Source organism: Pleurodeles waltl, chromosome 1_2 (genome assembly GCF_031143425.1).
Source record: "Pleurodeles waltl isolate 20211129_DDA chromosome 1_2, aPleWal1.hap1.20221129, whole genome shotgun sequence".
Lineage (NCBI taxonomy): Eukaryota > Metazoa > Chordata > Amphibia > Caudata > Salamandridae > Pleurodeles > Pleurodeles waltl.
In genome coordinates this window covers 525,780,865-526,069,222 of record NC_090437.1, presented here as the reverse complement: position 1 = coordinate 526,069,222, position 288,358 = coordinate 525,780,865, and positions in this window count along the sequence as shown.

Here is a 288,358-nt window from a genome sequence, read left to right as displayed (position 1 = left end):
CCCACAGCTGCCAACAACGACATCATGCCACCCCAACTCTCTGTAATAACCTTTAATATATTTTTTGAACAGAAGATTGCCAAGATCTACAACACATTCAACCTACAGCATACTAGTACGAACATTCAGCAGGACAAATAACATCTAAGCAACTGGATGACCCTCCTAAATGAAGACTCTGCCACCCTGATGAATACTATCTACCCAGGAGACCCTTATACCAATAACTCCACTTTATATACAACCTTGGAAGAACCATCATCTCTCCCATGCTCACTGCTATAATTAACACCTTCCTGTTGTGCACAGAAACAACACAGAAATAGTCCTTAATATGGATACCATTGACATCAGAAGGATCCTCCACCAACCTGATGTTGCATTGGTACCAGCGCTGGGGGACGAAGGAGTGGAGGCATCACAAACAGCTGTCGGGTACTTGCTGTGGAGCGGTGGAGGTGAGGTGGTGTCAGTTTGTGAGGAGTCAGACCCATGGCACCTCTAGCCATTCTTACAAGCCCCTAAGGGTCTCAGACATGTAGAGAGTCAGTAAAGAGTCCTACCTTCTATAAGGCTACAGCTTCACAGGGCACCATGAATTAGAGGGCCTCTCATTTCATGATCCATGATCGGGGCAGCACCCTTTGTAGTCACACCTTCGTTAAAAGGAGCGTCTGCTTGACACACCTATCTCATCCCTGAATCAGGCCAGACTAGTATGAAGATGTAACCTTATGGAAGGTAGGACTCTTTGCTGACTATCTACACAATGTCTTGAAGGGTGTACTAGAAATGTAAAAATTTTTGGGGATTAGGGATCCTTGGCCGTGATGAATGCCCGAGACCCTTAGTGTCTCCTGACCTGTTTTGGCCAGGTAAAACACTCCCCGCGTGCACAGCACCACCAAGGCGTGCCCGTGTCTCCCCCTCCCCGCCCTCGCTGCTCCAAGGGATTGAGGCCCTCCTGGACCCGATCCGCCCTGGTGAGCGCTAGAGTGTTTTCTCTGTTTCTCTGTTGCTCTGTCCATTCTTCTGCGATCTTTGGCTATCCTTGACTTTCCTTCCTGCATTCTTGCATTTCTTGTTCTGCTTTCCTCTGCTTTTTTCACTTTTTGTCTTTATCACTTTTTTCACTTTTTTGGCCTTTTGCCTTTTTTTCACTTTTCCCCCCGTTCTGCGCCTCTTTTCCCACTCTCTCCCCGCTCCTCCCGCCCCCGCACCCCTATTCGCCCGCGCCTCCTGCCTCACAGCTGCTCCTCCCTCCCCCCTCCCTTCTTAATGGCGGTCGCTGCGCGCTAAGGTGAGTGTCTCCTGACCTGTTTTGGCCAGGTAAAACACTCCCCGTGCGCACAGCACCACCAAGCCGTGCCTGTGTCTCCCTCTCCCCGCCCTCGCTGCTCCAAGGGATCGAGGCCCTCCTGGACCCGATCCGCCCTGGTGAGCGCTAAAGTGTTTCTCTGTTTCTCTGTTGCTCTGTCCATTCTTCTGCGATCTTTGGCTATCCTTGACTTTCCTTCCTGCATTCTTGCATTTCTTGTTCTGCTTTCCTCTGCTTTTTTCACTTTTTGTCTTTTTCACTTTTTTGGCCTTTTGCCTTTTTTCACTTTTCCCCCCGTTCTGCGCCTTTTTTCCCACTCTTTCCCCGCTCCCCCCGCACCCCCATTCGCCCGCGCCTCCCGCCTCCCAGCTGCTCCTCCCTCCCCCTCCCTTGTTGATGGCAGTCGCTGCGCAACTGCGCAGCGGGCGCGCCGCTGGCGCGCCAGAGGCAAGCCTGTCTGCGCCCGTCCGTGCCTGGACCACGCCCAGCGCCAGAACCCCAGGACCACGCAACAGCCACACCCCCAGCCTCCGTTACGATGCCAGCACGCTCCTCGCACTCAACACCGCCCGAGACACCACCTGCTTCCAGGCCACTCCGAAAAACACACACGGACCCTTCTCCTGCCGCAACTGCAGCTTCACCTGCGTCAGAGCCCATAAACCTCCCAGGACCAAGACCAACCACCTCCGCTGCATACTCCTCAACACTCGGTCTGCTCCTAAGCACGCCATCGAGCTCTGGGACCTGCTCGACTCTACCACCCCCGACGTAGCCTTCCTGACCGAAACCTGGTGGAATGACTCTTCAGCGCCTGACATCGCCATAGCCATCCTGGACGGGTACAAGATCTCCTGCAGAGACCGCATCAACAGAACCGAAGGAGGCATAGCCACCCGTCAAAGTCCACACCCACCTGGACGACTCCCTCAACTCCGTCGAACTCCTACACTTTCAAATCCACACCGACCCCAACACCACCCTCAGAGGAACGCTCGTCTACAGACCTCCTGGACCCAGGGCACTGTTCAGCAACACCATCGCCGACCTTGCCAGCACCCACGCACTTGCCTCCACGGACTACATCCTCCTCGGGGACCTGAACTTCCACCTCGAAAACAATAATGACATCAACTCCACCACCCTGATCGACAACCTCGCCAACCTCGCCAACCTCTGCCTCAGACAACTTGTCAACGCACCCACCTACACCGCCGGCCACACTCTAGACCCCCTCTTCTCCACAAGCGACCACGTCACCTTCAATCGCACCACCCAACTCTACTGGACCGATCCCCACTGCATCCATTTCACCTTCAAGAAACAAAACAAATACAACCACACCGAGCAACCACCCCGTCGTCGCTGGAGCAAAGTCACCGAAGACCAGTTGACCAATACCCTAGCCCAGAAACCGCCCACCGACCCCACCGACCCTGACATCGCCGCCCACAACCTCAGGGTATGGATCGAAGACTGCGCCAACCGCCTCACACCACTCAAGAAACCCTCCAACAACCAAACCAACAGAAAAGCCACCTGGTTCACCAACGACCTCCAAGCCTCCAAACGCTACTGCCGTAAACTCAAGAAGAAATGGCTCCACGAACGCACACCGACAGCCACACAGCACTTAAGGACGCCACACGCAGTCATCACCAACTCCTCAGGCTAGCAAAAAGATCCTCCTTCAAAACTCGTCTGGAAAACAACGCTCACGACTGCAAAGAACTCTTCGACATCATGAAGGAGCTCTCCAACCCCAGTGCCACCATCAATGACATCCGAAAGATCGCTGACATCCATGACAGCTTCAACACCCCTACTACCCCAAAAACGCCAGTCCCCCCCTCCACGAACTCCACCCGCACCAACTGCCTGACCTCCTGGACCAGCATCAACGACAACGAAACTCGCAAGACAATGAATTCCATCCACTCTGGATCACCGTCAGACCCGTGCCCACACCACATATACAACAAAGCAGACACAGCCATCGCATCACACCTACGGAAGGTCATCAACCTCTCCTTCGAAACACAAGATTACCAGAGAACTGGAAACACGCCAAAATCAACGCTCTACTCAAAAAACCAAAGGCTGACCCCAAAGACCTGAAGAACTTCCGGCCCATCTCCTTGCTCCCATTCCTGGCAAAAGTCACTGAGAAAATCGTCAACACACAACTCACCCGATACCTCGAAGACAACAACATCCTCGACCCCTCCCAGTCCGGATTCAGACCGAACCACAGCACCGAGACCGCTTTCCTCGCCACCACAGACGACATCAGAAGCCAACTCGGCAATGGAGAAACATCAGCCCTCATCCTCCTAGACCTGTCAGCCGCCTTCGACACAGTCTGCCACCACACCCTGAAAATCCACCTCCATGAAGCAGGGATCCAAGAGAAAGCCCTTGACTGGACCACATCCTTCCTCTCCGGAAGAACCCAGAGAGCCTGCACTGGCTCCCCGTCGACAAGAGGATCACCTTCAAACTCCTCACCCACGCACACAAAGCACTCCACAACACCGGACCAGCCTACCTTAACAACAGACTCAGCTTCTACACCCCCACCCGACAACTCCGCTCTTCCAACCTCACCCTCGCCTCCATCCCCTGCATCCGACGCAAATCCTCCGGAGGCAGATCTTTTTCCTACCTCGCCGCCAAGACATGGAATACCCTCCCGTCTGACCTTAGACAGATCCAGGACCTGCTCACCTTCAGAAGACACCTCAAGACCTGGCTCTTCGAACAGTAGCAGCACCCCCCCTTTTTTTCTCCCACAGCACCTTGAAACCCTCACGGGTATGTAGTGCACTTTATAAATATACTGATTGATTGATTGATTGATTGTAAGAAGGAGCAGAAATACGTTGGCTTAAACAGGTTACTCAAATCATCACTATCGTTTTCTCCCCGTATGTTTTTAACAATACCTGTGTTCCCCGCTAATAAAGGAATTACTAGGGGTAAACACAAGGTACTCTTATAAGTTTAGATCCTGATCTTTTTATCCAGTAAATACTTATCAAGAACTCCCATCTGCTCAGAGGAGATAGACAGTTGAGTCAGCCCTGGTGGTATTGATCCTACCATGATGGGGTGTAGGAACCAAGGATGAAGTATGACACTATTAGGCGTATGAGGCTTCTACTTCCATAAATGGAAATGACCCTAGAGAGGCCATCTGAGCTCAGGAATTGACCTCAAGAGGTGTTCAAGTATGAAGGAATTGGGAAGTTGCCTTCCCTGAAGTAGTCATATTTCTGTGTTATAGATTGAGAATAGGGGTGTTATGACTGCTCGTTTATGTTCCCCTCCTCTCCAATTGTCGTTTTGAGTAGGTTGTTTTTTCTGATCCTTCCTCATGTGTTTCTCTGTCGAAAAAGTCTGCGGTGAGTGCATTTTATCAATCTGTGAATCAGAGTGGGTAAGAGGTTTTGCAAGGAGAATGATCCTGGCCAAATATTTGGATTTAAGGGATTTTAATTATTTTAGCAACTATATTTGGTATGTTCATAATATGTAGGAATGCTCTCTGCTCCTTCGTTTTAGAACTGACACTCTTAATTATTTGCTCTGTTTTCCAAAGGGGCATTCACACTGTATTGAATCCTTGCCATGCCCATGTGATAATGTGTCTGGACAGACTATGCTTAATTTTACCTTTTTTTGTAAATTTTACATGCGTTACACCAAAATGTTTTTAAATCAAATTTTAAAGAAGTACCACTCTGAACTCAGGCACTGTAGAATTGCATTCAGATTTTTATTGCTTTTCGAAAATGTAGAGGTAATTTGTAATGTTGGTTCATTTCTGAAGGCTGCTGTATGCTCGCAGAGAACTTTGATGTTTTATTATTATTATTGAAAACAAAGAGGAGGGACCTGGGAGGTTAATGGTCCAGTGTACAGTCTCCCGTATACAGTAATAAGAAAAAAGGGTACACTGCAATGGCTAACGGGCTCCACTGAGGGGGCTCTTAACCGTATTTGCTCTACTGATAGTTAGAGATAAATAATCAATCTGATGGGGTATCTGGTTACAAGATGCCCGAGCAATATAGGAGAGAAAACATAGCAAAAAGATTTTTCACTTTGGTCCTGATGAAGCGTCGAGGGATCCGGATGGACCATTAGACGCGAAACATGTAGACCCCTATTCTAGAGGAGCCACTTTTTGGGTTTACCCTCTTATACATATTGTTTGTGCGAGTAGACGAGCATTATCACTCAATTTTTACTCCCATTTTGCTTTTAACTTTGGTCTCCATCACATTATTACTGATTAAAATCATGATTATTGATTGTTGATGGATAACCAATTTTATTTTTGCTATGTTTTCTCTCCTATATTGCTCGGGCATCTTGTAACCAGATACCCCATCAGATTGATTATTTATCTCTAACTATCAGTAGAGCAAATACAGTTAAGAGCCCCCTCAATGGAGCCCGTTAGGCATTGCAGCACCGGCCTAACGAGGAGCTTTCCCAATGATGAAATCAGACATCCAATGTGATGCTTGAGGGTTCTCGCTCCTGTAGAAACTAATCCCAGTGACTTAGCGTTTGGAACAGTGTACCCTTTTTTCTTCTTCTTATTATTATTATTGCCTGTATTGCACTATGTGTCCCAATATCAATGCACTATTACTTTTAAGGTTTTATATATATCTTCTTTTAATAATTGGATTATTTGTATTTTGTTTGACTTTTATGGTTGCTAACATGCTACTGAATTAAGTTTTATGGTGATGATAATGATAAAGGTTATAGATGCCCAATATCAGAGGTTCAATCTGTTTATGATAAAACATGACAAAGATGCAGTAGGCCTGACTTAATGTGAGAATCATATGTTAAAGCCAATAGACCTGTGCACAGGTTTCGTTACACAGAATCTCCAGATTACTGTAATTGACAAGTATTTTGGTGTTAGGCTGCTCCCCAGGCAGTCCTACAGGGCAGCTCACCTTACTGAAATGATTTTAATTTATTCCACCTTTGCTTGTTGGGTTTCTGTCTGTTTTATTGCAGACAGGTAAGTGGGTAAATGCAAGAATGACTCAGTGGTGGATGAATGAAGGCATTCTCACTCTTTATCAAATTGGCAATGTGTGTGACCCCTCCCCATTGCATGGCATGCTAGCTCCACCCCATCCTTTGGTGTGTTATCCCCATCCCAGTGCTTGGTGTGTTAGAAGTTCAGCTCTAGCTGCGCCCCTGCCACCTCCTGCCCTCTATGGTCTATTGTGCTGCTGCCTCCCATGCTGGCCAGACTTCCACAGTCAGGTTGCTGCCCTACTTTAGCTTCCTAGACAGCTAACCATAGTTTATGAGACAGAAAGATGCCCCTCATTTTGATCATTTCTGAAGGAAATTATTTAGTATTTTTTTTTTCATCAAGATGGCCTCAGGTGTGCCAAACTATTGCCATAAATACAAATGTTAGTGCTCAAGATATTTATTAGAGCACTGTGGAAAACGGCAAAGGCACAGTGAGAAGTTAAGTTACAGGCTACTGCCAGTGTTGAAAGTGCATGTATCTGTCTGAATGTCAGAATGCTTTACTAGCATGGATGAGAAATATGTTTGAGACCTTATAGAAAGTGTGTCCTCATTTTAGCTTACTGGAGCACTAAACATAGGGGGTCATTACAAAATTGGCGGTAAAAGCCGCATACCGCCGTGCAGAAGACCTCCAACACACCACCGCGGCTGCAGAATTCCGCCACGGTCATTATGACCCAAAGGCCGGAATCCGCCAAAATCAAGACAACCACACAAGTCCGCCACACCAAAGGTCAGTGATAAACTGGTGATAACAAATCCTCCACCGTCAGGCCAACAGGAATACGCCCACACTATCACGACCCACGAATCCACGCAGCGGTCTTTCAACCGCGGTATTCCATTGGCAGTACACACCGCCGCGCTCAAAATACACACACATATACAAAACACTACCACATTGGACATTTCAAAATACACACACCTGAGACACATACACACACCACTCCCACACACCCAATACAATATAAAACACACACCCACATCACCCACAAACCCCAACGACCACAATTGCGACTGAAGGCCACAGAGAGACACCACCATCTACAAACCAGCATCCACAGGCACTCAACACCATCACTCACACAACATCCACGCACCTCACACAACACACCACTAAATATCACCCCACACATAACAACACACACCACCCACACCACCCCAAGGCAAGGTTAAGACACCCCTGGTGGAGGAAATCATCCGTGTAGAGCCACAGCTATTTGGATCATAGGTGCAGCACACCTCCATAGCTAGGAAGATCGAGCTATGGCAAAGAATCGTGGACAGGGTCAACGCAGCGGGACAGCACCCAAGAAATAGGGATGACATCAGGAAGAGGTGGAATGACTTACGGGGAAGGTGCGTTCCGTGGTCTCAAGACACCACATTGCGGTACAGAGGACTGGCGGCGGCCCCCCAACTCCTCCCCTACAACTAACAACATGGGAGGAGCAGGTCTTGGCTATTCTGCATCCTGAGGGCCTTGCAGGAGTAGCTGGAGGAATGGACCCTGGTAAGTCAAATCTTAACTATTACATCCCCCACCCTACCTGCATGCCATCACATACCCCCACCCTCGCCCTCACCTCATCACTCCTACTCCTCACACATGTCCCAATATCACAAACCACACATCCCAAAATCAAGCCTTGCATGTAACACCAAAGCATGGACACCCATCACCAAAGCATGGCCACTGCACATACCCATACACCCCACTAAACCATCATCACACAAGGTCCTACACAGGAAAGCAAGCACTGGGCTACACGGTCACCCACCCATTGCACACCATGACACACACAGATGCAATAATCATGCCTTCTACACCCTTGCAGGACCCCTACCCAACGTCACCGGACAGGAGGGTCCAGACATGTCCATTCCACCCACAGAAGCGGCCCACAGTGATGACAGCAGCTCTGTCCAACTGGATCTGGACGACCAGCCCGGCCCATCTGGGACCTCGGGACAGTCGGTTCCCCTCACACAGCCACAGGCCACTACAGAGCTTCCCCCTCTGGAAACACCAACCAGCACAGCACCCACCCAGCGGGCCCATACCTCTGTCCCCAGGACACGTCAAGCAGCAGTGTGTCCACCACTACAGGGAACCCAGGCTAACCCACCAACCCAGCAACACCAGGGACCTGGGGGCAGTGGTAGTGGGCACACGGTTCAGGGGACAGAGGCCCCAGAACACAGGGGAAGTGGGAGGGCTGCTGTGCGACAGGGGGAGGACAGGCCCAGGGAACTCACTCTCCACAAGGCCCTCTCCAACATCATGGGAGCCTACCACCATTCCCAGGAGACGATGGCAACGATACTGGCCAAGTTTCAGGAGACCCAGTGGCTGCAGGAGTAACAGTATTTGGGGCTCAGGGAGGAACTCAAATCCATCAATTCCGCCCTGGGCACCAGTGTAGGGGTGCTGAAGGAACTCCTCAACACCAGGAGGGACACTGTGGCACTACAAGGGGCCCCTGAGACTAGCCTGGACGATGAACTGCCCACCACCTCTGCTGGCACTAGTGGACAGGAGGCACCGCCACAGGACCACCACACCAGCACCCCACCCCCTGCAGAGGGAGAACCACCCAGCAAACTTTCCCTGAGATCCAGGACAAAGACAGAGAATGAAGCCAAGACCCCCGCAAAGAAATGAGACCACCCTGATTGTCATTCTTCTCTCCCACCTTGTCACCCTGTCCATACTTAAACTGCCCCAGCTGCACTTCCTATGCTCCTTTGGAGAATGCACCTGTGAGACTAATAGACTGGACTCTGCCATGGACATACCTCCACCATCACCCCTCACCATTTTACAACCCCCTCCAGTATTGAGCACTTAAATAAACACCCTTACAGCACAAAACAATCTGGAGTCTGTCTGTGATTTCAAAATATTGTATTAGCAGTTACAGTGCCAAAATGCTCTTTCAAATGTAATGTCAACATACCTATTTCACACAGCTCTAGTCCATGAGGAAACAAAGCAGATGTCACACAGTGGGACCCACATCTGTGAAATCGTAAGGGAAAGTGTCAACTCAATGACCATACACTGGGTGAAAATGACAAATAGTATAGAGGTAGTAGATTTAAATTAGATGTAGCAGGTAGGTTTGTCTTCTTACCTGTGTCTCACTGGAAGTATTGCAGGATCACCGTGTTCCTGTTGTCGATGTCCTCTTCTTCTGCTTCCTCGTCTTCACTGTCCACAGGCTCCACAGCTGCCACAACACCTCCATCTGGACCATCTTCCTGCAGAAAAGGCACCTGTTGTCGCAAAGCCAAGTTGTGAAGCATACAGCAGGCCACGATGATCTGGCACACCTTCTTTGGTGAGTAGAATAGGGAACCACCTGTCATATGGAGGCACCTGAACCTGGCCTTCAGGAGGCCGAAGGTCCACTCAATAATCCTCCTAGTTCGCCCAGGGGCCTCATTGTAGCGTTCCTCTGCCCTTGTCCTGGGATTCCTCACTGGGGTCAGTAGCCATGACAGGTTGGGGTAACCAGAGTCACCTGCAAATGATGAGGAACAACTGTTAGACACACACTAACTCATAGGGACATCCACAGACCCAGACAACTATTCCCACTGATTTGGGTCCAGGTGCTCAGCTAATAGCCACACCCGGTGCCTCTGGAGTTGCCCCATCACATAAGGGATGCTGCTATTCCTCAGGATGTAAGCGTCATGTATTGAGCCAGGGAATTTGGCATTAACATGGCAGATGTACTGGTCTGCCAAACACACCATCTGCACATTCATCGAATGGTAACTCTTCCGGTTTCTGTACACCTAATCACTCCTGCGGGGGGTACCAAGGCCACATGTGTCCCTTGAATTGCACCTATGATGTTGGGGATATGTCACAGGGCATAAAAGTCACCTTTCACTGTAGGCAATTCCTCCACCTGAGGGAAAACGATGTACCTCTGCATGTGTTTCAGCAGGGCAGACAATACTTTGGACAACAGGTTTGAGAACATAGGCTGGGACATACCTGATGCTATGGCCACTGTTGTTTGAAAAGACCCACTTGCAAGGAAATGGAGTACTGACAGCACCTGCACTAGAGGGGGGATTCCTGTGGGATGGCGGATAGCTGACATCAGGTCTGGCTCCAACTGGGCACACAGTTCCTGGATTGGGGCACGATCAAGCCTGTAGGTGATGATCACATGTCTTTCCTCCATTGTTGATAGGTCCACCAGCGGTCTGTACACCGGAGGATGCCGCCATCTCCTCACATGCCCCAGCGGACGGTGCCTATGGAGGAGAACAGCGAGCACAGAGTCAACCAAATCAGAGGTATGGAAACACAGCTTACTCTGAACATATTCATAAATTGAAATTTGCCTGTATGAGTGATAAGGCAAGGCCTAGGTATGTGTGATGCAGCAAAAAATAAAGCTATGTGGGCCCCTGAAATGGCGGCTGCCTGACCTGTAAGGTGGGACAAGGGGATATGAGGTAACTGCGCTGGCGTTGTACACTGTTGCGGTAGGCGGTCGAAGACCGCAGCGCAATCCTGCATTGGTTAACACTGGACCCTATGGGTCCCAGGAGCCAATGACGATGTACACCGGCGGTAACGGTACGCACCGCCGTGGACGTGACCGCCATTTTCTCTCTGTTCAATCACTCGATACCTGATCTTCCAGAGGAGAGGACCTACACTGCAAGTGCTGCTGTGACCTCAGTCTGGAAAAGACAATGGCTCGTGTGTCTAGGGAAAGGGACCCTGCTTTCAGCACGGAGGAGTTGGAGAAACTAGTGGATGCGGTCCTCCCGCAGTACACGCTACTCTACAGTCCTCCAGACAAACAGATAAGTACACTGTGAGCATGCTGTATGGGCAATGCCTGTGCGGAGTGGTATGGATGAAAGATAGGGGGGGTGAGAATGAGGCGTGCATGAAACGACGATGAGTGAATGTGCGTCATGGCAAGGGTAGGGATGCGGGCCAATGACTGTGATGGTGCAGTTTGTAATTACTACTATTTTTCACCTGTACAATTCCTGTAGGTCAGCGCCCACCAGAAGAAGGACATCTGGCGTGCCATCGCCAAGGAAGTCCGGACCCTGTGAGGAAATTCGATTTTTAATACGATCGTATCGACCCGCCATTTTGTGGCCCGCCGCCATTTTATGTTGCCTTCACTCAGGCAGCACAGCGAACGAAGTCCATTCTGCCTTTTCTGCTTATTCTGCAACATGGTGTTCAAAACAGCCTTCTGCCTCTATCTTTACAAGGCTGGTATTAAGGTCTGACCGAGTACACTAATCCCTGTCTGGTTTTCTAATCCTTGTTTCAACTATCTGTAGGCTCACACTATTCTCCGCCGATCTTATCTTATCGTCTGGCCTTCGCTGTCCTTTGCTAGTATTCTCTCATTTCACAACTGTCCTCCAAACGCACACAAACTTATCGCACCACATGCAACTTCGTTGTGGATCGGTTAATGAATTAGTTCAAGGGAGGGGTGACAAACACAGCTGGAGGGGAGGCAACCTTAAGTCACTTGATACTTTGTTTTCCAATTCCTTCTATTGGTGCTGTCTTGTTTTCCGACATTTCTATTGGCTCTGTTCTATCTTTACGTTATTCTTACTGGCTCCTTTCTATGTGTTCTGGGAGTGTATGTAGTTAATAAATGGTTTTTATACGGTATATAAGATTGTGAGCCACAAAGTAAAGTGGCAGTCTCCTGAGAACATACCTTGTGTACTTCTTGGACAACTGTACTAGCTGCAGCTAATAAAATCTGATCTTTTACGCCTGACAGAGTGTCCCGTGTCTCTGTTAGTTGAGGCAGGTGAATCCAAGGAGATTTCAGGCGTACCCTGCGCCGCCAGGCCCATAAGGTTCTGGTTCTTCAACTGGCGCCCAACGTGGGGCGGCTTCAGCGGTACCGGTTCTGCCTGAAGGTCGTGAGGAACCCCGCAAGAAAATTCTGGAGGAATCGCGAGCCACGTCAAGCGACCCCTGTATGTCGAAGTGGTCCGAAGGTCTTTTTCAGCGCGGTTACTCCTTCCTGACGGCTACTGACGACTGCTGCCCTGACTGCCGCCCTGCCTTGGCCCTTTCTTTGATGATGTATGGTAAAGCGAGACGATAGACGGGCCTCTGTTGGTGTAAGAAGACATCCTTAGTTAAGTATTTGGTGGGTCGCGCCCACAAAATTTTGGTCTTTGTTTTGTCCTTAGGTCCTTAGATTTGGCCATTGCAGTGGCCAAAGCCGAGGGGTAAGTGCATTTGTGCTGTGTAAACTCAAAGTTTTACCCCCTTGATGTTTGTGAACAGCCAGTAAAAATCGTGAGATGTCTGGTCTGACTAAGTTTGGAAAACTTTGTTGCTTTGGTTGTAATAGGGACTCCCAGCTTGAGGACTCCTGTCCGATTCCTTCGGTTGGAACTCCCACATATGAGCTCTATTCTAAACATGGTGTTGGTCCTATTGCCTTTAATAAGACATGGACCCGATATACAAAGAAAGATGGTGTTTTAAAATGGCCAGAAAATGGTAGTTTCGAAACTGATGTGCTAGATAATTTAGAAGCAACGTTATTTAAAAGAAAAGCCCGGCCGGCAATGTTTGACTCTTTTCGCCTTTGGCGTAAGGAAGCCAAACAGAGAGAAATTAAACAAGCGAAACGAGATAGGAAAACACAGGGAATGACGATTATACAGGCTGCTCAGCAATTCAAAGATGATGAAATAGATAATGCAATGGAAATTTCAGACAGACAGCATCGAATGGCAATAGATAAATGCTATCCGACGTTGCCTATCTCTTCCCTTGATAAGAGAAAAGATTTTGAGGAAGATTCCTTAATGTCCCACTTATTGAAATTGCCTCCGCCCTATGTACAAGGTGCTAATGCACCCCCGATGTTACAGCCTGTTCAGCCGCCAGTTGTGCTTCCGCCTGCTCCAGCTTTTCCACATTTGCCTCCTCAAGTATTGCCTATGCCAGCTTTGCTTTTAACTCCTTTGCCTTCTGCTCCTTTGGCAATTCCTAATGCTCCTTTAGTTAATTCACCTAATACCTTGTCCCCTATCCTTATGTCAAATTCTCCATCTATGCGTAAGCGATTTGCAGATACTGTCTCTGGTCTCTTATCACCTTTCTTTGAAGCTTTAAATGTGTCTCCAGCTTTTTCTCGAAGACAGTCTCGTAGTCAATTCCCAGACTCCGAAGAGCGAGAAAAATTGGACTCACTTGCTTGTAGATGGATCAAGAAGGGTCCCCAATATAGTACGTCTGATATTATGTCCACCTTTCTGCAATGGAATGCACCTACGCAGAGATATGTTTTTAAAGTTATGTGCGATACTCTCGCTAAAGAATGGGAGGATATGAATTTGGGTTTGGTCCCACAGGATCTGTTAGATGTTCAGGCTGACTTTGACAAAGGACTTATTGTGGGTCCTAAGGTTGAAAACGCTGTCAGAACACTTATTTCTTTCAGATCCCTATTGTTCTCACAGACTTTTCCTGATTCTGATCCTTCAGTTAGGACAGCACTGAAAAACTATCCCATGAGAGAGGTTTCTCCAATATGGAAGGAAGAAGTTGCAGCAGCAGGTGCTAATCCAGCTATTCCTGCGCATTTTCAGCGCATATGGATACATGTCCCCTGGAAAAGGTCTGAAGTTTTAGCACTTAAACAGTCACTACCAGATTCACGCAAAAATCCTGCTGGTTACTATAAAGAGTTGTCGCAAACAGTTGATGCATGTACTATGAATCTAGCAGATATTGACATGTTGATGGGAAATGTAGTTCCACAGACAATATGGGCTAAAATTCGTAGAGAGGATCACGCTCAAGAATTAGGCGGCGATTGGAACGCTATTATTGCCGCAGATAGAGGTCAAGTAGGTGGTGCAAAGCCCGACGCTTTGATCTCAGAACTCCCTGGTAGGATTATTACATTAATGAAAACAATGATGCCTGCTTTGAGAGTTAATTGGGATAAGCTAGCAGCATGTAAACAAAAGAAAGATGAAAGTGTTTCCGATTTCTTTACCCGATTCGAGGAGACATTCATTGATCACAGTGGTCAAGATATGGCTACAGAAGGGGGACAGCGATTATTTGTGGATAAGTTCGTATATAACTTGCTTCCTGAACTATCACACAAGCTAAAAGACTACGAGAGTTCATGGGCAGTTTCTTCTTCCGCCCAGATATTGGCTACTGCACAATATTATGAAAATAGAGACAAAGAAGAAAGGGAAAAACAAGAGAAAAAGACGAAAGAATTAAAAACTAAAGTTCTCTTGCAACAGGCTTATCCTCCTCGTTATGTTCAGCCTCAGTTTCAACAGCCTCCGCAGTTTCAGAGGTTGTATCAAAAGCCTGAACCATTCATTCCAAGACCTTTGCTAGGTCCCAATCAATGTGCTTATTGTAGGGAGGAAGGTCATTTTAAGAACAATTGTCCGGCATTGTTGCAGCGTAATGGAGCAACATCTGCTTCACGAGGTCGTGGTGGTCTTCAGTCAGCAAATAGAGGTAGAGGTCGAGGTGTGTTAACCCAAGGGCAGCGTTCTTTTGGTCCTCCAAATTCCGGAAATTACTTTGACCAGCAAAATGTTAGGTCTACACAGTATTACAGTGAGGATCAGTATATTGAAGGAGGGAATGAAAGTCTTCATTTTGAATAGGACAGCCATGGACAAAGTAAGGGGGTTACGTCAATTCCAGTGGATCAGAATGGACCTTATGTTAATGTCACTACAATGGGTGTTTCAGAGCCATTTCTTTTAGATACTGGTGCCATGAGAAGCTCTATCATTCATTCTAAACTCCCTGGCGCACCTTTGTCTGGCTTAACGAATGTATCTGTAGGATTTTCTGGCGCCCCTGTTCGCAATCCAGTTTCTTGCCCTTTGCCTGTTTCAATAGGCCCTTATGATTTAGAAGCTCCGCTTCTTCTGACGAATGGTTGTGGTGAAAATCTGTTGGGTTTAGATCTATTAAAAAGAATGCATGCTACGATATATTGTTCACCTTCTGGTGTATACCTCACTCTAGGACAGAAAATGACTAGTCCAATGTACTTATCAAAAGATCAATTCCCACCTGAATTGCTTTCTCTTCCCGAAACGCTTTGGGCTACGGGTCCGAATGACGTTGGTTGTCTTGAGATCCCACCTTATGTTGTTACTCTTAAGCCCAATGCTGAAATGCCACGTATTCCGCAATACAGAATCTCTACTGAAGGTGAGAAGGCACTTCTGGAAATTGTCCATGATTTGATTCAGAAGGGTGTGGTTGAGGAAACGAGAGGAAATACATGTAACAGTCCTGTTCTTCCAGTTCTTAAACGCACTGATCCTTCTCAGCCTCCTGTTTATCGTTTTGTAATTGATCTTCGGGAGGTAAACAAGATTGTCGTACCGCAGTTTCCTGTAGTCCCAGATATCACTGCTCTGATGACGATGATACCTTCTACAGCGACTTGGTTTTCAGTTGTTGATTTAAAGAATGCTTTCTTTAGTATTCCCATCGCCGAAGAGAGTAGAGATATTTTTGGTTTTTCCCTCGGAGGCCGAAGCTTCCGGTTTAAACGCGCACCTCAAGGTTATTGTGAAAGTCCCTCTGTTTACAGTCAAGCTCTAAAATGTCATCTTGATGCCTTTTCCTTACCGTCCGGTGCCGCTCTCATTCAGTACATGGATGACTTGTTAGTTGCCGCTGATTCAGAGGAGATTTGTAAAAACGTGACCGTTGCACTGTTGCGTCATTTGTTTGATCTGAATCACAAGGTTTCTCCTTCTAAATTACAATATGTCTGTCGCGAGGTGACTTATTTGGGTCATCTCTTGTCAAAGGAGGGACGACGATTGACCCCCGAACGAATTCAGGCAATTGCACAAATGTCAGTGCCATCCACACAAAGAGAGGTACGTGCCTTTTTGGGCATTACTTCTTATTGTAGACAGTGGATTCCGAGTTTCTCTTTATTGGCTAAACCGCTGTTGGCGCTAACTTTAAAAGATACGCCTCAGCCTCTTCCGTGGACTGACGAATGTCAGAAGAGTTTTACTGATTTGCGTATTGCTTTGTGTTCTGCTCCTGTATTGGGTACTCCTGATTACAGTAAGCCCTTTACGCTCTATGTCCACGAAAGAGAGGGTTGTGCATTGTCAGTCTTAACGCAGCGTTTTGGAGATCAACAGCGACCATGCGCATATTTCTCAGCTACGTTAGATCCAGTAGCTAAAGCATTGCCTAGTTGTCTTAAGGCGACAGCGGCAGCAGCAATTTCTATTCGACAGTCTGCTGGAGTAGTACTAGATAATACTCTCATTGTTATGGTGCCACATGCAGTGGATATTTTACTAAATAGGACAAAAACGCAGCATCTTACGAGTGCTCGGTTGTCCGGATATGAGCTGACGCTTCTGGCTAGTCACATACACATCAAACGATGTAATACCCTGAATCCAGCTACTTTGTTGCCTCTTCTAGAAGAGAAAGATGTCTCTGAACAGCATGATTGTTTTCTCCGTACTGAAGAAGAGACTAAGGGTAGAATTGACCTAAAAGACATGCCATTAGTGAATCCAGATGGAACACTATGGGTAGATGGTTCTTGTTTCAAGCTCCCGAATGGAGATACAGTTTCAGCCTACGCTATTACTACTTTGCATACGATTGTGGAGACAGCACGCATTAGACATAATTCAGCTCAGGCAGCTGAATTGATAGCCTTAACTAGAGCGTGTGTGTTATCCGAAGGAAAAAGAGTAAACGTGTACACTGATAGCCAATACGCTTTTGGTGTAGCGTTTAACTTTGGGCGTTTATGGAAGGAAAGAGGATTCTTTACTTCCCATGGTACTAAGATACAACATGGTCAATTAGTGACTGAACTTCTTGAGTCACTTACAATGCCTACTCAGATAGCGATCGTGAAGTGTAGTGCACACAAAAAGATTGTGGACGATGTTGGTCGAGGAAATGCATTTGCAGATGAGGTAGCGAAAAAGACAGCCAGAGACAACACAAGTCGAATGTATGTTGCAGGTCCCGCAAACTGCGTAAGAGAAAAGGGAATGTGTGAAGATACAGTAGAGAGTGTGAAATCAATTCAAGGAGAGGCTACGGAGAATGAGTTGAGAAAGTGGAAGGAAAGTACAGGAATGTTAGATGAGATGGGATGTTGGGTTGAATTATCAGAACATCAACGTTGGCTGTTACCAGATGCTTATGTACTACCTGTAGTTACTATGGCACATGGTCCAGCTCACCTAAGTGCAAAAGGAATATGTAAACTTCTGGCTCCAGTGTGGCAAAATGAGGGGATCCCAAAGTGTGCAAATAATGTAGTAAAACATTGTATTGTTTGCTTGATGTACAATCCGGGAAAGGGAACCCCAACTCCAGCAGGTCATTTTGCTCCTCCAACATATCCATTTGAGGTGTTGCAGATCGATTATATTCACATGGAACGATGCAACAACCTCAAATATGTTCTGGTGGTAGTATGTGCTTTTTCTAGATGGGTAGAAGCCTACCCTCTGAAGGACAATACTGCTTTATCAACTGCCAAAATACTTTTGAAAGAATTCTTCCCTAGGTTTGGTTTGCCGCGCATTGTCTGGAGTGACAATGGGAGCGAATTTGTGGGTCAAGTCATGCAAAAAGTTTGTGCAGGTCTTGGCATAAAACAGAAGTTCCACGCGGCGAATCACCCACAGTCGGCTGGTTTAGTAGAATGCTACAATGGAACCTTGAAGCTTAAAATTGCTAAGGTGCAAGCTAGCACAGGACTTAATTGGCCTGATGCTTTACCATTGGCTCTTCTGTCCACCAGAACAGCAGTACACTCTCGTTTGGGGCTTAGCCCTTACGAAGTGATATTTGGTCGCCCAGCTAATGTATGGGGAGTTCCTCGCCCTAAGAAATACTCAGACTTGCCATACCCGATGTTGATTGACTACTTGCATGACCTTACAACTAAATTGCGTGTTCTTCATCAACAGGTTCAGAGTGCTCTACCAGAGGCTTCCACAGACCCAGGTCATTCCATCCGACCAGGTGACTGGGTCTGCACGAAAAATTTCCAACGACAGAGAAATTTGGAGCCCAGATGGAGAGAGCCACGCCTGGTTCTTTTGACCACAAGAACAGCAGTTAAAGTCGAAGGAAAGAAAAACTGGGTGCATGCCGTGCACTGCAAGAAAGTGCCTTTGCCCTTGCCTTTCGATCAGTGGGTCCGTAGAGGCATCAGTGACTCTGAAAGTGAGAAAGTTCCGCAATTTGTACCATTCAGTGATGCGCGTCTAATTGGAACACTTTCTGAGAAAGAGGACGACGACATCCTTCAAGAAGCAATACCATCGCATCGTCGCTTGAACACGACAAATCCAGGAACATTGTTTCAAAACCAGACTGCCTCTGGACAGGAACGCTATAATTTGAGACCAAGACCAAAGAACTTGTAAATTTCTCTCCTATGTAGTACTCTATCCCGGTTGCAGGGTCACGGTAGGAGTCTTAGTTACGACCTGAGTAAGTGGCAATAGGCCTGCAGGACCTCACAGTGTCATAGGACGGTAGATAATCGTGACTACAGTGATTGAGGAAGATTGCCGTGAGCATCCACTTAGAAAGATGGAGGCTACATTAGATAAAAGAGAAAGTAAAAATGTAAAGAATAATTGTAAAGAAATATATAGTTGTTGTAGTATTGCTCTATGCGTCATTATATTGTCGTGTATTCTTTTGGCATCTGTAAACTGGATCATTATTACTCTGCAGCAAAAAGTTGTCTCTTCTCCTACCTCTACATCTTCTTCTACTATCTCTCCGCACCTATTTCACACTCTTCCCCAGCATGAACTCATCAGAAGAACTGAATACTTTAACAATTCCTTCGTCCAGTTGTTACATCAACATCAGTTAGTGATCAATACAACTGACTGTTGGGTGTGTGGACTCATACCACATACGGTAGAAAAAGGAATGCCATATTTAGTTCTTCCATTCTCCTATGAAGGTTCCGCTTGGGCTTATTTTGTCATTTTCAATAATGCATATCAAAGTAAAATTAAACAACCTGTCAGTTCACATAGTGTTGGTTCAGATTTCAGTCATAGTTTATTGATAAAGGGAATGGTAGCTATGGCTAAAATCATGGAAAAAAGTGAAGCTTCCATAGATGAAAGAAAAGCATATACCAATTGGAACATAACTAATTACATTTCCAGCCTCAATGATAAGGTTAAGCAAGGAAAATCTCCTCCGATACGGGTCATACCCCAACAAGGAAATTTCTGTCTGCAAATAAATGGTAGAACTCCAAACACCGGACAAAGAGAAAGTTTATGTTCCCATACATATGTTTATTCAGCCTTGAATTCACCGCCGTTAGTACCATCTCAAGGTACATACTTCGTTTGCCACGATAGGGCTTATACATGGTTGCCAGCTGATTTCTCTGGTACTTGTTATATAGCCTTTCTTCTTCCCCCTACATACACCGCTCCTGCGAACCATCATAAAAATAGATATGGCAGAGGGATTGTGGATTCGAAAGACACAGCAGGACAAGAGGGAGGAGATTTCCTCAAAGGATTTCTTCCCTTCTGGGGTCCAATGGCCAACAGCAGAAATATAAGGCAATTGGTTCGTGTCGTAGAAACCACCATAGACATCACTGTAGGAGCTTTAAGTAACATTACAGCTGAACTACAGGCTGATCGTCTTATGACCTTGCAGAACCGTGTTGCCTTAGACTTTGTTCTTGCGGACCGTGGTGGAGTATGCAAATTGATCGGATCAAGTTGCTGTATTTTCATACCTAATGACGCTCCGACAGTATACCAAGCTATCTCTAAGTTACACATAATCTCCGAGTCGATTCATCAGGACGAAGGAGATTGGTCCTTTTCAGAGTGGTTTTGGGGATTACTGTCCAAATGGGGTTGGAAGGTATTGACATTCTTTGGAGTAATTTTAGCTTTTATATTCTCTTGTTGTCTTTGTATGCACTGCGGTCCTGCCATCTGTAACCTACGTGCTACTGCATGTATTCCCAAACCCAAGTCACAAAGAGCAGAGAATATCAAAATGATGGTACAGCAACAGCTTGATGACCTCATGGCCATAGACATCGACTCAGATTAACATGAGTTTGTGTATCTTGCCTGAGTTCTGGCAAAAGGAGGGTCTGAGGAAATTCGATTTTTAATACGATCGTATCGACCCGCCATTTTGTGGCCCGCCGCCATTTTATGTTGCCTTCACTCAGGCAGCACAGCGAACGAAGTCCATTCTGCCTTTTCTGCTTATTCTGCAACATGGTGTTCAAAACAGCCTTCTGCCTCTATCTTTACAAGGCTGGTATTAAGGTCTGACCGAGTACACTAATCCCTGTCTGGTTTTCTAATCCTTGTTTCAACTATCTGTAGGCTCACACTATTCTCCGCCGATCTTATCTTATCGTCTGGCCTTCGCTGTCCTTTGCTAGTATTCTCTCATTTCACAACTGTCCTCCAAACGCACACAAACTTATCGCACCACATGCAACTTCGTTGTGGATCGGTTAATGAATTAGTTCAAGGGAGGGGTGACAAACACAGCTGGAGGGGAGGCAACCTTAAGTCACTTGATACTTTGTTTTCCAATTCCTTCTATTGGTGCTGTCTTGTTTTCCGACATTTCTATTGGCTCTGTTCTATCTTTACGTTATTCTTACTGGCTCCTTTCTATGTGTTCTGGGAGTGTATGTAGTTAATAAATGGTTTTTATACGGTATATAAGATTGTGCGCCACAAAGTAAAGTGGCAGTCTCCTGAGAACATACCTTGTGTACTTCTTGGACAACTGTACTAGCTGCAGCTAATAAAATCTGATCTTTTACGCCTGACAGAGTGTCCCGTGTCTCTGTTAGTTGAGGCAGGTGAATCCAAGGAGATTTCAGGCGTACCCTGTGCCGCCAGGCCCATAAGGTTCTGGTTCTTCACCTGGGGGTCTACAACAGACAGAGCACACACTGCCAGAAAAGATGGGAGGACATTCGCCGCTGGAGCAAGAAGACCACGGAGGCCCAGCTGGGGATGTCCTCCCAACTTGGGAGGGGTGCCCGTCGCACCATGACCCCCCTGATGTTTAGGATCCTGGCGGTGGCGTACCCGGAGTTGGATGGGCGCTTGAGGGCATCACAGCAGCCACAAGGGGGTGAGTAAACTTTCATTTTGCTGATTCAGCGCACATTGGAGGTGTCTGGGTGGGGGAGGTGGGCTGTGGGTTCCCTTAGGCCAGGGCGAGTTTGGTAGTTAAGTTCCCTTCTTCAGCCAGGCCCTGTGGCACCCCGCCCCACCTGTGTACAGTGCCAACTACACCTAGTCAGGCTCCTGTGACATCCATGTGTGCAGAAATCGGCTATAGCCTTGTAAGCCATGTCCCAGGGATTGAATAGTGGCCCCCAAGTGCACGGTGTAGTGCAGGGGGCTTCTGTGTCTGTCGTGTCTGCCTTCGGTAGGGGTACTGCATGCACTGAACATGTCTTTCTTCTGTCTTCCCCCCCCTTTTTGTGGTCTCCCTGTTCTTGTGTGCATTAGCAACATCAGGCGGAGGAGCAGTGGCACCGGAGCAGGAGGGAGCTGCATCCCACATGGCCCTGGAGGGCGAGACTACAGACTCCGAATTCACCAGTGGGACGGAGGGTGAGGGGAGCTCCACGGCGGGGACAGGAGCTGACACCAGCAAAACGGAATCCTCCTCTGATGGGAGCTCCCTTGGGGTGGTGGGCCCATCTGTGCCCCCGCATCTACAAGTACAGCCGCCACCCCCCCTACCAGCACCTCCCTCCCAGCAGCCCCTCAGCTTTTGCCCCATGCCCGCTCACCCAGGAGGGGGGGCATCACCTTCGCCCCAGGCACCTCAGGCCCTGCCCAGTCACCCCTGCTGCCCTCAGTGAGGAGGCCATTGACCTCCTCAGGTCCCTCATTGTTGGGCAGTCTACCATTTTGAATGCCATCCAGGGTGTAGAGAGGCAGTTGCAACAAACCAATGCATTCCTGGAGGGCATTCACTCTGGTCAGGCAGCCCTTCAGCGAGCTTTTCAGACTCTGGCCTCAGCACTGATGGCAGCCATTGTCCCTGACTCTAGCCTCCCCCTCCAACTTCCTCCTCCCAGACCCACACCCCTGTACCTAAGCCTATCCCAAGCGCACCATCAGACCAGCATGCACACACCTCAACACACAAGGGAAGCTCTGGCAAACATAAGCACCACACATCCCACAGGCACTCACACAAGCATCACACACATGCAGACACACCAACATCCACTGCTTCCACTGTGTCCCCCTCCTCCTCATCTACCTCCTCCCTCCCAGTCTCGTCTCCACTCACACCTGCATGCACTACATCCTCAGCCACTACGTCCATCACCAGCACACACAACCACACCCCGCTCACGTGCAGTAATCACCCCCACTACCATTCACACGTCCCCTGTGTCCTCTCCCAGTGTGTCTGTGAGCCCACCTCCCAAGGTACACAAACGCAGCCACACACCCACCCAACAGCCATCCACCTCACGACAGCCTCCAGCCCATGCACCTTCACCCAAAATCACCAAACGAACACTTCCTACAACCACTACCTCTTCCTCCACTCGTCCCAGTGTGTCCAAAAAGCTTTTCTTGTCCAACCTTGACCTCTTTCCCTCACCTCCCCCGCCGCTTCAGTCTCCTAGGGCCCGACTCTCCAAGTCCCAACCTAGCACCTCAGCCACAACATCGGCGGGACCAGTGGTGCCAGTAGTCACCGGATTGTGGAGTGCACCAGGCAGCAGGGCAGCCAGTGTGGCAAGGAGCCAGAGAACTGACAGTCCCCACCTGTCAAGCATCAAAAGTTGGCCAGTGCCCGGCGGGAGAGGGATAGGAAATCAGCTACCAAAGCCGCTCCCAGGGGTCCAGGTGGGAGTGTGGAGACAGCTGCAACACCATCCAAGGTGGGGGAAGGGACAGAGTAAAACCGGCAAGTCTGGGAAGATCAGCACGGCGGAGAAGACCGCCAGTTGCCCCGCTGCCCAGGAAGCGACCGCCAGCAGCAGCCCCGCTGGCCAGGAGGCTACCGCCAGCATCAGCCACACTGCCTCCCCTGTGTCGTAGGTGCAGTACTCACCGTTGTCTTTGTCGCCCTCGTTCCTGCTCCTGGTAGAGGAGCAGGAAGATAAAAGCTGGCAGAATTTGGAGCTCCGGTTCCATGGTATCCTGGTTCCTCGTGGGGTGTGTAGAGGTGAGCGTTTTCCCTTCGAAGTCCTGTTTCTGCCGCGTTTTTGTTCGCGGTGAATCCGCCCCGGAAAAGTTGGCGGATTGGTGGGTTGTAATACTGTTTGAGGTACATTGTCGTCCGCCTGTCTGTTGGCGGTTAACGCTGCGGTGTTTGTTTGTACCGCCGTGGCGGTCGGAGTGTTAAAGTGGCTGTCTATGTTGGCGGTTTCCGCCACGGTTGTAATGCCATTTTTTTTACCGCCGGCCTGTTTGCGGTTTTACCGCCGCTTTAACATCGACCGCCAGGGTTGTAATGACCACCATAATGTCTAAAACAAAGCAAACTCCTTTATTTTGTTCATTTCTAAAGGAAATGCTTAACATTTTACTGCTTTGGTTCCATGAAGATGGCTTCAGGTGTGCCCTACTTTTGTCGTAAATACAACTGTTAGCACTCCAGTAGTGTATAAGAGCACTGTGGGAAGCTGCAATAGTGCACTGAGGAGTTAACTGACAGACTGCTGCTGGTGTTGTACCTTTTTCAGTCTGACATGGATATGAAATTCATTTGAGAATTGAAAACAAATGTGTACTCTTTTTACCTATCTGGAGCATGCATCAACCATAATTTCTATAACAAAATGAACTCCCTCGTTTTGTCCATTTTTATGGGAAAACTTTTACATTTTACAGCTTTTAATCCATCAGGATGTCGTCAGGTGTCAAACAAACCTGTCAAAAATACAGAATGTTAGCACTGTAGTTGTTCATTAGTACACTGTGGTAAGCCACAGTAAAACACAAGGGAATCAACTGACAGACTGGTGGTTCGGTTGGAAGTATATTTGCTCAGACTATCAGACATTATACTCACCTAGCTCAGGAAGATAATGTGAATATATAGAAATGGTTCTTACATTTTAGCTTCTGAAGCTGTATATCAAAATCATGGACAAAAACAATTTTCTCTCATGGCTCGGGAAGATAGTGTGGAATTATAGAAAAGGTTCTCTAATTATAGCTTCTGGAGCACCATTTATTACCTCAAAGGGAAAATCATGGAAGAAAAATGTTTTGCCTCAAACATGGTTTATCGAACCCTTGCAGAGGACCAGCATTTTTCACTAGCTAAAATCATCCTAGAACACACCACAATTGCTCAAATTAGTATATTATCAGCAGGAAATGCTTTATATTGTGACTAATAACTGTTAATAGTCTCTATATGTGCTCCTTTTTGTGACCCTCAAAACATGGCACTCACTACAATGCATTTTAAATGGGGACCATGGGCCAGATTTAATAAAAAATGACAGTGCGCAGCACTAAATTTAGCAGCTTCGCACACCGTGATTTTCAAAACACAGGAATGTGCCCCATTTACTAGAATACGGCGCACCCCTGTGTTTCCCCTGCGCCGGCACTAACGTTTTCACATGATCTGATAATTGCAAATTACTTCGTCCGAGCAACAGACCTTCAGCACAAGTGGCTTTTTAATTCCAATGAGACCATAAGAGAAGTTACAAACCCCACTAGATTTACAAGATGTGCAGTAGCTCTCGCAATCTATTTTGTTTCATGCTTCATCCTGATACTCAAGCAGCTGAGAATTACTAGGGGATTCGGGACCAGAATTACTATTCACCAGTAACTCCTCATTCTTAAGTGTTTCCTTAGCATGCTGCTCATAATCTCCCCAACAGTCCTTCTCAGGTAGTGGTTACCCAGGTAGTGATTAACATTTGGGGGGGAGGGGGACCAGGAGGTTTCATGGGACCTTTGTAATGAGAACCATAATGAAGTGGCCAATTTTTGAAGATCAATTGTTCCCATATTCCAGCAACCGCGCACAGTCTGGCGTTCTAGCTGTGGTTTGAGTAAATCTATTAAATCTAGTATAGCTGCGCTGCTAAGTCTATATTTGTCATATATTTCCTCCTCAGTTTGCTGGAAGAGTGTCTGCCTTGTTCTGTAAATCTTCTCCTGTCTCTGGCTCCTCCTCCTCCTCTGCTGGGCTGCGTGGGCTCTCCTCCTCACTGCTATCAGGTATATCTCTGCCATCTTGAGTAACCCAGATGCCTTCTGGGTCTCCTTTTATACTTTGGTTATGGTTACCACCTGCTCTGAGTTAGTGGTAAATTGGAAGTGCAAAATGGGCTTTTTGCGACTAGTCGCAATTTGCGAGTTGCTATTGCATATGGTTTGCGACTCGCAAATTGCGACTTCCTATTTGCGGGTCGCAAAATGGGGTCGCAAATTTTGCCAGTCGGTACCGGCTCGCATCGCATTTTGCGAGTCGGAAATGGGATTTTTGCATCCCATTTCCGATTTTGCGGGGTCGCAAATTGCGAATCGGGCCATTTGCGACTCGCAAAAGTTTGCTACATCTGGCCTTAGGTGCCTGATTTTGCACTCTTTGCAGACTGTTCGTTAGCTCCTTAGTACAGACTGGATATTATCATCTGTAGAGTTCAACTTGGTGGTTTATTTGCAGTAGTAGCGGAGTTTTTAAGAGCATGGGAAAGGGGAAATAATCGCCTCATTCAATGTCTTTGACTTTTTAAACATACTGCATAATACACTCAAGCAATTGTTTGGCCTCTGATTTACCTCGTGCAGCGCACAGGACATGGACACCCAGTGCTTATCCAGAATACTCTACATCAACCTCAATTCAATAAGCAGATAGGAGAAACTAGTGACATTTTTGGCCAGCAGGGCACTATGTTGTTAGTGGAAGAGATGCCCTGATAAATGTGTGAGGAATTTACGAATGAGTGCAAAGTGGATGGGCTGATAAGGTAAGGTGAAAGTGATTCCATACTACTGTAAAAATTGCTTAAAGTAAAAAGGTGGTAAATGAAACCCAGGTGTCCGTGGGCGTGATATTACATTCCAAAAAGAAGCGGTAGTAGAAATAGCAATAATAATAATAAGGATAATAGGTGGAATAAGAACAATAGCAACACGACTTTTGTTTTAGTTATGGTTATTTTGTTTTGGTGGCAAGAAGCCCGCATGGACATTATAAACACTTTACTGAAAAGTTTGAGGACTCTGAATGCATTATATGTGGACTAAACGAGTTTTCTTAAACTAATAAAAAAATGAAATAATGTTGCGCTTACCATCCCTGAAGAGGCGTTGAAAAATACCAGTAACTGGCGTCTGTATAATTAACTAAAGACCACTCTTATAAAACTTGCAGCCTGCAAACCAAGATGAACGCTAGATAATCCGTGAATTTGACAGGTTTTGGAACAGTTTTACGGCGGCTGTATAATCAGTTTACAGTGGAAGGCACTTTCAAACCTCTCCAAAGCTTGCTTTGTGAGGCCCCTTTGAAACATCTCCGTGCACTATAGAGCAAATTAGCACAATTTAAATAAAAACAGAGATGTAAATAGCTGCTTTCTTTTTTGCGAGCACAAAGGGGCTCTTTTAAGTTTGAAGAGGCAACGTAAATGCAAATTGTAATTGTTATGCATGTCTTTCAGCATAGACACAGGAAGCCACTGCTGAGTCTCTCCCTCAGTACCCCCTCCCAGCCCCCCACCCATTGTGATGCATTGCCACACTGTGCCAGCCTTCACGAGAGAGACCTCATCCTGTCGTCTGATGCACAAGCAATTCCCGGAGCGCTTGTCACCTCTCTTTTGCATACTTTTTATTGTATTAGTAATTTGAAAGGCTGTGTTTGGTAGGGGCACTCCGGTACTTGAAGGTGCCGACAAGATCCCAGTTCCTGAAGCCCAACACATAATTACTGCTTTTAGAGCTTCCTGGAAGTGCACTGACTGTGGTGCTGTGGAAAGACAGCACACAGCTTTACTCGGACTTTTACTAATACAGCGAACCCATGTTATGTTATCTCATGTTACCTCATCTTTTAATTTCTTATGTAAAAATATGTTACCTTGGGCTATTCTATGTTATATTACGGCATGGTATAGTGCGCTACCAATCACGAAAGCTAGTATATTTCTTTAGAATGTTATGGAGTATTTAGCTGGCTGGTAACTGCCCCACCTTCAGCATCTAAAAGGCAAAATAAACATTCCAGTGTGCTCCCTTCATACAATGCGAATCACAGAACTCGAACCACGCTTTGAACTCTGGGATTTTCATATTTCTGTTCGATGCCGGTTTTTGTCGCCATTTTAATTTTGTAACCTACGAATTTAACAGACACAGACTTTGTGTGTGTCAGCTGATTTCCCTCATTTAATTTAGAAAGACCACTCATCAAGTTTTGTAGAGGGGTTCTCAGATTTTGTGGAGGTGTGAGTTCACGACTTCACCCGCTGTTTATGAGGTGTGAAATATGGATCAGAAGAAGTGCTAGCTTTAAAACGTTGCTTTAAGTATACATATTAATGTATTCTTTTAACCCCAGTCAGAGCATCCACCACTTTCTTCTTTTCTCTGCGGACATCTTTGCATTCCGTGAAGTGATAGGGCCACAACTGGGCCACATAGTCCTTCATGATGTATTACCATAAACCATTGGATTGCCTCGATACAGTGCCATCGATTAGTGGATGGCAGACCCGTGTCTCCTCTGCTTACTCCAACGTTTTCACTTGATCTCCAATTCTGGCTTTGCTCTTAAACTAGTATTCTTGCTCTGCGTCTGAATGAAACATTTTTAATTACGGCACGGATTTTTAATTGCATAACTATTTCTTCAAGACAGTTAGGCCCTCTTACTCTGTGTTATGTGGAAAGAGTGCAGTGGTGGAGGAAATGTGGCCTAACAGCTATGGAACATGGGACTCAGGCTCGAGTACTGCGTGATCTAACCATCCTGAGATTCTTGGCAAAACACATAGGGGGAGATGCATCATATTTAATGCAGCGTAGTAAAACAACTTGCTGTGCTGCACTGGACTTCGCCACGTGAAAGGGAGAGGACATGAATGTGCCATATTTACCAATATATGGCGCAGTCCTGCTCTCTGCCTGCGCTGGCGCACAATGTACTGCCTCACGCCATGGTGTAGGATTGTTTTTGTGCAGAAAGGGTAACTTTACTGTGCAAAAACTATACTCAGAGGTATTTTCTCTAAGTGTGCTGCAGGATGCAGCACACTTAAAAAGAGGAAACAATGAGAAATAAAAACATTTCTCCTCATAGTGCCTCTGGTGGGAAGGCAAACAATTCTTATGCAGGCCTACCAGTGTTGGTGAATCTGGGAATGTGTCAGAATGTATGGGTGGATGCATGGGAGCACCCACACTCCACCCAAGTAACACCGCAACCACGCAGTGTAACGCAAGGCAGCAATTTATGCTGCCTTGTATTGCACCAGATTTACAAAGTCACGCAAGACCACGCAGGGAGACTTTTCGTGACCTGGTGAATCTTAATCTAGGTTTTGCATTGACCTGCATAACCATGTGTGGCCCTTAATCTACTAGAACTTTAAAAATATCAGACTTTGTGTAATGTAACTGGTGTTCATGTAAAGCCCTCCAATGACCATGGGTCATGATCATGCTACATAAAACTGAAAAAAATAAAAAAACAAATTGTAATTCAGTATTTAGAATGACCAGTCCTGCTCAAATCAATATTTTCAAGCTACAGAATTATGACTTTTCTGATATTGAATCGGGGATTTCTATGGAAATAGGTGATTCCATAAAATGTTCTACTGGTTACTCCCATATTCCACTAGGCTTTAACATGGCGAACACAGAATGTTCTCAGAAGACCAGAATCTGAGGTAATATTGCATGTAGAATTAGCACACATAGCACCCTGATTTGCCTGGTAACTCCAAATATGGCTGTAAATGCATTTGCCAAATTTACTACATTTGTATGAAGAGGAAATTCATAATTTCGCTCCTGACAATGAAGCAATCAGTTTAATTACCTTTTTTAGCCTTTTTCATTCAAAAAATGCTAGTTTATAATACAGATAGCTCGTTGTTTAACTCTGCTTTAATTCTTCATGACATAGGAACAACACACTGGTTATTAAAAGGATGGGAAAAGAGGATCGAAACCATCAGATTCAATTACATGTACCCCCATGCAGAAGAAGACAGCCAGTGGACACACCTATGTTTTCCATTAGCAGCTCCAGGGTCTGCATTTAACTCAGGTATCTGACCCCAGGTATTTAACACTATGACCCTAATTACTAGTTGAGTTGGTCGTTATATTCTGACCCTTGCATAAACTACTCTTCATGCGTGGGTTAGAATTACTAGTTAGTAGGTATTTGATGCATCTGATAAGGGAGATGAGTTTCCAGGGAGTTTGATTAAAACTTGCCTGATGGCTGTCTCTCATTTGATGGCTATACACCAGGCTAAATGTAATGTGAAAAAGACAGAGATTCTCTTTTTTGGAAATATCCCTTCAGGTATTTGGCCAACTTTTTGCCCAAAAGTGCCCCACCTCTAAGTCCTAAAGAAGGCATTGTTAAGAACTTAGGAGTCAAATTTGATGACTGCCTGTCATTCAGGCCACAAATTAAGTCAGTGGTGGGAACCTGTTTTGGGGTACTGCACTCTTTGAAAAAGTCTTTACATTTTCTGTCCTTTTCTGACAAAAAAAGCAGGCCCTGCTTACGTCAAGGCTGGTTTATGGTAACACTCTTTAGTTTGGCCTGCCGGAGAACCTACTTGAGAAACATCAGGTGTTTCAGAACGCAGCAGCTCGTTTTCTCTTGAAATTGCCTGTTAGAGTGCTGCAGGCACAGCACTGGCTTCCTATCTGGAAGAGATTTCTGTTTAAGGCATTAGTGATAGTGCACAGAGAGTGATATCTGTCCGGTGTGGAATATATTAGAGCATGGTTCAGCTTTCACGTCCCACAGTGACCCCAGAATTTGGCAGGCTAGAGCAGGAGGAAGATCTCTGGTGTGTCTGGGAGCCACAGCATGGAACAAACTCCCTCTGGAACTCTGTGCTGTTAGTAATCCAGCAGTGTTTAAAAAAAGGCTGAAACCCTGACTTTTTAGACATGATTATAATGAAGGAACTTACCTTTTTCCTGACCTGCACAGTGTGCTGGTACGCTCTGCAGAGTAACTGCACACAATAAAAGTTGCTTTTGTCATCATTAAATACCTCAACCTTAATTAAATTTCAGAGGTCAGACTTGCTGAAATTTATTGGGGGAAACAAACAATAATTACCGTACTATGCAGATTTTTGTGTGTTAAACACCAAAATCTGTATGATAATCCCCACCGCCTCATAATAGGTGTTATTAATCATACCTGGTAAATAACGTGCCCCATGATATCATTATTTATTAGACGTAATAAATAGTACCTAAACTCTTAATCAGAGGCTAAGTCTCATGGAGTGTACTTCATAAAAAAGTAAAGGATGAGAGCTTCCAGGAAAGGCCAAAAAATATTGTCCTTAAGTAAGGAGGGAAATATAAACAGAAACTAAATTGCTGACATAGATAATCTTAATGTTGTTTACATGTTTTGTTAAGAAAGCGATTAGTGTTTTTGCCATTAAAGTTAAGGAAATAAATATAGGGCCCGATATGGACCCATTTCTATTTCCTTTTTTAGGGTAGAGCCTGCAAAAACATGCGCTAGGGCATGCATCTTGTTGTGAGACACTATTGTTTATAAAAAGGGCTTGTATCCTGCCCATTGCTTTTCATGTGTCTAGTTCAGCATCACGCTTCTTTACAGCCATCTTAATTGGTCAGTGCTGTCGAAACATCACATCTGATGCTTGCTGTGGAGCAGGGACCAAAAACTGATCGATTCAACTTACTCAGGGCCTGTCCACTGCTCCTGACATTATGTCGGTACTATTTCTTCCCCCCCTACCCCCTCTGCCAGCTACTGCCTCCATAGCAATTTTTTTCTTGTTTCTTTTGCTTTCTTCGGAGTCGGCACTAAGCAGAAGAGCATATGGTGTCATTAAAGAGTGAATCTTTCAAACCTTGGACTGCAGCTCAGAAAGCAATTGAGCAATCATTTAATTCCGCTTTTAACTTCAGTGCTGCAAAGTAAGTGGGAAGTGGTTTCAGTACATTAAATCAGTGCAATTCCTGCCACTGCTGACTCTACGGGTTCATATTTTGTGGCAAATTAATCCATGTTCGTCATTTTCACTCTGCCCTCCTTTCCTTGTATTGACAGACAGCTTTATTAGCCCATTATTTTTTAACATTTTTTTATTAGGTCTCAGAATATACAGCACATGCACTGTCTCGAAAAGATGTGTTGTGTTCAATCTGTAGTCTTCAGCCAGCCCATAGGCTTATCATTTGCTTGCTCCATCTTCGCTCTCATATCCTTTGTCCCCATTTGTCCAAGTCATGCATGCGTCATGCCTTTTCTTGTGTTTAGCTCACTCCTAGAGCATGCTCCAAGTACTTGTGTCCATCAACTGCTTGCATTTTAAGAGCTACTTTTTTCTTTGTGTTTGAGCACTCCACATGAGGGCTCGTATTTTTACAGCCTATTTATTCTCCTCCCACCAGGGCTTCATTTCGAACTATATATGTGAGAGAGTGTAGCTTATATAATCTATATTAACATGAAATGTTTATGAATCAATGTGTGATAATGCTGCATAGAAACTATAATGATAGTAATTTTGCTTAGACGTGCACTTGAATTGTGACCACGGGGAGTGGCCACCAATGTATACGTAGACTAATAATAATGACCAAAATGTTTATATTATGTTTAAATAAGTTTATACTAATGATTGCGTTATTGAATCTGTGCTGAAATCCTCATAGGCCTTAAGTTAGCATGAGCCGAATCTTAGCTGCTTTGGTTCTCATATTAAATGCATTTTTCTATTTTGCAGTGTGCTTACTCACAAAGGGACACGACCCTGCGTGTTCTTTTTTTCCAAATTAGAAGACGAATGTAACCATATTAGATCCATTCTCAAGCATTCTTCATTGTGTGCAGAGTAAATGTTAAAAGCAAATTGAAACAGTGTAGATTAATGTAATGTACATGGTCATTCAAACCGGTGAAGAGAATGGAACTGCGGACCAAAAGATGTGCAAAGAATTACAGAAAGATTAAATCATACCGGACGTGCCACCTCGGAAGACGTCAATTATGAAGACCAATCAAAGACTTGTAAAATAATATGGGGTGAAGAGTTGGGTTACCTAATGTACTTTCTGATAGGTTAAAGATAATGGGGTATAACAAGTGTCCAATAAGATTTTGGGGGAATGTACAACGGAAAAGGGATAAAAACCCATGTCATGGCGAGTCACTTAGAATTAGGTAGGGAATGCTATTGATTTTATCCAGAAACTCTGTCACTCGGTTTGGTGACTTGGTGGTTTACTTAAAACCATCCTTGCCCTTAAATTTGTCCATGTTACACTTCACCTCCTTATGAGGAAAGTGCCCTTTTGCCCCTGAGTTGATTTTTGACTAATGGCGAATTGACTGATGTCCTGAAGACGAAGACTGAACCTGTGCGCTGACCTAAACTTTGGAGGGTAATTATGACAATGCAATTGTGATTTGTCTGTTTGCTTTTCCTTTCTAGGTACCAACTGCTTACTTTTGACAGAGACCATAGTTAGATGTTTTCCAAATTGGTGTTCTAAATTGTTTTGCATGAAGCCCAACATGCTAATGCTAATCAGTAGATTAGGATAGGTGTTCATTAAACTGACGCAAATAGACAAACGACCGAGACTATGTTTTGTTGAACTGACGCGTTATTGACACTGCTAAACTTGATCTATGTTCACGCCGTGTTATGTTCTGATGTTTGTGATTCTCGCTTTAATGAAATCTTATCAAAGTTGCCATATCGTGACTATGTTATTATGTTTCTTGGTGTTGAGATTAACGCATCTGCTTATAGACTGTAATTAATAGGGAATAAAACTCATAAAATTCTACTAATCAAGGTGTGGTTATTCATGGCTGAAAAGTCATGGTAGTGTCTTTGAATTGATTAATGACTCTGACTAAAGTGGAATGCATTGTCGTGATAAATATTGATGACATTATTGATGTATTGATTGATATATTGATTAGCTATCTCGTCCTAAGGTGTCTCTCAACTGATTCAAAAGATTCATTAGCCTAAAACGAGTCCTGATGTGTAATAAAATATCATAAAGGGACGCGTTATCAGTTGCACATTGTTAAACTGCACTAACTGCAAAAGAGTGAAACTGTAATCTGGTGTTACATTTGTTTTTGCAGTTTTATATAGCACTGACTCAACCCAAAGGTCTTGGAGTGCTGTACATTAGAACCAGTTGAATTATAGACGGATACATTCATTTTTAGGCATGGCGAGATTAAGTGATTTGCCCAGAATCACAGGATGTTGAGCCTCCTGCTGAGACTAGAAACTGGTTCCCACCTTCAAAGTCGGCCAATCTAGCCATTATGCCACATCCTCTCCCAACAGAATATAAGCAACATGATGACAGAGCATACCACAAAAGGCTGTCTTAAGTAACTCATCATTGTCTCCATGAAAGCTGTTCCTCGCCACAAAGCAGTTCATCAAGAGACTGATTTGTTTGAGGGCTGTCCACAAAGAAGCCTTCATTCACCCATTTCCTTCTAGCCTCCCTGCAGCCACGAACCTACACAGCTTGAGCATGTTCTTAAGAGCACATGGCTCTTGGCAACCGCCATTGCATATACCAGAGAGATCTCACATTTCAGCAAAGGCGTTGAGGGTGGGGGGCTCATACAGGTTATGGGGTCGATTTTTACATCAATGCAGAAGTGCAGGTTCCCCAAAAGGAATCCTACAGAGTTATGAGCAGTATGCTGTGATTAAGAAACGTCTCCTGGAAAATGTAAAATATATGCCTTTATTTATCTGGAACAGGATATTGCATTCTGAATGTAAGTGTCACCCCACTGATATGTACTACTCAAGGACGGCCGTTTCTATAGTATGTCTATATCCAGCCACTGGCACTCGGACGATTTATTAGAACAAATGCTGCTATTCAGCATGGCTAAAAGACATTGACCTTGACAACGCCAATAGCTCTTGAATTGCCAAAACCTATTGGCTTTGCCAGTGTTTGACTCTGTTGAAAATAGGAGGAGGCCTGCAGGTTTTCCAGACCTCCATATAGGGTCGTTGTCAGATCTGCAGCAAAGGTGCCTCTCCGCATTGTTTTGTTCATATCTCAGTGTATGGTGCATGGTTAACAATCCCCCCGACCTCAAAAATGAGCATCCATTAAAAAATAGAATTAAAACCTTTTGCTGGATGCTATAGGTAGATGCAGCTCAGGTTGAACCCTGCCTATGTTTTTGTCAAGTTTTTGTAAGTGCCTGTATTGTCATTCGGCCTACTTGCTTGAATAGCGGTGTTATTCCATCACTGCTCTTTGTAGCGCTTGGTTTATTCTTTGAGCAAGTGGATTAATTTGTCACTGCTCTTTGTAACTCTTGGCTCATCCTTTGCACAAGCAGTTTATTCTTTCAATGTTCCGTGTAGCGCTTGGTTCATTCTCCAATGCTCTTTTTAGAGCATGGGTCATTCTTTGAACAAGCAGGTTATTCTGTCACTGCTTTTTTTGTAGCAGTTGCTTAATTGTTTGCGCAAACAGGTTATTCTGTCCGTGCCCTTTGTAGTGCGTTGTTCATTGTTTCTCAGAGATGGCAGTGCTTTGAGAGTAAGGGCATAGCATATCTGACAGCTTTTGGTACTGCCTACCAGTCTCTGCTACAAGCAGCCCACTCTAATGTGCGAGTCCATAGCCTTCCTGTCTTGTGCTGGCAACACTCCTGTGCTCTGCTGCAGCCTCTAGACGCTGTTCTTAGAAACAGGCTTTTCGGCCCAAAGACTTTCATTTGATGACCACCGTGCCTCTTTTTAGTTCGGAGATAATAGGAAATGTTTTTTTAAAATAACAACTGTCAGCCAGGTCGATATACCAAGTGTCCTGTTAATTCTCCTATTTCAAACATGAAAAAAGTGTGACACTTGCACTCCTAGCACCAATTCACAATTCGGCACCCATTCTTGTGCCAGCCCTTTTCCTACTGAATAGCTTAAATTACAAATGACTGTAAGAGTGCCCAACGTAGATCCAGGAAACCCAAATTCATGCCACATGTTCTTGTCATCCACATAAAAATGTACTAACATTGATTTGAAAGACAACTTATGAACTTAGTCAGTGGTTAGGTTACCCTTAAAATATGTTGTGCGTCAAGACCAGCTGGACTTGTTTTGGATACCAATCTACGCCCCCACATTTCTTAAATTAAACAAACCAGGGGGTACCCGTAAACCCAGTTGAGACCTGGGGACCCCTAAACCCAGTTGAGACCTGGGTACCCGTAAACCCAGTTGAGACCCAGTTAAACAAACCACAGGGGTACCCGTAAATCCAGTTGAGTCCTGGGTAGTAAGTAACATCTGAAACAATGTCCCAACAGGTATCAATAAAAAACAACTTAATGCATAATGAATATGGACAGAAAGGGGAAAAACTCAGAAGGTTACTAGATTCGTATTGTCGATAAATAAACAGAAGAATATGCATAGCAGCATCAACATATATCAAAAACAATAAGTGCAGTGAACAAACGAAGTGAACACATAATGCTTGTGAACTAGTGCCCGTGTATGGCACATTTGATGCACGTTATAAAAGAGAAGAAAACAGCACAGGCAAAAAAATGCATCCGATTTTAGTATATGAACCGGGATGAGCATCCTATGATATTGAGTATAATCGTAATGACCTTCGAGAATTAATCAAGGTCTGCGGAGCACAATAGAAGCCAATTATGTCAAACTTCTGGTCTAGGAATTACCGGGGAAATAAACTGACTAAATCCAGTGTCCAAGAACATCAATTCTGTTGATTACCTCATCACACCCATTCCCCCTCCCTCGTTGTGTTGCTTATCTCAGCCCACTCCTGCACGGTGGCAGAAAAAAGCACTACAACGTAACCAGCACTGACAGCACCATAGCGCTTTTTTTCTAGCTTTCAGTCATGCTACTGTACAACATGGCTAAAAGACGTTGACAAAACCAATAGGTCTCACATAGGCGAGTGCTGCAATGCCTAACGGGCTCCCCGAGGGGGGCTCTTAACCGTATTGCTCAAATAGTAGCAGATGGAATCAGATCATATCAAAAAGGTACGTAGTATCAAGTACCAGAGCAACAATGGAGAATCACATGTCAGGGACTGGAACTGACATTATTCATGTGCTGTCCGTAGGCTAATAAACCTACCCTCCTGACATGTGATTCCTATGAGCTCTATCCTGATACCGGGGATGGGCGACCTATTTTGACTTAACAAGTAGATAAAAGTAAGTGACTGTTTTTTCTGCCCCTTATTAGGGTCCTACCTTAGTTTATAGTTTGGAGAAGTCTTTTGTTTTTTATGGTCCTGATGAAGCGTCGATGGATCCAGCTGGACCAACAGACACGAAACATGTAGACCTTATGATTAGAGGTACCATAATTGGTTCAATCCTCTTATGTTGAGAGTAGGTTAGCATCATTACTCACCCTTCTACTCCCACTTTTGTTTTTAACCTTGGTCTCCATCAAATCAATACTGATTAAATTTATGATTAATATGTTGATGGATAACCAATTTTACTATTTCTTTCTCTCCATTGTTGCTCTGGTACTTGATACTAGGTACCTTTTTGATACGATCTGATTCCATCTGCTACTATTTGAGCAATACGGTTAAGAGCCCCCCTCGGGGAGCCCGTTAGGCATTGCAGCACCGGCCTAATGAGGAGCCTTCCCAATGATGAAGCCAGTCATCCAGTGTGATGCATGAGGGTTCTCGCTCCTGTAGAATTAGGTCCCCGCTCCCTTTCTTGGAACAGTGTACCCTTCTTTCTTTAATGTTCACATTGGGAGACTGTACACTGGACCATTAATCGCCCTGGTCCCTCTCTCCTCTTTGATTTCCCTCACATAGGTGAGACCTATCGGTTTTGTCAATGGTTAATAATTTCTATCGGGTCTTGGACACAGAGACACCTGGCCCACTTAAAGCCCTGCTCAAGCCTACAGATATGTTTTCTTTAAAAGATTAGAGCTGTCTGTTTACTCCAGGCAGTAATTTTAAGCCTTCTATTTCGGAAGATAAACATTCAGTTTATCCCAGCATACGTCTCTCTTTGTGAACTCTGCTTAACTCAGTTTAAAATGTTGGTGGCTCTTCGAGAGAAAAATAGGGCCAGAGCGAAATTAATATCAGCATTCACATTCCTGTCATATGTGCAAAAAGTGTCATCTGCTAGCACAAATAAGAGATCTTGGTTTTCGAATCTGGATCAGTGGGCTTTTCTCTAGACGCCGGATTTGTATTGATTTGCAAATGTGCAAGTAGCAACAGATTTACAAACGGGTTCGGGAACGAATTTCTTTAGGCACAGGTTACGCTGGTGGATATTGACAATAGAGTGAACCAAGACACAGCCATAGGTTTGGGGATATTCACCAACATTCTGACTGAGTTGTCATCCCCTAGTTTCCCTTGTGCAGTTGCAGCAAATGTTAGTGTATGTGTAGATATTGCGTGTTAAAACGTCTGTAACACCCCAAACACCCTAATCTTCTAACCAGATGTAGGGTGAGGTATTTCGTCCGATGGAAAAGAGATAAGAAAAAGAAACGTGTATTTGTGCTCTATCCCAAACCGTAGTGTAGAAGACTTCCAAACGTTTTGGATCAGTAGAAATACAACAAAATCTTTTCAGATTTCATTGTGCAGAGTTTTTGATTTTTGTGAACAACAGAACAAAATCATTGGTCCAAGAAACATTAATCAAACATTTTTTTCTGTTTCTGAACATCAGTTTGTTGCATTTGAAAGAACGAGTTCAGAGCGCCATGTAACTAAGCTATTCAAAACACATTGATGTCAAATCGTCCTTACCTGACTTCAGCCTTCGACTCCTTGACTCCCTCAGCAGCAAATTTGACAATCCCTCATTTATTCAGTATGCTTGTTTTAGTTTGCGGGGGCAAAATCACAGTGACTCATGCCTTCACGTCTTAGTGTGAATCCTCACACTCATTTCTCACTTCGCATGCGATTCATTGGACAAACACTACATGCTGGAGAGTATGAAAAACGCCTGTGTCCAAAATGTTGAAGAATTTATTAAGTGAGTCTCAGCATCGTAATCTGCATTTTTAACATTTTCAGTGTCAGGTGTTTAGGCATCCTTATTTTATCATTATTTTAAAAGTGACTTTACAAATTACAATACTTTTCTTCCTACTAGCAGAACTATTCAACGGTGGAACATCCACTTACTATCTTGTTTCCCGGGCACTGTAGCGGACTATAAACAGGTTTAAACCGTTTTATGAAATGTGCTCAGAATTTACCTGTTTTCCTCCCATAAATAATTCAACATGCCTGAGAGCTCCCCAGTTTACTACTGTACGGATTCTACTTAGTCCTGCAAACTAACATATAATTGGGGTTTCATGGAAATTAAAGTCTGGACAGCCTTAGTGCAATATCTGTTAATTTCAAAGATTGTCGCAGATTACCTGACAATAGCGTTCTTTTCGCTATGGCCATGAAAAGGCCCCTCAGAATTGTAGGTTAACTGGTGTTGGCATTTTACCAAGTCATTGACAATATTTACTTGCCACTGCATCGGGCCAAGCCTTTGGTTTTAGTTGAAAGAGCATAGCAACCAAGAAAGGTTATTCAATTTCAAAGATAGCTGTAAATATGTGGAAGACCACTCTCAGAAGATACTGGAAGATGTCCATGTATCAGAAATAATTATAATGATTTCTTGTAACAATTTCAAAACATATAATAGTTATTACGTTTTGGTTGTTTTCAGAACAATGGTTGGTCACCTGAACACTTTCTCTTCCAGTACAGCTGTGGTTGACAAACGAATGGTTCAACTGAGTGGGGCTTGATGCTAACTAGTCAATTTAAATCTAAAATCTACAAAGAATAATTAACTGTAATTACATCTCATGTATGTTCATTATGGATTTCCCAAAAACCTAATTTGATTTTACTATTTGATATGTAGACAGTCCTGCTCTTGTGGTGAAACTTGAAGACACACTCACAACTTAAGGCCTCTGTAAACTGCAACACTCTCTGCCAAGCTTCAAAATATTCCACAGTGATGAAAACACAAGTCCAAAATCGTATGTGAATGGAAAGCAGTTTGGAAATTGTAGGGCCGGCTTCCCAGAGTATAGAACTGTTGCCGAAACCACAGGGCCTATAGAACATTGGGAGATGAGCTTCGTGCCATTTTGCAGGAGGTGAGACTGAACTGCTAATACTTTAAGAGTTATCACTGGTTTGCTATATTTCCTTACTGTACTATTTGCAAATGATGATGGCTCATGTCTTCAGTGACAGAAACAGACCTACCAACACTGGAATTATTTTCAGCATGTGAAACTTTGAATGCAGTTGATAGCATCTTTCCTGGGGGTATGTTTATGGGTATGGTTAGAGGGGTGGCATTTTGAAGCATCAGCACTGTGTGAGCATCTCAGTAGTGTCACCAACAGTGTAAACAAAGACATTGTAGGCAGCCTCCATGTCCTGGGACCTGAAAAAGCACCCAATGAAAAACACAAGTGACAAGACTCTGGTGTCTACATGAGTTGGGAACATACTCCACAGCCTTTCGAAGCCTTTTGAATGACTGTTCAAATTACACCAGTACTTTGAATACCCTCAGTACATGGGTCTCTGAAAGTCAGTAAGAAACACTTGGGTTTCAAATGTTAGAAGAGTTGAGTCTTGACTGGTTTCCAGTACTTTTGTCAAGCAAAGTAGAAGAAGCACGACTATAACTAGAAAGGATATCTGAGCCTATGGTGCGATTCTTATGTTGATGAAATGCTTGAGGTACAGGGGTATAAAGTTGAAGATGAATTAAGCATTGATGAACATCTTGATGAGTGAGTTTAGCATTATGATGCCCAGATGAACAATTTGCTTCAGTGAGAGCGAATATTTTCACGGTTTCAGGTTATGTGACCATGAGTATTTCTGAAAGTGAAGCAAGGTATGTTTGTTTCCATTGTTACTCAAAGTGGAGCGAGGTGTGTTGTTTCCATTACAAACTCTGAAGTCTTTAAAGTGGAGCAAGGTAGCCAGTACAATATTGTTGCTGAGGATGCTGCTATTTTGTTTGTGACTTCCTTTTTGTAAACATTTGGTTTACACCCCCATGTTGGGGAGAGGATACTTGGTTCAGTTGACTTTAAAGAGGGTCTTGAGAAGGCTTGTTTCAAAAGATGTGGAGAAGGAAGGGATGCCTTACTGTAGGGTTTGTCAAACACATTGGGTAAAATTAAGATTTTATGGCAAGACCGGAGGCTCTATTATGCGTTCTTTTCTTACTTTATTTTAAACAGCAGCAGTCAAGAAACTACAGCTCCCAGGAGGATTAGCGTCAGACTAACCAATGGGAGAGAAACAGAAACTAAGGACTAAACCAATCAACATAAAGCATCAACCATAGAGAGTACCCTTGACTGCAAGCAGCCCTCTTTTCTTGCTGCTCGCAGTCAAGATAAGTACTCTCTTCTAGTTGTTCGTATTTTTTTTCTAATACTGTGTTTTAATGTCCTTATGTTATAACCCAGTATTTTCATATTTAAGTGGTTTCTCTATACTCCGTCGACTCTGCTGTTTCGGCAGATATATTTATTTCACCCCCCCCCACCGTCGCACGGTCGTTTGCTTCTAACGCGCGCTAACCGCTGCGTTCTATCCGCTCCTTCCAGCCCCGTTAAGCCAGCGCGCGCTCCATTTCAAACGCGCGTCTGACAGGAGCTTACTTCGCGCCTTCGGTCGTACGGCATTTCACCGCTTCGGAGACTCGACATACCGCGCGTTCACTCGACTTCTCCTCTCGTCGTCGAGCTTCACTCCGGACTCCGCCTCCGGCTATTTCCTTTGTCCCCGCCTCTCGGGGAGTGTTTTATTGTACCTCAGGGAGCGTCCTGCTCCTCCATTAACCCTTAGTTCCCCAAACTCCTTAATTACTGCAATTGCTCATATACAAAAAAAAATTTCCATTATGGATGGCAATTCATCTTCAAGGTCAGACTCTGGTGATGATGGGGAATACTTTAAACAAGATTTAAGTGATTTTATTCACTCCTCAGTGAAAAGTGCTTTACAAGCATCGATGGATAAAATGTCAAAGAACATTGAAAACTCGGTTTTGTCCATGGTGTCCAATGCTAAGGCCCATTCTGCGGGGGAAAGCAGAAAAAGAAAACTATTTTCAAATAAATCACGCAAAGGCGCACATACAGAGAGTGAGCTTGCCTCACACCAGACTGAGGACTTGATTCCTCCCAGGCCTCCTTCTAAGGAGGGGATTTCCGTTCACACTTCGTCACCTCCCTTAAAATGCAAAACTAAATCAAAACATATTCCTGCGCCAAAAAAGATAGTGATTGCGAAAATATTGGACACAGATAATGACGACATGGACAACTCATCCCAGTCTGACAAACCTGAAGATTCATTTTCCCTTTCCCCCCTCCCCGTAAACGTTCAAAATTTTCCACAAGTGGCCCCTCTACTAGCGTGGTTGACGCTGAGGGCGTTCCTATGTTCGATCCATCCCTCATTCATCACCCCAATTCAACAGAATGGCTACCATTAGATCATGTAGGTGAATATATCTCTTCCCGTCTTCGTTTACCTCTGGACAAACAAACCCGCTCCAAATTAAAATCAGAATGCCCTAGACCTTCTTTCGAGTCCAACATTACCGCAACACCGACTATTGATGAGAGTCTCATAACCTTTTTTACCAAATACGGCAAGGACCCCCGTAAAGGGGTGGACAAGGCCTGGACCACGTGCCAGGATAAGCTTTTGGATGTGGTCGGTCCCCTAGCTAGAATTTTCGACCTGGCCGAATCAGCCAGATTAGAGGACGCACCTATTGACCCTACAGATCTTTCTCTCTGGACCCAAAGGGCCTTCTGTCTGTTAGGCAATGCAAATTCGGCCATTATCCACGAGAGACGCAAAGGCCTTCTACTTAAGAAGGACCCTAAGCTGGCTAACCTAGCCACTCGGGACCCTGGCATCCAGGCCGACGGCAACCTCTTCGGTGCTACATTCATTAAAGACCTTAGCCGTTTCGTTTCGACCTTCTCTTCTATAGATAAAGCCCAACAATCAATAAAAAAGGTCTTCAATCAATGTGTTTTTGCCCGGGCCGGTAGAGGTAGGAGCCGCTTTACCGGCCGCCCTTACAGGAATCAAGGCTCTAGAGGATACCCAAACGCCTACAGTACCTATCATCAGGAATTCAAACCCCAATTTTACCCACAAAGATCCAGGGGTTTCCGCAACCGTGGACAATGTTTCTCCAGATCGTCCAATATTCAAGGTAAGCCAACTTTCTGGCCCTCCCGTAGGAGGCCGTCTTCGATTCTTTCTCCAGAAATGGAAGTCAATCTCAACAGACCCTTGGGTCCTTTCCACTGTACAGGGATACCAGATCGAACTTCTTTCTTCCCCCGTCCAATCTTATCCTCCCCTTCCCCCAAAGTTTTCTCTCGAAATGTCCTCTCTAATCTCTTCAGAAGTCCAATCCTTTTTAAGAAAAGAGGCTATCCATTATTGCGATCCGGATCCTTCAGGTTTCGTCAGCTCTATCTTTCTCGTTCACAAAAAGAACAAAAAGTTAAGACCAGTAATCAATCTAAAATCTTTCAATCAATTCGTTGTCTATCGCCACTTCAAGATGGAAACCATTATCCATCTCAGGGATATTTTGCTCCAATTCGATTGGCTAGTCAGACTAGACTTGCAAGACGCATACCTAACCATTCCTATCCACCATACCCACAGGAAGTTTTTACAATTTCAATGGAATTCAGAAACATTTCATTTTTCCTCTCTCCCCTTTGGCCTGTCTTCCGCTCCCTGGTGCTTTACAAAACTTTTGAAACCTGTCGTGACTTATCTCCGATCTTTGGGTATCAGACTTATTATCATGCACCAGAACAAGTCCTCCCTTCAGAGCCACCTTCACCTAACATCCACCCTTCTCACAGAACTAGGTTTTCTTATAAACCACGAAAAATCTGTGGTCCTCCCTTCTCAACAGATAGAGTTTCTAGGTTTTCAGATACATTCGGTGTCGGCCTCTCTGTTCCTTCCTCATTCCAAAATTTCTGCGATCAAAAAAGAGATGATTTTAACTCCCCAAAAAGACACTATTTACCTCAGAGCGCTCGCAAGGGTTGTAGGTCTACTCTCCTCTTCGATCCAGGCCATTTTCCCAGGACCCCTTCATTACCGGGCTCTCCAATGCCTCAAAATTCTTCACCTCCGGCGAGGTTTGGCCTTCTCCGACCTCGTAGCTCTAGATCAAGAATCCCAAATGGAAATCCAATGGTGGATATCCCATTTAGAGGCCTGGAACGGCAGATCCATCTTCCCCTCTGTGCCCGATCTTGTGTCAGAATCAGATACAAGTCTCACAGGCTGGGGCGCCTGCTGTGGTTCCATATCGACTGGCGGTACATGGTCCGCAGAGGAGTCCAGATTGCACATAAATTGTTTAGAGCTTTTTGCAGGCTCCTTTGCGATCAGAAGCTTTACAAAGAACAGAGCACGATGTTCTATCCTGCTCCGTATGGACAATATTTCAGCGGTGCGTTACATCAACCATCTAGGAGGCACCAGATCCAAGCCTCTTGCCTTATTGGCCAAGAGCCTTTGGGAATTTTGTCTGTCCCACAAATTTTCCCTCATAGCCGAATATCTTCCAGGCTCTTTGAATTCCAATGCAGACTGGCATTCTCGCCACTTATCCGACTCCAGCGATTGGAAATTACACCACTCAGTATTTCGCCAATTAGACAGGAAATGGGGCCCTTTCCAGATAGACCTCTTCGCGTCCAGACTCAACGCTCAACTTCCCCGCTTTTTCAGCTGGCGTCCGGATCCTCTCGCTGTAGCTACAGACGCGTTCCTCCAAGACTGGTCTCCATCGCTCAACTATGCCTTCCCTCCATTTTTCCTAATCAACAGAGTCTTAAATCAGGTCAGACGTCAAAAGGCGTCCCTCGTCCTGTTGGCCCCCTTTTGGCAATCTCAGGTTTGGTTCCAACCCCTTCTCGAACTCGCAGTGGACTTCCCAATACTTCTTCCGAATTTTCCACATCTTCTACTAGACCCTTTCGGATACCCCCACAATCTGATTCTCAACAAATCTCTAACCCTGTCAGCCTGGTACATTTCCGGTCTTCCCAACAATCCTTTGCTATTTCGTCAGAGGCTTCAGAGTTTATCAATAACGCATGGGCGCCCGGTACAAGGTGAGCGTACGCGTCAGCTTGGAATCTATGGTCAAGCTGGTGTATGGGAAAAGGTGCCGATCCCTTTTCAACAGATATAAATTTAATTATCAACTTTCTAGCCGCTCAGGCGGGTCTAGGCAAGTCTTACCGGACAATAAACCTCTACAGGTCTGCTATATCCATGAATCACTCCCTTATAGAGGGCAACCCTATCGGGATTCATCCTTTGATCTGTCGCCTTTTAAAAGGCGTGAAACTCTCCAGACCCCCTTCTGCCAAATATTCTCACCTCTGGGATGTTTCCCTAGTGTTGAACCTTCTTCTCTCTTGGTCGGATAATTCTAGTCTTTCGCTTAAAATGCTTTCGGCCAAGCTTACCATGTTACTATGCTTAATTTCTATCAAAAGAACGTCGGATGTTAAGTCTCTTGACGTTTCTTCCCGCCAATTCCTACCTTCTGGAGTTTTGTTCCACATTTCCAAACGTACGAAAACTAATTTACATTCTGTTTTCTACCCCTTCTTTCCCGACAAACCAAAACTATGTGTGGGTCTTTGTTTAAAAGAATACGAGAAAAGAACTGTAGACCTGAGAACGTCCTCTTCCACTCAACTGTTGATCTCCTTTCGCAAACCTCACAAGCCGGTGTCTTCGGCAACCCTAGCCCGTTGGGTTAAATGGATCATGTCTTTGGCGGGAATTGATATCTCAGTTTTTGGAGCTCATTCGTCCAGGGGAGCCATGGCCTCCAAAGCGTTCGCCTTGGGTTCCAGTTTAGAGGACATTCTCAGGTCCGCAGATTGGTCCAATGATAATGTGTTTAAGACTTTTTATTGTAAACCTGTTAGATCTGCTTCTTCAATTGTTATTGACAAGCTTTGAACTCGCATAATAGAGCCTCCGGTCTTGCCATAAAATGTAGATTTTCCTAGTAATTTATGACGGAAAGTCTTAATTTTATTAAAGACACGGAGGCGAATATTATCCCACCACAAGTACTTCTGTTAATATGTACTTTTTTCTCCCTCCCAGCGACTCCGGCACTTCCTCCAGCTTCCGGATAACTCCACTGGCTCCTGGCTTTGCCACTTCAAGAGGAACTCTTCAGATGCATTATCGCAACCTGCGCAGGACCTTCTGCCTCCTTCTACCGCTTCTCGTCTCATCGCTGTGGGCCAAGAGTTTTGTTCCGTTTCCTTGGCGCTGGCTATTGTCGGACTTATGTACCCGTTGTTTTATGATTCTTTCTAACCTACTCGCTCAAGAAAAGAGGGCTTCTTGCAGTCAAGGGTACTCTCTATGGTTGATGCTTTATGTTGATTGGTTTAGTCCTTAGTTTCTGTTTCGCTCCCATTGGTTAGTCTGACGCTAATCCTCCTGGGAGCTGTAGTTTCTTGACTGCTGCTGTTTAAAATAAAGTAAGAAAAGAACGCATAATATTCGCCTCCGTGTCTTTAATAAAATTAAGACTTTCCGTCATAAATTACTGGGAAAATCTACATTATTGCTGTATTTGAGAAACCCTAATTTTCAATGCAGGAGACAGTATTAGAGATCGTGAGGGGCTGCACTTCCTCCTCAGATGATATTTCTGATTCTACACAGAATATAGACATCAGGGTGGCAGAAGTCAGAAAGATTTGGACCAAATGTGTCTCAATTAGGTCTCAGTAAAACCCAGGATGTGAAACACGTCATCAACAATTATGATGTCAAAGTTTGAGACATTTAAAGATCTGGCATGAAGGTGGGCACCAAAAAATGTGTTGTTTAAGTAAGGTACTATATGTAGGGGAGGATTACGTGTAGTTGTTTTTTTGGGGAAAATACTGCAAGGTAATTAAACTACTGGAATTAGTAATACATGAGATGAAGTGTTCACCTAAATCGTGTTACTTGGTTATACCTCTGATTAGCACTGCAGAGGAGTGCTGTCTGCTTGTGGTGGACAAGGAGACGGAACAGAACTGGTTTATAACAGGCCAAGGCAAGTGATTGTTTGGGATAAGGCAAGATGGAGGTGTAGAGAGGATGTAGTGATGTTAGCATGTTATCAGTGTAGGTGTCAGGATGTCTTGCACACGCATTATGCTATGTCCAATGAGCGACCACTTAGCCAAGTTGAATGAGCCACTCACCGCCTGAACCTGGTTTAAGGAGTCAGGAAGTACATTAGTGATAGCTTTGTCACAATGTCCATAAAGGTAATAACAAGGTAATTCAAATTTTCTAGGTAATCTTGATTTACTTTAATTTTAATCTTTCCATTATAATGCATTTGTCACAAAAGTACATTTTTCCTCCCTAGAGTTCCATGTGGCAATTTAAATAGGCAAGGCTAATTCTGGGATTTGCATCCCAGGAGTTAACATGAACCGGGTGGAGTAGTAAATCTGTGTTGAATACTGTGTTTTTGAGCTATGGTAGTTATCTGCCAATAGTTTGTCAGATGAGGCATTGGAGAGGCCATTTCAAAATATTTCGAGGCAGTATAGGTCCCAGCAGAAATATGACACGTTCATATCCCAGTGGAATGAGGAGCAGAACTGCCTTTTGGCATGGGCAAACTAGCCCCAGGCCCATTATTTAGATTGACACAAAAAAATTGTCTGTGTAAATGTCCTGGAAACAGCAACTCTTCTCTACCTTAGCTCCAGTGATTCCATTGAAAGTGATTCTAACCGTTTTTAATGTGCTGCATTCTCTGTTTGTAGCACCCGATTATCCCCATGCCTTGCCCTCCCATCAAACTCTCAACCCTGCTGCCAAATATCAACACCCCTACCCGAACTAACAACTTGGAACAAGTCTGACGGAGTTAAGGTGTGGGTGATTCAGGTGAGCTGGGGAAGGTGCAGAGATGTATGTCCGTAGCAAGACCCTGCTTTGATGCAGCCACCAGGGAGTGGCCTCTGAAAGGGGGATGCTGTCTCATTTTTATTCACCAGCATTGGCGAAGGCAGCACCTTATTTTCTATCCAAGGCGCTATTGGAGCAATATGATCACACAGATAGAATACGATTCCAGTCTTTCCAAGACCCAGAATACTTGTTATTTTCATGCCAACCTGCACAGTGATCACTACTGTAGATAGGACAAGGCTAATGAGGGAACTATTTTTCTCTTTTCCACTTTATGTCCCTCTTATTCATGTGCTCTTGGGTGTTGGACCGAGTCCACAAGCAACAAAGGTGAGCAGGAAGTGTCCTAGAGGGTGGTGAGGAGGTTTAGTTAGAAAGAAGGATGCTGCAGATGGATGGAGTGATAGATATGGAGCAGGATGGAGATTGGGGCTCAGGAAGGATATGGAGTGGGTTCGAAGGATGAAGAAGGCACAACTCACAAGCACTTACCACATGTGTGGATTTCACAAGAATTAGAAATAATTCACAAAGTACTCGGATGAAGCATAGGTTACTGGTACACTCAATCTGTAAGCAAGAGACCCAGAAGTAGATCCGAGTAGGTAGATAACCAGTTTTCCTCTGGACAGTTTCTGGAAGGGGTAGTACTTACACTCTCTCACACAAACACACTCTCACCCACAAGCACACGCAGCATACATTTAAAAGTATTTTTTACTCACCTCAGCTGCCATGGAAGGGCATATTCCAGCTAATTGTACTTTATTTTTATTACAGCAATAGTGTATAATTCATTATTATTCACTATTTGTGTAATAAAATAATTGACAGAAAGCAAAGAAAATGAAGCCCATAAGGACGAGCTGCCCCTGTAATCCTGCCACTGAATTTGCCACCTCTGAGGCTAGGGTCCCAAAGGGAGAGCCAGGGGTAGCAAAGGGCAAGCCAGGGATCGCAGCTTCGACCCTTGGTGACCCCTAAATGATATCCATGAATATCCCTCATTTTGCTTACTGTACTGTATATGTATTATTTACACTCTTTGGCCTTTCACGCTAAAACATGTGGTCCATCCACATAACATGTTCTGTGCACAGCACTGGCTGTTTCTAACCTGTCTGTGTTTCACCTAAACCGTTCCTGGCAATGAAGAGAGTTATATTTATTACCAATGTGTGGTTAATGTTGTAGAATTATATTGACTTAGCAAATTGTGGATAAGATTGTTTTTTTCCTAGTTTTTTCCAATTGACCGCAAATGGCCCTGGCTTGCATTGTATCTGACACCACACTTTTTTTTCGAGCACAAATTAAAAGAACTAAAACAAAACATATTACAATCAAAATTCCGTCTACATTCATAAGTAGCTTAAAATCCTTATTTGTTCCTTCACCATCCGGCTAAGGCATCAGCTAGAGTCTACTTAGCAGCGAACATGCTCGCAAAAACAAAACAGAATACAGTACCAAAAGAGCGGCTGTCAGAGCCCTGCAGGGCAGCGATCAGTGCTGGTGATATTGTGGAGGGCATGTCTTGGCCACCCACATTCTAAGAGCTTGAAACTCTGCCAACCGAGTCCCGCTGACTGCAGTCTGCCAAGCCCCATAAAACAGTTTGCCCCTTTTGAAATTGAAAACAAATGCCTTTGTCCTTTAAACAAAGAGTTATCCTTTAAAGAAAAATCTCAGAGGTGGTCACAAACAAATGTTTGCAAATCTCTTTGACTTAATTAGTTACTCCTTGTTAGCTAAAAAAAGGACTATATATCTTGTCACCATTCACGTTCTATTTTATTGGTCACACAATAACTATCTGAAATGTTAATATAGCCTCATACACAATCAGTTAATGAGGTACTTTGGCACTCGGGTGGAGCAGTAGCTCTTTGGAAAACGTTTATAGGGCGTTTTTATTTTATTACATTATATTCTGTATCAATTGTCTTGCATTGTTGAGTGATGGTGTATCCCTTTTGTGGTGGATATGTGGTCCATAGGTGTGTAGGTGTGTGTGTTACGTTCCATGGGTTCATTTTCTGTACCTCATGCCTTTATTATTATTATTTCATCCTTGTTGAGTGAGGTGCTCAGTCACAAGGTAGCTCCCACAGTGATCTCTCAAGGGAGCCAAGCGTACAAAATTATCAGTGGGAACCAAGTCACATGACCTAGATTTGCAGATAGGACGAGATAGTGACAGGCTTATCCAGTCGAAATTTGTAAACAATATTAACCATTTTAACATAGGACAATGCATTACAATAAATTACAAATACCTATTCACGTCCCCTTTGCACATGCACACACTTACATTGCCATGCATACACACTCACACACGCACACTAACACACACACACACAAACATACTGCCATCTCTGCTCAGTCACCACCGCATCTACTCTGTGTCACTTCTACTCATTATTAGGGGGTGGATATCTTTGAAAAAAATGGGACGTAATACATGCCCAGAATTCCACCAAGCCAAATAGTGCATTTTAGGTACCAGTTTTCACAGATAGGTGCTGAAAAAGCCACATGATCTGAAAGGACTCTCAAGAAGTGTTCCAATGTTTTCATGGGGTTTCAAGGAAGCCCTGACCCTCTCCAAGGGGTGACTCCATTTTTATTTCAGAATTTGCCATAGTTTCACTCCATATGTCAGGAATTACCTCCAGTATGCCAGGGCCAGAAGATTGCCATGGGTGTATCCAAGTCAAGAATTATGTCTAGGCTGTGAGGGTAAACATTCTGTGATGAGTGTCCCCCATATGCTATAGATACCCCCTTGTGCCAAAAATAACATAAAGAGTGCTAGTGGCAGAATTTTGCCATGCATAGCCTATATGTAATTTTGCCCCAATATGACAAAAATTTACTTAGGAGTGAAAAGGCCAGAATGTTGTTGTGGGTGGCCTCATACCCCGCTAGCCCTGTCTTATGCAAGAGTTACCTACAATATGCCAGAATCCACAATGTGAGATAGTTGCCCCATATGCCTGGAGTTATCTACAGTATACCAGAGACTGTATTTTTGCTGTGGGAAAAGCTGCATTCATATGGCATTGGTAACCCAGAAAAGTTACTTTTAGAGTCAGCAGCACATGTGAAAACATGTAACATATATAGACACACACACACGCATACACACACACACACACACACTGTTTCCCACTCACTCTCCCACAGACTCTTAAATGCATTTGTCATACACTGTCCCTCCAACTCCCATTTCAATCTGCTTGTGTTGAGTCAGAAAATGTTTCACTGCTTCTCCCCTTGCTATCCATCTTATTTCCTAGAAAAGCTTGGTCAAAAGTAAAAGGCCCGTGACAGGTCCAATGCTTGTTTTAATGCATGATGTGAATGAAATAGCACACTTCTATAAAGCAGATGAACAGGGATTATATTTGATTTTACATGTGGATCAAGTAGTAACATCATGTGAAGTGGGCCAAAGAACTCTGTAAACACAGCATTCAAGTGATCCTGTTTCATAAGTAACTCCTTCATGTTTTTCTGGCCTTTAAGCTAGCCAGCATCACTACATTTTGTGATCTTAGTCCCTACTGGCAATGTTAAAAATGCTACCAATACCAGAAAGTAGCATAAGGGTAATGAAAAACGTGAACTTTCTGATGCTGTGACACAGGCCAAAGGGCCACTTAGCAACTTTGTAACATTTAAAGTATATCAAGTTTCAGTTTGTGATTTTCTTCTGTTGTTTTTGGAAGCAGTCGAAGATGATCTATCAGTCAAGTAATGAACGCACATACTACATGCGCATGTTAGTATTCCATTGCAAATATTCACACACCTCGAAAATAACGGAGCTCGATAAAAACTTTACCACCCAACACAGTGGCGGTTGCCCTGTGTTTTGGTACCACCTTCAGCCCCTACCCTTCCTGTCGTCACACTGTCCAGCAGAAATAGCAGGAGGTAAACGTGGCTCACTTGGGTAGTAAAAATAAAGTATTAATGCTAGTACCTCTGTTTCCAGGGCTTCGATGTGTTTTTCAAGAACCTCATTTTAATGGGACTCGAACCTCAGTGCCTTACAGAAGTAGTGTCCCATGACACACCATCTACCCGATGCCCTGGACTAAGAAAGTTCCAGATCCAGGAATCCTACAGCGAATAACTTATGCGCAAGAGAAATAAACGAGGCAGCAAATCTTGATTGCCTCCTGATGTTAGATGCACGTGTGACATTAGGAGAACAGTCCATACCATTCCACCCCAATAGAGGGGTGGGAGGGGCATGCTTCTTATAATGAGTGTGGTACAGATTATTATGAACAGGCTGCTTTCATCAGGGAAATTGGCTGTTACAATTAGTTGTCTCCATGGAAACAGCAGGACCTAAGTAGCAATGCTGCAGGCACAAGGCCTGCCTCTAACAATATTATCCAGAGGAGAAGTTGTATGATAGGAAGCCTACCTCTTGGCATCAGCCAGAAAGATGGCCAGAGAGGATAGAACACCAGACGATTGTGCTGAGATGACAGATGTTGCACCACCTTCAGAAGCAAATACTGAATCCCATCATAATTACAACTCAACTTGTGCTTCTCTACATACTGCCCTAGATGGCCCCACTAAAACCAGTTACAGATTATCCAGGCACTGTAGCAACATTTTGTTGTCTTTCACGTTAAGAAGCAGGGCATAGATGAGACTCATCATCTAAATTACACCCAGTCATCCCTAAAAGTGATTTCCAGACTCCCAAGACTTGTTCTGCTGTGCTTACTCAGAGCAGTGTTCGGTTTGTCACTGATTGGATTCTACTTTGATCTTATACATCGCTTTTATTTGTTCATTTCAAACCTGCTTTCATTCATACATCAAAAAATAATTTGTTTTTATTTTACATTTTATATGGGAATAGGGGACACGCCAATAGCATATGCCAGCTATGTACTATCTAGCAGAGAAGTTTTTTTCATCAACAAGCATGCATTCCTTTCCATGGAGGTGGGCGGCAATGATTGAAAACTTTGATTACTGCTTGTAATGCCAAATTTACAGTGATTTTCAAAAACCACCCCCTCTCCTATGTGAAGAAAACATGGAATATAGATGCCACTGACTTTCAACTCTAAGGCAGGCCAGAATGAGTGTATACCGATGCTGACATCCTATCCAGATATCTGCATCCTTAAGGACCATATCTGTGCTGGATAGAACTGCCAGCTTCAAGAGTGAAGACCCTCTGCAGAGTAATGAAGACAAGGTTGAGCCACGTGGAAGCTAATCGGCAGAGAGGTGGTTTTAGGTATTAGTGACAATACTGTACCACCAGCCTACTGTAATGTCTTCCCGGTGGACCTGATATCTCTATACCACTTGCACCAAACACAGCACAGCGGATGAACCTCACTATTTCAGTAATGCTTAATGTTCTGTGCACACTGTGTTTACCCCCTTTTTAAGTGACTGGTTTAATCTTCACATGGCAGAAACTTAACATGATGTGATGCATTTGAGTGTGGTGCCGCTTTACTCCCTCAACCGTGGACATATTGTGGCATATTTTGTGTGTCCCTCCCCCAAAAATGTTTGTGTAGACTGCCTACCCACGCTTTTCCTTGCACCGAGAATTGTATTGCATTATATTGTGCCCTATAAGTTACAAGAAATTAAATGTATTGCTTTATGAAAATGCATATATGGAGGTGGGAAGTGACATCAACGTGCCAGAGTCAAATGGTATGGAGTGAGGAGTGGAGTCAAGGAAAGTCATTCTGTGGTCTGCTGGAATAGAAGCATTATTTTTCACAAATGCTGGTTCAAAAATAGAAAAAAGGAAAAATGTGGTAGTAAACTGTTATGGCTTGCCATTTTGATCAAAAGCAACAGGTTTGTCACTCAACCTAACACTACTGTACAAAACCTGGTGAAAAAAAGCAGCCTCTTTGTGACATAAATGTATACGCGATTTTATAAACTATGTACACGCCGAGTTTCTGCCTTCATCTTAAGGGTCCCGATTTTTCGTTATAAACTGAAGTTGAGATTTGAACCCATGTCTGCAGGTCCCACGGCCGAAAGGAGCATATTTGAATGTGGTACTCTTCTAATGTGTTTTCTGAGTTTAACAATATGACTCATGCTTCCCGTTCCCATTCTGCACTACGAAAATGTAGAATAAGGTTGCATACAGCATTAGGAAGAATGTATTTTTAAAAAGAAGTAACAAGTTTTTTTTTTTTTTTAATCCAATATATGTCTGAAAGTGAGGGCTGTCTAGCCAAAGAGTAACAGTTTGAAAGTATGGCTAGATATATAAATGGTTCTACCTTAATTCCCTCTGTCAAGAAAGATCGTGTATTTTTAACTCTAATCTCTCATGCACAAAACGACACCCAGCTAAACAAACGATGAGTGTCATAATAATGTCTGAAAGTAGTATACAAGAGTCAATATTATAACATGAACCCTTCCCCGCAAAATATAGCTGCATAATGCACAGATAACATTTGGGGCCTCAGTTAGAAGAATCTGATGCATTGGGTCCGATGAGTCAGTTTTCTTGCACTGCCCTGCACCCCCCTAAAGACACCATGGATGTGCCGTATTTACAATACAGAGCTCCATGGCACACGTTTTCACAGATGTGTAAGACATTTTGTGGCACTAAAGCCACGCATTGCTGGACTAGCATAAAAAAAATGACACTACTCCAGCAATGCAAGGAAGGCTCCCATTTTAAAAAGCCTTAAGTAAGTTAAAAGACTGCTCTGAGCCGGTGTTAAAATTCTGATGCATTGAAGTCACAGAACGATGCAGTGAAATCTTGTAGATTTCACTGCACCACTTATGCCTGGCTTTTAATGGTGGAATGCCTACCTTTCATACATTAATCCTGGCGCAGGTATAATTTGGCGCAATGCTTTACAAACTGGCGGAATGGTCCCATTGCATCAGTTTGTAAATTTGGGACACCATAGGGTACTGCTTAGTGCCACCGCAGCGTAAAAAAATTACACAAAGTTGGCACAAGGGGCTTGTGAATAATACATTTAAACTGTACGATCCATTTGGCAGTACAAGGAAAACTCCAATCAGAAATAAGGTAAAAATATTTATTACAATCTCAAAATCAAAGTGTAAATTATTCTCAGCACTAAGCTATAAATGTACATTATTACAGGGGGTTGCCCAAGGCGATGAAAGAAGTTTTGTTGAACTAACATTAACACAACTAAACATTCAAGAAGAGCAAATACACAATGTTAAAAGAAATATCTGAAATACAGAAATCCAATGTTGCTCAGAATTAGCAATCATCAGGAAATTCAATGTAACAATTAAAAATTTAGACTGGGCAGTGAAAAACCCTACCACTGAACAAATCAGGAAAATGCATGTATGGGGTGGAACACATGTGGGCAAAATACAAATACATTTTGGAAAGAGCTAATCTCAGACCATAGATTACCAACTAAAATACACAAAATATAGATAAAAAAAAGAATAGCATCACCATATCAGAAACTCGGTCAAAAGTCTTCTGAAGGGGACATAGAAGGATTACTAAGTCTAAAATGCCATTTCAAAGGGACAAGTAGAGAGGGAGATACCTCTTCAAGAAATACAGCATTCAGGGATTATTCAGCAGCAAAGCATCGGGTTATCAAGGCACTGATAAGCATCTGATGTTCTCTGTAAGCTGCTAAGAACTGCTGGGACAGTTCAAGATTCAAAGGTCCATCAATATTTCAGAATTCATAAAGCATTCTGATTCGTCAAAGGTATCAGTCCATCCCATGCTGAAGGGGTATCATCCAATAATATCAATCATATGACTCCAAGTTGTAACATCTCAATTCTTTCCTGGGTCTGTCATGGGAACATCTTCCATCCGTGAGAATCCATGCAGGTTTGAAACAATTGTGTACGATGGCAGACCATGTTCCACACCTTTCTTCCATCAAAGATACTATGCTACATTCTCTCTATGCTTAAACAATATAGCTTATTACCAACTTGCTACGTTTCTTATGGGAACATAACCTGCAAGAAAGTTCACGTGAAAAAATTAATCAGCAGTTCTAGCACGTCACAAATCACAAACTTCGACAGGCCTCACTCCTGCCAACACAAGAAATTACATCAATACTTTGAATTAATATGTTTCAATAATGCATATGTAATATGCTGAATTTGAATTCAACATTAATAAGCCTTCAATAATATGAACAATACATTACACTTTAAACAATAAAACTTTAACACATTTCATTAAGTATAACCAAAAATTGCATTTCACTAATTTGTGTACATATTTTGAATTCATTAATCATTAGAAATTCAATATCCATTAAATATATTTTGTTAGTGTAAGTCTAAATTACATTTTAAAGCCACTTTTATCCTAATAACATTCAACTAAATTCAAATACCACCTAAATCGAACTCTGCATTATAACAAGACACATTCATTAGCATGTCAGTGAAATATTCTACATTTAACCTATTAGTTCTCTGAATCAAATGTAATATTTTTCCACGTTCAGATTAATTTTTGTGACATGAGGGACACTTTTACATTTCAATCTCTATCATACCAGGTTCTCCTACAAGCAAATTAGGGTTCACATCTGACAAATAATAATTATAAGTGGGTGTCACACAAAGGACCTTTGGTGAAATCATGAACAGATCATGAACTGGTGGTGAGACCTCTGACCAAAAGGGGACCAGAATCCATTCCAACTGTTTGGGGACTCAGCGGTGAAAGCCAGAGTGAAAGATTTTAGTGAGCTCTATAGACAAACCACACCAGACCATTTCCCTCAAACTGGGACTTCTTAAACATATATGCAGGAGCATAGGTTTTGAGGCACCACACATCGCACACCCAAGCACAGCAACATTTAGCACCATCCTACCATCACCAACAGTAAGAAGGTAACCTATATTCTATGCCTGGTGTCAAGTCACTAAAACACAATGCACAATGGAACAAGTAGCTAATGTAGTATTCTATCAGTCTACCATGTAATTCCTGTCGCAAAATGAATGTCTCCCTTGGTAAATGATAAAGCCAAACACGGAAACGTGTACAATGTAGCATTGTCTCAGCCATGACTATCAGTTGTGTTAATGCTGTTACAGGCATAAAGGAACGAGCATGTTGTTTTAATATATAGAGCGTATCTAATAATTACTCATCACGTGCCACTGATATCACCCCTGCTTTCCTGTCTCATGGATGATATATGCCTGACTGCCCATGTGGACCCAGAACACCATTCCTGTGAACTGCAACACCAGTAGATCCACTCACGTCCCCCGTGCTGTGTTTATGCCCCGTTTTTCTCCAAAATCAGCTGCACTAACTCGAACTGCACATCAAGCAGCAGTAATGCAATACAAGCCTCGCAGGAAAGGATTTAGAGCCCAGCCACCCTAGACTGATGATATAAAAACCACTTGGATATAGAGCTCAAAAGTTCAGAGCTCTGGCTGCAACGGAAAGAGCACTAGGCTATCTCCGATTTGAATTGCATTGTGGGAATGCTGAATAACATCGTTGAAAGGAGCCACAACAGCATGACACAAAATTTCACTGAAATGTGCCAAGTATTTACAACTAATGAATGAACAGGTATCAACGTCTAAATATGTATAAATTAACCCGCCTGTACGCTGCTGGATTTGTCTCTCTATTAATTAAACCTTGGATACGATTACACTAAAGACAGTTCTGTTTAAAAAAAAACAACAGGCAAATTCTAAAGTATACAGATTTAATCAAAGAATGTGGTTACAGAAATGTATAAATTGGGCCATCGATCAGTTTGTTCAGTAAGCATCCAAATCAATACGTATATGTTAAAAAAACCTTAATAGCTCGTAAGTAAGTAATCCAACATAGATTTGCCTTCTAAAGTGGGGAAGGGTCCTACTCAGCGTGGTAAAATCACACCCTTGATAAAGATTGTAAATAAAGGATTTCATGTATTCATTACATGTATACATAATCCACAAGTTGTTCACCAATAAGAAGCAAGCAAAAAAACATGTACTACAGAATACATTCAAGGAATCACCCACTATTTGACTACGTTGAACTCGAGTGGTCTCAGAGTTCACACCTGCAACATGATTTATTGCACTATATGTTATCCCATCTGGACAGTCAAACTATACCTGGAAAAGTAAATTTTGTTCATTGAACTTAGGAAGTCTCATCCTTCATAGCAAATGATACAAATTCTTTATTACAGCAAAATAATAGCAGCAATGGGCACGTGGTACATCACCCTGTTGCATCCAAGATGAACGACAGACCAAACTTGTCCTAAAGTAGTAAAAACTTTATTTCTTTAGCATTATGCGTTATTCAAGTAACACACAGATCCCACACAGACAGATGCTAGTTGTGTACACACATATTGTCAATATGATTTTTTTCTTGTCGTTATATATGCCATTCAACTTATAAGAAATTGCTTGTCACATAAGTCCTGTTTGCCCTACTACTGTGGCCCCCACTGCATATTGGCTCTGGGGTGATGGGCGTAGGGGATCTCCTCATTATCATCAGAGATGACGGTGTGAGTTAAGTGGCAGACCTATTCAAATGGTAAAATTGAGCAACAGTGCACATGAATCTATTAATTTGCATCCTGTTATTGGGTTATATTCCAGTGCACCACCATATTTATGTCTTTCAGTATTCAAAATGTACATTCAATCAAAGATCTGGTTTACATGTGTGCAGTGTTTTACTTCTGGAGCTTGAGAGGAGGTGTCAATATCCATGAGCTTTTGGCACACATTTAGGGGGTCATTCCCCCGCCCGCCAAGCGGGAACCGCCAGAAGACCGTACCGCGGTCAAAAGACCGCGGTGGTCATTCTGGGTTTCCCAATGGGCTGGCGGGCGACCGCCAAAAGGCCGCCCGCCAGCCCAGTGGGAAACACCCTTCTACGAGGAAGCCGGCTCCGAATGGAGCCGGCGGAGTGGAAGGTGTGCGACGGGTGCAGTAGCACCCGTCGCGAATTTCAGTGTCTGCTAAGCAGACACTGAAATTCAAAGTGGGGCCCTCTTACGGGGGTCCCTGCAGTGCCCATGCCATTGGCATGGGCACTGCAGGGGCCCCCAGGGGCCCCACGACACCCCTCACCGCCATCCTGTTCCTGGTGGTTGAAACCGCCAGGAACAGGATGGCGGTGAGGGGGTCGGAATCCTCCATGGCGGCGCAGCAAGCTGCGCCGCCATGGAGGATTCCCCTGGGCAGCGGAAAGTCGGCGGTACACCGCCGACTTTCCGTTTCTGGCCGCGGCTGTACCGCCGCGGTCAGAATGCCCAAAGGAGCACCGCCGGAATCACCCCCTTAGTCTCCTACAACACAGATAGATGGGTTTAATGAAGGCCTGGGAATGCACCAGGCAACGTTCTGTGATAGTCACTTATCTAGCAACCAGTAGTCTCATAGCTCTCGCAATATGGTAATGAAGGCCGCAGTGATGAAATATGTAACTTGTGTGTGCTCACTGGGTACCACACCACCAAAACAATGATGACAACCTTAGCATTAAACATCACCACTTATTTGTTGAGGAAGTGTTGGTTCGCTCTATTAGTGTGCAGGTATTCACTTTCCATTTGGAGTCCTAATAAATGTGTGTCAATTTCCTCACAAGATATGATGTGAGAATTGTTCAATCAATAGAATTGCAACGTGGTGACCCGCAAGCCAGCCTGGTCTCCTAATCTGCCAATAGCATAAAATAAAGTAGTGCCTCTAATTAAAGCTTTTAGTATGTCCAAAAACACCCTTTAGTGGTGCATGTCTCACATCAATCTCCATAAACTTCTTCATGGTATGCTGCATGTTTGTCACAGAAATATAATCAATCAAAGTGAATGATCAGACATCCATCGTTTTACTTGCAAGCCAATCATGTGCCTCTGTTTGATCTATAACTGACACTCTATCTGAATGTTCTTTCTTTTCCCTTTCTGTTGAGCTTTTCATCTGCACATCCTTGTAGTCATCACATAGATGGCTGCAATTTTGAACATTTCTGTTGCATTTTGGGTCCCCATTACGTTCTGCACTTTGTTACACCTGCTGGTCATTTGTGAGTGCAATTTGTTGTTTTTGCAACAAGTCACAATTTGCAACTGTTTTATGCATAAATGTTGTCACTCATTATATATAAATTACTATTCTACAGCTTTTTGGGATATGTTGTTTTGTTCTGTATGCTGTGCTAATTTTGTGATTTTATGATCTCTGGTGTTTGGTACATTGTTGTGTACCATCTTCATGGTCACAAATTATTGTGTGACTTATTTGTGAATTTTAATTCTCTTGTAAATCATGGTCCATCTGGAGAATCATTTATGTTTCTATGTCCAGTAGCTCTAGAGTAGCCCTAATATTATTTTATTAACTTCTTGTAAATATTCTCCATATAGTTTAAAACAGGGATTACGTTTTTTGTGTATAACTTCAATCAAAACATGTGCTCCTGGCTCAAAACATGTGGGCAGAGCCAAAGCCCATGTCTAGTGATGCTGTCATATTTGTCTGGCGGCATCTGTGCTGGCAAGCCAGATCATAACAGCGGCCTTCTGCAACTAAGGCCTTGACTGATATCTAGTGACTGATGAATCTGCATCATACTGCAACTTTGCTGCCACTGTGGTGTCTGATCAGCAGCTCAACACTGCTTGCTTCTCAGCGCTTTTGCCCTTTGGTACTGAAACGGCTACCATGCTGCCAAATGCACCTCCCACAAAGAAAATCCATGTACATTTTTCAAAGCATTTACTTTTTTGTTTTCAAAATTCGTCCCAGGAGTCATTTCAGTGCTTGCCTCGGTTGGAATCCCGACTGCCTGAAGTGAACACTGCCATGCTCAAGCGATTTTGTGCGTGCTGCTTACCGTTGATTTCAAACTAAGCTACCTCCTGCCTCAGACAAACCTGCCTTCATTTCCATTTTCTTTGGAATGGAAAAAACTAGAGATGTGTGAAATTACAATTATCAAATTTGCTCAGATAAAAATCAGCAAACACTTCTTTTGCAGATGAACGCTTCATAAAGTTATTATCTGGAAATGAAATTTGAACGACGATATTTTCCTGCATACATTTTGTCTGAAGTGAATTTCTGTGGTATCTACCCAAACATTAAATAAACATAATCAGTTTCTGCAAAAACAAAATGTGTTTGCTAACTTTTTCCAAGTACCTTAATTTTATACATTGATATCAAAGTCACATAGAGAAGTTGATTTATAAAACAAATACGCACCTAAATTTTACGTTCCCTAGTGAGTTATTTGACCCCGTAAAGATTTTTTATTCTGTCATGTTTCTTGCGGTCTACGGAACTGTCCCAGTAGCATTACTGCATACCATTTTCTAAAGGTGGAGCTGCTTCACGGCCAATCTTGTGGTACCTCACCTTCACTTAATCCATCACACAGAGCTGTGCTTCACTGGGACAGAATCAGTTATAGGAAGTTCAATGATTTTTTTGGAGAGTTGCCACAGTTTTGCCAAAATGTTAGAAAAGCTTTTCATCTGGTTGTATGCCGTGGCCAAACTTACCATTTATTCTTTGGTGATGACTGGCATTTCTCTGGTTTCCAGCTGCTTAAATTACAAGGATTTAAAGAGTCAAATTACTTGTTTTTTCATCATGGTAATGTCATCTATATCAGTGGTGACGTATAGAGGCATCTCGAAGGACTAAATAGTTTGGAGATGCCCTAATAGTCTTTCCATTTCTTCAGAGCTAAGACTTAGCTGTTTACTGAGGGGTCTAACTTTCACCACTTTCATCTGCTGTCTCCCCTTTCTCCATTTATGCTGGGTGCTTCTGGGTTGGCGAGTTTGAGGTGCCTTGCTAAATTACTGACGGTGCTCTTCCATTGTGGGGTTTGCTGGGTGTGGATATCACAGGCATGGTTATTCACCGTTACATATTCATAAATGAACATATTTTAAGGTCATTGTGATATTGTCACTATAAAAACAACAGCTAACTCTTCTCTTTCCAACTGCTACTGTGTTCTGTGTTTTTTAGTTTTACTCTCCACCTATTTGCTAATAAGATATTTCATGTTCTTATTCCATTTTCCATGTTTGTTTCTTCTCTGAGAAAAGCTCATGCCACTAACTGCATGATTTCCTTCTATTATAATTGTCATAACGCAAAATGTCCCTGTTTAACCTATCAGCTGCCTTGATACAGTCAATCACTTTATCTTACTCAGTGTTCTTACTCCTCTTTTCAATGCTGCAATTGGTTTCAGTGTGTCTCTTCCTAACTCCTGCTCAGTTTCACGCTGACAATGCCCTCATCCACTGCTCTGCCAGGGAGCATACCATAAGCATCCCCTAAGGCTCAGTGTTGAATCTCTATTCTTCATCCCTCTTCTGGTTAAGAAATTGAATAATTCTTCATCTTCACCTCTAGCCTCCATAATAATGACGTCTAAATACTCCTTCATATCTCAGTTCCAAACACAAATTTCCAACTCACTCACTGATATCAAGCACTGAATAGCTCTACATCTCTTAACGCCTGCCTCTTCAACATCAGAAATAATTTACTTTCCAGCCTCATCAACCTCTTTCTTTTCTTTGGGCTACCTTTCTCAAAAACAGAATAGGGCATATTTACAAGCCCCTAGCACCTTCCTGTGTCACACTACATTCGTTTTTGTTATGCTAATGTTATGTGAGGAAGGCTTTTTTGCCAGGCCGTATTTACAAAGTGGCGCACGCATTGCGCCACTTTGTATCCCCACTTGAGCCACATTATTTCTGCGACTGGCATAATGTATGCAAGGGGAGTTCTGGTGCTAGGAGGCCCACAAAAGTGGCGCAGTGAAATCTACAAGATTTTTGTATAAAAAATGTTGACTCTATTGGCCTCACGACTGCCATGGTGCGCCGATTTATGAATACAGCGCACCCTTGATGTCTTTAGATAGGGCAGGGCGGCACAAGAAAACTGGTGCATCAGCACTGATGTGCCAGTTTCTTATAATTATGCCCCTTTGTATTTTGTTCGTATTCTACAAAGGGCTACTTTTCCTGTCAAGTTCATGGGGGTGAGCCATGAACCACAATTGAATTTGCTTCTAAACCTACCTCACGTCATTGATTTTATTTTACAGGGGTTCCTATTACCCTTATTTTTTTTTTGGGTGGGTGGTATCCCTTAGTTTTTTATTTTCCTAGTCTGCTCCAACCGCACTATGACTTCTTGTGATGCGCTGAGCATAATGCTCTATTAAGGCTACCTACTGATCCACACCAATTTCATCTTCCTTGATTCCACAAACCTCCATGACTAGTCACATCGTTTTCTGTCCCACCCCATTACAAACCTAAATGTGCTATTTAACACAACATGTGCTTACATTCCTTCGTTTACATCTGCAACTAGATACCAGCTACTTAAGATCTAAAAAGGCTGCCCATAACTACCACTTTACATTGGCAGGGCCACTGTAATTATGTGATTCTCTGGCTGCAGCATTTATCGCATAATTATGGATTTGACACACTTGTCACATATTCAGTCAACCGCTGTATAATTTGCAGATTTTCAGGTTTCTAGCGGATACAACATTCCCCAAAAATGTTTGGGGGGTGGGGGGGCTGTGCCTGTTTAGGACACCGTCTGCTGTACATTAGCAGTTCCTGCAAAGTCTGGGTTCTAATGGCCTTTATGGGGCTTAGAAATGTATTCTACTTGGATGGAGCACTTTATGGGTAACACATCAGGCTGTTATAGGACGCATATGATACAAATTTGCTGCTCAACGCGCCATTATTGGTAAGTACGTGATAGGGTAGTGATGCGATCTCCCTGCCATGTGCACAAGGCTAGAAGTCCCCTGCTGAAAGGAAGGGAAGGGTTTGAGAAGACCCACTGACTAATAGGTGGCAGATACTTCTAGAGCATTTTTTGTGATGCAGTACGTCCTTGTCAAGTACAGGAGGAATAGGATGAAGGTGAGGAATGCCACTAGCCCAGTTGAAGTGAGCATCTCCCCACTCCAGGGTAGAGAAGGAAGAAGGATGCAGCTGGGTGAGGGTACCTGCTTGCAACCGGGGATGGTTTTCACTTGTTGCTACAGGATGGCATGGTACAACACGAGGTAGAGCCTCCCTCCTCTGTTGCTGATCGTGGATTGTTGGATTTAGGTATTACACCAATACTAATGAGGTGAAACCTTTCACCAGAGAGTGTAAAAACAACAAAGTACTAAAGTAATACTACCACAGAATGTGCTGCATATTTCCCTTTTCTAACTACATAATTCAGTTAATCCTTCTGCATAATTTTGGTTCTCCATATAAGCATAATTCCAGTGGCCTTGCACATTGACACATACCTCATTAAACACTTTTTATTTGCTAGGCTGATGTACTGATGCGCAATGTGAGCAATAATGGCACAGACATGCCACACAATGAATATTCCAATATCATAAGCAAATGGTATGCAATCGCCCCTGGGGTCCCACTGCCACAGGACCCCCTTTAAAGTATCCAAATGAACACACTGATAGGGAGAGCATACAAAGAACTCTTTGTATGCTCCCCCTTGCAGTGCGTTTCTTTGATGTACTAATGCATTAAACTAAAGCAGGTCTCAAAAAGCATGCTTTTGCCACCTCAGAAAAGTCATCCACCTTTCAACCCACATGGTGTTGACTTTTTCCCGTGTCACCAGCCCATTTCCTTCTATGAATAGGAGGACATTTGAATATCTGCCAGCATCAGATCTGAGTACAAACACATCCCCTTGGGTTTCAAGCCATCATAAATTGTTCTCTTACATGCCTGCACTCTCTCCCACTGCTCACCCTTGTGACCTTTACACTGTGCTCATTTTAAACTCCTTCCTGTTCCCAAAAACTCTATGAACAATCTTACTACCATTTTTTGTAATCATGTGCACCACTTTTTAATTTCCCTTCTACTTGACATCATGGTATACTGACTTAAGGCCTATATATACTCACCTTTGTCCCTATGAGTCAAGACTACTCTGGGGTGCCTGACCCAATATTGCCCCTCTCCTTCAGGCGAGATCCAGAGGTGTCACCAGCTGCCTGGGCCTTGGACTGTTTCCGAAAGCCCTTAAGGGTGGGGCATGCTTTCTGCGCTGCACATAACTTCTTCCTGGTGGGGCCTCCTTTCTGCTGCCAATGAGTCTGCCCATGCAGGTCCCCCATTTCGGCTACTTCTTCCCATGTAGGCCTCAGGTTCAGCCTCCTCCCGGACCGTGGGAATCTCTGGAATGGGTTTCCCGCGCCTCTTGCCCACCCTCATTCCCCTTCTTGGCAAGCACCTTGGACACTGTTTTAGGCTCCAGTCCTCCTGACTACGCTCTCTGGCGGCCATGGACTGTGTGGTCTTGCACACCCACTCTGGCAATCCCAGAATTTCCAATGTGAACTGAGCTCCACCTCCTTCCAGGAAGTATGCTCCAGATCGTTCCCCAGCAGAGAATCAAAAGGCATGAATGGACTCACAGCTTCCCTCAAAGAGCCTGAGACCCCCCATTCAAAGGGACCCAGAGCTACTAAACATTCATGCTTGCTGCTGTCTAGTGTGACAACCTGGTGGACCATGTAGGAAAGTGCCCTTTTTGACATGGTTACCCCCCACTTTTTGCCTGATATTGATGCTGACTTTACTAAGAGTGTGCTGGGATCCTGCTAACCAGGCCCCAGCACCAGTGTTCCATCCCGAAACTGTACCATTGTTCCCACAATAGGAACACCCCTGGCAACACAGTTAAGTCCCTTGTAAAAGGTACCCCTTGAACCAGGGGCCCTGTGACCAGGGAAGGTCCCCAAATGTTGCAGTATGCATTATGCTGATTGTGAGGAAAAAGACAAAGTCGACATGGCACACCTCTCAGGATGCCATGCCCACAAACCACTGCCCGTGACATAGGTAAGTCACGTCTCCAGCAGGTCTTATAGCCCTAAGGCAGGGTGCACTATACCACAGGTGAGGGCATTGTTGCATGAGCAATATGCCGCCACAGTGTCTAAGTCCATTCTTAGACATTGTAAATGTAGTGTGGCCATACTGAGTATATGGGCTGGGAGTTTGTCATTACGAACTCCACAACTCCATAATGGCTTCACTGAAGTCTGTGAAGTTTGGTATCAAACTTCTCAGCACAATAAATCCACATTGGCAACAGTGTTGGATTTATTGAAAAATGCACCCAGAGGGTATCTTAGAGATGCCTCCTGTATTTTAGCCAAACGTCTAGTACAGGACTGACCGGTCTGTGCCAGCCTGCCACTTCCAGACGAGTTTCTGATCACATGTGGTGAGAGCCTTTGTGTTATCTGTGGCCAGAATCAAAACCTGCACTGGGTGGAGGTGCTTCACACCTCCCCCCTGCAGAAACTGGAACCCCTGACAGTGAACCTCAAAGGCTCAGACCTCTTGTTTAAGTACCCCTGAGCACTCCAGCTAGTGGAGATGCCTGCACCCCCTGGACAAACCTCACTTTGGGTGGCAAGTCAGGTGGGTAGTTTAGGAAAAACAAGGAGGAGTGACCACTTTATTTGGGACCACCCCTAAGGTAACCATAGCTGAAGTGACCCCCTCCCTGCAAAATTCTCCATCTTGGTTTGGAGGACAGGGTCCAATAAGGTTAGATCTGTGCCTCCCTCCCGAAAGGGAGCAGACACCGGTCACTGCCCCCTAAACCCTGCAACACAGCTGAATCCAGGAACTAAGGGCTGCCCTGAACCTCAAATAGAAGGCAAAAAGAAAGACGAAGGACTTCTAAGCTGACCCCCAGCAGAGAAGACTGAAGACACCAGCTTACTTTGCCCCAGCCCTACAGGCCTATCTCCAGCTTCTGGAGCCCTGCTACAAAAAAGCGACACATCCTTCAAGACCAGTGACCTCTTAAAAGCCTCAAGAGGACTGCCTGCACCCAGAGGACCAATATCTCCCACAGACTGTCCAAAAAGAAACTCCAGCAAAAGACTCCAGAACCACCCCGGATCCACAAGTACTGCCCACGCTGCACACAACGCTGACAGCCCGTGTCCAGGTGGCTCAGCCAACTAGAGCTGGTCCCAGGCAATTCTGACATAGTGATCACCCTGGGTTGACCCCTCCTGTCCAGCACGATGATGACTGCAGCCTAAATCCAGAGGACCCCTGACGGTGAGAGAACCGGATGATGATACCCGACGCCTAAAGGTACCTCTGTGCCCGCAGCACCTGGCCTTGGGAAATCTGACCATTAGTCCAGCAACATCCAGCAGGCAGCCATCCTCCTTGTCCAGTCTTTGGTTTTCCAGAACCGGACCCCTAGACTTAGCCTGCAGGATCTTTGTGACCCCTGGGGCCCCCCTATTGGAAAGCATTGGGAGCCTGATGCTGTGTTACACCCTGCACCCATCTGCCCCAGCACCCCTGAGGGTGTGTGTTTGTGCTCACCTGTGACCCCCTGGTGTTCACCTAAACCCCCCAGGTCTGCCCTCAGAAGACACAGGTAGACACGGGTACTTACCTGCAAGCAGGGCTGATTCCGAGTGCCCCAGTCTCCACAGGACTCTATTTTAAAACTTGCATCATCTTTGACCTCTACACTCAGCAGGCCCCATGTTGCTGGTGGTGGGTGTTTGGGGTTAACTTGAATCCCAACCTGTGGACATCCTAACCCCCAGAGACTGGAACTTTAAGTCTTGTACTTACCTTTAAACTGTGCTAACTTTTCTTCTCTTCTAGAACTGTGTTTGAAAATTGCCCAGTCAACCTTTAAAACAGATATTTGCTATTTCTTCAAAGGATGTTTAACTTTCTAAATTGGTGTTGAGACATATGTCTGATACTTACTTACAAATGTACTTACCTGCAAATTTAATCTTGTGGTTCTAGAAATAAAGTAACAAAATATATTTTTGCTATTTAAAAACAATTGCCCTGAAGTTAGTCATTGAGTGTGTGCTTCATTTATTGCCTGTGCCTGTACAACAAATACTTTGCACTGCACTCTGATAAGCCTAACTACTCAACCACACTACCACAAAAGAGAGCATTAGTATTATCTACCTTAGCCTCTGTTAGACCTCTTGGGAACCCCTGGACCCTGTGCACACTATATATATCTCATTTTGATATAGTATATACAGAACCAGCTTCCTACATTTGTGGATCAATGATGGGTCTATAACTTTGCCTTTTCTGGATTACTCGCCAATACCTGATCACACGACTAAATTCCAAAATGAACATTAGTAACTGATTTTTGAATTTGGCAAATTTTCCCTGCTATGGCCTTGGTTAAGTCCCCTTTAGCGTTTCATTTTTAGATTTAAAAGTTACTCTAGTTAGGGGTAAGTAGTAAGGGTAGGTCTTAGTTCCTAAAAGTAATCCCCAACTTTAGTAACATAATGAGCAGCTCAGAGGACATGGTTGTGGAGCTCAACCTCACCCCTTACCTCCATCTAGGGATGGGAGGGTTAAGGTTCCTCTACAGACTGAAAAAGATTAAAACAAAGTCCAACCCTACCAAGGTCAAGTTCTAGGAGCTCTTGGCAGAGTATACAAAGGACCACCCTCCTGATGAGGAAGACCTCCCCTCAGATAGGGAAGATGTTAGAGATGAGGAGGTTGAACTCCCCCCTCCACACGTAACTAGGGAGGCACCAAGGATAGTGCTCACAGGATCTGGATCTTCCACAGAGGAGTCCAGTTCCTCTGGGAACATTGAGCGTAGCCTCAACTAATAGGACCTTCTTTAAGCAAGGATGGCCAATAGATTAGCTTTGGAACTACAGCTCCTAGCTATAGAGAGGGAGAGAGCAGAAATGGGCTTACCACCCATTAATGGTGGCCGCAATCTAAATAGAGTAAGAGAACATTCTGATGGCCTAAAAATCCCCAAAGGGATTGTCTCTAAATATGAAGAAGGTAATGACATCATCAAGTAGTTCACAGCTTTTGAGAGAGCTTGTGCAACCAAAAAACTAAACAAATCACACTCGGGAGCTCTCCTGTGAGAACTGTTTACTGGTAAGTGTAGGGATAGACTCTTCATTGGTGCAAATGCTGAATCCGATGACCACATGAAGGCTACCCTGAGAAGTACAGAGTTAGGTTTAGAGGGGCTCACAAAACCTCGAGCCAGTCCTGGGTTGATTTTGTAGACTATTCAGTGAAAACACTAAATGGTTGGATAACTGGCAGTGGACTGCATGACTATGATTGTCTTTATAATTTGTTTATGAAAGAGCATTTTTTATGTAACTGCTTTGATGACAAGTTGCATCAATATCTGGTAGACCTAGGTCAAATTTCTCCCCAAGAATTGGGAAAGAAGGCCGACCATTGAGTCAAGAGTAGGGTGACCAAGGCTTCCACTGAGGGTGACCAAAAGAAAGGGTTACAAAGCCTCCTCAGGGGAAGGGTGGTGAGACGCCTAAGGATAAAAGTAAAGAGTCTTCTCAAGGGCCCCAAAAATCTGCAGAAGAAGGTGGGCCCTACGCCTCTTCACAATCCTCACATGGGTACAAGGGTAAAAACTTTGATCACAAAAAGGGCTGGTGTCACGACTGTAAACAGCATGGATACCAAAGTGGAGACTTGGCCTGTCCAAAAAAGAATCCCCCTAGCTCTGCACCAGTTAGTAGTTGTATAGCCAGTCTCCAGGTGGGATCAACAGTGTGACCAGAGCAAATCAGGGTTCACAATGAAGCTACTTTAGTCTCTAAGGGTGGGGTAGATGTTGCCACACTTGCTGTTCAACCCCCTAACATTCAAAAATACAGACAGCACCTCTTGAATAATGGGACAAACGTAGAAGCCCTGAGGGATGCAGGTGCCAGTGTCTCCATGGTAGCCGAAAAACTGCTTTCCCCAGGACACTATTTGGCTGGACAAACATATCCAGTTACCATTGCTGACAATATAACAAAGGTCCATCCCATGGCTATGGTGGTCTTGGAATGGGGAAGGGTTACTGGCCTGAAACAGGTAGTGGTCTCTTCTGCAATCCCAGTGGAGTGCTTGCTAGGGAATGATCTGGAATCCTCAACTTGGGCTGAGGTAGAACTCAAACCCCATGCAGCCATGCTAGGAATCCCTTAGATGGTGTGTGTAAAAACAAGACCACAAAGCCGAGCACAGGTTGAAAAAGAAGTGTTGGAGTCTGGAGTAATGGCCAAACCATCTAAGAGAAAGGGCAAGAAGACTAGGGGACCAGTCTGAGCAGCAAAAGAAACAAGATGTCTCTTCTCAAGAAAGAAGTCTTATCATGTGAGGGAACTGAGTCCATGGAGCCTGACCCTTATCAAGTTGAGGGCATGGGCCCAGGGGAACCCTCAAGGGAACAGCTGTGCCTGAGACAAAATACTGATCCCATTCTTGGAAGCCTGGTGCAGCAAGCAGCTGCATAGGAGAAGGGAGATGTCAGTGGCTCCCACAGGGTCTATTGGGAAGATGGACTCCTATACACTGAGGCCAGAGACCCCAAACCTGGTGCAACCAGGAGAGCGTTAGTACCTCAGCAGTTTAGAGAGTTAATCCTAACTTTGGCCCATGCCGTCCCCCTAGCTGGGCATCTGGGACAGACAAAGACATGAAATAGGCTTGTCAGCCATTTCTACTGGCCCAATATGTCCCACAAGGTGAAGGAATTTTGTAACTCCTGTGTCACCTGCCAAGCCAGTGGTAAGGCAGGTGGCCACCCAAAGGTCCCCCTCATTCTACTTCACTTCCTGTTCTGGGGGTTCCCTTTGAAAGGGTTGTTGTGGACATTGTGGATCCACTTGAGCCACCTGCAGTCTCAGGAAATCAGTACATATTGGCAGTAGTGGATCATGCTACCAGATATCCTGAAGCAATTCCCCTTAGGTATAATACAGCTCCACAGTAGCCAAGGGCCTGATTGGTATTTTTAACAGAGTAGGGTCTCCTAAGACAGTGGTTTCTGACAGGGGTACAAACTTCGTGTTAGCTTACCTAAAACACATATGGAATGAGTGCGGGAGACTTATAAGTTCACCACACCCTAGCATCCACAAACCAATGGACTTGTTGACTGATTCAACAAGACATTGAAGGGCATGATCATGGGGCTCCCTGAAAAACTCAAAAAGAGATGGGATGTCCCCCTGTCATGCTTGTTTTTTCGTCTACATAGAGGTGCCTCAGAAGGGAGTAGGGTTATCCCACTTTGAACTTCTGTTTGGCCACCCTATTAGGGGACCACTTGCACTTGTAGAAGAAGGCTGGGAGAGACCTCTCCATGAGCCTAAACAAGATGTGGTGGACTATGTGTTTGGCCTCTGCTCAAGGATGGCTGAGTACATGAAAAAGGCATCCAAAAACCCTGAGGCTAGCCAACAGCTCTAGAAGCACTGGTATGGCCAAAAGGCTACACTGGTAGCATTCAAATCAAGGCAGAAGGTATGGGTTCTGGAGCCTGTTTCTACCAGGGCACTTCAGGACAGGTGGAGTGGCCCTTACTCTGTCCTAGAGAAAAAGAGTGAGGTGACCTACTTGGTAGACCTCGGCACCAGCAGGACACCCAAAAGAGTAACCACCTAAAGCTCTATTATGACAGGGCAGATGTAACCATGCTGATGGTTACTGATGAGGAGTAGGAAGCAGAAGTGAATCTCTCCCTGACCTCTTCTCAAATGACCTTAAAGATGGGTCAGTTGATGGAGTTGTCTATTCAGTCACCCTCACTGCCCTACAGCAAGCTGACTGCAGGCAAGTCCTACAGCACTTTGCTGGGCTCTTCTCTTTGACCCCTGGACAGACCCACCTGTGTACCCATGATGTTGACACAGGAGAGAGCTTACCTGGCAAAGAAATAATCTATAAACAGTCTGACTAAGTCAAAGAGAGCATCAAAGTGGAAGTCCACAAGATGCAGGATGTAGGGGTTATTGAGCCCTCTTACAGTCACTGGGCTAGACCAGTGGTTTTAATCCCCAAACCTCATTCCAAAGATGACAAGAGATAGAGATGAAGTTTTGTGTGAGCTATAAGGATTTCAACTCTGTCACCACAACAGCTGCTCACCCTATACCAAGAGCGGACAAACTAATTGACAAGTTAGGTGCAGTCAAATTCCTTAGTACCTTTGACGTAACTGCAAGGTACTGGCAAATTTGAATGGCACCTGAAGCAAAAGAGAAGACAGCATTCTCTGCACCTGATGGGCATTATCAGATTACTGTTATGCCCTTTGGTTTAAAGAATACCCCTGCCTCCTTCTAAAGGTCAGTGAATCAAGTCCTTGCTGGTTTGGAATCCTTTAGTGCAGCATATCTGGATGATAGTGCTGTCTTTAGCTCTTCCTGACAGGCTCACCTGGTCTACCTGGAAAAGGTTTTGAAACTTCTGAAATCAGCAGGCCTCACTATTAAGGCATCAAAGTGCAGATAGGGTAGAGCACTGTTGTGTACTTGGTCCACCTTGCAGGTGGATGCCAAGTGCAACCCTTACAGCCCAAGATTCAGACAATTCTGGCCTGGGAAGTTCCAACAACCTCAAATCAGGGCATTCTTTGGCTTGGCTAGTTACTGTAGGAGGTTTGTGAAAGGATGTTGATCCGGTGTGACCCCTCTGACAGAATTGACTTCAAATAAAATGCCCAGAAAATAAAACTGGACTCCTGTCTGTCAAAAGGCCTTTGGCACCCTGAAGGGGTGCAATGTGCTCAGCACCAGTTCTCAAAGCTCCAGGTTATTCTAAGCAGTTCATTGTGCAGACAGATGCCACTGAACATGGGATAGGAGCAGTCCTGTCCCAAACCAATAGTGATGACCATGACCAGCCTGTTGCCTTTTATAAGAAGGAGGTTACTCCCCAGGGAGCAGCGATGGAGTGCCATTGAGAGGGAGGCCTTTGCTGTGGTTTAGTCCCTAAAAAAGCTAAGTCCATACTTGTTTGTTTATTGTTCAAACTTACCACAGGCCTCTTAGATGGCTGATGCAAATGAAAGGCGAGAACCCCAAACTCGTGGTCGTCAATTCACCAAAATGCCAGGGGTAGCGGAAGTGACATCACACACCATTTTATCTTTACTTTCACTCACACACATCATTACACAAACACACATTCACTCATACACACACTCTTATTTACAAAAGCAGACTCTCACCCGCAAGCATGCACACAACATACATTTAAAGTGTTTTTACTTTCCTCAGCTACCAAGGAGAGTCATATTCCAGCTAACTGCACTCTACTTTTTAGTACACTGATAGTGAATAATATATAATCTATTATGAATGCAATAAAAAAAAATCTGGTTGAAAGCTAGCTAGAAAGTGGAGCCCTAAGCAAAGTTCATATGGATGAGCTGCCCCTCTGTCTCTGGCACTGATTTTACCATATTGAGTTAAGGGGTCACAGGGGCAGTGCCAGAGGTTGTAAAGGGCAAGCTGAAGGTCGCAGCTGTGAGCCCTGGAGACCCCTATATGACTTCTATGCCTAAACGTTTGAGGTGGTCCATCTCTCTACAGGGAATGGACTTTTCAGTGAAACACAGACCTGGAACTGCCCATGCCAGTGCAGATGGCCTTTCCAGGCTCTTCCACTTAGACAATGAAGATTCTCTTGGGAAAGGTTAGTCTCTGTCTCTTTCGTTTGGGAGGGGGTTGTGTAGGAAAGTGACTTTTTGTCAGTTTTCTGCCCTATATTGATGCTGATTAGACTGAAAGTGTGCTGGGGTTCTGCTAAGCAGGCCCCTGGACCAGTGTTCTTTCCCAAAAACTGTACCATCGTTCCCACAATTGGCACACCCCTGGCACACAATCAATTCCCTTGTGAAAGGTATCCCTGGTACCAGGGTATAGACCAGGGAAGGGTATAGACCAGGGAAGGTTCCCAAGGGCTGCAGCATGTATTTTGCCACCCTGGGGGACCCCTTGCCAAGCACATACATACTGCCATTGCAGCTAGTATGTGCTGGTGGGGAGAAAAAGACAAATCAGACATGGCAGTCTCAAACCACTGCCACTGGAATAGGTAAGACACCCCTGTAGCAGTCTTTGCAGCCCTAATGCAGGGTGCACTATACCACAGGTGAGGGCATAGTTGCATGACCAATATTCCCCTACAGTGTCTAAGTCATTCTTAGATATTGTAAGTGCAGTGTGGCCATACTGAGTATATGGGCTAGGGGTTTGTCATTACAAACTCCAAAGCTCCATAATGACTTCACTTAAGTCTGGGAAGTTTGGTATCAAACTTTTCAGCACAATAACTGACACTGATGCCAGTGTTGGATTTACTGAAAAATGCACCCAGGGGGCATCTTAGAGATGCCTTTGTATTTTAACTAAGCTTCTAGTGCAGGCCTGACTAGCCTTTGCAAGCCCCCCACTCCCGGGTGAGTTTCTGACCACATGTGGTGAGAGCCTTTATGCCCTCTGTGGGCAGAAACAAAGCTTGCACTGGGTGGAAGTGTTTCACACCTCCCCCCTGCAGGAACTGTAACACCTGGTGGTCAGCCTCAAGGGCTCAGGCCTATTGTTACATTGCCCCATGGCCCCAGCTAATAGAGATGCCCGCCCCCCCGACAAAGCCTCACTTTGGGTGGCAAGTAGGAGGGAAAATTTGGGAAAACAAGGAGGAGTGATCACTTCAGCTGGGAACCCCTAAGGTGTCCAGAGCTGAAGTGGCCCCCACCCTTGCACAATCCTCCATCTCGGGTTGGAGGACAGGGACCAATAGAATTAGATCTGTGTCCGCTTCCCTAGAGGGAGTGAACTCCGGAAGGGTGTAGTCACCCTCAGGGAGAGTAGCCATTGGCTACTGCCACCTGACCCCTGCAACACCCCTAAATCCAGGATTTAAGGGCTGCCCTGAACCTAGGTCATCAGATTCCTGGTAACCTCAAGAAGAAGACAAGAGGAAAGAAGAAGGACTGCTAAGCTGACCCCCAGCAGAGAAGACTGAAGACACCAACTGACTTTGACCCAGTCCTACAGGCCTGTCTCCAGCTTCTGAAGCCCTGCTACAAAAAGGAGATGCATCCTGCAGAATCAGCAGCCTCTTGAAAGCCTCAAGAGGACTGTCTGCACTCCAGAGAACCAAGATCTCCCTTGGACAGCGGCCCTGTCCAAATAAACTCAAAGAAGGACTCCAGAACTACCCCAGATCCTCAAGTCCTGCCCACTCTGCACCCGATGCCGATGGCCTGTGTCTAGGTGGCCCAACTGACTAGAGCTAGTACCCAGGTGATTCTGACCTAGTGTCCACTCTGGGTTGATCCCTCCTGTTCAACATGACAAACGCCTGCAGCCTAAATCTGGAGGACCTCCCTGACCGTGAGAGAACCAGACAAAGCTATCTGACGCCCAAAGGTACCTCAGCAATCACTGCCCCTGTCCTTGGAGATCACAACCACCGGTTCAGCAACGTCCAGCATGTGGCCCTCCTCCTTGTCCAGCCTTTAGTTTTCTGGAACCGACCCACTGGACATAGCCTGCAGCCTCTTTGCGACCCCGGGGTCACCCTAATGGAAAGCATTGGGAGCCCAACGCTGTGTTTGCACCCTTCCGCTCCTGCGCTGCTGAGGGTGTGTGTTTGGAACTGACCTGTGGCCCTCGGTTGCTCACCTAAGCCCCCCAGGTCTTCCCTTCGAAGATGCGGGTACTTACCTGCAAGCATGCCTGATTCTGAGTGCCCCCAGTCTCCACAGGACTCCATTTTAAAACTTGCATAATCTTTGACCTCTGCACACAACCGGTCCTTGTTGCTGGTGGTGGGTGTTTGGGTTTAACTTGAACCCCAACCTGTGGACATCCTAACCCCAAAGACTGGAACTGTAAGTCTTGTACTTACCTTGAAACTGGTCTAACTTTTCTTCCCCCAGAACTGTTTCAGAAAATTGCTCTGTCTCAACTTTTAAAACAGATATTTGCTATTTCTTCGAAAACCGTTAAACTTGCCAAATTGAAACAAAGTGGTGTTGATAAATATGTCTGATATGTACTTACAAATATACTTACCTGCAAACTGAATCTTGTGGTTCTAGAAATAAAGTAACAAAATATATTTTTGCAATATAAAAACACTTGGCCTCGAGTTAGTCATTGAGTCTGTGCTTCATTTATTGCCTGTGTGAGTACAACAAATGCTTTGCACTACCCTCTGCTAAGCCTAACAGCTCAACCACACTACCACAAAAGAGAGTATTAGTATTATCTACTCTGGGAAAGCCCTGGAATCTGTGCACACTTTATCTCATTTTGATATAGTATATACAGAGCCAGCTTCCTACAGACCACATTAGGCATCATCTGCTCTTCAGACACCAGATGACAGCAGACTTGTCATACTGGCCCCTGTGTTGCTAAGAGCCTCCACCCACCTCCCATTGATGGTCTCCCACACACTGTACCTTTGAGTGTTATCAGGCTTGAGGGTTCCCTGGACCACCTCACCCTCACCCAGGGAGACTAGATGTAACTCAGCTGGCTGCCATTACTAACTGGGGTCAACTCCTATCCAAGTGCTACGCTGTCCACCCCAAGTGACTGCCCACTGGTGGAAGGCTGTGCTTGCTTAGGCCACTTGGGGCTCCCTGGGATGTGCCCTTCCTGATTGCAGGCAAAGCACTTAATTGGCCCTTTCCCTGCAGGCCTTCCTGAAGGGAAACAACTCTTTTTCTCAACAGGAGTATGGGAATCCTGACCCTGGGATCTAGTTTGAGGCCCTTTAGGGAACTCCTTGCTTTTATCCTTGTTCCCCCCTCATTCTTCAGTTGGGGATCCTGCCCATCATTGGCTCAGTCTCCAACATACAACCTCTTGTGGACCCTGGTACTTATCCAATACTCCACCTTCTGAGCAAGCTTCCTGGGGTTAGTGAGCATGCTGTCAATCAAGTACTGGGGCAGCTCTGGAAAATACAGACTAGACAAGTGCTCCCATACAAACCACTTGTAGAGCCTCAGATAATCTGTTACATTCTGCCCTTCAACCAACCATTCAGTGCTTTGCAGAAGGATTCCACACACTCATGCCAGGTCTGAAAATCAAGTTTCTTACTCTCCCTAAAGTTTCTCCTATACGTCTCTGGTGTTATGCCATACCTAGCGATAAGGGCATTCTTCATCCTGGTGTAGGTGAGCACACCAGCTGCCCCTTGCACCAATGAGGTGTCCCTCCCTTCTGCTGTAAACTAGTTCCACAGGCCCACCCCTCCAAATTTCTCCAAGGGATCACATGCATGTGGAGTGCTGCCTCATAGCTCTGAAACGACCTGTTGATGTCTTCCTCCTTAGTGTACTCTTTCCCTAGTTTCTTGGGAAGGTGCACCTTTCTCTCACACTGCCCTGATGAAACGCTGCCACCATCGGCGCTGGACCTGCTCTTTCGATCCAACTCCTTCAATCTCAGCTCATGAGCTTACAACATTTTCTTTTCATCCAAGGCCATGGCCATTTTCTTTGTTTCCATCTCAAGCCTGAGCTTTTCAAGCTCCAAATGGTGCTTCCTCTCTGCCCATCTATCCCTCAGTTCCACTGGGGTCAGACCCTTGGAAGAAACACTGCTGCCCGCCCTGGAGAGAGCGTATCCCCCAGGTAGATCCTGATTATTTCCAGCATTGCCCTGCAGGCTCCAATCATCCTCATCCACAATGGCATTCTCCTCCTCTGTATTTCCACCAGCCTCCTCTGCTGCCAACCAGGCCCTCAGTGCCTTTAGCAGCTCCTCCTTTCTATTGAGGCCTTTAAGAGAACATTTGAACTCCTTGCAGAACTTTCTCAGCTGAAGCACCCTATAGGTTTCCAACCTCTCCTGCTCAAACACTACTTCTGCAGCTCCAAATGATGGCTCTCCAGACTGAGACATGATTGTGGATAACTCACAAGTTGCAAATGTTCAGGAAGGCAAATAGAAAAAATCCAAGAAGAATAAAACGGAATGTGGTTATGTAATGGCCTGCACTATGAGTGAAGTGTACAACACTGTATGTCAAGCACAGATACAAGTCCTACCCCACCACTGCCACCAATGTTAGAAATGGGGTCTTAAGTTGGCAGTCAGTTTACACCTTGTCCAAGTAGGGTAAGAGAGTCAGACACCTAAGATAAACCCTGCTCACCTCCTTGATAGCTTGTCTCAAGCAGTCAGGCGTATCTCAGAGACAATGTGTAAAGTATTTGTACCCACACACACAGACACACAATGAAAACACCACAAGAGTACTCTACACCAGTTTAGAAAAATAGCCAATATTTATCTGAGTAAAACAAGAAAAAAACGAGACAAAAATGACAAACATCCAGCATACACAAGTAAAGATGTCACTTTTAAAGAGAAAAGAGTCTTATTCCATAGAAGCCACTTAATGAGTTATTTTAGCACAAAGTACCTGGTATGGATCAAAAATAAAGCTGCAGGAGGGATGATGAGTCAGATGATGAAAACAAACCATGCGTCGTGTCCTTACTCGCAAGTTAAGCAGTGCATTGATTCTTCCTCCGCGGGGTAGGCGATGCGCTGATTCTTTTCCCCCCGCAGGAGCTCGATGCGTCCATTTCCAGACACGGAGACTGGGTTCCTTGTGGTGATGTTGCAGACATAATGCCCAGGGACGATGTGTAGAAAATCCAGATGCACGGCTACAATGGCTCTGTGGTGAAGCAGGCAAGGTGTTAATTTAATAGGCGCTGCATCATTTTTTCAGCTGCAGTGCAGGCGCTGCATCAATTTTTCTGCAATAACAGCTCGGTGTTTGAATTTTTGTCTTCAGGTTTACCAGCTTCCCGTTCCAGGGGCCCAGGAACTGGAATTGGCACCACTTGGCAAGTCAGGACATTCAGCAAGGATGAAGACTTTGATGTCCCTGAGACTTCACAACAGGAGGCAAGCTCAATTCAAGCCCTTGGATAACATTGGGAAGCAGAATGTAGAAAGCAAAGTCCAGTCCTTTCAGAAGTACCAGCAACAGGCCAGCACAGCAAAGCAACAAGCACAGTGGCAGATCATCCTGAAGCATCCAGGTCTTCTCCCTGGCAGAATGTCCTCCATCCAGAAGTGTTTTGAAGTTGTGGGGTCAGCAGTTCAATCCTTATACTCATTTCTTCCTTTGAAGTAGGCAAACTTTAAAGAAACGTCTTTGTAGTGCGTAAGACTCTGCCTCTCCCTGTCCTGGCACACTCTGTGGGATTGGAGACTGCTTTGTGTCAGGGCACGCACAGTCCTATTCAGGTGAAGTGTCAGCTCCTCCCACCGCTCTAGCCAAGGACGACCCATTAGGATATGCAGGACATACCTCAGTCCCCTTTGTGTGACTGTCTAGAGTGAATTCACAAACATCCCAAATGTCAGTCTAACCCAGACGTGTATTCAGTAGCCAGGCAGAGGCACAGAATGGTTAAGCAAGAAAATGCCCACTTTCTATAAGTAAGAAAATGCCCACTTTTTAAAAGTGTCATTTTCAAATTTACAATGTAAAAAACAAATTTACCATAAGATGTATTTTTTAAATTGTAAGTTCAGAGACCCCAAACTCCAGATCTCTATCTGCTTGGAAGAGGGGTGAGGGGCTTTCTTATTTTCACTTACAGCAGGGCCCAAAGCAAAGTCCCAATTAAAAGGCCCATTAGCCCTCCCTTTAGTCAAGTAACACCCTGTCTATCCACTTACTTATTTATATTCATTTTAATTCTTTTATCACACTACTTATCCCACATAAGTTGTCAGAGCACTTTACTTCACACACAGATAGACAATACAATGTACATATTGTCATATATTGTCCATAATTTTTGAGATTATAGGTTAAGAGTGCATGGTCGGGAAGAGATTATAGGTTAAGAGTGCATGGTCGGGAGAAACACAAAGTCAGGATTTAAAATCTAACACAGTGATTGGGGTTGTCTGTTGTAACAAATCTTTATTATTACCCAATGGAACCCTTCTTTGCAAACTTATAAGCAAGTATTATAATAGAAGGATTGCATTTTATGAAGCAGAACTAACAAAAGGCTCTCTCTGTCAAAAGTCGTAACCCACTTATCTATCCACATAAACTGCAACTCTGGTATGTGCTTTTGCAAGATCTGCTTTGCACCTTCCCATCTATACTACATGATGAGCCAAAACTGGACAAAATACATACTTTATCCAAAACAATATTAATCTCCAGAGATAGCTTGCAGTTAATTCCAAAGAAAATTTCTAGGCACACAAAGATCACTTTTGCAGATGTCTTAACCCTTTAAGATATTTCAAACTGCAACCTTTTTGTGACTAATTAGGAAAAAACAGACTATCACATTTGCTATTGTTGCCAATTTCTTTACAGAAGATTTTTTTTTTTTAATGTATAAGATGACTGTCAGACTCCGCATTCACTCTTGTGACTCCGCCCCCCTTACCCTGACACATTTTGACCCCCAATTTATAGATTCCTGGATTGTTTTTTTCCCAATTCCAGCACTACTATCATCTCAGTCATGTACTGGACCGCACTAACATCCGTACTTTAATCGTGTCTCCACCATGCAAAGATTCCAGAGGTTTTAGGCTAAGAAACTGATGAAGTTCCTTAATGATTTTTAAAATCCATTCTATCCTCCTACAAAATATGTTTTCATCAAATGACTCACTGTCCTTCAAACCTCTAAAGAAAATTTTGAATATTAATGTACTTTCCCAATCTCTTTGCACTCTTACCTCTTATTGAATGTCAAGTAAAATGGGCAGACGGCTGTGAAAACCTACAACGTTATGGCTGTGTGGGTGATAACCTCATCATATTTGCCTTTCCATAACCATTTCCCACTTCCATTGAGTCATTTACTCATATATATGAAACATGAGGATTCCTAAAATGGGCCAAATTTGCATAACATGACGCATGACGACTCAAATTTTATTGTGTTTAAATTATGCACGTCTAAATAATTACTTTTTCTATAAGTAAACAAGACTTACATAGGAACTGCGCATTATGATCCGACCCTTTCTGTTTTACAAGATTATAAAGTAGTTGAGAAAGTTATACTTAAACCCTTACAGCATTTAGGGCACAGAATATTTGTTGTGCTCACTGGCGCCGAAGGCATTCATGTCCCACATTGAGAAAAGAGTGTGGCTAGTTTATTTTCTTTCTGCTCTACTGCAAATCCAATTATGCTCAAGTTTGTGTGAAGGTTATTTGTCTGTGATAGATTTGCCTTTCACGTTTGGAATTGGTTTACATTTAATTTTACCTTTCAAAAATTCACTACATAATCTGTTTTTGTGTATATTTTGGCCATGATGTTGGCAATTGTGTCTGGTCCCCTGACTTAACTGGCTGTTCTTTAATTATTTTAGAAGGTAGGCTTGCTGATGTGTGTGGTCAGGAATATTTACTAATTGTTTTCCAGTTATTTAAATGAAAGCCACATTTTATTGTGTCCTAATTAAAACAATATTCTATTTATTTTATTTAACAGTACTACATTTTCAGCGGTTTTGTTCCAAGTTTATTTTCTTTTACAATTTGTATGCACATTCGAGTGTGACTAAATGAGTGGCAACATTTTTTTTTGTTTAAAATGCTTAATACCATGTTACTAAGTAGGCAAGGTTGCATTCGCTTGTGTTATTAAACTTCTATGTCAGTTGTGAAGACATAAGACCACGATTATCAGCAATACATAAGTGTGGCAACAGAACAAATTAATCAAATGAGGTTGTACACACAAATTAACTATATATCCTTCCACCTCTTCATTCTAAACGTGTCGCGTATCTTTAAAATAGTAAGAGAATTGTTTGTATTGCCTATGCCAAACTGAAGGAATACAAAAACTGGGTAAAAAGGTAGAGCTTTCTGCAAGAAGACAAAGCACTGGTCTTCAGTAGTAAATACATCGCTTGGGAGTACATCATTATGACACTCACATGACTTGAATATGAAAACGCTGATTTTATTGGGAGCAAGCTGAACCTTTACATCTTCTGTTAAGACACACATTCAAAACATGCCCTGACAACTTATTTACATCAGAACACAAGCCCCATCCCTCCCCTAACACACTCCCCATCTCTAAATCCTACCTCATTTTACCTAACCCTTGACAAACAAAGCCTCAACTGTCTCAATAAACTAACTATATCTCCTTGCATTCTTCACCCAGTAATATCATCCCTTGCTTGTGATGCCTACCAACCCTTCGATCAGTCCCCCGTCATTAACTCATCTTTCTCCTGGGTCTCTTTCACATCTTCCTACTTCCTCTTGTCCCATGTTGAAATTTCTCTTCTGTCTTCCTCTGCCATCAGAAAATCCCTCCACTGAGATGTAATTTCAGTCCCCCAGCCCAACCATCTCTCAGATATTCAAACCTTTACCTGGCTTGTCAACGCATCCAAGCATTACTTTTTCCCCATGTGGACAAGAGCACCTCGTAGTGACAAAACAACAGCAGGCATTCATATCTCATCGAAAAAGAAAGAGGGGCTAGGAGTTTATTTTGTCCAGTGTACACTCTCCCTATTCATGATATATCAGTCAAAATTGTACACTGTTCCAAAAAAGACAAGACAACATAAAGAACATAGGGTATCTCATGTATGAGTGAATTTATAAGCAGAGGCCCTCATGTTTCATCATTGGGCTTGCTCCACATCAGGCTGGTGGCTGCAGTGTCTGACGGGACCCTTGTGGGGGCCTCTTTGCCAGAAAACTAAAATAAAAAGTATAGGAAAAAAAAAGCTGTAGAGAAAGAAAATAAAAAAATTGTCTCGGTCACTCCCTTAAATGACCAAATGTATTAGTACAGGGAGGTGCCGGTCAAGATTAAAAACACATATAGAGTTAGAGAATTAATGGTCCTTTTCTCTAAAGTACGAATGGCCAAAGAGCAATTACTTTTACCACTCTAAAAAGTCAACATGTTTTGTGCCTTACAACGTCCAACTGGATCACTTGGCGCTTCGTCAGGACTAGGCTAACTCTTCTCCAGAAAACATAGGTGTAACAGTACACTGTGTTCAAGACATATGGAAGGAAAAAGCAGTGAGAATATACTCACGTCAGTTCATATCAATTAGAGGAACTGAGACATACCTGTAGAGACACAAAAAACAGAAAAACAACATAACGCAAATCCCAATTCTATTAAAGGGAAATGCACAATTAGTGTTATAAATTAAAAAAGACTTAGTGATCATAGCCATACCAAAATATGCTAAATGAAGATGGGTATCTCAAATAAGTGGAAAGATGCTTACCATCCTTGACTTAGGACAAGTCCCCATGGGAAGCGCAAGCTTACAGTCACTCGATGTTTCTATAATGGACTTGCATAACATAATCAGAAGAGCAAAGGAATCTTTTGAAAAAGATATCTCTGGAATATCAAGAAGGATTCAAAAGACAGTAGTGTCATATGTCAAAATTCTCATGTTATTGTATTGAGTAGACAGACAGCAAGGGGAAACCCAAGGAAAGCATAGTTTAATGTTATTCTGAAAATATGTCAATTACTCAAAACAACATACTAGGAACATGCTCAATCATAAAAAATCAAGTGCGGAGGAAAGCGGACTGTAGGGCTGCAGAAGTGAAAAGGGTTGAGATAGACACGTGTAGACTACGTTCGTACCATATCAAATTAAAAATGAACTGAAAGCCACATTCCAAATTGACTCAGGGGAGACGTGGTAAAACACTCGTAAGAACTACAAGCTTAGTATGGAGGGAGTGTACAGTTCGGAACGCTCAATTTACGCTGACATCTTTGAAGACCGGATTAGGTCTAATCCGGGTGCCGCCTTCCCAAAGGACTAAAAGGAACGCGCGGTTGTCGGGAGATGTAAGACGCCGGAAGTAAAGGTGCCCATTCAGGGAAAAGCCAGATGGGGTCAGGATGCGTCCAGCTGAGATGATTCAGCGACAAAAATGAAGGACAAGAAAATCCTTCCTATCCGTGTTAGTAAAGGAAACCACGTTACTCAAATAAAAACATTGTAAGCTGGTACTCTAGATGCAACATAGTGGCTTGCAGCACAACTTGCATTAGTGTTAAACACAAGATAGTCAATGGGAAAGCACTACACACTGAAATTCTGTTGTAGGAGCAGTGTACTTTTTTGACTGATATATTCATATCTTATCTCCTTGTGGTGCATGACACCTATACCTTTGCCCCTGAAAAATCCCGCCATCTCTCTATTGACCTCCTTCACTGCCCTATTAATCAATGAAGGCTTCCTTGCACCCCTCCACACATGCCTGGGCAGCAACTGGGCCCCATAAAATACAGTTGCTGACTATCTTACCATCAACAACTCCAAATCTTTCTTCATCAACTTGATGAGCTCCTATCCAGTTAACTGCAATAAGTCCGTTTCCACATGTGAATGACAACCAACTCCACTGTGCCCCTTGTCTCCATAAATTCACACAGTGTATGGTACTAATTGACATCAGCACATCCCCCGTATAGTACCACTGTATCCTCACTTTCTCTTCCCATTGCTTACCATCAAATAGCTTTTTTGTTTGCACCCCACAAATCCAACAGTCCAATCTTTGTCCAGTCCCTTAGCCTGTGCAGAAGCGGAAAACAACTATTAGCTACAAGCTATGCACCCCTTTTTCTTCCTTACGTAACTCTGCATGCAGTCACTGCACCTTCTCTCCAGCTTCCTCAGTCATTCATCAGTCACCCTCAAATAAAATCCTTCAATTGCTGCCTCCAGTCAAAATGGGTGTGTTCTAAACTCCCTCCCTCTACATCATATCTGCTCGCAGCATTTCTTCAGCACTGCAGCACCTTCCTGGCCAACACTACAGATCTGTCCTCATGCCCAAACACTGTCCCTGTCTCCTTGCCCTGTAACTGTAAATAGTTCCCTAGTTTATAAACTGAGCACACCGCCCTGTTTTTTATCACTTCAACCATACCTCCTTTCCCTGCCTTTCTGATCCATCTTAGACCTCCTCAACCGTATCTTCAGATCTGCCATCATCAGAAATTAAACAGTTTTTCCTCCAACCAATTCAGACACTAAAAATGGCCCAAAGAATAGCCCCCAAAACAGCAACCTGAATAATTCTACCTCCCAGGCACTCATGCACACAAATCTCACCTAGAATATCATTTTCCTCAACACTTCACAAATTCTGCCATGTTCCTTCTCCAGTCTGACATGCCTTTCTTGCAGCTGTTCTGACAGCTCGCAGGCATTTCCAAAAATTCCTTCAGCAAACAGATATGTCTGTCTCATTGAAACTATCAATATGTTTTCAACAAGGTAGCAGGATCTCATTTGCTAAACTTCCACAACAAGCTCAAGTTCTTTATACTCTCCTTTGTAGCCCCAGGGCCAACGCATTGAATCTCGCCCATAGCAAGCTTATTTTCAAACACAGCAGTGTGTCTTCCCTTGAACAAAATGTTGTGCTGCAAACATTACAACGCCAGCTCCCTCAGAATCTTACCATCCTGTTCACCACTTGCTCCACCAGCTGATTGTCTGAAAGGAACGTCACTTTCCTGTTTCTCAACTCTTCACTCCACTGGTGCAACCCTATCAGCGAAAGGAAAACATTCAAAAACGTGATACTGTGGCATCTCTCCCGCCACTTTGGCAGCCACTTCTCCGTGCACCACTGACCCTCTCATTAGACCACAAAACACCCTGCTCCTGAGACGCTAGAGACAAACTCCACCCTCCATGTCATGGGGTGTGTTTGGAGCTGCATTGTTACCCCTTTTTACCCCGTCAAAAAATGCCTCCATTAATCAAGTCCTCTCTAAGTCTCTTTGCCATGTGCAGCTTGTGATGTGGCATGGAGTCTATCGGCATAGCGAAATCCAGGCTACGACAGAATGCCTTCCCTGGCCCTACCATCGAACGTGCTAAATTTAGGTCCCCCATCACCTTCTGCATTAACCCTAGCTCACATTTCTGTCTCTGACTGAGTCTTGCAGACCTGTTATCTTGTTGCTCTGTAACATAGAAATCATTGCTTCTAAATCCAGCTCAGTCCCCAAGAATGTCAATATTGTAGCTTGTCCTTCAGTCTTTTCAGGGGCCAATGGCAATCTAAGCCTCTCTGCCATTACTTCATAAACATGGCACACTCCTCTGCCACTCTGTCCCTCCCTAACAACAAGGAGCCGTCTAGGTAGTAAAGAACCTGGTATGATTTGACTATGTGTTATGTTATGTCAATTTATACAGCGCACTACTTACCCACAAGGGTATACAGGTGTTTCAGCAGCTGTGTAGGCATATACAGACTTATTTGAAGAGCAAGGTCTTCAGCCTCTTGCTGAAATCATGAAATGAGGAGGAAGCTCTGCTGCATTATGAAAGGTTGTTCCATGTTTTGAGTGTGATGTAGGAGAATGAACGACCTCTTGCTCTGCTTTTGTAAATGCAGGGTGTGTGTATGTGCAACTGAGCGTAGACGTCTTGCAGGATGGTGAAAGTGCATGCATCTGTTCAGATGTGCTGGTCCAGTGTTCTGTGAGGTATTGTATGTCTGCATGAGGAGTTTGAATTGACTGCGCTTTTGAATTGGGAGCCAGCGGAGCTCCCTGATTTGGGGTGCAATGTGGGTGTGGCGTTGGAGGTCAAATATTACTCTTGTGGTGGCTTTCTGGGTGCTCTGAAGTCTGTGTAGGAGTTGCTTGGAGTCGAGCCTGCTTGTGATGGGTGATTGCATGACGGTACGTCTGGTGTTCCATGAGAGCCACTTAAAGATATTTTCTAGCATGCATAGGATTAGGAAGCAGGAAGTGCTCACTGTGTTGACTTGTGCCATTGCCACATTTCTTGCATGGGCAGTGGGTATTGGTGTTGGTCTTAGCTGGGACAGTAACCAGGCGTCATCTCAAGGGAAGGTCTTCTTTCCAAAGACTAGTACTTCTGTCTTTTTGGAGTTCAGCTTCAAACAGTTGTTTCTTATCCAGTCTGCTACCATGTTCATGCAGTTGGTGAACTTGGTTCTGGTGGTGGTTGTCTTGTCCATCAGTGAGAGGATGAGTTAGGTGTCACCAGAGAAGGACATGATGGCGATGCCCTGGGATCGGATGATGCTGGAAATCTGTGTCAGGTAGACGTTGAGTAGGGTGGGACTGAGTGGTGTTTCTTGGGGGACTCCGTTGGTCAGGCTTTTAGTGTCGGATGTAAAGATTGGCAGTCTGACTCTTTAGGTTCTTCCCATGAGGAAGCAACCAAATCAGTTGTGGGCAGGTCCTTGGATGACAATCTTGAGGAGTCTTCTGATGAGAGTGTTGTGGGAGACGTTTTCAAAGGCTGCAGAAAGGTCAAGGAGAATGAGGGCACCTGTTTCTCCTTGGTCCAGTATGGTCTGAATGTTGTCTATGGCTGTAATGAGTGGTTTCAGTGCTGTGGTTCTCTCTGAAACCTAATTAGGTGTTGTCCAGTAGGTGGTGTAGCTTGAGGTGGGTTTAAGTTGCTTGTCCATGACCTTCTCTATTACTTTGGCTGGGTAGGGGAGCAGTGAGACAGGTTGGAAGCTGCTCAGTTGGTTCCGTGCAGCTGATGATTTCTTGAGGAGAGTATTGACCTCTGTATAGTCCCAGTCATCCAGGAATGAGGCAGACACGATGGAGATGTTGATGATGTGGGTGAGGGTGGTGTGTTGACTGGTGATGTTCCCAGGTTGTAAACTTGGTGTGGACAAAGATTCTGTTAGGACTCCATAGCGGATGGTTTGCATAGGTTTCACTGTGCATCTCTAGTGAGGGTTTCCCATTCAGTCAGGTGGCCATCTTGGTTGGTGATGGAGAGGCTGGCAATGAGGATTCTAGGTCAGGTTGGTATGTACAATCGTTGTAGATGTTTGTGTTTTTCTGTGGAAGCAATTTGAAAGGCCGTTACAAAGTTTTTTGGAGGAGGTGATGTTATTGACAGAGGGTGAAGGTTTGGTGAAGTTGTTGATGCTCAAGAAGATCTCTTGCAGCTGGTGGAACTCCTCCTTTCATTCAGCTAGCTCTCTTTTCTTAGTGCCTCTCAGTTGCTGTTGGTAGTACATGAGTGCAGCCTTCTAGGTGGTTCTATTGAAGGTTTTGTGCGTGGACCTCCATTTTCTTTCTAGCTGTTTGAAGTGTTATTTGGTGTCTCAAAGGCCCTCTGTGTACCAGCTGGTATGTTTGTTGGAACTTCTTTGCTTGCTGGGTTTGGTGGGTGCAAGGGATTCCACACAGTTTTTGAAGTTGATGATGTCCTTGTTGAGGTTGCATGTGGAGTTAGGTTGATCTGTGCTGATGGTGCTGAGCTAGTTTACTAAATAGATCTTGCCTCAGCTGTATCTAATGCTGGTGGGTGCATTGACTTGCTGGGTATTGATTTGGAAGGGGATGATGGAGTGGTCAGTCCATGCAAATGGTGAGGTAGAATTGTATTTTATGTTGTCACTTGTGGTAAAGATGGGGTCCAGAGTGTGTCCTGTGATGTGTGTTAATCCTGAGACGAGCTGGGCATGTCCAATGTTGTTCAAGCTTTTGAGGACTGCTGTGGAGTGGGGGTCAGTTCAGTTCTCTTGGTGGAAGTTGAGGTCACAGAGGAGTGTGTAGGCTGTGGAGTCTATGGTGAGAGGGGCAATGAAATTGGTGATAAGGCCGGTAAAGGCAGCTGAAGGCCAGGTAGTCAGAAGGCAATGGATCCATTTAGGGTGAAGTTTTCAGAGATTTGCAGTTTGAAGTGCAGATGTTTCATGAATAGGGTGGCTTTCTCCATGGATGTTGAGAATTTTAATTCCTGATTAATGCAATTACTGTATTGATACTGTCATAGGTTGCTGAGCACTCCTCTGATCAATAAAACTATTGACGGAGGTGTCCACAGCCTATGAGAGGTGTTTTTCAAACAATAACTCTTTCTCTCTTTTCTTTTACTCCAACCCCAGTTGTAACACTATAAAATCTTCTAATGGGGATGAGGGAAAATGCCCAGCTATGCTGCACATGCAGTGTCTTTGTCCAGCTTCTCTGCATTGATTTTAGGCTTGTTCCTGCAAGACTTCAAATTCTCTACCCTCCTATTTACCCGGGAACCCCATACAGTAACTTGAAACCCTGAAAGAAACCTTCCTACAGAAACCTGGCTGCTGCACCATCCGGGTACATTTTCAGTCAGGGTAACATATACTGCAGATTAACCAAAGTAGTTGTCATTTACCATAACCCCATTGGTCCTCTCCTCCCTTGCGCAGTCCCTGTTCCACTCATGTATTGCAGCACCAGATGTCTCTCTTCCTATTTCGAGAAATCATTAAACAATTTACAGGGGTACCGGTAGGATGCACCTATATTGAAGTTCTCCTCCCAGCATGGGACACACAGAAAAGGGTGTGTAAGTTATGGGCAACCCACTAGCTTGGCTGGGATCATATACTTCAACCACAGCTGAATAGCGATTTCCTCCCATTATTTCAGTGAGTAGTGTTTTTCCATGATCTGTACTATTTCCTGTAATAGAGGCATGCCAAAGCTTCAAACTGATGTTTGCTGTTCAAATAATATCTAAATACTTTCAGGGCACTACACTACATTCCGGAGTTTTTTGACTTATGACTCTATGTTCATCTGCAATTTTGGCCTTTTGGACATCTCCTTTTCTTCCTCCTTAGATCCTTCTTTATATGTTATTTCCGTGTGGAGATGTCCACATATTCATTGGCCCATATTTCTTTTTTCTCGGCCATGAGCAGGCAACACTCTAGGGATTCAAAAATCCCCATGAAGAGGCAGACTGTCTCCTTCCTAGGTCAGTAACCCCCAGTGCATATTTTCTCTTCTTGATCCTCCTTAGTGCTGCTACCTGTTGGCCACTTCCGACCATCTGGTATTGTGCCTTTATTGACCACCATGTTCTTTTTTCTAACCAAGAGTTTCCCCACCATCACTGGAGTCCTATTCCGAGTCCTGTGCAAGCCTGTGGAGCCCACAGTTTTTTCCACACCTTCAGCCCTCTTTGGCAATCTGGCCCTGCACTGAGACTCCCCTCTGTCCCTGTCAGACTAGGGGTGGTCACCCTGAAGTCCCTCTCCAGAAAAACTGGAATCTTGGAGCAAGCAAATCTCATGAAGACCTCCTCCATGCCACAGAGTGGCTCACTTTCTGATGTATGTTCCAATGTAAACTCGTTTGTCCCTAGTCTCACCTGCTGTTGGAACATAATATCTCCAGATACATCCTCCTGCTGCTCCCCATGCCACCGCTGGCACTGGCATTGTGTCTTTGTAGAGAGGGGATTTCACGCCCTATTAACATCTATGGTCTCTCTGCTGAGGGTCCCAGTTCTCCTTGCTTTTGGCTTTGTGATGCCCTCGCCAGAGCCTTCATATGAAGCCCCCACACCCACAGGGGTGATGAACCCAAAAATGTGCTTGCCTCATCTAGTGCGCTCTGTGGCAGTTCACCTTGTTGTCGTGTACACTATTCCTGCCCTTCAATGAGTACTGTTTTCTTGTCAGCTAGGTTGGTCATGGGGCCCACACCTTGCTGGGGCGTCTGTAGCCAGTGGTTCTGTTGCTCTGGTGCGCCTCTTCTTTGTTTCCTCCATGCCTCTGCAAACAAAGATGGAAGGGACTGAGGGAAAGCAGGCCCAGAGGTGTTGATAGATTTTGTGATATAGAAAGTGCTACAGAATGCACATTTAAAAAAACGTCTAGAAAAAATAATTATATTCAGTTATTATGGATTAGGAGAAGAGGATATATTTCACGGCTTTATTAGATAAGCACAATGGCTGGTTCATGGGATAATGTGGTTAACTCTATGGATGACTGTTTTAACTGCCAACTCTACAAGCTAGGAATTAAACTGTAGGCACTTCAAAGTTCTTATATGATTGTGTTGAATATCAGACCCCATACCGAATGAACAGCATGGTAGTCCAGGAAAGGTTAAGTATGCGGTCTTTTATTCCATGCTATTTCACAGAAACAACGTTATGGTACATATGGCTTGAGGCAAGGGTGAAGAGTTTAGTTGTCATTTTCTTCACATATGCTTAACGGTGTAATCGAAGAGCTAGATCATATGACCTTATAGTGTGCCAAATAATTACTGTCGTTTGTAATTATGAAGCAACCTATACATAATCCATTCAAATTTTCCAATTGAAAGTTGTAATTTCTTTCTTATTAGCTTTATTTATAACATTGTACTCATTAATTATAATAATTAAAAGCATTTTTGGGAAATATATATTTCACTTCTATAAATACTTGGCTACTTCAGACCATTTCGTGTTGCAAAATGCAGAGAATTTGAGCTGGATTTTCTTGAATTACTCTACATTTGAAAAGCCCAAAATAAAATGGTCCGTTTTATAATGTATTTCTGTTTAAACTAGAACAACAACGCTGACACACATTAAGGAGTTCGGAAGAATGTAGTCATATTAAAATAACTGTTTATGTCAATAGTGATACCTGTGGTTAAGTCAGTACAGTTGTCCTTGGATTCTAACACAATCCTGAGATGTTTCGATAGCAATGTTTTGATACAGGGTTTTGTATATTTTAAACTAATTGTGGAACGGAGTGTTTAGTGGCGAACCTAAAACAAGTTGAGACACAAAAACTGGCAACAGGGAAGCATCAGCCTTCACTAAAAATGTATTTTATTGCTACATCAGCGAAAATACCTTCCAAATGTCGCCAAGTATAAACCCTCTGCGGCGGCAGTGGCGTAGCGTGGGTTGTCAGCACCCGGGGCAAGGCAAGTAATTTGCGTGAGTGAGCCAGGCAGGGGCAGAGAGCTGCGAGTGTGAGAGCGCCCCCCCCCCCCCCCCCAGATGTTGCGCCCGGTGCGTCCGGGCCCCCCTGAACCTCCCACGCTACGCCACTGTGCGGCGGTATCTGATGCACGAGAGTTGTACAGCAGGTTAAGGGGGGACAAGTTTGGTTCGTTGTCACTAAAACAATTGCTCAGTTTACCAGCATCAATAGCACTCATATGAGTGACTAGAAGAAACATGATAAAACTTTTTTTCCACTCTTTAACCAATTATGCTACTTCATATGGATACCATCAATTTGTCAATCAGCCCTGATCTAATAAGAACAGTCAAGCCTGAACTGCCAGACCAGGTCCTCTCTGAACAGGCACACAATCAACTGAGACCTAGTTGCAGCCATTAGAGTCTTAACAGTGAGGTGTTGATTGAGTCTTGCCTTACAGCGACCATGGGATCCACATCTGGGCATACCTTTCTCTTAGGATCACTCTTAAAGTGCTGCTCTGAAGAAAAAGAAGGGTGATTGGCACCATGCTTACAAAAGTCAGCCAGTGGCTTAGGATGCATTCCAGTTTGTTGTGTTCAACCCTAAGTGCCCCTGTAGACAGAGACCAGCGATGTCCCATGGCCCAACGAGAACTGCACACACATTGGGGTTTACCACTAAGCTTAGGGTGCCATGCTGAGAAAAACATAAAAGGTGTTTAGTGGGAAGTTGTCAAAAGTATTGGCCACTAGCAATCACTTTGAATGCATTACCATTCACCATATTTATATTGTGCCCACAATTATCACTACAGACAAAGACCCTCCCAAACCAGAATCTGAACTGCCAGATGAGATCCCCTAAGAATGGTTACACAGGCAGGTCAGTGTTCATCCTTGTTAGGCGTCATTGGTGAGGATCATGTTTAGTCACGTGGCATAGAGAGCACGGACACCATGTCTGAGCTGCTTTTCTGACTTAAATTATCACACTGAGAAAAAGAAAAAAGATTGCAGATGAAATGCATAAAAAAGCCTCATCTCATCTACTCACAACTGCTCATGTCTTATTCTACTCTATCCGTTTTTTGCCCACTATTCTACTTTAGGAAGAAATTCTATGTAATCAGACTTGGTTCTGCTTCAAACGGAACTGTCCAACAGAAGAGGGAAACAAGTAACCTCAGACTGATTTTGGCCTTTTTCCTTGCTAGACCTTGTCGCTCCTCATCAATAACTTTCAGCACGAGCACTGTGGCACAACAGACACAGGACTAATATCTGAGCATGCCTTCTAGCCTTTTGGTGTCTTGAAAAAGTCTCATCTGCTTGTAATCACTTGAGCTGTATTGCAGTCCATCATTATTTGTGCACTATACTACTACAACGAGAGGCCAACTATAAGCCAGTCAGATGTGTTACTGTTCAGTAGGGAAAGGAACAGTGGCAGAGTGGACAGTAAGCCAAGGAAGAATCAACTTGAATGCGTCCCTGCCCTATTGCCAGTGGCTGGGACTAAGACAAGCATTTCAACCAACAATTACATGTATTTTCTCAGTGGCAATGTTCTATACCTGTTTCTTGGAACTGGAAGAAAAGCATTTGAAACTACTCTAAAAGCCTTGTAAGAAGTGGCTAGAAAGTAATTTTTAGCTAATTGCACTCTGGTATGCAATCTGCCCACTCAGAGCAGACTTTTGTTACCATGAATCCTTTTTATTGTCCTGTGAAGAGGTCTATGCTTAACCCAGATGCCCCATTTTGCTGCCTGAAACATTTGGAGCCTGATGCATACGATGTGCATATGTTTTTGCAGCTGTCCAATACTGAAGAAAATGTAGATTTTCCTAGTAATTTATGACGGAAAGTCTTAATTTTATTAAAGACACGGAGGCGACTATTATGCGTTCTTTTCTTACTTTATTTTAAACTGCAGCAGTCAAGAAACTACAGCTCCCATGGGGGTTAGCGACAGATTAACCAATGGGAGAGAAACAGAAACTAAGGACTAGGCCAATCAGCATAAGGCAACAACCATAGAGAGTATCCTTGACTGCAAGCAGCCCTCTTTTCTTGAGCGAGTAGACTAGATAGAATCAAAAAACAACGGGTAAATAAGTCCAACAATAGCCAGCGCCAAGGAAACGGAACAAAACTCTTGGCCCGCAGCGATGAGACGGGAAGCGGTATAAGGAGGCAGAAGGTCCTGCGCAGGTTGCGATGATGCATCTGAAGAGTTCCTTTTGAAGTGGGAAAACCAAAAACCAGTGGAGTTATCCGGAAGCTGGAGGAAGTGCTGGAGTCGCTGGGAGGGAGAAAAAAGTACAAATTAGTAGAAGTACTTGTGGTGGGATAATATTCGCCTCCGTGTCTTTAATAAAATTAAGACTTTCCGTCATAAATTACTAGGAAAATCTACATTTTATGGCAAGACCGGAGGCTCTATTATGCGAGTTTAAAGCTTGTCAATAACAATTGAAGAAGCAGATCTAACAGGTTTACAATAAAAAGTCTTAAACACATTATCATTGGACCAATCTGCGGACCTGAGAATGTCCTCTAAACTGGAACCCAAGGCGAACGCCTTGGAGGCCATGGCTCCCCTGGACGAATGAGCTCCAAAAACTGAGATATCAATTCCCGCCAAAGACATGATCCACTTAACCCAACGGGCTAGAGTTGCCGATGAAACTGGCTTGTGAGGTTTGCGAAAGGAGATCAGCAGTTGTGAGGAAAAGGACGTTCTCAGGTCTACAGTTCTTTTCTCGTATTCTTTTAAACAAAGACCCACACATAGTTTTGGTTTGTCGGGAAAGAAGGGGTAGAAAACAGAATGTAAATTAGTTTTTGTACGTTTGGAAATGTGGAACAAAACTCCAGAAGGAAGGAATTGGCGGGCAGAGACATCAAGGGACTTAACGTCCGACGTTCTTTTGATAGAAATTAAACATAGCAACATGGTAAGTTTGGCCGACAGCATTTTAAGCGAAAGACCAGAATTATCCGACCAAGAGAGAAGAAGGTTCAACACTAGTGAAACATCCCAGAGGTGAGAATATTTGGCAGCAGGGGGTCTGGAGAGTTTCACGCCTTTTAGAAGGCGACAGATCAAAGGATGAATGCCAATAGGGTTGCCCTCTATAAGGGAGTGATTCATGGAAATAGCAGACCTGTAGAGGTTTATTGTCCGATAAGACTTGCCTAGACCCACCTGAGTGGCTAGAAAGTTGATAATTAAATTTATATCTGTTGAAAAGAGATCGGCACCTTTTCCCATACACCAGCTTGACCATAGATTCCCAGCTGACGCGTATGCTCTCCTTGTGCCTGGCGCCCATGCACTGTTGATAAACTCTGAAGCCTCTGACGAAATAGCGAAGGATTGTTGGGAAGACCGGAAATGTACCAGGCTGACAGGGTTAGAGATTTGTTGAGAATCAGATAGTGGGGGCCTCCTAAAGGATCTAGTAGAAGATGTGGAAAATTCGGAAGAAGTATTGGGAAGTCCACTGCGAGTTCGAGAAGGGGAGGGAACCAAACCTGAGATTGCCAAAAGGGGGCCAACAGGACGAGGGACGCCTTTTGACGTCTGACCTGATTTAAAACCCTGTTGATTAAGATAAATGGAGGGAAGGCATAGTTGAGTGATGGAGACCAATCTTGGAGGAACGCGTCTGTAGCCGCAGCGAGAGGATCTGGACGCCAGCTGTAGAAGCGGGGAAGTTGAGCGTTGAGCCTGGACGTGAAGAGGTCTATCTGGAAAGGGCCCCATTTCCTGTCTAATTGGCAAAAGACTGAGTGGTGTAATTTCCAATCACTGGAATCGGATAAGTGGCGAGAAAGCCAGTCTGCATTGGAATTCAGAGAGCCTGGAAGATATTAAGCTATGAGGGAAAATTTGCGGGACAGACAAAATTCCCAAAGGCTCTTGGCCAAAATCGCAAGAGGCTTGGATCTGGTGCCTCCTAGATTGTTGATGTAACGCACCGCTGAAATATTGTCCATACGGATCAGGAGAGAACATCGAGCTCTGTTCTTTGTAAAGCTTCTGATCGCAAAGGAGCCTGCAAGAAGCTCTAAACAGTTTATGTGCAATCTGGACTCCTCTGCGGATCATGTACCGCCAGTCGATATGGAACCACAGCGGGCGCCCAACCTGTGAGACTTGCATCTGATTCTAACACAAGATCAGGCACAGAGGGGAAGATGGATTTGCCGTTCCAAGCCTCTAAATGGGATATCCACCATTGGATTTCCATTTGAGATTCTTGATCTAGAGCTACGAGGTCGGAGAAGGCCAAACCTCGCCGGAGGTGAAGAATTTTGAGGCGTTGGAGAGCGCGGTAATGAAGGGGTCCTGGGAAGATGGCCTGGATCGAAGAGGAGAGTAGACCTACAACTCTTGCGAGTGCTCTGAGGGAAATAGTATCTTTTTGGAGAGTTAAAATCAGCTCCTTTTTGATCGCAGAAATTTTGGAAAGAGGAAGAAACAAAGAGGCCGACACTGAATCTATCTGAAAACCTAAGAACTCTATCTGTTGAGAAGGGATGACCACGGATTTTTCGTGGTTTATAAGAAAACCTAGATCTGTGAGAAGGTTGGATGTTAAGTGCAGGTGGCTCAGAAGAGAGGACTTGTTCTGGTGCATGATCAGAATGTCGTTGAGGTAGATAATAAGTCTGATACCCAGAGATCGGAGATAAGTCACAACAGGTTTCAAAAGTTTTGTAAAGCACCAGGGAGCGGAAGAGAGGCCAAATGGGAGAGAGGAAAAATGAAACGTTTTTGAATTCCATTGAAATTGTAAAAACTTCCTGTGGGTATGATGGATAGGAATAGTTAGGTATGCATCCTGCAAGTCTAGTCTGACTAGCAAATCGAATTGGAGTAAAATATCCCTGAGATGGATAATAGTTTCCATCTTGAAGTGGCGATAGACAACGAATTGATTGAAGGATTTTAGATTGATTACTGGTCTTAACTTTTAGTTCTTTTTGTGAACTAGAAAGATAGAGCTGACGAAACCTGAAGGATCCAGATCGCAATAATGGATAGCTTCTTTTCTTAAAAGGGATTGGACCTCTAAAGAGATTAGGGAGGACATTTCGAGAGAAAACTTTGGGGGAGGGAGAGAATAAGATTGGACGGGGAAAGAAAGAAGTTCGATCTGGTATCCCCGCACAGTAGAAAGTACCCATGGGTCTGTTGAGATTGACTTCCATTTGTGGAGAAAGAATCGAAGACGACCTCCTACGGGAGGGCCAGAAAGTTGGCTTACCTTGAACATTGGACGATCTGGAGAGACGGTGTCCACGGCTACGGAAACCCCTAGATCTTTGTGGGTAAAATTGGGGTTTGAATTCCTGAGGGTAGGTATTGTAGGCGTTTGAGTATCCTCTAGAGCCTTGGTTCCTGTAGGGACGGCCGGTAAAGCGGCTCCTACCTCTACCGGCCCTGGCAAAAACACATTGGTTGAAAACCTTTTTTATAGATTGTTGGGCTTTATCTATAGAAGAGAAGGTCGAAACGAAACGGCTAAGGTCTTTGATGAAGGTAGCACCGAAGAGGTTACCGTCGGCCTGAATGCCAGGGTCCCGAGTGGCTAGGTTAGCCAGCTTAGGGTCCATCTTAAGTAGAAGACCTTTGCGTCTCTCGTGGATAATGGCCGAATTTGCATTGCCTAACAGGCAGAAAGCCCTTTGGGTCCAGAGAGAAAGATCTGTAGGGTCAATAGGTGCGTCCTCTAATCTGGCTGATTCGGCCAGGTCGAAAATTCTAGCTAGGGGACCGACCACGTCCAAAAGCTTATCCTGGCACGTGGTCCAGGCCTTGTCCACCCCTTTACGGGGGTCCTTGCCATATTTAGTAAAAAAGGTTAGTAGACTCTCATCAATGGTCGGTGTTGCGGTAATGTTGGAGTCCAGAGAAGGTCTAGGACATTCTGATTTTAGTTTAGAACGGGTTTGTTTGTCCAGAGGTAAACGTAGACGGGAAGAGATATATTCACCTACATGGTCTAAAGGTAGCCATTCCGTTGAATTGGGGTGATGGATAAGGGATGGATCGAACATAGGAACGCCCTCAGCATCAACCACACTAGTAGAGGGGCCACTTGTAGAAAATTTTGAACGTTTGCGGGGAGGTGGGGAAAGGGAGAAAGAATCCTCAGGTTTGTCAGACTGGGATGAGTTGTCCATGTCATCATCATCATCTGTGTCCAATATTTTCGCAATCACTATCTTTTTTGGCGCAGGCATATGTTTTGATTTAGATTTACATTTTGAGGGAGGAGACGAAGTATGAACGGAAATCCCCTCCTTAGAAGGAGGCCTGGGAGGAAACAAGTCCTCAGTCTGGTGTGAGGCAAGCTCGCTCTCTGTATGTGCGCCTTTGCGAAATTTATTCGAAAATAGTTTTCTTTTTCTGCTTTCCCCCGCAGAATGGGCCTTAGCATTGGACACCATGGACAAAACCGAGGTTTCAATGTTCTTTGACATTTTATCCATTGAAGCTTGTAAAGCACTTTTCACTGAGGAGTGAATAAAATCACTTAAATCTTGTTTAAAGGCTTCCCCATCATCACCAGAGTCTGACCTTGAAGAAGAATTGCCCTCCATAACAGAGCAAATTTTTCGTATATGAGCAATTGCAGATATTAAAGAAATTTGGGGAGCCAAGGGTTAACAGAGGAGCAGGACGCTCCCTGAGATGCAAAATAAACTCCCCGAGGGGCGGGGACAAAAGCAACTAGACGGAGGTGGAGACCGGAGTGAAGCTCAATGCCGAGAGAAGAAGTCGATTGACCGAGCGGTAATTCAAAACCTCCGAAGCAGCGAAAGGCCGTGTGACTGAAGCCGCGAAGAAAGCTCCTGTCAGACGCGCGTTGAAATAGGGCGCGCGCTGGCTTAACGGGACTGGAAGGAGCAGATAGAACGCGGCGGTTAGCGCGCGCAAGCAACACAACGGCCGAGCGAAGGTGGGGAGGGGGGGGGGGGAGGGAGGGGGATAAATATATCTCTGCCGAAGCAGCCGAGTCAACAGGAAATAAAGGAATCACAGAAATATGCAAACACTGGATTAAAACATAAAGGCAATAAAACACAGCATTAGAAATAATACGAGCAACCGAAAGAGAGTACTTATCTTGACTGCGAGCAGCAAGAAAAGAGGACTGCTTGCAGTCAAGGATACTCTCTATGGTTGATGCCTTATGCTGATTGGCTTAGTCCTTAGTTTCTGTTTCTCTCCCATTGGTTAATCTGTCGCTAACCCCCATGGGAGCTGTAGTTTCTTGACTGCTGCTGTTTAAAATAAAGTAAGAAAAGAACGCATAATAGAGCCTCCGGTCTTGCCATAAAATGTAGAGCTTTATTAGTAGTCTTAAAGCATTTCTCACAGCCCCCCCCCACCTCTTTTTTGCAGCATTTCCTTTTTACTTTACTGTACAATTATCCAAGAGCCCTATTTCCAAGATGGTGGGACATACATAACACCAAGCAGGTCCGTTTTGAAGTTCCTTACACTGTCCTGCCTTACAGTGTCAAAGCAGGTTTCCCATCATACTGTGGCTGGTAAGAGTAACTTCTACTATCCCTAAATGCATATTACTGTTCAGTATTAGTATGGAGACACTCCCCATTTGCTAAGGGATGCAAAGCCAATAGGCTTTGTAGCACAAGGTGTTAGAAATGAGGTCTTTGGTTTGGAAGACAGGTCACCTCGTGTCCAAGCAATGATCCTCACTATGGTCAGGGCAAAGGAAAAACACACCTGGTTAACCCCCATCACACCCTTGGTTGCTTGGCATGAGCAGGAAGGCTTAACTCAGAAGCACTGTGTAAAGTATGTGGACCAACACGCACAGTAATACAGTGAAAACACCACAAAATGGACACCACACCAGTTTAGAAAAACAGGTAATATTTATCTAAATCAAACAAGACCAAAATGACAAAAATCCAACATACACAAGTTACAATATGAATTTTCAAAAGAATAGGAGTCTTTACTCCATTGAAAGCAATGTAAATGTTGATTTTGCACAAAGTACTTGGTTAGCGTCAAAAATAAAGCTGCACGGGCAAGCGTGCATCAGAAAAGGCAGCGATGCGTTAATTCCTTCCTCGCAAGGGAGGCTGTGTGTTGTTTCTTCTCCTGGCAGGTCGGCGATACGTCATTTTTCTCCCTCATAAGAGAGCGATGCATTGATTTCTGGACGGGGCACCTCGGCTCCGCGCAGAGTCGGGATGACTTTGACTCTCAGGCACGATGTGTGGAAAATCCTGTTGCACGGTGTTAGAAAACCGCACTGCGTGGGGTTTGCATCATTATCAGCAGCCGCAAGTGCGTGTTGCTCATCGTTCTTCTAGCTGCGATGCAGGTGGAGCATGGATTTTAGCAGCGCATTGCAGATGGTGCGTAGAAAATTTCTCTTCACTGCATTCTGTGCTTGGATTTTCAGCTCGTCTGCCAACTTCACCTTTCAAGGGCTCAGGGACTGGATAGAACACCACTAGGCAGGGCTGGAGTCTCAGCAGAAAGTCCAGATGTTAGCAGAGGAAGTCTTTGATGGCCCTGAGACTTCAAAACAGGAGGCAAGCTCAGTTCAAGATCTTGTAGATTCTTCAAAAGCAGGAATATACCACAAAATCCAGTCTTTGTCCTCTTTCACAGGCAGAAGCAGCAACTAAAGCCCAACAAAACACAGTCACAGGCAGAGGCAGCACTTCTCCTGAGCCCTGAGCTCTTCAGCTCTTCTCCTTGGCAGAGGTTCCCCTTGGTTCCATAAGTGATCTGATTTTCTGGGGTTTTGTGTCCAATACATATACCCCTTTCTGCCTTTGAAGTAGGCCTACTTCAGAGGGAAGTCGCTGTTGTTCACAAGATTCTGCCTTGCCCAGGCCAGGGGCCCCAGACACATACCATGGGGTTGGAGACTACATTGTGAGAGGGCAGACACAGCCCATTCAGGTGTAAGTGACCCCTCCTCCCTCTACTTTAGCATCGATGGCTCATCAGGATATGCAGGCTACACCCCAGCACACTTTGTCTCACTGTCTACAGGGGATTCAGAAACAGCCTCACTGTCAAACTGACCCAGACAGGGAATCCACAAACAGGCAGAGTCACAGAATGGCAAAAGCAAGAAAATGCTGACTTTCTAAAAGTGGCATTTTCAAATTACCAATCTAAAAACCAACTTCACTAAAGGATGTATTTTTAAATTGTGAGTTCAGGGGCCCCAAACTCCATATTTGTATCTGCTCTCAAAGGGAATCTACACTTTAATAATATTTAAAGGCTGCTCCCATGTTAACCTATGAGAGAGAGAGGCCTTGCAACAGTGAAGACTGAATTTAGCAGTATTTCACTGTTAGAACATGTACCACACATCAGTACGTGTCCCACCTTTAACATAAACTGCCCCCTGCCCATGGGGACACCTAGGGCCTACCTTAGGGGTGCCTTACATGTATAAAAAGAGAAGGTTTATGCCTGGCAAATGGGTACACTTGCCAAGTCGAACTGGCAGATTAAAACTGCACCTACAAACACTGCAGTGGCAGGTCGGAGCCATGTTTACAGGGCTACTATGGTAAGTGGCACACCCAATGCTGTAAGCCCACTAATAGCATTTTATTTACAGGCCCGGTGCACCTCTAGTGCAGTTTACTAGGAACTTTCTAGGAAATCAAATATGCCAATCATGGTGAGCCAATTACACATACATTTTACATAGGAGCACTTGCATTCTAGCACTGGTTAGCAGTGGTAAAGTGCCCAAAGTATCAAAAAACAGCAAAAACAGATTCCAGCACACATCAACAACCTTGGAAGCAGAGAAAAAATGTAGGGGAAACCACGCCAAAGATGCCAAGTCTAACGCAAGTTTGAAACTGGGGCCAACCCAGCCTTATTGCCAAATACCTGTAGCATTGTCCTTACACGTGGATCAAAGAACTTTGAAGTTTACTGTTGGCCTGCCTCTGCAACAATATTATTGAGGATCCCTTTTCAGCTCTCTTTCTCGCTCCCAAGAAGATCTGTTTGCAGGGCTTGGCAGATGAAGCCCAAAAATAAAATTATCACTTTGCGCATAATACGAAATCAGTCTTGCCTGTCTCAAGAGATACTCTTGGATTTCAAATTTGCAGTGTGGTTCAATGATACCATGAAAGCGCAGCAGGTTAACAGGAAGTTATTTATAGTAAACTTTCAAGCACAATGAACCAATAACAGAAGTCTCAAGTGAACAAAATACATATAGCAAACCATTAATTTATTTCCGTAAGGTTTAGGAATATAACAATCTCAAGATACCTAGCTAGGAATTTTGCACCTCCATTGACTTGGCACTCAAGCAGGGCTTCTCACTGAACATGAGAACTCTCTCGCACTAGAACATGTAGAGGGTGCTTTGCATGGACTGTTACCGTCTCACTTGTTCCATGGGGTGTTGCCTCCAGCCCAGGGAGTCAGTGTGGAGCATTACAAAGCAAAAACCTCTATCACCAGTCCACTCCCACCAGCTGAAACAAATGCTGTGATATTGTCCTCACAGAGGACCCTTACTTCGGCAACTTTGGTGATTTTGCCTGATCTAAAGTGTCCAGAAGAGTCCTGCTGAGGGAATATTAGTGATTTTGTGAGGTCCACGGCACTAAGAGAATGCCCAGGATGGAGATTCCAGAATGCCTTTAATGACAAAGTCCAAACAATCATAACTTTATCAGTTTGTTTGCTCATGTATTATATGTTTGCTTGTCTGTTTGTTTTTTGTTTTGCAGTTTTATATAGCCTGAACCTGTGCAAACAGACCTGGCAACCTAGTTTATTCCAGGATTGAGCAGATGATTCACAGTGATGCCCCCCTTAGGCTACAAATATGCAAACACCATATTACATCATTCCTTCTCCAGAAGCCTGAGATAGAATTAAGCCACTGAGTCACTGTGTCCATCTCTGTCACTCACACAAAGATGACGACAGAGAAAGCTTCTGGAAAAGGGATATAGATGGGGTCCCATTGGCATTGGTTACCCATGTACATCCCCACCCACCATAGCAAGAAAAATTGCATTATCTTCACAGCTGGCAGGACAAAAATGCATATTATTTCATGTCATGTTATGATGGTTTTGGAATAATGATGTTGAGCATCTCGAGGTCACTTCAAGGTGGTGACAGAAAACAAAGAGGACAAAAGAGGAAACATAAAAAAGAAAGAGGCAACAAGAGTAGGAGAAGTTGAAGATTGTGGAAAGGAACATGGGAATGCCTTGCGTCAAGTACTTTGCTTGCATAGTATTATGACATGCTTAAGGCCATTTCAAAGAACTACAGGGAAAAAGAAGAGAGTAGAGAGAGCAACATTAGATTATTGGAACTTACTCTGTCGGTGAATGTGGTAATGAGAGGCTATGGTGACAGCAGAAATGAGATCCGTTTTGTTTCTCCAGGAGTTGTATGTAGCAGTAACAAGCCAATGTATGGTCACTTCAGAGCTGTCTGACAAACTGCATGTATACAGATATACCAAATCAAAGTGGTGTCCAGACAGCCACGGTGAGATCGTGCATCGTTGGTAAACAATGAGGGCTTAAGCCCGCCCTGTTTGGGCTCATTTGTCACTAAAGTGACAAAGGAGTGACTAAGAGGACCAGGTTCTATGTGCAAGCGGGACTATGCATATGTACAGATGAGTGTGAGCTGGGTTTTGGGTCTTCTGAGAGAAAATTCCCTAACCTGGTGATTAGTACCAGCAGAAACGCTGCAAGCAGTCTTGGAGTGGCCAGCGCCTGTTCTGAGGACTAGCCACCTCTAAGGCCACAGTTGGTCTCTTGGACGCGGGGAAGCATATGGAGCATGCTGTCCATTTACCCGTTTTGTTGTTTTTTTGTTAAGTTAAAAAAAATTGACTTAATGATGAAAATTGCAACTCAATACATTTGCCAAACTGCTGGTGAAGAGGGCGTACTTCTTTTCACATCACCATGTCAAATTTGCAAAAAACAGAGTCTCTTTCGGGAAGGCATTGAGTGCCTTGGCAGTACAAATGATACTGTAAAAAAGTTTCACATGTTCCTCCTGTTGTTCTGTTAATTCTTCAATGCACCAAGGAGGGAGATATTGAGGCCATCAAGTCATCGGGTGGGCGGCAAATAACTGTGTTATTGTCATGCATTTTTCCTCAACAATGCATTTAGCAGGTGGCTCGCGGCTAAGCCCGCGCTCGTCCCCATCTCCAGGGTGCCAAGACATCCCTCAAAGTTCCTGTATGAGGAATCTGCTGCTGGGTCTCGGATTGTAAAGGCACGCGAGCATCTGTCGCGTGCTCTGTTCCATTACCACACATACAATTAACTCCTGCCGCTCTCGGCCCAGCACCCAGTGCGTGGAATTCAATTTTATTGCCCTTTTAACAATGCTCATTATCATTCATCCAAAGTTCGACTCTCATTGCCTCCCACTCAGAGGAAAGTAGTTTTCTTCTCTCTCCAGTTTTGCCCCCGAAATGCAGAACAGCTTTGTGATAAAGACTGGATTGACACATGCTCGCGGCAACCTAGAATCAACGTCTATATACAATAGGAGAACAGCCGACACCAGCAATTCATCTTTGAACTTTCACTGCAGTGTTTTTCTTTGCTTCATCCTGAAATGGGAATAGTATTTTACTATCATTAGACAGTTTAATGATCTATTCAGCATAATGTCTTTTCTTTCCTGGTGTCTCAAACAAAACAAAAATATATATATATATATATTTTTTTTTTTTGTTTAGCCTTATTTGCTAGCATTCGGTATTATTTTTAATCCATTCCGTTCTTGCCTCAAAAACATTCTTTTCTGCATAATGTGGACAAAGAGCAAACAAATCCGCTTCCAACTGGATTTCTGCGCGATAAGAAGCTATAATTTGGCAGATTGCTTTCTGTAATGTTTTGAATAAGAATCCGTAATCAAATATTCCGCTGGCGAAGAGCGCATGCAAACAGCGCAGCGGGCTTGATTAGAGCACTCCAAACGCAGGCTCACATCTGCAGCGCTTTATGAGCACAAAAGCGCACGTATAATGCAAGGGTACTGGCGAATCACTGAAGCAGCGGGGTGCAATTATGGAATTGTGGCCAAAAAACAAGCGCTTTTGAGCTGGCCTGTGACACGTGTCACTCAACCGCTGCAAACCTACTGACTGCCACCACTTTGCACCTAGCAAACGAAAACTGGGGAAACTTCAGACGTCAGGAAAAAAGTCACCATTACTCACCCGGTGTGCTTCCTGTTCCCTAAAAGCGCCTCCGCTCCACGCCGCGCCTATGAAGCGCTATAGAAATATTGCTTCAAGCTATTACATACCGTATCCCTCTGAAATATGAATGTGAATAGTGACGGTTGAGTGCATTTATCTGGAAACTGCCAAATCGGAGACCTGCAACCTATGAGGAGGTCCAGAAAAAATCTCAATATATGCAACAAAACAGAGAACTATTAGATTTTAGAAGAAACGTTTTTATTTTTTTCATTGTGCCCTGTTTGCGCTTTCAGTTGGTGAGCTGTACACCTGCATTTCTGATTGCCTGTAACAGAAATGGTTTGTCTTTGCAGTTATAAGGCAGTTACACAGTGTCCAGCCTCGCTGAAGTTTATCGTAGCCCATAAACCCTGACAGGATTTTAAAAAATGCCTCCTCGCACAGCAATGCCTTGCATTGTGACCAGGGAGAGCCAAGGCTGATACTGCCAGCCTAATCCCATGGGACTTAATTTGGAAGGATAGGATCTCAATAGAGAGAAAGCTTTAAATTGGCAGAGCTCCCCTAACAGGCCCCCACCACTTTTCAAGCTCACCCTCCTCTGTTGACCTCATCTGCTGTGACAGATGTGAGGATGTGGAGGGACTGAAAGAAGACGTCCCAATCAATAACACAGAGCGACAGAAGCACCGCTGCACTTGTTCCACTCCTAGAAAAGCTAAATCTGCTATAAAACTAATGTAACCAGGGAACAGGCTAGAAACAGCAGCGTAATAAGTAACAAGCCATACCAAGCGCAGCAGACAGAAGTGCACCACAGTAGTAAGAATGGATATTAAGGCCCATATTTACAAGCAGCCTACACCGCAGGGGCATCTACAAGGCCACGCAAAGCCACTCTGCATGGCTTGTCTTGGCCTTGTAGATATGGAATAAGGCAACGCAGCACAAGTCGCTGCGTTGCCTTACTTTGTGTCAGGGAGGTGTTTCCATGGGTAATGCGTGGATGTTCCCACGCAACATCCAAGGATTTTGACGCATTCCCAGATTTACAAGGTTTTGTAAGCCTGGGAATGCGACAAAAGCCTACGCCACCCCAGGGGTGACGTAAGAGGGACACAACAGGGAGAAATATCTTTATTTCTCACTGTTTTTCTGCATTCTGCAGCACACATAGAAGGAGGTAAACGACTCAATTGATTGTTTCTCCCCTCCTTCAGAAAAACAATCATCCACACAATTCAGGCACCCTTTCATCCTGGTGCAAGTGTACCTACACTAGTGCATGGCAGCAATTTCTGCACCAGTGCAGGGGAGAGGACAGAAATACCAGCATCTTGTAGATACCACACATTTCTGCCCTTTCCTGGTGGCGCAGGGTGGCACAGCAAGGCACTTGCTGCACCGTCCTGCACCACGGGGCCTTGTAAATTTGGCCTTATGTGTTTAACCATACTGCATTCATGCTAATTATAATGCATTTCACACTATTCAATCTAGATCACTCAGCACCCTATTTTAAATATTTTTCTATATGTGCCAAGTGCTCCTTTTGCATGATCTTCCATTCATCCGTATTTGTAAAAATGAATTAATTCTGTAATTTGCAAAAATCGAGGTTTTCGGACTTCTTCCTCTGAAAACAGTTCTTCATATTCATCAGTGTGTGAATGCGGGAATTGGAAATGTGGAAACAATGATTGGGACCTCCCTGATTTCACTGCGGAGCCGGACACTGGATGGGTAGATCCATGGATAGCAGCCTCCCAAACTAGAGGTTGGCAAGTGGGCTAATTCTTTTAGAGAACCAAGCCAGAGCCGAACCAGGGGTCTGCTTTGGATCTAAGAGCCAAAGTAGGAGCGGGAACAGCAAACGTTTAAGCAAGTAAAGCATACAACAAAACGCCCTGTAAAAGTATGATAAATAATAAAAAATCACAAAGCCGATTTATTTAACGTGCTTGATTTATAAACATTAGATCACAGGACTGTCATTTGTGACATTTATTGAAAGCAATAGTTTGTAAACATGAACATATAAGCATTCACAAAGTTGAGTATGCCGTGACGACATTGCCATACTTGAAGCAAGAAATATTTTTGTTATGTATATTGTATATGTGGTCAATGTTGGTGTTAGGGGTTAATTAACATTATTGCATTTCCAACCACATATAATTAACATTTATGTAAACCAGATTCTAAATGGAACTTCTGCAAGATGCTCTCAGATTGCTCACTCAAGGAAAACGAGAGAATGTGAAGTAAAAGTTTTGCCTAGGAACCCACAATTTGATCAAATGAGAAAGCTGACATTTGACCCAGGTTTCATTGTTATACACTGTGCAATTTAATCTCTAGATGGATATATTCTTGAGTCTCTCATTTACTAGTAAAGGGCAGCTTATTGGACCAGATTCCCAAACTGCCTGCATTCAACACATGTTTCAATCACGCACGCCCTTCTACATCTACCTGATGTATGGCAGGCGTGAGTTAAGCACACAGTAGGTGAACTTTTAAAAAGGGGTACAAGACTGTAAGCCTCACTCCAGGGACACAAGGTAAAAAAGCTCTGGTCACTACTACTGGTCACTATGCTGCCACCACCGTACTTGTGCTGCTTAACCCCTGGTGACGGCGGTAGCGTTCCACTACTACAGGGAGTGCAGAATTATTAGGCAAATGAGTATTTTGACCACATCATCCTCTTTATGCATGTTGTCTTACTCCAAGCTGTATAGGCTCGAAAGCCTACTACCAATTAAGCATATTAGGTGATGTGCATCTCTGTAATGAGAAGGGGTGTGGTCTAATGACATCAACACCCTATATCAGGTGTGCATAATAATTAGGCAACTTCCTTTCCTTTGGCAAAATGGGTCAAAAGAAGGACTTGACAGGCTCAGAAAAGTCAAAAATAGTGAGATATCTTGCAGAGGGATGCAGCACTCTTAAAATTGCAAAGCTTCTGAAGCGTGATCATCGAACAATCAAGCGTTTCATTCAAAATAGTCAACAGGGTCGCAAGAAGCGTGTGGAAAAACCAAGGCGCAAAATAACTGCCCATGAACTGAGAAAAGTCAAGCGTGCAGCTGCCACGATGCCACTTGCCACCAGTTTGGCCATTTTCAGAGCTGCAACATCACTGGAGTGCCCAAAAGCACAAGGTGTGCAATACTCAGAGACATGGCCAAGGTAAGAAAGGCTGAAAGACGACCACCACTGAACAAGACACACAAGCTGAAACGTCAAGACTGGGCCAAGAAATATCTCAAGACTGATTTTTATAAGGTTTTATGGACTGATGAAATGAGAGTGAGTCTTGATGGGCCAGATGGATGGGCCCGTGGCTGGATTGGTAAAGGGCAGAGAGCTCCAGTCCGACTCAGACGCCAGCAAGGTGGAGTACTGGTTTGGGCTGGTATCATCAAAGATGAGCTTGTGGGGCCTTTTCGGGTTGAGGATGGAGTCAAGCTCAACTCCCAGTCCTACTGCCAGTTCCTGGAAGACACCTTCTTCAAGCAGTGGTACAGGAAGAAGTCTGCATCCTTCAAGAAAAACATGGTTTTCATGCAGGACAATGCTCCATCACACGCGTCCAAGTACTCCACAGCGTGGCTGGCAAGAAAGGGTATAAAAGAAGGAAATCTAATGACATGGCCTCCTTGGTCACCTGATCTGAACCCCATTGAGAACCTGTGGTCCATCATCAAATGTGAGATTTACAAGGAGGGAAAACAGTACACCTCTCTGAACAGTGTCTGGGAGGCTGTGGTTGCTGCTGCACGCAATGTTGATGGTGAACAGATCAAAACACTGACAGAATCCATGGATGGCAGGCTTTTGAGTGTCCTTGCAAAGAAAGGTGGCTATATTGGTCACTGATTTGTTTTTGTTTTTGAATGTCAGAAATGTATATTTGTGAATGTTGAGATGTTATATTGGTTTCACTGGTAATAATAAATAATTGAAATGGGTATATATTTTTTTTTGTTAAGTTGCCTAATAATTATGCACAATAATAGTCACCTGCACACACAGATATCCCCCTAACATAGCTAAAACTAAAAACAAACTAAAAACTACTTCCAAAAATATTCAGCTTTGATATTAATGAGTTTTTTGGGTTCATTGAGAACATGGTTGTTGTTCAATAATAAAATTAATCCTCAAAAATACAACTTGCCTAATAATTCTGCACTCCCTGTATAAGGGCAGTGATTTGGGCATTCCTCATGGTCTAACCAAAATACAGTCCGGGAGACAGGCCTATGTCATTGCACACATGCATGATCTGTGTTAGGTTATGACAAAAAATCAGCATCAAGGATCCACACAACAGTACAGCGGGCATTCAGGGCAGGGGTACATGTCTCTTATCAACTCCTAACCTGGAGAGGTTGGGTGGTCAGATCGGAAAAACCAGCGTAAACGTCCATCAGCCTTTCCATGGCTCAATCCAGCTCTGTGCTCCACAACAAAGAAATAGACCATCTCAACAGCTTGGGATTCTCTTCCTCTGTAGCCATTCAACCTTTCAGTGGCTTATGATCTGTCTGCACCACAAACATAGTGTCAAACAAATAATGGTGGCACTTATTCAAGCTCCACACTATGACAAAACACTCCTCTCAATAGCTGATCAGTTCTGCTCTCTGGGTATTTATCTCCTACTAATAAAGGTTATCAGATGTTCTCTACCCTTATCATCCAGTTGAGCTAGTCCTGCTCCAACTCCTATATAAGAGGCATTTGTCTATGCAATGAAAGGCTGACTGTAGTCAGATGCTTTCTGGTGCAGTCATTGTACCTTCTTCTGTTCATCCAATGCCTTTTGACACTCTGCAGTCCATGTTACTTTCCTGGGCAGCTTTTTAGGGTTCAAAGCAGTTAATGGGGCAGCTATACTTCTATAGTTTGCCTCAAAGTTCTTGTAATACCTTGTGGGTCCTAAAAAGGCCCTCACTACAGTCTGTGTAGTAGGTACCTCCCATTCCATTCCAGACTGAATTTTGCATCCAAAGTGTGAAACCTCCCATTCTCCACCTCACACCTAAGGTAAACTACAAAGGACTGCCCCACCAGACACTTAGTTGCCTTGGTGGTCAGTTTCCTCCTGTATCCTAGCCAACACCTGATTCAAGTGCCACAGGTGGTCTTCCTGTGAATTTCTGAATACCACAATGTCATCCAAATAAGCCACACTTGCAAGATCATGGTTCACCTGGTGCTGAAAAGTGGCAAGATCATTTTTCAACCCAAAGGGCATCATGTTGAAATGATTTAGCCCCTCTGGCATAGAAAATGCAGTCTTCTCTGTAGGTTTTGGTGCCAATGGGATCTTGCACATTGGTTAGGTATGCAAGTATTTTGCTGTACCTAACCGATCTGCAAATTCATCCACTCTGGGGATTGGGTGGGTATCGGTCAGGTTACCTCATTAAGGGCTCAGTAGCCCACACAGAACCACAATTAGGTAGACTCTTGCTTTGCCACTGAAACCACAGGACTAGACCAAGGACTATGAGGTTTCTCGATTTACTCCCAGGTCCAACATTTTGACAACTTCTGCCTTATTGCATCCCTGAACCCGGTCAGACATTCTGTACATCCTGCCTTTTACTGGCAGACTGTCACCTGTGTCTATGTCATGCACACAGGCTGGTGTCAACACAAGAATCAGCGAGAAGAGGTTGGCAAACCACCCCAACACCTCTCCATATTCGCTCTGCTGCTCAGGCATTAACTCAGTTGCTCAGTTCACCCTTTGCCAGAGTACCATCTTACTTGTCACTATGCAGCAAGTCAGGGAGTGGCTCACTGTCTTCCTTCACTTTCTCTGTCATTGCCATGATATTCACTGTGTAGTCTTTACGGAGGTAGGACTTCAGCCTGTTCACATGCAACACCTTCTTGGGTTCCCTTGAGGCACCTGTGTCCACCAAGTACTTTACCTCAGACACTTTCTGAAATACCTTGTATGGCCCACACCATTTGTCCTCCAATTCTCTGAGACAAACAGGCTTCAGCACCAACACCTCCTAACCTTCTTGACACCCAATCAGCATCGCCTTCTGGTTGTACCATTTTTTCATCAGTGCTTGGCTAACCTGAAGGTTTTCCTTTGCCTGACTCATGTTTTGCTCAATCAGCTTCCTGGGACCAATCACATAGTCTGCCATATCCTTCTGTGGAGTCTCTGAGGTTTGTTCCCACCCTTCTCTTACTAAGGTGAGTGCCCCCCCACACCGATTGTCAATACAGAAATTCAAAAGGACTAGAGCCCACTCCCCTTTGCGGAATCTCTCAGTAGGCAAACAAGAGGCATGGCAGGAGAAGATCCCACTTCCCCCTGAGGTTCTCCTGAGGTTCCCTGGTAGAACTCCTATCATACTTTTCAATGTTTTGTCAAACCACTCCAAAAATCATTAGTTTGTGGGTGGTGTGCCTTGGAGAAGTGGTATGTAACACCAGCTTGCTCCCACATCTGTCTCGTGTAAGGCACAATTAAATTAGTTCCCCGGTCTGAAATTACCTTCCAAGGAAATCCAGCCTACAAAAAAATCCCAAGGAGATCTCTTGCTACCACCTTTGCAGTCATGCTCCTCAGAGGTACGGCTTCAGGATACCTGGTGGCATGATCCACCACAATCAAGATATATTTGTTGCCTTACTTTGAGAAGGGGTTGAATGGACCAAGTATGTCTATTCCTACCCTCTCAAATGGAACACCTACAACTGATAGAGGCACTAACGGCGCCTTAGTCTTCCCTTATGTCTTGCTACTCAGCTGGTAAGCTGGACAGGTTCTACAGAACCAGTCTGTGTCTATGTGCCTCACTGGCCAATAGAAGAGAAGTTCTAACCCATCCTGGGTTTTTTCAAATCCCTTCTAATCCCTAAATGTACTGTTAAGGGCAACTTAACAGTTACCCCTAACAGTCAACAATGACGCCATGATGCAACCACTACCTTTTTACTAGTACCTGGCTTATGATTTACCAGTTCACTATGGGGTAGACCATCATCCCAGCAATCATAGTATTTCCTGATCAGCCATTTGCTGATCCGTCACTGGGCTTCCTGTCAAAGTCTCTGAATTGCAGGGTACTCTTGTTGTGCTTTGTGGGCATCTTTCCAGGTAGGCCTTCCAGCAGTTAACAAACCCTGCACCTCTGGAAGCAATCCAGACTTTAATACACGGTCCACCTCAGGATTGTCATCCTCCTGTCCTTTTGGATCAGAAGAAATGACCTCCTTGATCACTGCCTTCTCAGAGTCTGCCCTCTCCTGCAAAGTACCTTGTCCTGTTCCCTGCAAATGAAAGATGATCCCAGCCTCACTGTGAGATTGTGGTGAAGCCTGTGCTCTGGTCAACACAGCTAAAGTTGTCTAGGGCATCCTGCTTTTCCCTTGCCCCGAAATTAATCATGGCCACCTAGCCATTTAGCTGGATCTCAACCTTGGCAAGCAGATGCTCCATGTGCTCTCCACTGGCTACCAAACATGTATCCTTGGTTACAGGGGGTATCTTCTCAGGCTTAAGGTATTTCCTCTCAGCCATAGAGGAGAAGGCTCCTATATCCCTCAGGGCAGACACTTTCTTCCAATTGATAATAACTTCCTGCACAAATCTCATTGTGTTAGGCCAGATGTGCTTCAGAGCATCTGGGTGCCTCTCCCAAATGTCAATAGCTACTAGGCTGAACGCAACTGGTCTCTCTTGGGTACCTTCAGCCACACGTAACATGCTTGCTATCACGGGTGCGGCTGAGTCAACTTCCTTCTCTTGACACTCTCTATAATGTCCCACCTTGTGGCTCTTAAAATACTTCACCGCTTTGAACTTAGAAGCGCTTCCTTGCAAACCCTTCTCGTGATGCTCCTTTTCAGACACACCATTACCATTCCCACATTTCCTGGACCCTCCTCGAATCCCATGAGCATTACCCTGGCCCTTACCCTCTGGTTTGGAAATAGTCTGTGGAGAGTTCTTTTCTCCCTTTGGCTTAGAATTATGCTGTTTCAGACCTTTGTGAACCCTGCTAGCTAATCACTTACCAGCTAACACTGGAAGGATTGTTGGCTCCCTGTCTATCAGGTCTGATAAATATTGTTTAAGTGGGGTAGAACACTCCTCCTTCAGTTGCTCTGTCATCAAAACCTGGTTAAGGGACATAAAAATTTTGGCATCTATCCCTCTTAACCGCTCTTTCCAATAATGCAATATCCCATGATCCCAAGTCTCAAACAGAACACCATCTGCTCTCTTGCACACATGGAATCTCTGCACACACTGAGCTGGTTTCAGCCCAAACCATGCAATGAGAGCTTCCTCCATTGGCTATCTGGTCTGTCACATGCATCATTATAAAAATGGCTACCCCTTCCAATTGTATGCACTCAATTAAGGTAGCTGCCCTAGACACCTCATTTAAGGCCTGCAGATTCACTTATCCCAGATGGAGTTGTCATTGCTGCCATCCTATGTTTATTCCTGTCAAGAGCTATCCTTTCCTTTTCCAGCACTCTTTCCTTTTTCATCTGTTTCTCCTCCCATTCTTTCTGTTCTTCATCCCTTTATCTCTGTTTCTCCTCCCTCTCCAGTAATTTGTCCTCCCAGGCCCATTCCTCCTGGCTCTACTGACTTTTCTCCTCTTGTTCCTAGTGAGCTTGTCTTAACTTCTCCCTCTCTGACTCTCTGGCTTTCTCATCTTCCTCAGCCTTAGCTTTCTAAAGTGACAACTGCAAGTTCAGAGTCTCTGCTAGATTCAACCCACCCAACAGATTTATTCCTGAAAGTGGTGGCAGTGGTACCCTAGAAATGTGAGGTGGTGTATGTACCTGATATATTTTAGAAACCATAGGCGGTGAGTGTCTTGGTGAAATTCTGGAAAATGCATTAGAGGAGACACTTGGCATGTGTCTGGGACATATCTGTGCTAAGGGGATACCAGAGCCTGAATCCACAGTGCTCTCCTCCTGGGTTCCTAACATGGTTCCCTCCCCAGAGTCAGCTACAACCTCCCCCATGTCACCCAATATTTCAAGCTGGCCCCTAATGAAATTAACAAGGACATCTTTGTCTTTTCTCTAGGGACTCCTCCACCATTTGTCCTTAAATAAATCCTTTATCTGATGTATGGACATGGTGTTGAGGGCAATTCTCAAACCTGTATTAATTCTTGTCAACACGTTTGCCTTTGTGCATAGAAGAAAAAAACACTTGCCTTATTGCAGCAGTGATGTAAATTGGAAATGGCCAGTGCCACATCTGTATCTTTTGGCTACTAAATGTTAGGCGTCTCACCGCTGCTGCCAATTATCAGAATCCCGTTCAGAGGGCCATAAAAAGCAGGAGCTTCTAGGCCCAACAGAGTGGCCTTGTGCTCCCAATGTCCCAGTCCCACCTGAATATGAATCCTGCTCAACAGGACCAATCACCCCTTCTGCACCTGACTCTCAGTTAGTTAGCATCAGACAATCAGTTAAGGCTCTTTGAGGAGAAGCACATATACAGATAAGTGAACACAACTCATAACTCAACATGCAAGCAGTATAAACAATAAAACAATGTACAGCCAAACAATTTTTTTTATTTAAACAAATTGTATTTTAATTCTAATTCTACGCATGCAATGGTACACAACATACAAAAGCACTAACACAATCCTCCTTGAGGTCAGGGCTCTAGTAGTAGTTATTTCTTCCAAGCAATAATGAATCACGTTTTCACTATCACGGTATGGCCCTAGTCCAGTGACAATGCACAGTGTGCCTGAATGCACACTGCCTCATATGTATATGTTTCCTCTGGTAGAGTTATTTCTGCACATCTCTGTATATACATCGTTTGGATACATTCCCCCGTAGCTAAGTGCATGTTTTTTTTCTTTCCTATAAAAAGAAAATCTTGTATGATTGACTTTGATTTGAACTTGCCCCAGATAAATCAGATTAGGTAAGACATCTTGTTCTGTTTTTTGCCTTCTTTTACTCAGTCATTAATTCTGCTGAGTTGAAACTGACCTACTGTATACCTTACGCCATTGGTGACTACCATGTGCCTGTCTTGATGAAGACCCAGGATAATTTGTCTTATTAAGGATCAAAACATTGATTTTTCATGGGCCTACCTATAATATTTATTGCTGGATATTCAAACTCAAATGTTTTATAATTGTGTTTGGAAATGTTTCAATCTTGAAATCCTTGGGTATAGGCCACTTGTTTGCATGTATTGTGAATATTTGTTGTTTTTTGTATTTCTTTCATTTGTCATGGCTCACTGTTTTTTACTTCTCATTGCACCGTCACTTGGAGCATCTGTTTGTTCAAATGATCAGTCTCTTTAAACATATGCTTCAATTACAAAGCTCAAACATCAGTATCTTTTGTTGTATATGTTTCTATGGTTTTTAAAAAACGTTTGTCACATTCTCTCTACCTTTCTAGATCCATTTTTTTAAAGCCATGACTGTATAATCTTTTGTATAAAATTGTAATCCTTGTAGAACACTTGTTTATTCATAGATGTACTACCCTTGTTGTAGGGAATGGAGGGTGTCTCATTTTTTTGCTACTAGTAGTTGTCTAGCCGCTCCCTGTTCTACTGACTTTAGTGCAAAGGGTGGAATGTTATTCTCCATTCACTGATTGCCACATCCAGGGAATCTAAACCAATAGGCCATACCTAAGAGTTCTCTCTAACTCTTTTTTGGAAGTTTAGTCACAAGAATCTAGGGGGTCACAATACCGATCGCAGTATGTTCCCCAGGTTTCCAAAGGCCCGGATCCTGGTTTACCCACTCCGGACTATGGAACCCCTTCAGTGGTGCAACAAAGCCATGCTCCAGTTAAGCAATGTCGAGGTGCTCAAGCTCGGAAGTGGCAGACATTACTCTGAAGGACCAGGCTCTCTCCTCCAAGTCACTCTACTGGCTGGTTCTAGTGATCGGGGTTATCCTTGCTCCAGTGTTTGCACATTAATTCACACTTCCTTTCACCGGGGGGAGGAGGTTGACCTCCTTGCTGCAACTGGACTCCGGCAGTGTACTTTGATCCTCAGACTCCCTTTGGTGAAATTCACAGTATGAGGGCTGGACCTGTTTTGGTCACAGCAGCAGTTTCTCAGTCCCGGGCAATGGCCTGAACCCTTGGCTTCAGTGAATCTGGCTTCCTCTGGTGACATATAGGGTCACTGCCATGGCACTCAGAAGTTCAGTCATGCTAGTCTGCCATTGATGTTCACAGGTTCCCCTCTCTGGCACACGGGACCACCGACCTAGAGGTTGTGCACGCTTGGTGCCCTGCACAAAACCTTCGCTCCGCTTCTCCGTCTACGGCAGCCCATTCTGGCACAAAGGGAGTTTCTGAATCAATCCAGCACACGGGCTATGGCCCAATCAGTGCCAGAACAGATTCCTCACATCTTTCACAGGGAGTCCTTATGATAAGTCTCTCCTCTGGATCTTGCTCCACACTAGTCTATTAGAGCAGACAGGCGCTATTGCTTTAGGCTCCAGGGCAAATGGTTGTGGTTTCCCTGGGTGATGTCCCCTCACCCAAAGGGGAGACTAGCAGGCCTGAACCCCTAGTCCTGGTCACAGGCAGAGATTTTACAGACCTTCTCTTCCCCACACAGCCCCTCTGGCTGCTTGGCACATGACACAAGTTTGGGTCTTAAACTCCCCTACCTATAGTCCTCTTAATTTAGTGTCTGAGTCTTTGAAGTTTTATATTGGGGTTCTGCAATTTTGAAATGGACATCTTTCCCCTTTCTTCTTCCTCCTGAAGAATATCTTTCACACCAGTTAGGACCCTGAAGGTGATGACTAGGGTTCACACCTGGATATCAGCAACAGTGATATGTGCATCAAAAGGCTAATCCTGGGCTCCCAGTCCTACTCTTAAAGTTTTCCTTATCAGCCTCATCTCTCTTTTCCTGAGATGTGTCTAGGCCTCTTCCTGGTGATATGTCATTGAATCAAAGAGCCCTTTGAAATGCATAGAAGCATCTTGGTTCTCCCATCCTCCAGTGCATGTAGTCCCAGTTTACAAGAATACAGCAATACACAAATCTGTCTGGGTGATTCGTCTACTCCTTATGTTTTCACTAGGCAGACCTGGGCTTCCCAAAATGGAACCTAAGGTCTTCCATGTAATGACCCAGTACAGGCACAGTAACTGCACAGCACTGCTAAACTCATTCATTATGCCACCTTAAGCTTAACTATATGCAGCAAGCTCATTCAGTCTGCCACACCGTTTAGTATTGCAGCCTTTCTACTTTGTATCAGACAGTGTTATTTTAAAAATACACTCTGCCAGCATACACACATTTAACATGTGTGCACTGAATCACACTTCACCCTTTGTATAGTGCACTTCTTGCAAGCACACATGCATTCAGCACTTGGTTCAGGTATGCCTTCTACATTTACTAAATGCAGGCCAGGGATTAATTAAGCACACAGCAGCAGAACGTTTAAAAAGAGGAATGAGTCTGTAGGCCTTACTCTTGTGACAAAGGGTAAAAAGAATCTGTCCACTACTACTTATCACTACACAGGAAGCTGCCACCACTGTGCATGTGCTACTCAACTCCTGGCGAAGGTAGAAGCCTTCCACCACTTTGAGGGCATCGTTTTGGGCACTTGAACCGCAATCCATGAGACAGGCCTTTGTCGTGTGCACACCCATGATCCGTCTTCACCTATGACAAAAAAAATCAGCATTAAGGATCCAGACAATAGTACAGTTTGGCACTCAGGACAGGTTTACACGTCTCTTAACATGCAGAAGATATTTCCGCGTGAACAATCCACAACAAACAAATCTAAGCATAAGTGGATTAAAACTAAGTTAGGAGAGAGTACCTTCAACCCAATTGAAGAAAAACAGTTATGTGGTAATCATCCACCATTGCTGTCACCCACATAGGTCAAATGTAGGGCCTCAGCTCAAATCTCTGCTGAAAAACAGCATGGCTGCTATGGTCCACAGTTAAAAAAAATGTAGTTGCCAGGTCAATGTAGTCTCCAGACAATCATTATTTTTTTCTTTTTTTTTCCGTCCTCATCCCACAACCCTTCGCTTTGGTAAGAGGAAAACCTTTGATCTTTGCGTACAAGAGTAGATCCCACAATGCCAATGGGCCACACCACTTGTCGTGCACGTACCAAATTTTCCCACATATGCCATTGGCCATACCTTGCCGTTCTACTCAGGCTGTGGTTGTTCCAAAGCGACACTCATTAGGTAGAGGGAGTTTTAATCATTGGACTTAATTTTTAGAAGAAAAAAAAAGAAGAGAAATAACAATTAACACACTCCAACCATATTTAACACTGGTAAACATTTTCCCAAACCACCCATAAAATCGTCTCTTTTACTTAGAGGACCAGATTGTTCCATATTACATAACCGTATTACTGATAATTGCCAATCCTGAGCAATAGGAGGAAGTGAATTCACCCATTTACAACATATTTCCCATCTAGCCAAAAGCATTAATACAAACAACAAGTACTCTTGCTGCACTGACACTTTCTGACCTATAAGTTCTGGATCACATACCCTAAACATTACCATCAGAAGATTTATTCTTAAATTATCGCCAAAAATAATCTTGAGGGTACATCCTATATCCTCCCAGTACTTAATCAGAGTTGGACATTGTTAAAACATATGAATATCATCCGCATTGACATCCCCACATCGCGAGCAGTTTTTGTTAGATTTCCCAATGGCCGTCCAGACAATCACTATTGACTGACTGTATTATTTAAAAAGCTTTTGTTTTTTAATTATTCACATTTTATGACATTGAAGAATGACTACCTCATAGAATTATGCAAATCTCTTCATAGGACCATTGATCGGCAGAAACAAATTGACGGGTTGAAGATACTCACTACCTTCTTTGTTTTAATCTGCTGTTCGACCTGGCATCCTTGGTGCGGTTTCCCCCTAACTTTTTGCTTTCAAACCTCCTGTTGTTGCTGACTTTAGGATACAGCACACTTTATCCCTGCTAACCAGTGATAAACTGCCTGTGCTCTTTCCAAATATTTGTTAACTTTGGCTTACACACAATTGGCATATTTAATTTACTTATAAGTCACTAGTTAAGCACTCTACCTGTGCCCAGGGCCTGTAAATGAAATGCTACTAGTGGGCCTGCAGCACCGATTGTGCCACCCACTTAAATAGCCCTTTAAACATGTCTCAGGCCTGCCACTGCAGAGCCTATGTGTCCGGTTTTAAACTGCCATGTCGACCATGCAAAGTAAACCTTCTGTCAGGCCCAAACATTCCTTTGTAATACAAAAGTCACCTAGAGAAGGTTCCACAAAGCCCCAAAGGCAAGGAGCAGTGTATTTTAAAAGTTGGACATTAAGTTTTACATGTACTAGTAGTGGAAAACTCTTATATTTGATTTTCACTACTGCAAAGCGTATCTCGCCCATAGGATAACATTGGAGTTACCTTATTACGCCTTATTAATGTAATTTCCAAATGAGACATAATAGCCTCCTTTTCCCCCAGGTTTGTATTTCTGGAATGACAATTTAAAATCCTAACTTATGGTGAAGTTGAATTTTTAATTGCCATCCTGAAATTGCTACTTTTATAAAGCTGTCATTTTCTTGCCTTAGCCATTTGGTGCCTTCAGCTTTTCTCTAGTCACATGACTGGATGTAGTTGGCAGATGGGCTTTGTGTATTCTCCCTATCCAGCCACACACACAATGGAAGCTTAAGTGTGACTTGATGGGCCAACCTGGGCAGGGTAGGAGGGAGGAGCTGGACATAGCTTCACTTACACTCGAATAGGCTGTGTCCTGTCTGCACACAAAGGGCCGCATTTCCCCTGTAGTTAGCCTGGAATCAGGACAGAGAGGGCAGGACATCTTTGCACTTTGGAAGCATGGTTTTGATCTCTCCCTCACATCCAATGCACTACTCAGTATAATAACTGGACCTCAAGCACCACCACTTCAGTATACTTCTAGACCTGTGGATACTCTGCCAGGAAGAAGGACTGCTGTGCTGCTGAAGGACTGCCACTCTGATGGCCTGCACTCTGCTGAACTACTGCATTTCTGTGCTGACTTCTGCCAGCTGCTCTCTCGCCTGGAAATGAGAAGGACTGGACCTGCATCTCTCCAACCCAGAACTCAGAATGGTGCCTAGTGCTACCTTTAGTCTGGCCTCTTCATCTAAAGTCTCAGGGACACAAAAGACTTGCAACAACCCAGTTTCTGCACCTGGACTCTGCCATCTGTGATCCTACCCAGCCAAGTGGTGCTGCCTCAGTCCTGGGCCATTGGAAGTGAGTCTAATGTGCATCCCAGCAGGACTAACTCATCATTTTTGCTAGCAGAACTGATCCATCTCCTCAGTTGAGTGGTGCATCCTCAAGCAGAACAGACACATTGCCACTGCTGCGTGGACTAGACCCAGCGCAAATGCAGCCTGCATTTTGGGCTTAAAGCACAACTTTCGGAAGCACTACTGCATGAAGCTTTATGAAGCAGGTCCTTGCAACCCTCGCCAACGGCAGCCTTGACTACGACACCAAAGCTCCACATGGCACCTTCAACGCTCATTGGACCTGATGCATTGGCTCGCCTGGCTAAAGCATTCTTGGCCTTGGCCTTTGCACCGCAAGTCCTGCCACTGCGATCTTCGACGTTGACTCAACAGGATCTCCCACAGCAGCCTTGCTGCATCTCAGAACCAACACATCGCATTGTTCATGCTGTGCATCTTCAACTCGGATCCACTTAATGCTCCTCAACCAGGATTTAAGGTAGTTTGTTTAGGGGGCTTAACTAGATCTCGGTAGCTGTCCCACACTCCATTGCAGTAGTCCTGAACTTCTGACTTTGTCATGCTCCATCGCAATCTGATTTCCTCAGTTGACAAGTTCTACTAATTGGATTTTTGTATTTTTGGTGTTGTTTTATTTATTAAATTAAGTTCTATTTTTCTAACCTAGTGTGGGATCATTTTTGTGTGATGTTTTCAATGTTTTACAGTTTGAAGTGTTGCACAAATAGTTTATACATTGCCTTCGAGTTAAGCCTGACTGCTATGTGCCACGCTACCAAAGGATGAGTGCTGGTTAATTTGTGGTTTGCTTACACCTTACCTTGACAAGGATTGTGGTTGTTGTCTGATCAGGGCTCATACCCCAGTGAACCAACAACCCAATTTCTCTCATCTACACCTGGGGACACCTATGAGGTAATTTTATCACTTCACTTTCACTATTCTGCACGTTGTACACCTCAGCCACATCATTTGCCCCACATGGACCCAATCAAATTACAAATTAGTGCAACAGTTCTTTATCCACTTGTTTTGGAGTTGTAGCCCACACCAGAAACTTCAGTTCATGGTGTGAGCAAAGACCTTGTGATGTAGCATGCCACCTAAGGGTGCGCGAGAGTCTTCGTCCTAAACACAAGTTATTGTTGTCAGCTGCAAAGACAAAACATTTTTTAAGCCATCAAACTGGATTGGTTTCACGGACCTTGTGCGTTCCTTTGTGCTTTGCTTCTCTCGTGCTTCACATTGCTTGCTTTGCATGTTGCATCACCAGGTCTTTTAAGAGAATCTGAATATGAAATGTTGTCCGATGATCCATAACACCGCACAAGCACACGTGGTGGCCTTGGCATTTGTCATGCAGGAACTTCAAAGAGGCAGGGAAGTGACTGATACTCAGAAGCTGGCCTCAATTCTTGTCTGTGCCCGAAATAGCTGTCCCAGTCGTGGAGTCAGAACCCACATCAAATCTTCGATCGTTTTTCCTGAGAGTTTCAAGGGACTTCGGGTTGATTCAGAGACAGGCATCTGGTTCGAGGCAGGCTTGAAACTTAACTTTCTCACCTTCCTCTATTTCAAACTGTACGTATTAGTTCCCAGATCTACAGCATCTTCCTGACACAAGCATCATACTCCTACTAACACAGTTCATCGTCACTGGACGACTGAAGCATGGGCTTTCTTTTTGCATTGGAAGAGGTAGTCAATTTATGCAAAAGTTAGTTTCTATCGCAAACAAATTTAAACAACTTAAAAGTACTCTTTGCTTCCAAATCTAGACCTCAAATTACATGAAAAGTGCTAACTCCGAAGATTTTATTCCACGTGATTTTTGCAAAATCGTGCGGGCAAATGGCGCACATTTCGAGTCTGTATACCTCAAACAGGGGAACAACATGCACAGATAGTGTGTTCCTCATTCTGAATGAATGTACCAAATCTGAAATCCGGGTTCGGAGAGGTAGTGTATGGGTAAACGTGAATGCTGCAGTTGGCCTCTGGGTAATGAGTAATGGAAATCAATGATTTAGAAATGTGTTCAGAGCAGCAGAGTAAACCATTAAAAACAAACCTAAAAAAGGCGAAGAGATGAGGGGAAAACTCCAAAATACATGGGTAATCGACAGAATTGCTTGTTTCAATTAGTTGAAGGACTTTTGGTTCCTCGCCAGATGCAGAGGCCTTCCAGAAGACTGGAAAGGGCAGCTGTACTTCCTCTCAGCTAAGGTGCAAACTAGGATGAACGAATCGAGACACCCGAATGCAGTCAAACTAACCTCAATGGTATAAGTAAAGATGACAAGTTTAATGGATTATGAATGTAGGAGGAGATGCAGGGATATGACAAACGAGTATGATTGCTACCAACCAAGTTTGAGGCAGCATTTCCATTGGACACGTGCCTTTTTCATTCACTGTACAGGTGATAAGCATTTGGATTTTCGTGGCATGCTTATATTTAAGGGTTGTCTTCAATATTTCAACATTTTAGTCAGACCACTCCAATATTAACCTTGCAGTTAAGGGGTGGAGTGATAGTTGCTAATTTAGAATACAAACCATTGTTATTACAGGCTGTAAGACTGAAGGTCAACCAAAATCACCGAGGCAAGAGGCCGCTATTTAGGCTGCATCAGAAGGAAAAATATTCAGAAAGAAAATAGTTTCAGAACCAATAAGCTAATTTCCTGATCGCTGCAGTCTCAGGGACAAGAAAGCAATATGTTAGGTGAGACTGTAGGGATTTCCACTTAGGGCCTGACTACGAATCAGGTACAATAGCGACCCGAAAGCGTATACCGCTCCTCCGAACTTCCAGGTTGAGGATGCATCAGTCTGATTTTACAGAGTGGAAAATCCATCAAGCAAAGTTGCAGAAGGTTAGGGCTGCAAGCACAGCCAAGCTTCAGCCGCAATCCATGCCTGACCCCTTCCTGCTGCATGGAGTACCATGGAATGGTCTTCCCTCTCAGCTCACACCCTGCTCACAACAACCAATCCCAAACTGATTCCCGTCCCATTGTGAATCCTGCGTCTGCACAACTGCTCCCATGTACCACCTGGTCAAAGCAGGCAGCAAATGAGGGCAATAATCCCTATGGAAGAGGGCATACCATGCAGAATTTGACCCAGAAAACAAAGCAGGCCCCATGGTAATTCTTCATTCCATATTTATTAACACACAGTTGCTCAATTTAGGTCACAAGATATCCCTGCATCTAAATCTGGCCAACTCGTAATTGAGGCCTAAGTAGGCATGGCATGTAGCCTTTGTGCAGCATTATTTTTGCAGCCTGATATTTTGTTCCTTGCACTGCATTGAATAAAAAGAAACGCAGCAGATACTGGTGCCAAAAACTCCACAAGACAGTGGCAACAGGGAGCATGCTTACACGGGCACCAACCTCGAAAAAAAATATGCAGGGTTACTGGGAGCACCCCAGTGGCAAGAACAAAAATAAAGCGGACTGCGAAGGCCCACATTCACACTCGGGTCTTGGTCCACCCAAAAAAACCCTGCCTAATGCTCTTCCACTGCAACACGGAAGGGCACCAGAATAATCAGCAGGTAAGAAGTAAAGGCATAAAAAAACTAATGGAGATGTCACCCTGGGGCTATCTCTCGCACATAGATTGTGTCAATGTATGTCCGCAGTGAAATACCTGCACATTTTCGGACATTGTTTATTCAGCCTTAGCGATAAAGCTGGAGTCCTAGATCCTAATATGGATGACAGGGTTGGCAAGTGGGCATCACCCTTTTGGTTAGTGACTGTACCAAATACTTTTTAATGACTCCACAGCAAAGGGCAGAGTAGAGGTGGACTACAGCTGGGGAGTCTAATTAAGGGTCTCCTGAAATCTCAGTACACACCAACAGAGTACCAAAGAAGCACAACATTTGCAGTAGGAGGCCATGTATACTTGTGCCCTTGGTATCAGCTAAAGCTGTATGTCATAGAACAATCCATCTGCAACTTGATGGATTGCAGAGAGGACACACAAAGAGAGTGAACTATTTTATTTCACAATACAATTTTTCAGTGGGATCATCCAGATCTCCTGTCAAAGACCCCTACACAGTGAACAATGTATGTCATGTCTTTCAATCAATCAATCAGGAATTTGTAAAGCTCACTACTCACCCGTGAGGGTCTCAAGGCGCTGACGAGGGGGAGAAGAAGGGGGAAGGTGCTGCTACTGCTCGAACAGCCAGGTCTTGAGAAGTTTCCTGAAGGTAAGGAGGTCTTTGGTCTGGCACAGGTGGATGGGAAGAGGTGTGAAAATGATCTACCTCCGGTTGTAGGTCTGCGGATGCGTGGGGCGGTTGCGAGGGCAAGGTCAGCGGAGCGGAGATGCCGAGTCGGGGTGTAGAAGGAGAGTCGTTTTTGAGGTATTCTGGTCCGGTGTTGTGCAGTGCTTTGTGAGCGTGGGTGAGGTGTTTTGAAGGTGATTCTCTTGTTGACTGGGAGCCAGTGCAGGTTTGGCAGGTGGTCTGTGATGTGGCAGTGGCGGGAGATGTCCAGGATGAGGCATGCAGAGGCGTTCTGGATGCGTTGCAGCCTCTTCTGGTGTTTGGCTGTGGTTCCTGCGTAGAGGGTATTGCCGTAGTCCAGTTTGCTGCTTACGAGGGCTTGGGGGACTGTTCTTCTGGTTTCGGTGGGTATCCATTTGTAGATCTTTCAGAGCATGCGGATGGTGTTGAAGCAGGAGGAGGAGATGGCATTGACTTGCTGGGTCATGGATAGTGAGGGATCCAAGATGAATCCTAGATTGTGTGCATGGTCGGTGGGAGTTGGAGCGGTTCCGAAAGTAGCAGGCCACCAGGAGTCATCCCATGCGGAGGAGGTGGAGCCGAAGACTAGGACTTCCGTCTTGTTCAAATTGAGTTTGAGGCAGCTGCTTTTCATCCATTCGGTGATGGCCTTCATTCCTTCGTGGAGGTAGGTCTTGGCAGAGTCCTTGGTGAGGGAGAGGATCAGCTGGGTATCGTCGACATATGAGATGATGTTGAGGTTGTTGGATCGGGCGATTTTAGCGAGCGGGCCATGTAGACATTGAAGAGGGTCAGGCTGAAGGACGAACCCCGGGGTAAGCCGCACATGATTTTGGTGGCCTCCGAGCAGAATGGGAGGAGGTGGACTCTCTGGGTTCTGCTGGTGAGAAAGGAGGTGACCCAGTCCAAGGCTCTGCCGTGGATTCCAGCAATGCTGAGGCGTGAGCATACAGTGCGGTGGCAGATGGTGTCGCGCGTGGCTGAGAGGTCCAGGAGAATAAGGGTCGTGGTTTTGCCACTGTCCAGTATGGTTCTGATGTCGTCGGTGGTGGAGATGAGGGTGGTTTTGGTGCTGGGGCTGCTGCGGAATCCGGATTGGGAAGGGTCCAGGGTGCGGTTCTCCTCTAGGAAGCGGGCTAGTTGTCGGTTGACAGCCTTCTCAATGACTTTTGCCGGGAAGGGGAGCAGGGAGATAGGCCGGAAGTTCTTGAGGTCCTTTGGGATGTATGTGATCTTGTATAAAATACAGAGTCCGGTAAGAACAGGTTTCAGCAATGCATTTGAAATAGTGTTTTGAATTATTGGACAATTTCATATTGAAAGTGGTCTTGCAGATCCTTACTCAAGAAACCTTTTCCTATTTTTGGGCTTGATTCACACAGGTTAAACATACACTTTGTGTAAGTTTATGTTTGCATAGGTATTCACAAAAACAGATTTAAGAGTAAGTTACGAATGCAGAGACTCCTCAGTTGGGGTGGAGAACTCTGCACATAAAAAGATAGCCTATGCTTTACACAATAGTTGGAATATGTACATCACTAACAGAGACTCCTCTGTAGTATCATGGATAATTCTGGGGGCTACAACTCTGATGGGTGAAGCCACACTGAATTCAAACATAGACTACCAAAATGGGCAACGCAGACATACAAAGAAGACCCAAATATGTCAGGAAATACCCAGGGCAGGACTGGCCTACCAGGGCACCAGGCATTTTGGTGGGCTGGCAGGGTGGTGTTTCACTGCCAGTGGGGAGTAGCACTTCTAAATAAACAATTAATAAAATGGTTTAAAAGTATTTTTTAAGTACGTGTAACCACTTATTTTTGCATTGTTTATTTAGAAGTCCTGCAAGTAGGAACATGGCCTGCAAGTCCCCAGCAAGAAAAAAAGTCCCCCATTCAGTGAAACCAGCGCACGTGCAGGCCCACTAAAATGCCCAGTAGTTAATCTGGCTCTGGAAATAACATATATATAGCCATACAGACCAGATAACGAGTCTCATCATGGACACACTCTTACCATGGTGTCCCATAAGCAGCAAAATGCACTCCCACACCCAAAAAACAAACCTATATGGCAGTGAAAACCCACATTCAAGGACCTGTAGTTTTGATCTGATGAAAATCTTTTGACCTACGTTCACAGCTTTTAAACATGCATCATTTAAAACCTCTCACTCACTGGATAGTTGACAAAACGTAGTCAGGGTAGATCACATCAGTACTTGCCAAACATGCACATAATATTGGCAAAGGTTGTAAAACCTACAGCCCTAAGCAGCTCCCACCACTGAGACTACCTATAGACATATTTAGCCCAAACCTCGCAAGCATGAAGCTAACAGCAGAACATAAGTAAAAAATACTAAAGTTCTAGCACCAAGCTCAAAATCACTCACCCACTTCAAGAAACCTGTGAAACTACACAACAGTGCCAAGAACTCAAGTGGTATGGCATATGAAGACATTTATTATAAAATGATCTAAATGGAGAATATCAAGACTTAAATAATAATAATTAACCTGAAAATAATGAGGAGTGGTGGTTATAAGAGAACCATTTATGTTACTAAGATGAATAAACAAATCGCAAGACAGTATTTTTTAATAGAAGATCAATTCTAGAATCATAGAAAAATTACTGTAACAGAAAATCTAATGATTGTGGTGTGGAAAAACTAGACTTTTGTAATGACTGCAGGCAGAAAATGGGAAGAATTGATAGGTCCTATGTTTCTTTCATGTATAAAGCTATTATGTGGCCACAAACCATTGGGTTTCCACCATCACAAGCTTTGCAATAGCAAAAGGGTCTTGAATAATTGTTGAGATGGGAATATCCCTGCATGGTGATCTAGTATGTCCCCCTGATGTGAATGCCCAATCTGGTATCTTGATCATTAGTTTTGGCCCTGGCGTCATACCAATCTGTTGTGAGTGTAAAAACGAAGGCCTATCTCTAACCTCACCTGTGACCTGGAGGGGTGCACCAAGTGTGCCCTCTTAATGGACTGTGGACCACTACAGTTGGAAGGAAACTTGAAAGAGAATTACCTCAAACTGGTTTCAAAGTTTTAAGCAGTGGATACTTGTCCCCTATCTTGGAAATGTGAATATAAGTGTGATCTAAATTCCCCCACTTCATTCTTCAGTATCAAGGAAGGGTGTGCTTTACAGAGTACTAGAAGGACTGCTGAGTGGCCAGGGCTGGTGGCTGCCTGACAGCCAGTCTTAGAGAGATGAACGGGCATCACCTGATGTCTGCACATTCTGCTTGAGGAGCTGAGGGTCATCCTAGTCCCTAAAAGCCTGCCTGCTTGTTGGGAGAAAGAAGGAATCTGCCTGGACTTGCAGGAGTCACTGTCCACAAGAAGAAGTTCAAAAGTTTCCTAGTCTGGGAATCACATAGATGAGGTTGACTGCACAAGAGAGTGAAGACAGTATTGATCAGTGCTGTAATGGACTGGGTGTTATGTTAAGTTATGCAGATTTGTACTGCACTATTACCTGGGAGGGTATCCTGGTGCAGATCCAATGTGAGTCTAGGCACACCCCTTGCCTAGTGGGGGTACTCAAAAAGCCAGGTCTTCATCTTCTTGTGGAATTCAAGAAGTGAGGAGGACACTCTAATGCATAGAAGCAGGGTGTTCCACACTATAGGAACAATGTAAGAGAAGGTCTGATGGCCAGATCGTTTTTTTCCATATGGGTGGAATTTATCAAAGTAGGATTTCGGATGAGCCAAGGGGTCTGGAAGGTTTGTGAAAGCAATTGTGATTGTTGAGGTATATTAAGCCAATGTTATGTAGTGCCTTGAAAGTATGGGTGAGGAGTTTGAATTGTGCTTGTTTGTGATTGGGAAGGCAGTGGAGGTCCTACACGTGTGCTGTGAGTGCAGTGTGGGTGGTTGAGAGTGATTCTGGCTGCCACATTCTAAATGGTCTGCAGCTTTCTGGTGAGTTTTGTCCTGAACCGGGCTTAGAGGATGATCCCATATCCAACGTGCTTGTGACCTGGGCCTGTGTGACAGTTTGCCAGGTGCTGCTCGGAAGCCATTTGAATATCTTCTTTAACATCTTCAAGATAGGGAAGCATACAACGGTGACAGTATGGACTTGAGAGGTAGTGCTGAGTTTGCTATTGATGATAATCCTGAGGTTCTAGGCATGTGTTGTGATTGTTGGTTTTAGCTCTTTTGGCCACCTGGTAGAGTCCTACAGTTATCTGCTCTTCCAGCAGATCAATATTTTGGTCTTGTCAGTGTTCAGCTTTCAACAGTTGGTCTTCATCCCGTTGGTGATTTTGGTCATGCAGGCTTTGAACTTGATCCAAGTACTGGGTGTTTTCTCAATGGGGGCGAGAATGAATAGTATGTCATCGGCGTAGGAGAGATGTTAGGATTGTGAGAGTGGATAATGCTGGCTAGAGGAATCATGTATGGATTGAAGAGGGTCGGGTCAGGGAGGATCCTTGAGGAACTCACCAGATGAGGTTGCAGGAGTCCAAGGTGTACAGTGTCAGACTGAATAACTGGGTCCTTCTGATCAGGAAGGAGCAGCCTCATCACAATGCATGTTCTTTGATTCTGATGTCATGTAGGCATTGGATGAGGATGGTGTGGGAGACTAAGTTGGATGCTGTGGAGAGGTCCAGGAGGATGAAAGCCAGCATGTCTCCTCTGTCCAGAGTCATGTGGATGTCAGCCATAGTGATAATGAGGGTAGTTTCTGTATTGTGGTCGGTTTTCAAGACAGGTTGAGTGGTGTCAAGGAGTTGGCAGTCATTGAGGTATTCAGTGAAGTGTCTATTGATTATTTTCTTTAAGACCTTGGCCAGGAAAGGTAGCAGGGAGATTGGTCTGTATTTGGCAAATGTTGAAGGGTTCACAGAGACAATCTTCAGCTATGGCAGGATCCCCTGGTCTCTCACCATCATTCCTGGTGAGAACCTCAAAAGACTGCATACTTTGGGCATCCTTCTGGGGTGGGTTGCAACTGCCTTGCATGTGCATTGAGTTAAGTTAAGCTGCAACTGCTTCACTGTGTGGATCAGTCAGTTGAGTTGTAACTACTTTGCAGTGTCCATTTGCTCATGATGAGCTGCAACAACCTGGCCATGTGCATCATCCTAAGTTGGGCTGCAACTGCCCTGCAGTGTGCATCAGTTTTGGTTGGGCTGCACATGGATCTCCATATCCATCAGCTCGAGTTGGACTGCAATATTTTGCAGTGCACGCAGCACCAGAACCTGTCAGGCGGCATCTGTCTATTCAGGGAGGCAGAGCACACTGAAGATATAGGCTGCACCCAAACTGCATCCCAACCCCTGAAACCAAGGTCGAGCCAAGCCACGCATTGAGCTACAGCAAGCACAAAGACATAAAACTGTTTTATTCCCACTTCAACAACAGGGGTAAAACAAATGTGAACTGGTTGCGGATTTGAACATGTGGGGAAGTTACTTTGCACTTGAGCGTAAGTCAGGCTCCTACCACAGTTTACTGGGGGACTAGCATAAATAAGGCTGCCTTGGTGGATGAGAAACAGAGAGAAGGGAGGGTTGTAATGTCCACTGTCATATCATGATCACGGGCACCACCCTGAATTCACAATAGTTTTTTAGGGGTGGGGTGGAGGGGTGTTTGGGATTTTTTTTAAGGGTAGGGCTTAGGGTCGGGGGTCGCGCAGGGTTGGGGTAGTTTTTAGGGGTGGGGTGAATAAAGGGTTGGGGTGTGGGTGGGGGGTTAGGCTATTTTTTTCTTAGGGGCTGGGGTGGGGGGTGTTTAGGTTTTATTTTTTAGGGTCGATCGGGAGAGGCCACAGTCTGGTAAGTGGGGCTGGGGCATGATTGGAGGTAGTTTTCAGGGGTGGCTTGGGGTCGGGGGTTGGGCTATTTTTTTTAGGGGTGAGGTAGAGAGGTCAGGGTAATTTTGTTTTTAGAGCAGGAGGAAGGTTGGGGTAGTATTTTTAAGGGCAAGCTGGGGGTACGGGTAGTTTTGATTTTAGGGTTGGCGGGGGAGTCAATTGTTTTTAGCGTAGGTTGGGGGTCGGGGAAGGTTTTAGGGCTCAATGTGGGTGGGGGGGTGCCAGGGTGGTACAGTTTTTAAGGCAGGGGTAGGGAAGTCAGCTAGTTTTGTTTTTAGGAGTGAGTGGGCGGTCGGGGTATTTTTGTTTTTGGGGGTGGGAGGAGGGTAATTTTGTCTTTAGGAGTGGTGTTTGGGTGGTCAGGGTAGTTTTGTTTTTAGAGTGAGTGGAGGGGGCGATTTGTTTTATAGGGTGAGGGTTTAGGAAGGTTTTAGGGCTCAGGGTGGGTGGGGGAGTCGGGGTAGTTCAGTTTTTAGGGGTGGGGATGGAATAGTTTTGTTTTTACAGGCAGGGGCGGGGGTCAGGGTAGTTTTTATTTTTAGAGTGAGTGGAGGGTCGGGTTAGTTTTGTTTTTTGGGCAGGTGGGGGTTGGGGTAGTTTTGTTTTTGGGGTGGGGTGAGGGGTCGGGGTAGTTTTGTTTTTTGGGTGGGTGGGGGGTCGGGGTAGTTTAAGTATTAGGGGTGGGGCACTTTTAGGCCTTAGGACAGGTGGGGTTGCCATGATAGAACAACGCATGTCATTCCCACACATGCCTTTCCCAGGCATGCATTTACAATGAAAAATCATTGTAAAGGCATGCATGGTAAAGGCATGCATGCAAACATTGTGGTCATTGTTCTGACCGCGTTGTTAAGGCATGCGTGGTTCCCGCATGTGTTGTTCCACCATACATTCAGCATGACACAGTGTTTAGAAGCACACTTACAAGTCGGAAAAGACTTTTCAACTGACAAAAGGACTTTCACAAGCTTTTCTGAATCATTATTAAGGGTACAACATATGGGCATCTCAACTTATTTATGAGTCAAAAAGGTATGCATCAAAGGTTTGTGACTAAAGTTGCAGTCACAAACTAGTTATCAATTTATATTAGTCAACTCAATTCAAGTGGCCTCAGGTTTGATTAATTGCAGATAGTGAACATTTAGCTTAACTCAGAAGCTTATAGTATTTGAGAAATTAGGTTATCACAGAAATAATCATAAATTAAGGGAGCAATGCATTGAGAAACAGTGTTGGCCTCTTGTTAATCAAACTGCAAATGTCGTGGTCCCCATTTCTATTAGACTGAACAATATTGTTGACTTGTATTCACCAAATTGCGGTCCTAAGTACAAGACTGAAGAATAGAAGTGGGCAGATTTAACATTTGGTTGGCAAAGTTGTGTGACATGTTTCAAAGGAAAGGGTTAGCAGAATATTTTATTATTCATTATACATCAAACTTTGCAAAGTTCTTAAGGTTGCTATGTATACAAAGTTTTAAAAAAATACTTGGATTTTGTGGAATAATATTCTAAAGCCTTACTCATCCATTTTATTTGCCACCATTCCCCAAAATAACTACTGTGATAGGATGGTACCAGTAATATTTACCATCAGGAACTTTGGAAAAATTCTCATTACCAGAAGCTAGGTAAACACGGGTTGTAGCATAACCTCAAACACTATAGTTTTTGTAATGTGTATTTTTGATTAAAACATGGTGAAGCTGGTGTTTGAAAAAGTATGCTAGTAACTGCAGATAACAGGAACTGTCTGACTAATCTTCATGGGATAGACCTGGGAGGACTGTTTTCAGACCCTTTTGTAAAGCGTAACTTATTCCACAGCAAACAGAGCCCTTTGCCTCCTACTGAGTGTGTATTGGATGGCTGCATCATTTATAGTCTGTATGGAGATAGTGAGTTGGATGAAGGGTTTTCTTATTCATGAACCTGTGTTTCAAAAGATGAAGGTTAGTTATGTTATGATTACAGCCATTCTGGCTTTCCATTCCTTCTCTAAGCTCATAGGCCCTGCACCTCAAAGAGCACATTGTGGTTTTACACACGCATGGTGTCTGGGCTGCAATCCACATTCACATCTCAGACATCCTTACCACAGCTTCTTGCATGACATTTTTTTCTGACTGTGCTGAGGAGCCATGCACTGATCAGTAACAGTTTGACTTCACTTAGAATGCATGGCCTGTGACTTCTCAATCCACAACACTAAATGTTCATTGCTATTGCCTGCCTCCAGTGACCGAAGCCAAAGACCATGAATTTAAATATGGTTCCTCTGTGATTGGTACCCGAGTTCCTAACAGTGCTACCAGATGCTACCTTTTTAACTTCAGAAGAATGCTCTGACAAAACCACTTTAAGAGATGACATTCAGGAAGCAGAAGACATATTTGACTTTTCAACAAATTCAAGACTAAGGGCCTGGCTTAGATTTTGGTTGTAGTACTGCCAATCTGCCGGGGCAACGGTCCTGAAAACAGCATCAAGTCGACGGTGTTCTGACCACCATATTTAGATGCATTGCGACTGAGCCCTAGACCACCACAATGGAGTGCTCTTCCTGGCCGTCAGGCTTCCGGGTTCCCGCTGACCCTATTTAGATTTTACAGTCCTGGAGGAGTGGTACTGGCAGCGGATTGCTGATGGAGGGAGACCGTCGCTGGACCCAATTGACATTGTACAATGGCAGTGACAATGAAATAGAGCTAAGTCATGCACACACACTGTACCTTAGCCATACGTGTACCCTTGCACAACACACCACACAACACACCACATACACACTATAACTCATTGCCATTCCAACACCACATAACACCATACATGCTGAAAACACACATTGCCATGCAGCCACGACCGAACACACAAACACATTATTGACCCTGCAAAAACACATGACACAACCACAACAACTACATATCTACACTGTCATCTACACAAACACACTCAGGAGCACAACTACAAACACTATGACAATGATACCCACAAAACAACACTCACCTGAATGTTGCACACAGCAACACAACACACAACCATCCATACACAACCCCAAACCCACATGCAAGTGGCACACATGCAGACACAACCACATTGTCCATTCCACCTCCCTCTGTCTCTACCAGCAAATCAAATTGCACACACACATTGACGTATTGACTCACCTACAGAACTGGAAGCACAACATCACAGGTACAAGTCTCCTTGCAATGTGCACACAAGGACATGGTCGATGGGTGTGAATGTGATGTTACCGTGGTGCCAGCATTCATTTGACTATGAATACTGACACCAAAATGACAGTTGTATATGTGTGCGATATTTGTATGTGCCAAAGTGTCCCCACCCATGACCCATAAAAATGTGCTCCCAACATATGCATGGCACTGTAATTTAAAAAGATTACTGTGACATGTATATGACTCCAGTGGTCCCGAGCTCATACGCAGTGATCAGACAACGTACAGAGCCAATGTGGGTCCCCTACCTTTCAGTCCAGCAACAGGGGATCCAGTAGCAACAGCAACAGAGGCTCTAGTCCAGTCATGTTCAGTCAAAAACGGAAGTGGAACGGGGAAAAAAAGTAGGTTTGTACCCCAATCCTCCTCCAATCTGCCAACTAAGGTGGGCAGGCCACAGTTAGCTTGACAGTAAAGCACATCCAAATCTGCTTGACGGCAAGGGTGGCTGGAGTTCCGCCGTGATCCGCTATTCCCAATGCCGCAGTCAAGGCAGCTGGAGATTTCTGGTGGAGTTAGCAGGTCTTGGGTGGTCTTTCGCTTATGGTCCCACCAAGATCTAAATCAGGTGGGTGAACCGACAAAGCGGCGGGCAGGTTTTCCAACAGAAATAGAGTGGTGGGATCACTACCGCCAAGATCTAAATCAGGCCCTAAGTCTAATACCAGGAGAAGAGCTGAGGCTGCTACCCCATCTTCAAGCAGCTGGTCTGCTCAATTTGAAGAGGATCTGCAGTCATAGTTATCAGACACAGGGCCGAGAAGACTGACACCAGTGTCAAGTACGAGACTAAGAAACAGACTGGCCTAGAACATTGAGGATCTGTACCCTATCAAATCTTGATTTAATCTTTAAGAAAGAGGACCACCTGAAATACGAGTTGGTTGAGGGGGTCCTAGGGGCTCTGATACACAGTGTCTGAAAGTGAGCTTGAGTTGCATTTTGGCCATCCCCATGCACACACAATGAGGAACGTAATGCAGGCCCATGCAGCCCCTCTTGAGCAGGGAACCTCCAACCTTCCAATGGACCTTAAAACCTTCAGAGGGCAAAGGTAAACCCAATGTCAATTAAAATTGTGAGATATGGGTGAATCAGAGCCCCCTAAACATATTCTGCTAGGGAAGGGGGCATTATTTTGTGCTACATAACTTCCCTTTATATAAAACCGTTAGTGAGTGCTTGGCACGTGACCCACTAGAAAAGAAGGAGAATGCCCTTCAGAGGTTTCTTCCTCCCTAATTGTCAATGAGTTGTAACTGCATCTCCTATGCCCATGTCCGAGAAGGTTAACATGCTACTGTTGCATATTTGTGTGCCCATCAAGTTGTGTTCCCTGTTGTACCTATCTCAGAAGTATTGAACTCATCCTTTTGTGATGTACAGTGGAAACATATTGTTGGAACATGTTTCGGCGTGACCATAACTAAGGTTCCTCTGTTTGCAGTACCACCCTCTCCATTCAGTGCCCCCATTCGTTTTCTTTAGAGTCATAAAACAACTTGACTGTGACCCCGAGCTCTGAGATATTGGCCCTACATTAACAAAACATTCTTGAGCTACATTTGTGAGGTGCCATTCCACATCCCTATAGCCCCTGGTAAGATGACCTGATTTCATTTTGGAGTTTCCTTATTTCTTCCAACAGATAATAGAGTGTTTTTTGTTTTTTTAACTTGGCCCACTTTGGACAACTAGTAACCCTCCCTTCAGTGGGTTGAATCACCTAGAACAGTCTTTAGTGGTGGGCTTGTTGGGTTTTCACACTGGTGTTTCACAGTTTGCCTAAATTAGGATTTTAGGAGAAACACAATGCTTTATGTATTATTTCACAAGAAAACATGCGCTTCCAAGCTTGTGAATGATGATTTGCCACTGTGTTATTTGGATCACATTACTGTCGCTGATATTAACCCCAAGCAGATTTCTGATTCGCACAAAATGGGATTTATCAATTACGAAAGGTGTGCTCCTGCGGTATGTTGATGTTTGGGAATAAACACAGCGACTACACAGACTAATCTTTGGTATTAAGGCTCACTATTGATGGATGTCTACATCAGAATAAAATATCATATAAATATGAAAGAGATAGGAATGCCATTTTGTAATATGACCTTATGGAGGCCTCTGTGTGACCAAAAGGTTGATTTATTTTACATTAGTTTTGTGGAAAGATATTTTTCTGCTTTAATTTTCAGGGTATGTTTTTTCATTATGAATAAACTCGAGCATTATTTACTTCATTGACAGCATCAAGATTATTACGACCTTTTTTCGGGCATATTGATTTTTGTGGCAAACACTTTTGATAAATGGGAATCATGTATTATTAGGTGGATTTTCATTTGCAGCGTTCTACTGCCTAAAATCGACCATGTTTTATGGTTCCCGTGAAAAATGAAAGGCACTTGATTCATTGTTATGGGAGTATACCGTTTAAATATGAAATTCAACTGTATACCTGCAGCTAATGCAAGTTTAACTTTTTGCTCTTGCTTATTGAACTCTTTGCAGCTGCATTCGATAATACACTGAACCCAATCATTGATCCAACCATATTAAGCCTCTTCCTCAAGAACATGTGTACAAGTACAAATAAATTGATTATTTAGGAAATTCGAGATAATGTGATTGTAAGGTCACAGGTTAACTAGAAATAAAACTATTCTAAACAAGTTAAGGGAAATTAGTTTGCTTGATGAGCACCTTTAAATTCATTTTAAGATTATAGTGCAAAATGACAACTATAACAAGTGTGCCGGACACCAGCACAGATGTGGTAGAAAACCTTCTGGGAATGTATGTCTCAATATCAAGGTCGCTACTATTGACCTGAATTTATCGACTCCACCATACAGACTACCATCATATCGGCAAAGGCAGCATAAATAGAGAAGTAATGATTTACTATTCCTTACTCCACTACTACTTACCGTAGTAATATTTTGGATATAAGTGAAGGTCACTATTAACTTCAATGCTGTTGTGGAATGCCTTCCACTGATGGAAGGCCATGTCACCAGGTGAGAAGGACGACTATAGGAAAAGTTAAGCTTCAGAGGGTGCTTGTGTCTTTAGAGGAGGTTATATTATGAGAGTGTATCATGTCTTTTAAAGTCAGGTGCACCTACTCAAAACACAATGCGATAGACTCAAAATGTGCCCAATTTCTGCATTCTTTTGCTACATTCCAGCCACATGCACAGTGGTGCTTCTATTTTGGCACTCTGGATTTGCAGACTGCTACATGTATCACTAGCCAGTAGGTTCCCAGAAATTGCCTCCAAAATGTCAAGCACTGGGCATATTTCTAGCCATTTGGCCAGGGTTCCGGAACTATATTGGATTGCCTGATCGATGCCATTTAATTATTTTTCTATCATTGACATGCTCTGGTCTACTGTGGTTGAGTATTTAAATAAAGAGACTGCTGCAACACAGCTCGCTGAATCCACCTGCATTTATCAACAAAGAAGCACAGGCCAATACCTGTGTTTCCTCAACTGGTAATGCGCTAAACCTCAAATGCAAAGCCTCACGACTCTTCAAACAAGGTCTGGCAGAAGGCTTAAATTTGACCAATGATGATGGGCGAAGTTGATGTTCTCAAAACCTTGCCTTATTTTGACAAAGTTTACCACATTTATCTTACTATTCTTGTGAGTACTTTCCACGTAAAACTTTTTTGTGAGGGAATTGTTTCTGAAAACTTTCCTGTGAGAGAGTTCTCCTCCTAAGAACGTTTATTACCAGAATTTTCCTCTACAAATCTACCTTTAGCAATAGTTTGATCCCACTATAGGTTTATTTAAATAATGAGAGAACTGGAGGTTCATGAAGATCACAAAGCTTTGAGCAGATCCAGAGCAGACAGGAAGAAGTGCAGAAGAGTGGACCAAAGACCATGATGTACCGCTTGGTGAACTCCTCCCAAATCATGCTGATCCTGATCAAATCATTTTTGGCTAATGTAGTCTTGACTATATTGGGGTATATTAAATCCTTTCCACCAGAAAGTATGAACCCTTTCTTTAAAACAGATTCATCATTTGGCCATGGTGGTTTTCTTGATCAGCACAATTGTGATATTTATGGTAGTTCAACAAGGATGTTTCCTGTTCCTGGTTATTGTTTTCTGATTTAAAGATTTTGCTGCTGTCTGTTGGCATCAATATACCTGGGAAGATTAGGCCAAATTTGGATGAAAGTATGACAAAAGTATTCTAGAAGAAAATTGAAAGAAATTCAAATGCCAAGGCATGGATGACTTGCAAGAACAATTGCAATCCGTGTGAACAATTACACTGATTACCAGTGCATTCCATGGTCTAACGGTACAGGCAAAAATTCCTTAAGTGTGAAATACTTTTCCAATTCCTATTTGCTTTGGTATTAGCAAAATATATTTAAAAATATAAATTACTGCTGGTATGTCACAACATGTACATGCGCATGCCTTGGTGGCCATTCTTGAATGAGTTTTCTTTTCCAATATAAGAATAACATCAAAGGTTGCCCACTTGTGTGTCACAATGCATGTGCATTGAGGCAAAGACATTGACGCTCTCTTGGAATGATTTTTGTCAGAAAAAACAGGCATCCGTGCAAACACATGCGTCTGGATACATTGTGACACAAGGGGGATCGTTTTAGCATTTTTAAATTTGATTTGCTATTCCAAGGCAGCCAACAGTCCTTTTTGAATAGTAAATGAAAAAAAGCATGGGATGGAGTGCAAAAAAAAAGAAAGAAATGAGTGGCCCTGTAGCAGTGTGCAGCTGCTGGGCCCTTGCAAACATTTTCAACATTTAAAAAAATAATATAGGGAAAGAGAAGTGGAGGGGCTGTACATCAAAATAGAAGTAGCAAAAAGGGAGGAGACAAAGAAGGAACTAAAAGCACGGAGCAGGATGTGTGTAGTAACAAGCAAACAAAGGAAGATCAAGGAAAACCACAAGCTTCTAAAGAGCGATAAAATACAAATGAAATCAGCTCCTTGAAGTTAGCAGTGAAGGGATACAGATCACCAAATCAGAAGCATAATAAAACAGCTATGCTCCCAGGATGAGCAAGCAGCTGGCCCTAAGCCCAATCTGTATTATATTGTAAGCAATTGGAAAAGCTGACTCTAGGCGAGACAGATAAAGACTGGGCTGTAGGTTAAGGCATGTTTTAGGTTCCACCTTTCATTGTATCATTGGGTCTGTAATTGTCTTGTTCATCATGTGCAAGAAGAGCAGTCATGAAAATGAACTTCTACTTTACACATGTTACTTGAAGAAACTTCTTATGAAGAACAATTTTTACATGGCGGCTATTGAGACGTGGAACCTTATCGCAGTTGAGTGGTCTGCAAGACCTCTTTATATACCAAAGTTTCACATCAGTGCATATAGTCTGTAGTTTCACCAGACAGTGTCAATATGTATGTAGAAGGACATAGTGTTACGTGTAAAGTTGTTGTTCAACGAGCCTCCATTTGTAGTAATTCGACAAAACAAGTGATGAATGTGAACATTTAAATTATTACCAATTATTTTATATGATAAGAGTTATGAATTTGCATAGAATTAGATTAATAAAGAAAATAATGTGTAAATGGGAAAATGTGCCCACTTGAGTGGGCCCATAATACATAATGGGCCTGATTCTAACTTTGGAGGACGGTGTTAAACCGTCCCAAAAGTGGCGGATTTACCACCTACCGTATTACGAGTCCATTATATCCTATGGAACTCGTAATACGGTAGGTGGTATATCCGCCACTTTTGGGACGGTTTAACACCGTCCTCCAAAGTTAGAATCAGGCCCAATGTCTTTAAATAAATACATACAAATGCTTATTCAAACCATATATGTAGAAAATGTTGTAGTAGTGTGTCATATTAATGATTTGACGTTAGGTATTTGCATATTAATTGTAGACCTTAAGTTAGCGAGGCTTGGCCTAGTTTTGCACAGCCTCATATTAAACTGCGATGTCTGAATAAATACATGAGAATGCATGTTCAGAAAATAGAGATGTATTGTTCACTTTGTGTTGACCAAATGTAACCTGAATTCTTTAACTTTATCATGAGAACTACTTGCTTACTTTGTACAGTTTGATGTGTGAGACAGAGATGTCCCCAGGAACCAACAATGGACACACTGACTAGAGTATGGATGGATACAAGAATGTTACTGGACGAGCCGTACAATGGGAACAGGAGAAGAGCAGCCAGTCATCGACATGTGAAAGACAGTTTAATTATATCATAGATTTGGGGTTTCATTCTTAGTGGATTGAGTGCAAACATATGATTTTCTGACCAATGGTAATGTGGGAAGTTCTTTAGGTGACTGCAAAGGTGACTGCAAAGAGAAGAAATGTGTCTTTTCTATTTTGATTTCCTCCGTAGAGGTTCTGTTTTGGGAGTTGACCAGTTCCTGATGACTTTATTCTTAACTTTAACTTTGAAGCTTGATGGCTAAATGATTTGATGCTGCCCATTGAAGATTGCTTCTTAAATGGTTCAGATTGCTTAGAGACCCATGTGTCTGAACCATTCCCTTGCAGTGTCTTTTTTCTGGAGAAGATGACCAGATGGATGTCCAACTGATGTCCAACTGACGAAGAGAATCGCAGCTTTCTGATCCATATTGAGGAGAGGTATAACAAAATGGTATTGTCTTGGTTGTGGATTTTATTAGTTGTTTTATGTACCAACTGCTGTTTTGTTAGAGCCATAATTAGATGCTTTCCAAATTAACTTTTGACTAAACTAATTTTGCATGAAGGCCAAACATGCTATTCTAATCCGAAGGATGGATAGGGATACATTGGAAATGCCACAATTATTACTAAAAGAAGTGATATTGTTCATTTGCTGAATCTAACTGTATACTATTTCTAATGCATAGTTATTCTTCTTGTTGATTTGTACTGTGATTCTAGAATGCTTGACAGTCAATACTTTAGTTAAATTGAGATTCTTTAGAAGATTTGGTCAACCAGTGTTATTTGTGTATCAGTTGATTTTGAGATTGACTTATGTGATATTAGCATTGTAATCTAGGAAAATAAACTTGCTAACTTTTACTAATTGGTGTGGTTATTCATGGCCAAATGGGTCTTGGTGTGTGACAATTCATGAGTCTAAAGAGTTTTGTCGCTGATTATTGAATATAATGATGTATTTGCATTGAGTAGAGACTTATGGTGGAATCGCTCTAAGAGTAGTCAAAAGGTTCATCGACCCATAACGCATCCCCTTATTCATCAAATTTAAAGACCAAATAAGGATCGATGCACTAACATAATGAAACGTGTTTTCTGTAGAAGAAAAAAATGACTAAGCATGAAGTTGGAGGAGATACTTTTGCAATATCAGACAATGCTACCCAGAACACCTTGAGGTAATGGGAATGAGAGGAGTTCTCCTCAGGAACCTGTCCTATGGTGTGCAATCACACGTTTGATCTGTATGGAGGGCATTTTATTATGTAGGGATAGCGTGTATATGCAGTAGAGTGGAAGTGTTGAGAATGCTCAGTGACACTAGGCTGCTTTGCCATATCTAATTATAGTGAAAGGGACAAGAAGCCTGACAGAAGAGAGCAGGGTGGCTACCTTCAACGGCTAAGGAGAGAGCATGAAAATGACAAGTTCATGTAAAGTTTTGTTACCTTGGAAAGTGCCTTGCTTTTGCTGGAGGCCGCAATGACGATATTCATGCAGTGAAAACCTTTGGGATCTGTAGGACTGTCTTCACTTGTGTAAGAATCTACCATTTATGATTGTGGTTGAAGAGCCATCTTGCTGTTTCAGGCCTTCACAAGCATGTTATATGCATAGATGGTGGAGGCTGTCATGGTGAAGTCTGACACTTCAAGACTGAATGCAATATCATAGGTAGGAGGTTGATAGGTGACGTGAAAGTTGATAGCTTAGCAGTCAGCAGGAAGTGATCAGAGAGGAGTATAAGGGTTTTACATTTGGTACATGCTGCAGTGTGTCAAGTCATCATGTTTGGTAGATGGCTGTGATGCTCCCACCTGGTCAGTTTGATAATTTGAAGAATTGGATGCTGTAGATTAGAAGGAACAGCACATTAAGGATGTGTGATACGTTTTGAATGAGCCAAATCATTTTAATAAACATGTTATACATAGTATCTGTGATGCTGATTATGGCTTTGGTAGTTTTGCATTGTGTTGGACATGGCTCTTTTTGCAGGCTCATCCCCAAACCTTTTGCCTCCTTCCTCCTATTTTTTCTGATCAGTTTTTGTTGGCTTTAGGACTCTGGGCACTTTGCCACTGCTAACCAGTGCTAAAATGCATTTGCTCCCTGTATAAATTTTATGTGTAATTGGCTTCATCATGATTGGCACATTTGATTTACTAGTAAGTCCCTAGTATAGTGCACTAGACGTGCCCAGGGCCTGAAAATCAAATGCTACTAGTGGGCTGGTAGCACTGGTTGTGTCACCCACATGAGTATCCCTACAAACATGGCTCAGATCTGCCACTGGAGTGTCTGTGTGTGCAGTTGTAAACTGCGAATTCGACCTGGCAAGTGTACCCACTTTCCAGGCCCAAACCTTCCCTTTTTGTACATGTAAGGCACCCCTAAGGTAGGCCCTAAGTAGCCCCATGGGAAAGGTGCAGTGTATGTTAAATGTGGGACATGCATTGATGTGTTTTACTAGTCCTAACAGTGAAATACTACCAAATTGTTTTTTCACTGTTGCAAGGCCTATCTGTCTCATGGGTTAACACAGGAGCTGCCTTTAATTTTCTTTTAAGTGCAGTTTGCCCTTTTGAGAGCAGATGGAGAAATGGAGTTTGGGGTCTCTCTACTCACAATTTAAAAATACATATTTTGGTAAAGTTGGTTTTTACATTGCACGTTTGAAAATGCCACTTTTAGAAAGTGGGTATTTTCTTGCTTAAACCATTCTGTGACTCTTCCTGCTTGTGTATTTTTCAAGAGGAACCTCTGCCAGGAGAAGAGCTGAGGAGAAGTGCTGCCCTTGCATGTGACTGTGCTTTGTTGGGCTATCCGGCAGTCGCTGCTTCTGCCTGTGAAACGGGACAAAGACTGGACTTTGCATTCCTGCTTGAGAGGTATCGCCAAGGGCTTGGACTGAGCTTGCCTTCTGTTCTTCCTCAGGGACAGCAAAGTCTTCACCAACCAGTCTCTGAGTCTGCATGCTGTGCCTCTAGGCACTATTCTTGTGTTTTTAATTGCTAAATTCATAATGTTTTATTGTGTATGGTGGATTTTTATTGTATTTGGTCTTGTTTTATTTAGATTAATATTTACATTTTTTCTAGACCTGTGTGTGTTGGTACAAATAATTTACACATTGCCTCTGGGTTAAGCCTTTTTTCTCATGCCAAGCTAGCAAGGGTGTGAGCGGGGATTAACCAGGGGTGTTTCACCTTTACTCTAACTAGAGTGAGGGTCCTTGCTTGGACAGGGGGCAACCTGACTGCCAAACAAAGACCCCATTTCTAACACATATCAATACTGAGATAGGATTAATAAATTTGAAATGAAGTGTGTCCTTTGGTGTGAGTAGTAGTGAGTGGGTAGTTTATTGAGTTGTTTGGTTTGGAGGTAGTTTGGTGTTGAGCTGGCTGTGTTTTATGTATGTAAGTCATAGCATGGAGAACGCAGAGGATACGTTAGAGAGGATGCACATGGTGAGGTATCCTGCCATGATTTTCAGGATGTTTGATAAGAAGATTTTATTCCATAGACATTTAATAGCCTTAACAAACCCAAACAAAACATCATTCTCATGCCTTTCTGTTGCTAGTGGATGATTCATCAGAGAGATAATCCGATATGAGGAAAAAAGTAAGTTCCCTTGCGGGGTAGGAAAAGGTCAACCCACCTGATTGGCTGTTCTAGGCAAAATGGACAGGCACACCGTGTGGCCTCTCTGTTATAGCATGCTCACCAATTTACGAATGTCATCAAAAAGCACACCCTGGACGCATTATGTTTGTTACTATGAAACTCATCTTTGAGATATCGATCTATTTTTCAAAAGCATCAACATTACACTCCACTTGATATATTTCCCATTTTTGCACATTTGTTCTTGATTAGAAATAACGCTGCTTTTATGCAAAACATAGAACCAGAAGAGTAATTCATATAAAGACTATGAAGACCAGGAGAGTGTTGAATCTTGAGGAAATAGCCATGGGTGTTCCATGGGTGTTTCCCCACTTTTATCACTCGCTTTTAAGTTCTGTTAAATGGTGAGTGCTAATGCATAGAAAGCTCAGTTAATACTCAACTCTAAGGTTACATGAGTTGAAACTGGTGCCAAAATCAATTGTGCCAGTTTTTGAACTAGCACTTGTGTTCCCAGAGATGGTAGTAGGATAAGAGTCAGTCTCCTACAAAGACAAAATAATTAATAGATTTGGTGAAATTGGTGAACTTTTGGATTTTTTCAGGTTGAATGATACAAATTGGAAAGAAAATGTACCCCTAAGTATGTAAAATGACTTTCCCAGAATCTTGGAGCATGCCAATAGTGGTTTTAGGATGTTCCCGGTGTTCTAGTGACTGTGTGAATGAAGTAGGTTTTGTGCTTGCACAGCGTATGCAAATCACAGGTGAATTGTGATGCTTGTGAGGGTTTAGGGAGTTTGCGTACTCTAAATGAAGTTGTAGAAGGAGTGTATATACTCGTAAGTGTGAGAGTAGGGAAGTCATCGAACTTCACATGTGTGTGGCGTTTTGTGCTGAAAATTGCCCACGTGGTTGTTGGTATATGGACCCTGCGTGGTCTAAGACTTCAGAGTATACTGGAAAGTGTATGAGACCCTTTGGTTTTTGTTGTTTTGTTGTAATTGGTCTGGTTTAATAGGTTGATCAGGCATGGTCAATAAGTCAGAGTGTGAGTCAAAGTGAGTGAAATAATTTTCAACTGAGATCTGGCGAGTCCTATGTGCACAAGGACAGACCCACTGATCAGTTGAGAGTAAAATGTGTGGATCAGTGAAACTGAGAAAGGAGGAGTAGCTGTTAGAGCGAAACGTCAACAGTGAAAAAATCTGTAAAGTTTCTGGTTAGTGTTCGCAATATATTGCATTAGTTTTGTGTGAATTTGAGTTAGGAAGGACAAGCTGCAAGACTTTGTCAGCCACAGTACGTGTGAGTGTGACATCATTGGAGATGCACTGGGATAGGTTGGTTAGTGAGAAGGGTCGCGCACGGATTGGCAGCAGTCCATGAAGGTCAATTGGTTGAGAAGGTGAGCAAAGATAATTCTGAGATTCAAAGTCACTTCCTGATTTGATTTAGAGAAATACGAAAGGGGGCGAAAAAATGAAATTTTGCAGAGCTTTAAAGAGTGCTTTCAGGGGAGATTTGTACATTATCACTAGCCCAGGAAATGTTGCCCTGCCAGACATATTGTATTTGAAGAAAAGGGCGTTGCGCCATGTCTTTGAGAGTGGTCTGAGCACCAGTGTAGATCCTTCAGCTCTGACATAGGTTAACGTGACAGCGCGTCCAGTACAGGTTAATCCTGATATTACACTGAGTCCAATGCAGAGCAGCTTTAACCCATCTACTTCTCCAGTACTCCAAAATCAGGTGCCACAGCCAAATGTCAGTGAGAATTTACCTTGATGTGCCTATTGTGGAAACTGCCACCAATCTAATAGTGCCTACAGGACAGGCTTTCCTGAGACTGACATTGGTTCTGACAGACCCAACTCCACGTTTACTGCCTCAAGTGCAGTCACAAACAATGCCGAAATACATTCCAATAACAGGGACACAGTCAGATATGTCTGTACTGATGAACCAGAATACGGGAATTACACTCCCACAAAATCTGAATGTCAGACCAAGCCCAGATGCTCTACTGGTGCAATTGTACTCTTTATTTGCACACGAGAATAACAAAGCAGTTGGACAGTGAGTCCTGAGTCCAAATTCAATGAGAGCAGGACTTAATGAAAATATCCAAGTGGTCTCTCCAGTGGGACAGACCTTTGATGGATCAAGATCTTTGCTACACATTAGTCTATTTGGTGTTCCTCCGGAAACTGTCTTAGGGTTGAATGTAAGTCAGAACCTGAAATTATTGACACCGCAGACCCCAAATACAGTTGTGCAACAGACTCCTCATGCCCAGGCTAGCAACATTTTGTTGCAAGGTTTGACCACCCAGCAACTGACTGAATAGTTCGACAAGCTGAATACCCTGCAGAGTGCTCTTAAGGGACAGGAGTATTTGAACTACACAAGACTGAGAATGGAAGCAGGTGAACTCATTGAAGGAACTATGGAAGTGAAGACATTAGAGTCCTACACAGAAGCAGAGTTGAGATATCTGTGCCCGGAAATTACAAGGGAAGTGAGCAATGTGCATCAAAAGCTAGCAGACTTGGCAGAAAAGTACGGCATAGACATAGACAAAACAAAGCATTTGAAATGGAGTTACAGATTAGATTTTGACACAACTGATTTTGAACACATGAGATCTGCCGGAATGAAGGCACACATTAGGGAGTTACTTCACAATGCCTAGACCTGGGGAGCATTAGACAGATGGGAATGCGGATGGCTAAAGAAAATAGATAAGAGGAAAAGGGATTATTCAGAGCTTACTGCAAATGTGAAGCAAAGTAAGGATATGGTGAAAATTCTACAAATGAGAGATATTCCAGGAGGGAATTGTGTCCATGTCCCTTGGAGCAGAGGTGACATTCTTTTCTTTACAAATGACTATCTTAGGTTGAGAGAGAAGCTAGTGGAATGATACCAGCAGACATACAGGTTTGAAAACTTGCAAAATGCCTGTGGGAGGACTTGAACACTTTATTAGAGATAGTAGTTCCAGCTGATTTGTGGATGGAGTGCAAGAGTAGCATAGATTGGCTGACAAAGGATCCAGAGAGAGATAAGGTTACAGGTGCACCATCTCCTAAGGTAATGAAATATAACCACAAAGTGATTGATTTTTTTAAGACGATAATTTCACAGAAAAACATTGACTGGCAAAGAATATACACGAGAGTTCAGGAAGCAAAAGAGTCGATACATGGGTACTATGAAAGATTGTTGCATGCGTTCAAGCATTACAGTGGTACAGAGACAGTTGAGCCGAAGGACATGATTAATTTTGTGTTCAGATTTGTAAAAGGATTAAGACCTGAAATTAGACAGGTGATTAAGAATCATTTGATCTGCTGGCAAGCAAAACCGATTGATGAGGTCTTGCAGTATGCAAAGTACTTTAGTGACGAGATTGAGCTGAAGCAGAGGAATCTGAAAGAAAAGGCGATGGTGATGCAGATTAAAACAGTGCAAACAGGGATGCAAGGACATTTTCCACAACAGCTACCGCAGCAGCAGGGAATTGTGGTATTTCAAAATCAGATGAGAGGTAAAGGTCATGGTGGAAATGTTAGCCGTGGGCCCGACTTGAGTACTGTAGTGGTTCAGAATGATATGCAGGGAATGAAGAAATTTTTGCCTTGTCACGCTTGCGGAGTGGTCTGACATTGGAAGTGGGAGTGTTTGATGAAGGTGCAGGAAGGTGCTGCTCAGCAAACAGGTGACATCAATTTGTTCCAAAACATGAGAGGACCGAGAAATGAGAGGTCATAATCCAAATTTTCAGAATAATGTGAATCAAATGCACAATTTTCAACCCATGCAGCAGGTGCAAATGCCACATGTACAAATGACACAGTTGCAGCTAATGCAACAGCAGGTTCCAAGAGTACCTAGACAGTAAATAAAAATACCTCAAGCCCAATGGAACAGCAGCAGGTGATGCTTCCTCATCAGGTCACAAGTCTAACCAGAGTGATAACACAGTAAACCAATTCCTGTCACACAGTGAGAATGGAATAAACGATGATTGGTCGAGTGAGAGTTGGGGTGAGGAGGAATGTGTGCTTGCAGCTTCTTTTGAAGTAGATCAGAAAAACCCTATGTGAAAGGAAAAGTCATGGGTCACAGAGTTTCATTCTTGATTGACACAGGAGCCAAACGCACTACAGTGAGAACTGCAGAAGTTCCGAACTTTCCCCTTACAGGAAAGACAGTCCAGATTGTAGGAGTAGCAAATCAGTATTTGACCAACCCAATTACAGAACCAGGTCAGGTTAAGATTGGCAACTTTCAAGGATTGCACAAATTTGTAGTCTGTGATTCAAGTCCGGTATCCCTACTGGGAAGAGACTTGGGGGCATATTTATACTCTGTTTGCGCCGAATGTGCGTCAAAAATGTTGACACACATTCGGCACAAACCGTGCACCATATTTAAACTTTGACGCCTGCGAACGTCAAAATTCCTCCGTGTGAGTCATTTTTTGATGCGGGAAACTGCCTTGCGTTAATGACATGCAAGGTAGGCGTTCCCGTCCAAAAAATGGCTTTAAGGCTGTGCGCCTTATTTATACTCCTGCGTCATTTTGTCGCACAGGAGAGGGCGGTCCTTAAAAACTGGCGCACAGCCTGATGTGTGCCGTTTTTTAATGCCTGGGTCAGGGCAGGTGTTAAGGGACCTGTGGGCTCACTTCCATGGTCTCTGACCATGGAAGGAAACCAGAGGTGCCCTTCCCTGCCCCCAGGGATACCCCATGCCACCCTCTCCCACCCCTGGAGGACACCCATGGATGGGGGACCCATCCCAGGTAACTACAGGTAAGTTGAGGTAAGTATTATTTTTTTTTTTAAGTGGCATGGGGGGCCTAATTTGCCCCCCCCTACATGCCACTATGCCCAATAACCATGCCCAGGGGACAGACGTCCCCTGGGCATGGCCATTGGGCAAGTGGGCATGACTTCTGTCTTTGCTAAGACAGGAGTAATTTCAATGGGGGTTGTTCGTCAAAAAATGGCGCAAGCCTGGTTTGAGGCATGGTTTTTGCCTCAAACCTGACTTGCACCATTTTTTGACGCACAACCCCCATTTTCCACTATGCTGGCGCTGCCTGGTTTGAGTTATTTATTTTTATTCTGACCAGTCCACATGGCGTGTAGGAATGGTGTTAGCCAGCGGAATTTTGTTTTACGCAAACAGGCGCTGGTTTGCATCAAAAAGTATAAATATGGGCCCTGCTGTGTAATACCAGGTGCTCGATTACTTGTTCAAATGACAGAGTTGAGTTACAGATGAATAGTGATGATACGGATGATCCAGCTCTGGAGACAAAGTGTGAGCCAATAAATGAGGAGTACCCCCTGATTAATTTCTTTCCAGTGTTCACAGTAAAGGAGCTTCCTCCTGATTTACAGGGAACGGTTGGAGAAAAAGTGTGGGATCTGACAGGAAAAGAGATTGGTCTGATAAAGGGAAATGAGCCAGTTAAAGTTCCCATAAAGCCGAATGTAATGTTTCCTCAGATTCCCCAGTACCACATGCCACAGGATATCCTTATAAAGGTTGCTCAAATAATTGCAGCATTTGTGGACCAAGGGGTCTTGAAGGGAGTGTTGAGCAGCCCATGTACTTCACCGATAATGGGATTGAAAAAGCCCTGTGGGAAAGTTCGAGTTGTCCAGGATTTTAGAAAAATAAATGACATTGTGATCAAATGTTGCCCCGTGGTGCCAAATCCAGCTGTGATAATGCTTAAGGTTCCATGTGATGCTGAATGGTTCCCTGTCATAGACTTGTCACAAGTCTTCTTATCTGTGCCTCTTCATGAGGACAGCCAGTTTATCTTTTGTTTCAAATTTCTGGACCAAGTTTATTGTTGGTGTCGAATTCTTCAAGGGTTTTCAAAGTCACCTTCCATATTCAATCAGATCTTGAAAAAGAATCTTGAATCGTTGGAATTGCCTTTCCAATCGACCTTGGTGCAATACATTGATGATTTGCTGACTGCATCCAAAACAAAGAATGAGTGCAAGTATGACATGATTGCCTTACTGAACCATCTAGGAAAGAATGGTCATAAAGTGTCACCACTTAAATTGCAATACTGTCAGCAAGAGTAATATTTGGGTCACTAGATTGAGAAGGGATCAAGGAAAATATCCAGAGAAAGGGTCACAACCATATTGCAGATGAGTCCCTCAGCCACACAGAGAGATGTCAGGATGTTTTTATGGATGGTAGGCTACTGTCACCAATGGGTTCACAATTCTTCAGTCATTTCGAAAGCCTTGCAGAAGCTAACCCACAAGGAGGTCACCAATCCCCTAGTGTTAGATCAGGCTTGCATGAAAACATTTTCTGATTTGAGAGATAGTCTGTGCAAAGCTCCGGCTTTGAGAATGCCTGACTACACAAAGTCTTTCACATTGTTTTGTCATGAGCGTGATGCATGTTTATTACCTGTCTTGACACAGGTCCATGGAAGTGTAAACCGCCCAGTAGCATATTTTTCAGCTACTTTGGACCCAGTTGCAGCAGCTTTACCAGGCTGTTTGTGTGTAGTTGCAGCAGTTGGACAGAGTCTCATACAGTGTGAAGGCATTGTGATGGGATACCCCTTTACTATCATGGTCCCTCATTCTATTGAGATCCTACCTATAAAGACGAAAACCCAGTACCTAACAGGCAACAGATTGACCCGTTATGAGATCAGTATTTTAGGGTCACCAAATGTGTCATTGGAAAGATCTACAGTACTTAACCCGGCAACTTTGCTTCTAAATGAAAATGTTGAAATTGGAAAAGTGGAAGACATTGAGCATGATTGTCTTGAAGTAACTTATTTGTGCACAAAACCAAGACCTGGCACTAGAGACACCCAATTGGAAGAAAATGACCAAATTATCTTTGTTGAGGGTTCCTGTCTAAGAGATAACACAGGAGTAATGAGAGCACAATTTCTGGTATACTGGAAGCGTGTTGGCTTTGAGGAATATAAACTGCAAAAAGTAGCAGAACTGCCAGCCCTTACGAGTGCGTGTCATGGTTCTGCTCAGCTTAAAGTTACCATCTATATTGATAGCCAGTATGGATTTGGAATAGTCCATGACTTTGGCCTGTTGTGGTCACAAAGAGGTTTTATGACCTTTTCTGGTTCACCAGTGAGAAATGGTGAGAGAATTAAAGAATTGTTGCAAGCTATTCAAATGCCTGAATAGATTGCTGTGGTGAAATGCAGCGCACATCTTAAAGTGCAAGATTTTGGGGGTCATTCCGACCCCGGCGGTCAAGGACCGCCGGGGCCGGGGATGCGGGAGCACCGCCAACAGGCTGGCGGTGCCCCGCAGGGCATTCTGACCGCAGCGGTTTGGCCGCGGTTAGACCAGGAAAACCGGCGGTCTCCCGCCGGTTTTCCGCTGCCCTGGGAATCCCGCATGGCGGTGCAGCTTGCTGCGCCGCCATGGGGGATTCCGACCCCCTCACCGCCATCCCGTTCCTGGCGGCTCCGACCGCCAGGAACAGGATGGCGGTGAGGGGTGTCGTGGGGCCCCTGGGGGCCCCTGCAGTGCCCATGCCAATGGCATGGGCACTGCAGGGGCCCCCGTAAGAGGGCCCCACTTTGTATTTCAGTGTCTGCTTTGCAGACACTGAAATACGCGACGGGTGCCACTGCACCCGTCGCACATACCCACTCCGCCGGCTCCATTCGGAGCCGGCTTCCTCGTGGGGAGGGGTTTCCCGCTGGGCTGGCGGGCGGCCTTCTGGCGGTCGCCCGCCAGCCCAGCGGGAAAGCCAGAATGGCCTCCGCGGTCTTTCGACCGCAGAGCGGCCATATGGCGGCTCCCTCCAGGCGTGCGGCTCCCGCCGCCTGCGGGGGTCAGAATGACCCCCTTTATGTCAATGGGAAATGGATATGTGGATCAATTAGCAAGGTTTTGTGCATTGAACTGTATATCATTCAAAGAAAAGCGGGGAACTGTTACCTGAAGAAAATGAAACATGCCCAAGTTTTGCATTCCATGTAGTAGATACTTGGAAGAATTGAGAACATTGCAGAGTAATGTTGATAGGGAGGATAAATAACATGGAGCAAAATGAAATGTGTACAGCAACAGGATGAATTGTGGGTTTCAGAAGAGGGTCAATTGGTTCTGCCAAATAGTCTGTTTTCTCAAATGGCTAGGTTTTATCATGGTCAAGCACATGAAGGGATGCCATGATTCACCTGTTGAAAGCATAATTGGTTTAACCCAAGGTTCAGACAAGTTGCTGAAGCAGTTTGCCATCATTGTGTCACTTGCAAAGGAACATGGGAGAAGGGACCGTGGTTAATTTGAGCCACATTAGAAGAGCAGGAGGTCCATTCAGCAGAATGCAAAACGATTTTATTGAGATGTCTGTGTGTGGTGATTTGGGATATGTGTTGGTGATTGTCTGCATCTTTAGTCATTGGATTGAAACATACCCTACACAAAGAAATTACAGCCTCACAGTAGCAAAACTACTGCTTAGGGAGCTGATACCACGTTTTGGGTTTCCGATCTCTTTAGAATCGGATAAGGGAAGTCACTTCAATAATGAAGTAATTAAATTACTGTGTGCAGCATTGAACATTGAGCAGATCTTGCATTGTAGTTACCGCCTGAGGCATCAAGACTAGTGGAACAGATGAATGGTACCTTGAAATCAAGAATGGCAAAAATATGTGCGTCCATGAATCTAAAATGGCCTGACGCATTGCCTTTAGTTTTGGTGACAATGAGAAACACACCCGACAGGAAAACAGGATTGTCACCGCACAAAATCCCCATGAGGTTGCCAGCGGTTCCTGCAAATGCGCTTGTGAACATTACAGATGATATGGTGTTGGACTACTGCAAGGGTCTGGCTGATGTGGTTCGCTCTTTCTCTTAGCAGTTCTCTTAGCTATGAGCACTTGGTCAGCACAGTGGAAAATCACAATTTAATTCTCTAAGCATACTTTTTTTAAGTCGATTAAAAAATTCAGCTTGACATAAGGCCGTGCAACCAGGCCAAGACCTCGCTTTGTTAAGGCCTACAATTAATAAAGCTAATACATAATGCATAACCCTTAATATGACATATTATTACACTAATCAAACATAAGCTCATCATTTCATATTAATAAGACATTAATAAGTACACTTGTCCTCACATTAAACCTTCCCACATAAATGTTTGCACCAGCTAAAATTCTGTCATTTCAATCCCTTCAAAACATTGTTTTCTTTTTTAAATTTTCAGTAAGCAAATTTTTCCTCCTATTTTCTTCCCTTCTCTGATTATTCTTCATCTTCTTAAATTGTATCCTTTTACATAACTTACTTATCCCACATGCTCCAATTACACAAATCACAATAATCAATATCCTTTGTATTATTTTCAATAGTATCCCTTTCCCAATGTTGCTGAGACAGTTTGCCACTGAAGCAAATCCTTTGCCAGCTTTCCCCAAACACCTGGTTCTTTTAATTCTTTCAAATCAGCACTTACATTAGTCAGATTAGTAAGTATGCTTCTAATTTCTTTACTATTGTCAGGAATAAATGAGCAGCACTGCCTAGAATTAGGCATTTTGCAAACTCCACCATCTTTTGCTAAAAGAATGTCTAACCCAAGGCAGTTCTGAAGAATCATAGGTCTTTCAGCAGCTAATTCTGTGTCTATCAGGAGTATGGCTCCTGAAACATTTGTCAGCATGTTATCCACTATAGTGGACAACTTTTGAATCTTTATCAAATTCAGAACAACTTTTACTGAAGGACTCATTGCTTCAAATATATCTCCCACTATACCATAAGTAGACTCTCTCCTTTGTCTAATGTGATGTAATTCTGTCACTTTCGGAAATCTCTTTAAGTCATCAAGTTGGAACATCTTTGGGAAAACTATCCCCAAACAGCATGTACCATACCATCCTCTTGGGAGACAGTAATAAGCATTAAACCCACAAATGTAATATATACCAGGAATTGCTGGATCTTGTCCATTCAACAGAAATGTCAATTTACTCTGAAACAAAAAACATGCCTACATTCACTCATTCCCACAAAGTGTCAATGCGAGATTTAGGTCTAAATACACAAAGCTTTCCAACGTGTTGCACATCTAAAGCTAATTTCTCTTGTGTTTTTATTGCACTATAAACATAATCATTTTTATAATTCCTTTTCTCTAAACCCTTTTCTAACTTCTCCTTCAATGCCTTTCTCCTGTGATCCGTGTGATCTAAGAAGCTCTTTTCTAAAGGTGTAAGCAAGCATGTCAAGTTATTCCTGTAAACATAAGCAGTGACAAAAGTTAATGCAGGCTCAGAGAAACCTCTCACTAATACTATGTCATTGACCTTAGCTACTCTACTCAGGTATGTAATTATGAGGACAAACGAAAACACCACATCGTGGTTAGAGTAGCAATACTGAATTTACTCCTGGTTATAGAATCTTGTTGGTAACAGACTACAACTTATCCCATAAGTAAGGGGCAAACTATGTTAGGTAAATCCTTCTTCGACTGATGAGGAATCTGCGTGCATATAAAACAATTCTTTGCATCCGTCGCCTGAACAAGGGTCTTCTCCTTCGTCTCTCACAGGAGTGACTGAACCATCACCAACTTGCTCAGGTCTGGTCTCAGTTCCTCTTTCTTCTTCTTCCGGGTCTGAGGCTTGCTCTTCGTCATTGTACAAAAGACATGCCACCTTTTTTGTGTGGCTTGCGTAGATCCAGTTCAGAACTCCTACGAGAAGATGATGTATTTGCTAGTCAAACAATGTTTAATGTAATGTGTGTAAGACTGACATTCCCAGGATAAGACAATGAATTCACTGACCAGAGTATAAGCTGCAGCAATATTGTCACCTAATGAGCGCAATGACGAGAACGGAAGAATGGAAGCTAATCATCGATATGTGAACCATGTACTAGTGGAAGTGTAGATCTGAAGGTTTAGTTTCATTGGACTAACTGCAAATATGCAATTCTCTAACAAATAGGGACATGGGAAGTAGTTTTAGGAAATCTAACTTAGCCAGACTGCACAGAGAGGAAATACCACTATTATTTTCTTAACCGTCCTGAGAAGAGACATGTTTAACTTTAATGCTTAAGGAGATTTTGCTTTTCCTGAACTTTGATGCTGAATCATGATGTCTCGCTGACCAGACTGATGTCCTGATGATGAAGACTGACTTACCTTGCTGATCCATTTGAGGAGAGTTATACCGTCACTGTTAATGATTGCTATGTCTATTTGCTTTTGTTTCTAGGTAACAACTGCTATTTTGATAGTTCTATAGTTAGAAGTTTTCCTAATTTGTATTGACTAAATTCTTTTGCATGAAGTCCCAACATGCTATTCTAACCTGATGTTAGTTAGGGTCCTCACTAATGAGGATCAATACATGTAATTACATTTGATGTCTCTTTTTTTGCTGAATCAAAATGTATGTAATATAATTTGTGCAGCTATTCTTGCTATTAATTTTTACAGTAACCTTAGAATGTGTAGTAGCTCAAGCTTTGATTCGGATGCGATTCTTTCGCCACTTTGGTCAGCCAGTGTTGTTTCTGTATGTCTATCATTTGATTTTGAGATTAAGCCATGTAACACTAGCATTGTTAATATAAGGAAATAAACATTCTAACTTTTACACAAAGGTGTGGTTATTTATGACTTCTAAGTCATGGTGTGTGACAATTACTGACTCCTATTGATTACAAATGTTATAGTTTGTTATTGGATATTGATCTGTATTGGTACAGGATCTATCGTGGGAAAACCTTGAAGCAAGTCAAAAGGTCCATCGACCTATTCGTGTCTCATTGTAAGTTTATTTATAAAGGTCTGACGCACTAACACTCTCAGTGGATGAGGCTTGCCCTTTTTAAGAAAGGGATTTAATCATAAAGGCAGTAGCACCTCACGGGGATTCCTGGGGGTTGAAGGGAACGAGGGAGGGGGAAATAAAACATAAAAATTTGTTAAAGAAAAATAAAAAAACTAAGGGCCAGATGTAGCAAAGGTTTGCGACTCGCAAACGGGCAGAATCGCAATTTGCGACAGTGCAAAATCGGAAATGGGATGCAAAAAGCCCATTTCCGACTCGCAAAAAGCGATGGGACCCGTTTGCGAGTCGCATCCGTTGCGACCCCATTTTGCGACCCGCAAATAGCAAGTCGCAATTTGCGAGTCGCAAACCTTATGCAATTGCAACTCGCAAATTGCGACTAGTCGCAAAAAGCCCAGTTTGCATGTCCCATTTACCACTAACTCAGAGCAGGTGGTAACCATTACCAAAGTATAAAAGGGGACACAGAAGCCATCTGGGTTACTCAAGATGGCGGAGATATACCTGATAGCAGTGAGGAGGAGAGTCTACGCAGCCCAGCAGAGGAGGAGGAGGGGCCACAGACAGGAGAAGATATATAGAACCAGGCAGACTCTTTTTCAGCAAACTGAAGACGAGATCTATGACAAATACCGCCTTAGCAGCGCAGCCATTCTAGAATTAATAGATTTACTCAAACCACAGCTAGAACACCAGACTCTGCGTGGCTGCGCCATTCCTACGCATGTGCAAGTACTATGGTCACTGCACCTCTCGGCCTCAGGGAGCTATCAGGGGGTCATTGCTGTGGCAGGTGGGGTATCCCAAAGTGCAGTGTCAAGGTTCCTCAGGGCCTTCCTAGATGCCTTAGTCACGCACATGTCTCACTTCATATACTTACCAAGGAATGAGGCAGAAATGAACAGCACCAAGCTGGACTTTTACAGGATTGCCCACTTTCCCCATGTCATAGGGTGTGTAGATGGGACACACATTCAAATATGCCCCCCTGCAAATCTGGAACACATTTTCCGCAACAGAAAGTGTACCCACTCACTCAACATACAGGTTGTTTGTGATGCCCATTATGTCATCACGGACATCGTAGCTAAGTTTCCAGGCAGTACCCATGACTCATACATTTTTAGGCATAGTGGGATACATCAACGCCTGGAACGTGGGGACTTCGGAGACGGTTACCTCCTAGGTAGAGCTACAGACACTTGCAGACATACACACAGGTCACTGTGCATGACTATCTGGACTTCCTAACAGTGTACTTTTGTGCCCAACAGGTGACAGTGCCTATGCTCTCAGGCCTTGGATCATGACTCCGTTTTTAACACCCAGCACTGAATCAGAGAGGCAATACAACAGTGCGCATAAGAGGACCAGGAACCTGATAGAGCGCACCTTCGGACTCCTGAAGGCAAGATTCAGATGCCTCCACCGCAGTGGAGGCGCCCTCCAATACACCCCCATTACCGCATTCAAAATTGTGGTCGCATGCGCCATCCTCCACAACATAGCCACCCGACGTGGGCTACCTCTCACCCCTGCAGACCCAGATCCGGATGATGAAGAGCAAGAACAACCACATCGCCATCATGGGGATAGGAGTATAGCTAATCAAGGCAGACTGAGACGGGACCACATTGCTACACAATATTTTGGACGGTACGTGTCAACTCCCACCATACTCACCTATTGACCAAAAACTCCATTTGTTAAGTGGAACAAAAATAACTGTTTTATTACTGTAATTAAGAAACTATATACAAGTCGAAATTGTCCATGGGCAGGAAAATGCCAACCAGTCATGTGGCACATTAACGCCATGTGCCACATTTAATGGTCCTGGGTATTATCTGTGATCTCCTGCCCCTCCTGCCAGCCTGGCTGGTCCCTGCTGCGTCCGTGGTGCTCTGCCTACCACTCCTGAGCACCCTGCTGTCAGTGGCAGAGACACTGCTCACTGTTGAGCCCTCCTCACTGTCTTGGGGTGTTTCCCCTGTGGCCCTCGACATTTCCCGTGTCTCCATAAGTTCGATTATGTGGGTGAGACGTCCCAGGCCACTGGCAACATCCCCAGCAAAATGGTCCATCTCTACTTGCAGCCCAACTGTCCTCCTCGACAGGTCTGTTGTATTAATGGCGAGCCTGCCGATTGATGTGGCCATCCTGTCCAGTCGGTGCATTATCTGCCGATCTCTGCGCCGCCCAGCCTCTGCCTGGGCCAGCAGTCCTCCCGCCAGTTCCCTAATGGCAAGGGCAAGGTCCCCAGTCTTCTGGCACATCATGTCCATGCGTCTGTTGAGGTGCTGCATGCTTGCATGGTTGTTTCGCACAAAGCGGTGCAGCACACCACTGATCCTGCCCAAAATTCTGTTCTGCAGGCGCTGACCACGCAGCAGATGTGCCTCACTGGTGGTTGGAGGAAGTATCCCGGATGCAGACTGCAGCCCAGATGGTCTTGTCCTGCGACGCCTGCACAGCAGTGGCTGCCCTGTGCTCCCACCTGTGTCCTCCCTGCCTGTTGCTGGGGCAGCTTCTGGCGTGATTGTTGCAGCAGGTGTTGCTACTGCAGGGATGCTGCTGACCGTGCAGGTGGGGGTGCTGGCGGGTCCTGGGGTGTCCTCCTGGGCCTGGGTGCTTGGGGTGTTGGGGGTGTCTTGCTGGAGACCTGTGGGACATGGGGAACAGACTGTCAGTGTCTACTATCTATTGCACACATCCTAATAAACATTTGCCTATGAACTGCCTATTTGACTACATTTCCCATAATGCATCATTCTGGCAATTTCTACCCTGAAATGGAGCTATTTTGGTTGTGCATGCACCTGTGTACATGGTGGGTGGGGGTATGGCATTGATAGGGGTACAGGCTTATCACATGGTACTCACGGGTTGATGTTTCGGGCTCTGAGGTGTCCAGGTCCCCAAATCCACACACTGCCTCCTGGTCCAATGTTCCTTCCACCCTTTCTTCCAGGGGTGTGGGTGGTGGCACACATGATGGTCCCCCTCCTGTGCCTCTCATCTCCCGGAGCCTTTTTGCCACCCTCTCCTTGGCCCGGGAGCGGAGGTCATACCACCTCTTCTTAATGTCCTCGATTGTCCTGTGGCTCACACCCAGGGAATTGATTTTATCCTGTATGTCCTGCCAGAGTAGTTTTTTTGTGGCCTCAGGGACATTGAGGGCTGCTCTCCCAAAAAGCTCATCATGGTGCTGACAGCATTCCTCTGTCAGCACCTCCAGCTCCCTCTCAGAAAATTTGAGCTTCCTCTTTCTTGGGGTTCCCTCCATGGCAGCTGCTGTTTGTTCTGTGTGAAGACTGGCAGTTATAAAAGGGTGTGGTCCTCCCTCCTCCCAGGTGTATTTCTAAACTTCCTGGCTGTGATGTCATCATCATGTGCCAGGAAGTGTTTCCAGAGTGTTCTGGTGTGGTTTCTGGGGTGTTCTGCTGCACCTGCAAGCAATTTTCAAGGAAATCGCAATTTGCGACACCTACTCGCTAATTGCGAGTTCGTTTTTTGCACACTCGCAAAAAGCGACCTCGCAATCTGCGGACTCGCACACTGCGTTGCGAGTCCGGCTGCGAGTCGCAAAATCGGATCGTTTTTTTTCCTGGCATTACATATTGCGACTCGCATTTTGCGAGTCGCATCAACTCGCAAAATGCGAGTCGCAATTTTTATTTTTGCTACATCTGGCCCTAAATTACCTTCTCCGCCGTGCCATTCTCCACTCTCCAGCATCGTTGCTCGAGGCATACGCTCCCAGCCTGCCCTCCGCCAATCCTGACGCAGTTCAGAGCAGCGTCAGGATTGGCTGGGAGCACCTAGCCAGGGCACTCCGAGGCAGACTGGGAGCCTGTGCAGGCTCTCTCAAGCCCTGCAACTGTGTTGCCTGGCTTGAGAGAGCCTACTGCGCATGTATGTTTGGCTGGTCCGAGATGGCCGGACAAACATACATGCCGAGTGAGAGTGAGTGCTGTGCACGTCACCCCGTGTCCCCGCCCCTTTCAAAGAAAAGGATAATAAACATATTTTATTATCCTTTTCTTTGAAACGTTTTGCATCCAAAAGATATTGTATAGATAGTTGAGGGATTACTAGTTGTATGATAATGGTGTAACACATGCCTCATCTTTCTTTCTTGGGCATGAGAGAGATCTGCATGTGTCTTGGAAACGCGTTAAGGGGCGCCATACAGGTGATAAATGAATCTGTGCTGTCCACCATCCAAGGGACCCCAGGAAGGTAGTGCTAAGAGACTACTAGGGAAGTGCGTGCTATAGAAATATGGTCAATCAGTCAGTCACCATCATAAAGATCACTTTAAGAATTGCACATTTGGAAACATTTTATAATACCTAAGCATACAATGCTTGCAAGTAAGAATATCTAAAAAAATATTGATCTGCAAAATATCATGGCCAAAATATCAACAACTATATCATGAAGATACGCATATAGTTATATTTAATTTGTTATTCTTGATGTGACACCTACATACCTTGACAATATATATATATATATATATTTATATATATATATATATATATATATAAAAGTAAGAATAATAAATATATCTCTGCTGTTTCCTTTAGGAAATTCTAAAACAGACTGCACAGGAGGCAACCATTCCCTGGAAATTTCACGACAAACACATGGCAGCAGTTTGAGGCTGCACAAGATGGCCTCTCAGCAGGCTTTCTGTAAAGTTTATGAAATGCAGAAACAAACATCAAAGCATGAAGCTTGTTTTGGTTTTGGTCTCACATCATGTGTTTCTAAAGCTCATTATTGAAGTAGGCCACTCAAGCATGATGATTTCCCACACACAGTTGTATGGCGCGATGATCCACACCACCATTATTGAGTTCGAAAATGACAGCTTCCAAACAACCTTACTCTTCTGAAGAGTGGCTTGAGCAGAGGCTCTGCTTCTGCCGAGGATTTCATTAGAACAGAACCAGCTCTTACAACCTTGAACCTCTGTGCCTGGGTCCGACCATCTTTGTATATGCATTGTGGACTATTGCACATGCACATCTATCCCTTTGGCTGATGTTCCCATGGCTCGGTGTCAATAGTTGTTTCTAAGTATACTCTTCCTTGGATACATGTTATAGTATTAGTACATGATCGCTGTGTCCAAGTATCTCTATTCTGCTGCCTCTGTCATTTTCTCAGTGTAATTGTTTCTTTGTTTATTCACAATGTTTAGATCCTAGGTGGTTTGTCAGTACCTCTTTCTCCCAGTCATCTTGTTCCAACGTCCTTCCTTGTGTTGCATTACAGTATTTATATCCAAATTAATGTGGGCGTCGGTACCCTTTCCTCAGGACTGGCAGACCCTGCCAGTGACCCAGGGTCAGTGCTTCCCTGCCTTCCTGTCAGCGTTTCAGGGTCCTTTTGACAGTATTTCAGAACATGTCTCCAGGCTGGTTTTCTTCCTCTCTAGTTTTTGTCAGATTGTGACTGATTCCTAGAGCCCCGTGTTTTAACATAGTCCCTAACAGCTCAGTGTCCAAACCCCAGTGTCCTTGTTGTAAATCCTATACCCGAGTCTCCATTTCTCCATGTCTCTGTCCCAGTGTCACTTATTACATCATAACGTCTTTGCCTTGGTGCCCATGTCCCGGTGTATGTTTCCTAGTGGGCTGTACTAGGAATGTGTTCCTGGGGCCCGAACCTGGAGCAGACCCCCGTGTGTCCCTTCTGCAATACTGACAGAGGGGGCCCCACGTGATCTCAAAAGGGGCAGACCCTCATTTGCAAGAGGGCATGGCACCATACAACTGAGAGAAAGTCTTTCCCTTTGCACTCGAGCAGGACTACGTTTGTGCATGTAGTGGTGAGCGGGATCTCAGGAAGAGCGCCTACTGTGCACCACCAAAACAGTGACACTCAGTTAGTGTGCCCCTCAAGGGTGGCTTGTGAGAGGTAACATAGGTTTCCCCGAGGACCACCTCAGACATACCTCTACAGCAGTGATCTTCAAACTTTTTAATGCTGCGCTTCCCCAGTTGGAAAATAACAATCCTTGCCCTCCCCTCAGAATTTTTCACAATTATCTTATAAGAATGGCAATGTCTAAATATGTCTAGGCCTATTTAAACATTGCAGTTAATACTGTTACCTTTTAACATGTTTCTGCTTAAAATCTAAGGCCTGTTATCTGTATAATGCTTCTTTTGGCCAGAGTCTGGCACCCCCCCTTAGGATCACTTGGGCCCCCCCCCCAGTTTGAAGACCTCTGCTCTACAGGCAGATGTAGTCACACAGCACCTGCATGTCAGGGGAGGTGTCTTCCTATTATTTGAGATTAGGTAGGGTCTTTTGCATTGAAAGAAGGACTGGCACTTCGAAAAGGCTGGCCCATATTTCAGTTCTGTTCTATACCCAGTGGAGATACGTGTTTGTGCCTTCACTCGGGGCAGAGCATTTTCTTAAACCTAGGGGCATATTTATACTCCGTTTGCGCCGAATTTGAGTCGTTTTTTTCGACGCAAATTAGACGCAAAACTAACTCCATATTTATACTTTGGCGTTAGACGCGTCTAGCGCCAAAGTTCATGGAGTTAGTGTCATTTTTTTTGCGTGAACACCTTCCTTGCGTTAATGATATGCAAGGTAGGCGTTCCCGTCTTAAAAAATGACTCCGATGCATATGCGTCGGATTTATACTCCCGGGCAAAAATGACGCCCGGTAGTGGGCGGGTCTAAAAAACCCGCATTAGCGCCGGATTTTAGCGCCTGGGTCAGGGCAGGCGTTAAGGGACCTGTGGGCTCAGAATGAGCCCAGAGGTGCCCTCCCCTGCCCCCAGGGACACCCCCTGCCACCCTTGCCCACCCCAGGAGGACACCCAAGGATGGAGGGACCCACCCCAGGGACATTCAGGTAAGTCCAGGTAAGTCTTTTTTTTAATTTTTTTTTGTGGCATAGGGGGGCCTGATTTGTGCCCCCCTACATGCCACTATGCCCAATGACCATGCCCAGGGGACAGAAGTCCCCTGGGCATGGTCATTGGGCAAGGGGGCATGACTCCTGTCTTTGCTAAGACAGGAGTCATTTCAATGGGGGATGGGCGTCGTAAAAAAATGGCGCAAATCGGGTTGTGGCGATTTTTTTGCCTCAGCCTGACTTGCACCATTTGTGGATGCCCATACGCCATTTTCCCCCTACGCCGGCGCTGCCTGGTGTACGGCGTTTTTTTTAACGCACACCAGACAGCGCCGGCGGCTAACGCCGGCTAACGTCATTCAATAAATACGGCGCCCGCATGGCGCTTCAGAATGGCGTTAGCCGGCGCTAATTTTTTTGACGCAAAACTGCGTTGGCGCAGTTTTGCGTCAAAAAGTATAAATATGGGCCCTACTATCTCGGTTTGTGTGGTATTAATGTAACATTTCCCCAGGTGTGTGTCAGTGTCCAAGTTCATATGCATTTGTGTCTATGATTGTGACAGTGTTAGTAGCGTTGTGACCAGATTATATTTTGTCTACAATAGAATAGTAGCGGCCACTAAACAGTGCAAGTGTTGCATGTAGGTTCACACAGTTCAGTGTGGGAGCCAGTGCTGTAATTGCAGATGTTAGAGTGAGAAGGAGCGCCTTATCAAGCTTTCATGAAATCTGAGTCGTTGATGAAACTTTGGGGCAGGATTGCATGAATTTCCCAGTTTGGTGATTTTTCGATCCATTCTAGTAAGCTTTGTAGTGACTTTAGCATCATATTATCTATTTATACGTGGTTTCGTATTTCACTCCATTTCTTAACTGGGCTCAGTATGCTTAGTTGTAGAATAAATCAGTGTTTGTATTGTCTTTTAAAAATAAATGTGGATATACTTTTTGTGTAAGTGCTAAACAGCAAGTCAGAGCAAATTAGCAGAAAGGAAAACAATGATGCCAATCAGGAAGGAATTCTATTGCTAGGCAACATGCGTAAAGGACAAATAGCCTCCAAATGTGTTTAGCGCAGTGTGACCATCCTGGGAGTGATGCTTCGGATAAACAAATGTGTTCTGCAAAATATAGGTACCTTGTTTAAAGTTGCCCCTGCAAGTAATATGCAAGAATTGCATGTCACATGGGGTGACCAGATTTTGAGAAGCAAAAACCGGGATGGGCAGCCATAAAAGTAAGACTGAAGCCTTACTTCTAAGTCTGGCCTGCCCAATTTCCCAATATATATACTGTAGTAGGCAGTACTAGGTAGGTCCTACAGCCTGATTTAGATATTGGCAAATGGGTTGCGCTGTCACTATGGTGGCGGAAAACCAGTCTGCTGAAATCTAAATCCCATTATGTCCTAAGGGATTTAGATTTCAAAGGACGGGATATCTGTGACTGTTATGACAGAGTAATTCATCCACCAATATCTAAATCAGGCCCCTAGTTTCATAGATGAAGCATTTTTTGTTTTGCTAATACCTTTGGTGCCGTTTGATGAATCTTTAAGAAATTTTCAAAACCTAGTTTGGCACTCGCTTCAAATGTTGTCTTGAAAGTTTCTGGGTGATTTTTCAAGCAGGTGAGGGGGTCACAAACATGACTACAGCCTGAATGACTAAACAGAATTACTCCAAATGTGGCAAAAACCTAGATTTTGGTCCAATAAGAGTGTTTTTTGTAACTTGGTGTAAATGCGATCACTAGTATTGGAGTTACTTAAGAAAAAAGATTTATGTATAGCTAGGTATGCGGAGGGTCCGTGGATCTGATAGATCTTATGCTGAGATCTGATAGACTACCAACACTTCAACCAGGAAGTAATGACAACCATCTGGGGACTTGGATGAAATGAAAAAAGGCACAAAAAAAGGGGGCAGTCCCCCTAGGCTTGGTGGTGGGGCCAAAATCAGCCCAAGGAAGGCAGCCATGCAGACCCACTCCTCAATTAATAATTGAATAGGCCCTGGGGGATAGGGTCCCTGGGGTCAATATTGGCCTGAGAAGAGGGCTGCATACCCCCCTTTCCATTCTTAATATGACTGGGCCTTGGGTGATGGGTACCCAGGGTAAAACATCACCTGGGGAGGAGGGTGTGCAGCCCTTCCCATTTAATAATTGAACAAGCCCCAGTGGATGGGGTCGTTGGGGTCAATAACATGGCCTAGCCCCGGGCGATGGGGTCCCCGGGGCCAAACATGGCCCAGGAAGAGGGCTACATACCCCATTGCCATAAAAAATGTGGTGGGTCCATGGGCCAAAATTGGCCTAGCGAAGGGGGCCGTGTGCCCCCTCCAATTTTGGATGCCTTTGGGGGCTGGTCACAGGACCTTGCCGCAGACCAGGCCCTGAAACCAAGCACCCTTGGCCATGTGCAGCATGGGATTGTCTGCAGGTGGGGAGTAGGCCGCAGGAGCTATTAGAACAAGATCAGAGCTGATTTGGATTGTCTGGTTCCGACCAGAGGATGGCTGATGGACCAAAAAATCATGAACTGGATTGCAGCCCAGTGTAAGACCAGTGGCTGAGATCAATTCAAGCAATCCAGCCACAATGCTTTGTTTTCCCCAGTGTGATACCCTAAGTGTGACAGATGTGCCCTAGACCTGAGTCCCATGCTCACTTTGCCATAGGACTGAAGCTGCACCCTACTAAAGAGGCATAGCCTGGGCATTGTGCCTGGGTAATTTATTCCCACTCAGCAGGGACTTGGCCTGTCACTTCTGACTGGACTGTTCCCATTGAAGTAGGACCAAGAATGACTTGCACATGGTTTGTTTCCACTTTAAATTGGCATGGTGGGCAAAAAATTAGGCACTGGATTGCAGCCCAAAGTAACGAGTTGCGGCTGAGATTAAGTCAAGCAATTCACCGATCATGTTTATATTTTTCTGAATGGAGTCATTGTTATAAACCGTAAACCCTTGTAACCAGGAAGTACTGTTTGTTTCACTTCCCGTCTTCAAAGGACTACCAGGCAGAGTAGTGAATCAATACCTCAAGGTCACTAACCATCTTAAATTCATCTACAAGAACCTGTGCTCTAAAACACCATGACGCTACACACAGATATAGGCCACACTACGGTCACTGTTATGACATGACTGGATGTGGATGACTGGGTTTTGTTAAAATACCATTGTTCCCACAAGGTATATTTCTACACAGCTTACAAGTGAAGTCCATGTATTGTCCTAAGAATTACAAAGCAACAAGCCAACCTCTGACGGTGTGGTGTAAAACTCAACAGCTGTCACTACTATCACCTGTAACCCCATTTCCTGCAAATAGGTTTGAAAGGAGCTGTAATAAGAACCCATCGGCAGCACGATGACGGAAGTGCGTTTTTTGTGGGACATTATCTGACTAACATTTGATCCTCAGTATGCATTGTAAACAGTATGATTTCGATTATGAGTGCCGCAGTAAATGTAGAGGTGTTTTTGGCACCTTGTAAATGCCTTTACCTCAGATTAAGATATTTACTAGGTGTAGTAAATATCTCTTACTTTGGGTTTTTGCAGAACAATGGAAATTATATGAGGAATCAGTGTTCATAGCACCAAGTTTTACTTGTAATATGTTTCCCACACATTTTTTCTTGCTATCTTTTGAAAGGTTTAACTTGGCAAAATCTGTCAAAGAAAGATTCCAGTTGTGCTGTCTTTACTGCAAGTCTCAGAACTGTTATCCTGTGCAAACTTCTTTTTACGAAGATGTCGGTATTTTACCTCTCACTCAGAAACGGGGCCTGTTTGTGCATGATTGCATCATGCACTGTGACAGCAACGTCCACAGACAGAGGCATCTAGTGTACTTTGACAATGTTCAGGTCCACGGCACATCACATTAAAGTATGTCAGAATATGTCCTGACAGCATATTAACTGACACAAAAAATTCACCGCAGCCGCCAAGTCTGGCATTATCGGTATCGAGAGAAACAACTGAAATGCACTAGCACAAAGGCAGGACAGTGTAGGATGCTAAACATAGATTCACATATTTCATACAAGGCTCATATATAGTCCGACCCCGTGCTTTCTTTTAATGTTCAGTAATAAACTAATTCATGCTCTCGTCTCAGGAATATTCCCTTGAGGTTTTCTGACTTCACTGTACGTCAATCTTGCCGTAAGCATCCATTCAGTCTCATCTTCCATAGATTTGTTAGTTATAAGCCTCCGTTCTTCTTGACTTAGCTCGTTAGTGTAGCAAAATCCGAATTGGTGTCCGACAACTGCAGAGTGTTCCTCTAGTGGCTAGCCCACTGAGCAAGACTGGTGTATAGATGACCCAAGTCAAGATGATGTTGCAGATAAAAGATGAGTTATTTCAGAGAATCAAATCACATTCATAATGATGCTACGATTCCACTGTTTTCTCTTCTTAGCAACACGTGGATGCTACCTGCATGCACTCATACGCATTTCTTACTTGGACTACCTGTGAATATAAGATACGTTTTAAGAGGTATGGCCATAGAGATACTCATCTTCACCCGTGGGTTATAATCACATGTCAGCACATGCACAACATAGAAGAATTTTCGTGACATTTTGCCACCACAGTCAGGCCAAATATCTTCCCCACTTGGATAGTCAATATGAAACACCCCTGCTGATAGCCCTATGGTGGCTGCCTTCTCTAGCCTTGTCACAAGAGACAGAATGGTCAAAGATATGCCATTTAGTGTCAGCCAGGTGCCATGATGAGAAGACAATTCCATCAATTCCTGACAATGCACAAGCCTCCACTCTTGGTTTGCTTTCAGCGCTAGATGTGGCTAGGAATGTACATAGGTGCTGTGCATTTACTACCAATGAGAGTAGGATGACTGTGCAGGGAGGGACTCTCTCATCCCACTTGGACATAGGGATGAAAGAGTGAGTCAGTCCACCTGCTGTTCAAACCTGTGGGTCTATGGATGGATGCACAGCCACCTTGACACTATTGTAGTGTATGTTGATGGCATCAGAAACAGATTTTACTTAGGGAATGTTGGGTTTGGATACTATGAGTAGGCCAAGTCAATTTTTACTTTTTTCTCATCAACAAAGAACTCAATGCTCATACAATTGGTGTATATGTTGGGGTTTCACTGACGTCATTGCATGTCATGTTTGTTGTATGGCTCATCTAGGGTTCTAAATTCCCTGATTGCTTGGTTGTGAGACTCCATACCTGTTTAGGGTTTTAACCTTGTTAGGTTTTCATCATCCTCAAGGTGCTCATGGTGCTCAATTGTGCTCCTGTAGCAGCATATCCAATGTGCATCAATGTTGTGTAAAAAGCAGCACGCTAAGGGGATCCTGCAGGTAAATGTTAAATCTCGATTTTAGCAACCAGTAGTTTTCTCAATGTTTGATAGCTTCAGACAGTGTTCATGAAAAAAAACATTATTTCTGAGTTTACCTTTTGGCTATAACATGTCGAGAGAAACAGCCTCACATGTATTCATCATGACGTGTGGGCTGAAATGATAGCACTTCTGCACAAATAGACAACCATAAGCCTAATTTTCTTATTTATACCTTGTCTGTCATTTGTTTACCATTCCCTGGCAACTTTATTTTAGTGTACTGAATGTCTCAGCCGTTTCTCACTTTGGTCCTGATGCATGTCAGATTTAACTCATAACTACATAGCTTCGATGGCAATCTGATTTTTGTTTTCTTAGACCATAGTGGATGTCTGCCAGCATGATGGTGTGGCTAAGGCCTGCCTTCATCCTCCCTGCATTGGACCACCTCAAGGGATTGGTTTGGTGAAAGTGCTGAAGGTGTAATGTTTCTGATTTCCAAGTATATACTTCTGAGTGCAAACGTGTCAATACATACTTTAGAACTATCTATTCACAGTCAAGAACTAAGTGGAAATGGAGTATGGATAGATGCACAGTTTTAGAAAGTATGGAATATGCTGCATGTGGGTGGATCCTGAAGTTCGAAAGGAGATGGAGTACATGACTGGATATGCCATAGAGAGTTGAATGGTGGCTACGCCTGGATGTGTTCTGGACCAGTCTAATACTGGCAGGAATTTAGGTTTTGTGACAATGTTGGGTATACCTTCATGGAGTCTAATTTTGTGAATGAAGACGATGGCGTTAACTTGTTGCCCTTTTAAATACCTCCACCTGTATCTTTTTATGCTTTTCCCTGTTTCTGTCTAAAATAAAAACGTTTTGACAAAAAATAATTATCAAGAACACCAGAAAATACTTACTAAATAAATTGGTAAGTCATTGTTCAAATTGAAAAAAGAGCAATAAGCAGGAGGAGAAAAACAAGAAGAAAATGAAGAAGGAAGAAGAGGAGGAGGAAGATGAAGCATGAGAAGAAGTAGAAGAAGAAAAAGAAAGAAAGAAAGAAAGAAAGAAGAAGAAGAAAAAGAAAAGCATGAGGAGTAGTTGGTGGAAAGGGAGTTAGAGTAGGGAGAAACTTGTAGAACAGCTCAGCGATAAGCATTCTTACACTAAACGCACGCATAACACAGACTGGCGCTCTTGTTATATTTTACAGTATAGCTCCTGATGTCCCCGATTTAGCAAGCTTCATGTGCTGTTCTAGGAACTCTATTCTAGGAACTCTTTGTTTGTGTTTTCTCATTTAAAGGACACATCCCTGCATTCAATAATGAAGAATATCAGTTCATGTAGTTCATACAACGAAATAGTAACATGTATGACTATCACGTGTCCAAGAAACTATATTAGGTCAATGCGTTCGACGCATGACAAATTTAATAGGGCACAATCAGACGATAATTCCACTGTTGAAAATAACCTTCTTTTCATAAAATGCAACATATAGCCAGAAATTTATTTTTTAAAAATAAGACGCAGCCATAAAAGTTGTGAGGAATGTATTCTTGTTGGGCGATGTGATATTTATGACAGACGCTAAATAAAGACAAATTTAATTAATAAAACATCCTCATTGTTGGTAAGCTAAATTACTCTCCAAGCACAACGCTGACAGCAACCACAAGCCCATCTAGCATAACTCCAAAAACAAGCCCTCAGGAGCTTCGCGCCTCTTCCTTCATTAGTGTGAAACGCAGGCATCTCTAATTTTGCCTCAGTCATCAAGTTAGTTTAATTAGTCCAGCACGAATGAGAAAATACTGTTTTAAGTTTATGAAACGCATTATCAATCGCTGTTATTTATAGTAACTTCATTTGAGTACACTAATGAGCAACACGATTTTAAATCATACATTAATTTACCGTCAAAATGCCTACCATTTTCATGAAGTGCGAAACCGATGACATGCATAAACAATGCTACACAAAAATTTGATCTTGATCTTGTTTATTCCCATGTCTGTTCCTTAGCATTAGCTAATTAAAGAGTGTCATAGTTGACAGCATTGAGCTGTCAAAGTGAATCTTCTGTATGCAAAATCTTTCCAAAGCACAAATCACGTTCTTAAACCTGATGACACTAGAAACTAGATTAGCTAGCATTCACAGACTCTAGAGGCCAGACTAACTGTGATGACGCAGAAAAAGAAGGTCCGACATATATTCATGTATACCGTGTGATTAATACGTGTAATGTAGTGTGATTTTAGTAAAAGAAATAATGTACGAGGGGAATTGTGCCCTCAGGTTAGTTCGCTATCATTATAAACGAGCTTTATTAATCACGAAGTATTAAAATTGTAGTAATCTGTCATAATCACAAATGTATGCCATGATTTCTTGTTTGAAAACTGTTTTGCTTAGCTTAAATTTAGTACAGGCTTTGGCCTAGTTGCCTGGCTTCAAATTCTAACTGCGTGACTCTTTTTTTTCCTTGAACTAATGAAACATATATTCTTGCTTGAAGTTGTATTTTTCCAGTAGAAACTGGCTGGTACACTTATCTCCAAGGTTTCGTGCTAGGCCGGTTACATCACCTTTGATACAAGGTCAGTCTCTGCAGGTGCGGACAATGAAGGTACAGATACCAAAAATAATTGGCAAACCATGATACAACTTGTGTTCCAAGGCTCCAAGGCTAATGTTTGCACAAATAAGTTCTAGTAAAGGACAATTTTCATTTGACAATTTGAAGCCAACCTATGAACCCTCCAATGGAGGACCCTGCAGAATTCGGAATGTTATCTTACTTAAACCCACCGGACAAAGAGAAGTCAGCCATTTTCCTCGATGCCAGTTTGAAGCCTGATGCCAGACTCCATTTTGGACGACACCCAGATGCCCTTTTCTCTATCTGAGAGAAAGAGACTTTAAGAATTCTCACCCTAGAGACTTTAACTTTGATTTGCCCCGTCTTGCCCATGCAGTAACTTTGCCCCTATCTCCTTGCCGCTGCAAGGAAGCTTGCCCTTAACTTTGCCCCCTTTGAAACTTGCCCCATGCTGATCAACCGGTACCTGAAGGACGAAGACTTTTCTTGAATGCTGATTGTATTTGGTAAATATGAAAGGATAAATGTATTATGCATTGTGTTTTTCCTTTTAGGTACCAACTGCTATTTTGATAGGATCCTAGCTAGAAGTTTTCCAAATTCGTGTTGACTAAATTCGTTTTGCATGAAGTCCCACATGCCAATGCTAATTAGAGGTTAGTCGAGGTATTCGTTCAATGTATCATGAAGAATTGAAATCTTGTTATGCTGACCGAATGTATGCAATTAGTCAAATACAGTTAGTCACATTGGTGATTTGCATTGCTATAACAGAGTGTATCATCATTCAGATTTTACGTAGATTGCGTTTCTTCCGCCGTTATGGACAGCTAGTAATGTTCATATACATATATCAATTGGTTTTGAGACATATATACATTGTGCTAGCTTTGTTAATATATGGAAATAAATTCACTAACTTTTAATAAACTGGTGTGGTTATTCATGACTGAAAGGTCACGGTGCGCCGAAATACCAACTGTTATTGATTTCTGATGTGTTATATAGATCTATTAATTGAGTATTGATTACCGATTACAGTAGTTATTGATTATTGATCTGAGTGACTCGACTATTTTAGGATGAGGAGAGCCCGACTCGGTTAAAAGATTCACCGACCTCCAACGTGTCCAGGTACAGGTAATTTATAAGGGCTGGACGCGTTATCAACTGTGAAAGGCCAAATCCAGCAAGAGTCGACCCGATGTCACTGGCTGCACCGGCGCCAAAAATGGTATTGTGGAACTCTAGACTTTGAGGTATGCAATACAAAAAGTCCCTGCATTGTTTTGTGATAGCTTCTTGTACTCGAGACACACAAAGGTCAAGGTGACGAGATCTTTCCAAGGGTAATCTGCGCAAAATGTGTAACTTCAGAGGGCGTGCGGAATTGAGTAATATGTTCCACAAAATTACCTGAAATATCAGAGACATTATGTGGAGATATGCATAAACTGTGCAAAAGGTTGTGCAAAATACACTTTGGGGTATCTTAAATAAAAACTGAACACAGAGTCATGCTTTGTATCCAAAGTCTGCTGCAACTAAGGGGACTTGTTCGCAAAGAAAATGTCTCTTGCAACACACTTTCTGCTCAAACGGACTTCCACAAGGCATTTTCTGAAAGACTCTGTCCTCTGCAGTAAAAAACCTGTGCAAACCTTTTCACTGGCATAATTACTGATATTTTACATAAGTTGGGTAACATGAAATTGCATCAGTTACTCACATTATGCAAGCATAATGCAACATTTTGCACTGGTCTCCTAATTTTGCATTAATTATAAATCTTCCACCTAGGAGTATCACATGGCACTTGATCCGTGTCTGTGCCAGCTTTCATTTCATGCTAAACCATGTCAGGCCGTTTTAGTATATCTGGCTTTGAGTGAAAATATGTAGGCGATTGCGCTCTTTCCGCCCCATTATAGGACTTTTGAATAGACTAAAGAAAGGCTGGCACTCTGTGCATTTGATTTTGCTGTTCACTCGAGCCAACTTTCAGTGCAGAATAGTATTGGCATCCAAAAGTTGTTGGGTGCTGCTGTTGGCTCCACTTTGGTTCACGAAGCAACGCAATACGTCGTGCGAGCAGCTGCGCAAACATATTGTAAATCTAGGCCTGAGCATTTAAGAATAGTGCATAGGTCTACAAAGCATATACTCCAGAAGAACCGATTTTTAAAAGTATACAGACACGTTTTCAGTTTAACAGGTGTATGTTCAATTTATGTATTTTTCTAAATATATTTTGCACGAAATCTGAATTTTAAAGCAATTCTGCCTTTACTACCAAATCTTACTTAAGTCTATAATTGTTCAAATGTAATGTAATCACACAGAAACATGTGCCAGCTGGCATAAACATGTAATTATGAAAACCAAGATGGGTGAGATTAAAGGGAAACTTTCACACAGTAAAATCAATGTTTCATCCCACCCACGCATCCTTACTGTGTAATTTACATTAATTGTATAGGAGAGGAGAAACTAACCTGAAATTTGGGCAGTGAGTATGGTCCTTGTGTGAAAACCTGTCTCTGATAGTGGCAAAGACATGCATGATGGGTCATGAGAGATTGCTGCCAGCTTTCCCAGTAGGCTCACAAAAGTAAGGAAGGCAGGAGGGCACCCTAACTGGAGAGTATTGCTAATGGAAGGATGCGTTAACTAGCAATATAGGTACTTATTGCTGCAATTCCATAAATTTGCAGAAAGTGTCCGTTTCCAAACTCTTGTGCTTCTAGTTGTTCTTTAAAGGACTTATTATCAGGAGTACTATAATCCATGAGACATGCCAAACACCAAGGGCGCAATTCACAAAGTCACTGACATAGATAAGTTCAATTTGCATCTGTAAATGGCTTGAGTGGAAGTTATTCACTGAAGGTGCTCCTGCACTTACTTATAAATTTACAAGTATGCAATATAATCCCAAAATAGTGTATAAAGTGTTAGCATTAAATCACACTCCATTGGCATGAAAAGTGCACAATGTTAAAATTCTGTATTGTGCTATGTAAACAAGTGTGTAGTTTTGATGTGTAGTTTTGATGGGAAGGTGGAGAGGTATGTACCTCTCAAAGTCCAAAGGAATCTGCCGTACTTCTAACAGTGTGAACACTAACTTAAAGTAGAAAATTCCAGGAGCATTCATATCTCTAAGCGTGTCATCCAAAACTCCAATTATTTCTCTTTCATATCAGACGCATCTGCAACATGGGTTGATTTTCCCATCCCACAGAGCTTGAACAACCAAGTTAACCTTGAGCACCTTTGTGCCAGATATGCAATATATTGTTTCTGTGATGTGCAAGGGTGAAACTAAAATTACGCTGCTCCACCCACAAAAATGTTGACATACGTATCTCATTTATTCTGATCACTGTCCAGAAAGACATTCCAGAAGGAAAAGCTAATTCCCAATTGTGTTACTTAAAGTACTACTGTAATTATGCTCTGTGACCTGCCTTTCAACTTTGCTGCAGGTATTGTGGCATCACAACTCATTATAATTTATTACCATTTAATGTAGTAAGGAAATCAGATGAGCTTTTATGTAGGGATTGCATGCTCCTGTGTATAATGAATTTACCAGACAACTTAAAGGAAGATTCTTCCATGAGGGTATCATCCAAGCTTCCATCTTCAAAAACAATTTTAGCCTTCTCAGAAAACACAGGTGCAGCCTAATAAACACATTAACTACAATAGGGTAACCCCCAAACAATTGTCTAGCTACTAGCTTGTGACAAATTAGCCATACTGGTCAAAGTCATAGAATATGTTCTTGCTGTCCGATTATCTCAACAGGGTGCTAAGCCCATGTTCAATTTGGCTTTTATAGAGACTGAAGAACAGATACTACAATTCTAACAATTGTTGATGCTATTCACTACATGCTAGTTATTGGCAATGCCTGCCTCCTCATCCTTCTTGATGTGTCAGCAGCTTGCAATATCACTGACTACCAGAGGTCCATCTTATTTCTTGAAACCGTATGTGATTCAAAGAGGAGAATTTTGGACAATTCTTCTAATCATTCCTAGTGACCGTGTTAGATTGGGAAGATTTCTGCAAATTTGGCTCAGGTCTTGTCCCGGTTTTTAGAGGGGTCCGACTGAAAACAGTGAGAAGCACTTTTTTAGATGTTCTAAAGCTATGCTAACCAGCAGATGTAATAAGTAGGCTATTTAACTAACAGGTATAATGCTGGTTTCAAAAAAATGAATTTTATTTTTTTTCTTAGTGCCTCTTCTCTCTTCCTATGCTGATGAGAGCTAACATTCCAAGCCCCTCCCTTGATGTAAGAATGTAGTCCTTCTTCTATTTTTGCAAAATGTCCCGGGTTTTGGTTCTCAAGATCTGGTCATTCTAGTCATGCATTGCATTGTGCCACTTTGTAACCCCTTGCACCATATTATGCCCTCACCAGGCACAATGTGTGAAGGGAGGATGTTCCGGTGCTAGGAGGCCTGCAAAAATGGCACAGTGAAATTTAACAGATTTCACATCACCATTTTTGGGATCATTTAAACACTTGCTCAGAGTAGGCGTTAAAATTACTCACCCATCGAAACATATGGGCTTTCTTGCACTTTGCTACACTAGTGTCAACATTTTTGATGCTAGTGTAGCATAATGGCACAATAGCATCAAAAATATTGACAAAACAAAAATTTAATGGCACAATAGCATCAAAAATATTGACAAAACAAAAATTTAAATGTGCTAACAACCGCCATGGTGTGCCGTATTATAAATACGGCACAACCATGGTGTTTTTAGGTGCAGTAGGATGGAGCAGAAAAAGTGGCGCATCAGCTCTGATGTGCCACTTTTTCATAAATATGGGCCTAGGTGCCTAAAGAATTCTTTATTTATTTACGGGAATGGGACTGTTGTAAAATAAGTACAGTAGCTTAGGAAATACAACCATTTTCTTCAAAGTTATCCTATCAGTCAGTGACAAGGGAAGGCTGCACCATTTTTTGACCTGTTCTGGCTATGGTGACACCCTGGTTTTCAGCTATGACTGCAGTTCTGTATCGGTCTTGGCTTAGTCAGATGCCATGATATTTAACAGAATGTCAACTCCATCGGAGAAGGAAGTAAAATGTGCACTCATACATGCTTAGAGTTAGTGGAAATAGTGTTGATTTATCCCAATTAATTGTAATTCCCATTGGTACTTTAAACTGTCAATTCTATAATAATCAGGCTGAGATTTTGAGAGGGAGTATGGAGATATATTGTGATGTCATCAACATAAAGTAAAGTAATATGATTTCGGGAAACAAAATGTAATCCTCTGTTCACATGAAGATGCCTAATAGAACATGCCACAGGCTACAATACCAATGAATGTAAAGGGTGCAAATAGGCAGCCCTGACGTATGCCCCATCCAACAACTGTATTCTAGTAGTTGGATCAATATATAACAGGCAGATCCATCTTTTAAAATCTACCAGAATTTCCATCATGTTTAACAACGCCAACACAAAATTCCACTCAAGTCACCCAAAGTCCTTGGTGGTTTCGAAAAAGACAGCCATGTCCTCTCTATCTGGTTTTAATTGGTGCATTAGAATGAAGAGGGTTCATAAATAATGGGTGTTAGACTTGTCCAGGATGGACCCAGCTTGGTCAGGAAGGCCCACGTCTGGCAGTAATACCATCAGTCTGTTAGCCAGCAGTTTAGCTGCAAGTCTTACATCAAGACAAATGATAGAGAGTGGACTATAAGATTTACAATCGCATGGGTGCTTTCCTGGCTTCGATAAAGTAATTACTACAGTGTTTCTGAAAGAATGGGGATATATGTCCATTTCAAGAGGCCAGGGAGCCAGCAGATGGAAATTCACCTTATAAAAAACCCTGGAAGGCAATCATTACCTTGGAATACTGGAAATTACATTTGATAATTCCTCAAGGGAAATAGGGGCCCCCAAGAATTATCGCTGAGTCTTATTCAGCCAAGCCAACGCAATTCATTCAAACTAACACTGGCAATCATTGTCTGTCAGGGACCTAGAAGAAGACTATAATCTAGTTATGCAGGCTGCATATTCAGTCAGTTTTAGGTCTGTTTCAAATAACATTTTGGCAATATCATTTTCCAGTTGTATTATGTCTTGAGAAGACATGAATGCTGTACAAGTGCAGCGAAGATCTGCTAAGGCATTTCACCCTCCCTGCATCCTGTGGCTTTGGCATTCCTATCTAGGTGCTTTAATTTTTGTTCAGAATTCTCTGTGAATTACATCAGTTTAGTTTTTATGTCAACTAACATAATTAGGCTGGGGTGCAGCATATATTGTTATCCCAAAAGACCTTATCACTCTGAAGTCTATTGCAGTTATGGAGAGTCCACCACATACCATGTAGGTTAGTGATATACATTCTCCTGAAATAGCCCTTAGAAGCCTGCCACAGCCTCTATGTCCACTGAGGACATATTGAACTAAACTAAACATAATTTATCATTTCTGTGTTTTATCTCCTCTCTGAACACTGTGTCAAGCAGGGAAGGTTGAGATGGCCTCCATGTAAATGACTGGTGTCTCTAGGCTGGTAGCCTAATTGTTAGTTTAACAGGTGAGTGGTCAGAAAGGGTACGTGAAAGATGTTCTATAGCCTTGCTCCATGTACATATATCTAGTGTTCCCACCCAATAGTCAATGTATGCCCAGGGATCATGTTCTGTAGATATATGTGTGTACTCTTTAAGAGACCAATATCTTTGCCTCCACATGTCCACCAGCCCATGTGTCTGCAGAAGAAGGGCTAAAATCCATGCTGTGAGAGGTATGTGCAGTTTTCAGAGTGGGAACATTTTAAATATTTGTTGAGAACTAAGTTCAAATCCCCACCCCACACCATTGTCTGTGGCACCATTGCCACACATTTATAACACACTTGTTGAAAAAACCTGGGCTCATCTCAGTTGGGGCCATAAACATCAATCATCAAAATACATTTAGCAGATATTAGTGTTTGAATCATATAGTACCGGTCTGAGGGTCATTTAATTCAAAGAGAAGCCCCGAAAGGTGTGCAGTGGCTTACCAGAATACCGCTGCATTTTGAACATGAAGAAATAGAGACCAATGCTCTATAGCTACTTAACTTAGTGGCAAAACATGTGGCCAAACTTTCTGTAAAGTATGTTTCCTGGAGGAAAGCTATGTCAATGTTGCGATGATCAAGATAGGCTAGGATTTGTCAAATTTTCTGGGAATTGTATAGCCACCTTACATTTCACATTAGAAAATATATATATCAATTACCATTCTACACATATCAGTCCATGAGGAAAAACAATACATAAAAATGTCAGGCTCTGGGCTATGTATATTCTATCATATATCATGTCAATCAAATACTGTGATCTCCTCTTGCGAATGTGTCCCACACAAACTCAGCCCCCCTCTACGCTAGCAACCAAAACCAACTAGTGAATAACTCCAAGAGCAGACACCAACCAATGCCATTGTAACGGAGTAGCATTCCACCCCATACAGTGTGCTATAAACTTGTAGATGGGGATCACTGTAGAGGATGAGAGGATGGTCAGAGACCAGGCTGACCAGCACCTTCTCAGGAAAGGTGCTTGTCAAGGTAGAAATAGTGCATGGTCATGTCACCATTTGAAGACTCTGTGTCAACCATAAATATTAAAACATCAACTGGGTATAGCTGACCATGTACATTTGCAGTAACCCTGCACATATAAACTACGTCAGCCTATAGTAGTGTGTCCGTTGCCCACTTCCAATAACTTCTATTTCTATTTCACTTGACCTCATTTAAACCTTCATCTGAGTGAGAGCCATGCAGAGTACTAACCACTTTTGTTGAAAGAATTTGTTTTACAAATGTTTTGGCACTTTTCAAATTCAGAAAAGTGTTAGGTTTAGTCTGGAGAGTAAGCTTATGTTTTGCTGGATACAGCATTGTGTATTATATTCCAGTCTGATGCAGCTCAATGGGCAGATATTCACAGAATGCCTCTTGAACTGCAGTGATGAAAATCAAATAAATAGAAAAATCATTTCGTTCATGTGACATTCAGGCCCATATTTATACTTTTTTAGCAAAAATGGCGAAAACTTGCAAAATACAATTGGATTTTGCAAGTTTGCGCCGTTTTTGCGTCAAAAAGCGGCGCAAATGCGGCACTAAAAAAGTATAAATATGGGCCTCAATGTTTTTCATGGCTAGCCTGAGAGCAGTATCTCGATCTCTGATGTTAAATAAATGTGCCAGATTGTGGTGAGGAGTCACACCAGGCAGAGTCTAGTACCCAAGAGATAGTAGTGAAATACTGTTATTACCAAATAGTGTCTTCAGGAGAGAGTCAACATAGTCTGCCATATTCCCTGTAATCTTGGATTCCAGAATCCTAAAAGGCACAGATTATTTCACCACGACCTGGCCTCCAAGTCCTCATTATTTGTTTGGATGACCTTAAGAACCTTTGAAATGTTCAGGAGTTGCTCAGTTGTGCCAATCATTTCATCTTCAAAAGAGGATATGCAGCTTTCCGCAGTGGAAATTCTCTTCTGATGTTTATTAAGTGTGTTGATCATTTGATCCACCCTGGACATGAGCGAATCCAGCTTAGTATTGATTGATATGAGACTCTTCTTCAACTGAAGAAGAAGGATCTTGATGTCTAAGTCCTCCTCAGTAGTATGTGGCTCTGAGGGCATCGCTTGAATTTTTGCCCATCACACTACAGCGCAGCCATTTTGGAGTCAGGCACTTTAGTGTTCTCCTCGGAAGAAATCTTAAACTCCTCTTATGCCCAAATAACGTTTTCATATCTATAGAGGCCATTGTCATTTTGAATATAGCAAGGTCATTTTCTCAAGTATTCCTAGTATCTCTTAAGCTTCCATCAACGTCACACTTCATTCAATGCCCAGACTTATCTTGGGAACCAGAACTATGACCACATACACCTTGTACTAAAAGCCTCCACTGGCTTCTCTTAGAAGGAAGAATACAACTCAGATTGGCATGTATCTCTTTTCAGGACTTTCACTTCCAACACCAGAAATATAACAGCACCTCTCTTAAAAGATTAGGTGAGAACATCAACCTATAAAGCATTGAAAATCTATGCCTAGAAGCTACAAATCCAGAATCCGCAAAGCGGCAACAAATGATTCTCTGAAACAGTCCCTTCCGTTTGAAACTGTTAGAGCATTCACAGGTGAGATATCATCATAAATACTTATCCACAGAGGTCGACTGAACCTTTGGACTTGATGATGAAGTCAGCAGTTAGAATCAAATAACCACAAATCAATAACTTAAAACCCAATAATCAATATTAAACACCATGAATAATTCAACACCAAAACAAAACTCCAAACTGATTAAAGTTTTAAAGCTTTGCTACAATCCCCAAATCAATGTTACATAAATTGTGCGCAAAACTAAGTTTTAAACATACATGAAAACCATAGGCTGAGCAAAGTGTCTGAAAAGATTCAAGCTACTGAAAATCAGTTCAGTTAGACACTCCAAAAGAATAATATAGATTAGCAGCAATACAATATGAACATTATTACCAGGTTTCAAAGCAGATGACGGTGACAGCAGAAAATAATCAAAATACAGTTTTAATAATCAATTTCAGATTTCAAAGCTGGGCCATTCCTAACGCTAACCAGAATTGTGACTTGCATGTGTGGGAACGGGCTAACACATGCAGGCAAAATAAAAAATAAAGAAGACAAATATAATTTGGAAAACATCTAAATAGGGTAACTAACCGTAAAAATATGCTGGTGTAAGTTACTAACGGAAAAAGGGAAACAAGAAATCATTTTTAGCCATACCGCTCCTTTTGGGACAACAGACGGTGTTGATTCATCAAGCAGACCATCCACTATCTTTTGGTGTCGGTTGGCAGCAGCATCAGGACAGTGCAAAACACAAGCTGCACATAGGACAATTGGGCAGTTCAGAATTAGTTGGCCTTATTAGTACTGAACCACATAACAGAGTAGGACAGTTAAGACTATTATGAGAAAACTTACCAGGAAACTCAGAACAGAAAACGTGAGAGAGTAAACTAAGCATGCATAGAACATGTTCTCAGAAGAGCTGGCAATGGACTGACATCAAGCAGGTTCTGAAAGGGACTGACTTCAAGAAAGTTCAGAGAGTATCTGACTTCTGTTCCAAAGTTCTTCACTAATTAAAATAACCAAAATCCATTTGAGTGGTCCTCATGGTGGGCACACACTGGGTGTTGATTTCAGCATCCAATCACTGTAGATGGCACCACCAAATTTGCAACTTTATGAAATTCTCCCCCAAAAAATATGTTGTCATCTTCCTCTGTCACATGGTTCCACCAAAATATTACGGCCCATATTTATACTTTTTGACGCAAAACTGCGCCAACGCAGTTTTGCGTCAAAAAAATTAGCGCCGGCTAACGCCATTCTGAAGCACCATGCGGGCGCCGTATTTATTCAAGACGTTAGCCGGCGTTAGCCGCCGGCGCCATCTGGTGTGCGTTTAAAAAAACGACGTACACCAGGCAGCGCCGGCGTAGGGGGAAAATGGCGTATGGGCGTCCAGAAATGGTGCAAGTCAGGCTGAGGCAAAAAATTCGCCACAACCCGATTTGCGCCATTTTTTTACGACGCCCATCCCCCATTGAAATGACTCCTGTCTTAGCAAAGACAGGAGTCATGCCCCCTTGCCCAATGGCCATGCCCAGGGGACTTCTGTCCCCTGGGCATGGTCATTGGGCATAGTGGCATGTAGGGGGGCACAAATCAGACCCCCCTATGCCACAAAAAAAAAAAATACTTACCTGGACTTACCTTAATGTCCCTGGGGTGGGTCCCTCCATCCTTGGGTGTCCTCCTGGGGTGGGCAAGGGTGGCAGGGGGTGTCCCTGGGGGCTTGGGAGGGCACCTCTGGGCTCATTCTGAGCCCACAGGTCCCTTAACGCCTGCCCTGACCCAGGCGCTAAAATCCGGCGCAAATGCAGGTTTTTTAGTCCCGCCCACTCCCGGGCGTCATTTTTGCCCGGGAGTATAAATACGACGCATATGCATCGCAGTCATTTTTTAAGACGGGAACGCCTACCTTGCATATCATTAACGCAAGGAAGGTGTTCACGCAAAAAAATGACGCTAACTCCATGAACTTTGGCGCTAGACGCGTCTAACGCCAAAGTATAAATATGGAGTTAGTTTTGCGTCGAATTTGCGTCGAAAAAAACGACGCAAATTCGGCGCAAACGGAGTATAAATATGCCCCTACATTTTCTAATAATCCGCAACATGCATTTCCTTTCCCATGGCACACAATAGATGAAACTAATATTCTTTCACATGAGCTTCATGCAACTCAGCAGCTAGAATAAATGTTGTTACATTAGCTAAACTTGAAACATGCTCTTCTCCTGGAATACAACAGAACATTCAATATTACATTTACTGCCTAAGAAAAAGAATTCAGGACAGAGAGAATGAATAAGCAAATAATTTTCTACTGCTGCTTGTAAAATGAGCATTCAGGCCTAGTCATGTTAAGAAAGCCTAATGCACATTAATACAATTAATACATTAATAAAACTCTTTGCACACCTTAAACTTCAAATCAAATATGCAAAACAAATTATTTATTTAAACACAGTATTCATGTTATGTCAAAGCAATTTTAAACGTATATTTATTTTTCCATATTATGAAAGTCATTTAATTTAATATAAGTACGTTAAATTCATATTCAGTTAATACTCATAATACATTTAATTTCTACTTTTGTTTCTTGAAAACAATACTTTCATGTTAATATTTATTGATGATTCACTCAATGTTTTAGTAATATCATAAATAGGAAAGGTAGGCACAAATATCCACATTTTAAACTGTGCACGTTTTAGTTACTACATTATTATCTCTGTTAGGCCATACAACTGCAGATTTATTAGCTGGTACATGCTACTTCTATGCCACTAATTTATTAATTAAGCTTGCTTTCTCTCATCAGCTATCTATATTTGAATGAATCGATAAGCATAACTCAGAAGCCCGTGTTCGCTTGGGAATACACAGGGTCACTGTGCTTGTCCTAAGGCGCATAACATTGTTAAATCACATCAAAGTCTGTTCAGTTTTGTGTGGGTTCATATCACAGAAATGTTGAAATTCCAGGCCTCCCACTAGCTATTGAAACCGACCCATTCTAAAACTACTGTATTAAAATGTAGTTTCCAGTGGTCAGATTTACTGCGTAGTTAATCTAACTACCTTGTTTCTTCCTAATAATGGATAAAAATGTTGCTGAAGAATTTGTTCATCTGCAAAATAGTACTTTCCACACTACCGTACATGTTTAACAGCAAAGTTTTAATCGGTTTGCTGGGTTGGAACCCATTTCCAAGAAATACAAAATAAATCTTTTTAAAGCCTGCTTAAAATATACTTCTACACCTCTTAACCAATAGGCCTCCAGATTTTGACATTTATGTGCAAAATATTATAACCGTGGCTTTGAGATAAAAGATTACTTGACTCTATGTATCAAAGCACCTTAGTACTTGATCTGCAAGGCAGGACACCTAAGGAAAACTGCAGAAATGTAATGGATCTGCAGTTTTAATAAAAAGAATTCCATAAATGTTATTGCCATGAAGGGAAACTAGTCGCGTTCGTGATGCAGCTAGGATCCTTGCATGGTGCCTGCTCTAAAACCAAGGAAACATAAAAAAACAAGGATGTTATAATGCCATGTAGTCGCGATCTTGGAAAAAAATGTTTTCCTCAGAAAGAAAAGTATAGTATACAACAGGTACCTTTTGTGTTCTCATTCCAACAGGACATGCTTAAAAAGGCAGACTGTAGAACAGGGGCAGCAATATTGTCAAACAGAGATTGGAATACACTTGAGCAAAAACATCATATTTCTTTTAATACTGCCTTTATGTTCACTCAGGCAGTGTAAAATAGCACCATTTGAATTAGGTTTGCACTTCAAAAAGTCTCTGCTTTGGGGTTTGCAAGTCAAATATTCACTGCAAAGTGAACCCTGAGTCCTCTAGTTTCTGATGCAATTGAAGTGTAGGTCAAAGTATGAATGGTGTTGCATAATCATCTTCTCCAGCATTGTCAAGCTCCCCTAGAACTATTAGACAGAGCTTGTTAGGGTCAGTGTCGAATTACCTCATGAACAGATTTCCACCCACACAAACATTGCCAAAGTCCTATTCACTCACAAAAGGCCATTAATCACACTGCCCTGAATTGGAAGGAGAACAAATAATTGGAGACGAAGTTGCTGCTGGTATTGCTGTTATGCATGCAGCATGTGTAAATCCACCAGGTCGCTGAAATTTGTGTCAGTGAAAAGACAATACTTAGAATGTGTTTCTATGATATTCAGTTTCGATGGTGATGAAGCAGAAAATGAAGGTTTTGATTTATTAACGCATAAACGTAGTGTGAAACAATCATGTGTGATATTAACCGAACTAATAAAGATTGTACGGGGACAAAATGTGCCCTCAGAATAGTTTGCCATCATTTATACGCGTGCTTTATATAACGTGGTGTATTAGAATTGCACTAATCCGACATAATCATAAACGTGTGCTACGATTTGCTTATTTGAAATGCCTTAGCTTAGCATTACTTTAGCGGAGGCTTTGGCCTACTTGCCTGGTCTCACGGTTTAGATGTTTGTATTTTTCCACTGTGCTATTAAACGTGTAGTTCTGCTTGAAGCTGTATTTTTCCACAGAGACTGTTCACATGCTTATCTTAAAGTTAGTGCCAGCATGGCATATTTTCTCTTTAATTCAAGGTCGACTTGCAGGTGCGGACAATGGAGGCTCTGAGAGTAAGTTAATCGAGAGACAATGTTGCAAATTACGTACCCATCTCCAAGGATAATGTATGCTTAAGTAAAAGCTTGAGAACTGTCGTTTTTGATTGGTCAATTTGAAGCTAACCTATGAACCCACCAATGGAGACCCTACTGGACTTGAACTGTTGTCTATAAAACCCAGGTGCACGAGAGGAAAGCTCTCTATCTTCGGACATCCCGCCATTTTGACTTCGTAGCTACTATGGCCCATTTTGCTGCGACGCCATTTTGAGAGACTTTGATGCTTTCTCTAGTCGAGAGAAAGAGACTTTAATGATTCTTGCCCTAGAGACTGTAACTTTGATTTGATCCCTTTGCATGAAGTAGTAGTTTTACCTTGCCGCCGTGAGGCAATTGCCCCGTTCACCCCTGCCCCTTTGCCCAGTCCCATGCCGATCGAAACGGTGCCCATGCTGATCGAGAAACGGTACCTGTGAGACGAAGACTTCATTGATTGCTGATCGGAATTGGTAATTATGAAAGGAAATTGTAAAATTGCATTGTGTTTCTTTTAGGTAACCAACTGCTGATTTTGATAAGGACCCTAGCTAGGAGTTTTCTAAATTGATGTTGCTAAATTGTTTTTGCATGAAGTCCCACATGCTGATGCTAATTTGAGGTTAGATGAGGATTCCATATGCCGCACGATGCAATTTGAGGTCTTGTTATGCTGACTAAATGTACGCAATTAGCCCATTGCAGATTATCGTATTAGTGCTTTGCATTGCCATTATCGAATGCCTTGTGATTCAAATGCTACATAGATTACACTTGTTTCGACGATATGGACAGCTATTAATGTTCATTTATGTTTATCATTTGGTGTTGAGACACATCTATATCGTGCTAGCTTTGTTAATATAGGGAAATAAATTCACTAACTTTGCAATAAACTGGTGTGATTATTCCTGACTGAAAGGTCAGGGTTCGCCGAAATGTATTCTGGATTAATTGTTAAGTGTTATGTTGTTCAAGGGGTTGCTTATGTTCGTTATTGATCATCGATTTGATGTGATTGATCGATTAATAGTACAGAGAGTTCCCACTTAGTCAAAAGATTCATCGACCTAAAGAGCGTCCGAACGCAGGTAAATTGTTACCACGTTCCGCTCTATCAGTAGATGGTAGCAGAGGACGGTTACGTCTTTTGGGACCCTGTATCAGTAGAGTACATGGTGTTGAATTAACGGTTACGCATTTTTGAGGCCTCATTCGAGAAGTTGAATTAGATTTTCTTGGATGAAAATAATTGACAAGATGATGATGGGCTAGGTCCACCGCGACTTTCCCGGGATCTCGAAGCTTGCGAATGGAGAGAAAGGAGATGTGGAAACAGCGTTGGCGGTACTAGTGATGGTATGAGTGAAGTTAGGGTTTTGCGCTTGCACAGCTTATTGCCGCAGAGTGTGTGAAAAGGTTGCGAGGGTTTTCTTTTAAGGATAGCGGAGGTGCGACTCCGAGTGTAGAACTAAGAAGTCGTCGAACTTCATAGAGATAGCGGAGGTGCGGCTCCGAGTGTGAGAGTAGGGAAGTCGTCGAACTTCATGTGCGTCTGGCGCTTTGTGCATAAAAAGGTCCACGTGGTTGTTGTTGTTGAGGCGGGCCCTGCGAGGTCAAGAGACTCCGGAGTATGTTGATCCATGTTGTGGTCTGGGCGGTTTAGTAGGTTGATCGGGCGTGGTCAACGAGTGGGTACGTGTGTTAGGGAGTGATAGGAACTTCGACTTCGGGCTTTGACAAGATTCTAAGTGCACTAGAACAGATCATTGACAAGTTGAGAGTAGGTCTGCGGGTCAGATTTGCTTGCGAATGTGGGGATTGAGAAAGACCGAATAGCGGCCGAGGCTGGTGAAAGAGATCGAATAGTGGCCGAGGTTAGTGAAAAGTCCCTAAGGTCCTGAAGCGATTATGTTACCCTTCCTGTAGTAAACCGACAGATCTGTTTTAGTTTTTGGTAGCTCGCGATACATGCAAAAAGTTGTTACGGGAGGAACTGAGTGAAGGAGGACTAGCCGCGAGGCTTTGTCAGCCGCAGTGTGTGTGAGTGTGACGTCACTAAGAGCCGCGCTGGGATAGGTTGGTTGGAGAGAAGGGTCGCGCACGGATTGGACGCAGTCCGTGGGACTCGATTGGAAGGGGAAAGGCAGGTGAAGAGTATTCCGGGAATTAAAGTCACCTATTGATTACAAACTTTGTGAAACAAAAGTTACCTATTGATTATAAACTTGGTTAAATAAAAGACGAGAAAGATGAAATTCCTTAAAGCATTCAGGAGCGCGATGAAGGGAGAGTCTTACATCAAAGCGAGCGTAGGAGAGGAGACGCCGCCCGAGGGCACACCAGCTTACATTGTAATGGAGGAAAAAGGGGTAGCTCCGTGTCTTTGGCTAAAGCAATGGCACAAGTGGACAGAGAAACATGGGAGCGTAGCATTCCCGATACATGGGACATTCAATATAAGGGTCCTAGAGAATTTGAGATTTACGATGTATGACATGAAGGTGCCTCCAAGGCCAGCGCAGTTTGAGGCTCTAGCAATCTGGGAACTCATGGCTAGACAGCAACAGAAGAACAAGTTTGAAACAAGGATGAGGAAGGTAGAAAAGACACTAGCGGATGCTAGGTGGGATAATGCGCAGAAGGTGTGGAGGTCAGATGTATTGCAGGGAATAAAATTGTTCCCCGCAATTACTAAGGATGAAGAGGAGACAGGTAAGAAAGCTACCTGTAAGACAGACAGGAAGTGTTCCAAGGACAGAGAGGACGAGGAAAAGTTGAGAAGAGAAGAGGAGTTAGAGGATGAGGAGTTGATAATGCAATTGTTGAACGACCGTCCACCACCTTATGCAGAGAATGGACAAGGTCCAAGTACCAGTTCTGCCCCTCCGGCATCGGCACAGAACAGTGAAACGCAGAGTCCAGGAGCACCATCGGGATCTAAGGACCCGAGTTTACTGCTCACCCCACAGATACCGCAGGTCAGGAGAATGTATCCAGATGTGCCCGTGTTGAAACCAGCAGAACATTATCAGCCGCAGATGCCAGGGTACTACAGCAGTGACAACAATGGAGGGATGATTCTAGATCCAACCGTAAGGGGCGTACAGAATGGTTACAACCCAACAATGGCACAAGCTGAATCAACTCAGTTTATGATGCCTCAAAAGCAGATGCAGGGAGGAAATGTTCATGCTCAAATGACGGGGAGTCAGATGGGCATGCCGGCAATGATGGCCCATAATATGGGGATGAACATGCCTCAGAATATGGGAAATGGACAGAATCCAGATGCAATATCACTGCCCATTACCGTAGGTCCAGTGGTACCTTTGTATAGTCAGCCTAACTTAGGTATGAGCAGTCAGGGACCAATGCTGCAGAATGGGGCGGAAAGAAGGTGCATAGAAAACAGTCCAGGGATAACTCCGATAGCGACTCAGCCAACTGGGTCTGGGTCCCTGATGGAATTTAGTCCCATATGTGCTCAGTCAACACTGGTGAGGTCGAGCCCCCCACTGATAATACCATTAACATCGAACACTGAAAAGTTGCCGCAACCATCGATGGCAGTCGATGTGAATGCTACCCTGATGGGAGTAAATGCGCAACAGTTGACACAGTGGTTCAACAGTCTAAATTCCACACAAAGTTCAGACAGTGGGAAGGGAGACGATTACTTGAGCAGGATGAGGCTGAACATGGAAGCACAAGAATTGGTGGAAGGGAATATGGGTGTGAACAGGTTAGAATCCTACACGGAAGAGGAGTTGAGGTATCTATGTCCAAAGATCACGAAAGAAGTAAACAAGGTACATAAAAGTTTGCAGGAAGTAGCAGACAGGAACGGGATTGACATAGGCAAGACAAAACACTTGAGCAGGAGCTATAGGTTGGATTTTGGGACTACAGATTTTGAACACATGAGATCAGCAGGCATGAAGGCACACCTTAGAGAATTATTGCAGAGTGCACAAGTGTGGAGGTGCTTAGACAAGTGGGAAAGCAGATGGGGAAAAAGGAAGGATAAGAGGAGGGACAGTGCCACAGAGCACAATGAGAAAAGACCGCAGAGCAGCGAGACCGTAACCATGTTACCAATGAGGGAGACAGCAGGGGGAAAATTAGTACATGTACCATGGCACAGGAGTGATATTCAGTCTTTTACGAATGATTTTCCCAAACTGAGGGAGAAGCCGATCGAATGGTATCAACAGACTGATAGGTTTGTGAAGCTTGCCAAATGTCTCTGGGAAGACCTGAACACTTTATTCGAGATTGTGGTTCCGGCAGATTTGTGGGAGGATTGCAAAAGAGCTGTAGGTTGGCCGACAAGTGAACCAGAGAGAGACAGAGAGACGGGTGCACCATCACCTATGGTGATGTGTCTGTACTATAAGGTGATTGAGCATTTGAAGACGAAGGTTGCCGCGAAAAATGTGGATTGGCAGAAAATTGATCGAACTGCCCAAGAGGCTAAAGAATCGATTCATAGTTACTATGAAAGGTTGTTGAAGGCGTTCAAGAATTACAGTGGCACGGAAGCAATTGAGGCGAAAGATATGCTTCATTTTGTGTTCAGATTTGTGGAAGGGCTGAGACCAGAGATAAGTCAGATGATAAAATCGCATTTGATCTGCTGGCAGTCGAAACCGATTGATGAAGTCTTGACTTATGCGAAATACTGTAGCGACGAAATTGAGGTGAAACAGAAAAAGCTGAAAGAGAAGGTGATGATGATGCAGCTGAAGGCGGCTCAGACAGGCTTGCAAGGTCTGCAAGGACTGCAAGGGTTGCCAGGGATGCAAGGGTTCCAACAGCAGGTACCGCAACCGCAGCCGCAGTTGCAGGGAAACATGGCGTTTCAGCAACAGCAGCCGCAGTTGCAAGGAAACATGGCATTTCAGCCACAGGCCAGAGGCAGAGGTAGAGGAGGTTTTGTGAATAATGGTCTGGATTTGAACACTGTTGTGACGGGTGTGCAGGCAATGAAGAAGGTGATGCCGTGTCATGCGTGCGGAAACGTAGGTCATTGGAAACGCGAGTGCCCGATGGTGGTGCAGGAAGGTGCAGGTGCAGGTGTAGGTGTTGGTCAGCAAAACAATGATGTCAATGCATTTCAGACAATGAGAGGACCGAAAATGAGAGGTCCAAACGCAAATTTTCAGACTATAAATCAATTGCAGGGATTACAACCTATGCAGCCGCAGCAGATGCAGATGCCCCGTGTGCAGATGACGCAGATGCAGCCGATGCAACAGCAGTTACCTTTGGTACCTAATCAGCAAATGCAAATACCTTTGGCACCAATGAGTCAGCAGCAAGTGATGGTTCCTCCACAGGTAACGGGTCAGGTAATGAGTACAAACGGCACAGTACAACAGTTCCCATTACACAGTGAGAGTGGAATAAACAACGTATGGGAGAGTGAAAGTTCAGGAGAAGAAGGAGACTGTGTGCTTGCGGCATCCTTGGAAGTCGATCAAAGGGGTCCGTACGTAGAGGGAAGAGTAATGGGTCATCGTGTTTCATTCTTGGTTGACACGGGAGCCACACGTTCAACTGTTAAGAGCAGTGAAGTACCAAATTTGCCACTCTCAGGGAGGACAGTTCAAGTGGTGGGAGTAGCAAACAGGCATCTGACGAACCCAATAACAGATCCGGTACCAGTAAACATTGGTAACTATCAAGGGGTACATCAGTTTGTGGTGTGTGACTCAAGCCCGATAGCACTGTTAGGAAAAGACCTATTGTGTAAATTGGGTTGCTCGATCATGTGTTCAAACGAAGGAATAACAATAGAGACGGGCAATGATGGGGAAGACGAGGACAGTGTAGAGGGGGATGAGATAGAAACAGTCGACGAAGAGTATCCTCTGATTTGTCTTTTACCGATGATAACTGAAGAAGATATCCCAGCAGAATTACGGGAGACAGTCGGAAAGGAAGTGTGGGACATGACAGGGAAAGAGGTGGGATCGATGAAAGGAGTAGAACCAGTGAAAGTGATGGTGAAGCCCAATGCGATCTTTCCCCAGACCCCACAATACCACATGCCACAAGATACCCTCATGAAAGTTGCCCAACTTATTGACGAATTCGTGAAGCAGGGAGTACTGAAAGAAGTGTTAAGCAGCCCATGTAATTCACCGATAATGGGACTAATAAAGCCAAGTGGGAAAGTCCGACTTGTACAGGATTTGAGAAAAATAAATGACATCATAATCAAGTGCTGCCCTGTCGTACCGAATCCGGCTGTGATAATGTTTCAGATCCCTTGCGAAGCTGAGTGGTTCTTAGTCATCGATTTGTCACAAGCATTCTTTTCTGTGCCTCTTCACGAGGACAGCCAATTCCTCTTTTGTTTCAAATTCCTAGACAGAGTGTACAGTTGGTGCCGAATTCCTCAAGGGTTCTCTGAGTCACCGTCGATATTCAATCAGGTTCTAAAGAAAGACTTGGAAGAGTTAGAGTTGCCATTCGAGTCAACCCTAGTACAGTACATTGATGACTTACTGGTTGCATCAAAGACAGAAAGTGGCTGCACCGCCGATACCATTGCTCTGTTGAACCATTTGGGAGGGAATGGACACAAGGTGTCTCCTTCCAAACTGCAGTTCTGTCAGAAGAAAGTGAAATACTTGGGTCACCAGATAGAAAAAGGGTCACGGAGAATAATGAAGGAAAGAATTACAAGTGTACTTCAAATGAGTCCACCAAAGACAAGGAAGGAGGTGAGAAAGTTTTTGGGAATGGTGGGATACTGTCGCCAGTGGATTACCAACTTCTCGTCTCTAGCAAAGCCTTTACTGAAATTGACCCAGAAGGACGCCTTGGATCAGATCGAACTGAAAGGGGATGAGATGGATGCTTTTGTGGAATTAAAGGAATGCATGTGCAGGGCTCCAGCTTTAGGTATGCCTGATTACACAAAGCCTTTCACATTGTTTTGCCATGAACGTGATGCATGTTCTTTGTCTGTCTTGACTCAAGCCCATGGTGGCGTAAACAGACCAGTAGCGTATTTTTCAGCTACTTTGGATCCGGTTGCAGCAGCACTCCCAGGGTGTTTGCGCGCCGTAGCAGCAGTTGGTATCAGCCTCACTCAGAGTGAAGGAATAGTGATGGGACACCCAGTAACAGTCATGGTCCCTCACTCAGTTGAGATACTTTTGACCCGCTCCCGAACGCAGCACATGACTGGAGCAAGACTCACAAGGTATGAAACGACTATTTTGGGCTCACCGAATGTGCAGCTGAAAAGGTGCACCACGTTGAATCCAGCTACCTTGCTTCCTGGAGAAAATGCTGAAATTGAGAACGCTGAAGACGTCGAGCATGACTGCCTTCAGGTGACTGAATTTTGCACAAAACCCCGGCCGGACATCAAAGATACAAAACTTGATGAAAATGACCAAATTCTTTTTGTTGATGGTTCATGTCTAAGAGATGGGATGGGAATTTTGAAAGCAGGATATGCTGTATGTACTGTAACAGGGGTCTTGGAAGCAGGATGGCTCCAAGGAGTCTATTCTGCACAAGTAGCAGAACTTGTAGCCCTTACTAGAGCATGTCAATTGTCTGCATTGATGAAAGTCACCATTTACACTGATAGCCAATACGGGTTTGGGATTGTGCATGACTTTGGACAACTATGGTCACAGAGAGGTTTCCTGACTTCTTCAGGATCCCCAGTGAAAAATGGGGAGAGAATAAGGGAGTTGTTACATGCCATTCAAGTGCCAGCTGAAGTTGCAGTGGTAAAGTGCAGTGCTCACACGAAAGGACAGGACTATGTGTCTCTGGGAAACGCCTATGCAGATCAAGTCGCAAGATTTTGTGCCTTGAACTGTATATTGTTAAGGGATGATTGGAATACAATAAGTGAACCAGAACTCGAACCAGCTGAAGCATTTGCCTTGAAGGTCGTAGATACAATAGAAGAACTAAAAGCACTACAAAGTAATGTCAGGGAGGATGAAAGAGATTCCTGGATTAAATCACAATGTATAAAGAGACAAGACGAGCTATGGGTTTCACATGAGGGAAAATTTGTTTTGCCAAATAGTCTCTTATCACAGCTTGCGCGGTTCTATCATGGGCAAGCTCACCTAGGGAGAGATGCCATGATAAGATTGTTCAAAACTGATTGGTTTAACCCCAGATTTCGTCAAGCTGCAGAAGCAGTTTGCCATCGATGTGTCACTTGCCAACAGATGAACCCAGGAAAGGGGACGGTTGTGAACGCGAGTCACATTGGTAGGGCAAGCGGTCCTTTTAGTCGTATGCAGATGGACTTCATTGAGATGCCTGTGCATGGAGGTTTAAGATATGTGTTGGTGATTGTGTGCATTTTTAGTCATTGGATTGAGGCATACCCCACACGTAGAAACGACAGCCTTACAGTTGCCAAGCTATTATTGAGGGAGTTAATACCACGTTTCGGATTCCCGATCTCTTTAGAATCAGATAGGGGAAGTCACTTCAATAACGAGGTGATGAAGTTACTTTGCGAAGCACTGAACATTGAGCAAAAGCTGCACTGTAGCTATCGCCCTGAGGCATCAGGACTGGTGGAGCAGATGAATGGTACGCTGAAGTCGAGAATGGCAAAAATATGTGCATCAACAAATTTGAAATGGCCTGACGCATTGCCCTTAGTGCTAATGTCAATGAGAAACACTCCGGATAGAAAAACTGGATTGTCTCCGCACGAAATTCTCATGGGCAGGGCTATGAGACTTCCTGCAGTTCCCGCAAACATGCTTTTGAATATTACAGATGATATGGTGTTAGACTACTGCAAAGGTCTGGCTGACGTGGTTCGCTCTTTCTCTCACCAGGTGGAAGCGACCACCTTGCCACCGATCCAAGGTCCAGGACACGCACTGAAAGCAGGTGACTGGGTCGTGATAAAGAAGCACGTGAGGAAGTCGTGTCTGGAACCCCGTTGGAAAGGCCCTTTCCAAGTGATCCTGACGACAACTACCGCTGTGAAGTGCGCGGGGGTTCCCAACTGGATTCACGCCAGTCATACGAAGAAGGTGTTGTGTCCCACAGATGAGGAAGTTGAAGCGCTGAAACTACCAGTGCCTGATAAAACGGTGCCGAGTGCTGAGACAGAACAAAAGCGAAATGAAAGCGAACAAGCAACAGCAGGAGAAAAGGAGATATTATTGGAGAACGAAGAGTCCGACTCACTTGGGGAAGACCAAGGAGAAAGTTCAGACAGCGACGACGAAGCTGCAGGTGACAAAGAGCCTGAAGCAGCTGAGGGTAGCAAAAAGCCTGAAGCAGCTGAAGGTGACAAGGAACCTGAAGCAGCTGAAAGTGATACAGAGCCTGAAGAAAGTAACGGTGACGAAGGGCTCGAAGAGAGTGAGAAGGCAGGAGAGCCTGAGCAGAAGGGGGCTTTCCCAGAAACAGACGATACAGAAAAAGAAAAGGAAAACGTGACTGATTCCCCTGAAGGTGGGGACAAAGAAGAACAGAACGAAAGAGTTCAAACCTCTACAGAAAGGATCGCAGGTCCATCAAATGGACACGGTGCAAAAAGAAGACTAAGTATCTCACCGATAAAAGAAAAGGGTAAAGAAGGGTTGAACGAAGGAGGAAGGCCGAAAGTGAAAGAGAAAAGAAAGGAAGTGACTGTCGTGGAACAATCGTCAAGTGAGGAAAAAGACTTGGCGAAGGAGGAGAGTGCCAGCGAAGCAGAATCGAAGAGAGAAGCAAAATTGAAAAGGAAAAGGATACCAAACAGGAGGTATTCCGGTCCTGAATGGGCATATGCGGTAAATGATGATTGGACTGATGAGTTTGTATCTCTAAGCATCGAGAACGAAGAAGAAGAAGAGATCCCAATAGAAAAGAAAAGTTTCATAGACTCTGTTGATTGAAACGGAAGTAAATGGTATTGCTTGCTGCAATCTAACGTGAGACAAACAACCAGCTGAGACATTGCTAAACCGAATTGAGACAAATGCTGCTAACCGATAAGTGACTGGCCTTTTGAAGAAGACGGTGTGAACATTGTGCTCGTTCAGCTTTGTAACTGAATTGCTAAGTAGTTTCATTTATAAGTGCTTCTAGCTCTCTGATTCTATACAGATCATGCCTAGGTACGCTATGCAGAATAATAGAAAGAAATATTGTAAATATGTGTGTATAGGCTTGGTGATTACATGTGTACTAATAATAATGGCAATTGTGTTTGGAATGCATGGGAAGGGTGAGAAGGAAACTATTGCTGCTTCTACTATTGTTCCTGTTACTGTCACTGAACTAACACCATTGAAAAGACTAGCAATGGATGAGAGGCTCTTGCATGATAAGAAAGAGCTTTCGTATAACGTTTTCTATCGCTTATTAACAGAGTATGTTGAGACTATGGATGCGAAAGATTGTTATGTGTGTACCCAGATACCAACATCAGTAAAGGAAGGGGTGACTTATCACCACATGCCTCTTACATATGGGATTACATGTAGTATAGTAATGTCTAGGTTTTATGCTCAATCTAACATACAGTATTTTTTCTCAAATTATGATGTTACCTTTGCTTATGTTCCTATAATAGCGCAGCTAAGCGAGACTGCAAAATATTGGGATTACAAAATTATGAGGGACTTTTTCGAGCCAATGCAACCTTTTGAAATGGCTCATGCTCATAGGGAGAACCTTACTTGCTCAGTCTCTGCTGTAGAAATAAGCTTTTTAGATCGCACAGATGATAGAAGGGCTCAAATGAAAGCGAAATTAGAAAAGGAGCTACACAAGAGGACTTCAGTAGATAATTATGATTTTGCTGCTATAAAGACACAAGGGAAAATTGCTTTAGATGCTTGGCATGTAGGGAAATTTTGTATATATCGAGGTGAATCTTACTATGACAATATTTTTGTAGGAGCAAGTGAATGCAAACATACGTTTATCTTTAAGGCCAAATGGACATTCATGATGAACGGACTTGACCCTGTCATTCCAGGGGTGTATTACATTTGTGGGCATAATGCCTATTATCGTCTTCCAAAGGGATGGTGGGGAAGATGTTACTTGGGTATAGTGTTTCCAAAGGTTTATCAACTGGATGACATATCGATGATTGAAAAGACACCTGGATCCCATCGTATCCAGAAAAGAGAGACCGCAGCTGCTGTGGTAGGTGATATATTTGGAGCCATGATTCCTTCATTGGGAGTTGTGCTGAATTCCATCAAAATAAGAAAGTTGTCTACTATAGTGGATAACATGTTGACAAAATTTTCAGGTGCTATAATCCTGATGGATGCTGAACTTGCAGCGGAAAGAGCTATGACTCTTCAAAATAGGCTTGCTTTAGACATTCTTTTAGCAAAGGATGGAGGCGTTTGAAAAATGATTGGTGCACGTCACTGCTGCACCTATATACCTGATAATAGTGTGAAGATTAAAACTATGCTTGCTAATCTAACAAAAGAAAGTGCAGATTTGAAAGAACTGAAAGAACCAGGAGTGTGGGAGAAGGTTGGAAAGGGACTTGCTTCAGTGGGACATTGGATTGGGGGAATTTGGAATGGAATATTATTGAAAATAATAGAAGGGATATTAATAGTGATAATTTGTGTATTTGGAATTTGGGGAATAAAACGGGGAATAATAATGATTATGGAAAGAATTAAAAGAAGAAAGGAGGAGAAAATTATGAAAAGAATGGCAGAAGAATATAAAGCGCAAACTAGGGGAACTAAAAGGAAAAGGGAGCTGACAGAATTTTAATGGGATAAAATTTGTGGGCTAAATTTGTGTGATGACAAGTAGTCATCAGAGGAGGGATTGATGAAGCAGAAAATGAAGGTTTTGATTTATTAACGCATAAACGTAGTGTGAAACAATCATGTGTGATATTAACCGAACTAATAAAGATTGTACGGGGACAAAATGTGCCCTCAGAATAGTTTGCCATCATTTATACGCGTGCTTTATATAACGTGGTGTATTAGAATTGCACTAATCCGACATAATCATAAACGTGTGCTACGATTTGCTTATTTGAAATGCCTTAGCTTAGCATTACTTTAGCGGAGGCTTTGGCCTAGTTGCCTGGTCTCACGGTTTAGATGTTTGTATTTTTCCACTGTGCTATTAAACGTGTAGTTCTGCTTGAAGCTGTATTTTTCCACAGAGACTGTTCACATGCTTATCTTAAAGTTAGTACCAGCATGGCATATTTTCTCTTTAATTCAAGGTCGACTTGCAGGTGCGGACAATGGAGGCTCTGAGAGTAAGTTAATCGAGAGACAATGTTGCAAATTACGTACCCATCTCCAAGGATAATGTATGCTTAAGTAAAAGCTTGAGAACTGTCGTTTTTGATTGGTCAATTTGAAGCTAACCTATGAACCCACCAATGGAGACCCTACTGGACTTGAACTGTTGTCTATAAAACCCAGGTGCACGAGAGGAAAGCTCTCTATCTTCGGACATCCCGCCATTTTGACTTCGTAGCTACTATGGCCCATTTTGCTGCGACGCCATTTTGAGAGACTTTGATGCTTTCTCTAGTCGAGAGAAAGAGACTTTAATGATTCTTGCCCTAGAGACTGTAACTTTGATTTGATCCCTTTGCATGAAGTAGTAGTTTTACCTTGCCGCCGTGAGGCAATTGCCCCGTTCACCCCTGCCCCTTTGCCCAGTCCCATGCCGATCGAAACGGTGCCCATGCTGATCGAGAAACGGTACCTGTGAGACGAAGACTTCATTGATTGCTGATCGGAATTGGTAATTATGAAAGGAAATTGTAAAATTGCATTGTGTTTCTTTTAGGTAACCAACTGCTGATTTTGATAAGGACCCTAGCTAGGAGTTTTCTAAATTGATGTTGCTAAATTGTTTTTGCATGAAGTCCCACATGCTGATGCTAATTTGAGGTTAGATGAGGATTCCATATGCCGCACGATGCAATTTGAGGTCTTGTTATGCTGACTAAATGTACGCAATTAGCCCATTGCAGATTATCGTATTAGTGCTTTGCATTGCCATTATCGAATGCCTTGTGATTCAAATGCTACATAGATTACACTTGTTTCGACGATATGGACAGCTATTAATGTTCATTTATGTTTATCATTTGGTGTTGAGACACATCTATATCGTGCTAGCTTTGTTAATATAGGGAAATAAATTCACTAACTTTGCAATAAACTGGTGTGATTATTCCTGACTGAAAGGTCAGGGTTCGCCGAAATGTATTCTGGATTAATTGTTAAGTGTTATGTTGTTCAAGGGGTTGCTTATGTTCGTTATTGATCATCGATTTGATGTGATTGATCGATTAATAGTACAGAGAGTTCCCACTTAGTCAAAAGATTCATCGACCTAAAGAGCGTCCGAACGCAGGTAAATTGTTACCACGTTCCGCTCTATCAATGGAAAAACATCATAAAGCCGAATTCAGACTTTAGTTTTTTCATTTTTGAGATGCGAAGGTACAATAGCAGCCAAAAGGAGGTACTGACTGCCTCGTTCGCTACCTCCAACTGCTGTCTCTCTCAGATACCAACATTTTCCCATCAACCCTTCTATTCTGACATACCAACCATTGTACCACAACATTCTAGTCATAGTAGGACACCCCATCCTCACTTTAAGTGAACAAATTATACCACCAACGAACAACAAAAAAAGAAAAGAAAAAATGAAAATAATAACAAAACAGGGACTACACATCCCCTCAAAAATTAACACTTCATTTTATAATTTTAAAGGCAGTTTTTCCTTTCAATGCACTTATTCACAGATCCTTTGATAAACAGCACACGATCACTGATGTCTTCACCACCCAAAACACAAAACTGCCTCATTCTTCGCCGTTTTCACAGTGACATCACCAACTTCTTTTTCTGACACATCAGGAAAGACATTGTCACCTGCCTATAGATTTAGCTCACTCATATACATAGCATTATTGCCCTGTATACCAACCCTTTCCCTTCAAACTGAAACCCTGGATATATTCCAAGCTCTTTCTACAATGACCCTTACAGCCTTCTTGTATCTTAACAATTGAGGGTTAGACCACACAGATGAACCATTACCTGCATTAGTGTTCACTTTGACTCCGTTAAATCTTGCTTGTGGATAGCGGGTTTGCTACTTCTTGCCTTTTTTCCCTTCTTATTGTTCATCTATTCATTCATGTACTTCCTTTGTATTATTCAACAACTTGCCTTATTTGCGTGAAACCTATCCTGCAACATATTTCACATTTTTTAACCACCACAGAACTAGATAACATCCTGGTTTACATCTCCTCGGCATCTCAAAAATAGCTAACCAACTTAGGGTCTGATTTACAGTTTGGCAAATGGGTTACTCCGTCACAAATGTGAGGAGTATCCCATCCACCGTATTGCGATTTCCATAGGGTATAATGGAATTGTAGTACGGCGGATGGGATATTCGTCACATTTGTGATGGAGTAACCCCCATCACCAAACTCTAAATCAGGCCCTTACTTTGGTGGGGGCTGTTCTACATATAAGCAGAACTTACAAAGCCTTCATCCACTCTATCCCACCTTTGACTGCTAAATCTTATAGGCTCCTTAAAAGCACTTTTACCTCTTTCCACCTCTCCATTGGTTTAAAAATAGAATGCAGACATCTTTCTATGTTAATATATCACTTTGGCAAAAATCCAATATTTACCTATTTATGAACTCTGGTCAATTGTCCAATAAGCTTTCATCAGGGATTCCCTCTCTAGAGAAAATATCAAGCAATATTTGTACAATAAATTCAGTAGCAACTTTTCTCACCATCTTGACCCCTGCTTATTTTGAGAAACAGTTTATGAGAACAATGCAAAAAAGCCTCTTGACATGAAACCGCTGAAAAAAGCATTATTAAATCAGTTCCAAACATTTGCCAAGGTCCACCCAGGAGATGCACTGTTTGAGCCTCCACCACACAAGCATATACAGAGCCTACTCTTGGACCCATGTATTGATTGTGTGAGTCATTGAAGGCCGCAAGAAATACTCCTGTACTCATCTTTTGGTGCGTGACATGGTAAAATGTAATTCAAGACCATGATCAAATGGTTTTCCATGAAATTCACTAGGTGGATTAATCTTGTGAGTCCTAACTAGGGTTCCATTCTCAGTGGGAATTTCTTCCTGTATTTTTAAATAACCATTTAACTTCCCTTCTACTTTGCATTCTTTTAGGCTACCCACAGATGTTATAATAAAATATCACAACCATGATCGTATCTTCTCCACCTCAATGTCACTCTGTCTCTGTCACAGTTCTCATGCCATTTGCTGCCACTTCAAAAGTGACATAATTCACCATGAAAGCCACTTCACACTCCACCCTTTCCTTACTGGCACTGAAGATAACCTTGACATGCAATATGCATGGGCATTTGTTTATCAAGAATGAGCAGATTATCTGCCAGCCTATCTAACCAGGCTAACCTAGTTAACCTAGTCTGCAGTACACAGCCCTCCCTATGAAATAACATATCAAGCAAAGGTTTGTGATCAGCCCTCAATAAAAATATAATACCCCATAAAAACATTTAAAAATGCTCTGTAGCTCAAACACATGTAATCGGATCATGTTCTGTCGCAGGGTAATTCAGTTCAGCTGTACTCAAAGTTTCAGACCTACATGGCACAATACCACAATTATTTGCATCAATCCCCAACAATGCACCTTTTCTTGAGGACTAATGGTTTAAGACATGCTGCTAGACTAATGTCCCTCTTGAATTCTTTGAAAATAAGGTTTTGATATTCCCCTCAACATTACATTTTTTTAATGAGCATCTTAATGGTTCTACTTTCTTATCATAGCACTGAAAAGACTTGGCATGGTACTTGGTCAGGCTGAGTAAGAAACGTAGTTATTCTTTCATTTGAGGAACAGGTGTTTTTAAAATGACCTCAACATGGTTTTCCTTTGGTCTAATTCCATCCCAACTTACACGGGGCATGAGATGTTCCACTTCACCATTGATGACAAGACATGTAAAAATGTTTCGATTATTTAGACAAATCTACCTGGTCATAGGTGCTGGCCAGTTCCAGTGTGGAAAAAAAACCTTGGCACCCGCAAGTGTAGACACCATTTCATGTGAATTGAGTAGTGGATGACAGTCCTCCCAACTGTGCTCATTTATACTAGACATAGGCAAAGTTTTAAATCTCAAAAACATTTTGAAAACATCACCACAGGGCAAACCCAGAGTGATGACTCCACCAGTGCATTGATTTTCGTTTTGCATAGTCCATTCATTTTCTCTTCTCTGTATATATGAGGCACATTCCTCATCTAAATTTTAACAGGAACAGCTTTGTCTTTCAAAATAATATAATGTTTAAATTCCTTATATGTATTTAAATCTCCACTAAAACAACTTTTTTAATGTATAAGAGTTGTCATACATTGGTATGCAACTTCACTTCCTTATTACGTCCAGGAAGTCACTTGTCTTATTAATGACATAAACCTTGGGTCTAACTTTATCCCTGTCCCTTTTGGGAAGAACAGCCAACTGCTTCTCTTTATCTGCAAAATACACTTTCCTTTTAGTGTGCTTCACCTTACCTATGCCCTGTGTAATCCCCAGGCCACATTTCACATTTACACAATTTCCAGTCTTTATACCACTTCTCCACCAAAGACATACTTAAGATTGTGTACCATCTGCACTAATCTAGCATTAGAGAAAAGCCCTTCCTAATAAAGTTTACTATGTCGGGCGGCAATCCAGTGGGCTTATTGTAGGTTTCTTTCATGCCTAATACCACATCCTGCATCAGTTTCTTCAGTTGCCATAATAACCTTCCTGCAAACTCTTCTAAAACGACCCTTTCCTTCCATTTTATAAGTGGGCTATCTATTGCAGGCATAACGTAGACTATGAATTCTTATCTTAACTTGAGTCCGTTCCCAGCATATCTGTGGAAAGAACGTCCATAGAATTGAGCTCTTCAAAAGATGTTTATTGTAATCCAAAATAATATCCCATCCACATAGGTTCTCACAGAAGCACAGCTTTCTTCCACCTCCTCCACAGCTGTCTTCCAACTCTCTCCAAGGAATGTAGAATCCCTTTACATTCTACTACTTTAAAGGATGCAGAACAAACGTCTCTGCAGATACCACACACCTTTCCCTCAACAAACTTAGTTATAATCTAGCTATAAATACAAACCTAAAGCTAAAAAAAACTATGTACATAAAATTGTTACAATGAAAGTGCAAATAGAAATTTCTTGAAAAAAACATTAACAAGCAAAACATAACCTGTAAGAACAAAAGGAAGTTAAACATCTTTCTTCTTAGAGATAACAACATGATTAAGATTCCAAATTCTTCCGTCATTAACCTTGACTGCATTCTTGAACAACTTAGGGGGTCATTCAGGGTACCGCCGACAAATGACCGCACCGCGGTCAAAAGACAGCGGCGGCCATTCAAACATTTCCGCTGGGCCGGCGGGCGCTCTCCAAAAGAGCGCCCGCCGGCCCAGCGGAAATGCCCCTGCAACGAGGACGCCGGCTCAGAATTGAGCCGGCGTAGTTGCAGGGGTGCGACGGGTGCAGTTGCACCCGTCGCGTATTTCAGTGTCTGCAAAGCAGACACTGAAATACTTTGTGGGGCCCTCTTACGGGGGCCCCTGCAGTGCCCATGCCATTGGCATGGGCACTGCAGGGGCCCCCAGGGGCCCCGCGGCACCCCCTACCGCCATCCTGTTCATGGCAGGTTTCCCGCCATGAACAGGATGGCGGTAGGGGGTGTCTGAATCCCGCGCTCCGCCGCCATGGAGCATTCAATGGGGCAGCGGTAAACCGGCGGGAGACCGCCGGTTTACCCTTTCTGACCGCGGCTGAACCGCCGCGGTCAGAATGCCCTTGGGAGCACCGCCAGCCTGTTGCCGGTGCTCCCGTGGTCGGTGACCCTGGCGGTCACCGGCCGCCAGGGTCAGAATGACCCCCTTAGTGACCACAAACGGACCCCAATATTTACTCTCAGTCTTACCCAATATTGGTTTCCTAATCAACACCACATCTCCTACTTTTACATTGACAGTACATGCCCTTTTTGTTCTATCAAAATATTCCTTCCTCATTTCCACTCGATCCTTTTCATAATTTCTGTCATGCTCCTCCTGAGACCAGGAAACAGCTTTGTTTTTGTCCCCGGATACCCATCCAGGAACCAATGTAGTATTAGCCTTTCTACCCCTGAATAACTCAAAAGGAACAGCACCAGTGGTCGAATGCAGAGTTAAACGGTAAGCTACCAGAAATCGTTTTAGACCTTCTTTCCAATTTCTGCCTGCCGCCACCTCCAGTTGCACACACTCTTTTATACACCTATTAAACCTTTCTACCACTCCGTTCCCTTCTGGATGGTACAATGAGCATAATGTATGCTTGATCCCCAATTTCCTCAGATATTCTTCCATCTCTTTGGAAATGAATTGGGGACCATTGTCTGTTAAGATGGAGTTGGGATAACCTTCCTGAGCAAAGATTTCCTCAAGATGACCAATTATCCTCTTAGTTTCCACACTACTGACCACACCCATCTCGACCCACCTGGAAAATTGATCCACTAACACTAGAATGTAGTTGCTCCCTGCTCTTCCATAAATGGGTCCCACAATATCCATAGCTACCACATCCCATGGCCTGCTTGACATACCCCTGACACACATCGATGGTACTCTTGCTTTATACATTTTATCACTGTTACAACAGTCTGGACATTCTCTAATTACTCTCTCTATACCTAAGTCCATTCCTGGCCACCAATAGTTTAAGCAAATTCTAGCCTTAGTTTTACTTATTCCATGGTGTCCTGTGTGTCCCAGTTGTACTATTTTATCTGTCAGAACACTTGGAACTACTAATCTTCCTCCCCGAAACAATAACTCTCCTGACACAGATAACTCATTTCTAACTTTCCAGAAACTTTTCAAGGTTTCAGAATCTTTCAAGCTCTCAGAATCCCACGTGTTCTTGAGAAAATGAAATACACGTTGCAAAACAGGATCATTAGCTACCGCTTCTATCCACTCATCCTGTTCAATTATACCCTCTGTGACACTGCACACACTAAACTCATCTTCCTGACCCCTGTTCAAGTCTTCTTCGGTTTCAGAAGCGAGTCTAGACAAACAATCAGCCGTATTGTTATAAGCTCCAGGCACATAAAACATTCTGAAATTAAAGTCTTGGAGGTTAACAATCCACCTGCTGATTGTAGTCGAGATTAGATCAAGTCCCTTTCTCATGAAAACCTCCACTAACGGCTTGTGATCAGTATACACATGGAACTCCCTTCCCCACACCAAATTCTTACATTTATTAATAGCCCAAGAGACTCCTAAGGCCTCTTTCTCGATAGTGGAATAATTTACTTCCGCTCCTCTCAGTGTTCGTGAATTGTACACCACTGGTTTCCACTCCTGATCATTTCTTTTTTGTAAGAGGACAGCTCCCAAACCCTTGGCACTGGCGTCTGTCATGATTACACATAACTCATTATGATTAAATGATTTTAAACATCCCATTTTAGATAGCTCACTTTTGACACTACTAAACTCTCTCTCACACATTTCATCCCACACAAACTCAACTCCTTTCCTGAGCAACCTACGCATGTTCTCTGTTTTTGAGGCTAGGTTGGATAGAAACTTGGCGTGAAACTCTACCATACCTAAAAATGCAAGTAATTCTTCTTTCTTTTCTGGGGAATGTAACTTCAGAATGTTCTCAATCAAATCTTGCTTTGGATACAACCCTGTAGAAGTAATCTTGTGTCCCAGATATTCAATTTCCTCTTTACCAAAAGAACATTTTTTAGCTTTAATGTGAGGCCATGATCTCTTAAGATGTTCAAAACGTTCCTTATTCTCTCATCATGCTCCTCTTTCGTTCGAGCATACACCAAAATATCGTCCTGAAAATACTTTACCCCTATTTCGGAGCCAAATAAATTGTGCATTAAACGCTGAAATACCGAGGCAGCTGACACTAGCCCAAAAGGCATCCTTACAAATCTAAAGGTACCAAAAGGCGTGATGAAAGTGGTGAGATCTCTGGAATCAGCATGCAACACAACCTGATGGTAAGCTGAAGCTAAATCCAAAGAGCTAAAATACTTTGCCCCATGTAATAAAGTTACCATCTCCGTGATGTTTGGCAGAGGAAACTGGTCACTAATGACTGCTTTGTTTAGATTCCTCAAGTCCACACATAATCTGATCTCACCAGATGACTTACGTGTGACAACTATGGGAGAAACCCATTCTGATGACTCTACCGGTTCTATTATACCTTCACTGCACAACCTATGTATTTCTTTTTCCACATCATCTCTCATTGATATGGGTATTGGTCGCACCTTGCATACTACTGGTACCGTCCCCTCCTTGATTCTGATGCGATGTACATATTTGGTTAGGCATCCCAAAGTGTCACTGAACACATCACTGAACTCACGCATAAAATCAGGAACACATTCAGCCTTATTGCCCGTAGATATCTCGCACACACCACTTGACATTTGCACAAAATCCTTCTTAAGCAAAACTGGTGTTGGGTTATTGGGATCTAAAATGACTTTCAGCTCTCTCTGATGAGGCCAGCTTAGAACACTATCACCCTTCACCGGAACATAGATTTTCCCTACAATAGTGTTAGATCTGAAAGTAATTTCTGATTCAAAGTATCCCCTCAAGTCTATGGTTTGTCCAACATAACCTTCTGGAACTACATCTGGATCCTTAAGTTTCACTCTGTGACTCAAATACTTCATTGGACAATAAAGTCAACCATGCTCCCAAATCAAAGAGAACTTCACACTCAATGCCACACATGGTTACAAAGTCCTTTGAAAGTTTCTTCTTCTTTCCTTGCGTATCCACCATCAATATGCAGTCTTCCACCACCTTGACTGAAGGAGAGTCTTTTTGCGACCTACAACACTTCGCAAAATGTCCACGCTTGTTGCACAATTTGCAGATTGAATTGACCGCAGGACACTTTTTATAAGAAGCATAATGTCCCACGTTTCCGCACCGGAAACACTTGGTATTCTTGAACTTTGACTTTTGAATTTGACTGAGTTTTGTCTCATTTGTTCCTCTGTCACTGTCTCTGTGGTCCTCCTGTTGCTCATTTTTCTGACAAAGTGTATTTATTGCCGGATGCTTGCTTCTCTCCAACTTTTCCACACAAGCCAAAGTGTGCTCTATACTTTTAGCAATTGTCACTACCTCCTATAAAGAAGGATCATCCTTGCTCTAAAGTTCCTGCCTGACTTTGTCGCTAGAGCATTCTAACATGAATTGATCTCTTATGCGTTCCTCCAGTGTCATTCCAAATTTGCATGTAGCCGCCAGCTTCCTTAATGCTGTTATGTACTCCTCAATAGATTCACCTGGTTTCTGTTCCCTTGTACCAAAGTGATAGCGTTCCAGTATTGTGCTGATTTTCGGCAGATAGTGTAAATCCAGCTTTTTCAAGCACAATTCAAATTCGTTCAGATCTGTCCCATCATCATCCGGTTCAGGAAGAGTTTCAAAAATTTCCCGTCCTTCACTCCGTAAGCAATGCATAAGAAGGGAAGTTTTCCTTTCACTGGACAAATTCGAACCACACACCCTAGTATAATGAAGAAAATATGTTTTCCATTTGGACCAGATTATTGGTGCTTCACCTGGAACAGTTAAGAAAAAAGGAGGCCAAGGTATATTTTGCATAGTCAGTATATTTGTAACCTTTGGCAGTCCTTTTGTTAAAATGGATGCGAAGAAGGCGTTTTCTACAGGAATTCCTGCTTGTTTTTTATTTATTTTTTATTTGTAAACAAGTCCTGAATACTTCACACCCAAAGAACACTGCAGCTGGGAAAAGTAAGTATAATTATTTTTTATCTTCCTTTCACTTTTGTCAGAAATGGCACTGGGAAAGATGAGCGCGCGATGGCACACTAACACAACGCGCACAAGTTCAAACGTGTGTGTTAAATCGCTTGGTTACACGCGTCAGTAACCAAGCGGTGCTCGAGCACTGAGGTGCTTGGATAGCCGCGATGAGAAAGTGCGAGGAGAGCACTTGCGCCAGCGTCGAATTTGAAAAATGCTGAGCGATCAGCAGTTCAGCGTTCGTGAAGAATGTAGAAATTTACTCTGTACATGCAAGTCTATTCCCAAAAATACAACGCATAAACATAGATTAGACACTCTATTAAGTCTGGAGGGTAGAGATATGACTCCAAAGACCGGTAATCACAGGAAGATGAAAGTTCTTTTCATCGTATCTCTTAAAAAAAAAACGTTCCACAGAAATATTATAAGATGTATAGATGCAAAGAACTCACCACAATGAATAAAGCCTTTTAACGAGGTGAATTCGAAGACAAAGACGAAAATGTGGAATAGCTCAAAACCAACACAATGCTGTAATCCAACGTGGGTAAATTTCTGTGGTGGGATATTATAACAAGTCCAGACCCTTGTCACCAGTGTAGAAAGAACGTCCGTAGAATTGAGCTCTTCAACAAATGTTTATTGTAATCCAAAATAATATCCATCCACATAGGTTCTCACAGCAGCACAGCTTTCTTCCTCCTCCTCCACAGCCTTCCTCCAACTCTCTCCAAGGAATGTAGAATCCCTTTACATTCTACTACTTTAAAAGATGCAGAGCAAACTTCTCTGCAGATACCACAATATCCAGCCCGGCCTCCAATCCTTTTCAGGGTGGGAAACTGAACATCAATTAAAGTGACGTATGGGAAACACTGTCATGTGCAGGAGCTAAAAACATCAGAAGTGTGGTATGACGCACTACGTATAGATAAACGTATTATTATTATTATTATTATTATTATTATTATTATTATTATATGGTTACTAACATTCCAACCACTTTGTCTCTTTTGGTATGGGGTGCGGCAGACGCCAGTGAAATGTCTATGTCGTGCTTATAATGAATTTTCTTCGGTTTACCTTTTGATTTGGACATATCTTAATGCTTCATGCAGTTGGTGCATGGGCACAGTATTCATATATAAATAGTTGTTAATATAAACGTTCGCTTCATTTTTATAACTTTGGACTGTTCTACTACTTGTTTTTTCCCTCGTTCTGCACCTTTGAATGCTCTAATATGCCAAGCAAAGGGCAAGCAAATGAAGACACATCAACCAATGCAATGGTTCCTTAAAAAGGCAAACTATTAAAAATAATGTGCAATTTGAGGGAACTTTCATAATCAAACAACTGCATCAGGAACAGAATATATAAAATTGGATGTGGAGAAAACATTTAGCTACAGTGGCGTGAAAATGTGTTGCATGTATTAATGTTATGAATTGCAGCGCATTCTTTTCATGTATTTGACTTCTGGTGTTTGTATTGTAACTATTGATGGTGTGGAGGAATGGTGACAGGAATAGGGAAGGCACAATGTGAGACGAAAAAAGGATAGTAGGCTCAAAATATAGCAAAGGGGTACACATGACCATTATGTATACATTGTTGCTTGCAAGGGTGATGAACTAGGTGTAACTAACAAACAAATGGACTAATAGCAGTTGGAATCATTAATATTTTGAAGTACCTAATTGCAGAGAGGGTATTGTAAGCTATCAATTAACATTTAAAAGGGTAAGTATATTCCATATAAAGAGGCACTTGAGCAACTCTGAAACAAATGTATCACTAAACACTAGTCATACTCTACTTGCAGGCTAAAGTCCACACTCTAAAAATAACTTTAATCAAATCATATTGATAGTCAGCAATGTGGCTGGTAGGAGGCAGTCAACCTAAAGGTCAGTAAACGTCTGGAAAGAAAATAAAGTAACCAGTAACCAAATTACTGGATAAATGTCTGACTGAGTGAGTCAATCTCACAGGCGAACATCAGACAGCAAAGGTACACATTTGTCCATCCTCTCATGACTCCCTTTCAAACACTATAGGAGATACGTGTCTGTCTCAGGGGTCCCACCGGGTACATCTCCTAAACCCTTGTGGAAATAGACGTAGTGTACCCTCTTCAGAGAGAAGGAGAACTGGCAGGTGTCTCTCAATCCTCGTTACATAGAGTTCTGCTCATTCATCTAAGAAACGTTAGTAGTCAGACAACCCTGTCAGAGAAACTCTCATCTGCAAAGGGAATATTGTAAATAGATACTGATACCCATCCCAGCCGCACACAGTTGAACTGTTTTACATTGCATGATTATTTGTTATGCACTATCCATTCATGCATTTTATGTCTTAGCATAATTTACCTTTTTTGTTTTATTAGCAAGACTAATGTCAACTTGCATTGCAGAAAATAATGTCTGAAAATAATATGGCATTCTCACGCACACACTGTTAGCATTATTATTTTGTATTCTAGACCCTATGCCTCACACACAAACACACACACACACTAAAGATCTAATGCTCTCATGCGGGCATACTATCTATCTTGGCTTCTAATTAACATGTATATATTATCAGGAAATCTTGCCACACATGAAAGACTAGTGACATTATACCACATCCAAGCGAACTATGAATGCAGAAGTATAACAGGACACCCGTAGAAACATGATGCAGCTTTGATCATTTTAGTGGGATGTTCAAATAGTGATTTCTGTGCTTGCATTCTGGCATTTAAAAATCATATAAAGCCACTGAAGGCTGGGACATTTTGCAGGTCAGGCCTATGATGCAGAACATGCCCATCTCTCCCCACAGACAACTCTTCACAAGGCCATCACAACTATTACCTATCGTGAAAAATCAGGCAACATCGATAACACTTCCATCCTGGAGTGGCCTCTAAACTTAGGAAAGCAGCATCATGCTGCTGGGTACATAGTTAGTTCATGCAAATCTAAGAACTATGGAATGACCTGTGAACTTTAAAGGAACACAAAAAGGAGAAGCTGTCTTGTAAAGCTCCTGTCTAATAATTAACACAATCTGTAAATCCAAAGCCATGCCTCCTGCTACACACACACCCTGGACGCCACAAGTAGTTCATCAGGTCTAAGCATTGCGTCCAAATTAAGAATGGAAGATGTGATCATGAACATACTTGTATGATCACCAGGAACAGATACTGCATTAGATGTTGGTAGGGTTAAGTGGTGCTTGTAGCTGACATATTAGAGACTGAGGCAGCTTACTAGTTTGGACCCAGAGAACACTGTTGCACACACTCTTATAAACAAACTGACCACCATTTGCCATTGGTATAACTATATAAAAACATTCCTACAAAGGGAAATAACTGCTTAAACTAGCCCCTCCCCTATGTGGCTAGAAACAATCATTCTACTGAACCCTACCCTTACACTCTTGCTCCAATCCCACTAAACCTTTTCTTCAGACTTTTAAAATAACTTTCATCACTCGTGTGCTTTTATCCAATTATTCAGAGGGCTTACAGTGCTCCCTCTCTAAGGTGAACTGTCACATTTGTAAAAATGCACCACGTTAACTACTCTTACCCTAATGTGTCCTGTCATTCACGTCAATGTCATTGTCAATTTGTTAGAGTGAGGACTGCTTTGCTTATTTGTAACACCATACTCAGCTACTTTCTGGTTATGCCCACTGTTGTCCTCCGTGGAATGCCATGGGTCCAAACTGAGATAGCATAGTGTTCAAAATAATGATGGACTGGGATGAACCCGGAGTGATTACCAGAGGCTGATATTACTTCAAGCATTCTGATTCAGCACACTTTCTTGCAGCATAAAAGTCTACCGTTAACATCTATAAGGTTGTGCCTCTGGTCACATGGAGCTTTGATTGTGGATGGAAAATGTATGAAAGGAGCTAGCATCAGCACACAATTTCCATTACACTGAAACCTATTTGACTCAACATAAACAAAAGAGACAATTGTGTCACACCATGAAGGTTTTTTTTTTTTTTCAAAGTTACAGATTAAACAATTAGTTAACTTATCATATCAATTAGATCATGTGATCTAGGGGCATATTTTCAAGCCCTGTGTGCCGCTGGTGTGTCACTTTTTGTGACTCACCGGCAACGCATAGTGCAGACCCATATGTACAAGGCCTCGTAGATATGGTGTGAGGCAAATCGCTGCGTTGCCTTACACTGCCTCAGGGAGGCATACCATGAGCATTGCCATGAGAGTTTCCATGCAACACCCATCGGTTTTGACGCATTCCCAAATTTCCAAGAATCTGTAAACCTGGGAATGCGTAAAAACTGTACGACTTCCCAGGGCAGGAGCAAAAAGGAGAAATATCTACACTTCTCCTCATCGTTTCATCTTTCTGTGCGTGCTGCATTCTGCAGCACACAGAAAGAGGAAAATGACTCTCTGGATTGTTTTTGTGCAGGAAGGTGTCCCTTACTGCACAAAACAATCCTGCCAACAAAGTAAAGCAGACACCCTTGCAGCATGGTGCAAGGGTGCCTGTGTCAGCACCAGGCAGCAATTGGTGCTCCAGTGCAGGGGGAAAAGAGATATATATGCACCTTATCTTGCATTTCTGCCCTTCCGAATTGCCATAGCGCAGGGCAGTGGTGCTGCTGTATGCCAATTCTTAGTAAATATGCTCGTAAATGTATATATTATGAAAAAGAAGATACAAAATACAATGATATACAAAGTATAAAACAGAAAACAGGTTCCATAAAAGAACTTCCCTTAGCTGAATATGGCATCAAAAGGGGCAAAAGGAAAGTTCTTAAAAGCAGGTGTCAGCATCTGTTGAATCAAGGTAAGTCAGAGATCCTATTCTCACTGCACAAAGTTCTCCAAAGTGGAAACACCCCCACAGAGGGAATAGGATTCCATTTGCAAATGCCATTTTTCCACTGCATAGATATAATGTTCCCTCTGGGAAAATCCCTTCCCTTACACCTTTGCAAATCTGGGGGGTGTCCATTCCTAGTCCCTTCTTGGAAAGGGATTTATACCAGCCCTGTGTAGGATTAGACTTTTGGCCCTTTCTACAGTGTCACAACGGCCGCTGCGCAGTAGGAAGAGCAACCTCAATGACCTGGTCAGTGAACTGCTCTGCCTCCACATAGCTCCACCAGTAAGTGGAAGCCCTTCCTGACTTGAACTCTGACCTCAGTCAGAAGTTCGAGGCCCTCCTCCACCTGCAGGCTTCTGCCTGAGCCTTATCCCTGGTGTCTAGTGAGAGAGCTCTGCTCTTCTGCTGGGCTGCCCTCTGCCTCTTTTCTCTTTTCTCCTCCTTTTTCTTTAGTGTGCTGTTTTTGTGCCTTTTGCTTCTGAACTTTCCTTTTTCTTTGCCTCTTTCTCTTTTCTCCTCCTTTTTCTTTCAGTGTGCTGTTTCTGTGGCTTTCACTTTCTGTGCTGTCCTCTTTTCCTCCTTTTTCTCCTCACTTCTCTCATTCTCGCATCTCTGTCCCTCTCCTCTCCCTCACTCTCCCCGCTGCTGCTGCCCCCGTGGCCCGCTCCCCTTTTTCGTGCCATTCCCGTTCCCGCCTCCCAGCTTTCCTTTCCTCACTCCCTACTTAATGGCAGCCACTGCATGGCCATGCGCTGAAGGCATGCCTAAGGCAAGCCCGTCTGTGCCCGCCCGTGACCCGACTACGACCAGTGCCAGGACCCCTGGTCCTCTCGCCCTCCACCGCTGCACGCCAGCACCACTCATCGCTCTCAACCCGGGACAACTGTAAGCAGGCATCACCAAGCAACACCAAGGGGCCCTTCACCTGTCGCCACTGCAAATTCACCAGCCTCTGTCACTCAAGCCCACCCCCGAGGACCCACAAAGCAGAACACAACCTCAGATGTATCCTGACCAACACCCGCTACATCCACAGGCAGGCCATCGAACTCTGGAACCTCATCGATACCACATCTCCGGACGTCGCCTTCTTCACAGAAACTTAGCTGAACCACTCCTCGGCTCCAGACATCACCATCACCATCCCAGACGGCTACACGATCATCCACAAAGACAGCACAAACCGCCCCGGGGGAGGCATCGCCATCGTCCACAAAGAGTTCCTACGCCTCTCCACCAGCACCGAAGACTCCACAACCAACATGGAACTCCTCCACTTCAAGATTGGAACCAACCCGAACACCACTCTGTGGGGCACCCTCATCGACAGACCACCGGGTCCCCGCCTCCCCCTCTGCGACACCATCACTGACCTCGCCTCCACCCACGCTCTTTCTTCCAAGGGCTACATCCTCCTCGGGGACCTCAACTTCCACCTGGAGAACCCCAATGACAACAATTCCACGACGCTGCTCGAAAACCTCACCAACCTTGGATTCAAGCAACTCATCACCTCGCCCACCCACTCTGCCAGACACCCCCTCAACCCCATCTTCACCGCCAGCAACCACATCTCCATTAGCCACATCAATGGACCGACCACCACTGTATCCACTTTACCTCGCACCGACCAACTGACACCTCGCACACCTACCCCCCACAGGAATTGGAACAAGGTCACCAAGGACCAGCTACTCACTAGCCTCAATAACTCACCCCACAGACGTTCTCGACACTAACAAAGCTGCCCGGGACCTCATCAACTGGATCTCAGACTGGGCCAACACCTTAGCCCACATCAACAAACCCTCCAACAGACATCAACGAAAGCCAATTGGTTTACCCACACCCTCAAGGAGTCCAAACAAAACTGCAGATGCCTCAAAAGAAAATGGCGCACCAACAAGACCCCCGTCTACCACAAAGCCTTCAAAAAAGTCATAAACAAACAGCACCAACTCATCAGGACAACCAAGAGAAACACCTTCCAGGAACGCATCAACAACAACTCACACAACAGCAAAGAACTCTTCACAATCATCAGCGAACTGACCAACCCCAGAGCAAACTCCATAGATATCGTCCTCTCACAAGAACTCTGCAATAACCTCTCCACCTACTTCCACCGAAAGATAGCAGACATCTATGACAGCTTTCCGGCCCAGGACCTTCCCACGCCGACCACCAGCATATCCACCACCAAAGCTCTTTCAAGCCCCCACCCCCTACTCTTCTGGGCCCACATTTCTGACAAAGAAATACTCAACATCATGAACTCCATCCATTCCGGCTCTCCCTCTGATCCCTGCCTCCACCACATTTTCAACAAAGCAAGCAGCACCATCACACCCAAACTCCAGCACATAATCAACCGCTCCTTCGAAACCGCCACTTTCCCAGAAATCTAGAAACATGCCGAAATCAAGCCCTTACTGAAGAAACCCACTGCAGACCCAGAAGACCTCAGGAACTTCCGGCCCATCTCTCTACTCCCCTTCCCAGTTAAGGTAATCGAAAAGGCTGTCAACAGACAACTCACCAAACAAATCGAACTCAACAACATCATGGACCCCTCACAATCAGGCTTCTGGAGCAACCACAACACCGAGACCGCCCTTCTCGCCGCCACAGACGTTGTCTGCATCCTCCTCGACAGGGGTGAGACCGCTGCTCTCATCCCCCTCGACCTTTCTGCCGCCTTTGACACCATCTCCTACCGCATGCTACAGACTCATCTCATCTGAGACAAAGCACTAGAATGGATCACCTCCTTCTTCTCCGACAGGACCCGAAGTGTCTGCCTCTCCCCTTTCTACTCAGAGGCCACCAAGATCTTCTGCTGCATCCCGCAAGGCTCCTCTCTGAGCCCCATTCTCTTCAACCTCTTCATGGCCCCCCAAGCCACCATTACCAGACACCACGCACTCAACATAGTTTCATACGGCCACGACACTCAGCTAAACATCGCCCTCACCAATGACCCGCACACAGCCAAAACCAACTTCCACAAAGGAATTGGGCAGTCACCACCTGGATTAAGGGGAGCTGCCTCAAGCTTAACACTGAAAAAACAGAAGTCGTCATCATTGGCAACAACCCCTCAGCCTGGGACATCTCCTGGTGGCCCACTGCCCTCGTAAGTGCTCTGACCCCGACCGACCATGCTCGCAACCTCGGCTTCATCCTGGACTCAGCACTCTCGATGAACCGTCAAGTCAGCACAGTCTCCTCTGCCTGCTTCAACACCATGTGCATGCTTGGAAGATCTTCAAATGGATCCCAACCAAATCCAAAAGAACAGTCACCCATGCCCTCATCAGCAACCATCTAGAATACGGCAACGCAATCTATGCCGGAACAACCACCAAGGTACAGAATAGACTGCAACGCATCCAGAACGCATCTGCCCGTCTCATCATGAACACCGCCAAATACAGCCACAAGTCTGCTCTACTGAGAGACCTGCACAGGCTCCCAGTAGACAGGAGACTCACATTCAAGCTTTTCATGCATGCCTACAAAGCCCTGCACAACGCCAGACCAGAATACCACAACCAAAGACTCACCTTCTGCATGCCCACCAGACAGCTCCACTCCGTCGACCTCGCACTAGCGCCGCCCCACGCGTCCAGAAAGGTACAGCCAGAGGAAGATCCTTCTCTCACCACGCCGCCAAGACCAGGAAAGCCCATCCCATCCACCTCAGAAGATCTCCCACTCTATCATAATTCAGGGTGACTAGTCGGGCTTTACAAGTATTATGATTGATTGATTGAGTGTAAAATGGATGTGTTGGAGTTTAGAAATGCCCACAAACATACAAGTTTATGAGTACATAGAGTTAATTCAGACAGCGAGCTCTATGTTCCCTCATCACATTCTTTTAACTCTATTACTTCAGCTTCTGTTTTGGAATGTCTCCTCCTTGCTACCACTACGTATTGAATGTGACTGGGTCTGACAGGAAGTTGTAGCCGGAGAAGCCAGGATTATAAAATAAGTGAATACACACCTACATTTTCTTTTTGTTTGTAAGTACGTGAATGTGCCTGTCTCCGAGGTGAGGTCTCACCTCATGTGTTCAGACTATAACGAGTAAGTATATATACACAGTAATGACGATTACTAGTAAGTAGTCAGGATATTTCCATAGAAAGAAAGGGTCAAATAAGAATTTATGATTGGCCACAAACTCATTTGTGGACCTTCACATACGTATACTGCAAACCATGCCTTGATGCACACCCCCTACCCAGGATGCGGTTCTCTCCTGTGTTATTGCACATAGGTGGGATGTACAATTACATTGCAAAATGTGCTATTTATATATTTATAGCCAAATGTCTTATGGGTCATCTGCAGAACCACTGTTTCGACACTGAACAAGGAAATGTGCCACGTAAATTAACAGACAAATTAGATTTTTATGCACGTGGCCGAAGAACAAACTACGCAAAGTGGTGACATTTTTCATACATCTTTGTAACGTTTGCAAAAGATCTTTGCAACTATGCACAACCCTCTTTAAAAGAAATGGAACTCGTTGATTTTGAGGTGGATGGGGAAGAAATCAACTCAGAAAAGCATAAAAACGACTGCCCTTACTGCATAATCTGGGGCAACTCATTAGAAATAAAAAAGTAACATATGCTGCAAATAATTATTTATACTCTTTACAGATAAGACCTGAAAAAACAAAAGGAAGACTAGGACTCCGACGGTGAGTTCCCCACTTCTGTTAAAATATTGTATTTTGCGTGAACATCTGACACACACAGAACTGTTCCCTCTGGATTAAATTATAATTGTCTACCACGGTAAATCCAAACATCCACGTGTGTACTAATGAGTATGCCGATGTTTTGATAATAATTATACCTATTGATAAGTCGAACTCCTTCATTCTTTGTTTCAATACTTTGTTGAGGCTACAAAAAAAGAATTTGGAACTGAAAGACAGATCCTTTGCCCTTTTCTTTGGCACTGTGTCTACCATGCTAAGGCAAGTGTGAAGTGAAATCAATCTGCAAATATATTCTGGTGAAGAAACAGCTGGCACCTCTAAAACATAAAAAAAATATCTAAAAGTATTGCTCCAGGCAGCCCACACTTCTCTCCTGAAAGAACAATATCAGATTAACACAGATGTGAGGTTCCAGGCTGGCTAAAACGTTTGTGATCTGAATTCGGTCACGTGCCCTACTATCCACTAAGGTTCCCATCGTTTGGAACATTTATTAAGAGTCATATGTTGGGTTATTACAAACAGGCTCTATGTATCTTGTAGGTAAAACTGTCAACAAATGCATACATTTTGAAATCTAGTTAATGAACATTTGATGCAAAATAGCAAGCCTGCCAAAAAAGACACAACCAGGTAGTGTTATTTTTCATTATGGCTTTACGGGTGAATTTGAAGTCAAGGGCACCTGTAAGAAAATTGTGGCTCAGGGATAGCAATTACTGTGCGAGGAACACATCTTTGTATATCACAATATCTTATTTGCATCTCAAAGCATCTCAGCCTCCCACTCACCACCAAAGGTGCTCTGTGTCAAGCGAGATTGCCAAGTGTTGAAATTTGAAGCTGCATTCCAAATGCTCGGTATTTTCGATTCCTCTATTAAATATAGAATTCAAATGAAGCAACTTTATGTGACAGAGGGCATTCGCTATTATTGTAGTATAACTGGCAAAAAAGTAGTGTAAGATGCTCTTTGTCATTAGAAAAAACGCATGAACCAAATAACATCTTCAGACATCGGAGGGTGGAGAAAGAGCCTTAAGAACCACTATTAGCAGCAGATAAAACGAAACTTTGTTGGCCAAGAGGGAGAAGATGATACTAATGATGTTTATATCACCAACGGCTGGTTAAAACAGGACAATAATTGAGCTGGTTGAAGTTTAGTTGCAGAGTATGTGTGTGCAGTTTAAACTGCATTCCAACCTTGCAAGTGTACCCACTTTGCCAGGCCTAAACCATCCTTTTTATTGCATGTAAGTCACCACTAAGGTATGCCCTGGTTAGCCTCAAGGGCAGGGTGCAGTATATTTAAAACGTTGGACATGTACGTTTAACGTTAACATGTCTAGGTAGTAAAAAAACTCTTTCATTCATTTTTCGCTACTGCATGGACTATCTCTCCCATAGGCTAAAGTTGGGTTACCTTGGAACATCTTCTACGTGTAATTTCCGATTGGGAAAAAATAGAAAAATTGAGTTTGGTGTCTCTGGACTCAAAATTTAGAAATACATCTTTTGGAAAAGTTTTTTTTTTTAATTGCAGGTCTGAAAATGCCACTTTCAGAAAGACAGCATTTTCTTACTTGAACCATTCTGTGCCTTAGCCAGTCTCTGAACACACGTCTTGGTTTAGGTGATAACATTCTCTCCAGTCAGCCACAAACAAGAAGGGCTGGGTGTGAGAGGAGATATATTTGCATTCATCTGCATATGGATAGCCGTCCGAGGCAGAGAGAGGAAGAGGCAGTTCACACTTAAATCTTAATAGGCGATGTCATGCCCTCACTCAAAGGGCTGACTACCTCCTACTAGTAGTCTGGAGCCAGGGATGGGTTGAAATGGAACCTTGTGCACTTCAGATAATTTTTTTTAAGTTACCCATACATTAAAAGCCATTTTGGGTATAAGTACTGAGCCTCTGACACCTTAAACTCAGAACACTTCTGGACTGAGGACATTCTACCAGAAATAATGACCACAGTGTTGTCAGGAGGGACTTTGCTGTTTTGCTCTGCTGTGTTGACCTGCTGCCTGCTGCTTCTTGCCTTCGAGTGAAAGGACTGGAATTAACTCTCTACATTCTGCAATCTAAAGTTTCTCCAAGGGCCTGACTGAGCTTGTCTCCTATTTCAGAAGTCTAAGGGATATCAAGGACTTCACCTGCATATTGCTACCAGCACCTGGGATCCTGTGCTGTGAGTCCTGCTCTACCAAGTTGTGCCAGATCATGTCCTAGGATCTTGGAGGTGAGTGTGGTGCTGCAACTCATGAACTGACGCATTGAGACCAGCGTGTCATTTGGAGCAACGCATCCTGCTGCAGAAATGCTGCTGTGCTACCGTCTGCACCAAAACCATGGAGAGAAGTTGAAAACCTACACAATGTTCCAGCTCAAATGTTTCTGCAGAGATTTCAAGTGCTCTTTTGAAGGCCTTACTAAAATGGAAAGAGTAGCAGCAAAAGGTGCTGAGGGCCTGGCTAGCTGCCAGGAAAGTAACAGCACAATCAGAAAGGGGCAATGTTGTGGATGGCAAGTAGAATATGCATCTGAAGAGGTTGAACAGCACAGAACTGCCTGTAGGGCAACGAGCCAGCATCAATGGAGAGAGGGCCCCATCTAAAACAGGCAGCAGTGTTTCCTCCAGAGGCCAGTCCCCAGGGGAGCTGGAGGACAGACAGGAACCCAGGAGGCTCAAAATGGAGAATGACCGGGCAAAAGCTATGGAGGAAAATATATTGGTCATTTAGGAGAAGAGAATTCTTTAGGCTTATGAGTTGAGCATGAAGGAGCTGGACCTGAAAGCATAGAAGCCTGAATTCAGTGCAGATGATGGTAGCATATCTCCAGTGTCCTCTGACAGAAGAGTGCATATACCTTAGAGTTAGTTAGCTCACAATAAGGTAGGGGAGGATATAGATCTCTGGTTTGAGATCTTCAAGAGTGCTTTACAAATGCACAGGTTTCCTAAGGAGAATTGGGGATCCAGTTTGTGGAAACAGTTTCCAATGGAGGGGAGGGACACCTTACTAACCATACAGGGGGATGATAGGATGCAGTATTCTACCCTGAAGGAGGCCCTTATAAGGAAATATGGGTTGAGCCCGGAGATGTAAAGGCAGAAGACTAAGGAGAGTGTGAAGCTTCTTTCTCGGACCTGGGTAGATTATGTTGATTCTTTCTGCAAGGCACTGGATAGTTGGGTGACGGGCAATAATGTGACAGGCTATCAGAGACTGTACAATTTGATTGCACAACAACACATTTGTAGTCTTTGTTTTACAGAGCTGCACCAGCACTTGATTGATAGTAAGCTTTCTGACTCCAGGGAGTTTGCTGAGGAGGTGGATTGCTGAGTCAACACCAGGATCCACAAGAAAGCTTCTGGGAGAGATCCACCCAAGGGTGGGCAGGATTCCCAGCAGAAGAAGGAGGGAGGACAAAAATAAAAGTAAGGAGTTCTCTAAAGGCCCTTAAACTAATTCCCAGGTTCAGATTTCCCAATCCCTTACTGAAAATGCTTCCTATAAAGGTTTGGCAGCCAGGAAGGTATCCCTAAAACGTTTTGACTGTAGTCAGGAAGGGCACTTCAGAATGCTTCCCCATGTCCTAAGCAGACACAGCTCTCAATGTAGAGCAGTCACAGTGGATGGTGAGTGCAGCACTTGGGATAGAGTATGCCACAGCTAGTTGCGGGGAGACAGCTGAAATTACCCTACTGTCCAAGGGTGACAGAGAAATGGTACAGAGAACCCTCATGCCTGACAATACTAGGAATTATAGTAAGTGTGTTACCATTAATGGGTGTAGGGTGGAGGCTCTGAGAGACACAGGAGTCAGTATGACAAGTGTCCAGTGTCATGTAGTGTCTTCAGAGTAGGTAGTCCCTAATGTGGTCCACCAAGTTGTTACCATAGACAACTGTGAGAGCCAATGTATGTTGGCTCAGGTTCCCTTTGAATGGGGGGAGGGGCTGTCTAAGGTTCCTTGAGGGTAGCTGTGAGTCTGTCCATGCCTGTGGATTGTCCACTTGTCAATGACCTGGAGCACACAACCTGGAAGAATGTGGAGCTCAGGTCACTCTTAGAGATGTTAGGGATGCCTGATTGGGTGTGCCTGATCACACAGTCCATGGCAGCACGTGAGGATGGCCAGAAAGACCTGCTACATGGGGGACCCCCTGGAACCCACAGGGGAAGATGTGCCAGAACTGGAGAACCTGCCTGAACTGACCAATCTGCAGATGGAAGGGGTTCCCAGCAGGGAGGAGTTCTGCACAGCACAGAAGGAGTGCCCTTCTCTAGTGGGTCTTCAGCAGCAGGGCGAGGCACAGCCTTCTGGCAAGCACCTGATTTTTTGGGAGAAACCATACCCGGAAAGGCATGATAATGGGTCTACCCAAGCCCATGAGGTGTAGTGAAACATTGGCACGACGAGAATACCACTCTGTGTTGAGATTCAGCCTGCTCAAAAAGTGTAGGTGATTGCACCTGTGGAGCCCCATGCTTTGCAAGACTACTGGTCTGGCCCATTTGAATTGAAGGAGTGCAAGAGTGATGTCACCTTCCTTGTGGACATGCAGGCTCCTAGGATCCCTTTAAGGGTACTGCATGTGAACCATCTCAAGCCACTCTTTGAAAGGTCTGAGTTGACCATGCTCTTGGTCACTGAAGATGGGGTGAAAAAAGGAGAGTGAACCTCTCCCCATCCTCCTATCTTCCAAAGAGCAGACTGGGTCATTCGAGGGTGTAAGCCTCTCTCCTACTCTGACCCCAGACCAACAAAGAGACTGTCGCCAGTTGCTGGGACAGTGTGCATCTCTGCTCTCACTTACCCCAGGGGTCACCCATACGTGCACCCATGAGAGAGACAATGGGTATAGCTTGCCTGTCAAGCACAAAACAGGGTGTCTGACAGAGTGAGAGCTAGCATCAAGAAGGAGGTTGCCAAGATGATAGAGCTTGTGGTTATTGAGCACTCCAACAGTTCATGGTCCAGTCCAGTAGTTCTGGTCCCCATGGCTACCCCACCCAGTGTCACACCCGAACTCCAGTTCTGTGTAGACAATTAGGGCCTCAATGAGGTCACTAACCTTGATGCATACCTCATCCCTAGTGCTGGTGAGCTCATTGATCTCCTTGGAGCTGCCAAGTTCCTCAGCACATATGATTTAACGTCTGAGTACTGGCAAATTGCCTTGACCATGGGGGTAAAAGAGAGGTCAGTGATCTCAATCCCAGAAGGGCCCTCCTAGTTCTGTGTCATGCCTTTTTGGCTGATAAACACCCTTGCCGCCTTCCAGAGATTGGTCGATCGGGTCCTGGATGGGTTGGAGAAATTCAGTGGTACCAACCTTGACAAGATTGCAGTCTTTGGCTCATGTTGGGAGGTCCATTTGTGCCACCTCCAGAAAGTTCTGAGGGCCTTACAGAGTGCAGACCTAACTATCAATGCGAGTAAGTGCCAAATAGGGCAGGTGTTTGAAATGGCGTCTCTGGTTGGCAGTCGGTTTGCACCTTGTCCAAGTAGGCACTCTCACTCTAGTCAGGATAAGGGAGATACCCTCTCAGATAACCCCTGCTCACCCCTTGGTAGCTTGGCACGAGCAGTCAGGCTTATCTCATAAGCAATGTGTAAAGCATTTGCACATAATATACAGTAATATAGTGAAAACACCACAAAAGGACACCACCCCAGTTTTAGAGAAATAGCCAATATAAAACAAAATGAGAAAAATCCAACATACAGTAATAAAGATATGAAGTGTGCAAGAATTAACGTAAAAATACAGTTCCTTGAAGTCGATAGCTCTGTCTGGGGCTATAATGGCATTGTGAACAACAAACCAACAGTTCAGGCCGGCCACGGAATCGTGGGCCAGCTACAGTGTCAGGAAGACCCGCAAACAGTACCTTGGAATTTTAGAGCTTGGTGATCCTCGCAATGAAATCCGGAAAGCGGTGTTGCTAGAGTCGCAGGTGTCGTTCCAGAGGTCGGTGCAGGGGTCGTTGGGCCCTTGAAGTCACACATGTTGTAGATCGAACTCCTGGCTGATAAAGTCAAGAGTCCTGCTGTGGATGGAATCGGGGCTGCGGTGCGAAGTGGGATGAAGTGACGTGCAGTGCCCACAGGTCACGGTGCAGGCAGAAGCTCGGTGATAGCATCCAGTGGTGCCAGTGTGACCAGGGCTGCGGTGTGAAGTGGGGCAGTGTGACATGCAGTGTCACCAGTTCATGGTGTGGGCAGTGTCATCGTCGTTGCAGTCCCAAGTCGGCAATGTGGGACGGGACGGGCTCTCTGCGGCATCTACGGGTCATGGTGCAGACAGGGATGCCTGGTGACAGCACTGGAGTCGATGGTGCTGGCGTCGATGGACCATGGTGCTTCGTGTACCCCACGAGTGGTGTCCACAGGCCACGGTGCAGGCAGCGGTGCCGGTGTCAGCAGGAGTGGCATCGTCAGGGATGCCCACTGTGTGGTGTGAGCAAGGCGATGCTGGAGTGCAGGGCCCACAGGTCACGGTGCAAGTAGCGGCTTGGTGGTGGTGGCATCAGATGGCAGTGGCACCAGGGTTGCGGTGTGAAGCAGGGCGGTGCAGCTCTGTGTGGCATCGGCAGGTCACGATGCAGGCCAGCAGCGTCATTGGTGGCGTTGCAGTGATGATTGAAAGCACAAGAAACACAGTTCCCAGTGCTGTAGGCAGATGGAACTGAAGTCTTTGATACCCCTGAGACTTCCAACAGAAGGCAAGCTCTTCTCCAGGCCCTTGGAGAACTTTCTCAAGCAGGATACACAGCAAAGTTCACCCTGTGCTCTCTATTAAGACAGAAACAGCAACTGCTTGCCAACCCAGCAAAGCAACACAGCAAAGGGGCACTACTCCTCCTCCAGCTCATCAGCTCTTCTCCTTGCAGAGGTTCCTCTTGATTCCAGAAAAATTCTAAAAGTCTGGGATTTTGGGACCACTACTTATACCCCTTTATGCCTTTGAAGTAGGCAGATTTCAAAGGGAAGTCTCTGTTGTTGACAAGATCCTGCCTTGCCCAGGCCTGGCCCCAGACACACACCAGGGTATCGTAGACTTCCTTGCATGAGGGCAGGCACATCCCTTTCAAGTGTGCATCTTGCATCTTGCCACCAGCACCTGGACTCCTGTGCTGTGAGTCCTGCTCTGCCAAGTGGTGCCAAATCCTGTCCTGGGCCCTGGAAGTGAGTGTGGTGCTGGAGTACAAGAACTGACTCATCAATACGACACGTCACTTGGAACTGACACATCCTGTTGCAAAAACTGTGCTGTTGCTGCCTGCACTGAAGCTGTGGGTACCACTCACCAACTGCGCAAAGCAATGACCCTCATTTAAAACATGGCCCCAGCTGGCTGACCCATCACCAATGATTTGGAACCAGTACTCATTGCTTCTGAACATCGGCGCATCAATGACCTTGCCCGATCAAGAAATGATATATCGCCTGCAAGTGAAACGTATCCCATACTTGGATCAATGCAATGTCACTGAACATCCACAACCAAGGTACTGTCAGTGAGTGTATGTGACTCCTGTACCCGGCCGATGCTGCATCGTGGCCAGACTGAACTTTTGGATGTGTCTTGGTCCAGAGCAACCAAATAGCCCCATTTGGAGCTACTGTCTTCTAAGCACTGCATTTAGATTTAAACTTTGAAAATTCATAACGACTTGCGTGCGTTGGATTTTTGTCATTTTGCTCTTGTTTGACTCAGCTAAATATCGACTATTTTCCCTAAACTGGTGTTGAGTCCTTTAACTATTTTTAATCTTATGTATAATGAATTTGTACTTTTATGGCATTCTGCCGAATAAAGAAATTTGACTGACTGACTCAGCTAAATATCGACTATTTTTCCTAAACTGGTGTGGAGTCCTTTTGTGGTGTTTTCACTGTGTTACTGGGTGCGTGCACAAATACTTTACACATTGCGTCTTTAGCTTAGCCTGACTGCTCAGTGCAAAGCTTCCAAAGGGTGAGCACAGGTAAACATTTAGACCCTGATTTATACTTTTTAGTGCAAAACTGCACTAATGCCGTTTTGTACCAAAAGGTTTAGAACTAGCTTGCACCATGGCCCTCATTCTGACCCTGGCGGTCGGTGATAAAGCGGCGGCCAACCCGCCAACAGGCTGGCGGTCCAAAATATGCAATTCTGACCCTGGCGGGAACCGCCAACACAGCCCGCCGCATTAACACTCCGCCCGCCACGGCGGAACAAACAAACAGCGCGGCGGTCACCGCCAACAGCCAGGCGGCAGACAATGTACCGCCCACCCTATCACGACCCACCAATCCGCCACCTTTTCCGGGGCAGGAGCACCGCCGATAAAAACACGGCGGAAACAGACTACGAACGGGAAAACGCTCACCTCCACATACTCCACGCGAGATTCCGGCAGTATGGAACCCGAGTTACAGGTCATCCCCGCACTCCTATACCTGCTCCTGTACCAGGAGCACGCCCGGCGGCGCGGAAGACATCGGTGAGTACTGCACCTATGACACAGGGGAGGGAAAAGATTACCGGCACACACAAACCCACCCACACCCACTACAACACACACATCAATGCATTCCCACAGATCACTGTCACAACCCACAAACCCCCCCCTCCGAAATAATGCAAAGACCAAAAGAAGAGATCTTAAACGGGCAGATATATTGAAAAATGGACAGCAGTAATCCAAATAAATAAATAAACTATGTACAAAATATATACATCTACTATATGTAGTCCAACCACTGTCCGTGGACCACAGGGGTCCTGAGCAAAGGGGCAAGGCCCAGTCCCACGATCAGAAAGAAAAAAGGACAGGCACCTCAGGGGGAAGGGAAGGGGGGGCACCTCAGCCACTTGAGTACACGACGCCAGATCCACGAGGGGACTCCATGACCACTGGCCCATCCTGGGGAGAGCAAAGCCACAGTCCATACAGTCCATACAGTGGGTGGCCTGCCCACTGGGCCATCCTGGGGAGTGCAAAGCCACAGTCCATACAGTCCATACAGTGGGTGGCCTGCCCACTGGGCCATCCTGGGGAGTGCAAAGCCACAGTCCATACAGTCCATACAGTGGGTGGCCTGCCCACTGGGCCATCCTGGGGAGAGCAAAGCCACAGTCCATACAGTCCATACAGTGGGTGGCCTGCCCACTGGGCCATCCTGGGGAGTGCAAAGCCACAGTCCATACAGTCCATACAGTGGGTGGCCTGCCCACTGGGCCATCCTGGGGAGAGCAAAGCCACAGTCCATACAGTCCATACAGTGGGTGGCCTGCCCACTGGGCCATCCTGGGGAGAGCAAAGCCACAGTCCATACAGTCCATACAGTGGGTGGCCTGCCCACTGTGCCATCCTGGGGAGAGCAAAGCCACAGTCCATACAGTCCATACAGTGGGTGGCCTGCCCACTGTGCCATCCTGGGGAGAGCAGAGCCACAGTCCATACAGTCCATACAGTGGGTGGCCTGCCCACTGTGCCATCCTGGGGAGAGCAGAGCCACAGTCCATACAGTCCATACAGTGGGTGGCCTGCCCACTGGGCCATCCTGGGGAGAGCAAAGCCACAGTCCATACAGTCCATACAGTGGGTGGCCTGCCCACTGGGCCATCCTGGGGAGTGCAAAGCCACAGTCCAAACAGTCCATAACAGACTCCACTGCCACTGGAGGAGGCATGTTGGCCAGAGGACATCCTGCAGCCCTGCCCGAGACAGATCCTGCCCTGCCACGTCTGCCAAAGGGCCAGCGGTTCTTGCCTGGAAGGGCCCAGTTCAGCGGTTCTTGAGACGGCGGTCCCCAGCGGAGCGGTGCTGGAGACGGCGGGTCCCAGTTCAGCGGTTCTTGCCTTGAAGGGCCCAGTTCAGCGGTTCTTGCCTTGAAGGGCCCAGTTCAGCGGTTCTTGCCTTGAAGGGCCCAGTTCAGCAGTTCTTGAGACGGCGGGCCCCAGCGGAGCGGTGCTGGAGACGGCGGGGCCCAGTTCAGCGGTTCTTGCCTTGAAGGGCCCAGTTCAGCGGTTCTTGCCTTGAAGGGCCCAGTTCAGCGGTTCTTGCCTTGAAGGGCCCAGTTCAGCGGTTCTTGAGACGGCGGGCCCCAGCGGAGCGGTGCTGGAGACGGCGGGGCCCAGTTCAGCGGTTCTTGCCTGGAAGGGCCCAGTTCAGCGGTTCTTGAGACGGCGGTCCCCAGCGGAGCGGTGCTGGAGACGGCGGGGCCCAGTTCAGCGGTTCTTGCCTTGAAGGGCCCAGTTCAGCGGTTCTTGCCTTGAAGGGCCCAGTTCAGCGGTTCTTGCCTTGAAGGGCCCAGTTCAGCGGTTCTTGAGACGGTGGTCCCCAGCGGAGCGGTGCTGGAGACGGCGGGGCCCAGTTCAGCGGTTCTTGCCTTGAAGGGCCCAGTTCAGCGGTTCTTGCCTTGAAGGGCCCAGTTCAGCGGTTCTTGCCTTGAAGGGCCCAGTTCAGCGGTTCTTGCCTTGAAGGGCCCAGTTCAGCGGTTCTTGAGACGGTGGTCCCCAGCGGAGCGGTGCTGGAGACGGCGGGGCCCAGTTCAGCGGTTCTTGCCTTGAAGGGCCCAGTTCAGCGGTTCTTGCCTTGAAGGGCCCAGTTCAGCGGTTCTTGAGACGGCGGTCCCCAGCGGAGCGGTGCTGGAGAGGGCGGGGCCCAGTTCAGCGGTTCTTGCCTGGAAGGGCCCAGTTCAGCAATTCTTGCCTTGAAGGGCCCAGTTCAGCGGTTCTTGAGACGGCGGTCCCCAGCGGAGCGGTGCTGGAGACGGCGGCCATTCTATGGCCAACTGCTCATTGCCTGGTGGTGCCCTCCTGGGCAGCGGGGATGGTGCTCCTTCAATGCCCACCTGGGCTGTGGGTGGTGGGGCCCTCCTGGCCAGCTGGGCTGGGTCCTCCCTGGGCAGCGGCTATGGGGGTGGTGGGCTCTCCCTGGGCAGCTGTGACGGTTCCTCCCTGGGCAGCGGCTATGGGGGTTGCGGGCTCCTCCTGGGCAGCTGTGACGGGTCCTCCATGGGCAGCAGGCCTGCTGCCTGACTTCTCCGCCTTGCTGCCCTTGCCCTCCTTAGTCGGGAGTCTGTGGCCCTTTCCTCCCTTTGGAGCTGTGGCTGTTGACGGTGGCTGGCTAGTGTCCTGGGGGGATATAGAACCCGGGCTCCTGCGGCGGCCCTTCCGCCTTCTGCTCCTCTTCCCAGGGGGTGGGCTGGCTGTCCCCTTGCTGCTGGGCGAAGATCCAGACCTGCGGGCTGGTGGGCTCCAATACCCCTGCACCCTTGTCAAGGGGGCTGCACTGCTGGTGGTGGCTGAGGTGCTCTTCTTACCCCGACGAGAAGGAGGGGGGGGCTCAGGGTCAGGAAAGAAGGTAGCAGTAGAGAGATAGATTTTCCTGGGACAATGGATAGTGGTAGGTACAGTGGGTATGGGAGTGGAGGGAGAGGATGTGGTTGTAGGCGAGACAAGTTTGCTGTCTTTGGGTGCAGGAGCGGGAGGCTGTCGTGAGGTGGATGGCTGTTGGGTGGGTGGGTGGCTGCGTTTGTGTGGTGTGGAAGAGGGGGTGACAGACACAGTGGGAGAGGACACAGGGGACGTGTAAATGGCAGTGGGGTGGTGACTGCACGTGTGCGGACTGTACTGGAGGGTGTGCTGGTGATGGAAACACTGGCTGATGGTGAGGTGAATGAAGGTGTGAGTGTAGACGTCACAGGGAGGGAGGAGGGAGACGAGGAGGTGGGGGTCACAGAGGTGGTAGTGACTGTTGGCATGTCTGCATCGGAATGTTGCTTGTGTGAATGTCTGCGTGATCTGTGGTGCTTATGTTTGGATGAGCTGCTCTTGGGTGTTGAGGTGTGTGCAGGCTGGTCTGATGATGTGGGTGGGACAGGCAGAGGAACAGGAGACTGGGAGGAGGGAGTTAGTAGAGGGAGGCAGGAGACAGGGACAATGGCTGCCGTCAGTGCTGAGGCCAGAGCCTGGAACGATCGCTGATGGGCAGCCTGACCCGAATGAATGCCCTCCAGGTACGCATTGCTGCGATGAACCTCCCTCTCCACCCCCTGGATGGCATTCAAAAGGGTAGTCTGCCCAACAATGAGCATTCGGAGGAGGTCAATGACCTCCTCACTGAGGGCAGCGGGGGTAACAGGGGCAGGGCCTGAGGTGCCTGGGGCGAAGGAGATGCCCGGCTTCCTGGCAGAGCGGGCACGGGGCGAACGCTGAGGGGCTGCTGGGAGGGCGGAGATGGTGCGCTGGGTGGCGGCTGTACCTGTAATGGCGGGGGGCACGGATGGTGCCACCCCCGCAAGGGAGCTCCCTTCCGAGGACGTGTCCGTGTCGCTGCAGGGTCCAGTCGTCCCCGTTGTGGAGCTCCCCTCGCCCTCCATCTCACTGGTCCAGTCAGACTCTGTGGCATGGCCCTCCTGGGCCATGTGAGATGCAGCTCCCTCCTGCCCCGATGCCACTTCTCCTCCGCCTGATGATGCTGATGCACACAAGCACAGAAAGACAAACAAAAAGGGGGGGGGAGAGAGAAATAAAGAGATTTTGAGTACATGGATCACCGGTACAGTTAGCGGACATGACAGACAAAGATGCCCCCTGCACTAAGTTGCGCACTTGGGGTCCCCTACGCATTCCGTGGAACATGCCCTACACGCCTAGAGTTGACAACTGCACCCATGGATGACACGGGCCAGGGATGGCTGTACTGGCACACTACTGAGGGTGGTGGCTGGGGACACAGGGGCTTACGGGGGTGCCCAGCCTACAGATATCGCCCTGGCCTAGGGGGACCCACAGCCCTCCTCCCCCACCCAGACACCTCCACTGCGCGACAACAGAGTAGATTATGCTTGTACTCACCCCCTTGTGTCTGCTGTGCTGCCCTCACGCGCCCATCCAAATCAGGGTAGGCCACCGCCAGGATCCGGAACATCAGGGGGGTCAGTTGACGGCAGGCACCCCGCCTACGTTGGGAGGCCATCCCCAGCAGAGACTCGGCGGTCTTCTTGGTCCCGCGGCGGATGTCCTCCCACCTCTTGCGGCAGTGGGTGCCCCGTCGATGGTGGACCCCCAGGGTCCGGACTTCCTTGGCGATGGCACGCCAAATCCCGATCTTCTCATGGGCGCGGACCTATGTGACACGTACAGGGAGGGAGAAATACCACGTTCAAGTTTGTCTGCATTTTCGTTGCCAGGGGCCCAATGCCCCCCATCCCCGCCAGGCCCTCCGCCATGCCCCCCGCCAGGCCCAACATGCCCCCCATCCCCGCCAAGCCCCCCGCCAGGCCCCCCGCCAGGCCCAACATGCCCCCCATCCCCGCCAGGCCCCCCGCCAGGCCCCCCGCCAGGCCCCCCGCCAGGCCCAACATGCCCCCCATCCCCGCCAGGCCCCCCGCCATGCCCCCCGCCAGGCCCAACATGCCCCCCATCCCCGCCAGGCCCCCCCGCCAGGCCCAACATGCCCCCCATCCCCGCCAGGCCCCCCGCCAGGCCCCCGCCAGGCCCAACATGCCCCCCATCCCCACCAGGCCCCCCGCCAGGCCCCCCGCCAGGCCCAACAGGCCCCCCATCCCCGCCAGGCCCCCCGCCATGCCCCCGCCAGGCCCAACATGCCCCCCATCCCCGCCAGGCCCCCCGCCAGGCCCCCCCGCCAGGCCCAACATGCCCCCCATCCCCGCCAGGCCCCCCGCCAGGCCCCCCGCCAGGCCCCCCGCCAGGCCCAACATGCCCCCCATCCCCGCCAGGCCCCCCGCCAGGCCCAACATGACCCCATCCCCGCCAGGCCCCCCGCCAGGCCCCCAAGCCAGCCAGTGGCCCCAAATCCATATTGAATTAAACTCACTTGTTGGTCTGGAGGAACGTAGAGTAGCGCATACTGGGGGAGGACCCCATCCACAAGTTTCTCCAACTCTTCTCCAGTGAAGGCAGGGGCCCTTTCCCCAGGCGCAGCAGCCATTGTCCCTTCCAGACCGAGGTCACAGCAACACTTGCAGTATAGGTCCTCTCCTGTGAAAGTTCAAGTCGCGAGTGAATAAGTAGATAGAAAATGGTGGTCACGCCCGCGGCGGTGCGTACCACGGTGGTGCGTACCGCCACCGCCGGCGCCCTTCGCCATTGGCTCCTGAAACCCATAGGCTTCAATGTTAACCAATGCGGCTTCGCGCCGCGGTCTTCGACCGCCGACCGCCGCGGTGTGCCACGCCAGCGCATTGACCTCACATCCCATTGTCACACTTCACAGGTCAGGCAGCCGCCATTTCGAGGGTCCACATGGCTCAATTTCAACTGCGTCACACAGGCCTAGGCCTTGCACAGCCACTCAGACACGCCATTCACTGCATAGAGAATCGTTTACTGTGCAAGCTGTGAGTACGTACCTGTGGGTTGCTTGACTGTGTGCTCCATGTTCTCCTTCCTAGGCACCGTCCGCTGGGTTTGGCGAGGAGACGGATGAATCCTCCCGTGTACAGGCCGCTGGTGGACCTGTCGACAATGGAAGCACGCCACATTATCCTGACCTACCGGCTTGACCGTGCCACTATACATGAACTGTGTGCCCAGCTGGAGCCCGACCTGATGTCCCCCATCCGCCAACCCACAGGGATTCCCCCTCTGGTGCAGGTCCTGTCAGTACTCCATTTCTTGGCAAGTGGGTCATTTCAGACAACAGTGGGAATTGCTTCTGGGATGTCTCAGCCCATGTTTTCGAAGGTGTTATCCAGAGTGTTGTCGGCCCTGATGAAATACATGAGGAGCTACATCCTTTTCCCTGAGGTGGGCGAATTGGCTGCAGTGAAGGGTGATTTCTATGCCCTAGGACATATTCCCAACGTCATTGGTGCCATTGATGGGACCCATGTGGCTTTGGTTCCCCCAAGAGACAGGGAGCAGGTGTACAGGAACAGAAAAAGTTACCATTCCATGAACATCCAGGTGGTGCGTTTGGCTGACCAGTACATCTCGCATGTAAATGCCAAATTCCCTGGGTCAGAGCATGACGCCTACATCCTAAGGAATAGCAGCATCCCTTACGTGATAGAACAGCTAGAGAGACACCGTGTATGGCTATTAGGGGACTCTGGGTACCCCAACCTGTCGTGGCTACTGACCCCAGTAAGGAATCCCCGGACCAGGGCAGAGGAACGGTACAATGAGGCCCATGGGCGTACTAGGAGGGTGATCGAACGCACCTTCGGCCTCCTAAAGGCCAGGTTTCGGTGCCTGCATATGACAGGTGGATCCCTAATGTACTCACCTAAGAAGGTGTGTCACATCATCGTGGCCTGCTGCATGCTTCACAACCTGGCTTTGCGCTGCCAGGTGCCTTTCCTGCAGGAGGATGGTCCAGATGGTGGTGTTGTGGCAGCTGTGGAACCTGTGGAGAGTGAAGAGGAGGAAGACGACGGGGATGAAACAGACAACAGGGACAGAATCATTGCACAGTACTTCCAATAGGACACAGGTAACAATTCAAACATAATTTAGTAAATGTAAACTACTCTCCTGCATCTCTGCTGCCTGTCTATTTGCCCCAGTGTATGATGACTGAGTTGGGGCTTTTCCCTCCCTATTTCAGATCTGGGGTCCCCACTACGAGTCCTGTGCTTCGTTTCCCCATGGACTACAGCTTTGTGGCAGCTGTTTGTTGACTTCACTATGTACAAGGACATATTTGCACTGTCATGTCAATTACAATATTTTGAATTCACAGCCAGACTCCAGATAGTTTTGTGCAAAATAGGTGTTTATTTCAGTGCTCAAAATGGGATGGGTGGTTTCAAGTGGGTGGGGGCTATGGTGAAGGAATGTCCATGGCAGAGTCCAGAGTAACAGTCACACAGGTGCATTGTCCATAGGCCTGTGGAGAGATGGAGCATGGGCAGTTCAAGGATGGACAGGGTGACAATGTGGGACAGTGGGATGACATCAGGTGGTATCCTTTGCTGGCGGGGGTCTTGACATCCTACTCTGTCTTCTTGCGAGATCTCAGGGGCCTCTTGCGGGGTGGTTCTTCTCCTGCAGGAGGTGGGGGTCTGGTGGGCTGCTGTTGTGCGGGGGCCTCCTGTCCACTAGCGCCGGCGGAGGTGGTTGGCTGTTCTTGGTCCAGGCTAGTGTCAGGGGCCCTTTGTTGTTGTTGAGTGTCCGTCCTGGTGTTGATGAGTTCCTGCAGCAGCCCTACCATGGTAACCAGGGTGGAGGTGAGGGCTCTGATGTCCTCCCTGTACCCCCGATAGTGTTCCTCCTGCAGTACCTGGATCTCCTGGAACCTGGCCAGTACCGTCGCCATCGTCTCCTGGGAGCGGTTGTATGCTCCCATGATGGTGGTGAGGGCCTCGTGGAGAGTGGGTTCCCTGGGCCCATCCCCCCCCTGTCGCACAGCTGCCCTCCGAGTTGCCCTGTTTCCCTGGGCCTCTGCCCCCTGGCCGGTGTGCCCACTACCACTGCCCCCAGGTCCCTGTTGTTGTTGGGGTGGTGGGTTATCCTGGGTGCCCTGTAGTGGTAGACACACCGCAGATTGACGCGCCCTGGAGACAGAGGCATGGGCCCGCTGGGTGGGAGCTGTGCTGGTGTTCCCAGAGGGGTTTGGGTCTGTAGTGGCCTGTGCCTGTGTGAGGGGAACCGACTGTCCAGAGGTCCCCGATGGTCCGGGCTGGTCATCAGTGTCCAGGTCGACAGAGCTGCTGTCATCGCTGACGGTCTCTTGGGTGGGGGGTGTGGAGAATTCTGGGCCCTCCGTGGCGGTGTGTTGGCGGTCGGGTCCTGCAGGGGTATAGAGGTATGGTTATAGTTTCAATGTGTGCTATATGGGTGTATCTGTGGGTTCCCGTGTCCCCAAGTGCTGGCATTCATGTGTGGGGGCTTTGGTGAGGGTGGCTTGTGGGGGGGATGTGTATATGCATTGGGCATGCTTTGGTGATGGGTGTCCATGCTTAGTGGACGCATGCAGGCCTAGGTTTTGGGATGTGTGGGTTGTGATGGTGAGACATTGGCAGGGAATAGGTGTGCTGGGGTGGGGGTGAGGATGGTGGTGGGGGTGAGGATGGTGGTGGGGGTGAGGGTGGGGGTGAGGATGGGGGTGGGGGTGAGGGTGGGGTTCGAGGATGGGGGTGAGGGTTGGGGTATGATTTGGCATGCAGGTGGGGGGGAAGCAGTAGTGAAGCTTCAACTTACCAGAATCCATTCCTCCGCCGACTCCTGCGAGGCCGTCAGGATGCAGGATGCAGGATGTTCAAGACTTCCTCCTCCCATGTTGTAAATTGTGGGGGTTGAGGTGGGGGTCCTCCGCCAGTCTTCTGCACGGCGATGTTGTGCCTGGATTCCATGGAACGCACCTTCCCCCGTAGGTCGTTCCATCGCTTCCTGATGTCTTCCCGATTTCTGGGGTGCTGTCCCACAGCGTTGACCCTGTCGACAATCCTCTGCCATAGCTCCGTCCTCCGGGCAATGCTGGTGTATTGGATCTGTGTGCCGAAGAGCTGGGGCTCTACCCGAACGATTTCCTCCACCATGACCCTGAGTTCTTCGTCTGAGAAGCGGGGGTGTCTTTGGGGTGCCATGGAGTGGTGTGTATGATGTGTGGGGTGGAGTATGTGTAGTTAAGTGTGTTGAGTGTGGTGGTGTGTGTTGTTTTGTGTGTGGATATTGTGTGGGTGATGGTGTAGTGTGCCTCTGTGTGATGGTGTTCTGTGATCGCTGCTGTGTCTCTCAGTGCTTCTTTTTGGATTTTGGTCGAAGGGGTTTGTGGGTGATGTGGGTGTGTGTTTTATATTGTATTGTGTGTGTGGGAGTGGTGTGTGTATGTGTATCAGGTGTGTGGAATTCAAATCGGCCAATGTGGCTGAGTTTTGTTCGTTTGTGTGTATTCTGACCGCGGCGGTGTGTACCGCCAATGGAAAACCGCGTTTGCAAGACCGCTGCGTCGATTCGTGGGTCGTAATGGCATGGGCGTATTTCTGTTGGCGTGACGGTGGAGGTTTGGTCACCTCCACTTTTCCGCCGACCGCTGGTCTGGCGGTCTGTTGTGGCTGTCGGATTTTCGGAGGTTTGGCTGCTGCGGGTCAGAATGACCGTGGCGGGTTACCGCGACCGCGGCGGAATTATGGAGGATTTCTGACCGGCGGTAGGCGCCTTTTACCGCCGAGGTCAGAATGACCACCAGGGGTGTGCACCAGCCAGGCACCATATTTATGGAATGGTGCAAGCTGGTGCAAAGGGTGGGCTAGCATTAAAAAATGACGTTAGTCGGGTGGGACTGGCACAATGGAAGAAGGGGGTTTTGCACCAAAAAATGACATTAGGCAGGTTAGAGTAAAAAAAAATGACTCTAACCTCCCTTTTTCACCCCTCCTCCCTCCCGTGCACCATTTTTGCACGGGAGTATAAATATGGCGTTAAGGCCATAGAGTAATTTTTTGCACAGGAACGCCTAACTTGCATCTTATTAAGGCAAGGTAGGTTTCCACTTCCAAAAAATGACTTTAACTCCATAAATGTGGCACTAGACGGTTCTAGCGCCAAAGTATACATTTGGAGTTAGATTTGCACCGAATTAGAGTAAAAAAAATGATGCTAATTCGGTGCAAACAGAGTATAAATATGCCCCTTAAAGTGTATCCTTCTTGCCCTGACTAGGATTATGGTTCCTACTTGCACAGAGTCCAAACCTCTGCCAAATAGAGACCCAATTTCTAACAGCGAGCTGGCGGGGTGCAACCTAATCGTGACCCTGGTTCTTACTAATGGAAGGGTGATAAAAAGGAAAATCTATTAATGTCTCATTTCGGTTTTGAAACAGCATAGATTTTTCTTGTTTAATATGCTGTTTCCATATGAAACCAAAACATATCAGGGCTATGCTGAAGATTTTGCCACTAATTTGCAGAAGAAGGGAAACAGAGGGCAGCAAAGTTGAACGGAAAGGGATAAAAAAATATACGCTTCATCTTTTGTGTCGTCGCTGCTTTGACTTTGTAAAAAATGATACATATTTGTTGACGAGTTTGTCATTCACTCAGAATCCAAAAACTGTTTTTTAAAAGAGAATGTGACTTTGGGTTTAGACTTTTAGCCATTTTTTCCCAAAAAATCTCAACGTTTTCTTCAGTGTTTATTTTTCAGTTGTCTGCTACAAAATTCATACAAATACTTTTAAATCGAAAAAAGGAATTCCTGAATCCATACTGTAACTGGACACCGAAAGATAGTTTTCAAATGTGTGGGCAACCGGTTGCCGTCAAATTAAACTTCAAATTACCTTAAACTGAATACTACTTGAGGTTTCCATATGCACAATCCTTTGAGATAGGCATTGATCTGACAGAAGTTACATCGTTTTTTTGGCTCTAGACATCAACCTGAAAGAAACTGAACTGATTTGTTTTTTCTATTCTTTTTATTTATTTTTTTATTTTGATGCACTATTGGGAGCAATTTCACATGTTTATGTATCAGTTCTGTCCTAACATGTAAAATGCCTATTGACAGGCGATGTAAAATTATGACGTTTGAACCTGTCCAGGTCAAGATATTTCTACCAATATTTTCCAAATAGCATTTGAAAATAGCCTGGAGCTTAGGGTAAGCTTCTGGTCACAGTTCAAAAATATATCAGCCTCCAAATTTAACAAGGTTTATGTTTCCTAAACATATTCGCTTGCAGTATGTCTTTGGTTAAACTGGGAATTATATTTGGACAACAGCAACTTGTCATTATGAGGATGTATAGGGACAGCAATGTCAAGCACAGACAATGACCACATGTGGCTGCAAGAGAAAATGTACAAACTTACTGCTTGCTGTTTTCGACCATATAATTTGTCAAATATAGTCCTACCATATTTGGTCTATTCTCAATACACACTTGAAGCAACTGCAGAAAACAAGAGTTGGCAGCACATTTTTATTTTACTAAACCCTACAGAAAATGTGGGTGTGTACATTTGCAGCTAAAGGCCGTGTCCAGTTGCATGATCTGGCAAACACAGGGATCTGACTGCTATCTTATGTGGTCTACTTGTGTCAACTGAATGGAGGCTACAACTGGATCAGTGTCCATAGGGGAATCCAGGACGCAAAGCCGCTGTCTCATTCTGCCACCAGGTACTTTAACCCCTTCGCTGCCAGGCCTTTTCCCCCTCCTGTGCCAGGCCTTTTTTTGGCTATTTGGGGCAGTTCGCGCTTAGGCCCTCATAACTTTTTGTCCACATAAGCTAGCCAAGCCAAATTTGTGTCCTTTTTTTCCCAACATCCTAGGGATTCTAGAGGTACCCAGACTTTGTGGGTTCCCCTGAAGGAAGCCAAGAAATTAGCCAAAATACAGTGAAAATTTCGTTTTTTTTTAAAAATGGGAAAAAGTGGCTGCAGAAGAAGGCTTGTGGTTTTTCCCCTGAAAATGGCATCAACAAAGGGTTTGCGGTGCTAACATCACCAGCTTCCCAGCTTTCAGGAACAGGCAGACTTGAATCAGAAAACCCAATTTTTCAACACAAATTTGGCATTTTACTGGGACGTACCCCATTTTTACAATTTTTTGTGCTTTCAGCCTCCTTCCAGTCAGTGACAGAAATGGGCATTTCTGAAAAGTAGACAAAATTCTGAATTCAGCAAGGGGTCATTTGTGTAGATCCTACAAGGGTTTCCTACAGAAAATATCAACCGAATAAGAAAAATATTGAAATTGCGGTGAAAAAAACAGCAATTTTCTCTACGTTTTACTCTGCAACTTTGTTCTGCAATGTCAGAATTTCGAAAGCAATATACCGTTACGTCTGCTGGACTCCTCTGGTTGCAGGGATATATAGGGCTTGTAGGTTCATCAAGAACTCTAGGTATCCAGAGCCAATAAATGAGCTGCACCCTGCAGTGCGTTTTCATTCTATACCGGGTATACAGCAATTCATTTGCTGAAATATAAAGAGTGAAAAATAGCTATCAAGAAAACCTTTGTATTTTCAAAATGGGCACAAGATAAGGTGTTGAGGAGCAGTGGTTATTTGCACATCTCTGAATTCCGGGGTGACCATACTAGCATGTGAATTACAGGGCATTTCTCAAATAGATGTCTTTTTTAAACACTCTATTATATTTGGAAGGAAAAAATGTAGACAAAGACAAAGGGCAATAACACTTGTTTTGCTAATCTATGTTCCCCCAAGTCTCCCGATAAAAATTATACCTCACTTGTGTGGGTAGGCCTATCGCCCGCGACAGAAAATTCCCCAAAACGCAACGTGGACACATCACATTTTTAAAAAAGAAAACAGAGGTGTTTTTTGCAAAGTGCCTACCTGTAGATTTTGGCCTCTAGCTCAGCCGGCACATACGGAAACCTACCAAACCTGTGCATTTTTGAAAACTAGAGATCTAGGGGAATCCAAGATGGGGTGACTTGTGGGGCTCTGACCAGGTTCTGTTACCCAGAATCCTTCGCAAACCTAGAAATTTGGCTAAAAAAAAATATTTTCCTCACATTTTGGTGACAGACAGTTCTGGAATCAGAGAGGAGCCACAAATTTCCTTCCACCCAGCGTTCCCCCAAGTCTCCCGATAAAAATGATACCTCACTTGTGTGGGTAGGCCTAGCGCCCGCGACAGGAAATGCCCCAAAACACAACGTGGACACATCACATTTTTTTAAAGAAAACAGAGGTGTTTTTTGCAAAGTGCCTACCTGTAGATTTTGGCCTCTAGCTCAGCCGGCACCTAGGGAAACCTACCAAACCTGTGCATTTTTGAAAACTAGAGACTTAGGGGAATCCAAGATGGGGTGACTTGTTGGGCTCTGACCAGGTTCTGTTACCCAGAATCCTTTGCACACCTCAAACTTTGGCTAAAAAAACATATTTTCCTCACATTTTGGTGACAGAAAGTTCTGGAATCAGAGAGGAGCCACAAATTTCCTTCCACCCAGCGTTCCCCCAAGTCTCCCGATAAAAATGATACCTCACTTGTGTGGGTAGGCCTAGCGCCCGCGACAGGAAATGCCCCAAAGCGCAACGTGGACACATCACATTTTTTTAAAGAAAACAGAGGTGTTTTTTGCAAAGTGCCTACTTGTAGATTTTGGCCTCTAGCTCAGCCGGCACCTAGGGAAACCTACCAAACCTGAGCATTTTTGAAAACTAGAGACCTAGGGGAATCCACGATGGGGTGACTTGTGGGGCTTTGACCAGGTTCTGTTACCCAGAATCCTTTGCAAACTTCAAAAGTTGGCTAAAAAAACACATTTTCCTCACATTTTGGTGACAGAAAGTTCTGGAATCAGAGAGGAGCCACAAATTTCCTTCCACCCAGCGTTCCCCCAAGTCTCCCGATAAAAATGATACCTCACTTGTGTGGGTAGGCCTAGCGCCCGCGACAGGAAATGCCCCAAAATGCAACGTGGACACATCACATTTTTTGACAGAAAACAGAGCTGTTTTTTGCAAAGTGCCTGCCTGTAGAGTTTGGTCTCTAGCTCAGCCGGCTCCTAGGGAAACCTACCAAACCTGTGCATTTCTGAAAACTAGAGACCAAGGGGAATCCAAGATGGGGTGACTTGTGTGGCTCTGACCAGGTTCTGTTACCCAGAATCCTTTGCAAACCTCAAAAAGTGGCTAAAAAAACAAGTTTTCCTCACATTTCGGTGACAGAAAGTTCTGGAATCTGAGAGGAGCCACAAATTTCCTTCCACCCAGCGTTTCCCCAAGTCTCCCGATAAAAATGATACCTCACTTGTGTGGGTAGACCTAGCGCCCGCGACAGGAAATGCCCCAAAGCGCAACGTGGACACATCACATTTTTTGAAAGAAAAAAGAGGTGTTTTTTGCAAAGTGCCTACCTGTAGATTTTGGCCTCTAGCTCAGCCGGCACATACGGAAACCTACCAAACCTGTGCATTTTTGAAAACTAGAGATCTAGGGGAATCCAAGATGGGGTGACTTGTGGGGCTCTGACCAGGTTCTGTTACCCAGAATCCTTCGCAAACCTAGAAATTTGGCTAAAAAAAAATATTTTCCTCACATTTTGGTGACAGACAGTTCTGGAATCAGAGAGGAGCCACAAATTTCCTTCCACCCAGCGTTCCCCCAAGTCTCCCGATAAAAATGATACCTCACTTGTGTGGGTAGGCCTAGCGCCCGCGACAGGAAATGCCCCAAAACACAACGTGGACACATCACATTTTTTTAAAGAAAACAGAGGTGTTTTTTGCAAAGTGCCTACCTGTAGATTTTGGCCTCTAGCTCAGCCGGCACCTAGGGAAACCTACCAAACCTGTGCATTTTTGAAAACTAGAGACTTAGGGGAATCCAAGATGGGGTGACTTGTTGGGCTCTGACCAGGTTCTGTTACCCAGAATCCTTTGCACACCTCAAACTTTGGCTAAAAAAACATATTTTCCTCACATTTTGGTGACAGAAAGTTCTGGAATCAGAGAGGAGCCACAAATTTCCTTCCACCCAGCGTTCCCCCAAGTCTCCCGATAAAAATGATACCTCACTTGTGTGGGTAGGCCTAGCGCCCGCGACAGGAAATGCCCCAAAGCGCAACGTGGACACATCACATTTTTTTAAAGAAAACAGAGGTGTTTTTTGCAAAGTGCCTACTTGTAGATTTTGGCCTCTAGCTCAGCCGGCACCTAGGGAAACCTACCAAACCTGAGCATTTTTGAAAACTAGAGACCTAGGGGAATCCACGATGGGGTGACTTGTGGGGCTTTGACCAGGTTCTGTTACCCAGAATCCTTTGCAAACTTCAAAAGTTGGCTAAAAAAACACATTTTCCTCACATTTTGGTGACAGAAAGTTCTGGAATCAGAGAGGAGCCACAAATTTCCTTCCACCCAGCGTTCCCCCAAGTCTCCCGATAAAAATGATACCTCACTTGTGTGGGTAGGCCTAGCGCCCGCGACAGGAAATGCCCCAAAATGCAACGTGGACACATCACATTTTTTGACAGAAAACAGAGCTGTTTTTTGCAAAGTGCCTGCCTGTAGAGTTTGGTCTCTAGCTCAGCCGGCTCCTAGGGAAACCTACCAAACCTGTGCATTTCTGAAAACTAGAGACCAAGGGGAATCCAAGATGGGGTGACTTGTGTGGCTCTGACCAGGTTCTGTTACCCAGAATCCTTTGCAAACCTCAAAAAGTGGCTAAAAAAACAAGTTTTCCTCACATTTCGGTGACAGAAAGTTCTGGAATCTGAGAGGAGCCACAAATTTCCTTCCACCCAGCGTTTCCCCAAGTCTCCCGATAAAAATGATACCTCACTTGTGTGGGTAGACCTAGCGCCCGCGACAGGAAATGCCCCAAAGCGCAACGTGGACACATCACATTTTTTGAAAGAAAACAGAGGTGTTTTTTGCAAAGTGCCTACCTGTAGATTTTGGCCTCTAGCTCAGCCGGCACCTAGGGAAACCTACCAAACCTGTGCATTTTTTAAAACTAGAGACCTAGGGGAATCCACGATGGGGGGACTTGTGGGGCTCTGACCAGGTTCTGTTACCCAGAATCCTTTGCAAACCTCAAAAGTTGGCTAAAAAAACACATTTTCCTCACATTTTGGTGACAGAAAGTTCTGGAATCAGAGAGGAGCCACAAATTTCCTTCCACCCAGCGTTCCCCCAAGTCTCCCGATAAAAATGATACCTCACTTGTGTGGGTAGGCCTAGCGCCCGCGACAGGAAATGCCCCAAAACGCAACGTGGACACATCACATTTTTTTAAAGAAAACAGAGGTGTTTTTTGCAAAGTGCCTACCTGTAGATTTTGGCCTCTAGCTCAGCCGGCACCTAGGGAAACCTACCAAACCTGTGCATTTTTGAAAACTAGAGACCTAGGGGAATCCAAGATGGGGTGACTTGTGGGGCTCTGACCAGGTTCTGTTACCCAGAATCCTTTGCAAACCTCAAAATGTGGCTAAAAAAACAAATTTTACTCACATTTCGGTGACAGAAAGTTCTGGAATCTGAGAGGAGCCACAAATTTCCTTCCACCCAGCGTTCGCCCAAGTCTCCCGATAAAAATTATACCTCATTTGTGTGGGTAGGCCTAGCGCCCGCAACAGGAAATTCCCCAAAACACAACGTGGACACATCACAATTTTTGACAGAAAACAGAGGTGTTTTTTGCAAAGTGCCTACCTGTAGATTTTGGCCTCTAGCTCAGCCGGCACCTAAGGAAACCTACCAAACCTGTGCATTTATGAAAACTAGAGACCCAGGGGAATCCAAGATGGGGTGACTTGTTGGGCTCTGACCAGGTTCTGTTACCCAGAATCCTTTGCAAACCTCAAAATTTGGCTAAAAAAACACATTTTCCTCACATTTTGGTGACAGAAAGTTCTGGAATCAGAGAGGAGCCACAAATTTCCTTCCACCCAGCGTTCCCCCAAGTCTCCCGATAAAAATGATACCTCACTTGTGTGGGTAGGCCTAGCGCCCGCGACTGGAAATGCCCCAAAACGCAACGTGGACACATCACATTTTTTTAAAGAAAACAGAGGTGTTTTTTGCAAAGTGCCTATCTGTAGATTTTGGCCTCTAGCTCAGCCGGCACCTAGGGAAACCTACCAAACCTGTGCATTTTTGAAAACTAGAGACTTAGGGGAATCCAAGATGGGGTGACTTGTTGGGCTCTGACCAGGTTCTGTTACCCAGAATCCTTTGCACACCTCAAACTTTGGCTAAAAAAACATATTTTCCTCACATTTTGGTGACAGAAAGTTCTGGAATCAGAGAGGAGCCACAAATTTCCTTCCACCCAGCGTTCCCCCAAGTCTCCCGATAAAAATGATACCTCACTTGTGTGGGTAGGCCTAGCGCCCGCGACAGGAAATGCCCCAAAGCGCAACGTGGACACATCACATTTTTTTAAAGAAAACAGAGGTGTTTTTTGCAAAGTGCCTACTTGTAGATTTTGGCCTCTAGCTCAGCCGGCACCTAGGGAAACCTACCAAACCTGTGCATTTTTGAAAACTAGAGACCTAGGGGAATCCACGATGGGGTGACTTGTGGGGCTTTGACCAGGTTCTGTTACCCAGAATCCTTTGCAAACTTCAAAAGTTGGCTAAAAAAACACATTTTCCTCACATTTTGGTGACAGAAAGTTCTGGAATCAGAGAGGAGCCACAAATTTCCTTCCACCCAGCGTTCCCCCAAGCCTCCCGATAAAAATGATACCTCACTTGTGTGGGTAGGCCTAGCGCCCGCGACAGGAAATGCCCCAAAATGCAACGTGGACACATCACATTTTTTTAAAGAAAACAGAGGTGTTTTTTGCAAAGTGCCTACCTGTAGATTTTGGCCTCTAGCTCAGCCGGCACCTAGGGAAACCTACCAAACCTGTGCATTTTTGAAAACTAGAGACCTAGGGGAATCCAAGATGGGGTGACTTGTTGGGCTCTGACCAGGTTCTGTTACCCAGAATCCTTTGCACACCTCAAAATTTGGCTAAAAAAACATATTTTCCTCACATTATGGAGACAGAAAGTTCTGGAATCAGAGAGGAGCCACAAATTTCCTTCCACCCAGCGTTCCCCCAAGTCTCCCGATAAAAATGATGCCTCACTTGTGTGGGTAGGCCTAGCGCCCACGACAGGAAATGCCCCAAAACGCAACGTGGACACATCACATTTTTTGAAAGAAAACAGAGGTGTTTTTTGCAAAGTGCCTACCTGTAGATTTTGGCCTCTAGCTCAGCTGGCACCTAGGGAAACCTACCAAACCTGTGCATTTTTTAAAACTAGAGACCTAGGGGAATCCACGATGGGGGGACTTGTGGGGTTCTGACCAGGTTCTGTTACCCAGAATCCTTTGCAAACCTCAAAATTTGGCTAAAAAAACACATTTTCCTCACATTTTGGTGACAGAAAGTTCTGGAATCAGAGAGGAGCCACAAATTTCCTTCCACCCAGTGTTCCCCCAAGTCTCCCGATAAAAATTATACCTCACTTGTGTGGGTAGGCCTAGCGCCTGCGACAGGAAATGCCCCAAAACGCAACGTGGACACATCACATTTTTTGAAAGAAAACAGAGGTGTTTTTTGCAAAGTGCCTACCTGTAGATTTTGGCCTCTAGCTCAGCCGGCACCTAGGGAAACCTACCAAACCTGTGCATTTTTGAAAACTAGAGACCTAGGGGAATCCAAGATGGGGTGACTTGTGGGGCTCTGACCAGGTTCTGTTACCCAGAATCCTTTGCAAACCTCAAAATGTGGCTAAAAAAACACATTTTTCTCACATTTCGGTGACAGAAAGTTCTGGAATCTGAGAGGAGCCACAAATTTCCTTCCACCCAGCGTTCCCCCAAGTCTCCCGATAAAAATGATACCTCACTTGTGTGGGTAGGCATAGCGCCCGCGACAGGAAATTCCCCAAAACACAACGTGGACACATCACAATTTTTGACAGAAAACAGAGGTGTTTTTTGCAAAGTGCCTACCTGTAGATTTTGGCCTCTAGCTCAGCCGGCACCTAAGGAAACCTACCAAACCTGTGCATTTTTGAAACTAGAGACCCAGGGGAATCCAAGATGGGGTGACTTGTGGGGTTCTGACCAGGTTCTGTTACCCAGAATCCTGTGCAAACCTCACAATTTGGCTAAAAAAACAGGTTTTCCACTCATTTCGGTGACAGAAAGTTGTGGAATCTGAGAGGAGCCACAGATTTCCTTCCACCCAGCGTTCCCCCAAGTCTCTCAATAAAAATGGTACCTCACTTGTGTGGGTAGGCCTAGCGCCCACGAAAGGAAATGTCCCAAAACACAACGTGGACACATCACATTTTTTCACAGAAAACAGAGGTGTTTTTTGCAAAGTGCCTACCTGTGGATTTTGGCCTCTAGCTCAGCCGACCCCAGGGGGGGCAGAAATGGCATAAATAAATGTGCCCCCCCCTCAAACCTCCCCCCCACCGGGAGCAACCCTTGCCTATGGGGTCGCTCCCCCTGCGTGACATTGGTGCCAAAAAAAAAATCCCCGGTGCCTAGAAATGGTCTAAATACAATTTGGCCCCCAGGGGAGCGACCCTTGCCTAATGGGTCGCTCCCCATCTCTAAAAACACAAAAAAAAAAAAAAAAACACAAACTTTTTTTTTGCCCTGGAGCCTAGAGGTTTCTGCCCCCCTGGGGGCAGATCGGCCTAATAACAATAGGCCGATCTGCCCCTGGGGGGGGGCAGAAATGGCCTAGAATAAATTTGACCCCCCCACCCCACAACCCCCCCCCCAGGACTGACCCTTGCCTACGGGGTCGCTCCCCCTGCGTGACATTGGCGCCCAAAAAAAAACCATCCCAGTGCCTAGTGGTTTCTGCCCCCTTGGGGGCAGATTGACCTAAAATCGGCCAATCTGCCCCCAGAAATGGTCTAAATACAATTTGCCCCCCAGGGGAGCGACCCTTGCCTAATGGGTCGCTCCCCATCTCTAAAAAACCAAACAAACAAAAAAAAAAACACACAAAAAAAAATTTCCCTGGCGCCTAGAGGTTTCTGCCCCCCGGGGGCAGATCGGCCTAATAACAATAGGTCGATCTGCCCCCGGGGGGGCAGAAATGGCCTCAAATAAATTTTCCCTCCCAACCCCCCCCCCCCCCCCGGGAGCGACCACCTAAAAAAAAAAAAAAAAAGATCCCTGGTGCCTAGAGGTTTCTGCACCCAGGGGGGGCAGAAAAGGCCTTCCAAAAAAATGCCCCCCATTGGGAGCGGCCCTTGCCCAAGAGGTCGCTCCCTTATGCCAGTTTAAAAGAATAATAATAATCCCTGGTGTCTAGTGGGCGTTTCAAAAGCCGGATTGCAAGCAATCCGGCTTTTGAAAACGCTCGGAGAGACTTCAAAGGGAAGGAAATACATTTCCTTCCCTTTGAAGCCTCTCCGGGCCTCCCCCATGTTTCTCAGCTTCCAGCGCAATGGGGGAGGCCCTGTGACAAATCAGCTCGCGCGCTGACGTCACAGGGGGGGTGTGGGGGGTGTCGGGGTGGAAGGGGAAGGGCTTCCCCTTCCATCCCTGCCTTGGGGGGGGTGGGTGGGGAGCACTAGCTCTCCCCCCAGTTCCCGTGCCTTGGACGAGGTCACCTCGTCCAAGGCACCCGAAAGGTTAAATAGTACAGCTTTTAAATTAAGTCAAATGATCCCATAGCTTGTTTGCAGGTAAATGTTTGAATGTCACGTTGGAAGCAGAAAAGGGCCTTACTGACTGTATTGTTTATAAATCAGGTGGTAACCATTCTTTTTTTTTTTTTTACTGCCCGAAATCAAAGAGTCACAGTTCATATTTAGCAAGCTGCACTAACTTCAAGCAGTGCAGCATGTCGCATAATGAAGCATCAGGACTTGTTAATCCTGCACTTACATGCCCTATCAGAAGTCAGAATTGAGAAAAAAGGTCCACCTCCTTACCTCCAACCATACTTCAGCATCTGTTTGGGTAGAAGCTTGTGGACCTGGCTCTGGGGTGCGTTCGCTTGAGTTAGGAGACTGGAGTCTGAATCATGGCAGATAAAGAGCATGCAAGCTCATGTAGAAAAGCACTGCCCCAGATAAGTTTTGTTTTCAACACTTTCTCCAATTTTCTGTGTGTATATTTTTGTCTGTGTGTTTATGACTGTGTGTGTATGTGTTTATATGTATGCATGTCTGGTAATGCATGTGTATGTTTATGCCACTTGATGTGCCTTGGACTGTGTGTGTAGATGTGTTTGTGTGTGTGAATGTGTGTATAAGTGTATGTGTGTTTGAGTGCAATTTGAAAAGCAGTCGTAGATCCATCCTCAAAGCTTCTCTTCAGGTTTTATTGTGTCTTGGCCTAAGGTCAGCCGTTCAAGAGCATTAAGAAATAGTATGGGAGCTGTGGTCCTGAGTGTAATGTGTGAGTGGTCATGGATGGTGGAAATGGCTAAAAAGACCAAGATTTCTCTAATAATATATGGTTGGCCTGACATTTTCAAACTACTGTTTGGTTTTCCCTCGCTTCACGCTGCACTAGATCTGTCTTTTGGGCGCCCTTTCTGGAAAAATCAGTGTTATCATGTTAGGTAAAAAATGTTGGTTTGTGAGTGCAATCACTTAAAACCGTCCGATTTGAAGAGTGAGATAAACTGGGAATGTTTTTTAGCATGGCATTGTTAATTGTTTTACGTGATGCTATTTTCTGTCAGAAGCACTGATCTTTGAAATACAATGTATGAGTTAGCAATCTATGATATTTTAACAAAAGCAAGGTAATGGTGTGTTTACGTTTTAGGAGCTAGGAAAGCACCATGGAGTGCTTTGACTTGTTAAAAAAGCTCTGAACAACTTTAGCAGTGATTTTTCAAAAATCATTCAGGGAATCCGTGACCACATGACACCCCCGCCACAGCCCATTCCAACCCTGCAGCATCCCCCAAACCCAGTGCTGCACACCACTTCACCCAGTTGCGTAACATAGGGCCCGCAGCCCCTGTGGGGTGGGGGCCCCTGATCTCCAGGGGGGCCCCTTAGCACAGAACACTGTGCATGGGCGGCAGGCCCCTGACTGGGCTCAGGGGTGGGCCTGGGGAGGGCCCCTACAGGTACTTCGCAAGGGGGTCCCCTCAAGTTTCATTACGCCACTGACTTCACCTGAAAATTAGACCAGTTCTATTGCTCCGATGCCTTGGACTTTACTCACTGCTCTTTCTTTTCGCCCTTATTTTGTAGCGGTGACCCAGCACATTTTTTCTTCTGCCAAATCAGCTTTCACTATGCTTCTGATGTATAGCAGGTGGACTCTTTGCCAAAGTGTTCTCAGAGCTCTGTTGGACTTTTCACCTTTGTCTTCTCTCATGTTGCACAATTCCTTAGCTTCAGAGAATTATGCAAATTTCTTCTCATCACCCTTTCACCTGAATGACAGCCTACAAGTGTGGCCACAGAGATATGCTGTGTCATCTGTCCACAGGGAAACCCTCCCAGTCTTAAAAATGGAGTGTAGACTTGCTTGTTTCACTTAGTTGCTTATTCAAAATTACAGATGAAATTTGCACCCAACCATTTTTAAAGTTCCATAGATTCCACTGCTATCACCTGAAGCTAAGAACCATTTTCTGTGGACGTCTGGGACAAATGTGAACAACAATCATGTTTGGCTACAATTAATAGATGAGAGACCTTCAATCAAAGAGGGTTACAGCCATTTGTAACCATGGTCTGTATTTTATCCATTACAAAAAAAGTTCAGTTGCTGATGGTAGTTAGCATAAGCTAAAGGGAAAAAAAGTTAAAAAAAGGCATGATGACATGGCTTCTAATGACAGCCATGTTTTTTCACAGCTGTATGATGACGTAAGCATGCACATGTATCAACACACATGTGTGTATGCATCTCCAAGCATGCGTGCACCTATGCAAGAAAACAAACATACTTTTCTTTACTTACATATCCAAAATGGATCGATAAGTAAAAAAATAGATTGGAATAGCTCAGAAGAGCTTTTTTGTAAGGCAGAAGAGCAGGCAGAAATTTGCTGCTGCACTCTCCCTAGAAAAAGTCAAAAAGGACTAGCAGGGATATGGAAGAGTGGGTGACAGAGGAGTGAGTGGATTTGCAGGGATAAAACAATTACAGCTAGGTGGGACAAAGAAACACACAATGGAAAGAGCAACAAGGAGCTCAAGGTGCAGCATGAGAAGCACACAAGAGAGACTGGTCGGCACAAGAACGAGAGAGCAACACAGAGGGGTGGGTTTTTGGTGGAGGGCAAAAATTACACAAGGGAGAGAGCTGGAAAACATATGGACTCTCATTGATTGCATAAGCAAAAAGAAAAAGTAGTCCCCGAAATGTGAGCAGTGGAAGAATGCGTTAGCTAATCAAAAGGATGGTAAAGGGGCTCTGCTCCAGGAAGGGACAAACACAAGATGGATACAACAGAACAAGGAACCCCATCAAACAAGAAGGAAGCAAAGAAGAGTGACGATAAAGCCAAATAATGGTAAGCAATTGATGGGCTGCAAGTCCACTGTAAGTTCTTGGTAAAACTACAATAGCCCCTTCCCAATCAGAGAGCTTGACCTGTCTGTAGGCAAGACTCAAAATGGAGGCGCTCAGAAATAGTGGCCCATAGGTGGATATCACTGCATGATAACCCTTGGTAACATTTGCAAAATCATCATCATGGAAATGACATAATGGGCAGGTTTGCAACCTCTTCTCCCCATTAACATATATAATAAACACTATCATTACCACAAAATTACAACATTATGAATTTGCTTTCTTCTTTTCCAGGGTGCACTGAAACATCACAAACATCTCCCTTTACAGCATTGTCCACTCTGCCTGTCAATACAAGATGCCAAACCTTTAGTGAGAGCAGCAATTCTCCTGATAATGGGGAAGACCTTATGAACCAGGCTGGCCCATCAGGTTTGGCTGGCCAGCATCCTAGACCACTCCCTCAGGACACAAGAGGCAAAGCATACAACAAAGTCATTTCACCATTACAAACATCACTGTCCGCACAAGCCACAGGTGGTTCCACTTCAACATCAAGTGTCACATCCCTACTTTAGCTCCTGTAACAATCACAACCACAACATCTGCCATGCAGACAGGACAGATGACAGCTGTGACCACCCAGTCAAGGTGACAAAGTACAGTAGTTTGAAAAGGGCTAACATAGGACCTGCTGCGGGATGGAGGTTGAGGGTGCAGGCAACAAAGTCACCACCTTCATGAGTAGAGATCTCATGGGTGCAGCTATGGATAAGGAGGATCCACTGTGTAAAATTATTCAACAACCAAGGGCCCAAAATGTGGCAATAGAGCATCACTTAAGCATGCATATATTGTGAAGTGGCATGGGATAGCTTGAAAACACTGACTAGAGGAGTATTTAATTTAGCTGCTGTTTATGTGGTCAAGTACCACCTGCTGCCAGCTCTCTCAACTAAACATCTCCAGCTGGCAGCATGACGGAACATGGGACACTGCTTCCCACTGAGGCAATTCTCATGAACCTTCCATCTGTTCTCATGCAGGTTGCTTCAGTGAACTTTAGGTGGGGTCTTTCATCTAACCCGGTTAAGGACAATACCAAGAAACGTACAAATGAGAGACACAAAAAGTGATGCTCTACTGTAAGCTTCTGTATGATTCTTGTTTTCCAACTGTTGACCACACATTTGCCATACACTCCTTTCCCATGGACTGAAAAAGTACTTTAAACAATTGTTGGTCAGTTTAAACATTTTCTTCCAACATCCAAGTTCAGTAATTTTCTGGGAATATTACATGAAAAAAGTACACAAATTATTTTAGATTTTTTTCTAAATAAAAATAATATAATTCAAATGATGTGGTATATGTAACTCTTTGGAATTAATTTAATATAATTATTTTTAATGACAATCCTAACAAACTTCATATTATTGTCAATACCACTGACCATTGAGGTATCTTGACACAAAATACACATTTCAGGATCAAAAACAGTAATAGTGAAATTAATATACGTATCTGAGCAAACAACAAATGTTGTGGGTCCAAACAATGCTTCAATGAAAATGTGCTAAAAACCCAGCACAGGAGAACAGCACATCACCATTGTGTACAGACACTCATGTAACTACAGACTATGCTGAAAATAAACCATATTATGAAGGACAGTTACAAATTCAGTAAAATAATCAGTTATTTTCAAATTTTAATATGAATTTCCCCATGAATGCAATGGTTTCAAGCCACCTATTGTGAAGATCTTAGTCAGTATTAAATTTCAATGAAAGCTGATCCTCAAAATACTTTATGAGGCCAAATGATAATCCTTACCAACACGTTTGGATGTTCTCTGCTCTGTTTATGCTCCAATACAGGTATAAGGTACCACAAAGTCATATTGATAGGGTAGAGCAGATGACATGAAATCTAGACTCAAGACATTGAGACACACAGCAAGTGTCATGTCCCTTTCATGATATTGATGTATGTTGGCAACACTCCATCACTCCATGACTGGAAGAAAATGTTCAGCAAACAAAAGCACCACCATTCCACCAACGTGCTAGGAACTTGTACTACAGATCTCTCCAAAAACAGTGTCTGTGCAATAGTCTAAAGTATCTACTTTTAACTTCTAAGTGTACGAGCACATGACTGAATGACATGATCTATGAAGGAATAAGAAGATATAATTAATAGTACTATAAATCATTACATTTAAAGTTCTTGACTGTATAAAGATGCTTCAAAATTATCCCAAACAGGTGAAAAAATAAAACTTACCATCATGCATGGTCACTATACAATTTATATTGTCAACAATATGCGTTTCACTATTATCTCCTATATTTCATCTAAAAAAGCACATTTTAAATTCACAACAAACCACATCATCAAATGAAACCATTATTTTAGTTGTTTCCAATGATAAGTTGATGTGTCCAGACACTTACAGCCACTTACAGTCTGCTATGGATGTTTCAATTAATTCTCATCTGAGGTCATTGCCTTTCTCCTCATCACTGTCATCTTGATAGTGAATGTCTCAGTATCATCTCAGGTTTACCACTGGTAAACATGACCTTGAATGAATGGTATGTTCCTCTGCAGAGTAATACAAAAAAGCACTGCAGGCTTCTAGAGCTTGCCAAGAGATAGAGTAGGTCCCTTCCTCTCTTGTCCACGCACCTGGCCTGGGCTATCAGAAGCTCTAATGTCCATTCTACAGGGCCCTCATTCACACATGGGCATCATTGAAACAGACTTCCCCCTAATGTTGTTGGGTTCCTCAAATGTGTCAGTAGCCTCTTATGAAGATGATACCCTGAGTCACCTGAACAAGATAAACACAAATACTAAATGTAGACATCTTATGTAGGGCTGCCCACAGCATAACTGTTAACGTGGCTGATATTTACCAACAATTTAGGAACTCCTTGGGGTAAGGCTAGCCACTTGTTGTGGTACTATGCTATTGCGTAGCAGCAGGGGGTAATGTGTAGAACCAAGAAATTGCTCACATACAATGGTGATGTAGAGGTCTTTCATGCAGACGACCTACACATTAATGAAATACAAACAACTCTGGTTGCAGAAAAACATCTCACATTAATGAGCTGGACCCAATGCAATATAGTTGCCATTTAAGGCACCCACCACATGTGATGTGTCTCCCAATCCATAAAACTCTGAATTCATATTGTTCAGTGTTGCAATATTGGTAGGAAGTTGTATGTACTCATGCATGTGTGTGAGCATGACATCCAGCACCTGAATGAGGACAGCTGCATGAGTTGCCAATCTCCCACCGTATTTTGAAGTGAACCAGTTGCATGGTAAAGTAACATGAATTCTGATGTACAACAATGATTCAATCTGGAATTGCTAATCCAATCTTTCTGTAATGTTACAGTCTCTTCTTAAGGTGTGTCTTTAATTCATGGGTTTGTCCTGCATGGTCTGTAGATCCAGATGTGGTGTGTACATGCACTAATAGTATTGCCATGTCCTTCTCTGTCTTGTCTAGATTGGTTGATGGATGTATTTCTATAGCAGAAATTCTTGATGCCAATGCCACACACTGGGTAGAATGCTACCTTGAGTAAACATTGATAAATTACTGATTTATTACATCATTGACTTGTAACTTGCAAACAATCTGAGTTGTGGCTATGATGGAACTAACACACACAAAAGTTTAACCTGTTATAGTCAACATCTTTTTGAGGTTTATACTAAGGCACACTCATAGGACCAATATTTTTATACCTTGTAAATAAAAAAAATATAAGTTGTATCAAAAACTAAAAACATTAATACGTGAAATAAAGAGGTTTAAGTGATTTCCACATTTTTTTTTTTTTATTATTTTGAATTTCATTTTTGTGGTTTTCCATCAAACTTGACAGAAATTAGACGGTGGATGGGGTATCTATAGTGAACATCATAGGGAGTGTATAGTTGTTACTAACAGAAGCAACATCCTTATGTCAATGACATACTACAAGTTAGCTTTATTATCAGACATATACTATGTTGACAATGATGGTTTTTTAAGGTGGATCAAGCATGCCTGATACATCCATCAATGAGAACTGCCTTGCAAGACAATGTTGTTTTTACCTTTTCCAGCTGCTGCAGACTATCATTGGATAAACAGATACCTAACTGATGAATCCGCCATGTAAGAGTCTGTTAGTGGAAAATTCATCAAACTGACTATGAGAAATTGGATAGTTCCCTTCTCAAGCAACAGCCACAATCAGTGCAAAGTGTGACATATTTATTTAGCACTTAAACAGTAATAAAATAAAAACACAACACAAGAAAAATAGAGTACATTTTTATAAAAAATTATTATACACAGAAATGACAAAAATCAAATCAGTAGAACGGAGTTATGAATTTCTAAAGTTTAAAGTGAAAAATAGTGCCTAAAAGATCAAAGTGGCAATCATGGACACCTAGTCAAACGAGACTGGGCCATTGTTGAAAGTTATGGCTGACCGCCAAGGAGCGGGGTCCGAATACATGAAGTGGATTTGACTCAGTCTTAGCCTATATGTAGACTTAGAATAAATTCTGTGAAAAAATGTCTGAGAAGGTAAAATTCAGAGTGCAACGCAGCTGTCCGTGTCTGAAGAGGAGGAATCATTGTAGGGGGGTTCCCGGGTGAAATCACAGTGAAGATTTTTAGATTCAGACATAGAGCCTGATTTAGAGTTTAGTGGATGGGTTACTGATAAGCCATTTGCCAAATTACGATCTCTATTGGCTATAAGGGAATTGTAATACAGTGCACATGATATCCGTCACATTTGTGATGTAGTAACTGCCTCCGCCACAGTCTAAATCAGGCTCTTTTATGGAAGTCGAAAATCTTCACTGGGATGAAGTTGTAGGCTGTAGCCAATGAGGCCTCCACAGCCGTTGAACAGGATTTGCTGCTGTAGAGGAAAGCATAGCAGGAGCTACTGGGAATTCAGGCTCTCCGGCAATGAACATTTTTCCCTAGCTTTGAATATGGGCCATCTTGGCATCTTTAGCACCACATAAAAGGGTCCAGGATTGGAGGGTCGCCATTTGGTGTGCCAGGACTCACTTGTGGTGGATCCAGTTGGTGGATGATTGGAGCCTTTTCTCTCTCTGATGCTGTGATCAGGAGGTCTGACAACTAGACCTCCTGGGTTCAAGCTGAATACACATTCTCGAGCATCATGGCAGTCCTCCAAGAGCACCTGGCAAGCTTCAGGCAACAGTCCAGCACTCTTTGTGGAGCAAGACAGTCCTCTGAAGTACACAGCGGGTGTCAGGCAACAGGGCAGTAGTTGAGAGTCCTTCTGCAGGTCCAGAAGTGAACTGAAGAGTTGGTCTGAGGGTCATAATTTCATACCTGGTACCAGGCTTGAAGTGGAAGAAACTTCTGGAGTTCCCCCTAGACCTTCACAGAAGTGTCTGAAATTTCCTGACTCCCTCGCTTGGTATCAGGCTGTCTACAGTCACAGTAGACTGGTGTGAAGTTCTTTGTGAGTAAGATGAGGCAGTGCATTTGAAGTGCGAGTGGGGCTGTGCACAGCTCCACACCCTCATCCTGCCAGAATGGCCCATCCTGCCAATATCCGGTCCCTCTGTTGTGTAGCAGTCTACGATGAATAAACAAAGGCCTATTGTCAACTATGCCCAGTCATGTGACCAATGAAACAGGCTGCATGCACCAAATGTTTAGGACAAGACAATGACAACTTTCTAAAAGTGACATTTTCAGAATTGTGACTTTCAAATTCATCTTTACCATTAAGGAGGCGTTAAAATGATAATTTATAAGACAACAAGCATGATATTCCCAACTGCTCCCAAACAAATGTTTTCATGTTTTAAAAGTAATAAGGTAACCCAGTGTTATCCTATGGGAAGGGTACGCCTTTCAATAGTGGAAAACAAATTTGTGAGTGTTTCACTATTGGGGTTTAGAGCCCATCTTATTGGTGACATATGTATTGAAAAGTAGTGTCATTCACATAATTCAGTGTAGCGCAATGACGCAGAATCACCTGAGAAATAGGGATGGGCGTAACTCATTTAATTCTGTGTAGCATAATCACACAGAATTATCTGAGAATTACACAATGTTATGTGGAATTACACTAGTAAAGTAATTCTGCTCTTTTGTAGAACAAAAAAGGGCCCTTCACGTCTATTTTGGGCATGATGGTGGCATATTTGCAATAAGAAATAGTGATAAATGCCACCGAACACAAAGAGCAAGCATGAGCAGCCACACATACTTGCTAAAAGAACTCTCTCTGTAGGATTTTTGTCCCCCAAATTATACGAAGAGGATTACTTGCATAATTATCAGTAATTTGGCATCAAAAAGTCCAGTGGAAATTACTCATATTACTCCCCTTTAATTGAAACTCTGCTCAGGACTATTAAAAGGGGAACTTTAGGCCTTGCAAGGTGTTTATTTTGGCAGGTTGAATTAGCAGTTCAAAGTCACACACAGGCTGCAATGACAGACCTGAGATATGTTTTAGGGGGTTACTAAAGATGGTGCACAATAAGAGCTGCAGACCAACTAGCAACATTTAATTTACTAGTATGGGTATATGGTATACCACTTTAATAGGGACTTATAAATAAACTAAATAAGCCAATCTGATGTGAGACAATTTTACTATGTTTTAAGGAGCGAGCACAAGTGCTTTACTATTGGTTAGCAGAAGTAAAGTGCACAGCACAGAGTCCTAAGGCTAATAAAAATGAGTCCAGCAACACAGGAAGGGAGAAGGTTTTGGGAAAAACCACCCCAACAAGTCTACCATTGATGTACATGTTTTTTCTAACATATCATATAGTTTGCCTCTTAACTACCGTTCATACAAGATCTCCTCATCTGTTGCTGGTCAAAGTCTTCTGCTAAGACTCACTGTGGCTGAGGGAACAGATGCTAGGGCCCTCTATTTTAACAGCAGAGAAAGTGAATGTCCTTGTGGACAGGGCTCTGTCCAACTATAGCCAGCTATAGGGCCCAGCAGAAAGTCAGGAAGGACAAAAAGGTCAACTTACAATATAAATATTGTATTATTGGCCTAATTAAAATATATTTGCATGTGATACTCTGACCCAAAAGTGGTGGATGTCAAGTCTGAAGTATTAAAAGTGGTTTATACCAGATAGGCACATATTTAGTGCTTGATTTAGAGTCAGAAAAACATCTGCTTCATTACGACCTTGGTAAATAGCCTTTCTGCCAGAATACAATTTCCATAGGTACAGAGTGCATGTAATACAACAGATGTGATTTCTGTCACATTTGAGGCAGAGTATCTAAGCTACCAAAATCTAAATTAAGCACAAATGTGCTTAATGTGCTGAGTATCCTGTATGCAAAAGAGAAAGCCCCACACAGTATTTTGAGTTTGCCATTGCTTTCTATGGCATTGCCCATGCTGACTCAGCCATCAGAAATATCACTGCCAATTCCAGACAACTCACCCTATTTAGTGGGGACCGTCTGATGTATTTGGGCCTTATTTTGAGTATGGTGAACAGGGTACTCCATCAAAAATATGGGGAATGTCTTGTCCACTGTATCACAAGTGTATTATAGCCTATACTACTTGTAATATGATGGGAGGAATATCTGTAAATACAAAATAAGGCCCTTTGTTTTTCTGTTCTTCTTCACCATGGAATATTTTCTGTTAAAGGACAATAAATAATAACAGTCTCCACCTCACCCTGAAAGAATACTCTCAGTGTGTGAGGGACATTCTTTAGTACCTTCTTTAAAGTTTGACCAACAGGATACTCAGTCCCAAACATGCAAAATATCTTGTCTGTCATATTACAAGTATCTTATATCCTATGGCACTTGTAATCTGGTTGATGGGTTATCCATGATGTTAGGGGCAGAGTATCTGATAGCCAGACTATGAAGAAAGTCCTTACTTAGTTTGCATCAAAACACTGGACCACTTTGGAAGCTTGTTTCTGAAAAATATCCCAGTTCATTGAAAAGCTGCCTAACAGAAAATGGATTTTCATGAAAAATTTAGCACCTTGAGAGGAACACTATGAAAGTGGCTCCTTTGAGGGCAGTGCAACTTTAGTAGGTGTCCACCGTGTGTTGGGCAACTGTCCACAAATCTTTGTGGTTGTTCGGAAACAAATTCCAAAAAAGGAGTTTGTTTATGTGAAAAGCATCCACACACCATGGGACTTTTCTCCTATGATGTGTTGGTCATTGTACTGTTTTTGTGCTGTGCGTGACTGCCAAGTGCACCATGGAGGTGATGAAAAGAAAAATGCATTTCATCATACTGTAGACTATAAATTGGGTGGCCTGTCTTACAGTTCTGAGACTAGGGGGCTGATTTAAGAGCCCGTAACGCATCCATGCGCCACAGTAGCGTCATTTTTTTAAAGCGAATATGGCCCAACGAGGCCAAGATCGCTGCACCAAATTTACAAAGTGGCGCAATGCATGCAATGACGACTTTGTAACCCTTTGCACTATATTATGCCTGTGCCAGGCATAATGTATTCAAAGGGGGTGTTTCACCGTTAGGTGGGGGGTGAAAAAAATGACAAAGAAATCTAAGAGATCATTTTTTCTGGCACTTTTAACGCCTGCTCAGAGCAGGCATTAAAAGGAGGCACCCCATTGTTTACAATGGGCCTCAGTGGGCTGTGCAGAATTACCATCAACATTTTTGTTGTTAATCCTGAAAAGTGCTGATCTAACATAAAACAATCTGACATAGTTCCCTAGCTACCACTATCATGTGCCGTATATTAAATATGGTGCACACAAGGTGGTTTTAGGGGGCGCTAAGGGGTGCTAGAAAAGTGGTGCTGCACTAGGTGCAGTGCCACTTTTCATAAATCTGGCTCTTAGTTTCCCAACAACAGGGTAGTAAGGACACCACCATTGGAAAAATAACTGTCTACCCAACTCTACAAAGAAGGGGCCATCCATTTGTTGGACACTGTAATCCATCCAATTCACTGTCACCTAAACTCTAAATCAGGACATGAATATCAAGCCATAAATATGGCCTCTTCACAGATGTGTCTTGAAGCGTACTGCTATGGAATGTTATATTGCCACATGATCCAAGCATTTATAAAAAGGCAACATTCTGAGTATGATATATTTACATAACATAAAACATTAATTATATCATTATTTGTATATAATATAACCAGTTTGTTTGTAACCGAGGGCCTGAAGTATCAAAGCTTTTTGCATTCACAAACGTTCGACTCGCAAAAATCGGCCATTTGCAAATGCAAAAATGCATTTTGCGATGTATGAAAGGCATTCGCAGAGCGAAAATAAGGAATCGCTAAAATTGCATTTTTTTAGCGAATGAGACATGAATTTGCGTATCGCAAACAGCGTATTGCAAATAGCGATATGAATTACCGAATTGCTAATTGCGAAACGCAAACTGCGACACCGATTAGGGAATAGCAGATAGCGATCCGCTAAATCAGGACACTATTTGTGATACACTGATTGTGACACGCAAAAAACAATTCGCAATGCGATGCATCAAAAAATCGCAAATTGCGATTATTCGCAGAATGGCATTTTGCACATGCAATTTACCACAAATTGAAACCAGGTGGTAACCAGGTGCAACCTATATAAAGAGGCCCAGAATGCCTCAGCTGCTCTTCCACAATGGCTGCACTCTATGTCATGGCGAGGAGAATGAGGATCTTGGCAGGTTTGAGGAGAAGGAGGAGGAGACAGGAGTGCATTTTCTGAGTGCACATTACCCTTTTTGACCAGACTGAGGAGGAAATTTATGAGAAGTACAGGTTAAGCTCAGCCATGATACTTGACCTGATAGCTGAGCTACAACCCATGCTGCATGCACAACACACAGGACCAATAGTATACCCACCCAAGTGCAGGTATCATGCTCCCTGCACCTACTAGCCTCAAGGAGCTATAAAGGGGTCAAAGCAGCAGCTCTCTAGATTTTTCAACACATTCCTCAATGCCATGCTGAGCAGAATACAACTGTACATAAGATTCCCCAACACTCCAAAGGCATTACAACGAACTAAAATTAATTACTACCAGATAGCACAGTTCCCACATGTCCTAGGTGCCATCAATGGGACACGTAGCAATCTGTCCACCATCGGCCAGCGAGTATGTGTATCGCAACCGTAAAAACAATCATTCTATGAACATACAGGTGATATGCAATGCCTCCTACATCATTACCGACCTCGTGGCCAGATACCCAGGGAGCACACATGACTCGTACATCTTTCGCCACAGAGGGATTCACACAAGACTGCTAGCTGGGGAGTTTGGTGAAGAATATCTACTAGGTAATTTGATAGTTTACAATGTTGCATTGATGTAAGTGTGACGTCAGATATCACAAGTACTCATTTTACTCTCTGCGCATTCAGGACACAGTGCCTACGCTGTGCGCACCTATATGCTGACACCCTACCTGAGCCCTGCAACTCCATCAGAGAGGAGGTACAATGCTGCACATAGGGCAACCCGCAATGTGGTGGAGGGCACTTTTGGGCTGCTGAAGAGCCGCTTCAGGTGCATCCATAAGAGTGGAGGTGCACTACAGTACAGCCCACAGACGACATGCAAAATTGTGGCCACATCTGCTATCTTGCACAACATAGCAACCACCAGGGGCATACCAGTGGAACTCACGGAGCCGGACTCAGATGAGGAAGATGATCCCTAGCCACTCCTTCAACCAGCAGACAGGAGCAGTGCAGCAGAGAGCAGGCAAAGACGTGTATACATAACACGCAACCATTTTTTATGTAAGTAATGACAACTCCACTTCAATAAAGAGTATTTCTGTAGTTAGCATCTTTACTACCTTGACTTCAGGTAACAAATGTGTCAATAGGACATAGCATCATAGTATAACTGTATTGCCACATGTTTAGGTAGTCCCCTGTAGCCCTCAACATCACTTCTTACGTCCACGCACTCCACTTGAATGCTCATTTCCCTCGCTGGCACCTCTTGTAGCAGGTTCACATGCAGTACTGTGTCTGGCACTGCGACACCTCGGATCAATCACAGGGACTGTCAGACTGCTGAGGCTAGAGCACTCCTCACTATCCCCAACACCCAGTTAGCTGGTTGTGGCACTACGTGCTGTTTGCATTGCATCCGAGTACGTTGGTTATTTGCACCAATCCCTATGCAACGCCCCGACTGCAATGTGCCATCTCCACCTGTGTGGCCACGGCACGCTGTTATATCAAGGCTGTTGAACTTGCGAGCCGATTGACGGATCTACAGAAGCTATAAAACCTTCCCAAGAATTGGTGATGGCGTCTGCGCTGGGTGACGCGCTCTTGCCATATCTCAGTGCAGAGTTCCCCAATGGCGGGTGTCAACTCTTTGGTATTTTCAGCTGCTGTTTGCTGTCCCTCAATCAGAGTCTCCAACTGCTTGTGTAGTAATCCCATATTGTAACTGTGAGACACAAACTGTCTGTGCAGTGACCTCATGTGTTTGCATTGCAGGCGCTGCACCTTCAGCATGGAAGCTTCAAGGCCGCCAAAGATTGATGGGCCCTCTCCTTCATCTGTGCACTGTCTGCCTGCATTGTGGTGCCTCCTGAGGGGAGTTGACTGTCGCTGGCGCAGGGACTGCTGTCTTCTTGTGGGACTAGCCTCTGGTGGTGGTGTGGGTTTGTCTTCTGGCATCTCATCTGAGTCCAGGTTATACTCTGGGAGTGGTAACACCCTTTCCCTGAGTCTAGTAGGAGCAATACTGTATGACTCACTGGTATTTGAGTCAGACTGTGGCTGTGTTTCTGCTTCCCCCACTTTTTCAGATCCTGCAGCAGCAGGGACCGGATCATCTGCAAGAACAATGTGCAGCATGTCAGTTTTTGCATTTTCACAGAATTTAGCATTGTTGCTTTAAATGTACAATTAAATTGTGTCACTATAAGTCATTTTTGGTGTTTCTCTATGGGGCTGACCACTATCTTGCTATTTATGCTGTGTATTCACCTTAGGGTTGTGTACTACCACTCCCATAAGGCATAGTTCTGTTGTATGTAAGATGTGACATGGACTACTTTTCACTGTGCATCAAGCTAATATCTATTTCCTAAGGGGCATTTGTACATGCACCTATGGGGATACACATAATTACTGGCCTTACCTTTGCTGGTGCTGGGTGTCCCTGAGGTGTCAATGTCAGTAACGCCACTGACAGCTTCTGGAAGCAATGTGGACTCCACCAGGTCTTCCATGGGGGTGGACGGTGTCTGGGTGGATGGTCCGCCTCTGGTGTTCCTTGCCTCCTTTAGCCTGCTGGCCACCCTCTCTTTGGCACGGGAACGCAAGTTGTACCATCGCTTGTGTATCCCCTCCACAGAGCGCTGCGCAACACCCACTGCGCATATTTTTGTCTGGATATCAGACCAGAGTTCCCGCTTCTCATTCTCAGGTACTTGGAGTGAGCTCTTGCCAAATAGTCTGTCATAGTTCCTAACAACCTCCTCAGTGAGCACCTCAAATTCTTGCTCACTGAATTTGAGCTTCATCTTCCTGTCTCCCTTCTCCTTCCCATTTCCAGCATTGGCCATGTTGCTGTTTGGTCCTGGCTTGCTCACAATGATGGCTCCCTGGTGCTGGGCTGTGTCTCTCTCCCTGCTCCTGTTGATGTGGCTCCTGGAAACAGCATGGGCTGATTCACTTCCTGGTTGTGATGTCATCAGGCTGTTCCGGTTTGCCATTTTCGCTATTTGCGATTTTTAATTACAGAATCGCAATTTTTTTAGTGATTCAGTATTTGCATCATGTGTTTGTGAATTTTAAGAAATCGCTATTAGTGATTTTCAATTTTGATACATCGCCTTTTGCATTTCTTAAATAGCGATTTCTTGAAAATGGGAAACACCCTGAACAACGATTCCGAAACCACATTTTCCATGACTTCCTGGTTTTCGGGCCTTAACCACGCATGTGTGAACCACGTACATGCGTAGTTAAGGCACAGAAGAAGGGAGTCGACGCGGTGAAGGAGGAGGTAAGTTGTGCTGGGACTAGGGCTGTTTTTTCAGGGGTGGGGTGGAGTGTAGGGCTCAGGGTGATTAGGGTTTGGGGGAGTCAGGGTTTAGGTTTTAGGGGTGGGTTGGGGGTTGGAGTGCTTTAGGTTTTAGGGGTAGGGTGGGGACTCGGGGTATTTTTAGTTTTTGGGAGTGGGGTGGGCGGCTTGGTGTGATTAGGGTTTGGGGGAGGGCGGATCAGGGTTTAGGTTTAGGGGTGGGTTGGGGTGCTTTAGGTTTTAGGGGAGGGGGTTGGGGTTGTGGTAATTTTGGGGGTGGGGGGTTTGGGTGGTTGTGGGGGTGTGGGGGTCACAGCAATTTTTAGGGGTGGGGGCTAGGAGGGACGCATGCTGGAACCATGCATGCTGATCACTAATGTCTTTACCAGGAATGCCTTTACAACGAAAAATCGTTGTAAAGGCATTCGTGGTAAAGGCACTAGTGATACCAACGAGGTTGTTGTTCTGAACTCGTTGTTGAGCCATGGGTGGTTGAAGCACTCTTGGTTTCAACATTTAACCCTTGAAAATCGCTATTTGAGAGTCGCTGACTGGAATCTTGATACATCTGGCCCCTAGTGCCTTATTTAGAGTCTGGCAGATGAGATGCCATGTTAAAAATCGTGACGGATATCCCATCTGCTGTATTGCAGGTTATAACACACTTATAAGGGACCTTTTGCCATCACAAAACTTTCACAAAAATGTGCTTTAAAAAATCCAAATCATCCCTCAATAATACAAATTCAGAAAGAAGTTTGTGATGTCAAATTCACTTTTCTTTTCATTATTATACTGTTTAAATTTGTGATGTTTCCCATTACGTTTGTTAATTGAATTTGTTTTCTTTGTTTTGATCTCCCTCGTTGTAGGTTAGCCCCTTTAACAAAAAGAAGATCTGGCAGGCCATTGTTTGGAGTGTGTGTTTTCAAGGAGGTTCTATCAGTATTGCAGCTTGCACTGTCACAAATGCTGGGAGGACCTTAAGTGGTGGAGCTGCCTCATCACATTGTACCGGCTGAGAAGGTTCCCCGAGCAGAAAAAGTGGGTGAAGTGAATGCTTATCCCCATGATTCACTGCATTCATATGGTGTCCTACCACTCATTATGCACAGCATTTTTGTGATGGCATGCCCCAGCTTGGAAGAGTAGCTGAAGATCATGGACCAGTGACCAGGGAGCTTTAATTATGTGTCTGGACAATGGTTTCTGTGTCAATATTATTAATCTTAACTCATTATTTGATAATGTGTCTATTTAATATATGCACTAATACATGGATTTTTGTGTAACAAAAATGTACCAAAACAATGACGTTGTTGGAGTTGGTCTTGTGACACTGAGCATAAGATTTTGTCAATTATTTAGAGACAGTCTTACAATATAATCTATCAAAAGGTGGTAGATATCCAAGCCATTGTACTGCAAGTGTGTTAAAGGCTATGGCACTTGAAATATACAGACTGATATCCAGCATGTTTTGACCCATCCACCAAAATGAAAGAACACCATTGGTTTTTACATCCACACAAATTCAACTGTCTTCTTCTTCCTTAGAGCAGAGTGACAGTATGGGCGAGTTTGCATATCTTATAACATAACATAACATAACATAACACAACATAACATAACATAACATGACAAAACATAACATAACATGCTGTTATCATGATTAAATTGATATAGAGATAAGTAAACTCATTGAAAAGGTTGAAAAGGAGATAATTTTAAAAACATGTATTATTGTTTTCAGAATACAACAACAAACTAAGGTACAGTCATCAGGAAAAAGGAGAGAGGCACAATGCTCTTACATATATAAAGTTAGTGTACAATTCAGGTAAATTTTGTAAGTAAGGGAAATGGCCTTACTAAGCATAGAGTCTAGTAGGAGCCTATCCTCCAGAGGGGACGACACAGCCACCTATGTGTCCCCAGGAATATGTACTTTAAAGGTGTGTGTCACTGCAGATGGGGGTACTGCTCCATTTCAGCCAGGCAACACACCATCTGTAGTGCCTCGAATGGCAAAGGAGCTCTCACTTTCCATAAGTGCCCTAGGTGCTCTATATCAAATATGCCCCATCTGGAGAAACTTCTCAAAGCTCTCACTTCTCGGTGACCATCGCTATCCCACAGGGTTGTTTTTTATGTCAATTTTCCAGCCCAGCCCAGTAACCTTGTGTGTGCCCACACTTCAACCACTGTTCGGGTATGTGTTGGCATGTATTCTCTCTGCCCCTATTATAAAGCAGTGCTGGGTAACCCCTAGGTCCAGCTGTTTCTATGTCAACTCGTATCGCTGGTTCATGTAGATTTGTGAAGACCCAATCATTTATCGCTGCTACGTGTGAGTCCCAGTAGTACTTAAGGAAATCTGGAATGGCGAGAACTCCATCGTAGAGCCCCCTCTTTAACTTATGTAAGCTGATTCGGGACCATTTCACAGGACAGCTGGATCTTATGGTCAATTTTGTTTAAAGAGGGTCCGTGGAACAGGAAATGAGGTGTTTGTAATTGCACATAAAAATCTGTCCAGTGCAATCATCTTTTTGCAGGGTGGCTCTTCCCATTAAGGAGAGCGTCAATGTCACTTTTAAAGAGGTCAGCAACTTGCAGAGGTTCCTGCGCAAGAGGAACTTGGGGTCCTGGATGACATAGATGCCTAGATATACGAAACCTTGCAGGGGTATGACTTCTCTCGGGAGCAGAGTAAGCACCCCGCCACAAGTGAATAGATACAGGATGTGTCCCAATTAATTTTGATAGCCAACATAGTCCCAAAAAAGTCTGACAAATTTGCAGTTCTCTATCTATGGACAAAGTGGGCTGTAAGAGATTTAATGGCACATCATCCATGTATAGCGAAATGTGCTCCTCCCATTCTTCTTGGACGCACCCTCCCACGTATCATCGGATCTTGATGGACCCAAGTAGCCAGTGGTTCAACCTCTAATGCAAAAATTATTGGTGACAGTGGGCAATCTTGTCGCATGCCATTCTGCTAGGCGAAAGGTTGCAATAGTGTGTTGTCGGTGTTCGCCCTCGCTCTGGGTCGCATTAGGGTAGTCAAGCCCAGTGACAGTTCTCGGGGCCAAACCCAGCCAGCTAAGGGCAGCAAAAACATAATTCCATTCTATGCTATCAAAAGCCAATCTCACATCCAGGGATAACACCACTGCTGGGTCAGAGCCCTCTTCCCTCATCATGTGGAGTACCCCATAGAGGTATCTCAAGTCACGTCAGATCCCTCCAGGTGTCATGAATCACAATTTGACTGAGTGGATCACAGTAGTAATCAGTCTGTGTTGCCGGGTTGCTAACACCTTGACAAGTATTTCCGCTTCTGTGTTAAGTAGAGAGATTGGTCTGTAAGACGCCCATGTGGTGTTGGTTTGCTCTTTGTGGGGATCACCACAATGGTTGCCATACGTTGTTCAATTGAAAGTTCTCCCTGTTTCTGAGCACTCTAAAACATTGCTAATATGTGTTTGGCTAATTTACTGGCCATTCCTTTGTTTAGCTCGACAGGGAGTCCATGTAGGCCAGCCACATTTCCAGATTGTAGGTCACATATTGCCTTGCTTATTTCACCTGCCATGAGGTCGCTGTTGCAAGACACCCTATCTTCTGCAGATATAGTAGGGAGAGAGATGTTTTGAAGGAATTCTACACAGTCTGCACTCATCATATTGGTTGCAGAGGTGTAAACCTCTTCATAGTAAGTCACAAATGCATCTGCTAAAGCAGATTATTTCTCAGTAACTCCCTTGCTTGGTCATGTATCTCTAACACCCAGTTTTTGCCTTGATCTCTCTTATCCATGCAGGTCTAAAGATTGTCTGCCTTATTCCCTACATCATAGAGTTAGTGCTAGTTAGTCAGTGTGTGTGCCCAGGCTGCAATAAGTATGCCTATGCCAGTGCCTGGAACTTGCGTTGATTGAAGCAAAGTCGATGTGTGAGGCCCGCCTCCCCACTAGTGAGGAGATAGAGCTCTAGTTCTTTAATGCTGTGTTTGAGCTCGCCCATGCTGGCTCGTCAGATCCTCTGCTGTCCCCTTATCATGGAGAGTGTCTGACCCCTAATCACTGTCTTAAATGCCTCCCATAGATCACTGTCAAAGTCAACAGTCCACTCATTCTCTCTAAAGTAGTTATCAGCTACTTTGCCAAATTGTTTCCTTAGGGCCTTGTCTGTTAGGTACTGGGGATCTTTTCTCAGGAGTTCTCCCTCGCAGGCTGAATGCCCGAGTAGTGTTGCCCAACTGGAGAGAGATCTGAAATACTTTGTGCCTTACTTGACATGTTTTTAAATCTGTGTGCGTGCAGATGGTGCATGAATAGGTAGTCTAAGTGGGAGAAGCTGTTCTGCCCAGCAGAGAAGTAGGTGTATTGGTGCTTGTGTGAGTTATGGTCACGCCACAGGTCCACCAAGCCTGAGGCCTCCGTAAATGCTGGCAGGGGACACCCTCTTAGTAAATCCAATCTGCTGCAACCTATCTATTTTGGGGCTGGCTACAGCATTCATGTCCCCTCCCAGGATGAGGATGTTGGGTGACATCTCCAGCGTTAAGGTGCTCAGGTATAGCATTGTTTGCTCATGAAGTCTTGGTGAGATGTATATTGAGCAGATCTTCAAGGTAAGAACCTACCAACTGCCAGACTGTGTCACAAACCTGCCAGATGGGTTGCACCACATGTGGCTAAGAATGTAGGGAAAGATTTTTTAAGTAGGATTCCCTTCCCCCTCGAGTCCATTATGTATCCTGTGTGTGCTGATAGGATATAGCCCTGTCTGTTTAGCACTTTGTGGTGGTTGCCCCTGAGAGGCATTTCTTGTAAAAAGAGTATGGCCCTCATTACAACATTGGCGGTAAAAGCCGCTTACCGCCGTGCAGAAGACCGCCAACACACAGCCGCGGAATTCCGCCACAGCTATTATGACCCACATTTCGGAATCCGCCAAAATTCAGGCACCCACACAAGTCCGCCACACCAAAGGTCAGTGATAAACTGGCGAAAACAAAACCTCCACTGTCACGCCAACAGAAATACGGCCACACTATCACGACACGCGAATCCACGCGGCAGTCTTTCAACTGCGGTATTCCATTGGCGGTACACACCGCCACGCTCAAAATACACACACATATACAAAACACAGCCACATTGGACAATTCCAAATACACACACCTGATACACATACACACACCACTCCCACACACCCATTACAATATAAAACACCCACCCACATCACCCACAAACCCTTATGACAAAAAATTCCAAAAGAAGGCCAGAGAGAGACAGCACCAGCAAGAACAACAGCATCCACAGGCACACAACACCATCCCCCACAGAACTTCCACGCACCTCACACAACACCCCACTACATATCAGCACACGTATCACCACACACTCCACCCCACACATCACCTACACCACCCCATGGCACGGCAAAGACACCCCAGGTTCTCGGAGGAGGAGCTCAGGGTCATGGTGGAGGAAATCGTCCGGGTAGAGCCACAGCTATTCGGATCACAGGTGCAGCACACCTCAATAGCAAGGAAGATGGAGCTAGTGGACAGGGTCAATGCAGTGGGACAGCACCCAAGAAATCGGGAGGACATCAGGAAGAGGTGGAACGACCTACGGGGGAAGGTGCGTTCCGTGGTCTCAAGACACCACCTGGCAGTTCAGCAGACTGGCGGTGGACCCCCACCTCCTCCCCCACAACTAACAACATGGGAGGAGCAGGTCTTGGCGATACTGCATCCTGAGGGCCTCGCAGGAGTAGGTGGAGGAATGGACTTTGGTAAGTCAAATCTTAACTATTACATCCCCCACCCTACCTGCATGCCAGCACATACCCCCACCCTCACCCCCAGCATCCCAACTCCTCACATAGGTCCCAAAATCACAAACCACCGATCCCAACACCAAGCCCTGCATGCAACAACAAAGCATGGACACACATCACTAAAGCATGCCCACTGCACATACCCATACAACCCCCTAAACCATCATCACACAAGGTGCCACACAGGAATGCAAGCACTGGGGTACACGGTCACCCACCCATTGCACACCATGACACACACAGATATAATAACCATCCTTTTATACCCCTGCAGGACCCCTACCCAATGTCACCGGACAGGAGGGTCCACACATGTCCACACCACCAACAGAAGAGGCCCACAGTGATGACAGCAGCTCTGTCCAACTGGATCAAGATGACCAGTCCGGCCCATCGGGGACCTCGGGACAGTCGGTTCCCCTCACCCAGTCACAGGCCCCCACAGACCTTCCCCCCTCTGGAAACACCAGCACAGCACCCACCCAGTGGGCCCATACCTCCGTCCCCAGGACATGTCAATCAGCTGTGTGTCCACCACTACAGGGAACCCAGGATAACCCACTACCCCAACAACAACAGGGACCTGGGGGCAGTGGCAGTGGCAACACAGTCCAAGGGACGGAGGCCCAGGAACACAGGGGAACTGGGAGGGCTGCTGTGCGACAGGGGACGGACTGGCCAAGGGAACCCACTCTCCATGAGGCCCTCTCCTCCATCATGGAAGCCTACCACCACTCCCAGGAGACGATGGCAACGGTACAGGAGACCCAGCGCCTGCAGGAGGAACAGTATATGGGCTTCAGGGAGGAACTCAGAACCATCAGCTCCACCCTGGGCACCATCGTAGGGGTGCTGAAGGAAGTACTCAACACCAGGAGGGACAATGTGGCACTACAAGGGGCCCCTGACACTAGCATGGACGATGAACTGCCCACCACCTCTGCCGGCACTAGTGGACAGGACGCCCCGCCACAGGACCACCACACCAGCACCCCACCCCCTGCAGAGGGAAAACCACCCCGCAAACGGTCCCTGAGATCCAGGACAAAGACAGAGCATGATGCCAAGACCCCCGCCAAGAAATGAGACCACCCTGATTGTCATCCTACTGTCCCACTTTGTCACCCTGTCCATACTTAAACTGCCCTAGATCCACTTCCAATGCCCATATGGGCAATGTACCTGTGAGACTAATAGACTGGACTCTGCAATGGACATTCCTCTGCCATCACCGCTCACCATTTCACTACCCCCTCCAATATTGAGCAATTAAATAAACACCCTCGAAGCACAAAACAATCTGGAGTCTGTCTGTGATTTCAAAATAGTGTATTAGCAATTACAGTGACAAAATGCTCTTTCAATTGTAATGTCAACATACCTATGTCACACAGCTCTAGTTCATGAGGAATCTAAGCAGATGTCACACAGTGGGACCCACATCTGTGAAATCGTAAGGGAAAGTGACAACTCAGTGACCATACACTGGGTGAAAACGACAGACAGTAGAGAGGTAGTAGTGTTAAAGTACATGTATTAGGCAGGTCTGTACTCTTACCTGTGTCTCACTGGAAATGTTGCTGGATCACTGAGTCCCTGTTGTTCATGTCTTCTTCCTCTGCTTCCCCGTCTTCACTGTCCACAGGCTCCACAGCTGCCACAACACCGCCATCTGGACCATCCTCCTGCAGAAAAGGCACCTGTCGTCGCAAAGCCAAGTTATGAAGCATACAGCAGGCCACGATGATCTGGCACACCTTCTTTGGTGAGTAGAATAGGGATCCACCTGTCATATGGAGCCACCTGAACCTGGCCTTCAGGAGGCCGAAGGTCCGCTCGATCACCCTCCTAGTTCGCCCATGGGCCTCATTGTAGCGTTCCTCTGCCCTTGTCCTGTGATTCCTCACTGGGGTCAGTAGCCATGACAGGTTGGGGTAACCAGAGTCACCTGCAAATGGTGAGGGACAACTGTTAGACACACACTAACCTGGAGGGATATCCCCAGACCCAGACAACCATTCCCACTGACTTGCTTCCAGGTGCTCACCTAATAGCCACACACAGTGCCTCTGGAGTTGACCCATCACATAAGGGATGCTGCTATTCCGCAGGATGTAGGCGTCATGCACTGAGCCAGGGAACATGGCATTCACATGGGAGATGTACTGGTCTGCCAAACACACCATCTGTACATTAATCGAATGATAACTCTTCCGGTTTCTGTACACCTGTTCACTCCTGTGGGGGGTACCAAAGCCACATGGGTCCCATCAATGGCACCTATGATGTTGGGGATGAGTCCCAGGACATAGATATCACCTTTCACTGTAGGCAAATCCTCCACCTGAGGAAAAACGATGTAGCTCCGCATGTGTTTCAGAAGGGCAGACAACATTCTGCACAATACGTTGGAAAACATAGGCTGGGAAATCCCTGATGCTATGGCCACTTTTGTTTGAAAAGACCCACTTGCAAGGAAATGGAGCACAGACTGCACCTGCACTTGAGGGGGTATTCCTGTGGGATGGCGGATTGCTGACATCAGGTCTGGCTCAAACTGGGTACACAGTTCTTGGATTTTGGCACATGTATGTGATAATCACATGTCGCTCCTCCATTGTCGACATGTCCACCAACGGTTGGTACACCAGAGGATGCTGCCATCTCCTCACATGTCCCAGCGGACGGTGCCTATGAAAGACAACAGCGAGCACAGAGTCAAACAACTCAGAGGTATGTACCCACAGTTTACACAGAACACCATTCATACAGAAATGATGGCCTGTATGTGTGTAGAGTCTAGGCCTAGGTATGTGTGACGCAGTTGAAAATGAAGCCATGTGGGGCCCTGAAATGGCAGCTGCCTGACCTCTAAAGTGGGACAATGGGATGTGAGGTAACTGCGCTGGCGTTCTACACCGTCGCAGTAGGCGGTCGAAGACCGCGACGCAATGCTGCATTGGTTAACATTGGACCCTATGGTCCCAGGAGCCAATGACGATGTATGCTGGCGGTGACGGTACGCACCGCCGCGGACGTGACCAACAGTTTCTATCTGTTCAATCACTCAATACCTGATCTTCGACAGGAGAGGACCTACACTGCAAGTGCTGCTGTGACTTCGGTCTGGAAGAGACAATGGCTCGAGTGTCTGGGGAAAGGGCCCCTGCCTTCACATCGGAGGAGTTGGAGAAGCTCGTGGATGGGGTCCTCCCCAGTACACGCTACTCTATGGTCCTCCAGACAAACAGGTAAGTACACAGGGAGCATGTTGTATGGGCTATGCCTGTGAGGAGATGTCTAAATGTAAGAAGGAAGGGGGGAGAGTGCTGCGTGCATGAAAGACGGTGAATGCATGTGCCACATGGCAAGGGTAGGGATGGGGGCCAATCAGTTTGACGGTGCAGTTGGTAATAACTTCTCTTTTTCCCCTGTACATTTCATGTAGGTCAGCGCCCACCAGAAAAAATATATTTGGCGTGCCATCGCCAAGGACGTCCGGACCCTGGGTGTCTACCACAGACGGAGCACCCACTGCCAGAAAAGATGGGAGGACATTTGCCGCTGGAGCAAGAAGACTGCGGAGGCTCAGCTGGGGATGGCCTCCCAACGTGAGAGGGGTGCCCGTCGCACCATGACCCCCCTGATGTTCAGGATCCTGGCGGTGGCCTACCCGGCGTTGGATGGGTGCTTGAGGGCATCACAGCAGCCACAAGGGGGTGAGTACACTCTCATTCTGCTGACTTTGAGCGCAGTAGAGGTGTCTGGGTGGGGGAGGTGGGCTGTGGGTTTCCCTAGGCCAGGGCGAGTTCCGTAGGCAAGGCCCCTCCGTAAGGCAGGCCATGTGGCACCCCACCCCACCTCTGTAGAGTGCCAAGTACACCTAGTCATGCCCCTGTGTCATCTATGTGTGCAGATGTTGTCAATAGCCTTGTAGGCCATTTCCCAGGAATTGAACAGTGGACCCCAAGAGCGCTGCGTAGTGCAAGGGGGCTTCTGTGTCTGTCGTGTCCGCCAACGGTAGCGGTAATGCATGCAGTCAACATGTCTTTCTTCTGTCGTCCCCCCCTTTTTGTGGTCTCCCTGTTCTTGTGTGCATTAGCATCATCAGGCAGAGGAGCAGTGACACTGGAACACGAGGGAGCTGCATCCCACATGGCCCTGGAGGGCGAGACTACGGACTCAGAGTTCACCAGTGGGACGGAGGGCGAGGGGAGCTCCACGGCGTGGACAGGAGCTGACACCAGCGACACGGACTCGTCCTCTGAAGGGAGCTCCCTTGTGGTGGCGGCAACATCTGTGCCCCCGCATCTACAGGTACAGCCGCCATCCCCCCTATCAGCACCGCCCTCCCAGCAGCCCCTCAGCCTTTGCCCCGTGCCCGCTCACCCAGGAGGGTGGGCATCACCTTCGCCCCAGGCACCTCAGGCCCTGCCCCAGTCACCCCTGCGTCCCTCCGTGAGGAAGCCATTGACCTCCTCAGGTCCCTCACTGTTGGGCAGTCTACCATTTTGAATGCCATCCAGGGTGTAGAGAGGCAGTTGCAGCAAAGAAATGCATTCCTGGAGGGCATTCATTCTGGTCAGGCGGCCCTTCAGCGAGCTTTTCAGACTCTGGCCTCAGCACTGATGGCAGCCATTGTCCCCGTCTCTAGCCTCCCCCCTCCAACTTCCTCAACCCAGACCCAATCCCGTGTACCTCAGCCTATCCCAAACACACCTACAGACCAGCATGCACACACGTCAACACACTAAGGAAGCTCTGGCAAACATAAGCACCACACATCCCACAGGCACTCACGCAAGCATCAGACACATGAAGACACACCAACATCCACTGCCTCCACTGTGTCCCCCTCCTCCTCGTCTCCCTCCCAGTCTCGTCTAGACTCACACCTGCATGCACTACCTCTACAGCCACTACGTCCCTCTCCAGCACACCCACCACCACACCCCGCTCACGTGCAGTCACCACCCCCACTACCATTCACACGTCCCCTGTGTCCTCTCCCAGTGTGTCTGTGACGCCCCCTCCCAAGATACACAAACGCAGGCACACACCCACCCAACAGCCATCCACCTCACGACAGCCTCCAGTGCATGCACCTTCACCCAAAGTCACCAAACGTATACCTTCTACAACCACCACCTCTTCCTCCACTCCCAAACCCCCTCCAGCTACCCGTCCCAGTGTGTCCCAAAAACTTTTCCTGTCCACCCTTGACCTCTTTCCCACACCTCCCCCACCCCGTCCGTCTCCTAGGTCCCGAACTAGCACCTCAGCCACAACATCTCCGGGACCAGTGGTGCCTGTAGTCACCGGAATCTGGAGTGCACCGGCCACCAGGGCAGCCAGTGTGGCACGGAGCCACAGCACAGACAGTCCCCCACCTGTGAAGCATCAGAAGTTGGCCAGTGCCCGGCGGGAGAGGGGGAAGACTCCAGCCACCAAAGCCGCTCCCAGAGGTCCCGGTGGGAGTGTGGAGTCAGCTGTGACACCTTCCAAGGTGGGGAAGGGCCACAAGAAACCCAGCAAGTCTGGGAAGAGCAGCACGGCGGAGAAGACCGCCCTCATCCCCGATGCCCCGGAGCCCACCTCCAGCACAAGCCCAGCTGCCCAGGACAGGACCGCCAGCACTAGCCCACCTGCCCAGGAGGCCAGCACCAGCCCACCTGCCCAGGAGGCCACTGCCAGCACCAGCCCACCTGCCCAGGAGGCCACCGCCAGCACTAGCCCACCTGCCCAGGAGGCCACCGCCAGCACTAGCCCACCTGCCCAGGAGGCCACCGCCAGCACCAGCCCACCTGCCCAGGAGGCCACCGCCAGCACTAGCCCACCTGCCCAGGAGGCCAGCACCAGCCCACCTGCCCAGGAGGCCACCGCCAGCACAAGCCCCACTGTGATGTGAAGGACCGCCAGCACAAGCCCCGCTGGGCCATGAAGGACCGCCAGAAAAAGCCCCGCTGGGCCATGAAGGACCACCAGCACAAGCCCTGCTGGGCCATGAAGGACCGCCAGCCAAAGCCCCGCTGGGCCATGAAGGACCGCCAGCAGCTGAGACCCTGCAATGGAGACCGCCATCTCAAGCACCGCTGAACAGGGCACCGCCGTCTCAAGCAACGCTGAACAGGGCACCGCCGTCTCAAGCACCGCTGGCCCATGAGCGGCAAGGGCACTGACGCAACTGAGTCCGTCACGGGGTGAATGATGCACTCTGGGCACCATGCCCCCTCCAGAACCAGTGGAGACTGTCATCCGCTACCGCTGTCCTTAGCAGGATGAAGCACTCTGGGCACCATGCCCCCTCCAGAACCAGTGGAGACTGTCATCCACTACCTCTGTCCTTAGCAGGATGAAGCACTCTGGGCACCATGCCCCCTCTAGAACCAGTGGAGACTGTCATCCCCTACCTCTGTCCTTAGCAGGATGAAGCACTCTGGGCACCATGCCCCCTCCAGAACCAGTGGAGACTGTTATCCACTTGTGAGACTGTGGCTTTGCACTCCCCAGGATATGGCAGTGGGCAACCCACCCACTGTAGAGACTTGAGAGACTGTGGCTTTGCACTCCCCAGGATTGAACAGTGGGCAAACCACCCACTGTAGAGACTTGAGAGACTGTGGCTTTGCACTCCCCAGGATTGAACAGTGGGCAACCCACCCACTGTAGAGACTTGAGAGACTGTGGCTTTGCACTCCCCAGGATTGAACAGTGGGCAAACCACCCACTGTAGAGACTTGAGAGACTGTGGCTTTGCACTCCCCAGGATGGAACAGTGGGAATGTGGCCCCCTCGTGGATTTGGCGTCGTGCACTCAAGCGGCTGAGGTGCCCCCCTTTCCCTCCCCCTGAGGTGCCTGTTTAGTTGCTCTCTGATGCCCCGGCAGTGTTCTCTCCGTCATGGTCGGGGATCTTGTGTGGGCCTCGCCCATACCGTGTGGTCCCAGTGTTCCACGGACTTTCTTAGAGCACTACCTGGACTACTATGCTTGGTATATATTATGTACATGGTGTATACATATATTTCTGCCTACTTGCTTTTAATATATTACAATGGTTACACTCATTTTCTATTGTCTTTGCATTCTTCCGGAGGATTTGGGGGTGTAAATGTTATGTATTGATATGCATTAGTGTGTGTGTTGTAGTGGGCGAGGGTGGGGGTGTTGCGTGTGTGTGTCCCTGTTTTTTTCCCTCCCCCCTCCCCTGTGTCGTAGGTGCAGTACTCACTGTGGTCTTCGCCGCCGGCGTTCGTGCTCCTGGTAGAGGAGCAGGAAGACTATTGCAGGTAGAATTTGGAGTTCCGGGTCCATGGCGTCCTCATTCCTTGTGGGGTGTGCAGAGGGGAGCGTTTTTCCTTCTCTCCTGTCTGTTGGCGGTGACCGCCGCGCTGTTTGTTTGTACCGCTGTGGCGGTCGGAGTGTTAAAGTGGCTGCCTTTGTTGGCGGTTTCCGCCACGGTCGTAATTACAAAATATTTACCGCCGGCCTGTTGGCGGTCTTACCGCCACTTTAACACCGACTGCCAGGGTTGTAATGACCACCTATGTCTGGGGAGTGTCTCTTTAGGTACTGCAATATAATTGTCCTGTTAATCTTTCTCCCCAGGCCATTCACATTCCATGTCAATATGTTCAGCTTCTTGTCATGTGGCTTGTTGAATGTCAATGAGGGCTCCATTTGACCTTTAAGACTCACCATGTTGAGTTAGTGAGTAGTCTTGGACAGACTAGCCACCCGCCCCTAGCCCCTCTTCACCCCTCCCATGTAAGACTTTACCATGTAACATTTTAAACTAAACAATTGCAACCTTAAAAAAAAATGGTTAACCTGTATCCCAACTACCATCCCCGCCCACGCCCCCCTTCCCTGCAAAGTAGGCTCTGAACTGCCCATCACCAATATGCAGAGTGCCTGTTGGCCCCAAACAGGGTCATTGGTGTGGCTTTATCTTCCTAGGAAGAAAAGATCTGATCAATCCATATAACATCCCATCTGATACATTGATATGTTTGTGTATCATGTATTGTGTGCTGCATCCAGCATCTTTTCCGCCTCTCAGTGCCCAGAGGATCACATTGTTGGAAATAACTCACAGAGTATATGGAGTGACATCAGGCAGTGTTGGATGCAGCAGTTTCATAGTGGTGCAAATCGCCACTTGGAGGATTAGCAAAAGAAAGGATTTGCAGGATTAGCGTAAAAAATGATGTCAATAAACCTGCAAAGCACTGAGTGGCCCATTGAAAACAATTGGATCCTCTTTTTAACTCCTACTGTTAGCAGCCGTTAAAAACGCCCCCTCTCCCTAGCACTGGAACGTCCCCTCCCTTGCATACATTATGCCTGGCACAGTGGTGCAATGCAATTCAAAGATTAAATGTAGTATAGTGCTTAGAAACACAATAGTTCCAACTGGGGCTATCAAAACGGCTTGATGGAGTGCCATCCGCAAGGGAGCATGGTCGCCTACAGAGTCGTGTAGACCCCAGTTACAGTACCTTGGAAAATGATGAGGAAGCAAAGACATTGCATGGAGTCAGGGAGGGGAGGCATCTTTGGAGCGCATGCAGCATTGATTCCTAACTGCCACAGAGGATGTAAGGCATTGGTTTCTTACTGCTAGGCAAGGGATGTGAGACGTCAGTTCCTTACAGTTGCAGAGGAGGTGATGCAGCATTGGCAGCGAATTGTCAGTTCCTTAAGACAAGGTGGGTGAATGAATCATGCAGGTCAAGACGCAAAGTGTCATCTTTGTGGTGTCGGAATCACACCATGGGGCCACAGGTGCTGCAGCAGAGTTGGGTGCCCAGGATGTCGGGGACACAGCACTCTGGACTCACGCTGTGGTGGGACTTTAGAGGTATTATGGTGGCATCAGGACTGTGTTGTAGGTCGCTGTTGTTGCACTCAGTAGGAACCACAGCTCCAGTGCAGGCAGCAGTACAGGGTCCGAGAGTGGCACCAGTTCCAAAGTTGTTCTGGAAGTCAATGCACTAATTTCTTCCTTGTTGCACCAGAACTCACTCCCAAGGGCCCGGACACTGGATTTGGCACCACCCGGCAAGCCGGGACTCTGAGCAAGAGAGCCCAGGTGCTGGCAGTCAATGTCTTTGATATCCCTGAGACTTCTCAACAGGATGCAAGCTCAGTCCAAGCCCTTGGAGAAACTTTGGAAGCAGGATGTAGAAATCCAAGTCCAGTCCTTTCACTCCCAGGAGAGAAGCAGCAAGCAGCAGGCCAGCACAACAAAGCAACAGGCAGAGTGTTAGTCCCTCCTAAAGCATCCAGTTCTTATTCCTGGCAGTATTTCGTCAGTCCAGAAGGATTCCAAATATGTGGTGCCAGAAGTCCAGTGCTTATGCCCATTTCTATCTTTGAAGTAGGCACACTTCAAAGAGAAGTCTTTGTAGTGCACAAGACCCCCCTGCCTTTATTAGGGTGGAGCCACAATTGTTTGTAACCCAAGTCCAAAATAAAACAATCTCACAGAAAAGGCAAATGTGGTCCAGGACAGTTGACAGAGTGAATGCTGTAGACAACAACCTGACCACACAGGAGGAGATTAGGAAGAGGTGGCACCCGGAGTCCCAGAGGACTGGTGGTGGTTCTTCTAGCACCCCAGTACAACTATTTCTCTGGGAGGAGAAGGTCTTGCAAATCCTTCATTCTGAACATCTGACTGGAATCCCTGGTGGAGTGGAGACTGGTAACTTGAACCTAGGAATGTCTCACTAATCACAAATGGAGTTCTGCCCCCAAGATAGACTTTTAGAATGGGTCTACATCCTTATCAAAACTGCTACACATCTAAACTTGACTACACAAAATATCTTGTGTCATACCAATTACTAGCAGCATGGTTGTCTTCCTTTTGTCACAATGTGCAATGTGTCAATCACTCAATCAATCATTTCTAAAGCGCAGCTAATCACCCATAGAGTCTCAAGGTGCAGTTTGTGGCCATGCTGCTCAATTCAAGAGCCAGGTCTTAAGGTCCTTCCTGAACTGCTTGAGTGATGCTGTTTGTCTGAGTTTGAGTCAAGTCAGATTATGTGTTGTTCCCCTTGGTGAATATCTTGCATTTGCTAAGTCCATTGCTTCATAGCAATGTATGTTGTTGTTCCCACAAAAACAGGGACAAAACTCCTGCCGTGTGCACATGAAGGTATACAGCCGGTAAGTAGGTTATTACACTAATTAACATCATACCCATATGGGTGTCCATGTTTAAATGTGTGTGCATGTCCACTGTAGCCGTCAAAAAAGATATGTGTCAATCGCTTAACTATTGTCTATGGTGTAAACAGATGACTACAACCACAATGATGCCCTGTTGTGGTACCTGCAAAGCAATAGTGCAAGGCAACATTGCTCGACCTTCCTTAACTTCCATATGTGTACACATCTCAAAAAAGGTGCATGTTAAAGTCACCATGTCATGCAGTGGATGAAAATGTCAGTTGCAGTGTCCCTTAACCAAGGTGTCCCCTTCTCATTCCTTCAGCACATTTCTGGAAATAATCACATATTTCATGATCTGTTGAATCACAGATATTCTTCCCAGTGAAGTGGCATGCTCAAAAGAAGTACTATTCACACACAATATACTTCACACTGTCCACATGAGGACCAAAACCAGTTGTAACATTAAGTTGAACCACAGCTTGTACAATGTTTTTTAGCCTGCTAGGCCTTGGAATGGTCTAGTACTCTGATATACTCACCATTGTGTTGGCATGAAATATGGTACTTATAGTGAATACTTCAGAAAGAACATTTTCCCTTACAGGACATCTCTACAATATCATCAATGGAGTGTACATCTGTATCAATCAGCCTGTATGTGTAAAAATATGAAAAGCACACAAAGGGCTAATCATACCACTACTTGTTTTTCTCTTTTTTAGGTTGCCCCGTTTGTAAGCAAAGCCACACAGGATGTACAAACTAGATCTTAACTACATAGAGGCAGATTTAAGAGCCCCTAGCTCCACATTAGTGCCACAATAGCATAATTTATTTGACACTAAGGCAGCGCTAATGTGGGATTTTCCCCGCGTCATATTTACAAAGTGGCACAATGCATGCATTGCAGCACTTTATAAACCCTTGTGCCACATTATTCCTGCACCAGGCATAATGTATGCAAGGGGAGCGTTCACCCCATTAGGGGGGCTGAAAAAATGGCACAAGGAAATCAAAGATATTTCCTTGTGTCATTTTTTTGGGCACTTTTAACTCCTGCTCAGAGCTGGAGTTAAAAGGGGGCATACCATTATTTAAAATGGGCCCCTATGTACTCTGCAGGAGTAGTGCCAAAATGTTGGCACTATTCCTACAGAGAACATCAATAATGTCAAAATGACACTATTGCCCCCTACCCTGCACCATAGTGCCCTGTATTTTAAATGCGGTGCACACATAGTGGTGGCAGGGGGGCGCTAAGGGGCTCAAGGAAAGTGGTGCTGCACCACTTTTCTTAAATTTGCCCCATATTGCCCCATAAGAGGTTTCAGGTACACCCCTTCAGAGCACTGGTATATCAGCAGTCAACCACAACACCTCCACTCCAGACCAGGATCAGGCCTTCAATGAGAACTCCACTCCTGCAAGGCCGGTTGAACTGGAGCTAGCTGGCCCAACTGGTCTGATGGGCCAGACAGCCCCAGTGCCTGAAACGTGGCCCACACCTATGTCACCAACCCCAGTTGAAATATCAGCATAGCAGCTGGACACCTCCACTGCCTGCGTACCAACGATACCACCACCTTTCCTGTACCCACCAGTTCTGGCAGAGGTTGTTCCACCAGTCACTCAGCCTCAACCTCTGCCAGGACCCACAGGAATGGAGGTCACAGGGCAGTGGGGTGGGGGCCCATGGGAGGGAATCTGTGGGCCATCCACGGGAGGACTCTGGAGTGTTAATCAGCCAGACCATTATCAACCGAGTCTTGGTAGCAGTCCAAAAATCCCAAGATGTGATGGGCCAGATAGTTACTGAGCTCTGGCAGATCACGAAGGTGGAGAGTGAGCTCATGTTGGAAATCTGTAACACCAATGACAAAATTAGCTCCCTGACTGGGGTGCTCTTTGACATACCATCATGTGAGCAGGGCTTGCCCAATACCATCATCCCCTGTCTGTTTTCCCTCCACCTATGTGCCAACAACTCCAAAGCCAGACACAGAAAGGGAGGCCTTGCTACATAAGGAGCCCAGTCCCTGCAGCTCTGCCCCCCTCTTCCTCGGAGAGGGTGGTCATCCGGCCTGCCAGTAGAAGAAGGCAAGATCTCCACCACCACCTCAAAGAAACACAGATCCAAATGTTCTCCTGTGCGTCTCCCATTCACTCTGTGGACTATTCCTGGTGCACATTTAGGCTCATATTTATACTTTTTTACGCAAACCAGCGCAGACGCTGGTTTGCGTCAAAACCTTTACTGCCGGCTAGCACCATTCCTATGCGTCATGCGAGTGCCTCATTTAAAGAATGACGTTAGCCGGCACTGCGGACTGGTCAGAGTAAAAAAAAAAGACTCAAACCAGGCAGCAGCGGCATAGGGGAAGATGGGGGTTGTGCGTCAAAAAATGGTGCAAGTCACGTTTGAGGCAAACATCATGCCACAAACCGGACTTGCGCCATTTTTTGATGCCCATCACCGACTGAAATGACTCCTGTCTTAGCAAAGACAGGAGTCATGCCCCCTTGCCCAGTGGCCATTCCCAGGGGACTTCTGTCCCCTGGGCATGGTCATTGGGCACAGTGGCATGTAGAGGGGCCCAAATTAGGCCCCCCTATGCCACTTAAAAAAAAAAAAAAAAATTGCCTCAACTTACCTGTACTTACCTGGGATGGGTCCCCCCATCCATGGGTGTCCTCCAGGGGTGGGCAAGGGTGGCAGTGGGTGTCCCTGGGGGCAGGGAGGGGCACCTCTGGACTCCTTCCATGGTCAGAGACCATGGAAGTGAGCCCACAGGTCCCTTAATGCCTGCCCTCACCCAGGCGTTAAAAAACGGTGCATATCATGGTGTGCGCCGTTTTTTAAGGCCCGCCCCCTCCTGTGCGTCAAAATGACACAGGAGTTTAAATAAGGCGCACAGGCCTTAAAGTCATTTTTTGGGCGGGAACGCCTACCTTGCATATCATGAACACGACAGTTTTCTGCATCCAAAAAATGACGCACACGGAGGAATTTTGACGTTTGTGGGCTCGGGCGTCAAAGTTTAAATATGGTGCACGGTTTGCGCCGAATGTGCCTCAACATTTTTGATGCACATTCGGCGCAAACCGAGTATAAATATGCCCCTTAGCCTTTCTGGGGACAGTTATATTTTGGACTTTGGACTACAAACTATTTTGGCTCTACCACTATACTTTCATCACCATGACAATCCGTTTTTTGTTTGCTTTATCAACATTCTTTTGAACCTTTATAATTTGCTTTGTGTGATTGTAATTAATAATTTGGATGACAAAGTACAAGACTGTTGTTGCTTTTATTGGGTATTACAAAATTAATTGACTCAATAGTTATAAATGTAATATGGAAATTAACAAGAGCTAATGTGTTCTCCATTTCATTCATTCAAAGGAAAAACACAATGGAGGAGGTGGTAATCCGTCCCAAATGTGACGGATTTACCACCAGCCGTATTACGAGTTCCATAGGATATAATGGACTTGTAATACGGCTGGTGGTATATCCGTCACTTTACCGTCACTTTTGGGACGGATTACCACTTCCTCCAAAGTTGGAATAACCCCCAATGTATTGTTCTCATACATATGTAAGGAACTTGTCAACAAGCTCTTCAGAGCAGATGTCTCCAAAATATGGAGATCCACAATACATGTGACATTCAGAGGTGGACACTACATGACCTTTACACCATGGAAGAAAGGTAATATCACGTGGGAGCAAATTGAATAGGCAAAATATCATGCAAGAGACATCCTGGCATCACAATATGGATCCTACATCACTTACAGTCTACATCTTGGCAGCAACACAATTGGAAGGCACAAGAACAGAACAGGGCACTGTGGCAGTATCTGGGGCAATGTCAGAAGAACCAATATTCAGGGGTGTTTGACAGAAGAGTACATTCTACTATGTTTAAACACATCAACAACTACCTAAACTGGACACAGATGTGATAATTACACAATATGTAAGGAGAACAGTATGCTATGGCTTGACATACACACGTGGTACACGTGGTTTGAGTAAGATGAGTAGCACATACTGTCTTGATGCCAACATCCCACAGGAAATAGGTCAGTCACAATCGCTAGAGGTTTTATTCCATCTTGAAGCAAGATGTTCCTGTACAAGAGCTGCACATTACAAGTGGGTATCAGTCTCAGGATCAACACATGTTCACTTTGTACTTTACAACAGCAACATCTCACTGCAATTTTCACAACTTTAAAATGTCCAAATGAAGATGATATGGTGAAGGCCCCTGAAACAAAATAACTAGGGGAAATTAATATTGTCACATTTTCAATTTGACTTAGGAAGAAAGATATATGTAGCACACGTAAGAGTGATCTATGTCAATAAACACTGTAGTCAATGTAGGGAAACTCTGTCTAACAAACATTTTTCCCTTGTACTTTCATCAACTCACCATTTCCAAGTAATATGATATGTTTAATATGTCACAATTTGGTCCAACATTGGCAGTTACAATATGTAAAGGTACACTTACACTCAGTTGAAGAAGTGGTTAATGACATCTTGACATACGTCAGTTCCTTATTTACCACTGTCATCTTCATTGAGCATTTCAAACTCCTCATCCAGTGGCTCTTCACAGTCACAATCCTCTGCAATGAATGGGATGTCCTGTCGTAGAGTAGTGTTGTGGAGCATGCAGCAAGCTATAGGAAGAAGTGGGAGGACATGGAAGTCAGCTGAGGGCCAAGTCAGGCAGTCCTCTCAATGATCCAGGTGGGTGCGGCACACCCTGATCCCCTAATTGCTTGCGTCCTGGCAGTATCCTACCCAGAGCTTCATGGGCAGTTGAAGGCCCTACAGGAGCAACAATGGAGTGAGTCATGTTGTTGTGGGTCAACCTATTAGCTTTCCAACTATGTTGTATGCCATCAACCTTGAGGTTGATAGACATCCAAAGCCCATGAGTATTTCTGGATGTGTAAGTTGAACAGACAGTGCCTGGTGCTATGTGTGGTTTATTGTTTATTGTTTTGTGCTGCAGATTAGGTTACCATTAGGTGCTTCTTTCTCAAGCCAAGTACTATTTAAACAAAGGGGTTTCCTTCATTTTCTCTATGAAATGACTGACTCTTGGACAATACCTGTCCCATGTCATGCCTGGGTCAGGTGGGATGCTAAGTAACAAATGTGAGTAGTGTATGTAGTCCCCATTCTCCGTGCCAGTGGCAAACATCACAATTATGATACAAGTGAGATATAGGACTTGCCATTGGTAAGTTGGTAAGTTGGTGAGTTGGTGGCATCATTCCTTATCTGACACATGTTTGAAAACAGTTTGTCCTGCAAACTGCTAGTCAGTTCATGTGAACTATAGCAGGTTGAGCTGAGTCATTAGTCTTTCCTAAATGTGATTGTGAGCCAGTCTTTGGCAAACAATTTGAATTTGTATGCCAAACTGTATTATTTGCAAAAGACAGAAATGTGTTCACATTGGTAAAAGAGGTATATTCCCCCATAACAACATTTTGATGTCCTTAGTTTTGCCCACAGGAACAATTAATGATGGGCAGCAATGTGATACTTTAAGGGACATTAGCAGATGACAGGTTGCATCACTTAGATGTTGTGGTGTCATCTCTTCAGCAGTCAATTTCCAGCCCAAAACCTTGCCCTTTTGGAAAAGTTGAAGAAATGTAACTCTGTATTGTACTGGTTCAGATGTCTCCAGGCCTATGTGTTTACTTATGCTATTGAAATTCTTTGTCATGCCAGAACCTCAAGTGTATAACTTACAATGACACACATGAAATGAAAGCTAAGATGGTGTTTGTTTGAAGTTTGCACAAATGTTGTGTAATGGACATTGATGTACAATTGTACTAGCACAGATGCCCTCAAACTGGTGTATCTGTTATGTCAGCATCAAAAGGGCAAGGCGAAGGTGACACCGGCCACATCAGAGGGGATGAAGCAGGCCACTGGGAATCGGGTGTGGAGACCATTGACACCGAGGGACCCAGAGATTTAGCTGCCACAGTTGCATTGGCATGACTGCACATCGTGATTAGCTCTGCAGTAAATGGGGCAGAAATCCCGCTGTCAGCAGCATTTGCCTATAGCATCGTCAACGCAGGTGGAAGACCATTGGCAGTCTTTTCCCTATGCACCCACCAACATCTAAGTCTGGCGGGTGGACCGTCATGACGTTGAGTGGGTTTTCAGTCGCAAAATCAGCAGCAGGACCGTTACTACCAAGATCTAAATCAAGCACTTAGTTGCTGTTGTAATCAAACCAAAGGTCTTCTGCTTGAGCCTAATTAAAAAGAAGACAAAAAAAATATAATATTTTAATAATGATGGGACAATCTGTACGGAGATTAAATTTGACCCAAAAAATGTTTACATTTTCTCCATATCTGGACCATATTCTCATTAATTGTGACTTTCATTAAAACGCTCTTGAAATTCTCTCCATTTCTGACTCAACTGTACATTTGAACAAAATGTAATTACATTATTTCTGAAGTACAAGAAGCCATAGAAAGTGTCTTTATGAGAAATCCTCTTAAGGCACTGGAGCTTGCTATGTTGATTTATACAATGTATGTTGTTCTTAGGAAAAATCATTACAACCGATCTAGCAAACCAAAGATGGCTTGGTATGTGCAATTTAAGGGCAGATTTATAATTTTTATGCAATGCAGCCCAGCAATCAAAGTTGCTGCACTGCATTTCGCTAGGAGGAGCATACATCACACAGCCACATCTAAAATTGTGTGGTGGAAGTGCTCTCTTTACAGCACGTAAAATGCATCAAAAAAGTTGCTCTCTTCCACAGAACTTGGGCTTCATCACACACTTTGATCCTACTGAAGAGATGTTGGTTACTACGGATATTGAATTCTTATATACAAACATCCCCAAGATGAGGCTGCAGCTGTGATTAAAGACACTTTGAACAGGGGACCACAGTCCCACATAGTTCCTACCGATTTTTACTCTTTGATTTGAAATTACTCATAATTATGTGATTACTCCTCCTCACTTAATTAAGAGTAATTTGGGTGAAACGTTCATAGTGAATGCAAATGACCACTCACAATTCATGTTTGGCTGCATTTAGTGCTGCTTTTTAGTGCAGAAAATAGTGCTACATGTCATTATTAAGGTGGGGGAAAATCTTACCCTTAAGAGCACCTTTATAAAGAGCCAGCAGACGCTTGCACTCACTTTTTGTGTTTTGGTTCATTTAGTGCAAAATGCATCCACACATCCATGTGAGGGGCTCATTTATGCACTAGGACATGCCACTACATGCAGAAATACTCTTCTTGCATAATTCAAGCGTAATCTCACCAAATGTCTAGGTAATTCCTTGTGATTACAGTAGACTGAACTATGTGAGTTACACCCACCCCTGCAGTTTGTCTGATTTTCAAGAGTGGTTAAACCAATGAACAGCTGACGTGAAACTCACCATGTCATTTAATAATGAAATAAAATAATGAAGTACATTTCTGGATTTATGGATCTAAGGTGATTATTGGCAGATTCACATGCATGCAAACAAAACCCTACATAGAACAGGACTAGAATAGCTGAATCGCGGCATACACTTTAACCAACCCACTAGACACCTTCACTCTGCCTCACTCCCACTCATACACAATCCCCGCATTCGCAGAAGCAATACTGTAGGTCGCTCATTCTCTAGATCACATTCAAGACATGAAACAACCTCCCTCAACACATCAGATCCTCCTCCTCAATTCTTGAGTTCCACAAGAAGCTGGAGACCTGGCTCTAAGTATAAGCACCTTGGGGACCACACACCTGCTCAAGCCCCTGGATACCTTCTCAGGCGAATAGTGCGCTATACAAATCAATATAATATACAATAACATATCATAGCATTACATAAAACAGTGAGCATATACTTAAAACCCACAGACAAGACCACACTTTTGAATTTTTTCATTGTTCACCCTTGATCCCTTAAGGAACATCTTCCTTACGGACAGTCCCTGTTTATACGCAGCAACTGTACCCATAAAGATTAATATTTCAGTGATGATGAGACCTGATGCAAAAAACGAATAAACAGAGGATACCTGAGGAAGTTAGTCAAGACTACCTTAAAAAATATCTTGGTTTACACCTTGCAACACCCTACTTGTTTCAAAAGAGAAAAGAAAAACAGTCCCTCTTTTTGTACTTACATTCAATCCAAAAGCCGATAAGATCAAAAATATCTTTACATGTAATTGTAATTGTATTCTTTTAGAAGGGGAAAATACACACCAACATCTGACTGGAGCATCCAGGAAACCAGTAACAAAGGGACTTACTAATGTGTTAAAATTGCCTCCTGTCCAATGACACTATAGATGTTTCCACTATGCCGCAAAAATGTTGTGTGCTGCATATCATGTCCCTGTGGTAAGTATTATATTGGACAAATGTGCAAACCTTTAAAAAATGTATCTTGCAACATAGATCTAGAATTTGAAACAAGACAAAAGGGGCACCATTAGTACAGCATTGGGATGGTTTGTCCTGCTAAACAACCTTTATGCCGAATTTTTTATAACGAAGTCCTGGTTAACGAAAGCGGAACAACGCTTTCTTTAACCACGACTTCGTTATTTTGTGCCTTAACCACGCATGTCCTGAACAACGAACATGCATGGTTAAGGTACAAACAAGGGAGTCAGCTGAGGAGGACGACGCAGATGACAAGGTGACGAATCAGGTAAGTGGGGGGTTTTAGGTTTTGGGGAGGGGGTGGGGGTCAGGGGGTTTTAGGTTTTAGGGTGGGGTTGTGGGGGTGGGGCGTTTTTGGTTTTGGGGAGTGGGTGGGGGGGTCAGGGGGTTTTAGGTTTTGGGGTGGGGTTGGGGGGTGGGGCGTTTTTGGTTTTGGGGAGTGGGTGGGGGGTCAGGGGGTTTTAGGTTTTGGGGTGGGGTTGGGGGGAGTGGGGTGAGGGATGTAGGGTGAATGGTGCCTATTGCTAATGATTTTATCAGGAATGCCTTTACAACGAAATATCGTTGTTAAGGCATTCGTAGTAAAATCATTAGTAGTAAAGACGAGGTCGGTGTTCCGACCTCGTTGTTAAGGTTAGTAGTAGTTTAAGATTCGGTGTTCCGTCATATAACCGTTTGTCCTTTTTGTAGCTCCCTTGGATGGTAGAGGCAGGATGACTTCAAGAATGATATTATGTAGTGAAGCAAAATATATTAAGAAATATAACACATCTATTGATTAATTCAATTAACATGATGAGCTATGGTCACTAATGAGAAACAAATATGTACTGGAAACACTAAAAACATAATCTCATGTTTGTATGCTTGATTGACAATACTAAGGGTGGAGACATCACCCTGTGAATTGTACAAATGCAGACACTGACAATTATATAGAGTTGTTGTTGGACTCAAACTTCACATATTATATTGATTTCATGTCAAGACTTCTCAAAAATTGTAATTGTATTTATATAACACTTAATATCCCTGATGAGGAGTTAAAGTGCTTTTCAGCAAATAGCACACCACCCAGAACCCAAAAGGATTAGTGATCTATTAGTATAGGGAAATATGAGGTAATTGGAGCGGTGGACATGTGAGTCTGTTAGATGGAGTAAATAGAATAATGGAGGGATAGAAGAGGGTATAATCTAGATCATAGTAGTAAGTAAGATCATAATAGGAAAATGAGGTTTGGGATGAGTAAAAGGAGAGATGGAAGGGGAAGAGTCTCAAGAAAGGGATTAGGGAGATCAAAGTAGTAAAAAGAGGTTTGGGATGAGTCACAGGAGAGATATATGAGGGAAGAATTTAGTAGGATTGTTTGGTAGATCATAGTAGTAAACTGAAATTTGGGGTGAGCCAGGAGGGATGGAGGAGGGAAGAGTCTAGGAAGGTTTAATTTGGAGATTGTAGTAGTAGAAAGAGGTTTGGGATGAGTCTGAGAGTGGAGATAGAGGATAGATTGAGAGAAGTACAGGGTGAGACAGAGTAGTGCATTGGCGAGAGTGATTTTTCTTTCTCTTGTGCAGTAGGAGTAAAGTAATAAATAGATAGATACATGATTGCATAGAAATGGAATATATGTATAAGGAAGATAATATATTGAGATTTAAAGTTGTATTGTATAAACACATACTTTTAAGTGTTGCAGTATTTGAATGCAATTTATCTGTGTATTTTTTTGTATCTCAATTTTTTTATCTTTTCTTTAATATTTCAATAGTGAATTGCTTGTGGGCAAATAGTTATAATTTGTACCTATTGTAATAGACAAATACAACAGAGACTCATAAGGATCTAATGAAACAACATATATAGAAACTATTCAATGACCTATGAACATGTTCAGTATATATATATATATATTATATATATATATATATATACATACTTATATATATATATAAATATACATGGGGCATAATTTTTCCACTCGTCACATGAGTATTCCGTTTTAGAAGCATTCAGTTTCAGATCATTTCATGTCATCCACTGATCAATGGATCTGAGGCAACTCAATATTTTTGAGTATCCAATGTCTTTGGGACTTTCCAGTTTAAGGAGTATTTGTGTGTCATATGTATAGTTGTAGTATGTAAGCTGACATTCATTGATAATTGCAGGTAATGACTTTATGTAGATGTTGAAAAGCATCAGTGAAATGATTGAGCCTCGAGGGACCCCTGCTTTTGTGAAGTATGGTTTGGATGAAAAAGTGGGGTGGATGGATGACGTTTGCTCTGTTTTGAAGGCAGGATATTATCCAGTCGAGAGCAATTCCCCCATGTTGGCTTCATAGAGTCCTTGTATTAGGGTATCATGGTCAGCTGTGTCAAAGGCAACTGAGAGGTCCACGAGAAGTAGTGCAGGAACTCCATTGTGGTCTACTGTGTTTTTAAGGTCATCCCAGATGGAAATGAGGGCAGATTCTGTGCCTCTCCCTGGGCTGAATCATGTTTGGTAGTCTGAAAGTATGGAGTCATCTTTGATTCATTGTCACTTCTGGGCAAATGCTGCTTTTTCTATCTGTTTGTCCAGCAAATGTCCATTCATACTTCATCTGTAGTTGTTGGGGTCATGCGGGTCCAGGATTGTTTTCTTTAATAATGGGCACATGTAAGCCTTCTTTAGGTCTTCTGGAGCGTTTCCCATAGTGAATGAATTATTGATGATTATTCTTACTGGTAAGGCAGCAGAGGTAGACAAAAGAATATTCTTGAAAATGTGTGAAAGACAGGGTCAGAAGGACAGCCAGGAGACCTGCTTGCTTCTAACAGATCCATAAATTCCCTTTGTGATATTTGTTTGAAGGAATGCAGAAGCTGGGTTTGCTTACTCTTGGAGGGGATTATTGGAAATGGGTTGGTGCTCGTGGTTTTACTTTGTTTTGAATAGGAATCCAGCATGTCTGCTTTGGTTCAATCAATCAATCAATCAATCAGGTATTATTTCTATAGTGCAGCTTGTCACCCAAGTGGGTGTCCAGGTGCTTGCTGCAGGTGTTTGATATGTTTGTCTGTGAATTGTTGAGTAATAGGAGGAGTTCCTTTGGTGCTCCTAGGTTTACGAAATTCAGTGAAAATGTTATAAAATTCTTTATTTGCACATTTAACATTTTGAATTATGTCTGATAGTACTTCTTTTTAGCTGTTTTGACTGTTGATTTATATATTCTGTTAAGTTTGCATAAATT